Raw genomic sequence first — 283229 nt, 5'->3', positions numbered from 1 at the left:
TTAGGATCAGCAAAGGTTTGAACTGATTAAACTAACATATATATATCAGGCGGGAATCCCAGGCACAGGGATGAATTCCATCTCCAGTGGTATCAGGCTGGGATAACAAACACTTGATATTGGTGAAGTGGTGCCTGCTAATCCTAGGAGAACCTGCTCAGTTTGTGCACATAGTACACCAGTGGAGCTTCATTTCTTGCTGGCAGGAAGAAAACAAATGAGAACCCCCAATAGCTGAAGCCTTTCCCAGCCTTGAATAAAGCAACCACAAAAGCCCATTAGAACCTGGTGCAAAACTGTAGCATGAAGTGAGGGGAGCATTTTGGCTTGGCTTTTAAACAACAGTAGCCACCAAAAACTCTCTGGGGAGTTCATACAGAAACTGTAGCAGCAGAATAATAGCTAGAGTGTAAGCAAACATAGATCTGTTGTATCTGTACATCAGCTATCTGCAAAGACAAGCTTCTACACTCTGGTGAAAGAGTATTTCAGTCGCAGGGAAGGAATGTTACCTCAATATTGACTCTTCTATTATAGTGTAGCCCAATTAGTGTGCTGCATGTTGAACACATCTGGAAACACCATCCTTGACAGTGGGCATGTATTATGTACATATATTCCTCTTTTCTATACAACAGGACTAGAAACTTGGTACAGGAGAAAATGGCATTGTTCCCTATATTGGGAAAACGTAGTTGCTTCATAGAAGTAGCCAAGAAATCAGTGGCACAGAGATAGAACACAAACAGTAGTGGCAGTTGAGCATGGCAGCTGGGGGTTGTTTCTCCTCCCTTCTTTCCGCATGTGAGAGTTTGAAGGGCTGTGAATAGTACTAGGAAGAGATAACTCTGGTTTAATAGCACAAAGCAAAACACAAGAACAAGAGTCCAGGTAACCCCAACGTTCCACTATTATATGCATCAAGTGGCCACAGCCCAGAAGGGATCACAAGTTAAAAGGTTCCCAACAGCACCAGATCTTCTTTTGAGAGGTCCCATCCTGTATTTTACTGGCAAACAAGATTGCTGCTACAGCAGACAAGCAGTAGGAGCTGCTGACTCAAATTTGCTGGTTTATTTGTGACCCCACCACTCCCATTATTGTTTTATTTATATTCTTAATACAATCATAGTTCATCCTGCACAAGGCACCAAAACAAAGGCCACAACCTAATGATCAGAGATTTAAATACTGAAAAGAGTTTGGCAGCTCCCCCTTCATAAAAGCAAGTCTCTTCTTCCAGAGGACAGAAAAGCTAAAAGCCTACTACATCATCTTGAAACCAGGATCAATTCTGTCACCCAGAAGCAGCAGAAGTAACTTTCTTTTACACCCTGCCAAGTCCTTGTAAAAGGTGTTTGCTGGGGGAATTGGACCATGTCAGAAGTCTCCAAGGTCAAACTAGCAGCTGAAAGGAAAAAAGATTGAAGTGAGTGCCAGGAACAGAATATGGAATGACTGAAAAGAAACATGGACGAGAAAGACCAAAGCCTTTCAAAACATCAGGCTGGTAATCTATCAAAAGCTGCAAGTGTTATATGAAGGGACCTCACATAACTCATGAGAGGCACTCAGTGATTTCTCAGCCTCTTCATCCTGAATTAGATGCTTCTAATGGAATCCTCAGATTCAGATTAAAGCAAGGACTGGCTTTGACAGGACAGATGAAACAAACATGTCCATCCAGGAGGAGGAACTTCAGGCCAGTCACATCACATCAGGAATTTCATTCCAAGTCAAAAACATTACATATGCACACAGTGTCTGAGTGGCTGAAAGCAGACTGTAGCTCTTCAGGCAGCACAGAACGTGTCAGAGGTGGTCACTGTGCCATCATTCCTCTCCCAGCTATGGTTTCCTTACCATAGATTGCAGCAATTCTAAGGGCTGTATAACTTATATACTCTACCAGAGTCAAGAGCAGAGCCTGCCCACCCAGGACAGGGGTGGATTAACAGCTTAGGACACAGTTCAATGTACAGCTCCATGCAGCTCAGGTTCTTACAGCAGAGCAGTATGCAAGCACTTAACCAAGGAAAGAGCATGACCTTGAGCAACTGACACCGTCCCCATTAGTTTCTTTCTGCATCCCTGACCTATTGCACCACTTCCCTGAGATCAGGACAAAAGCACATTTATTAAAACTAAATCCCTGTCAGGAAAACCTGCTTTTGGCCTCCTTAAGCTACTACGGACCACTTCAGGATCCTGATTTCAGGGGCTTCTCAGTCTGTGGCTTGGACTCATTTTGCAGTTCTGGACACAGATGCCCGGATGTTACTTATTCCTGGAAGTTTTGCATTGTACAAGTACAGTTTGAGTTCAAGAGGTGCCTTGTAACAACTAGAATTCTTCTCTAGGAAGAGAACAGTGTTAGATAGACACTATTGAGTTATCCTCCACAGTGTGGCCAAACCCATTATTTCTCATTTCCAAGCTTAAAGACCTGGATAGTTACTTTGTCTTACTTTTGCTTCCTGTAAGTGTCAGACAGTTTAGCAAGCATGAAAAAAGCATTTGAAGACCTTAAGCTTGGTCCAGTTGTTCCGACTCTATTCTTTCAAGTGGTTTAATTCAGACCTCTTTTCATTCCAATAGCTTCTGTTAGCTTTTGCCATTGACTTTCTGAATCTCAACCTTATTTCCAGGGGGAATACAGAACACTCTCCAGGGCTACACACAGTCTGGTTACAGGGAACTGAAAAGATGAAGCTTCTTCGCTTGCCTTAGAGCTCTGAAGTTATTGTTAAATAGCCTGCTCCTTTGAACAAAGGCTATGCTGTACATAATAGCCTTTTTTCTGTGCTGTTGAGTCAATGCCATTCAGGAAGTGGCACTAAAAAGTACATTTAAGTTTTTCCTTAAAGATCCATGGAGAAACTGGGTCTGGAAAGCGCTGCAAAGTGAGACATGAGACATCTCCATTTCCAAGCTCTAGCGCTTCTCATTGAATAATCCTTGTTAACAGAAGGAAAGGTTGAGATTTGGCAGGGAACAGTGTTTCTAGCACATTCCCAGAGCTGTTCCATGTGTTTGCAAACTCTCTCACGTCACCCAGGGTATTCCCCACAAGAAAGTCTTTGTGCGTCAGGGCAGCGACTGTACCTGGGGTATTGAGGCACACGATGCCAGCAAGGGAAGAGCATTTTTGGGGTGCTCTCATGTGCTAACCAAGGTACACACCTCCCTCTTCAAGCATTACAGCATACTGGTGTATTTTGACAGGGTTTACCCCAGATTTAAGGATTTGCCTTCAATTGGAGACAAAAGCCACCTGGAGTCGAGCGGCTTCTGCTCCATTCTGTGACCAGTTACCTTCCAGGAGTGGCAGAGCTGCAGCTGCAACACTAAAGCTTCTACAGATCTTCCTTTTAGTGCTTTGCTCAAAGAACACACAGCACAGCAGGACCTGATCTCGGAGTCCCAGAACTCCCTAACTTCAGGACCTCCTATTCAACATGAGCATCCCTGCAAGTAACCAGTTCCATCTGCTGTTTGTAGTACCTCAATATTAAATGCATGAATTCAAAACATACTACCCTATTAACCCCTTAAAAAAAAAGCTATTTCCATGCAGCAAGCATCGCGATAGCACTAGAGAGGACACTATCAGTGAGCATTTGATCCATAGAAGTGCTGCATTTGAAAGAATCTTTCTTCTGTGTGCTGCTTTAAATGCCAAAGTGCATATTATAAAGCAGAAACATTCATTCACAGGCTAAAACACTGCACAGCCCTTCAGAGATCAAGTAGATGACTTTGTTTTAAATGTCTGTGTACAGCTTTGGACCCTCTGTTACATCCTTATCTGTAAGGTACTAAGATACCCTCCCATTCACTCCCTCTCTTGGTGGTCTTCTGTTATCCCTTTCCCATGCCCAAGTTGCATATATCCCTAAGAAACCACAGCAGGAAGCCAAGTGCTTCGTTTATTATCGGTAGCCAATTGTCCCACAGGAGTTTTATTTAGTTCAGACCAGCCTAAACTGTGTCTTATTTATAGGAGAGGCTTGTAGTCACATCTTGAGGCAACTCCCTGCTATTTCTCTCTCATACACACCCCTCTAAACCCAAAGCGTGGGTTGGGAACCAGCCCCTGGAGGTTTCTAATCCCTGTTTAGCCTAGCATGAAATTGTTTGCCAGGTAGCAATTAATTCTGCTGCAACTTTCCCCTCTTCCTGGGCCATTTGCTTTGTCTGAGAGGACTCCATCAAAGCAGAGCTGCCCTGTTATCAGCACTGCCATAGCAGGTGTGTCAAACAAGCCTCTGAGCATCTCCTGGCACAGCATATCTCACTGGTTCCTGGCTATTGGAGTAGTAGGGGAGCTCCTCAAACAACAGAGACAGACTAGCATAGAGCATTATCGGCTCACTGACTGTTAGAAAGAAAATGTTTCATTGCAAAGGCTTTCTGGTTTCATTCTTTATCACTTCATGTTAACTGTAAAATGCAAACTCAGTGCCTGCTTCTCCCCAGTTCTTTCCCTTTTGAGCTGCATTTGCCTTAAAATCAAACCCAAGCACAGCTTTTCACAACAATTCACCTTGCTTACAAAGCAGCATTTGATTTTTAGAGTGGAGTTGTGGTTGGTTTTGTACCTTTCAGCGTTGTGACAGGATTTAATCCCCAGCTTAGATGAGTTGCCTTGTTACTGTGATCCAATTCAAACCCCGAAGTTTCCCTCACACTCTTCTGGTTTTATCTCTTTTGTCTCAACTCCTCGTTTATCTTCATCTAGCCTCTTCCTATCACAGCACTGCCATTCCTGCCTCACCACTTCCCTCAGCAGTCCCTTGAGGAGATTCTGCAGCTGACCTCCAACGGTTGGCCATGACTCCTGAAGGTAGCAATGAATTCCTTTCCCACACTTCAGGATCATTTGGAACCGTTCTTTACCCATGGCGATGGACATGGGCATTTTCTTTAACACTTGGAAACTCAATTCTGGGCCAGTAATCTACTTTTACTGCTCTAACTATTCTTCATCATGAGCAAGTACAGCAGAATCTGGACCCTTGTTTCTTCAAAAGTGCTTTTCATCAGGACACTTTCAGTCAAAATAACCCCAAACCTGATAGATGGGACCGGGAATTTCCTGTTTGGAAATCAGCCCTGAAAGACTTTCAAGCGTTCCAATCCTGCAGCCACCACCACAGCAGCAGCAAATCTCTTCTAGGAAGATGTGTCAGTGCCTCTAATAGCTGCACTCATTCCACATCATCCAGCTTGCACAGGAAAGATTAATACCAACTCCCATGCTAGATTCCCTTACTGGAACTTCAAGGAAGGAAGAGTAGTGAAATTCCACTGAATGAAGAACATTTGGTAGCGAGAAAAAGGCCTGAAACCAACATCCTTGTTTTCTGTAGCTATTTACCCATTCTGGTTTCCACTTCAAAAGCAAAACATTTTGTATTTAGGATTTTGTGCTCAGTTTTCCTTTAAAAGCCACAGTCACTCACACCATCTTCTACCAGAAGATAGATTTCACTCAAGTTCTTCCTTCTCCAGACAAACCTCCCAGTCCCTTCTAATGAAGTAGATCGTGTGGTACTGATAACTATAAGGGATGTACCATTCCTATCTTAAAGTCTTTCAATTGACTAAGCCCTGACAAATAGTTTAGCATTGATTTTGAAAGGCTCTCTGCAGCCAGACCACAGCCAAAATGCTTTGTGATACCACCAACTGCTGCGGCTTTTGTTCTGAGAAGCCAGTTTGGCTTTGACCCTAGCTTCCCCTTTGCGATGCATTTAGCTGCACAGCAGCCAACAGCTGGCATTGCACAGCACTGAACTCCAAACTGGCACTGCCTCCAAGCCAGGAAAAGCACAGAATGTCTGTCCCTTTCCTTCTGGAGTATCCCCAGCTCCAAGTGTGACATCTGGCCATCTACACAGCACTGACAGTGGGGACAAGGCAGGATACAAGTGACATGCACACGTTCTCTTCAGGTTAGGACTTTACAAGCTCAGAGGGAGACATGTTGCCTCTGAGCAAATGGTCACTAGTACCAAAGTAGCCCACAGCAACAGTGATTAAAGCTTTACACATCTGGCTTCACATCTGGTGGTGAAAGGCTAAATCCCAAGTTTCCCATCACCTTTTACTCGCAGCTATTTGTTTTGGGGTAACAGGACATCACAACCTCACTTCACAGGCATATGAATGGCTGCCCAAGGTACAGGATCCATGTCAGCTTTGCTCTTTAGGCTGCCCTTTTCAAGTATTCCTTTCTGCTTGTCCAGAAGTCTTCTGTGTTCTGTTTTGTTGGCTTGAGCAAGAGCAGAGTAATTCATTAGCATGATCTTGAACATTACCAAGTCATTTGAATTGTGAAGCAGGGTTTGATCATCTAGCAAGTTACTGCTTTAACCTTGTCATTTTGAGCCACATGAAGTGGATAGAAATGCAGAACACTAGCAGAATATGTGAGCAAGGATTCCTATCTGGATCCTAAACAGCTGCTTATGTCCAGAAATTCTCATCCTCACCAGTTTTGACTTCCCACATTTCTTGGATGCGAGTTTTCATTTGGGGTATGAAGTTGAGATCTCTAAGATACTCACCACCAAGTTTTTACGTTTGGGCACTGTGAGCCCAAAGCAGCATTAAAAAGTCCCATCCTGAGCCATCCAACACTGAGTCTGGCCTCATTTCAAGTTATTATGATGAAGGTGGATCCAATTCAAAGTCTGCTATGTTTCAAAGAACTCTTATAGACTTGGGGTTAGCTTGTTCTGTAAAGCCTGGCATACAGGTTTTGGTCTTTCTAAAGTGAAGACTTGATTTACAGCATGACATAAAAGCTAGTGAAGACTCAGTGGTTTGGAATGCTATCGCTGCAGACTCAGGAAAACATAAAACAAGCCTTAGCTTTACCAGTCAAGCTTAGAAATGGTCTTTGATCATTAAGACTGACAAGTTCAACACACACGGGCTGGACAGAGTTCTCCTGTCAGAAGTGTAGGAGCAGATGAATTCCATCCTCCTCCCCAGGGCAGGTTATAGCAAGAGGCAGCACAACTCACTGACCTGCAGATGTCCATCTAGTGGTCTCTACACCAAGAACTGCAAGGCAAGCATTGCTCTGATGGCTCCAGCTAGAGTTTGTGCTCCTAGAGGCATGTCTCCTGAGAGGTACATTCCTACAACCTGCATTCCTTGTGTCATTTGGTAGAAAACAGAGCAAAGGCTCAATGTCTTAGTGGCTGCTGACAGGCTAGAAAGAAGCAGACTCCTTATGCTTTGGAGCAATAAACAATGCTGATTTCAAGAGAAATCAAGAAGGGATGCACTGTGAAATCCTATCTCTGAAGAGATTAAGAGCCATTTGACAGCCAGCCTGAAACAAAGGTTTACCATATCCCAGGCTAGGTGCTTAGGCAGCCACTATTATCCTCCTTTTCCATGCTGGACACTGAAATAGGGAATTAAATGGGCTTTTCTGAAATCATATGGAGTATCCACAGTGCATCAAGGAAATGGATTTTTGGACACCCAGGCTATGGTCACGCTAAATCCCCCCCTTCCTTTAAAGGCATTAGGAAGAGTTGTTGGTGTTTAAGGAAAAAGAAGCCAAAAGGCCAAGGCAGCATAAGATGCTAAACAGCAGAATAAGCTGATTTTCAGGTGGTTTACAGGTACTTGTTACTAAAAGAGCTGTATTGGCTTTGCCACAGGTTCCTGTAAACTCTGAAGCAGATGATGTGTTAGAGGACTGATGCTTGACCAAATGGGAAGTGTTTCCCCTCCTAATGCCAGTTTGCAAAGCCCTAATGCTGGCTGGCTGGGCTGCCATGGCGACTCATGTTCCCAATCACTTGTTTTCATATTCTGAGTCCCTTTTGACATTGCAGTCTTTGGAAGGGCAAGAATTGAGCCCCTTCAGGAAACTGAACTGCAGCTCAACGTTCCACACTGAGACAAGAGCAGCAAAACACAGGTTTGGGAGCTGGGGCTGTGAGATCTCAGCTGAGAAAGAACCCTGAGAAATGAATTGCATTCAAGGACAAGTACAAGAGAATAATTTTCCAAGCAGGGGGTTTTATTTCCTTCTTCAGCCTGTACTTTTGAACACCAAGATGTGTACTACCAGCCCAAAAGCCATTTCAGTATCAAATGAATTAGAACAGGAAAATTACAGTTCAAACTCCCACCAAAGCCCGAGCAATACAAGTTCAGAAGAACGATGCTATCATTTTTGAATGTCACAGCAGGTATGGAAACCCAGCTCTTTTTAAGGCAATAAGAACAACTATTAATAACCAAAAGAACACAGTGGTTGGGGGAAAGAACAGCAGCAAGGGGCCCAAAGAGAATTAACAAGTCTGTCCTACTTCTGGAAAGAGCTCTGCACCCTAGCTAATAGAGAATAAGCTGCCCTTAGTAGGATAAAATGCATCATGTAGCAGTGAAACCTAAGGAAATCTAAGCTTAGCATTCCTTCTTTAGGGGAAGAATAAGGCTACTGATGTATTCTTGTATATGAAGGCTGCAGTTCTTAAGACCACAGCAGATCAGCTCCACAATGTAAAGGCAAGAACACAAAGTTTCACTCCCGGTCCTTCAGATTCTCCAGGTCACAACCAGGTAGCCCAAACCCTCCTGGCTGGTTTCAGCATGTCTCATCTCCAGTGTCACACCCAAACCATGGAGTAAATCCTCACTCAGAATGGATGATTCTAAGGAAGGCTCCAGACAGCCCACAGAGGTCAAGGGAACAGCCTGAAGGAGGCTCTTGCCTCTCACCAGTGCTAGAAGAGAACGAAGTCCTTTGCTGATAAATGCGTTGTTTTGCATAACAATAGAGCAACTGAGAAATGAGACTACAAGCACCCAGAATCAAATTTAAATTAAAAGAACTGCCAAAATCAACTGCAAATGAACTGGTAACCAGTGAAGAGAGACTAAAGCAGGCAGAATGTGATCATATTTCCTCACTGCAGCCGCCGTGTTTGGAGCAACATTAGCAAATTACAGAGCAATCCAAGAACAAAACATTCCAACAATCAATTCCTTTACGACTAAAGGCACAAGCTCTGCATTCTGCTTCGGTAGCAGTTACTCAGTCCATTATTTCTGAGGCAATGTGTTAGCAAAGGAAAGGAAATCTCGGGTCTGGAATTTATCTACAATTACTTCCCCTGTGTAGATACTAATTCTTTAGTTGTGGGTTGGGTTTCCCCCCCCCAGATGATCACTGGAGTAAAGGGAGCTGCAGAAGAAAGTAGTACTGGAAAACACTCAATAGCACACAGCAAAGTAATTCCAGATGATCGAGGTGAAAGGGAAACAAACCAACCTGGTTTCCTGCATTTCCTGCCCCTGCTGAGCCTTCCCAAGCAAGGCATTCACAGGGGAAGAGTTTCTCTATGACGGGGGATTCCTGCTCCATTACCATACATTAGAACAACTTCCCACTCCCACGACTGAATTAGGTTTCACTACAAGTGTATTTTCTATAGCAAACAGTGTATATTGTCTCAACTGCCCAATTTTCCAAGGCAGCGGGGGGTATTCCAGAGCATTTCCCAGTGTGGGCTGGCTCAGGCACAGGAACATGGTATTTAGGGGAATCGCATATTCCTTTAGCATCCATATAGAAAGAAACCACACGTAGCACACACCAAGGTTTATGCACAGTGCCTAGAAAAGCTGGGAGTGTTACTTACATGAGCTTTTGGTGTTATTTTACATAGAGTCCAACCAACATCACGCAGCTTCTTCTCCCTTCCTCACTGCCAAATACTCTCTCCGAAGTATTAATCCAACTGAAAAGACAGAAAAGAAGCCCAGTGCCTAAAGCAAGTGGCATGAGAGAACCATCTGTGCTTTGGTAGTATAGTATAGCCTGATGCATATGTTAGCAGCTTGCTGCAAGGGTAAGAGTGACTGATACAACCTTGCCTGGAAAATGCTCCTTGAAGAGGTCCCATCAGCTGAGGATGAAGGACAAGCAGCTGTTCTTGCTTCTGTGGCTGCTTGCTGGAGATATCATCCTAGCGAAGTTTAACTCAAGCTAAATACCTGCCTCAAATGGAGTTTTCAGGAAGCATTTAAACACTGCCACATCTTTGCTTTTCTTTTCCTCACACCCAAGTCAAATATCAAGCAAAAATTACCTGTGACTGAGCTTGCTTTCTTTTACAAGCTTATAAATGCCAGTCCTGACAAGGAAATGTGAACTCATGCCGTTCCTTCATGGTTCTACACTCATTCTTCCCCCTCCTGACCATTTGAGCCAGCCCAAACCAAGAGCAAGGCCACTGTGCTACAACTGCTCCCTGCCGATGGCTCTTTCGCCTTTGCCATCTGTAATGCACTAGCCCTTAAAGCGGCATGTGGCTGGTTCAGGAGTGGAGCTGGTTTCATGCTGTAATTGGTACTCATTTGAGACAGTTCATTAGGAAAGGCAGCACTTCTGCCTCCTTTCACAGTCCATCTGACCTGACAAGCAGGCACCAGCCACTGGGATCAAGCAGGGACACTAATGAACAAGCTCCAGCTCAGCTCTCTCTTTACAAACACATTAGGTGCTGCTGTAGGGTCACAGGGGGACGGAGGCAGCATGCTCAACACATTAAAAGCTTTTTGTTTTCTTGTTCCACCTCTGGCAAGGCAGTCCACAGATGCATTGCACACTCCAGCATTGCAGCAAAGGGACTTGGGGAACAACACTGGGTAGGAGGCTCTGGAACAGTCTTGCAGGACTTGCTACTAGGTCACCTGCTTCCATAAGGGCAATCCCATGCCATAGGGACCACACCGCACCAGGAAGGAAGCACACAACCAGCATCTTTATGCCGCATCTCCCCACTGATCTCTGGCAAAGCCAGAAAACAGAGCCCTAACTGTGCAGATGAGGCCGCAGTGACATGGGTTAGTGGCGGCCTTGGCAGCGCTGGGGTAATGGTTGGACTTGCTGATCTTAAAGGTCTTTTCCAACCTGGTTGATTCCGGGATTCTAACAAAATCAGGAAGACCCATTCAGTTCTAACACTACATTAAAAACTACCTTCAGACCCAGCACACAGAAACCAGAGGGCAGATCTCAAGCAAACTGGAGCTTGAAGGGATCAACTGACATTCAACATCTCTAGTTCCAGAATAAAAAAGGCACGTTAGCCAGTTAAACCATGCAAAAAGCACTTATGAGAAGACAAGAAGCAGCAGAAGACATTGATACACTGTGCAAATTCTTTAGCCCATATGTAACTGCGTCTCCACAAAGTCAATACCAAGGTAAACAATTTAAGAGGCACTTTTGGAGGCAAGACAGAAAGGTTAAGCCTTGCCATAACCAATCAGTGTCAAAGCAGAGCCACGAGAGGAGTTAGTTATCTCACAAATGAGCAGCATGGGATCTCATCTTTTATGGAAAGAAATATAATCCCCCACAATGGAAACAGGCTTTTTTCTTGGGAAAACCAGACTTGCAGCTGTACAGCTCTGACTGTGCAGCAGGGAAGTACTACATGTTCAGGTACAATCTTGAAACTCAACTCATGACCCAGTTCTTGGAACTATAGGAAAGTATCACTCATGGAAAAACCTACTTCATTCTTTCTTCCTCCCACTGGTCCAAAATTAGGGCACATGGAGAGAGCACCTGAGCTTCCAACACTCATCTCACAAATCCTTAGTGCAGGCTGTAAATAACATGTTTTACATCTTCCACATCAACTCTTCCATAAGCCTGTGCTGTGGCAGTATTCCTTCATTCCCTCGGAAGACTGTAGAGCAAGGTTCCAGGTCCACGGCCTCTAAAGAAGGCTCAGAGGTGTCTTCTCAAAGCTGTGTTGCCAGCACGATGACAGCTCAACTTCTGCCTTTGCATCGTTCTTCATGCCTGGAATTCAGAGAGCAAAGTGAATCTCAGAAGATGACAGGCAGTCATCTCTGCAGTGGGGTTTTACAGCTCATTCTGAACTTACAGGGTGAAGTTTGTCATGATTTCTGTCTTGGTTATACAAGACCAGCTGGTAGGTGCCATTAGTGATGCACAGTCCCTCAGAGGGGGACATTTATCCAAGGCTGTCGCCAGCAACCAGTTATCCTGATACAGGGATGACTTGACAGCACTGTCAGCTGGTTACCAGCTCCTGTCTTTGTTCCAGCATGTCTTCTGCACACTTACATTGTCTCCTTTCCCTGTCCTTACACATAATCTTTTACATTTTAGAGTGACACTGAAGCACTTGGAAACCTCAGTAGGAAAAGGTATTATCACATCTCGTGCCAATTTGGTGCTACATGTAGAGACAAAACAGGGCTGGTCTAGTAAGGTTGGTGAAAGCTTGACTCAGAGATGTCAGGTAGCTCTCATAAGCCTGCAGAAACATGACCTCAGCTGGTGCTACCATTCCTGTTGGATGTACACAAAGCTTTTCCAGGAAGAGCAATTCTATTACTATCAATCAGAGGTGCTCTGGTTCAAGCAGGATTGATTTGTAACGGGATTGCAACTTCTCTCCATTAGCAGTCCCCATCATTTCTTTTAAGAGGAGTCACTGCCCAACAAGGCGTCCAATTAGAAACTCCTCCCTGCATAAATAATCATCCCTTTCTCACCTGAACTTTGAATGCCACCCCAGAGCTCTTGGACTTCCATGAGGAGATGGAGCAACAGGCAGGATATCAATTCTGAACTAGACAGACAGGGCTGGAAAAGGGGAGAGCAAGTACACAACTAAATGATGTTAATAAGAAGGGTCCCTTCTGGATTCGTTCCCATCTCTATTCCCCGCCCTCCTTGAAGCCTGTTCAGGAATCCTGCTGTCATTTGCCTTAACATCTTAACACTGTCATATTTCAAGCTCATAATAAAATGTGAGGCAGCAGAAATTTCATCTCTTCACACTTACTCTAACACAGCCACACATTAATTTCCTGTTTCATCCATTATAATACTTCTCCTAAGCAATTTTTCCAGAGAAATGCACAAAGCCCAAAAGATTTTCCTTTAACAGTTCAGTCAAGCCATGTATTTGGCAAAGTTCAGTTTTTAGATCCCTGGCTTGAGAATAATGTAAGTGATACTTCAAACTTAATTGGAAAAAACACATATTACATGGGGATTTAATACCAGTATGATAGAGCACAGAAGCAGGCATTTGCCATTTGCTTTGCTGCACTATAGCTCCTTAAATAGCTTCTTATTTACATTGCATTCCTTGTGACAATTCCAGTGTGAACATTGAGACTGGCAAGCTGTGGAACACAATCATACATTGACATCAAGGGAAGGAGATGATGCCATTCATCAAGAACAGCATAACAAGGATCTGGTCAGCAGCATCTCAAGGGTATTCTCTTTAATGTAACACAGGAGAAGGACATTCAAAATCATAGAATATAAAAGAGAACATTATTGCAAAGTCATTACAGCTCCAACAGCTACAGGCCAGTTTTATCCTTTTAGGCACCAGTTGCTCTGAAGGTGACACTCCACATCTTACCCCTCTCCCCAAGCTGACAATACAGGAAACTAAGATGGTTCAGCTGCTTGCAGGATACATGTCTCCAAGCCAGAGAGAACCAACACAGCTCCACAATCCAGCAGTAAGAGCACTGGTGAGACAGGTCTCTCCAGACTTTCTGGGCACTCTGAAGAGACTTTTGGCCTTGGACGCACAGAAGACCTTGGTATGACTCCCAGTTTTAGATGGCCATCTCCCAGCTATATTATGAGCAGTAACACAGAACCCCTCTGTTGCATTTCCAGAGGGCAAAGCTAAATCCTCAAACTTCATCACACAAGAATTAAGGTAGGACCAATTTCACAGACTCTTCCTAACAGCAGCAAGCTGCAAGTAATTCTAAGCACAAGAGTTTCATTATTGGATAGCTCATAACATGCTCCTGAAGAACACTATTTGCAAAAGATAAATTGGAAGATGCTACCTTATGAATAATGCGAGTTTATCACCAAGTGATGGGTGGGAAATAAATCCAAGTTCTTGGGCATTTCAGTAAACACCTTTATGCCTGAAGGAGGAAGAAAAGAAAGAGATATATGAAAAGAAAATGCAGGAACAGCTCCTAAGCTGGTGCTTTTTTAGCTAACTCCTCAGCCAGGCTGATGAACATCAAATGACTTTACTGCACTAACAACTGACAGAGCAATTTTACAACTCATTTAAGAGCCATTAGTTAAGATTCAGCCAATTTTTGTGTTACCAACTATGTTCTCCAGCATTTCCAGGACACCCAATGGCATCGGTCAAGGTAACAGCATATAGGAAGGCTACAGAATGTAGCCTGTGCTTTGCTCTCCATCTGACAGTGCTACCCAAGCCCTGAGATGAAGCTGTGAGTGTTGCACATCCAGGCTTAGTAACACGTTTACCCAAATTCTTTCCAAATATATTCTTGTCCTTTGTTCATAATGAATTCTAAGAGGAGATCCTCTGTAAAATGCACTGTTCACATCATCTCCTTCCAAGTGCTTTAAACACCTGAAAAACAGACCCCAAATTCCAGCAGCAGAGATACCATTCACAGCATGGCCTGAAGAAGCTGTTTCGGCATGCACAGAAAAGAGCCAGAAGGTGAATTACTTGTTTCTAAGCTAAAATACCTCAAGACAAACACTGGGTTGTAGGAGGCAAAACAATAGGTGTATGTTTAAGAGGTTTCTAATCTGAAGTTGCTTTTGCTGTACCATCTTCCCCCAAATAGCACCTCTCTGTTTCATTTTTGTGTTGATTACACTTAATATTCAGCCCATATGATAATTTCAGGAACTCTCCCCCAATTAATAACATGCAGATTTATGCACTTCCCTACTTTGCATACCTAATTTTCCCCCCACAGTTTGTCTGCTTTACTCTAATTCCTCTGCTGTTTACTTTGCCTTGATGTTCTTGATGCAAAGCTCAAAAGGAAACTCTCACTTGAACATTCATTATTAATTTCTCCTAAGTGTCTCCAATTAATTCTCTGAATAGATTGGTACTTTATGGCATTTGTTATGGATTGTTTGGAAGCAAACTTCCAATTACCAAAGGAGCCCTATTTTCCTTGGCTTGGAATAGTTTTCTGCTCGGCAAAGCAGTCTTAAAGAGACAAAACTCCTTCCGATGGAAAGAAGGCACTGTCCTCACCGAGATCCAGGCAAGCTCCAATTCTTGGAGGGTTTTCTGTTGCCCATCCTGACACCGGGCAGCTCATTGATGGAAATAGCTCCTCACACCAGAGCAGCTCAGCAGGAGGAAGGGAGTAGCTGTGCTGCTCTGACCCGGCCTCACAGGCCACTCGAGAGAGGTTTAGGCCAGAAGCCCTTTGTGACCAGGAGGTCTAACAGAGGAAATCTCAAGATCACCACTTACCAGTTCCAAGCTTTCAATCACAACAGCATCACCATACAAAGGAGAGTCACCCTCGCCCCTACACTCCATCCTCTGCTTGGAAACATCCCAAGCTCGCGTGTGAAGTTTAAGCTCTGTTCCACCAAACTCAAAGAAATCAAATGTGGGGTTTGTGGAGCTGTTTTGAAGCTCTTTCTTCTGCCCAAGTTTGTATTTTTGGAGGCAAGGGATCAGCCTATGAAAGCTTTACAAGATCCCAGGTCCATGCAGCGCTCTAGAGACACACTGTTAAGCAACACTCAAGCGGTGCTTAGGCTATAAAGATATTCGGGCCAAGAACACAAAACAGGGCTCATCCGAATTACAATTCCAAGTATGCCTCAGCCACCAGCAGACAATATCAGCCCAAAAAGGGGACAGCAGATCAGGTTCCATGTCAGCCAGCTTTCATTCTCAGGCACAGGGATGTTTTCTGTCTGTCTCCCTGAGAGACCCAGCCTTATCTCAAAATGTTTCTGAGCCTGACAATGACTTCCTAAGTGTTTCATAGGAGCAGAAAGAGCTGAGAACAAGAGACAGGACTCAGATGAAAGAGACTGTGCTCCAGTTGTCAATATACAGTATTTTTCACTTAGCATTTAGAACCATGTAGGCAGAAGGAAGCAATTTAGTGGCTAAGTCTCACATATAGCAGTGAGAACTCCAGTTTGTTTTATTTCATCCATTTAACAGACATGACTTACTATGTGTATACTTTTGCCTGAGCTAAGAAACACACATCTTTGAATTAAGATTAGAGGAATTCAGTTCAGACAGTGCAAAAGAAGCTATCTCACAATAACAGAGAGGTTGGCATGAAGATTAAGTCCTCATAGCATGCTGGGGAGAAATCATCTTCAAGCAATGCAACCAGTTTTCTTTACTTAAAATCTAGTCTACTGGTAAAGCAGGGGACAAGCAAACCTGTGGATGGGAAGTATGGATCGCAGGTATGGAGAAGCTCATTGCATTAGAGCTGTTTATCATTGGCAACCTGAAGCCTCTTCCTAGAGATACCATTAGTTGGGCACATGCCTATCACTGCTTCATCAATGCAGTCTCTCCTACTGGGAAACAAGAGGGTAAATGTAATAGAGTCCTCATTCAGCTGCCTGTGCCAGTCAGCAGCTAAATGCTGCAACGTTCTCCTCAGCCACCTTCTGTTTTCTGCCCTTTCTATCACGCACACAGTGTCAAGCAACATTTACCTTCTAAAAACATGCTTTACCTCAAGAGCTGTGACTGACACCCACAGAAAGGAAAGGAAATGGAAAAGAAGATGCAAGTGTGGGAAATAACTCATTTAGCAGAAATCCTTTAGAGAAAGGAATGCTGTCAGAGCCACGAGTCAAACAGTAAATAAGCGTTACCCAATTTAAACATGGAGCTGCTTAAAAACCTGCTTCACAGTAACATGCAGTTTAAGCACTTAGGAAAATTGCCAAGAGGTGTCAAAACAGGAAGAAGGCTGAAAATAAAACTGCATGTAAATAAATCCCCCTCAGCTCTGCCAAACAGCTCAGGCTCACTAACTACAAAGTGATGCCATATATATACACCATATACCTCAGATACCAGAGAGAGCCCCCTTCAGTCATACGTGGCCAGACTGACTTTTCTTTGCCGTGCTGGAAGAAGCCACCAGCACAGACCATCTTGTTCTGTGTCTCCAAACCCTAAACTCCACCCTCCGTTTTTGTGATACTTGGTACCTTGGTACCTTTGCATCATATCATCCTTCAAATACTCAGGGGATAAAACCAGATATGTGTGCTCTGTTTTTTTATTTACTCTTAACCATATAGTCCCTCAAATGGTCTCATTTCTGGTCTCCTCATTGGAAAGAAAGAATCTAAACCCCACTAGGAAAACAGGACAATTGTTTAACATCTGCTTTGGAGACACACACAGGCTACATAACGTCCTTTGTGCATAGACACAGCATCATCCCACAGCACAGGACAGTAACAGCCATAGGACAGGCTAAAGAGCATGGAAACACCTTTCCCAGCTCAGCCACCACCTTCTTACCAGCCAGTTGCTTTCTGTAATGCCATTTTTTGTCACTGAATTGGGAACATTACTCAGGAATATCACCTCTGAAGGTGAGGTTAGTTCATGATTCCAATGTTTGAGATCACCAGATGAAATGAGAGTTCTCACCATCACTCATGAACCATAAGCACGTGCTACGGGAGAACAACTGCAAAATAGGTTGTCAGCTAAGAAATCCCTGTGGGCTCGCAGCTGTGCTTAGCAAAGATTCCCAAGGCAAGAGAACAACTGCTTCTTACTTACATATTCCTCATATGCCACATTCTCTCCTTAGCCCACGTGGTGCTAGCAGCATCCAAATGCAGCAGGGAACAGTTCTTCAACATGAAAATCCCTTGGAACTACAAGACCTTAAGGTCCTTTCCAACCCTAACTATTCTATGATTCCAGTGGAAGGGCTGGTGTGCTACAGGGTTCATTCCATGGGAGACTACTAAGAGTAAAGGACAAATCTTCTGCTAACTTGCACTGAGAAAGCCTCTAGCCCAAATTCTGAGCATTTTAGTAAGCTGACACAATCCAGAACCCTCTAAGATGTCTTTTTTATGGCATCTTCAATCTAAGGCCCATGCACACCCCTCCAAACCCTGACACTGGTTTGTATTATGCCATTGACTATTCAAAGCTGGTTTTCTATTAACATTCAGTCCCTAAACACTGTTGAAGTAAAACTGCACATGCAACACAACCTCCACCCACTGTAAACAAGTTTTACATCCTCAGAAGACTGAGCACAAGATACTCTGCATTTTATTTCATCAGGAAATCAACCCAAAGACGATCTCTTTATATCTTGATTGCTGAGAGCTATTCCCATAAAAAATCTTAGAAAAATACTTCAAGCCCTGCTTATTAATCAGCCTCACAGCACTGCCACAGCTCTGACTTGTCAAAGAGTTGGGAGGTAAGTTCCATGCACATTCAGACAAAACAGAATGTACCAGCTCCAATGCGAGTCCTTCAAGACGACAGAGCAGCATTTAGGACTGCATCTAAGCTGCTGCCTAACTGCACTCAGGCTGAAGGCTGTCGCCACATCTCAGTGCACGTGGGTTAACATGGCAGGATTAAAAGTCTATTCCCACACAATAAATGGAATTCCTAAGGCCTGGCAAACAAAGGTCAAGCAGGAAGGCCAGACAGGGATGAGAAGAGAACACTAGAACCACAAAGTGAACTGCAGAGAAGTTATAACTAAGTCACACCACAGCATGGATGTTCACCAGTTGAAGGACTAGTGAGCAGCACTAGATTTCCTGTTCCCACCATTAACTGAGCCCAGATCCAGCAGCACACTTGCACATCCATTGCTGGCCAATCTGGTAAACACATTCCACTGGGAATTCCTGTTTTCCATAGCTCTTGCAGCCAGGCTTTAGCTGGTTTGCCAACATCCTGAGGACAAGTCAGAAGAAGACATGCTACAAGAACTACACTATTCCCAACTTTTATTTCTCTCCTCCAACATCAGATCCTAAACACCTATATAAGCATACCAAGGAGGGGAATTACAGTAAATTATCCCCTCAAATAAGTATTAAATCTCTCCCCACGACTCATTACAGACTAATATGACTCTGTTAACAGGGAAACAGAAGTTCCTTAAGCTTGGAATTCTTTTGTTGCCTATTTTCCTATTTAAAAAGATAGGTATCTGCTTTGAGCTGGGAGCTGATAACTCAGACAGCTCTTTGCCATACAGAGATTAATATTGGGATATTGGATCATGCTGGTTTTGTCAGTGACTGCAGGGATAGGTGTCTGTAGTAAGATGTACTGTGTAACTAACTGTTCTATTAGCTGCCCTTACCCGCAAGCACCATTGCACACATTCCACAGGTTCCTCTCCCTGCCAAGTTTTCCCGAAGCTCATGTGAGCTTCAGGAAAGCTTCCCAAGCACAAGCAGTAGCTCTCATTAGGAATCAAAGAGGAGAGCTACCAGTGGTGTCAGATGCACTGCTTTCACTCCCTGCAGCTGCATGCAGCACTATTTGCTGACAGGTAATGGATATGATCTAAATCAGTCTCCCCCTCACCTCTTCAGATACACTCAGTTATCATTCTGCAAGGAAATGAATCCGCCAGACTGGAAAATCCCAGAACATCTTGATCGAATCAGCTCCCTGACTTTCATTTAACCTCCTCTCCTCCTTCAAGAGTTAGAACTTGAGCAGTGCTCCATCAGGGCCATCCTCACATAAATACATGCAAATATAAAGACAGAGACAGGCTTGTCACAGAGAGCTTCTCTGCTGATTAACACTGACATGCAGTTACAAGCCAACATGCTTACAGCAAGGAGTACCTCTCCTCTACGCTTACAAGGGATGGACCTTCTTGCAGCTCAGAAAACCTTTCACCTCCTGTCTTCCAGCATTCAGAAGCAAGTCTCTGAACTAAAGTCTTCCCCAGGCACTCCCTGACATCCCCACTTCTCTCAGGAATTTTTGGCAGCACTGATGTATATCCAAACTGCTCCAAGCATTCCTTCCACAAAGGAGTGCCATAGAGCAATAGGGGAACAGAGTTCTCTGAACAGGCACCAAAGGTTCAAGAGCTACAGAAACAGTTCTTTCTAACAAAAGGGCTACACATCTGCTTGGCACAGACCGGAGCAGTCACCTTAGTCATAGAATGGTTTGGGTTGGAAGGGACCTTAAAGCTCATCCAGCTCCAACCCCCTGCTACGGACAGGGACACCTTCCACTAGAGCAGGTTGCTCCAAGCCCCTGTGTCCAACCTGGCCTTGAACACTGCCAGGGATGGGGCAGCCACAGCTTCTCTGGGCACCCTGTGCCAGTGCCTCAGCACCCTCACAGGGAAGAACTACTTCCTTATAGCTAACCTAAATCTCCCCTGTTTAAATCTGAACCCAGCTCAGTTATGGAATTGACCGAAACTGGCAGGTGTATCACTAGCAGCGTGTCCTTCAAAGCTATTGCTGTGGGTTAACAGCATGACTAAAGGCAGCTCATCAACTCAGAGATGTCTGAAGTTGGCAAGATCCACCACGCCAATCCCAGGCTTCAGATGAGCCTGCTCCTCACTGGATATGCTCACTCTGCATCCACCTGAGAGATACTTCAGGGCGAACTACCCCCATCCATGTCTCACCTCACACTGGCTCTTTAACCTTCCACCACGGACCACCAAGGTATTCACCATGATTCTGAGGTCTGTGAGACATGTCAGTTGAGAAGCATGTTCTAAACACCTGCAGACGTGCAAGTTGGGGTGATCTTAAGGTCCTTTCCAACCCAAACCGGTCTATGATTTTAAGTTGACTATTTGCTGTAACACACCATGACTAGATCTTCACTGTAACACAAAATCCAGACCCTTGCGTTCCACAAAGTTACCCAAAGAAAAATCCCCTTCACTGTCACCAGCATCAAGTCTGAGGCACAGCAGAGCTGTCCTAAACCTGGAACACTGCAGTAGTAACAATACTCACCTGGGAAGGCTCACAGGAGGAGTCAGGACATCTACACAAAGTCAACTAGACCCCATAGCCTGTAGCATTTGTGACTTCTGCAATAGCCCAGGAGCTTGTCAGATGTACAAGATTAATATCTAAAGAGATGCCAAGCAATCCCAGTGAATCAATACAGGTTCTGATAGACCCCTGCATGCTGAATTAAGCAGAGCTGCCAAGTGGGTTGTAAGCACACCATGTTTAATGATCAGATGAGCTTCCACTCCTAACGAGATTACTCCTTTTAGCAAGTGTCTCTGTGCTGCAGAAGATGGATAATCCTGCACCATCAGCCCGCACACACATGGAAAGCCAAGAAGCATTGCTCAGTAATGGGAATTCTATAGACACAGCCAAGCAGCTCAAGCAAACAGGTTTGACCTCCCAAGTTTAATCAACAGTGGGGACTTGCTCAAAGCCTTCAGCAAAGCATAGGTCTCCATCACCTGCATGGGCTCCACTAGCATCACAGCCCCTGCTTCCTGTGTGGTTCAGCCATTAGAGAGGAAACCAGCAGTTGGTGCATCATCCAGGAAACCACAAGCTGTGGTTTACAACCCCCTACAGTTATAACAGCTTTAAGCACAGGATACTTTTGTTCCTGCAGTCTGTTACCATCCTATCCGGACCAAACCCCAGCATTTGCCTGAGCTTCTGTAGCAGACACAAACAGCATTGGACTGACAGAGATTCCAAACCACGCACAGGAACCACACACAGTTGATAATGCACCTCAAAACCACCACATGATACTGGTGACAAGAGTCCCATTGAAATGTCTCTGATCAGGGCATTTTGCTTCACAGATTCCAATGCTCCCAAGCACTCCTGGGTTATTTGACATGACAGAGAAGGGAGACCAAATCCACAGAACATGCTGTCTAAGAGCAATGCTAGTGTTTTAAGTTAATGCATATCTCAGTTCTAGTGTTTTTCACTAACAGGCATGATCTTAGAAAGCAGTAAAACCTCTCAATTCAAACAGTACCCCAAAGATTAACATGAACCAGAGCTGGTCTAGGAGAAAACTAAGCATTAGGACAGGTGGAACATTTTCTCCTGTTATTTCTGCTGCTGTCTGAACCCTAATTTACTGTCAGCATTGCTTTCTCACTCATCTTCTGCCTTTCCTTAAGTGTGTTTAATCTGCTGTAAAATTGTTTTCATGGCTGCAGTGAATGTTATTGTAACTGGTTTACAATGTGCATTATCTGCACTGTGTAAAGGCTTTTGCCTTCTGTATGCTAATCAGTGTCTTCCTGCTGTCATTCAAGGTGCATGCCCTCACACAGCTCTACTAAGCTACAGTTCACCTCACTGAAGGGCACAAATGCCATTTCCTACACAAGTTAATAAATCACCTTGGATCCAGTCCTACAGAACATAGGAGTTCAGGTGGCTTTGTTCTGACCTGTAGCTGCTGAGCCATAGGAAACCAGGGCTTGAACAGAGATGGTCATCAATCACCAGCCTGACAGGCAAAGAGCAGAACTAAATGTGCCCATTCCATGGAAGGAAAATCATCCTGGATTAGGACAAGTAGAAAAGCCATCCTCTGAATCCTGCCTAGGTTGTAATACAGTAAAAAGACTTCAGTGATTCAAGAGTAAGCAAATCAAGGCAAGAAGCTGGAACACCGTTTTCCCAAGATCCCTGAACAAGTCAGCATGGATAAACCAGTTCAGCTGCCAGTCCTGCACCAAGGCCTCACTTCTGTGCTCTTCCCACTTGCCTCAAATATGATTTGGTCATATATGCAAGTCGAATTGGCAGAAGATAAGGTGACACACTTGTCATCATCGTACATACACAGCCAGGCTGTGAAAACAGGAACTCAAACTCAAGGACTCCAAACTTGAAATACTGGTCACCAGCCAAAGGGACAAGCAGCCAACTTCTCCAGAAGTTTAGTTCTCTTTAGTAGACCTTTAGTACTCTTTAGAGTGCACACGCTCCACAGGCAGCCTCCTCGTTGGAGAAGCAAGCAGCTCATTCACAAGATCACTTCGGAGGTGCCAACTGGGCCTCCTGCCACCAGCTGGCTGATTAGGACACCACTTGTCTGACTACAGCAGCTCCTCAGGTACCCCTTCCTGGCAAGGACCTCAGCTCTGTAACTCTTCATCTGCCCAGATCTACAGCTTTGTGGCCATGGACAATTACTTAAGGAGCAGCTGGTAGATGAATTCTTAGACTGAAACACAAAGTCATCTGCACAGAGAAGGTGTGCCAGCTTCAAAAGCAAGCTTACAGGAAACCCTGAGGTGTTCATCCCCTGTGAAAGACACGGTTTTGTTCTTCAGGTATTTATGCAGAGCAACTCCTTTACCAAGGTGTCTTTAGGATCCTACTCCATTTTCCACTTGCCAATTTCCCACAGCATCGGAGACTGCTCAGAGAAGCCTATTCCTCAAGCTGTCAATGCAAGGTTACATGATTAACCAAGAAAATCTATATAAAAAGGAGGAGAAAAGCCTACAGACCCAATACTCAGTTCATCATACCACTCCTGCTGTCATGCAAAGCAATATTGCCACAGCAGCCACGATACCTTTAGCTCAGGGGCCAGGACAGCTGAAAGGAGGCACTTGTCTCCACTTTGTTAGCTGGGTAATTGGTCCTGCTGTGCAGGGTCAGTTGTAAGAAAGATGACAGCGGGTACAGCCTGTCTGCTTAGATACCAGGGGCACCCTGGAACAGATCTCTTGGATTTATTAAACACTGAAGAGGTTAGTGAGCTGTGAAAAGCCGATTCCCCACCACTGCAGTCTGCTGACTAGAAACTTCCTCCTGTGCTTCATCAACTTTTCATTATCTTCTTGTGGGTTTCGGAGGGAGGGAAGCTTCAGGGATTTAAGATGCTGCAGGAACCTTCCAAATCAGTCAGCCTCTGGCAGCAACCTTTGTGAGAACAAGTCAGCTGGAGCTGGCTCTTATGCTGAGCTCTTCAGGTAGTACACAAGACAGACCAAGTCTTGCCATGAGTTATGTTACTTATTCCTCAGTCTGCCTACAAACACGTAAGCCAGTTGTAAAGCATTGTTTCCAATGCTCCTCATTTCCACATTCAGCTGCTTTCTCACCTTGAGGTGGAGAAGACAAACCCCAGCTTTGATACAAACTGAAGATCCTCATCTGCAGAGAAGGGATTAGCTCAGAAGCGTGTATCCATATAAGCTGTTTGTCAGCCTGCACATTCTGCACAAGAGGCTGCATCCTGCAGGACATAGGCAGACAGGAGGTACAAGATAACTCCAAAGACTGTAGAGTTTTCCTCCTGGTCTTACAAAGCTTCCTTCCCAAAGTTGAATAGTATCTGAGCAAGTATTTTACTGACAGTTTGCCCTCACAGTTTGTAATGAAGCAGAGGGAATTAAAAATATCCCTTTGAGAAAGCTGTGCTCAGTGAAGGCTAGAAGGCAGAGGTTTTGATATTGCCAGTAACCTTTAAGCTTTCTTCCTTTACAAGGTAAATCCTGAAATCTCTACAAAGGTTTGAGCAGGAGTTTGGGCTAGAGAACTCCTGAGGTCCCTTCCATCCTGAATTATCCTACTACAAACTAAATCCAATGAAACTGAAAGTTAAAACACCACATTCTCAGAAGAATCTGAGTCCAAGATGAATAAAGGAAATGAAAAGCAGAGAGCAAGCAACACTCGGGAGTAGCCAGAAAGTAAATACCTTCGCATCAAAGCTACTGCAGCAAAAGCTCTTTGGAGCCCAGCTGTGTTTGCAGCACTATCTGTTGACCTCTCAAGCAGACACATCAAATCAGGATGGGAAAATGCTTCTTCCAAATGGCACAGCTTCCTTTTCTCCAGCTTGCAGATCCTTTAAAAAGCTCCTGTAACGCAGTCTGGACAAGATAAGAGTAGCCAGAAGGCATCGTGTTATCTCTAGCAAGATTGCAGTAAGAGGTTTGCTGCTGTGCTTCATGGAGCACAGCCATGTTTCAGACCAAAACCCGCTCCACTGTTCCCCGGAGGGAGCATGCTTCAAGCCCCAGGCCCGAGAGTCTGAGCTACCTCCTCTAAGGCAATATTTAGAGCCCAGAATTCCTTTTGCCCCCAAAGCGCAGAAGCTGCAGCTCATCTCCATTGCCAACTGTTGGCAAAGAGTCCGGGGCAGGGAAATGCATTTAGCATTTGCTGTATCTATCTGCACAAAACCAGAGTAACTTCGTGGATTAACAGCAGCACCGCTAACCACAAAGAGTTGTTTGAAGAGAGCTGGACTTCCCAGCTCTGCCTTTGGTGCAGTACATCGGGTTCTGTGGTAGTGGTACTGAATGATCCCCTATCCCACAATAATACATCAAGCCATATCAACGGTGGGATACAAGAAACCACTTCAAACGCAAAAGCAGCAGTAGAAATAAAACATGTTTGAACATTTCACACTGATATATTAATGTCTGGGGATTTCTGGCTTCCACTGCACCTTAGTTTGCAGTCAGCCTGTAAGGGTGACATCACAATAAAACAACAATGTGAGGTGTGCTATAAATACCCCCTCATTTCTCCTTCAGCATGCACATTATCCATAACGACTGGGCCTTTCGCAAACCCTCAAATTCTGTTTTACGGGCCTTCATTTTGGTGTAATATCCTCATAAACCACAACAGCAGTGCAGCAGGGAGACCTAAATTAAAAATTAATGGACCCTGCCAGTATTAAGCTTTCTCAGAGCCAATAATAGGCAGAAGGACATTCCTCCCTCCAAGTACAAGTCCTCTTATACACCACCACCAAGCATACCCTTCCCTGTCGCAGGTTGAACAGCCAGCTCTGCTCCAGCACACTCACCTCTTCATTCCACTAGGCAAAGGGTAAACAGCTACTGCACTGGAAAGTCAAGGATGCAAGAGGGAAGTCCTATGGAACTCTACAAGAATAAACTCAGTGTCAGTCTGATGTTTCCCATCTGGCAGTAAGGGTCACTAATGACTGCATCCAAGTGAGAAGTGTCTGGTTTAGAACCATTTTACCTCTCCTGAAGGCTTTAGGCTGAGATACAGAAGGTTAAGCACCTTGTCCAACCCTGCTGACACAACCCTTCACTATCTCCTAGGGCTCTCCTTGAGCATCAGAAGGCCAGCTATCTTAACCCCACACTTTGCAGAGGTGGGACCCCAATGAGGTTTTGAAGAAAGGCCCATGCTAAGCACAGGACCCTCAAAAATGTTCCTCAGCCTGTGTTGTTTCAGCAGTGATTGGTGGCACAGGAGGAGCAGCAGAAGGGCATTCACAAAGAACCCCGTAAGGGAAGAATCCAGTGAAGCAAGTCCCAATTTGCCACTGTGCATAAGATCCAGAAGCCGCCCCTGGGCTCCCACATCCTTCTTCATTTCTACCCAATCCTGGTTTTCCCCACTCTTAATAACTGAACTCAGTGTTCAAATAGATACAGCTTTTTCTTAAAAAAGCGCTCCAACCTCTTGCAACTTCTACTCCAAAGCCACTCAGCAGCGTAACTCATGACCACTCCACCAAAAGCATATAGCCCAGTTTTGGTTTAAATAGTCTAGTTAATTATCAGAAGCCCCTTCAAGCAGCATCATTCCCACATTTCACCCTGGTATCAATGGGAAAAGCATTCCAGCATACACTCTTAATACATTTGACAGTCCTGCCATGTATGTTACTGCCATTTCTTACTTCTGTTGTCAGATTCATCTCACATCAAAAGCTCTGCTCCTGTTCAGCACCAGACCATGCACATGCAGCCTGAGACTGGAACTCTCTGGTGGTCTTCAGAGGGGAGAAAACATTATCCTGATCAAGCTGCCCTCAGACACTTCCATCAGACACAAGGCACAGGGCAGCAGGAGTTACCTGGAGGAATGCCATAGCCTTTCATGCAGTACCAAGACAAGCTGCCTTCATTCTCTCTCACTGCAGCTTCTGTTCCACTCCCTTGTATCTTAAGGTGCTCAGCAGCCTCTCAGGGAAGCCGTGGGAGCTCTCACGTAGGGATGTCTGCGAATTAACCTGTGCTTTCTGACTCAGTAGCTTTGCACCCTCCCTCCTGCTTTTCCTTCCCCATGAACCCAAACAGTAACACAGAATTAAACCAGTGGATGTCCCAAGGAGGAAGTGGTGTCCCTTCCAAACCTGCTGGAAGTATGTAATGACCAGTCAGTGAGCACCTGACAACCCACAGTCACTAAACAAAGATGGCAGCTCAAGAACTCTGAGCCATGCACTCTGCCTCCCTAAGCTGTTGCTGTAGTCTTAGGGGAAAAGCTGTCTCTTCACTTTTTTCCCCTTCACTTCAGTTAAAATTGATGCTTGCAGTGAGTATAATTTATCCTACTGGATGCTACACTTCAATATACAAACCTATCCATACAGAAGAGATGGCATCAAGCAGCCTGTGAAGAGCAAGCAGTCTTACTGGTGACTGTTGTGGTTAGCACAATCTAAAGGCACCTCTGGATATGTCTCTCCATGCATTTCCATGCAGAGCTAGTCCCATCAGGAGGGCTACTGCAATCTGGAAGTCCACAAAAGCACAGGTATTAGCCTGTACTGAGAGCATCAAGTATTCATCCTGCCCAAGCACAGCTGGTCATCTGCCTGCTCCATGTTCAAGCTCACATTCAACAGCTGAGCAGCTCCTTACAGCAGCTGAATGAACACAAGTAGTTCATTTCCTTTAGGACCATCTCTAAGTATTTCAGACACACCATCTACACTGCCCCATAAAGCCACGCAACTCAGACAACATCAACTCCAGCAGAGGAAAACAGACTAAAAGCAGTTCATTGTATCGAAGGGGAGCAGATTTATTGCATACCAATGAGAGTCCCTTATGGAGCAACATTTTTGACAAATAATGACAAAATAAGGCTTCTGGTACCCAGACAGCATTTAACTCTTTTAAGGCACCAGAGAAACCATTGATCAACTTACAACTGATGTCCTGTGAAGCGTGTCATTTTCAGTACATGAAGTAATTCCTGAAGTCCCCATCCATAAGGAGAACTTTCTCAACACATCAAGCCTCCAAGGAGTGCTACAGACATTAAAAACTTCCCTTAGGGAGACAATCCCCACCCCACCACCCCTCCAGGACCTGTGGCCCCAAGATTTGAGCACACACTCCATCAAGAGCAGCCAGAGGAGCAGAAGCACTGCTTAGCATTGCTAACATGCCTATTACAGTCCAACAGCATGGAAAATGCAGTCACCAAGGCAACTGTTGGAGAGACCTGCTGGTGTTCAGGGATAAGCCTTAGAAGCATGTGAACATAACAATTACTCCAAGGCATCGTCAGCTTGCACCCTTTGGAGAACCTGCGGGAGAGCTGGCAGTTTCCATAGGAACACTGTGGAATAGCTCAGAGTGGAGCTTCCTCTCCACTGTTTCACTTCCGAGGGCGAGCAAAGAGGCCCAGCAATACAATGAGTTGTGGTTTCCATTTGCTACGTGCGGCAGCTGGACCACGAGCAATGAGGCCAGAGGAGCAAAAAGCCCATTTTCAGATTACCAGAGGTTCATCTTAGGTGTAAGAAGCAGAGTCCCTCACCTGTAGTGATCCATTTTGCTACCATCTGCTTGCTTGGTGACAGCTGTCCCCTTTAAAGACATCATTCCTTGACCACCTCAAGAAGAAGTGCAGGTCTAGAGAGAACTCCATGTCCTTAGAGCAGCTGCATTGCACAGAGTCTTGGATACAAGCCTATATAAAAGCACTGAACCTTTGGGTACAAGCCCATATAAAAAGACAGAATTTTGTCTACAAGCCTATATAAAAGCACAGAGTTTTGGCTACAAGCCCGTATAAAAACACTAAACTTTTGGATACAAACCCATATATAAAAGCACAACCATGTTGGAAGCTCTCTGAGAACTTCCAACTAGATCACCACAAAAGCTTATGAAGCTGCTAGAATGCTGCTTGTAGCATCGAGCATTCCTCGAAGTCTAGCTGTATCCTTATGATACACCCCAGAGAGTTAAGCACACATCATTTCCATTTGGCAGCTATGGACCAGAAACAGACCCACCTTCAGGTGACACAACTAAAAAGCTTGTTCAAAGTGACTGGTTTGCCCAACAACTGTTTCTTTATATGGTCTAAATAAAAGCCAGCTAATTCTGCTGCAGGGACTGGCTTTATCTCAGCACCCATCTGAATGGCTCTAGCCATTCACTGCAAAACCATGCATGAACCAGTGCTTACATCAGTGTGGGAAGAGTTTGTACATCGTTTGGGGAGTGAAGATAAGAGATCTGCCATAGCATCAGACCTGCAGCTCCTAAACAGGCCTTTCCCCATGCAGACCCCTCCTGCCAGCCCCATGGAGAGTACTACACAAGGCCAAATTGTTCTTACATAGCAGGTTAGTCCTTACACTCACTTCAAACCTTCTTCTCCCCAGAGATCTAGTAGTATAATGTCCCTTTGGTTCCTCAGCTATAAACAGACATATTCCTAAGTCACCTTTAGATAATGTTTTATGATGCTTGGATGAAGATCAGCACAATAAAGTGCTCAGGTTAATTCTTTTTCATGCCTCTGCACACTGCCAGCACTGAGAAATTATTCCTCCTCCTCCACAGAACAAGATAAGCCAAGGAACTGCTGCAGATGATCTTCAGTCTTTTCACCTCCACAACAATGCTTGGCCATTTCTGTTGTCCTGATCTCAAACAGCAGCATTACTACCACTGACACGGAAAGACGGAAGAGGGGATCATCCAATCTGCCTGAAAACACTGTTATCCCAGCAGGAACTCCATGAGAAGGGCTATCCTTCTGGCATGCAAAGCTGGAACACCAACCTGTCTTGAGCTGCTTTTCACCATCACCCCTGTGAGAATCCTTTGGGAAGTTTAAGGCATAGCTTGTATTTATTCTTGCGTCTGACATGGAACGAATCCTTCAAGGTCCAAGGAGCACATCAGCCAGCTCTGCATGATGCTGAGAGCAGGAAACTGGGACAGAAGCCCTTGTCCTCTCTAGTGACAGAAACATGTCACCACAGCATAGAGAATGGAGGGCTGGGATGACTCTATCTTCTTTCTAGGATGCTGCTGTCCCACTTACTGGGCCATTCAATGTCGAGCAGAAGGAAAGAGGTTTGTGTGCATGAGAATGAAGGTGGAGCATCTGCAGGTTTTCAGTTCTGTCTAGAAGCTACTTGTGACCACTTGACCCAGCTAACAAGGGGACTGGCATTTTCTGTTCTTACAACAGTGTGGGAGAAGGCGTTTCAGCATGCAGTAGGCAACACCGCTGTTTCCTGCAAGACTACTCCCTACAACCAGTAGGGATACACAAGGCCCCAAAGAGGAGCTTTGGCTTAAGCAGAGGAGGAACATTCGATACCCATTCAGCAAGCACTGACCCACTCCAGCTGCACACCAGCCACATTTGCCACCATTTCCAACCATCATACACATCACACCTGTATATTCCACATTCCTGGAGCACAGGGGTCCAATTTACTACTAGCCTTAACCATAAATCAGTTACAACAAAGAAAAGGCTATACTAATGTGGAAGAACATAACTGCTATCCAGCTTCATCTCATGCAAACCCCTGGAAGAATTTAACTCTCATGCAGTCGGGTCCAAAGAGATCTAAATCCCAGCATATTACAGTTGCAGAGAAGAAGAATACGAACAAGCAGCTGAAGAGAGAGAACTCAAGTAGGCGAACAGCCCTTGTAAATGAGGGGATGTTTGTACAACCCTATTAGCAGAGTACATAGGGAAGGCAATGGGGATGCCTGCTGGCCCTTGTAAAGCAATTGGCTTAAGCAGGCACTTGTCAGATGGATGAGATTGGATTTTAGCCCCCTATTCCCTCAGGCACAAGCTCTGTGCCAGCCTGGCACCTGCAGCCTATGTCAGGGCTGGCTGCCACAGCAACACAAGGTCTCCCAGCCAACTCCAGAGTATCCATAAATCCTGCAGACAGGTACAGGGCTGGGAGGGTCTCAGCTGGAGAGGTGTTCAGGTGCAATAGTGCAGCTTTTTCAGCTGGAACGCACCCAGCATCATCATTCCTGCCCCATCTTAACATCTGCATCCCAACTCACACCAGTACAAAGCTGACGTGGGGACAGCACCATTTTAGCCTACATACATGGTAACCCAAGTTCAAAGACAAGTGATTTCTGCCTACCATTGCCTGGGTTGTTTCATTCATCTCAGCAGTGCCTTCTCTTCGACAGACCTTCCACATCCCCATCTTCTTTTCCCAAGGAGGCTGCTGTTTGCTGCCCTTTGTAGGCAGCAGTGGAGGCATTAGCATGTGGCACAGTATGCACCAGGACCAGCTCAGATAGGGGCCCACCGGCATTCAGCTCCCAAAGATAAGGGGAGGGTTTTATTATAGCCTGCTGCACTTCTGCTAGCAGCCCCCGGTGCAGAACACAGTTACCCTGGGGTACCAGCTTACACCAGGCAGCAGGTACAGCCAGGATCAAAGATGCCTTTTCTCCTCCCACCCCATAATGCTTTCTGAAAAGACAAGGAAGCTGCCCCCACTAATCTCCAGCTATTCATCCTCCCATTCCTGACATGAAAAGGATGACAAGGATACAAATCTGTTAGGAGTGACATGGATGGCTGTGAGGGGTGACAAGTGCTTCACGTGTCTCTAAGCTGTTAGGGTGTTTGCACGTGTGACTGCATCCCTGGCTACCCACGGGAGTACAGCCTCTGAAGAGCTGAGCACCTTGGCAAGCTGTGAGCCTGCTCCTTCCCCTCCTTGCAATCGGGGGGGACAGCAACAGCATGAAATGCTTTTGTGACAGCAGGCATTAGAAAGTGACCTCCCACTTGAGCAGCCAATGACGCAGCGTGAAATAGGTCTCTTGGTTCAAGTGACGGCTGCAAAGAATCCAGCGCAGAATCCTTCAGCCATCTCTTCCCAAAGAGTGAGACTGTACCTGACCTCGAATGGGCTTTCCCAAGCGTTCTGAGGCTATGAGATGCCAGCCGCCACAAACATAGCTTGGGACACTGCCCTCATGTCTGCAGTAAAGCCATCACTGGGCTGCATATCACCTAGATTCTGATAGATAGCTTTGACACTTCAGGCAATAGATGACAGTCAAATGAATACTGCCAAGGGCCCCGTTGTGTCCTCCCTTCCAGTAGAACAGCCTCATGAGAGAGCAGATGAGCTGCTGAACCTCATTGTATTTATCTTTACAGCTGAAACAAAACCTGCACAGAGAAGCAGGCCTCAAATCAGGTCTGCCCTGGGTTTGAAGCCACTTGGGGATTCCTAGAGCATCTCAGAGCCTGGCACTGTGTGACACACTGCATAAAACTCCAGGCTGTCATTTACTGGCTTGCAGCTACTGAAGGATACACATGAACTAAAAGTTTGAGGTTTCACCACTCACTGAGATCAGGAGGAGACTCGTGCTGCATGCTACATTGAAATATCTCAGCCGATGCTTTACAAGTGGCTCAGGTTTGAAAGCTGTGCTTTCTAACCATGAAAAGGCTTCCACAGCAATATGGCATAACAGAGACAACTGATTTCAAAAGGATTCTGCTGGAAGCAATTGTTAACTTCCCATAGCTACCCATAGTACCCACCAAAAAAACCGGAGCTGCCTTGGGGGGCAGAGGAAAGCCAGGAAGTGAAGGACAGATGGTATTTGCATGAAACAAAGCATAAAAAGACTTTGAGTGTCTTCCTGGTTTCTCAGTTCCTGCTTTGCCCCACAACTTGTAAATGAAAGGTTTAAATGCCTATGGGCAAGCAGCCTGATTAAAGCACATGGTGTTCTGTCATCGTGATATACCCACATCCACCTTCGAATCAGCCACTTGCCAGGCCAGATGGCAATTCCTACCTCTGTACTCACACTGATTCACTGGATCACTACAGCAACTTCCATTTGCTGGCTGGGACAAGTCATAGCTCAAGATTATGATGGTGCTGCCCTATATATTTTATAAACAAGGGGAGTGCAGCTGTAAAAGCTGCAATCTTTTAAGGGTGGGAAAGCCACCAAGTCACTTTATGCTCACAGAACACATTCCCCTCAGACACACAGATGTACTAACATCAGCTTTATGACAATAGTAATACTTAGCTATCCAGTAGCATCTCTCACCCAGAATCTCAGTTTGCTTTATGAGTATGATGGACCAGAGGTTCAGAGCCACTCAGCACCCCTCTGGGAGCATTCACAGGGGCTAACTTCAGCTAAGGAAGCCAAACTCTGCAGTCAGAGACTGAAGCTGAGGCAGTACCGGTGCAAATCATTCCCTGTAGCAACTTGTCTCTCCAGGTCCATTTGGAAAAATTGACATTAGTAAATACCCACCTTTAGATTCCCAAATTTCAACTCCCCAAAGATCTTCTCACACTGGCACTTCAATACACCAAGTTCTCCATCTAAGTTTTTCCTCCATCCCATTGCCTGCAAGCGATGAAACCTCCTTGTGGCATTGTTATACTAAATTGAGGACTAAACAGGGAGCCCCACACAACTGCCTTTACCTTTGGGAAGGTTTAACTACCCAAGTTTCATGCTTCTTTATCGAAGCAAAAGCATTCACAGAGTGTTTAGAACTCAAACGCTTCAACTAGGGACACAAAGGTTCCCTAGAAAGTGTGCTTTGCATCCATACAGAAGAGGCAACACTGGCACCCGAAGGACTGTGCTGCTAATGAGGCCACTCCAACTCAGGACAGCAGTGAAAGAACTCATCCTTCAGCAGGTGAAAGCTGGCTGAAGGCAGGTTCTGCAGGAGAAGATCCCGATGTCTTACAGTTTCATGTGATCACAGGAAGAGTCTTGGAAACAGCCTGCATTTCCCGCTGGAGTTGCACCCCTGGGCTTCCCTTCAGTAGGACTCGATGGTCAGGATCTGCAGAAACAGAAGCAGCACCCAGTTCTCCAAAGGCTACAGAGAAATAGACCCCCTCTTATTCCAAGTCAGTCAAAGGGGAAATAAAAGCCAACCCATCTTCCTAACAATGATTTTTAGTGCCCTTATACACCCCTTCCCCATAACTTTAGCTCACTTGGCCCTTCCCCACCTGAAACCCACTTTGTAATTCACACAATACCAGCCTCTTAATTCTTATTCCTGGCAAGACCATTTCCCTCACTATCATGTAAATGAGCCTCCCTGGAGCTCTTAAGCATTATTATACATCATGGTAGTTGTATTACTCTCAGCACTATAAATGCAGTCCAGGACTCAATTACTATTCACAGATGAACTAAGTATACAGCATATTTACTGAAGCTGGGCTGCTTAAGGTATAGAGCCTCCAGAGTTATGTGCATTTGTTTATGAAGTGCCTTGAAGGAGAAAACACAGGTTCCCACCTCTAATGTCCTTCAAAAGGCAATTAAAACCTGTCAAAAGTGCCACACTTGCATGCAACATTCATCTCAACAATGCAGTTTCACCCACAGCTGCTGTTCTGCAACAGGAGCACACTCTGACTATTGCTTAAAGGGCTACAAATTAAAATCTGGCTCCTAAAATCAAGCACCTAAATTCTGCCTCCTAAGAGGCAGCTGAAAGGTCAAGACAAAAACCTGAAGGTTCCCTCTGAAGGCTTATGTGGAGGCTTCTATAGGTATTTCTCAAGTTTTACTTGATTCCTACAGCTGAAACTAAACCTAGGGACTGTTACCTTTCTGCCATCATAGTATGATTGTCATAATTTAAGCTCCTAACAGCAAGGAAATGGTCATGACCTACGAAGAGTTCAACATCCCTAGCACTCAGGCTTGCAAGCTTCCTCAGCACACTAGTCCGTGTCTCTGCAAGCACAAAGAACAAGGATTAAGACAAGGTTTCTGCACCCCAGAAAAGGCTGCAAAGATGCAGCAGGCTCTTCAACCACCCATTTGTGACAAACCCCAAACTCCCTTTCTGCAAGAAAGCAGCCTCAAGTAAAAGGTCCTTTCACCAGCCATTTCAGCCTCTTCTATGGATCTCCATAAAGACCTTGACATATTTGTTGCAGTTTCAGCAGAGGTAGCAGAAATCCCATGCAGCATGCCTCCCAAATTCCCTACAGGACCCGGACTTCATTAAAGGCTCTGCACAACTGACTAATCGGTATTCAAACTAGAAACTGAAAAGCAAGGGCATAAGCTTATCACCCACACAGAATACATTGTCAAGCCAAGCATTTGGAAGTTTCCCAATTTATAACTTCTAAGGACAATAGGGAGAGTCAAGGGAGTTAGAAATAAGAGTCTCACTGTTTTTTCACTAGATTTACATGGAACACTCAGCTCAGTACTTGCAAGGAAGCAAGGACTGAGAGGGAAGAGCAACTCCACCAAACTCAGCCTCCCAAGTCCTAAGGAAAGGAGCTCTGTCACATTGCCCACACTGGAGCAGACTGAGGCCACAGCAGCTGAAGGCAGAGCTGCACTGATGACAAGTTGCTTTTAAGTAAATACAAATAGGCCCAAGAATCAAAGCAGCAATGAGTGCCTTGGGCAAAACCTTTCACCCGTGCATTGTCAGGAGTCCTGTTCTTAGTCACCGCTGCTCCAACCTAACCCCCTTCTGACAGGAAGCCAGGTAATTTCATTGTATTTCTGGGGAGCAGAACAGTCAATACACAGTTTACCTCTAGTTTCATTTCTCCACAGCACGTAAAGGACAACTATCCTTACTGTGAGTCCTACCGCATTCAATCACTGTGTTTCTGACTAAAGACACAGTTATGCCATCAACTGCAGCAGTAACTTAGCTCTTTAACCACTTTCCTGAAGGGCCAATACTCTTCCTGGCTTCTCTGTGCAAACATGAATTAGCTCATCAGTAAGAACACTTCTCACTGAGCTCCAGTTGCCAGCGCTATTACGAGGTATTTCCAGGTGATGGGCTCCATTAGCAACAAGACTTTCCTTCGTGCTTCTTTCCTCTCCATCAACCTTCTGCATGTGAGAGCAACAAGATCAAACTTCTGAGAGGACTGAAGGCTTCTTGTATACACATGCATACCCTATGGCATGCCCTTTGCACCCAGCAGCTTAAACTGAAAGCTCTACTCATAAAAGCAAACAGCAATGAAGCACCTCATGCCCTGTGTCTTACCCATGCAGACCCCATCCCCAGCCACCCCCAGTGTTTCTCATACCTCATTCAACAGCGAGTGCTCTGAGACAAAGCCATCTTCTTCAGTCACTCCTCCTGCAGCATCTCAGGGCAGATGAAAAGGTGATCTGGAAGCTGTAGGGAATCATATCTGACCAAGAGCCAAAGCAACCTCACAGCCTGCAGTGATGGCTGCGAAAGAGGAGGCACAAATCACCACAGAACTCACTTATTTGGCACAAAGTGCTCTCTCAGTTACACTGGAGTTTCATCTATCCAAGCCTGTTATTTTAGTGCACTTTTCAGTTCCTTCCAACTGACAGGACACCTTCCACTTGGAGCAGTTTCTACCTAATAAAAAGTAGGCAGTATTTCACAGCTTTCTATACATTAGCCTATTTATGCACAAGAAGCAACTCTTCTTTGAGATGAAATTTGATTTTCCTGGCTGGCTAGAACTGCATGACAGTACTGGCTTTTTGTCCTACAAGCTGTATTGATTTTGCACCCTGATCTATGGCTGGCTTTAGCATATGGTAATTCAATCTAAAGTCCATTTTTGAGATGTCAGTCTCCCCTTCTCCAGCAGAGTAACTGCTTACACTGCATAACACTCTGTCTGCACACAGGCTAGTTGCTTAGCACAAATACCTGAGGCTTAGGGAAGGATTAAGTTCCTGACAGGTATACAGTATTTATTTCAATGCATGTTTGGAAATCAGAACAAAAGGGTCTTTAAACTTATTTCACCAAATAAGCCTCAATTATGGCCTACGTGAAGAAGAAGGAGAGTTACTGTCATGGCAAAACCTTTGATCTCGGTTCCAGGCCTATCTGTGTTAAGAGCACACACAGCAAGTTCACTTCATCTGCTGTTTCACAGAGGGACTCCATAACCTGTAACTTGAAGAGCTAAAATAAAGCACCTTGCACATTTTACTCCTCAACTTGCACACAGGTAGAAGCTAAAGCCAGAATTAAGTTCACAGAACTGCAAGGCTCAAGTTCTGAACAGCTGCTCTTTCTAATAACACTTAGAACATACTTTTCCACCAGCCATATCCTGGCATTTACCAGTGTTAGTATCCTACCTCATGCCTCAGGTAAGGTGAGTCACACTTGAGCTTCCAATCCTTGAACAGTGCTCTCATGCTTACGCTTAAACTGGATATACTGACTTTTACCCAATACAACTAAACCAGGAACAGAGAACTGGACAAGAAGAACCTCACATCTTTCACTCTCCTGCCTGACTTCAAACTGTTCATTCTTAACACCACCACACAGCATATTTCTATGAGTCATTTGCTTACCTACCTGCTTGTTCAGTCGATCCTGTCCAGTCTTCAAGCAACTTCAAGCAATCAGGACCTTCCTTTTTCACAAAGATGAGCCCTACCTCCATCTGAAATAGAAACACAGCAGACACATTAGCGAACTCAGCAAGGCAGAGCAACACACACAAAGATACACACCATCCACAGAACTACCAGTAAATGTTGTGATCAAATCAATACATTCCTACTTTTAAGACACTCCCCTGTTTTGCAGACACTCTCCCTTTGCTCCCCTCTATAGGGAGCTAAATATGTGTTTGTTGCTTTAAATGACGCCTGCAAAGCTCTGGTTTCTCGACTTGGAAGGCCTGGGATGCTTTCAGTTAAAAATGCTAAAAAACACAGGGAAGAGGAATTCCAGGGGTTTCTGAGGTGTCTGGAGGTGTCTTCACTAACCAGTCACTGCAACCTGTAGCAAGAGACTTCAACCACTCATTTAGAGCTGTTTCAGCCAAGCCACTGTGTTGTTTGAGCAGTGCTGTGTAACTGGGTGTCCTGTGCTCACTTTGAACACATCCTCAGCTGAGGCTGGAGTTCACAGTGATCTACCAGGCCCGATACTAAAAGTTTGTAGATTGCAATTAAGTGGAAAGAAGCTCTTTCCTGCAAACAATGTGAAATGGAAAGGTGAGCTTGGTGTGCGATGCAACTCTTGATTAGTTAGCTTTAAAAGCTTTGCAACTAGATTCTCCCCTTGCTTCCATACTGACCTAAAAGTCAGTTTTTCTCTGCTCTTGTGATGAGGGCCCTTTCATTTTACCTTTTGAAGTGCTATTCACTCTACCAACCCCCCTTTCCAGAGTTGCTTGGCAGTTGTGTCATTATTTCCCCTAAACCAGCTTTCGTTTCGTTTGCTAGAGAAGGGGGAAGGCAGCCAGGCTTCTTTGTACCTTTGTTCTGGCAATTACTCTTGTGTTCAGTTAATTGGGAGCCTTTGTGTTTCTGGGCTCCTCCTATCTGTTTCTAGTGGTCCTTTTAGGAATGGCACCAATGCATTCTCCATTAGAGTTTTAATCTCTCTTTCTTCAGATTCAACTTCAATAACAGCAGATGAAGTGGGTGAAGCCTCAGAAGGATGTGAAAGTTGGCAACTGAAAGTCCAAGATAGCTGTGCTGTCCTCGGAAGGCCATTCACTGTGCAGGTCCCACCTCTTTAATCTCTGCTCACTAGTTGTACTTCCTCTACCTTTAATATTATCTAGAACAGTGAGCTGGCTCTTTCCTCTTTTCCCTCAGTACCGTTTGTGCTTCTCTAATCCCTTGACTACTGGTTGTTGTTACCCTCTCTGTGCCATCTGTCTTACTTGGTGTCTCTTTTCTCATTGCTGCCACTTCTGCGTACTCTGTAACCTTTCTCTTATCCACAAAGATCCTATGTCCCTCTTCTGTTTGACAACATGCAGCTTTACTGTTGGTTTTGCCTCTCATAAAAAGCATGGCTGATTTTACTGCACTAGAATAGAACTCTTGGTAGCATTCTGGCCTGGTTTGCGTAGATAGTAAACTTCCTATTGCTTTAAGACTGTCAGCTTAGCTTATTTTGTTAACTTCAAGTCTTGATTCTGTGCGAGTACAGCCCAACCTTTCTTATCACAAGTGTGTTTTCTACCTGATAGCAGAATCTTCTCTATCATGCCTGTTTTCACCTCTGCTGCAGTGGTTTTCTTCTGTACAGTGAATGAATGACTTCGAAAGGATGGAATGAACTTCCTTTGTTGTGGCAGTGCTGACAAGAGCTGCCACTTCCCCACCCTTCTTCGCTGAAGCTGTCACTTCAAGGTATGTGGAATCCAAAGCTGTGTGTTCTGGTGCATATTCACAGTCCTGCTTAATTGCTTCATACTTCTCTCTGTTTCCTGCTGCTCTTCCTGCTGAGAAGCTCTTCCTGCAGGAACATTTACATATGCTGCTTATGAACAAGAACTGTCATCTTTGGGCATGACACAGGAGCAATCCTGCAACAGAGTCAGTTACAGACGTGTTTGTGTTTAATAATTCCTATTTTTCATTAGGATCTGGGACTCTGCAGGCTGTGGAATGATTTCCAATGTTAGTGACTCAGAGGGATCACTGTATTTGTAGGCATTTTCTTTGGTCTTTCTTTTAAAATCACTGGCATAATTCAGTTGGGTGTTTTGCTCTGTAAAGCTTACTAGAGCCATCAATCATTCATGAACTGCTGTGCATTTTGTATAGGAACTGGATGGTAATAACTGTAGTTGGGGAAAAGCAAAATAAAGCCAAGTGTCAGCAGCTGCAGTTCATGTAATCCTCTATCAGATTAGGGGCTACCTGAGAAGATGTTTCTACTGCTGCAAGAGGTGGTCGCCCATATCAAGGTGATATTGGTTGGATGTGCAGTTGTTCTCCAGAGAGCTCGCTGCAGCTTTCATAAGGCAAATGCTACCCTGACTCTGGTGTAAATCATGTGTATCATCTCTTGTACTCAAGGTTCTGACACTTGAGTAGAAGTGAGCAGGCAGTGTAGGCTCTGACCTGACAGAAATGGCAAGGCCTCCAACTTGATTTCATGCATTCAGACCCATGTGAGTCTAAGTGACAGACCCACATTTAAGGGTCTATCACTTAGTTCCTTGCTCTCTAAGCTCTACATCTTAGTAGAATGGTATTTACCATGTAGGTAATCACTCTTAAGTGAAGGGAAAATGGGCTTTCTGAATTAGTAGTAATCATTACAGAAGATAAAAGGCACAAGATGTTTTCTTGGCAGCATTAGGATTTTTATCAACTTTTTGATTGGGTTAATTTGAAGTGACAGCTGGTTGGAGTTTTTAAATGGATTGGCATACAGGTCCATCAATCTGAAATCAAGCAATGTAAATGCATCTGCAGTAGTTACCTTAAAATATCCTGCTCCTGTGGCTGCAAAGTGACAGCTAACAGAGGAACAGCCTTGGAGAGGCAGGAAACGGATCCAGGAAAGTGGGATGTTCTGGATAGTGTAATTCATGGAGTTGTCCAGGTCTTAGCCATGGTGTGCTGAGTCTTGACTCTCCAGCCCTGAGATGAGTGGTAAGACAATAGGAGGGATTCCAGCCTCATCACAAAAAGGAGAGCTTTTGTGTATTGCCTTGTCTTTGAAACTTGGGAACTTACCTGGGGGGGTTCTTAGCCTGGAAGAAGAATTCTTCCCCAAATCCAGAAATACACAGAATTATTACTTCCAAATGTCACTGGATCAGTATCCTGTTCCCAGCTTAAGGCTTGTCATCCTCAAGTGACCTGTCTTTCTACAAACTACATAGGCTGCCACCTCACTGATGGAGACAACTCCTTTATGGCCCTTCTGGCTGTGCTGTGTGTACAAGTGACACTTGACAGCTGCTAAGAGGAGAGGAATCTGAAATTTGGGATAAAGCTCTTATCTGACATAGCACCACTGCCCTTTCAGCAGTGAAAGGGCAGGAGCCTCACCTCAGGAGCATCTTTGTCCCTGCAGAAATACCTCTTAATTAAATGTAGGTCACAGCACAGTGACCACACCGGTGGTGGAGCTGCTTAGCTGTGGCTGTATCTTAGGCAAGCAGTTTAACCTCTTCTCAATCCCCAAAAATGACCTTAACGTGTTCTAAATCCAGCTGTAAGATTCTGCCTTGCTGAAAGCTTGAGTTTTGCCTCTCCAGGGTCAGAGCTCAAACTAGAGTATTGGTGTCCATAAGCATGTGGATGAAGAGGAGCCAAACAGAAGAGGCTAAACAGAGCTTTGGGTCAGTATGTATCATTTCTCATCCTGCATGCACATGGAAGTTGGCCTGGCATGCTGAACTGTATAAACAGATTATCCCCTAAACTAAATAGCCTGCTGCGATCGACTGCACGATTGCAGATGCAGCTTTAGTGGTTGGGAAACTTAAGAGCAAGCTGGAGAGCTGTAAGATAAATTCATCCATATAACCATTCATACCGTGCAAGAAATCATATCCAAACTGAGCTCTGTAACACATAGGAGTCTATTTTTAAGCCTGACTTGGCATCTTGAAATGCTCTGGTGAATGAACAAATGCTGATGGACTGCCATCGGTGTCGTATAGAAATAAGTGTAATTAGGGAGAAACAAATAAATAATAAAGAAGCCTAACTGCATTTAGCAGTTCCTTTATTGTCAGCAGTAGGATGTATATTCCCTTAACAGATTTAGCAACTGCACTGGTAGGTGGTGATTTGTAATGCTGCCAACATCATTCACTTAGATGAGGATGATCTTGATGGGTGTTTGCAATTGTTCTCCAGAGGCAGCTTCTCCAACAATTACAAGACAATCCCAGTTGGATTAAATGAGTCAGTTGTGTGCAATAGCATTATGAGTGTCTTACCAGATCTCAGACAGCTGATTTGGTTTGTCCACTCTCCCCCATTGTATGAAATTTCCATGCTGTTGTATATGTTTTCCCATGTGTCTTCTATCCACCATGCAGAAGGCAATAGCTGCTTTCCCAGATGGAGACCTACCTACTCGTTGTAAGTTTAGACTTGGGAACAACAGGAATCCTCTGCCAGCAATGCTGCTTCCAAGTGCTGCTGGCTGCTGAACTGGGACAGAGGAGGGCCCCTGCACTGGTAAGTGTTCTTAGGAAAGCTTGGGATTAAACCAGCAGATGTCATTTCCTATACAACTCTGTTCTCCGCTGGCCTGAGACATGCAGGCTGTGTCTGTGCTCCGTTTTCTGTCGCAGACCATGCAGTGGGAAAGATGGAGCTGCTTATGACGGGTGTCACTGAACAGCCTCTTGGTACCTGCCTTGCCATGCCTGCTCAACGAACTGATTTCTGGAGGAGAAAGGGGGTTTCACACCAACTGTGCATCCTTTTGTGTCCAACTGCAGGCTGGGCTTTCCCCTTGGCCATATGTTGGCCTTCTGCATCATGTGGTGCTTCATGAAGGAGAGGTCATAAATGGCATTGCCAATGTCACCTGCCTGGACTGGATGGCCTCCCCAGTGACTTGAGCCACCTGCTCCTGGCAGATGTGTGTTGTAACTGGGCTGATTCTGCTCTGTCTCGTGTTAATGTGAGTAACTGTAAATACCACACACATCTGCTAAAAGCTGAAGATATGACTGAGTTTAAAACACTTCAATTTCCAGACCACCAGTGAAGTTCCTTAATGCATGGAACCCTGTTCTACTGAGACTCAGTTACAGGCACTTAGTACTCGGCAGTGTTGCAGCTTTAATGTGAATGCAGAGTTGTGAAGGCCAGGGTTAGCTTGAGTGTCCTGAAAACCAGTGTGGGACCTGAGGAAACCCGAACCCTGCGGCTGACACTCCAGTAGGAGTGTTTTCATCCTCAGTCATCCCAGTTACAATAGAGCAGTGTTTCTTCTGTGATGCTGTAATGAGACCTAAGCAGTCCCATTGGATAATGGATGAGGGTAGAAAAGATCAGTCCAAAAGCTGAGCTAATGCATCTCTCCTGCAATTACTGTGGCCTCTTTGCAGTGATGGAACAACAAAGTCCTTGGTAATCACTGTAATAAGGAGAGAAGAGGTCCTGCTCTCTAATTGAGGCTGTCAAACCCGCACCTTGACTTTGTAACTTGAAAAGATGCTTGCAGCACGGATTCTCCAAAGCTTATTGAACCACATGCTCTCAAGCTTAATTTCTGTTGAAAGCAGGTTCTTCCTTGAAAGAGACCTTCTTTCACTTAATGTGCTGCTAAATTGTCTCAGAGCTGTTTCATCTATTTGTTAAGCCTCAGTCCAGTTCATAACTACTCAGATGGGGGAAAACCATGCTTTCACCCATAACTGTCACTGGCATAAAGAGATAGTGATGTCTGCTTTCACTTCTGTTGTTCCTCCAGCCAGATCTGGTTTCCAAGCTTTGTCAGATCTGAAGTGGGCTATGTGTATGCAAAACACGCTGGGGACTTGAATAGAGGAGTGAGGACAGGGTCTGATATGAGCTCTGTGAGAGGAAAAAGGCAGAATCTTATCTCTGAGCTGTTAAGGAATGAACAGAGGTCAAGTGCTAAGGTCATGCTGGGCAGACATCTCATAGCAAAGGTGAGCAGCGGGGCTTGGTTTGCAATTTAATCAATCTCTTGGACTTCTTCTCTCTTATGAGTATTGAAAGCTCTGGAATATTGATTGTGGCCGCTAAATTCTGGGCACACTTGAAGGAAGAGATGGAGTGAGAAGGCATGGGGACCGGGAGCTGATTCTCTGCTGATCCAGCCTCCTCATAGCGCCTGTGGGCAACCTGGTTGGCTGCCTGGCAAAGAACTCTGCTGCAGTCCCCTGGCAGGTGACCAGGCCCTGCCTAGGGCTGTCAAATCCACCTGGATCTCCCCATGCGCTGTTGGAGCAGATGTGCTTTCAGGGGGCCCTCTTGGGCCAAACCATTGAGCTTTTGCAAGGCAAGTGCCTAACCAGACAGGGTCAGTGTATCCTTCTGCAGTGCTGGAAGCGCAAAGAGTAAGGAAACATGTTAAATGAGGCTTCTCGTGTTTGCTTTACTGTTTTAACATGTCAAGACTCCTAAAGCAAAGTCACAGGATATAAATAAAGTCACAAGCAGAGATGTGAAAACACTTTTCAATGCCATTAAATGATAGCCCGCATGTGCTACAAGAGGGAATGCTGTGAGGAGGAACTGAAAGGAAATCACATTGAGGGACATGTGGAGAAGTAGTGGGCTGAGCTTTGGGTGGGGTGAATGCCAGAACAAGAGAAGGCTGTTACACTTAAAATACTTAATGGCTTTGCTTTAACTTTCAGCAGATGATAATGTCGTGGTGGTGGTCTATGTGATAGAATATACACAATATGGTGTATATCCCTGTGCCACCTGCTATATAAAAACAAAGGGGAAATGCTTGGTGAAACACTGCTGTCATTAGCACCTCTCAAAATACAATGTTAGAGCAGTTCTGATGTGCTGGAGTAGGTGAGTTCTGAAACTGTTACCCCACAAAGGCAAAGCCCACGTTCCTCTTCAAAACGTGTGCATTATCCAGTCTTGTGTAACAGAACCTTTCCCAAAGGAACCAGGCAACTGCTTTTTCAGAAGTGGTTTGGGTATGGGGATGCTTTTGAGATCCTGTTTATCTGTGGGGGAGAAATAAGTCTTGGTCTAGCCACCAGAAGCTACTTTGCTTCAGCCAAAGACCCATCTCTCCCATGTGAAGTGCACTATGATATTATAGCTGATGGGGTATCCAGCCAGTGCTTTCCAGAGCCCAGTCAGAGTCATCTCAGGGTATTTATGTTCTTTCCTGAGCAAAGAACTATGAAAATGCATAAAAGTATGTGAGGAACAGCTCTATACATGAGAAGGAGTTCTAGAAAAGCCTCGAGGGTGCCCCCTCCTCACTTACTAAAGGTGTGTAATTCAGGCAGTCTCTCTGAGGACATGACTAATGCCAAAGACACAGATTTGGTCTTTATTTCTTGGCAGGCAATAGATGTTACAACAGAGGAAACATTCCACATGGACTCAAAGTGCAGCCATAGCCCTGATTTCAAACCTTCTGAGCACTGAGGTGGAGAGAAGCCCTCAGGCACTGTCCATTTGCCTGCAGTCACAACAAGGGGAAGCACAACACTTAGGGACCCACTTGGGAAATACAAACATCCAGAAGGAAAATGTGCACCAGTCCCTGCGTCTCGAGTACACCAAGGCTGTGTTGGGGAAGTCATCCCTTCCATCTCACACATCACCCTTGTACCAATGTTTCAGAGCCTCCTAACACTGTGGAGCCAGTCCAGAGGCATTTAAAGGATGCCCAACCCCGTTCCCAAAGCCAGCAACGCTTTGGAAGTGACTCCCGTGGAGGATGGCAGATGGTGCCAAGGCAAATCCCAAAGTGTCTGACCAAGCCTGCTCCCTGAAAACCACTCTCTGGCCCATTACCCTGCTTTACAACAGTGAGTTGCTACACTATATTGCAGTGACCACTCGTTTGCAATAAACAGAGGCTGTGTTTTACCTTTACTTTACCCTCTGATAAAAAGCAACATGAAATGGCCAATAAAACCCCTTCAGCTGGAAATGAGAGGATGTAACTGAAAGGGAAGGGAATGAGAATGGGAGGGAACTAAAGATTCAGGGAATTGATGCTCAAGGAGCTGGGGGAAGGGATTTTGTGTGACCCCCCCAGTGCTATTTAAGTTGAGCTTGAGGTCTAAGAGGTACTTGGGTTGTTTTTATTGTATTCTGTTGGGGTTTTTGTACTCTAGGCTGGTAAGTAGCTATTTTAACCTAAGGTTTTTCATTCTTTGGTTTCAGTAAGTTAATGATGCTGCTAGAACAAATGTGTTGGGAAACGGGTAAATTTGAAGAGGCTGGGATCATCCTGTGTTTTTTAGCTCACTTTGGCTCCTAAAGTGGTAGTACTTGTGGTAGTATCCAAATGCTGGAGGCATTATTCAAAACTGAGGTTTCTTCTAACGAAAGTACACTCATGGGTTTAACTTTCCATTAAGTATTCTGGTGTGGACTTATGTGTTGAGGAGCTTCCATGGTCTGCTTTCTGTCTGTCTTCTTTCTTCTTATTATTAAAGAAAGGGCAAACCTAGAAATAGGTTAGAAGCTTAACATGAGCCGGCAGTGTGCGCTTGCAGCCCAGAAAGCCAACTGTATCCTGGGCCGCATCAAAAGAAGCGTGACCAGCAGGTCAAAGGAGGTGATCCTGCCCCTCTACTCTGCTCTCGTGAGACCTCACTTGGAGTACTGTGTACAGTTCTGGTGTCCTCAACATAAAAAGGACATGGAGCTGTTGGAGCGAGTCCAGAGAAGGGCCACGAGGATGATAAGGGGCTGGAGCACCTCCCATATGAAGACAGGCTGAGAGAGTTGGGGCTGTTCAGCCTGGAGAAGGGAAGCTGCGTGGAGACCTCAGAGCAGCTTCCAGTGTCTGAAGGGGGCTACAAGGATGCTGGGGAGGGACTCTTCCTTAGGGACTGTAGTGGTAGGACAAGGGGTGATGGGCTCAAACTTAAACAGAGGAAGTTTAGATTAGACATAAGGACGAAGTTCTTTGCAGTGAGGGTGGTGAGGCACTGGAATGGGTTGCCCAGGGAGGTTGTGGATGCTCCATCCCTGGCAGTTTTCAAGGCCAGGTTGCATGGAGACTTGGGTGACCCGGTTTAATGCAAGGTGTCCCCGCCCATGGCAGGGGGGTTGGAACTAGATGATCTTAAGGTCCTTTCCAACCCTTACTATTCTATGATTCTAACACCACCTGAGTATTGGGAATGCTGGTTCTTAACCCAAGTGTCTTAAGCCCAGGAGGGCAAAAAATGAGTCTGAACTTCAGAAATATACTGGTGCTTAAAGGCACTTTGCTTAACTTATTGTCTTGTAGTCTCTTCTGCTTTTAACATAAATGTGATGCTGTGCTGCTGGTGGAGAGGCTGGTGCCTGCTTTTAAGCTACAAAATGTGGTGCTCCAGAATACTCGGGCCTGGGTGCATGACATGAGATGGTTTGCATGTGACTGTGTTGCCTTAGCCCAGTCTGACACTGACTTTTCCCGTACCAGCCCTGGAAAGTAAAACAAACTTCAGCTAGAAAGAACTACTTTTCTCTGTGCAGAATAAGCCTGGGCAGTGGAAATCTCTTAATTCTACTTAACAAAGGCAGTTTGCTTGGTTGGGTTTGCTGTCATTTTGTAGGGATTCCAGCTGAAAGTGGAATCCGCTCCCCCTTCAAGTTGAAGGAGTTGCTCTTGTCAACAAGCTGCACCTGAATTATGTTACTTGACAGGATTAACACAAGCTACTCCTTGGTGTTGATTTCCACCTTGCCAGTTAGTAACTATGCCTGAGTGACTGATGGGAGTCCCTGATAGAGAGTTCAGAGCTCTGAACTGCCTTAGCTCTGCAAATGCAGAGAAGCAGATGATTGACAATTAAGAATGTACAGTGGTGCTGTTGTCACTTCTCCCTTACTGACACTCACCCAAGCTGCGGTAGGAAGATGCTCTCTGCTGTATGAAACTCAGCTGCTCATGTAAAGGGTGGCCTGTCCTGTTGTGCGGGGCCTTGCAGTCTGTCTGCAATCCAACAGTGTTGCTCTTTCTTGCAGGTGGAGCTGAGTGCCAACATGGGGAGCGACTTCAGCAGGCAGATCTGCTGCGTGCCTTGTGCGAGATGTCTGAAACGGGAGGAAGCAAATGAAGAGACCAGTGAGACCAAGCCAATTCTGCAGGCCTCAGGGGGAGCATCGCCGTGTGTTGGTACACCACCTCCCACACCAGCCCTGGAAGTCTCTAAGCAAGGCTCTGAGGAGGTGCAGTCACTGAGCCAGGATGCACGGCCATCAGCTGGTGCTGTGGAGGACAACACGGAGACCGGCTCTGCTGTGGATGCCACAGGAATGACTGAGGGATGGGGGACAGCCTGGGACTCCACGGGCTTCTTGGTGGCCCTTGAAAATGAGGAGACAAAAGGAGAAGTTGAAGTCTTAACCCAAGCAGGCAACCAGCAAGAGGGAGAGCAAGTGGGTAATGGGGAAGAGAAGATGAAACCTGTTCCTGGTGCTTCTGAGAGCCAGGCTCTTGCACACACCACTAGGGATGCTGAGCTGGTTGGAGGCAGAGAGCAGCCTGATGAACAGGCAGGGGCTGGCAGTAAGGAGAGCCCAAGTGCTCTCCAAAGAAATAGTCTCTTCTTTGTTCTCAGCTTCACAGAAACCCTAAGTGAAATGGCAACTGGCCAAGATTGTGAGACCAAACCTCCTGCAGAGACTGCAGAGAGTATCATAGAAAGGAACTTGCCACCATGTGCTGTGCAGATGGTGGAGGAGACTGGCACCTACCCTCCTGCTGAGCATGTGGAGGAGGCAGAAAGGGCTAAGCTTGCTGAAGTGAGCCCTCAGCCAGCTGAAAGAGCTGAGCTTCCACCTCTGGTAGAAGCAGAGACAGCATCTCTCCTGCCTATGCAGGAGGCCAGGGAGATCATGGATCCTCTGGCAATCCCAGCAAATGGCATGGCTGAGATGTACTCTGCTTCTGCAATGCCTTGGGAGTCCCTGTGTCCAGAGTGGGCATCTCTTGAGCCAGCAAACCAGCTGCTTGACTTCCTAGAGCAAGAGACCCAGTCCAGTACGGGAACTGCGGAGGAGATGGAGAGCTTGTGCTGTGCAGAGCCTGTGGAACAGAGCGGGGTTTTGTGCCCCCGCGAACTGGAAGATGAGAACAGGGAATGTGATACAGAGACTGCAGCAAGTGAGGCAGAGCCACAGCAACAAACAGAGCTTCCAACAGAACCAGTAACTTGTGTTCAGATACCTGTAAAGCAAGATGCTGGGTTCCTAAATGTGACCCCCTCACTGTCTGCAGAGCTCGGGAGTAGCGAAGAAAGAGAAGCTGAGAATGTTGAAGCTTGAGAGACCTGAAGATGGAATGGCCTGCTGTCAAATATGGGTTCAGTGGCAAGTGTCATGTACTTGCCTTGAGGAATTTCAGCCATAGGAAGCAACTCAAGCTGTTGGATTGAGATTTTGTAAGATGTCTTGGACTTCTGAGAGCAGTCTTGCTAAACGGATAGGTGAAGTATGCAGTAGATGTCCCGTATCTTCTCCTGAATTCCAGCTGAGATGCAGTTCTGGTTCTTACTCTTTCTAGTAGCTGTTTTTCAGGAGATCATGCCTTGCTGGGAGAGAAAAGATTCACTTCAACTGTGAGTTCACAGCTGTGATGTTGGGCACTGCATTCCCCCAGTGTGGCATGATGTGAGGTTTCATCTCTTAGTCTTAAGAATCTGGGAATGGAGAAGACAAACGCTTCTCTAATCCAGCCCAGTCGGATGTTTTCTGTGAGGCCCAGAGCTGCTTCCTTTGCTACCTGGAAATGACCACATGTTTGAGCTACCTCCCTGCATACCCCTGGTGTGCAGCTGATAGTCCCTGGTTTGTTGTCAGTATTGAACAAGGTGATGAAATGATCGTTTGTTCTTGTCACAGTGGCAGCATTAATGGAATCTGCACTGCTTATGCAGAAGTGAGAATGCAGTCTTGATCAGAATGCAGAAGTCAGTGTATTGCACCTTAAATCTACTGACTTTTAATGTTTCTACCTTTATACTACCAATAAAATATTTTAAGATCATGGCAAAAGCCTATCCTCAATATGTTTTAATTGTTGGGTGTTAAAAGAATATGGCTGGAACCACTCTGTGCTCTTCTGTAAGTGCTTCAAAGGAGAAACGGTGACTATTCCTCCTTAAAACCCCTTTGAACCAACTGACTGTGTGGAGTGCAGTGCCCAGATGTGCATGTGGGAGGGCGTTAGGATGGCACACTGGAGTTCTTTCAGGCCTATAGTGTGCTTGAGGAACAGGACTTGAAAGGATGCTGGGGGAGGAAAAACAATACAAGACAAAGCATAATGCTCATGAATGATTTGCTTGCACAGGGCTGAAAGCTGAGGAGGTGGGAGCCAAGTGATGTTGGGGGTCAAAGTGCTTTGGTGAAGGGATAAGGTGTTTTAATACTTTGACTTTTGTTCTTCCAACTGCACTTAGGCTCACAAAGCCTTGCCAAACTAATCTTCACTTATGAGTCCAGAAGCTGCAAGGAAAGAGGTACCTGTAATACCTTTCTGTTCCTTAAAAAGCTTCTCTAAGCTTGTTGCTCAGGTGGACTGTCTCTGCCATGATGCCAAACAATGGGATGCTGGAGCCTAAAAGAAGAGAAGCTATTAAATAAACATCCTTGTGCAAAGCTGACTCAAAACTTATCTTTCTAAACTTGTTTGTCTTAATTCACGTGTTCTGCCAGAAGTCACAGTTCTCCCTGTTAATACTTGTGTCCAAGGGCTGCCCAAGCAGGGAACTGGGTGAGCTAACCACAATTCTTTGTCCCAACCTACCCCAGAAACAAAACCTCACTTGGGGCAGATAGGAGGCCCTAAAAGCCATCAGACTCCATCACATTTATGCCTGCCTATGGGCTGGTAAGTCAATTCTGTTAAGCAGGGTTATAAGAAGTAGCTGTGCTACAGAAGATGTTTCTTAACCAGTTGAAATCTGGGGCATATGGTTCCTTAGCCTGGAAATGGGGAGGGCAGAAACTCTCCAGTGAAGTTCACGTGATGCATCACCTGGAAGGGTTAAGTGTTGTGTCTCTACTATGTTGTAGGGCTCAGTGCTGGAAAACCCTTCTCACTCTTTGAAGAGGATGTTTCTGCCACTCTCTGGTAATGTCAGCTGTGTGATGAATGAGAGGAGCCCCTGGGCAGCTCATCTGCTGCATCTAGCTGCCACACTCAAGGTACCGAGAGGCCCTGCCACGTGCACTGGAAGGGACAGTTCTAGTAAGAGGGAGCAGCTTGAACTCTGTGCAATAAAAACCCCCAAACCACAAAGACTGATGTCCTGAGCTGAGTGCAGCATGCTCCTCATCACCAGTGATGCCATTTAAAAGGCTTTGTAACAGTCCTGTTGTCCCGCATTCAATCACACAACACAATCCTGAGCTGACATCTGAGGAAAGCTCTTTGTAAGCGCTGTGATTTTGTCATTTGTCACAAAATGAAGCGTATGGCTTTTTGAAAACAGCCCTTTTATATATGTCAGAGTAGCAGAGATGGGAAATAGCCAGTCAACAGAGCAGATGTGATTGCTGTGACAGTAAGGTTTCCCTTCCCCTGTTTGTGTGTGTTACACTGACATCTTCTCTGGCGTCTCCCATGCAAGAGATTTTCTGGATTGATCTAAATGGGTGTAAGTTGGACTCTGTTATTAGAATATCCCCATTTTTCACAGTGATGCGAGGGCAAGAAATGTTACACTTTGAATCTCAGATATTCCAACCTTAATGATGTAAGGAATAACATCAACCCATGCAGATGTGTCATTTCCTTCGAGTTATGCTGTTGTGCAAAGCATCAATGTCCCTAAAGGCATCAGAGTTTTTCACCACTGATCTGTGACACTCTGTACATACTGTCATCTGTGTATCTCACACGTCAAAAACAAGGATGGACTCTAGAGAGGCTTCCAATAGTCAAAGAACTGATGAACTGCTGATATATTGCATCGGCCCAATAGGAAGCACACAAAAAAGGCTTTGGAAAAGCTGTCATAAAAACCTCCAACCATAAAGTCAGTGTAAATGTGTGAGTGGGATTGTGCAGAGCAGATGCTGGACCATGTTAAAAGGCAAGATATGGATGTTGTTAAAGTCCCACAACTGGCTGCACACATGGAATTACCTCGCCAAAAGCTCCTCTGTGTTTTCTGCATCCAGGGAATCATAGCAGCTGGGCAAAGTGTAGGAACCTGAACCAGATTTGGCATCAAAGAATGTAGGTTCAAGGGGCTTTTATGGCATCCAACCACTTTGATCTTTTTGGGTTTTGTTCAGCTCCACTGCTGCTGGCAGTGGATGTTCAGGATCTGCCTTGATGCTCATGGCTCTGGGATTAGTTTGGTTCTAATGGATATTTGCTTTTGTGTTTTGCCCAGGTGACCTATTTCATGTTACAAGTGGCTGCCAGGCAGTGAACACAAGCAGGGCAATACAGCAACTGTATGGCTGTTAATGCCAAGCGAGGGGGATCAGCTGGGGCTGCAGACATTAAGATAATCTGCTGTAAAACAGCCACTTGCACGACTCAACCAGTTAAAGACAGCACAAGGGTGGAAAGGGGGATAATTTCTGCTCCCCCCCCCCCAACTGCTCAATACAAAGTAATAAAGGGGGATACAATGGTTTGTAAATCCAAGGACTGCTCATACCCAGCCTGAAGTACTGCTGCTGTTCTCCTACCTCATCACAGGCTATAGAGAGGGGTCACTTGTCCATGGCTGCGCTGTATTAATCATTAGCTTTATTTTAAGTAGTAAATGCTTATTACCAAGTGACCACAAGGAAGCTAATCATGTACCAACTGCACTCAGCAAGTACAGCCATATGCTGCTTCCAATGGCTGGGAAATGGCTGGGAAAATGGGAAAGACAATGTGAGGGAACTTCACAACCTGGAACTAACATTGGGAGTCAGGGGGGAAGAGATTGAGCGTGACCACCTCCTCCTATTTAACACCCGACTGGGGCTTTGCCTTGCAGGTGTTGGGTGGTCAGTGGGTATTGTGGAGCTGTGCTGGTAAGAAGGGGATGTGGGGCTTTGGCTTGAGGGGTGATGCTGGTGAGGGTTTGTGCAGTCTGAGATTGTAGTTTGATTTTTATGCTATGGGGTCTTGGTTTTAGTTCATGCACACTTTTAGAGTCTTTCTGAGTGCGAGTAATCTTGTTAGCTTGTGTAAGTGTTTAAGGCAGACCTTGCTGTTGGGTTCTCAGGAGTTAGTTTTGTGCTGGGAGATGTTCTTTTGCTTTCTGGTTTGCTTGTGCCTCTTGCAGCCTTCTTTTAATGGCCTTATTAAGGAATGAACCATGTTGTGTCTTGTGAGTTTTAAGTTCATGTGTAATTTTTCTGCCTGCCTTGCTTCTTGCTCCCATCTACTACTGGTGGTCTGAAGGCTTCTTTGGCTGTAGTTTAACAAACTTGGCTTTGCTATACAAGCCTGTAATATAATGCAATCCTACTGGCACTGCAGCCACTGAAAGAGAGCAAGCAGCAGTGTCTGGTTTGATTGACAGGTAGTTTCTTCTTCCCTCTTCCTCAGACTCTTTATGTCTTAAGAAAGAGGGAAGGTCTCTCTGCTTTCCCCCCGCATGTGCAATTCCACCTGTGTTTAGCTCCTATCTGTGACCCCTGACAATGCTCTGCAGCTACTCCTGTGTGAGAACTGGAGCTAACTGTCCCAAATGGATACAGGCTAATAAATACCCACATCTTGCAGGTGTGAAGCCACTTCTTCAGCAAGAGACAGAGCTCCCCACTCACCTCGAGGCAGTCTGAAACTCCTAGCAGGTGGCAGCCTCTCCAGAAGAAGGTACTCAGTTGAGTTGCTCCTTTCATCTCCAGCAATGGGAGGGATCTTTGGCAAGAACAAGAGGCTCTGTGTGTTTCCAAAGAGAGTTGTTTTTTATAAAACCAAAGGGAAAAAGACATCGGGGACCACACGTGTGTTCTGTGATGCTTCAACATGGACTGGGGAGAACCATTTTCATTCAGCACGTATAGGAAGGACTCCAAAAGGCCCTGAACTTCCTGCTGCAAAGTTGGTGTTGGATGCACCTGGGTCTGCAGCTTGGGCTGAACAGGAGACAGGAGAGCAAGCTGCACGTCTCCCTGCACAACACAGTGAGGTCCCGCTCCCTGTGACTGCTGGAGACACACAAGATGCTGAGGTGCCACAGGACCCTGAAGCCAAGCCTAGCACGGAGGTGATGCAGCACCAGGAACACACTGAACAGGCCAGGAGAGAAGCCCAGCCTGCCTGGGGAAGCTCACAAGAGAAGAGTAAGGCTGAAGCTGTTCTGCTCTCTACCAGTGGCTGTGTACCCAATAAGCAGCTCAGCTGTGAGCACCATGAAGTGACACCTCTTACACAGACCATGGTGAAAGCTGAAGTCCATGTGTCTGCAGATGTCCAAGGTGGATCTGGCAAGGTGCAGTCTGCTGCAGCAGAACCTGAGCCTGGTGAGGAGCAAGAGGCTGGAGGAGTATGTGTTCCAGAGGAAACTTGTGTTGGAAAGGCTCCTGGGGAAGTGCCTGTGCAGAAGGCAGCTGACTCCCTGGCTGCTGTGTGTACCACGGAGGAGTCAGAGCTGCCTTTGGAGACTGCAGAGACAAGAGAGGGCATTAGAAATGTGCAGAGATCTGCAGAAGAGCAGGCAGTAGAAGAGAAAGTATGTTGTGCTGCTAAAGCCCCACCTGGTCTCCAGCTGGAACAGGATACAGAGGGTTCTGTTACTGAAGAAAATGCTTTTGAACCAGAGCAAGCTGAAGAAATGGCTGAGGTCTGTGATGATGGGCAGACATCAGAAGAGCTCCCATGCTGTCTGGCAGAAACCCAGGCTGCTCTGCAGGATAAGGAGGAGATCATAGCTAGCAATGGGGGAAAACTAGAGGAGCACTGAAAGAGCACATGAGACCTGGTGCAGCAACCACTGAGCAGACTGAGGACTCATCTGCAGCCAAGTGGTGAATCTGCTGCCTTGATCCTGTGAGGGACTAACATGAGATGGGTATTTGTACTCTAGAAACCCCTTTGGGCTCTAAAGCCTGCTTTGAAAAGTGATACTGAACTTTAAAGCTGGTGTATTGTCCTCTGCAAGTGGCACCAACTTCCCTCTCTCTCTAGAGCAAAGCACATCTCTGTACAAAAGGTGTATGCATGTAGATGACTTCCTTTTCATGCACATTTCCCCTAGCCAGGGCTGTGCACTTCACAGTGATCTCTGTGTGACTGCACAGGGTTAAGCCTTCTCTGCAAAACAAGGCAGATACATTAACTACACTTGTCTGTACCCCCACTCTGACTGTCACTACTATTTGAAACTGACTGTGGTGAAATGCTCAGTGGAAAGTGGATTCTGTTGTGATTGGGATCAATAAATGGGCGCATTTTAACACTTCTTACCTGGAAATGTTGTTTTGTTAATGGCCACATGCTGCATGGTTTGTGCTTGTGGAGTGGAGGTGAACTGGCCTGGATGGGAGGCTGATGGCAGAGAAACTTCTGGGGGTGGTTTTGCTGGACTAAGTGAATTTCGGGCCACCGCACATCCACTGCTGGTCTCTAATGATACAGCTCCTAAAGAGGGGGGAGTGATGTCAAACCTGAGCAGCTGGCTCTAAATTTACAAGGGATGTGGTGCTGCAGGGAACCAGGAAAAAACATAGCCGAGTTCCTTTCCTTCTTTCAGCCCAAGCAGGGTTTTACACCAAGCGATTCTGCTGGAGCTCCTGGGGATTTCCAAGTGCAATAATGACTTGTGCTAGACAGCTGGAAAACTACCATGCAAAGGAGAGCAAGATCCTCCCTAAGGAAACAATTTCCAGCTCTTGTGTTCCTGCATGCTGTCTATACTAACAGCGTTCATAGGAGGGAACAATCATAGTTAAAGGCAAGTCAGGATATGAGGGTTTTGATAGCTGTGCATCTCTTTAAAGGATGATTGGTTTTACTGTCTTTTATGTACTTAATCACATCAGAAAGATAGTGTAGCCTTAAAAAGATTTCCTCTGAATCAAAGGACCAGGCTGCCATGCTGCCAGCCTGACTTGGGCCAGTCTTCCTTAATGTATTTTCCCTTATGACCAAATCTGACTGGAGGCCCTGTTCATGGAGACATTTCTTCCCCCATCCCTCCAATAACACAGGGCATGTTTCTTCCCTTTGGCTGGTCCTCAAAATCCCAAAGGCACCTACAGCAGCTGATCATGCTGACAAGCTGCCCTGGGTTTGCTTGCCTCAGACAAAGCTGCTGCTGCTCTTAGTGTGGATATTATGCCCTCCCTCCCTAGGATTTAGATATAAAAATTAGTGAGTGGGCAGGTTCCTCCTTACCAATGCCAGGAGAGCCTGAGGAAGTCATGGGAAAAGAGACAATGCTAATGCAGAGCAACAGAAGCATCGCTCTGATTCTATCTTAGATATTCAGATCAGCAGCTATAATGAATTGCCAAGTGTTTTCAAAGGGTTGGTGTTATTGTCTGCTTTCTAGTTTGTGGTTGCTGGGAAGATCAATGGATGGTTGACAATGTGGCAGGAAGAGCAGAAACCACTGACGTGTTCAAGAGGAGAATCACAGATGAAGCCGAGAGAAAGGGACATGAGTTCTTCTTAGGCTGGGGAAGGGCTAAATGCCAGAAAGGAAGAAATTGAGGGACAGGCAAGGCAAAGAGTAGGTGGAAGTCTGTTTGCATATATTCATGGCAAAGAATCATGGAAGGGATGGCAATCACATTGAGGAGTCTCAGGTGACATTCAGTCACAGACAACTCAGGGCAAAGCTCGCTCTCTGGTTCTGGCAAAAGAGTATTTCTGCATTCTTACGTTGAAGAATCATTTCAGAATAAGCCTGTCTCTGGATTTTATGCTTGTGATTTGCTAAATGCACTTCTCATCAGGAGACGACGTTAAGAGAGATTCAGCAGCTCTTATTCCCCCTGTGACTGGGGGTATCTGCGGCAATAAAATGAGTAATTACATGACCCTGTGGCTGATGCACTGGAACAAATGGTGACAGGGATCAATTCTCACCCCAAATGGTCTCATGCAGAATAATGGTGCAGGCTAGAGTTCCATAAACATCATCCCTAAATCCAAGCCCCATTCAGACTGATTGCTGTACAGCTGCTAATCTGTTGGCCTACACCATGTGCTGTTAGGTTAGTTTGGATGAACAAATGTGCACTTCAATTCTACTTGAATTTAGTATTTAAGTCAAATTAGCAAATCTGGGAAATGAACCTGCAATAGGGATCATGGACCTTCTGCTGATGCTCTCAAAAAGGAGTAACCCTGCCTTCCAGAAGGAAATCATCTTCCATCAGACGTAATACTGCAGGGATTTGGGGCAAGAAGTTTTTGTATGCCCTGTGTTCATTTACACCCAGCTGAAGGTTTGCAGTCTATAATGTTCCTTGCTAAGTGAGAGCATTAGTAGCACTTGCTCTTGCAACAGACCTATTCCAGTTCTGATGCTTCCCTTGAGCATAAACTTCTGGGTTTTTCAGATGTGCCCTATGTTCTGTAAAGCCAGGCTTTCATCTCCAAATGTCCTGGTTTGCATTGTCCTGGGTTAACCTCTCCAACTTACACGGGGAAGATTTTGCTTTGGCAATTCTAATGGCGTGTATCAGGAGAGACTCCACCTCACTTCTGATATTTGCACTGACTCTAATGTCAAAACTGATGTTTTTGCCCTTTTCATCTTATAAAGTATTTGGATGAAATGCTACATATTGCTATCACTGCCCTTGGAATGAAAGCTGCTTGTCTCCTGATGATTTCCTTGCAAGCCTTTTAACACTCACTGGGCTTGCTATATTCAAACTCTGCTGAAAACAAAGGCACAAGGCTGCACCTTCAAATGTGGCTCCTATATGAAGAGGACTTAAGTTATGAAAGCACTTGAAAGCTTTTAAACTCCTACCCTTAGAACAGGGAAAGACCATTCTGTCACAGTAGAACAATTGTAGCACAGCCCATCTACAAGCCATTTGTGACTCCACTTTGTAAGCATTAAACTCTCTTTGGTTGCCTCCTCTTTTGGGGTAAATCCTAATTGGAGAGGGTGTTAATGGCGTAGTGGTGGGACACTAACTCAGCTCTGTTCCCAGGCTCTAGGCTGCCCTCTTAAGATGAGAAGCAGCAAGTTCTTTGACTGGTAAATCGTCCATAAGTCACTGCAAACAAGCACAAAGTCGCATTATCCCCCCCATATGCGGCTTGCAGACAGCGGGGATTCTAATAGCGTTTTGACTTCTGAAAGTCTGAGCTCCTGACGCTGAGAATCTGCTTTTCTCTTTTCTCAATCAGGTTTTCTGTCATTCAGCAGGAAACCTTGAAAATACGACACTTTCTCAAGTGAAAACCTAGGAAGTTTGAGGAGCCCAACATCTGCTCCCTGCTTGTGCTCTAAGAACTCCAGTAGATGTTTCTCCGCCTTTTGAAGCACTGTCGTAAAGAGTCATCACCATCTTAATCATAGTAAGCCTGTTTCTCCTGAGCTGTTCAAACTGCTGACACAACTTAGGAAGCAGTTCAGAAAAGAGCTGCCCTTAGCCAAGGCTTCAACCCTTGCTCAGTAGTTTTGGTGAATACAAACCATTTCTGTATCACTGTAGGTACTGAATCCCTTCCTGGCTTTCAGAAACAAAGTCTTTTCCTTGCTTCCTTACTCCCTTCTCTCTCCACAAGATGTAAGAAACCCAGGTTTAAAGGCCCCAAATCTGGCAGTGATCTAACAGCCAAAACTAACCATGATGTGAAAGTCAGAAGCGTTCTGAAACAAAAGGCAGTCAAAACTCCTTCCTGACAGAAAGGAGAAATAGCAGCACAAAGTCTGCAGCAGCTCTGCCTCCTGTGCTGCAGAGGGCATGCAGCCAGCAACACCTCCCAGCAGATGGAAAGCACCTCTGATCTGTTCCCGAGGGTGAGAAACATGTACTTGCCTATGATCTGAAGTGTAACAGATAAGATACAGGCTATTTTTCCCATAGCCTATTGTGTAGCTGCTGCTCAGTCCATAATAAGGGTTGTTATTGTCACTTTGCAGGAGGATAGCCCACTGCATCTTCAGCTGTGTATTAACACTATGGGAGAAAAAGCAGCTCATATCTAAATGCACAGAAACCTATGATGTGAATCACAGAACATGTTTCATAACATGAACAATTCCACATCTGTTATTTCTAGGCTGCAGAGATGGTGTAAGGGGACAAGAATTCAATCATTAGGTTTTGCTGGGAAGCAATTCAGTGTTACTGTCCTGCCCTATTTAAGGCCCATCTGCTCTCTTACAAACAGAGCTGTTTGGGGGTTTTACCTTTGAAAGTGTGTGAGGGCATCTTATGACACCAGTTTGGGTGTTTGGTATTTGTATTTGAGGGATATTTGCTCGCTCTCTTTTTGGGGTCCTGACTGGCTTCTCTACTGAGATGGAACTCAGTTTGGTCTTTAGACCAAAACTCAGCCAGTGGCAAGAGTATAGGATGAACAACAAAGCAAAGAAACATTCACAGTGTGAAATGGCTAAATGAGGATGAGGAAGGGAAACAATTTTACTGCATACAAGAAAAATAACTGGTGCATTTGTACTCAGGGCAATGAACATCTACATCTTTATGCCTATCTTTATAAATAAAATGTCTCTTGAGATAATGGCAGTGGAATCTGTCAATTGTCACATTTTGAATCACTTCTGCATCTGATGCTGTATCTGTTCACTGTTCTGATGACAGTATCTACAAAATAGAAATATACCAGAGAAGAAACTATCATTTTCCTTTCCTCTCCTCCTATTACACTGCCCTACCAAAATCCTGGTGTGATCAAGATGAAACATTTCCCTGCTATACTCATTTAAACCAAATCATTGCTTACTCTGGGAAGTCAACCTGACAAAACATGGATTTGTTTGTAAGCTGTCCTCTTTCTAGCTCTGGTATCAAGGAGCATCTGTCTGCATTTTGATTTCTCTCCCCCAGCAGAGGTGGCTGGGTTAGTCTTTCCTGCCTTCCTCTTCTTACAACTATGTAGTTTTAAGTGATTAAATCCATGCAGTTTTGTGAGCGAGTGCCTAACCAGCATGGAATCACCCATTTTTACACATTCTGCCTATAAAAGCAGCTCAAACAGTGCAGCAAAACTGCTAGGGATCCATTAGCTTCACTTTAGAAACTGTAATTCCTAAATTATGGATGGTTTTCTCTGGTTCCTCTTACTCTAAGCTGTGCCAGTTCAGCTTTCTGTGGAACCAGCCGTGCCCCATCGTGTTGTGTGACAGTTCTATTTGACTTCCAGTGTTTTGCTATGAAAACCGGCACAGGATTTGTAGTGGAACAGCACTTTAAAGGGAACTAATGAACTGGGACTTGTGGGGAAATGATGTGGTGTCACTGGCTACCCTACTTAGGAGCAATACCTCATCGCCGTGAGTAAGAAGTGCTGAGACGTGCTGCTGGCAATGGTTTAAGTCATGTTTACTGTGTAGTTGGTCTGCCAGAAACAGGGCCCTTGTCTTGCTGTTTAACTACATTCGGAGTTTAAATTGTGTTTTCTTCTTTCTAGCAATGACAGTTCATCTGCACGACACAGATTTCAGAAGGAATTCATAGGCAGATCTGTATGTGGGTCCCTCTTTCCTTTTCTGAGAGAGTTTTCTCCTGTTCTTTCTCTGCAAAGTACTTAATCTAAGGATGCTATAGATTGAAAATTGCACTCTGGAGTAACTTGAGGTAATTTTTTCTCTGCATTCAAAATATATGTCCCTCATTATTTGAGTTTCAAGTGATGGCATTGCTGTGGTTTCTAAAACCTGAATAAATGACTGATACAACAATGACCTAAGGGCCTGAAATCCACATTTCTCGTCTCTCAGTAAGAAGACATTTTGCCTTCCCTGTTTCCTCCCTTCCATCTCTCACTGTGCCTGTGACTGACCAACCTGGCTAAATGCGAACTTCTTTCTCCAATTAATAAATGGCCTAGGAAATAAGAGGAGACCTAAATAGTACTTACTTTGGTGCTATAAACTAATAACTGTAAAGTGCAGTATTGGCTGAGAGTCATGGTGAGTAACTGACTTCCTACATGCTCTCAGTGATATCAAAAGACTGTCCTTTGAACTGACTTAAAATCAATAAATCCTGCAGCTTATGTCCAACCTGCTCTGAAAGGTGAATCTGATCTTCTTTCTTTTTAGGTGGGGCACATTGCTGGTCAAAATAACAATGAGATGTAACAGTATTTAGCCCCAGGAGGACCCAAAGTCACATTCCTCTTCCTGCTCCAGATGTAGATAACAATGAATCCACATGCTGAAGCTTCCTGACAGGCTGGGGAAATGGGAAAAAAAATCACATCAAGCCTTAAACTCTTTCTTATCTCCCTGCTCCTCAGAAAACTGGGCCAGAGCAGCAAATGAGCTCTTACCTAGGGTTAGGGTGTGGGTGCTAATGAATTTCTTACTGCCTTGCAGGTGTGATGGGTTCTATTAGCTCAGTAACAAGGGTTTAACTTGGCTTGCTTTTAAGGAAAGGCTCTGTTGGTGCCAGTATCCCAAAGGCTCGAGGTTCCCTGGGGAAGGCTGCTAGTGGGACTACTGCTGTACAACTTGATCATGGGGAATGAAACCAGCTGTAGAACACCCAGGCCAGCAGCTGAGCAAAACCATCCAGCCCTGGATCTCCCTGTTGCCCAGACAGCCCTGGGGGCTGTGCTGAGGTGCAGTGCGAGTTGTCCTCTGAAGGAGAGATCACACATCACTGCTACAGGGATGCAGGACAAGGATGCGGGAAGAGAAAGTGAAACAGCCTCATGTTCTCTGCCTACGGCACAGGTAATGGTGAGAACCACCGAGCTGCAAGACCTTGGTGAGGCCCAAGCTTCTGCAGAGAGGGCAGAGCAAACTGCAAACAAGCCAGCTACAATGGTAACTCCAGACAGGCAGACTTGTGCTCCAGCTCAGGAAAGACCTGCAACAGCTCAGCAAGCCAAAGGAGACGCAGGAGCGACGACAACTGACTCGTCCCTGCAAGCTGCTACAGAGGCAGGAGCTAGAGATGGAGAAGATGTGGTGACTGAGCAGCCAACGGTGGAAAGGAACTCCATGGTATGCAAGAGGCTGTGCAAGCCAAGCCCTCTCTGCAGGTGGCTGAAGAAACTCAAGTCCCCAGCAGGAAAAGCTCAAGTCAAGCCCAATGCAACCAACAGCCAAGAGTGAACCTTCCTGTGGGCTGCGAAAGGAGTAACAAGTGGTCAGTTAAGGTACCCTCCAAAAGAGACTGATAAGTGTGACTTCTCTGTAGCAAGAGGAAAATACTTTTTGTCCTATTTGAACTGTGTGTCTTCTGGGTAGTTGTGGCTGTCTGACACCCCTGGGTGGTATATAGAGAGCATTCTGTGGTAGAAAGGGGAAATGAAGTGTCTCTGCCCTTAGCAAGCAGCATGCGAGGTTCGTTTGGCTTGTCTTTCTCTGCTGCTCACTGGGGGGTTGTCTGTAATAGCCTCCTTTTGGAAGCTCTGCAAGGGTGCAGGTTTCTGCATCCTCCTAATGCTTCCTACCATCATTTGATTTCCTTTCCCCTGCTTTTAATAACTCGCTCTGCCTCACAGACCAAGATAAGTGCATTAGTATTAGCAAACTAAATAAATACATGGAAAACCCACAAGCTGACTCTAAATGCACAATGGTAATAGCGGGGGTTGTGTGGGAGGGTTGGTAAACAAGGGGCTCTTGTTTTGCTGTTCAAAGTGATTGCTCTGTGTATGTTTCTGTAAGTCAATAAAAGCTAGTTTCATTGCCTCAAATGAAGCATTGACTACAGCTGAAAGGGGGATAAGGGAGAGAAGGGAAAGAAGCTGCTGCTACCTACCCACAGATGCAGAGAATGCTACTGAGAACTTGGAGTTCTCTACAACTAGGAAGGCTACTGAGTACTGCAGGACAGGAGAAGCCAATGGTGGCTATGGTGGGGCTGCCTCCTAGACAGGGAAGTACAGCCTAAGAAGATGTGTACAATGGTCTTTGATTTGATGACTCTGTGCCATGTACGTGGCTCCTACACATGCCTTAGGACTGACCTCATGAGGTGTGTGAGGTGTCTCTGCCCATGGCAGGGGGTTGGAACTGGATGATCTTAATGAATGGAAAGAAGAAATACCCCATTTTTGTCTTTGTCCTTCAGCTCTTTCCTTCACAGAAGCCACAGCTGAGTGTTCTGCCTTGATGTTTCACAGCTCAGTAAGTTCATCCCCAGCTCACATAGGGTGAGCAGGGACAGCAATATGTTTAGTGTTGTTCTTGCTAAACCCACATTTAATGAGCTCAGGGTGCACCTTAGAGCTCCTCTTTGGGCAGAATTAAACCTAAAAAAATAGCTACAGCATCTCTCTTTCCATTCCTCCACCTTAACCAAAAGCAGGTAGCTTTGCAAGCAAAGAAAGAAGTAGGAAAGCAGCTGGTTCTCACTGTGTGCTCAGAAGCACCATCTGGTGCACTGCTTTGCCTCATGCAAAAAGAATTCCTTGGTTGCTAATGACCTGTAAGGGTAACGTTTGTTTTGTGTCATCTCCAGATACCACACCCCCCCCCCCCAAAGTTACAGAAAGATTTTTTTAAAGCAGAGACTGGCATATTTATGATTATAGGTATGGAAGCTATCCACTAGCATCATGACTGCGATAACGACTTTGGAAGGAGAGCTACACCAGCCACTCTTGGCAATTAGGATGAGATCTTGTATGGATGGTTTTATGTCCATGTGCACTTGTTAAGGCATGGAGTTGTCTTTTATTTTGCTTTTACAGAGTGGTTCAATTTACTGTGGATCAGATCTCTCACGTACAGTAGAACAGTCTGTGCCAGGATTATTGCTCTGTTTCATTAAGCTGTTACTGGAGCACTTTTGGAAACCTGTCTTTTACCTGAAGGTCTTCCCAATCAATCTCACTGCACAGCTTAACACAGCAGTTCAGTGCTGTAGTGCTGGAGATGTTTGAATAGTGTTTAGGGGAAAAATCATGAGGTAGAACTCACTGTGAGGTGGCAAAGATGCTAAAGGTGGCTACTAAGCTCTATTCACAAACAGCATGAAGCTGCACAGGCTTTTATGCACAACTGAGGAGTGTTGTCCAGTTTTCCCTGTTTGCTGTTGATAAAATGCTTTTCCTCCTCCTTCGTCCTCCTCCTCCCCCTTTATTGAGGCCGGTATCTCCTGCAGTCACTTGTTTCTTTGCCAGTTCTTCAAATGCAGGTTGATTGTTTATTTTGAAGGGGATGCATTGGAACACAAGTATTTGCTGCAGTGCTTAGTGCTCCCTGGAAAAACAGGCTTAGAAAGAGGGGCACTCTGGTTTGTATTTGTTGGAAATCCTTTTGTTAATATGCTCTCTATAAGAAGAAGCCACACAGGTGATGGAATATCACAGCTAGAGCTCCACAGCAGTAAGGAAAAGCTTTGATTCATGAACATCAGTGAAAACTAAAACTTGAGGCTTTGGTAAACAGATATAAAATGTGTTATCTGCTCCATGTTGCAGCTAATCCAAAGATAATATTATTACTTCTTTCCTGGGCAAATCACAGCAAACTGACTTTCACTAGCAAATGTAAGGCCTACCCTGCATTAGGTGCACTGACAGTAGGTGTGAGGCAAATGTTTTAGCCTCTCAGTGTAAGGAAAATAATCTAGCATGGATTTGTTCTGGGTCTTGCCTGCTCAACTGCCCTGAAGCTAACAATGTGAGCACTCAGATGTGTTTGAACCTCCTGCCTTCACCCACACCTTCATAAAAAACCCCAGTTGTGTTCAAGAACACTGCTACAATTTGGATCAAAATGCACCCAAACTTACCTGATTTGAAGACAACATCAGTTTATTTTCAGCATTGGCATACTAAAAGCAAAGCAAGGCCGCTGTGTACCTGACACATTAACCACAAGCTGCTGGAGGCTGAGGAGCTGTTTTGTAGGATTCATTCCTGTGAACAGGCACCACCCCTTAAACTGATGAGTAATAGAGAAAGTGCATTTGCAGTGCAAGAGCCATCCCCAGCACTGCTCCTCCCCAACTGCTGCAGCAAGATACTAAACTCCTTAACATTCACCTAACTGTATGAAAATACCCTGACAGAAACACCCAGCATGAGCCCTTCCCTGTGTGGGAGCTGGTAGCACAAGCCAGCCACCTTGCTGCTGTGGGAACAGCATCTGTGAGAATAAACCCCATTCCTGACACTGCCTGCTTAAACCAGAACTGTTTCACATCAGCATGATGGTGGCTGCAGAAAGCTGATGGCTCTGAACACGACATACCTATTTACCTGAGCTCTGCTGCAGTGCAAGTGCAAAGTACCTGATGACTTTAGTTTTAGATTCAATTAGGCAGCATATTCTGTCACTTGCAGGAGTAAGCACCAGGGTTTCCTGCTCTTCTGCATCCTGAAAGAACCAAAAAGTCTCAGCCAGAAGAAAGGAATCAGTGTTGCTGAGAAACCTGAAGCAGCCACCGCTGAGCAGAAAGACTCTACTGAATAAACAGGGAGCCAATTACAGGGGGCACAGAACCAAGAATGTGAGAAATGATGGGACAAGAAGCAAGAGGGAAAAGCCCAGGCAATTTTGGCCTGCAGAAATCTGAGTACAGATTCCAACTGCCAGAAAGATTGGGCACAGGACAAGCTAACTGTTAGGCAAAAGATGGTTTTTATACTACCAAAAAGCAGTGAAGCTTACCCCTGAGTATGGCTAATGTGGAGTTTCTAAAGCATTAAGCAAAACACATGCTTCCATTCTCTAACACATTTTCCTACTTAGACCAGCCAGCTACCCACAGTAACTTGCTATATAGATCTCTGAATTGGCAAAGAGAAAACCTGCAGGGCAACACAAAAGGCCATTTATTTCACCTAGCTTCTCATAGTTAAGAGTCTGTTCCTGCCTCTGCTGAAGGTCCTGGTCCATCAGAGCCCTTTGGCACAGCCAGCCAGGCAGAACCCAGGCTTTATAAACAGGTCTGTGAGAGTGCAAGAGTAATACCGGAGTTCATACAATGTGATACAAGCTAAGAATGAAGTACAGCAACTGGAACTTGACACTACAAGCTCAGTGAATAAACTCCCTGGCATTCACACCCATCAATAAGCAACTTCTTATGGCTCCCAAAACATGTATTTTATTCCATTCCCCTTGCTTTTATGAGAAATCCTGCTATCTCAGTGTTACAGCCCAAGGGGCTTGCTTTGCTGTTTTGGTTTAACGTTAACAAGTCACTCTCGAGGAAGCTCAGTAACTGGCCACGTCTGCAGTCAGGTAAGTGCAAGCGCATGTCTGGGGCAATGGCCTAAACACTAAACACTCACAGGTAACCATCTACACGAGCCCTTGATATTAAGCATGCAGGTGGAAAAGAGAGGTCATTATGCTCCTGCCTGTGCTTTTAGCAAGCCTTGGTTTCTGTCGTGCTTCTGAATCAGTGAACTAACCACCGAGTTCTCATTGCAGCACTTGCAACTCGCAACTGCATACCAGCTTCTTGTGCCTGGAGGTGCAGATCCTTGTGAAATTCAGGAGACAAGAATGAGGACAGGAACTAATCAAGTGTCTCATCTAAAAGAAGCCTTGCTCGGAATGTCTCCAGCCTACATGATGCTGCACCACCTCCTGGTGCGTAACTGTAGTCAAAATACAATTACAGAACGTGTGTAAGGGGATGTGATATCTCTACTAAATACTCAAGAACATTCATAAAACATGAACAAGTGGTAGCAGAAATGCTCATCTAGACAATGAGGGAGTTGTCAATTACAAGTCGTGCGCAGTTAACAGAACTGTAACACACTGACAGGCTTATCTTCTTCTGCCAAAGCTCCCAGTGAAACCAGGCTCTGTAAAGGAGATGCACTGGTATCACTTGCTTACATTAGCTGTTAGCTGCCTTGGAGAAGTGGCACCAGTGGTGTTATCACAATAGACGGGATGATCTTAAATCAGTTCCACCTGGCAAAGAAGGGATTTATCTCCAGCTCTTTCTGAATCTGTGAGGGGTTGGCCTGCTGAGTACTTGCTGCTGTGGCAGTAATGCCTGCAGCTTAGCCCAGATCCTTCTGCTGAGCCTTAGCCAGCTTCCCCTCCCTCTTGTATTTAGCACTACACAGGCTACAGAGCCACTGCTGCAGTCATCTCTGTCAGCAGAAGCAACTCGAGTTGTTACAATCCTCCTTGACTCATGAGAACAGCCAATGAATCAGGATTGTGTCTTCAAAGGAGGACAATAAAGAGGGCTCCTCTGTATCTGGAGTTTCCAAGTAAGATAGAATTATCAGTTATACCTTTTAGAGTGAAAAGGACATTGAAAAACTGAGGCAAATAATGTCTAGCACCTAGACAGAAAAAATCTTTTGACACTTACTCATACCCATCAACTCAGTTATTCATTTCAGTCTTCCTGGCTTAATCATACTGTTGGCTGAACGTGTGACTTATAACTCTCTTCTTCTCTTCCCACAGCCTAATTCTGGAACCTGAGCTAGCTTCAAAAGGAAAAAGCTGCTCATCACTCTAAATGGAAGGCTCCCTCTACTTATCTCCTTGGAACAGAAAATGTCTGTTGAAAAGTTTCAGAATTGAAAAGGTACAAATCTTGACTTCCTGCACTCTTTCAGCTTCCCTGGTAGAAGAATGTTCCTGCTCACTCTCTGAAACCTAAGCACCTGCCAAATATGCCCTGAGATGTCAAAACAGTGCCAGAGGAACTGCAGGCTATGTATGAAACAGCAGATTAAGTATCTCTGCCCAGAATAAGCATCTCTCCGTAGGAGGCAGAAACAATATTGTACATACATCAGTCTGCAGCCTCCTCCTCATCCTACTGGCCTATGAGTTCCTTGAAGATGTGTGAGAGAAGGACCCGTCACAGCCATGCAACCTGGGCTGTGGTGGTCAGGCACCCAGCATTCCTTGTCAAACCATGCCACCCACTTGAAATGTAAGTTCTGTCTGTTCAAAGACACACAGCCCAGACTGCTGCTGCCACCTCTATCTTTCTTTCCCTCAGTGATCACTTCTCTAACAGCATTTAATGCTTCCAGTCATTACTCAGCTGCAGCTCGTGCTGAGCATCTCCCCAGACCGGCTTCCCCGATGACTAACCTGAAATCTGTGACCCCATCAGTGAAGGGGAATAGAGACATAAAGAAAGGTCATAAACTGAATTTATTTTACTTCTGATAAAACTTCTTGTGACAGGTTTGTTGGGGGCTTTTTTTAGCTGGCAATTTGTGTTCCAGTGCTGAGGCTGCTTCAGGCTTGTTGCCTGTGGTGCACGTCTATTAGAAATACATCACTTTCTGGCATCAAACCAGAGGTGTGAGCAGTAATTAATGGCATGTTCTATAAATCTCACTCTTTTCTCCTTCTCCTTTCTGCTACTAAATATGCAAGAGCTGACTGGAGAGGCGCCTGACAACACTATGAGAAAAAAGCGTGTCCATTACTTACCTCCATAAAAAGGAACCTGCAAACAAAACAACTGTTTTCTGTCACCTTATTGGTTTAGTTTATTCTTCTCCTCATATTAATCAAGCTTCTGAGTTTGATCTGATCTTTCTGTAACCCCCTAAGTGCTGAAGGAAAGAAGAAACCCCATCTCACACCCCTCTTGCTCCCAGAGCCTCTCTTTGTTCTGGCTTTGCTTTCCAAATTAACTTTCCTGTTTTCTTGGAACTGAGAAAGCCATTACAGAAAAGACCAAACCAATTTTTCTTACCCGTAGATGTGATTGTTTTCTACTTCCCTAAAAGGTTAATGTTTAAAATGAATAATGGGCGCTGGGGAAGAGGAGAAAGAAAGGTTTCTCCTGCTCGCCTTTCTCTCAGCTCACACAGCGCGGAGGTATGGCTGTTTCCTCGCACCGCGAGCACTTTTGCAGCCCACAGAGCTGTTTGCCTTTGGGTGGTGGCCTCCAAACCAGACCCAGGCTAATGATGGAGATGCTTACAGAGGGAATTATTTTGCCCTCCTCTTTCCCCATCTTAATCAACAGCTTTTGGCGGCTGCTGCTGCCTCCAAGGCTTGCAGTTTCCTGCCAGCAGGTTGTCCCCTGTACAAACTAGCACCCGTGAATCCGCAGTGTCATCACCCAGTGATCTGTGCAAAGATTCCTCCTGTTGCCACTTTACCATTGAGCTTAATGGAATGAAGTAAACAGAATTGAGAGTGTGCTAAAAAGAAGAGCTGAAAGAGCCACCAAAAATATAAAGAGCAGCATGAAATGTACCCATCAACAATGCTGGTTACCTGCTGCTTGTGCTCGTAACTTCAGGGTGGCAGCGGGAAGAGAACTTGGTTCTTCTTGCTTCCAAAGGGTGACTTGAGCCGGCAAATGATCCGAGATCTGTAGGACAAAGCAGCAGGACTCCAGCCAACAGGAGGGCAGCAGCAGAAGGCAGGGAGCCACACTGTATCCGAGCCATATGGAAATAGTGTGGTTCCATTTTGAAGAGCCATTGGATTATCCTGGAATAAATTCACACATGAAAACACTTTAACTCCTTATTAAATCAAAACCTGCTTGCTTGTAGAAAAAAATCAGTAGTGCTGTGGGGTTATTGAACACAGCTCAGCAGTCCAAGGCTCCTGGATTCTCCAAAGCTGAGGCTTGCCTTTTTACATAGCCATCTAATTCTTTCTCCCCCTTACATTTCATCCTCCTGGAGTTCCAGATCACAGGTAAAACCACACAACTACTGCCTTCCAGACTAGAAGGTGTGCAAACACCCCCATTTCAAATAGTTATGCTGCAGACCCAGGTTTTCCTGAGCCTGTGTCTAAATCCTAGGATAATTTTCCACTCTCCAGCCATGGACTCTCAAAACTGAACATTCTGCATCTCAGCCTTTTTCTCTGTGTGCCCTCACAGGACAGAAGGAGAGATGGATGGATGTATTCCTGAAATGTGAAGGCTGTGGCTTTGATGATTTATCTGCCACACTGGCTCCTAATTGGAAGGCAAATACTAAATCGTGGTCCTCAGATTCCTGCAAAGGCCTTTCCTTTAGATTTTCTGACATGAATAGGAAGCAACAGCATTTTCTTCTTATTGAATCCAGCTTTGTATTTCTCTCATCCGGGTGACTTTCCGTTTTGCTGTTCATCTCATCCACTCTACATACAATCAATGCAGATTTTTATACTAGGAAATACTGGACAAAGTGTGATCTCATGGTCACAGAAGCCCCCTGTAATAAAACATCCAGGCTTGGTTTTATTCCTCGACGGTTGTTGTGTATAATAACTTCATCTTTGCGTTCCTTAGTTGAGTCTATTTAAATCATCACCTCCTGAGGGCAAACACTACACTCTGTGTGTATGTAATCACGAGGAGAGAAGAAACCTGCACCTTGGTTAGGGCCTGTGGGCACTGATGGAGTACTGAGGATAAATCCAGAGGCCTCCAAATTCCATATGGCTGTAAAAAGCCTATGGAGGAGGATTGCATGTCGTGGTGGAAACAGGAACAGGAGTTTTAAAAGAATTACCTCTGTGGATGGCAGAGCTGAGTTGCACTTCATTATATTGCACTGGTGTCACAGTGTGATAAACTGTGGAGGCACAAAAATGAAACTCGTGTCACAGGCAGCGTAAGGAAGTACATTGCTAAGGGTGCATTAAACTTTGATGGCTCCATTTATACATTATACATGTGCAAGTCAGCAAAGCTGTACTGGTGGTAATTTTCCAGAGGATTCAGCTAATAATGTTATGGCACATGCTGGAACAAATCATTGCACAGGTTGTTGCTGCTTTTTACTGGTTTTCTTGTGCTTATTAGCACACAAAATATGTAATGCTCCACACTGCTCTGTGCCCCAGGGGACTGTCCAGAGAGCAAAGCAGAGGGGAGTTGTAAGGAAGATAGATTGATAGAGAGACACTTTCTGCCTATGAACAGCATACCGATGAGCAGGAGAGGAGAGTAACGTTGGAAGCCCCTTACATTTGAATCACTCACAGCTCTCAACCTTAAAGAAAAGCCCGCTGCACAACTTATGCCAACAATATCATAAGAAGCAGGAGCAATTTTAGGAGAGCCTGGACTCCTTCCAAGCCTAAGGGGCTTAGAAACCATGCTGACAAACAGCACCAACTAGCCTGATAGCAAAGAAACCAGCTGATCCTCCCCTAGTTTTCTCCTTTGAAGCAGAACCCCAGCTGATGACACAGAGTATGAAGAAAGCCAAAAGGATGGTCTGAGTTTTGTCCTCACCATACCATTAAGGCTGAGAACAGTCAGGGAAAGGCAGCAGGCCTGGCGAGGCAGCACAGGGTGAGAGCAAATCTCAGAGAGGTTTCTCTTTTCCTCCCCTCAATAGAAGAGTCCGACACGGAAGTCCTAACCCGACACGTGCTCCAATGATTCCTATGAGACAGCCCAGCAGGAGAGGACAAGCACCTGGATAACTTCAGTTCCACAAGGGTAGGTGAAAAGGCATCATCCGTCTCTATCCTTTGCTGAAGAACCCCAAAACCTCATAACATTTTCTAGGCTCTGAGGAAAATGTAAGACTCTGTGGCAAATGAATTACTGTCCTCCCTACCCAACATATGCTGACCTCAGAGATGAGACTGACATATTCTGAGGCTCAGGAGCAATACACTAACGTGAAAACAGGTAGCTCTGAGACTTGAAAAAGTCACCTGAAGTGATAAATGGTCCCACAACAGCAGGATTATGCTCCCTGCATCCAGTGTGAACTGACACAGAAACACACTGTAACTCGTGCAAATCTCTGTTCCATCTCTGTTCCAAGTCTCTGTGCTCTCTCCAGCAGAGACTGGAGTCTCTGCTCCCAGTAACTTACTTTCAGGACTCATCTACTGAGAACCTGCGCCCCGAATTTAGGTGCTGCTGAATAATTTGCCTATTTCCAAATGTCAAAAGCAGCTTCATACTTGTTGTGGGATGAATCTCTGCTGACTGCTGCCACCACAGACGAAGAGATAGAGAGGAGGATGCTTCTCTCTTTGGAAGCCCCCAGGTGCTATCTCAGTAGCACATAACTATCATAAGCACTGCTTGCATTTGCCGGATACAGAATTGAAATTCCATCAACAATGTCAGCAGCATAAAGAACAAGCCCTGGAATTGCTTGTGCTTCACAGACACTTCCTGACAGGAGCTTATCTCCACCAGTACAATGTTGTTATTCCGGTAAACACTGCGTGTGGGTTTATTATGGTTAATGAATGCGGTCCTAACAACTCCTGAGGTACAGGAGGATTGGGACAGCTTCTTGCAGGGACTGGATAATTCAATGTGCTGTGCTTAACAGGAAAAAAAATGTGGGAAAGAGAAGATGATTAGTACAAGCAAAGCGAATGAGAGGGAACTTGGTGACCACAGGGAACTTTTACTGACATTCAGGTCTCAATTACCAGAGACACAGCTCGGCTCACCAACAGACTTTCTCCCTGGCAGAGGTTAGGCTGCTTTATTACAGACCGTGGAATGAGGGAATGTTCTGATAATGAAGTGAAAGGAAAAGCAGAACTTCTCGATTTGGGAGTAGCCTTTTCTGCTTGTGATGCTAGCGCTGTGCTAGGTCAAAGTAAATCAATAGTGCAGCCCCCGGGAAGCTCTAGTTATGAGAAATCCTGTAAACGGATGCTTATGTGCTACTGCCGAAGAATAATGTTTTCTTTAAGGGGCCCAGATCTCTGGAGATAAAGAGCGTTTGCGTGAAAGCCAAGTTATATTGATACACCTCCTGTATAAACACACGCTCACTAAAAGACATAAGGTTCCCTTCGACGCTGGTGAAAGGAGAGCGTGTGTATGTGCACATCTGTGAGGGGGTTTTTGTTCTTTCTAACTCAAGGACTAAAGGAAGCTTTCAAACCCCCAAGTTTAGGCTGCCACCACTCAGCTCTCACCGGTGTGCAGTACGAATTGCATGCAATTGCCCTTGTGTCACTGAAGATCATCTTCCTCCAGTATTTCCTCCTTGTGACAAGTAGGGTGTCTCTGAAGATGATGTGACCCTTCCATTAATAGCGTGTGCTGCTGCCTTCCTCATGCACATATTCTCTTCCCAGGCATTTTGCATTGGCTTCTAACAGTCATTTGCCTTTTCCAAAGTGATTACAAAAAGAAAAAGCCCTTTATTTTATAGATATTGCCTTGCATTTATCACTCCTTAGCATCAGCAGTTCCCTGAGGTGACCACATTAGCATCTTAAATACTCCAGGCTCCTTCCATAACCAAAGTAGAGACTTCAAATAGGATGAGTTGTGCTCTGCACCTCTCTCTCTCTTTGCACTAAGTTCAGAGAAAGCTCAAGGCATCAAATTCCTACTCTACATGCTTGAATTTATTACAATGAGGGATAAATCTAGACAGTAGCAGTTTTGATTGCGTCTTCTCAAACCATCGTGCAAATCTCTTCCTCTCAATATCATCTTCTCAAACTATGCTGCATGGTCAAACCTTTGCAAGTGAAACTAGCCAGGCACAAGTCCATTATTACCCTACGAAACTACTTCATCATTTTACTAACCATTCCTACCTTCTGTGTAAGAAAAGCTCAGGAATAAGCTTAACATGAACTACATGTTTTCCCATTAAATGCCTAAATATTTGTATTATTAAACCTTTAGATTACAAACTCACATGGGTTCCTGAGTTTGTGCCACACCATGCTCATAACAGAGCAGCACCAGAACGATGGAAAGTTGCTCCTGCAACTGCTTTCAACCATCTGATTTATTCCTCAGTGCAGCTCCCTCTGAGGAAAAATATCATTATCTCAGTTTTACCAACAAAGCATAAACTCAACTAACTGTGTTACTCATAGGTCACACAGGGAATAAGTGGTAAAGTTGCAAATGGAACCCAGGAGCCTTTGCCTACTAGTTCCCTACTCTAATTTACATTAAGCATGAGGAGAAAAAGCCTGTCCATCTGGACACACACACGATGGGGAACTTATATTGTAAAAGTCCCTCTCATTGCTGCTGCAGCAGTTTTGGAACAACAGATGGAGTGAAAACTTTCTTGCCTTGGCTGAAATCAGCTTCCACGCTCCTGCTTTTCTCTTATTATAAAGCTGTAGGAACAGACATTCAGGACCAAATTGTGTCAGTAGAGACACCTTTCTCATTTGTAGCATGGATGCTTTAGCTGCTCACTGCAAGAGGCCACCTCATTGCTGCAGGAACGCTCCTGGGAAGGGACTTGTGCTTTTCCTTTTGTATTCTAGCCTTTGCAGCTGCTTGTACAGGGCTCACACGCTGCTAATCCTTCGCCCTGCACTGACTATAGGCATTTTCCTTCTTACTACATGGAAAGCTCATAGATAGGAACCTACGCTGTTGGTTTTTGTTAAAGAAATCAGCTGGGTGGGCACGCAGCTGTACACAAAACCAGGAGCAGGGTGGTTGTCTAATGGCAATGCTCTGGCTCAAGAATCAGCACATTTAGGCTTGTTTCCTAGCTCTGTCCCCAGTGTCTAGTGTGCTCAAATGCTTTCCCTATTTCCCTTGATTTCAGGATTAAAGCACAAGCATGCTTTAGGTAGCTCTACCCACTTGTCCAAGTACAGCAGCTTGAAGATGCATCACACTGTGACACACAGAGGCAATCAATCAATATACTGATCTAAGAAACAGTCCCTTGGCGGTGCTTCTTCAGGAAGCCTAGACCTTTCCCCACTGACCCACTGCTGTCCTATCAGTATGGATTGGGGAAAGCCTTTACTGAGCCCAATTCACTGCTCAGAACAGAGCAGGTCAAGCACCAGTGGCAGTGAGTTGCTGTAGTGTGACCTCCTTGTTGCTCAAGTCGTTGCTCAAGTCATTGCTCAAGCAAAACAATCTCTCCAAAGTCAGCCCTGTCCTCCAAAAGCCAGATCAGAGAGCAAAGCCAAGAGGTAAGGAAGGGTCAATGGCTCTGAGAAGTGGCTATCTGATATGGTAATCACGCCATTATGGGTAGAGGGACCTGGAAATCAAGTATGTCCCCAGGTTATCATCACTGAAAAGTCACAGTCAAGCTCATCATCAGAACATGATTCACTAGTGTGTGTCCAGGAGCACTGGGAGTAAGTAATTACTAAAGCTTTGAGGGCAATGGTTCTGCTGGCTTCACTCCAGGCAGAGCCAGGGATAAAGGAACTATGGCTCAATCAATACACAGCAGGATTATTTTGTTATCCTGCCCATTCCCAAGTGCACCTGAGAATCATTCCCCAGACAAGTTTAGCCACAGAAAACATGTGAGGGAAAAGAAAACCAAGGAAAAGAGTCAACATGACTCTAACTTCCCCTGTTCACAGCCAGGACAGCTGAAGTGGCTGGAAGGAGTGTTTCTGGTAGTCAAGCTTTTGTGGTGTTCAAACAGTTTAGAAACAAGTGTTCAGAAGTTGGCATGAGAAAACGCTGAGCTGCTTTTGAAGCCAGGAAGGCTCCAGCTTGAGAGCTTTACAGCTGTAGGAAAGGAAGAAGCCTGTAAGCTAGAGCAGCCCACAGGCTCTCCTACTGCAATACAGCAGCCAGAGCTCCTGTGACCCACAAAGCAAGTTTCCTGCTCCCCGTGTTGGCAAGCAGAAGACACGTCTCAGTGCTTGCCGGTCAGAGGACAGTGACAGAAGTGTCTGAAGAAACCTGCAGAAGCAGTGTAGAAGCCTTTTCAAAATGTCATAGAAATTACAACTCCATGTGAAAGCAGGTGAGGGATCAGAAATTCAGGCTGTGTTTCTGTGTACAGTATCAGAAGTTAACACCTTGAACTATCAGTTTGCAGTGTCAGGTCTCTTCTATTAGCCCAGGTACAACAATCTTTTGGTTTCATGCCTGAGTGCTTCCAAAATACTATTTCCCGCCCCCCACAACCAGTATGCTGTATGTGCAGAATTAGAACATCAAGCCTTGGTCTGACAGCCCTCTCACAATCTGACCGAGGCTAAATCTGAAAGGCTTAGCCCTTCCAGTGCTGCGTGTGCCCTATCTAATCTGCTGGGCTTCAGCACCAGCACAAACACAACCTTCACCATGGACAGACTTTGGGAATCAAGGGAAGGCTGCCCATGTAGTTAAGGCACCCGGGAGGCACACAGGGAGCTCCCTCCATGTTCCCAGCAGGTCCAGGATGCACAGAAATCATTCTCCAGCAGGTTCCGAACACCGTGTGGCACACAAAAGGGAATGTAACCCTGTTCATCTTCAGGAAGGGTGTTTAAAGAGACATCATGAAGGTTTCAGAGGATATGATCATCATGATCTCATGGGCGCTGCAGTCAATCAGCCATGCTGATGAATCCACAGGAAGCCACGATTCAACACTTGTGGTGTTGAAAAGCCCTCTGCCTCCAGGGTGTAAGGCACTGTTATCACAGAGTTTATTCAGGAATCTTGCGGGGCAGTGAGGGAAAAACAAAAGGCAAAAATCAAAGTTACACTGGACCCTATTTCATAACCATATAATCATGCTGTAATTACCCAGCAATTACAGTACACAGTGCAGTTGTTTGAGCCTTTTGGAAAGCCTCACTAATTCCTGTAACTGGAAGTGCACCAATCAAGTCAGAATAATCACAACATAAATATGATGTAGTTAAATATCTGGAGTTTAATAGCACATCATTAAGAATAATATCCAAGGCTATCATGTTGTCACAAAGTTAACCTTCTAGTCATGAGGAGGAGCATTATTTACATACTTGAAAACAAAACTGGAATGGAATTCCACAGTCAGTACATGCAGGAAGCTATAAAAGCATGTCAGCCACTATTACAGAAAGTTACCTTATATCTTCCTTGAGTCATTCACATGGTCAAACATGTGGAAACTTCAATGTGCTACAAAGTTGAAGAGAGAATATCATCTGTAAGATGCTGTTCCTCTTATTTCCAAAGAACTCTGACATTTTTCAGTTATTTCCCCTGGCATTTTCTGCTTAAGGTTTAAACTGAGACCTCAACAATTCCAGCTTCCTGGAACCACAATCTGAAGCTGAGCCTCCTTTGTAGGATCCCAGCAGGATTCTACTGCCGTCTCTCAGCCATTACCTGTACCCAGCCCACCAGTACACACCGAGATAGAAGCTAGTTTTTCCAGGGCTGGCATGAAGTTCAGGCTACTGCCAACTCAGCCAGTGCTACAGCAGTGAACTGACTCAGGAGTTTCCTTCAGCCCAAGCTCCCCCGAGACCTCTCTGCCCCCTTTTCTGCTCTGGTTTGGGCAAAACCATCCAGAGGCTGAGCACAGAAGGCAGAGCATGGCAGGCAGCTAACGGGGCACTTGCACCTGATGGTACTGGAGAGAAGCAGCCTTGGCAGGGCACAGAAACAGCCTGGACCAGTTGAGCTCAGAGGAGAGAAACAGAGGCAGGACGTCATCACCACAAGCCTGCTCTTGGACTCAATACAAGGGTTGTAATTCAATTGCAGAGTTCTGCTTCAGTGCATCTCCTTCGATGTTAGCAGAGGATCTCTCATCCGCGCTCAAGAATGGTATCAATCAGCAGACAGGCACGATTTGATAGGGAGACAAAGCAAGAGAAAAGCCGTTTGCATGTGTGTATCTGCATCAGGTTCCAATTTAATCACTTCTAATTTCAAGGTAGTGGGATGTGAAACTCTAATTGAAAACTTTGGGTGCTTACGTCTCAAAAGCTGAGGAGAATTTGTGTGCCCATCTGCTTAATGGGAAAGGGATTTTATTTTCTAGATCATTGATTTATCATCATTAAGGCCCCAAATAGAGAGTTCTGTAAGTCAGCTTCAGGAATATGTTTTTTCCATTACATTTACACTCTCTCTAAAATTGCCTCTGGTGCTGTGAATGTTAAAATTGACTGGATTCAATTTAGTGAGATGGCCTCCTTGCTCTGGCAGGGGTTATTCATCTCATTTAGCTCTTGGAATGGAAGGGATTTGCTTGGGTTTGTTTTAAAAATAAAGATCCACGTAATTATTCTTTTTTATTACTAAAACACAAGCCCCAAACTGGATTGATTTCAAATGGGAGCACTGTCTTGATGGCACCTTTTGTATAAGTACACTCACTCTTGCCAACCCAAATCTCGGTCATCAGAAGCAAGGCTGTTGTTTTATTACAGGTTACACAAGAACGAATCCCCTTTAGCAACCTGAAATTCCTTCCCCATCCAGTGCAGAGGTCCATGGGGTACTACAGAACATGACATGAATTAAGAGCCAAATCTGTCACATCTTACATCAACTTTGTTTACCATCCAGACTCGTGGCAGTTTGTAGAAGAGCGGCTTCTTCTAAAAGAGAAGAGAGAAAGCCCTGGAGGAGCCCACCTCTACCTCCAGAAAACCTAGAAGTAGCATTAGTAGTAACTTGGGAAGTTCCTTCCTTGCTCTTTCTTTGTGCAAATGGAAGAAGTGGCTAGGAAGAAGATCCAAGGTCTCCTAGCAGGTTATTCCTACATCTTATTTACTCATTACTCCTGCCAAAGACCTTGCCGAAGCCACTCTCTTGCTCAGCTGAGCCACCTCAACAGCTTTCAAACCAATGCAGCAACACTACATGAAATGGCTGAAAAACCCTGGTTGCAGTTTTGAGCCATCATGGGAATACCCAGAACACTGCAGAACACCAGGAGATTTCTGTTCAGCTTCCAGTTCCACAAGTGCCAGCTGAGGATGCTGCTTTTCACGTTGGTAAGACGAACACAGGAGCAAACAGGGAACACCAGTCTCTGGGGAGGGAAGGTGGCCAGCGTCATTTACAGCTTGCCAAAGAAATGAATAATGCAATACCATTAATATTAATATAAGACTACATAAAGGCTGTGTTGTAGTTCAGCATCTGCCCCAGTCTCAGGATAGATGGGTAAAAATGGTGGATTTTTCAAGTAACGGTGTAAAAAGGGGCATTGTGTTTGATTTTCCTGGGCCTGAGTCCCACATCTGCTGTACTTTCTGTACAGTGCTTATTACAACACATGAGTTATTAAGAACTATTATATCTCAGTAATCCTAGTGTTAGCAATACACATACAAGTATAAATGCTGCCTATCCAGGCAGGGTGAGATGCCTGGTGCTCAGTCACCCTGCAGGCAAACAGCTTTGCATCAAGCCAAACTGCTCCCTCTGGTATCAGTAACAGCAACAGAACCCAGCTAGAACTACCGCAGCCTTTACTAGTGTGAGGAAGCAGTCTTAATCCTCCTAATGATTTATTTATTCAGCAACTCCTACAGGAGCAGCAATCCATTCACCCTCCTGCCCTCCCCCAGCACTAAAGTACTTTTTTTCTCCCCTTGATTTCCTTTTCTTGGGTTTTTTCCCCTTTCACTCAATGCCTTTTACCCAATAAGCAGCTTTCGATTAAGTTTTTTAAGGTTGCAATTTCAGAACAACAAAGCACAAAGATTGGCAGTCAAAGCCTTCATTTTCACAAAGGCATACTGTCAAAGGGCCATTTGCTGTAAAGTACAACTCTTATCTGCTATAAGCATATGTCTTTTTCCTGGTACAACATACCTGCTTCTTCCCCTTCCTTTTATACAGGAGGATTTGGAGGAAATACAGAATTCTTCTATGGGGCCAGTGGGCATCTCCCCCCCCAAAAAAAAAATTTCTCTTATGTAAAGAGTCTTAGTGTAAAGTACCCAATATCCTGTGATAGGAATGCTCCCCTCAGGTTTGGTTTGAACACTTCCATTGAACTAGTACTCAAAAATCAGCTTGCAGCATTTGTTAAGAGATCTGTAATGCAATACATGCCTCTGGCCACATTCAGGTCCTGGTATAAGAAAAGTCTCTGCACCTGCATCAAAGGATTTTGCTCTCTTTAACAACTTACTGGGCACCTACGCAGGGCTGGGAATACATGCTTCATCCACAGCAGGGGTAATGGACATATGTCCTGCTTTTCCAGAACACACTCCAAAAGCAACCTGGCTGCTATTGCTGAGATAAGACTTGGCTGCCTACCATCCTTCAGCACATCCTCTGGCAGCTAACCCCAGTGAATGAGCAAGGAGAAAAGGAACACAAGGCATACAACAGAGGACATCAGCTGTGCAGTCCAAGCATGGCCAGAGGGTGCCTATGGGGAGCAGGGCTGCCAAAATCACTGCTGAAAGAGGAGGCCACAGCGTCCTGGCCTTGTCTGTCCCTTACCTTTCCTGTGCAGAGGACAAGCCCACTGTCTGCCAAAGAGAATTTAGTGCAGGTGACTCTGAGCAGACCACAGCATTTCCCATGAGCACAGTGAGGCTGAGAGCAACTTGCTCCTCCTCCCTGCTGAGCCCTTCTCCCAGCTCTCTTCTTTCTCTCACCTCCCACCAGCACAACCAGTTACATCCTTACCTGCCCTTCTGCTACTGTAAGCTTTGCATGAATTTGCTATCTGATTTCCTTCAGCAGGAGCCCTGTGAAAGCTCAGATTGGCTCCCTGTAGAGGAGAGAATACCAGTCTATAAACACAAGGCTGGTGGAAATCAAATTTGCTGTTATGGTTCTTGAAAGAGATCTGTTTTTCTGTAGCATTAGCTCCAGTACAGGTCTATCTTCCCAGCTGGGCTATAGCACTGAGGATACTGATTGCTGAACACCTCCCAATGAGCACGCATTAGGATTCAGACATTTACAGTCATCCAAACCAATCTGTGGAAATCCAGTGAGAAGATGCTCTCACATTTACAGCCCAGCTATTAAACTTTCTTCCTTGCTGCCTGCAGCTCTCCATCCCCAGGCACACATTCATGCACTGACAGGGTTACAGAGGAGAACATGAGCTCAAAAATGATGCTAAAAGGTACTTGTTTATTTTTAATCCCCAGTTATACTCATGATTTCATGGGGGCCTTCTGGTCATTCTTATACATTCTTGTAACTTCCTGAAATAATCGTGCTTCCAAACCACTCTAGAAACCCCTATAATGGAAAATGCAAGTATCAAAACATAACCAGATGAAACTAGCTCACAATCCACCTCCTGGAACGCTCCTTCAAGAACCTGAGATAGGACCTCTCCCCACGCCTCCAAAAAATCACATGCAAATGTTAACCTTTAGATCTGAGCTTGTGATTAAAGCCCTGAGCTTAGAGTTGCAAGATCTCAGTTCTGGTCCTAGTGACCTCAGGCCTTAATTCTCTATCTGAAATGAAAGAATAACAGCTGCTTTTAACAGAAGGAATTGCAAGGGAGGGAAAAGAGAGAAGCTAAATCAGCTGGTACTTAGGCTGTGCTTAGATGTGGTATTGGAAATTACAGTGGCACAATTACAACTAGCTCCATACCCATATGTCCGAGGGAAAAATGCCACACATTTCCCACCTCTAATGCAGGAAAGCCTCACTATGAGCACCTGGAATAGCACAGAAGTTCCTGTTTTTAGGGAACCACTCCTTTAAGTTTTTTGTGTAGACCATGAACAGATAACGCATAAAGGATGGGGGGGGTAATGGGGAAAGGACAAATTCTCTCAACTTTCCCATGCTTCCCTACGAAAAAGTGATCCCTCATAAGTATCACCCCAAGAACTACAGTTTCTGCAGCCTGAAGCTTACTGTTGAGAAGCAGAATAAGCTGCACACGTCCAGTGACCATGCACATGTGCATGGGTGTGCGTGTCTGAGTGCCTGTGTGACAGGCATGCACATTCCCTGCCTATTTCAGTCAGGGTATGTGTGCTCACACACGTGCCACACGGCTGGTGGCTCGTTCGACAAGTGATGCTACAGGGCTACCGCTGTAAGCTGTCTCGTGATGTGAGGAAATAAAGCAATCAGCCTTCATACCAGGGAAGTCGGGAGTTTTAGAGTGATTGCACCTCTATCTAGCAAATTCCCCCTGATACCTCCTTTTCTTCTACTACCAAATTAGCCTGGGCTCAAAACTTCATCTGTAATGTGCTCACATCTCAATATGGTAACAGGAAGCCAGGGAAAGGCAGGGCGGGTGAAGATCTATATGCATCGAAGCTTACTTATGAAGCTCCTCATTAATGAGCAAGGCTTGATTAAAACAAATCAACCCCCACTCACCTGCCCCTTGGGAGCTGTTTGTCTGCTGGGTACAGATGGTTCTGTGCTCCGTTTGGTAACAGTGATACCTCTTACTATCAAATACCACAAACGTGGTTTTAACTTAAAGCCTGATATTAAATGTCAGATGCAAAATCCACACACTCGAGTGCAGCTTGAAACCTGCACAGGACATGATACAGTAGGTTGGGGCAGTATATTCCCAATTCACAGTGAGAAACAGACGACTGATGCAATGCTTCACTTCCAAAGTCTAACCCTGTTCATTACCCATATGAGTGGGCAGGACATTCTGTATTCCTTCTCAGCACTGTAGCAGTGCAATTTGCATCCAGATCTGGAAGAGCAGTTGGGTTTCCAGAGATGTTTTTAAGAGGTGCCTGAGAAAAACTGGCTCCTAACAGGAACCAGGTAACGGATGGATAATACATAAACCCATTTGCCAAACGCCACTTGAAAAATCACAGGCAGCATAATTGACTTTTACAGCTTGGATAATGTAGGTCAGTGCGTTAGTGCAACAAGAAAATGAATGTGTGTTGGAGTGCAAGACAGAAGGGAAGTAATTACAAACTATAGATTAAATAACCATCAGATAACAGGCATAATAAGAACAACTAGGGTGAAGATAGAGGAGAAACAATTTGTTAAACGAATTGTAGCAGGGTTCTAAAGCCGCTGGGCTTGGATCCTAAGCTTGGCTTTTTTCTCCTTCACTACAAACTCAACAGAATAAATTATCCCTTCCCTTTCTGAGGCTGATATCCTACTTCTCATGGTATCAGCTTACAGCTTGCTCAGCCTAGAGGGCTGTTAAGTTAGAACCTGATTCTATTAACACACACTTCTTAACTCCTGCAGAAACAGGAAGCCATAAAGTCTCCAACAAGTAAAGGCTCACAGTCCAATCCTGCAAAGCTCTGAATTGTGGCACAGGCTTACTCGAAGTTTTGCATTCTCAGTACTCCTGTGTTTAGCTCAAAGATGTTAAAAAACCCAAACCCATAAGCAAAAAACATCTGCTCTCCCCCTAAGCAAATGAACCACCCCAAGAAACCCCAAACCAATGACAAATGTGGCAGGGAGACTATACAGTGATGCACATACGGTTGTTTTTTCCCCTCCACATTAAACAGTTTCAGTCCAGCCCGGCTCAATAGTGCTCTGAGCTCACTAGGAACATAGAGCTCTTTAGTGAGCTCTAAAAGGAACGTTTGGAGGGCTGCCTGCCTGCAGTTAGGTTTTCACATCCCATCAAGTCATCATCACAACTACCACTCCTTTGGGAAGGGCACATGGCAGCAGATAAACACACAGATCTGAATTTCTCTCTGCTAGAAAAGGGTCTGTGCGGGCATACAGTGAGAGACACCCGAGATGGTCAAGGGTGAAGAGGACAAGGCAGAAGGGATATAACGTAGCTGCTGCCTGTACTCAATCAGTACCTTGTACCAGTGTTTAAGTGACACTAACCTGTGTTCCACAAGCAATATTGCTGATGTGCAGGCAACACCCAACGATGTTCTGGTCATTCTAAGAAGGTGTCCTGGGTTCAGCTATAGCAGTCATTTTTCTCCTCCTTAGTAGCTGGTGCAGTGCTGTGGTTTTTAACTTTCAGCCTGGGAACAACGCTGATAACACCGATGTTTTTAGTTGTTGCTAAGTAATGTTTATTCCAACCAAGGACTTTCTCAGTCTCATGCTTTGCCAGGGAGGAGGGGAAGCCGGGAGGAAGCAGAGACAGGACACCTGACCCAAACTGGCCAAAGGGGTATTCCATACCACAGCACGTCATGCCCAGTATATAAACCGGGGGGAGTTACCTGGAAGGTCCAGATCGCTGCTCGGGTCGGGCTGGGTATCGGTCGGCGGGTGGTGAGCAATTGTATCCTCTCCCCTTGTTATTTCACTAATCGTTATTATCACTGGTGGTAGCAGTAGTGGTTTTGTATTATACCTTAGTTGCGGGACTGCTCTTATCTCAACCCGTGGGAGTTTTACATTCTTCCGATTCTCCTCCCCATCCCTCCGGGAGCGGGGGGAGGAAGAAAGGGGGGGAGTGAGCGAGCGGCTGTGTGGTTCTGAGTTACCGGCTGGGCTCAAACCACGACAGAAGGGCAGGGATGGAAGCTGGCAAAGAAGATCGGGAGTCACTGAAACCTTAGTGGAAGAGAAAGACGTGTAAGTTTCATAGTGAAGAGGAATGAAATCCACCAGCTCAGCATCCCTTACACAGCTGCCTCTGAATCTGACTTTATAAGATCCAAAGGAAGTTGCACAACAGCCACATATAAACCTCTCGAAGCAGGAATCCAGAATAAATCTTACACTCTGTACATGTATGTTCCCCAGAAAGGCCCAGAACATCATTATACATAACATAGAAGGCTATCAGCCAGCTCCTCTTTGGAAACGGAAAAGAAGTTCCTCTCCTAAGACCCAGTTCTTGCCTTTTCCCAACTCATCTGGTGATTTGCAATGAAGAGCCTCATATACCTTCTCCTGAAGCATTACTGCTGCTGTCTGCAGCTCGTAGCCTGTGGCTGCATTGGCTCATCCTTGTCCTCTGTCGCTGTGTTCATTAATCAGTGGCTCCCCTGAATATGAATGAGTTCTGCGAGGAGGCAGGTGAAAGGAACAGCAATTTGCTCACAGCTTGATAATTACACATTCTTCCAAATAAATTAAAGCCCCAGCTAACAGCAGCACAGTGTTTCCACAGGTCCTGCTTACACAGGGAAATTAGCTGGGAAGTAGAGCGATTGGAGGGGCTGCTGAATTCCAGCATGGAATGCGTTTCGCCATTGTTACCAGAAAGAGCCCCTCACCTCTGCTCAAACCCGGAGGGAGCACAAAAGGAAGCATTGGAGACCATCTTTAGAGAACCAGCCAAACTCATCTACTCCTCCAGAACCACAGGCTCTTGGTTACTGGCTGTAGGGAGTTACCTGCACTCCAGTGCAAATGCTCTAGCAACTTGCCACCCTATCTATCTGAGGGATGGGAAAGAGAACTTCAGAGAGTTCTGGGTTACAGAGCACACCATAAGAACCCCCATTTAGAAGATAATCCTTTCCCTGAGTGTGCTAAGCATACTGACAGCAAGGCCGGGCAGCTCAATGGCTCCAGTAGGTGCCAGAAGGCGGCTGGTTTCTTGCAGAACAAACCTTAGGTGGTTGCTCTGATCTCTTTATTCTTTGCTGCCTCAGCAGCTCGCACGTGTTCGAAGGGGCAGCTCTGCATCATCAATTGGGTTTGTGTAATCAAGTGTTTTAGATGATGAGATTAGTTTTAATTTGTTGGTGTCACAATTCCTCCCCCCACTCTTCATAAAGCTGCACTCAGCACAGCAGGAGTTTACCTTAACTCGGGCCTTGCAGGTCTGATCAGGCAATTATTGCAAATAAGTAAAAGCCAGAATCCACAAGAGAATTACACCTACTTGGATCCACTTCCTAATGTTTGATTCACTACCAAAAACATTAGGTGGCAAGGAAACAATTGCTTCTTTCTTCCTAAGAGCAAGGCACTGGAATGCTGAGGAAACAGCAAGAAAATGCTCCCATTCCAACTTTAAATATACGACACACCTTCAGCAATATCTATTGTTGCCAAAAGCAAGAGCTCAGGATTTATGCATGTAACATCTGAAACAAAAGATTAAAACCTGATCTCGTCCTCAGAGTTGCCCAGATGTGCTTATCTGAAACTCTTAGTCTGCCCCATTAGGAAATGAAGGCTGCAGGCATAGTTCCCATGGAGGCTGCATGTGACTACACTTGTGGGTTTGATTCATACCCTTTCTCTCTATCTTTTGGGTTTGATTCATACCCTTTCTCTCTATCCTTGGGCTTCATCTTGCCACACATCACCGTAGTGTCTGAGTGTCTGCAAAAAAGAAAGATCAGAGTACCAGCAGGTACCCTTCCCTCTATTCAATGCCAGGGTGAAATGGATTCTCTTCTGTTCCAGCTGAAATTGCCTCTCTTGGCTAAGCTAGGAGACATTCATATAAATTATTCCCAAGATCGTTGTGATCCATGTTCAGGGAAGAGGGGTATAAATTGGCAAGAGAGGAACTGCTGCAGCCCACTTCTCATTGCCTAAGCAAGACATTTTCATACTGAGAAATGAAATATAACAAAGCCAGCATTGGCCAACAGCAGAATCCACATTCTCAATATCACCTGTATTACCCCTTCCTAGATAGTTCTCTTATGAATAAGCAATGTGCTGGTTTTACATAGAAGGCAGAGAGGCATGAGGGCAGTTGGCTGGGACACAGACCGCAGTGGCATCAGGCCAGGGTGGTTTTCTGCTCAGCCATACACCTTTCCTCTGCTACAAGTGAGACCGCCGTATGCTGCATGGAAAAGAGCTACAGAGCAATATGGCTGGGATAATAAAAGGTGTATTTCAGAGAGCTTTTATAGCCCCCTAAGTGACACCTACATTTCAGCCAATGCATGGTTTTAACCATGCTCCTCCCCTACCTTAGCTATTCATATCTAGGCTATGCACACTTCAGAAGTGAAATACTACTGAACTCAGTGCCAGGTTGATGATTAATGCCACGGGAAGTGTCTTCAACTCTGAACTTGTTCACTGCTGCTCATACAGTCCCCTGAATTACTGACAACACAGTCTCATGTGCAGCAGAACATATAAATTACCTACAGACCCCTACGCCCTCCATCAGTAGTCCCTTGACACAACACCATTAATTCCTTATCAATTCACCAGTTCAACACCATCCATCAATTCTTTATGTTAATGATAAAGCTTCTCCTCAGAGTCTCAGTGCCCAGCAACATGACAGATCTCATGGATCAGCGATACCTGAGCCATCACTTGCACATTTCAAACTACTTGCAAGGGGAAAAAAACCAACCAACCAAGATGCCCAAAGAAATAGTGAAGGAAAAAACCCCAAAGCATAGTACAGGTTGCATATTGATGGTGGTAACACAAACTTTAAGCTGCTTCAAGTCATCTGAACCTCACAGGCTGTATTTTCAAATGCTTCCATTTTAAACCACGCTACAAAGGTTTTCTTCATGATTATTTTTACATTTGCATCGCTTCCTTTTTTGCAAAGAATCAGCTGAGGACATGTGGAAAAACACCTCTGTCTTCTCCTGCACCAGACTAACTCTATCAGTTGGTATGCAGGGTATGAGTCAACCTGTAGGACTTTCTACTCACTCCACACTTCACTTGTTTCAGTTGTGCCAACCTGGATTTTGCTGCCAAAACCATGCAGAAAGCTGTGGTAAAGGACTGTGTTTCAGGAAGGAAAGTCATAGACCTCACATCTGCCAAAATTACAAAGAAACACCTAAGCAGCATTTGCCTATAACTTCCAGACACGCTGACTTCTTATTTATGGTTCTAAAGCACAAGTCATACATCCAAAATATACCTCCGGTATTATTAGCTGAACCCTTTCCAGGGCAATTTGTAAGATTTACACTTGCTATATTTAATGGGGCTATTAAACACATGGACAAAGTGGATGTGGTGATTGGCAGTAACAGACTTTTTCCATTCCTCACCTCCTTGCGATTCCCCTGAGCGGGCTGAACTTATTTACAGCAGCCTTTCGTTTGCACTGCCCTGGAACACCGGTGCTCTTGGAGTTGTGCAGACACACAGCCACAGGGTGGAGCAGCACCGAGGGACAGATCCAGCTCTCTCTCCACGCGAGAGGGTAAAAACCAAGACAAACCAACCCAACAAAACCCCAACGCAAAAAGAACAGCCCTTCTGCCTCACTGCTCCGCTGGAAAACCCTTATGGGTTTACTTCCTATAGCTGTCTACCTTCCAGTGGGCATTCCTACCACCAGCCTTATAGCTAACTAGGATTACTGGGGAAAGCCTCCTGAGTCCAGTGGGCTAAACAATCCCCAGGAAAGCCCAGATGTGATGCCTGAGACAGTCTTTATCCCCAGTAACTGTGCATAATGACAACTTAGCATTTGTTCAATAAATACCTGTGTACTAACACACGTGTCAGACAAATACACCAGCCATGAAAGTGAATGGAAAGGCACCCTCTGCCTTTGGCAAGTGCTGCACTACAACCCTAAGTACATCAGCCCTTCAGAACAAGTGATGATGGGAATGGATGCAGCTGCAGAGCAAAAGGGTCAGCGGGTGTGAGCCATGACCCTGCAAACCCCATGGAAACACCAGTGTAGGCTTGTCCCCTGGTACGTGGGAGTCCTGCCCAGCGCTGTGCCAGGGGAGCACCCTAAGGGTTCCCAAGTCTTGCTTCCTTAACTCCTCAGGGCTGCTGCACTGCAGAGACAGGCAGAGCATCAGTGGTTCCTTCCTGCCCATTTCAAACAGCAGAGCTGGGAGGGACTGGGGAGGCAGCAGCAAATTAAGGAACCATCAAACTTCTCCTCCAAACCTCCCTCAATGAATGCTTCCCCTCCTGCCTCCAGCCAACATGGTAATTGTGCCTAATTTCTCAATTTTCATGCAGTTGCTGCATTTGCCTCCCTTTAATGAGCTGGAAATGTGATGCCAGTTTGTGGATTTGTTTAATTGCAGGGTAGCTGCACCGTGATTGGCCACAAGGTTCATTTTTACATTTATTTATTTAGCACACATGCAAGGCATTTGCAAGATTCTTTTCTCCAGCTCAAAGAGAAAGGGGAACACGTTCCATTTGCCTCTAATGTTCAGGGTGCTGTCGCAGAGGAACCAGCTGGTTTTCCATGTGTTTGCTAGTGAACTTAGAATCATAGAACCACAGACTGGTTTGGGTTGGAAAGGACCTTGAGATCATCCAGTTCCAACCCCCTGCCATGGGCAGGGACACCTCACACTAGACCATGTCACCCAAGGCTCTGTCCAAGACTTCTGCCACGTTCCAAATGTCTGAAGCAAGCTCCTGTTTACCTCGGGTTCCTAAACGAGACTCTGATGTTCAGGGATCTTTGGTTACCAATGGGCACAAGAAACACACTGAAAGCATTTTAAGTGGCTTTGCTACACAGCAATACTCATTCACTGGGCTTTTCCTCACCCACCTCCCATAAAGGCATTTAAAAGAAAGAATGAAAGACTCGGCTCCTAAACTGGATTAAGAACAGAGTCATCATTACCTAGCCTCTCTCTAAGTAAGATCCACTAAAGCTTGAAGGAAATACTAACTGATTTTAGCACCTCTAACTTACTGCCACTTCAGAGTTTGTTCAAATATAGGGAAGCAGGAAGAAATCTCCTAAATCTCCACAAAACTTTGTAAGTGTAGATAAACCCCTAATTTGCCTTGCAGGAACCTTTACAACCAAGGATGATGATATAGAAAAGGCCTGGTTTGATTTGCAGGTTTCAAAACATCTGGAAGTGAGAAAATCATCTCCTGGGGCCACCTGGGATCAAGAATGGGAAGTGAACTACAGGGCCATTTCTGCAGGGGCAGCTTTCAAACAGACCCCCAACAGTTCTGGGTTTGCTGCTTTGCAATCCAGAGATCAGTTCTTCCACTCTGCTGCTACTTAACAACAATTAGTCTGCTGATAAAGTATAGCTTTTTCAATACCAAGACCACTGTATAAATAGTATATTCATTTTCAGGATTTCTTTAACATTCTGGTTTCGACCAGTTTTATAGCACCTAATGCTGCTTTTACCACTCACCTTTGTGTAACGACTCACCCATACAAGTTATGCACACATAAATTTCCCCTCAACCTCTCAGTAAAGTTCTAAAGCAGCAGTATTTGCCTCAGCACATCTTAATACAGCACCTAGCACAACAGATTCCACTTACCATTGTCTATAAGCCCCAACACCCAGTCTCAAGAAGTTAAGGGTCCCTTTCCCATTCTGATGTTCTACAGGAATATTGCTATAGAATGAATCTTGCCCCCAAAATACTACTCCTACAGGAGCAGTAGACCTATGCAGACCTATATTTAGATCTATAGGTTTCTTCTTGGTTTAGAAGAAACCAGAAAAAACACACTCAGGAAAGGTTCATCTCCTGGTAAATCTGTCTAGGAGAAACCCCAAGCATCTATGTGATTGCTAGCGAAGGACACCACCACATAAGAGGTGAATATCCTGTCATACAAGTACCTTCTATGTATCCTAGACAATAGAATGGAAGTTGATTTCAGCTCCACCTGCCTGTTATTCCCTCATAAACAGATAGCTACAAAGGTAATCAGGATGTCCCAGGGCCAAGGGCATCACTTCTCTCAACGACTGTCAGTAACAGCCAATAACACAAGCCAGCAAAGTAAAGAGAAGTGACAGCAGGGAAATAATTTAGCCTTTAACTGACACGTTATCCAGTTAAAAGCCATTTACCTTCTGCTGCTCGGTGTGTCATTGCTCATTTTAGTTTTGAAGTGACATCTCCCCAAATGCCATTAACATGCCAGCAGTGAAAGGGAATTTATAGGGTATGCACCCTGGAGAATTATAGCCTGGGTGGTTTGATGAAGGAAAGTGGACTCTGTTTATCCTTACAACTCTTACCCCATCCAATTCAGAGCATCCAGGAGGTAAAGTATCAGGCAACTCCACTGTCGTCACCTTCTCGCTGCAGCACGGTATGACCTGATACTGCATTTCAGCAGTAATTATTGTCTGGGAGGATCACCTGGCATTCAACTTAGTACAGCGTTTAAATTCCCCTTTCTGGAGGAAGAAAGGAAGAAGGGATCTATTCTTCACCACCAGCAGGTCAACACTATTGAGAGGGCCACATAACAACGGATCAGTGAAGGTAACTGTCCTGGATAAATCACAAAGAATAGTAGCGTAAATTTGTGTAACAGCATGACCCAAAGTGGAGGGGTTTTGCAAAACTGGATACCTGCAGCTACAAAAATGTTACCTGCAACCGGATATCCATGCAGCACGTGAAAGAGAGTACTCAGCTCATAGCTACTTCTTTGCCTGTATTTAGACCCAGAACTACTGTATTTCCTTTAATGACCCAAGCTAGCCACAAAATAACAATGGGTTTCAAGCTAGCAGAAAAAATGTGGATCTTAAAACAATCGAGTCAAGGTAAGGATAAAAGATGCCATTTATCATAAGCCAAGGAGTCTCAATAGGAGCCCAACTTATCTCAGAAGCCAGAATTACCAATGCCACCAGTATCGATACCTACAAGATAAAATGTGATGTAACAAACAGCTACAAGCCTGCTTCCACCGCAGTAAGCTCTGGCGGGATTCACACCACATCAACAGGCAACTTCCACAGGAAGCTGCACCCCTTTAGCTGCTGAGCAGGAGAGGGGCAAATAGTCACTAGTTGAATTCACAGTTGCCCTTTACTCAACTATATTCACATGACAGATGAATTTCCATCAGTTTAATGTGAATCACTATGGATAATGGAAAACAATACTTATGCTAATGAGAGAGCAGAGCAAAAGCTTTGCAAATGAGGTGCCATTTGCTCACCAGCCGGGGTTCTGCTGATTAGAAACAGCACCGTGATTGATAGCTCCATCCATCCTTGCCTCTAGCACACACCACATTCACGGGGCATCCCCACAGCACCCTTACTCCCATAGTACTTCCTAGACACCCTGGAGGTGCAGCAGAGCAGGGAGAAACGCCCCAACCCAAGAGGAGCAGACAAAGGTGTGAGCTAGACTAAAGGAGGAGAAAACCAAGAGCTGGCTTCATACCACGAAGGCACACGTGTTCCTTCCACCGTCGGCGGGCAGCTTCTGAGCTCCGACCTGCAGCTCAGCCCCTCGCCGGCCGCCTTTGTGTGCTCTCACCACAGCGGGCACGTGTGGTGGAAGGCGGGAGGATGTGAAGGGAGGAGGCGGCGCTGCCCGCCCAGCGCCCCGCCTGTCCCAAAACAGCTCGAGAGGGCGCTGCTCCGGCTCCCGGCACCCCTTGGGAAGCCGTTCGGCACCAGCCTGGGAAGGGCGAGGTGCTGCCTTGGGGAAAAATAATCCAGAAACGGAAAAATCCCCCCTGAGTTTTGGGGTGTTTCACGTGTGGCGCAGGGTGGCTCCCCCCGCTCTTTGTCTCCTATTGGAAGGCATCGTCCCTGAGGAGAGGAGCGAGGGTGTTTCGCCCCGCTGTGGCGACAGCATGATGGTGTGGCAGGAAGAGCTGCTGAGGAGCCTGGTGAGCACTGGGGTTTGGGGGGTGCAAGAGCTCTGAGGGCATCACGCACCATGAGCCTTCCCCTGATGGGGTTTGGTAGCTGCGGTGCTAGAGGAGACATGCAGATTTCTGGAAACAGCCCTGTTTGTTACCTTGGGTGCTGCCTAATGGCACCGATATATTACAAGCCAGTGACCAGAAGCACTCGAGGCACAAATTCACTGCTGCTTCTTCAGGAGTGTTTGCAGCAATGTGACAGAGCGAGGTCTGTTGTTTCTCACCCAAAGTCCCAGTCTTTAGATGGTCGGTTTCATGAGTAAATTGCCTCGTGCCATGCCAAATGGTTACATGGAGGAGGGTTGTCTGCATGAGCTCATGTGTGAGGTGAGCTTGTGTGAGGGTTGTCCCGTGAAGGAGAGCCTCATACAACAGAAAACATTGTGGAAACCTGGGAAAACACTGCTTGGCATCCCCTGGATATTTGGATGCCTTGTGCTAGAAGAGGCTTGGCAGCCCAGAAACACGAGGGAGTAGGAAAGAGGCATGGAGATTGACTCCATTAGCAAGTAGGAGGGGGTATGTCAGTGAATGCAAGGCAAATACAACACCGGTGTGAAGGGGCAGGTTACCCGCAGGCAAAGCGTTGCAGGTGGGCAAAGCTTTGTGGAATACCCATGCTGCGACAGGGTATGGTTCAGAGGCACTGGCACAGCTGTATAGGCATTTATAGCCTTTCATACTAAACAGCTATAATGGTGCTGAATTGTATGACAGGTGTTTACTCTGCCTGTGTGAGCTTGGGAAACGTGTTGGTTCCTTAATTTTCACACCCGCTAAGAAAGATTTCAAATAGTTCTGTTTTTAGGAAGGGAATAAGGAAGCAGGTGTAAAATGGCATTGCTGGCTTCGCTTACTGTACCCAGCACTGTACTTCCATCATTTCTTACAAAGTTATTGCATTTGGCTTTTAATATGTTATTATATAAATATTCATCAAATACAAAAGCGCACCAATCCAGAACAATGGAAATCAGCATCTCCTGGAGGAGGACTGAGGTAGGGTGCTGCATTATCTTGGGATTTCCTTGAATATTTCCATTTAATTCCTGAGATTTCTGAGTAGCGCAGACACAGGGCGATACAGGAGCAGAACCTGTTCTTCTGCTCGTTGTTATTCCAGCAGGCCAAAGATCTGAATAAATGAGTGCTTGAGGAATGTCTGAACTAGGGAGGCTTGTCCTGCTGAGAGATGCTGACCCAACTCTTTTTAAGTAATGTAGCTGCATGTTTCCAAGGGCAGAGGGGATAACTGCTCAGCAGGGGAGGCTGAGGATGCTGGAAAGGGTTGTCCTGTTTTGCCTCTTTTTCTCTAACTCTCCTCTCCTCCTGTGATCCATCACACAGGTTTAGGCCAATCATGATCCTTAAAGTAAGCAAATGGAACAGCCTTTCTGGCTTTGGCTCTCTGTGACTTCTTGTCCTGCACTAATAGAGCCTGGCTGGCATTGTGAGCTCGTGTGGGGCACTTGAGAAGCTTTCCAGTATTGATGGTTTGTGGATAAACTGCTCTTGTAGCAGTGTTTTGGCAGAGGCAGCAGTTCTGGAGGAATGCAGTGGTGTTTGGGAAAGTTGCTGTTCACACCAAGTGGAGCTCTGTTGGCATTCCCAGACCTGACACCAAAGTTCCTGCTGCTGCTTGGAGACTGAGCACTGATGAGGATATGCTGCATTCATGAGCTGTTGCATTTGTTTCATCTTGCATCTACTACAACATCTGCACCAGAACCCAGATCAGAAATGCTAAACTTCAGTTCAGAGACCACGGAATGAACCGCAGCCTCGACCACCACAAGAACTTCTACTGTTTCGCTTGCTGAGTCTGAATTCCCAACAGTCACTTCTCCACTGTCTTGCTCCCATGTTCCTTCATAGTATAGCCCCTTAGAGCTATTCTCCTGAACCCCTTTACCCTTTCCTCTTCCAAGGAAAAGTTATACTAGAATGGAATTTGCCATCCACTCTCTGTGTTCACTAGGACTCCCCTGGGACCTTCCTCTCTGTTGAACCCATCATTCATCCATCAGAAAGTATTACTTCTCCCTTTTGCGTTGCTCTTTGCCTGATTTTCTTTTTTTCATTATCTTTTAAAGCACTGAGGAGCCCCATCCCCTTCTGTTCAAGCCACGAGATGATAAAGTTGTTTTTCCCTCTAGCTCTTTTCAATGCATCATTTAGCAGACCTCCTCTAACATGTTCTGAAAAGCCTCTCTTATCCCAGGTGGAAGGCGGGGAGGAGGATCTGTAGGCTGGTGGGACTATGGAGTTGAAATCCATCTAGGTTTAAATAGCTCAAGGTCAACTCAGGATGGAAACACAACAGCAGATTTCTGGAGACTTCATTCAATGAACTGTTGATTGGAAAAGCTCTTTCAGATCCCCATGGAGCAGAATCTGGAAGAAATGTGCTTTCCAAAAAGAGGACAGCAGGTTAGTTGTTAATGATTTCCATAAAGCAAGAGAAGGCACATTAGGAGGTTGGCCATAAGGGTAAAAAAAGGAGGCTGGTGTATTGCTCATTAGTGGTTTGCTAAAATTAACTCCATTACCGTGTTTGCTTTCAGTGCAAACCTTCCATTTAATTGCAATTACCACTGAGCTGCAAAGAGGGGACCCTGCTTCGTGCTACAGGTTGCCAGTAGCAGGAGAGCACCCAGAGCTGAGGTGTGGGAGCTGCCTCAGGGGTGTAGCTGAGCCTGTTCAGCCTGGGTTTGCTATGGGAGGAAAGTGGGGATTTGCCCTTGTTGCTTTCCAAAGGTATCACATGTGTGAGTTCACAAGTATGAGCAGGAAGCTTGAATAAAACCAGAGGACCTGATCCAAAGGGTGGTGAAATCACTGCCAGCTGTGCCATCATTTTCTTTCAGCCTTGGATTAAACCCAAACCTCTAAAAATTTACTTCCTGTGAGGGAAAAATGGTGGTTTGGGGTTTTTTTTACCTTTTTCCTCTCTGTATTCTGCCATTTCCTTTGATGTTCCTTTTCTCATTCACAAGCTATTGATGCCCATCTTGTCTTTTATTTACTGCCAATTCTCTCATTATGTCAGGAATCCTATCCTGAAATGCTGTTGTGTTTTCTGCACACACCAGTCTGGTTTCTGCATTTCCAACCTTTAAATAAAGGAAAGGCTTTGCTGTTCTCTGTGAAGGTGGCTGCCAGTTGGCAAGTGAGTATTTGAGTTTATAATGCAGAATGGAAACAGAGAATGACTGGAATGCTTTCCCAGCACTGGGAGGTACTTTGCTTTCATCATACAGATATGCAGTCTGTTCAGAAAGTGAGGACAGGGACAGAGCTGGCTAAAGACACCAGGATATATTGGGCAGCTTCTTTCCTTCCAGTGAGATCCATGAGGATTTCAGGAGTCTATTCGCAGCGTGAGGACAGGGAGAGAGTTAGCCCTGTGTTCTTCAGGGCTTCTCTGAAACCTCTAAGGAGGTCTGCTGTTCATTTGGGCAAGTTCAGAAGAGAGAAGGGCATAGACTGAAATCTGTGGCTTCATGGTGTGAGGTTACTGCTGTTCCTTCAGCCTTCAGTTTGTTCTCTTTCGCCGGTCACAGGTAAGTGGAGGTCTATGTGGTGGCAGCTTTGTCTGGCAACAGAAGCCAGGTTGGGAAGGGAAGGCTGCAAGTGGCAAAGGGAATGGAAGGAGACAAAAGGAAAAGGAGATGAGAGTTCTCTGATGGGAGCAGTTCAATGTTTAATGCTGTGGCCTGTCTCTTTGGGCTCCTTAGAAACAGTTTTAGCTCCAGTTTGAGATGGAGATAGCACTGTGAACTGAAAGCAGATGTTCTCTGAAGGCAGTTAGCTACCAGCAGTAAAATGCAAAGTGTTTGCAAAATGCAGCGATTCAGTCCTGTGATTTTTATGTCTGTACTTTGGTCACTGACCCTGCAATGGCACTGAGAAATGGGAGCAGATTGTATTGAGGAAGAAAATGGAAGATGGCTGTCAAACAAATAAACCCAATGAAGTTGCTAAGCCCATTTTAATTAAAGCTTAGGGTGAAGTAGTTATCTCATTCTTGTAGATGGTTCCAAAGCTCTGCTTCTCACTTTATGTCCGTGTTTTGTGCCCATGGATATGGTGCAGATATTATGATACAAATATGAGGCTACTTCTGGTAACACACTCTGTAATCAGCAGAACTGCCTGCCAGGAATTATGCTGCTTCTCTCCCCGATTAGTGCTAACACGTGGGGTAGTCATAAATATAACATGAATTGGGGGATTTTGATTACCTGATTGTAGAGGAATGTGCTCAGGTAGAGTGGAGCTAGGAGAGCATTAGAAATGCCTTGCCAGATCTCTGCCTTAGGTTCAGGAGGGGCATTGATCAATTGGAATAGCTCAGTAGGTAGAAAAACAAAGGAATGGGGCAGGAGGGAATGACTGTGAGTCTTCTTTCTCTGCTTAGCCAGAGGTGGAAATATCAGTGTAAAAATGTTCTGGTTTTAGTTCTAACCTTGTCAAACCATAGATACCCATTTCCAGCTGTGAAAGCTCAGCTTGTCCAGCTTGTGCCTGAGAACACTGAGCATGTTCTCCCTCTGCTCCCAGGGCTCTGCAAGCGAGCCACAAGCAAGCTTCAAAACTAGAGCGTTGTGGCAAGTGGGTAAGAGGGAGAGGTACAGGCAGGAAACAGAGAGCTGCCATCAGAGAGGTGCAGGAGTTTGCTGAGCAGCTCTTTCCTAACTGGGCAACAGGTTTGCCTCGCTGGCCATTGCTTTCCCTCGTGAGAAGAAGGTAATAAATGGAGCTGTGTAAGTAATGAGTGTTTCTAGTCAGCAGTGTGCTGAAAAGCAGAAAGCATACTTTGAGGGAAAGAAGCATTTGTTACTTTCCCGGAGGTGGAGGGAAAATGAAGAAGGAAATATGTGTTTCAGGTTGAATGAAACATTGATTTGCTCTGGAGAGGGAGGGGGGGTGTTATCCATTCTATTACAGTTTGGCATATTTTTAAAGTAAAAGAACTTGGTGATGGAAAAGGGTTAGTTTAAAAAAGAAAAATGCTGAAAATATGTTTCAGGTTTTTCTCATTTGCTTTCTTTAGTTGAAAGAAGGTATAAATCTGTGTCACGTGTGTTGCTCCCTCTGCATGTGCCTATTATGAAAGTCTTTACTAGAACCACCTCCCCTTGTCTATTAAGCAGGTTTTCTCCACGGAGCTGTGGTTATTTAGTGCCAGCAGAGGTTCTTTAGTTAATTCCTCTGTGTGTGCAAAGTGAAGAGGCTCCGATGTCTGAGAGCGCTGCCACAGACTCAGCCAGAATCAAAAGGTACAAGCAATATCCATCCCCACTGCACTTATCCCTGCGAGACCTGGTAGCTGCCGGAGCTGACAATAGCTGTGTGGTTAGTAATGCTGAAGGGGACTCTGTTATGTTGATATGCAGGTCCAGATACCACTTATTTTCAGTGCTTTCTGGATGCTGCTCTTGAAGGACAAGTAGCTTTTGAAGCAGACCAAAGTTAGATCCCCATCCTCTGCCCCCTCTTCCTCCCTTTTTTTTTGCCTTGGTTCCATGTTGGAGACACATTGTGGGTTGAGCAAATCTCTGGGTAATTCTTTCTCAGCTAGGGAAGAATAAGCAAGGGCTCCACATGTCAGGAGCACGAGACTGGCTGGGGGATACCATAGATTAGCTAAGACACTTGGAATTGTTTTCGGTAGCACTCAGACATCCAGCGAGAGAGCAGGAAGAAAAGCACACCTCAGGTTTAAGTGGTGCTCCCATGCGGGTGACAAAACACAGGGGGCCTGTATCCGCAGCAGGTAAGTGAGCTGTAAGTCCTGTGGTCAGTAGGTAGGGGAGAAGATGGAATCAGCTGCGTGAAGTTCAGTTGCATCCCTGTGCATTTGGCTATTCATATGGATGAGATGGAGCAGGGGGATGGTGAAGGCAGCAGACTGCAGGCAGGATGGAGGCACATACAGGAATATAGTGGAACGTTGTGTGTCTGCAAAACCAGTAAGAGTAAGGAGCTGTCAGCTGTTGACCTCGATGATGAGTATTCACTGGTCAGCATCTTGAGTTGGAGGACACTGCAGCATTGCCAGGGCATGCTAACATTTTATGGCCTCTTAAACATGTGGGGAGCGGAGGCTGCCTTGTGATTCTCTGCGTAGAGAAAGAAAAATGAGCCCATTCGTTAGGAGAATGTAAGTTTGTCGTTTGGAGCTGTCTGTAAATTTGCTGCTGCCTCATCTGATGGGAGGAGAGAAGATGAAGTAAGCAGATGGTTTAAAAGTAAAACAGGAAAAGAAAGGTGTCACCTTTAATAAGCACAGATGAAAAGGGCAACAAAAGAGTGACCGGCAGCTCCTTAGCTGTTCCTAACCTACAGCCAGGTCCTCTCCAGCTCAGCTCGACCAACAACCTGCTTCTGCTCCTGCTGCTCATTCCCTGGGAGCTTTAGCTCTCTGAGTGTTACTGCAAATAAATGTCTGCAGTCCAGAGCCAATTTTAAGAAAAACATGCAGTGACAAAGGTAAAATAATGGAAAGGAGGGAATGGGTCCTGGCAGAGAGAATTAATGGTCCTCCAGGCTGGTCTCAGTGAGCTCTGAGCCCTGCTTTGTGAGAAAGCAAGTGGAGCCTGTGCAGAGCAGGAAGGGACTTGGGGAAGGATGGATATGTGTTATGTGGGGGTGATAGGACAGAGGGATGAACATAAGGAGGTAAATGCAGCTGGGGGAGTTAAACAGGGACAGCATTCAGAGAATGAAGATAAACATTCAGGGAGAGAGTGAACTATGGAAATTTCACATATGGGAAGTGAACAGACGACTGTGATCTGCAGGAATGGGTTGGGGGATAGTGTAACAGGGCTGAGCCTGTGTTCTTTCACTTCCCGATCACAGCCAAGCCCGGCAGTCTGGCGAAGCTGGTGCCATCCCATGCCCCAGCCTGAAATGAGTCAGGAGGTGGTGCTCACGTCCCCCAGAAGATCAGTTCTGCTGGGTGGTGTGCGTTTTAGCTTTAGGGTTAAATAAGCCTGATGCAGTCTATGTCACTATGGTGATGACCGCTGAAGGGGAGGACTGGGTCAGAAAGGCGCTGGAAAGCAAAGAGCTGCTGTGTCAGGTCCTGGCTAAAAGAGGCTCAAAGACTCAAGCCTGGCATTTCCCACCTTTGTGGCTGGTTTAAACAAATACATCTTGCGGGGTGACCAGTCAGCCAGCAGGAGAACGGTCAGGAGAGAGTGGTGTGCTGTGCTGAAGGCATCAGCAGAGGCACTAATCCAGCCCCTCTGGCACCCACTGGCTTTGACGTGGTTCTGAAATCAGCTCTCGCCGGGTCTCTGAAGCACGACATTGCTTTAGCAGTGCAAACTGCTGCTCCCTGCAGAAAATTAATAAGGAGACTTTGGATTTCGCCCTGCATCTGACCTAAGCAGCTAAATAGGCTACGCTCAGGTTTAAGAATTGCCCCGGTTTTCCTTTTAATAGGCGATTTTTCTGCTTAATTTGCAGAACAAGCAAAAAGCTATTATGTAAAATTTATCAGCGGCAGTTGACTCGCATTAGAGATGGGAGCAGGAGGCTTTGTTGTGAGGAAGAAGGAGCCTCCACATTTTCACTTACCAGCCTTAGTTTCCCGGTATTCGTGCTGCCCCATGCCCTGAGCAAATGCAGACACTGAGCCATCAACGTTTCTATTCTCACGAGAGCTGCTCTCACCTTCCTTCAGTCTGGTTTTAGAAGTCCTTAAGCAGTCAGCGAGCAGTTCTCTTTGGAGCGCATCATCCAGGCTGAATGAAGTGCCTGCAAATTGCAGTGCTGTTATCACAGGGTGTGAGGAGGGAATTTTGCCATGTTGAGCAAACTCAGCTCCAGTAGAAATACTCTTTTTCCGGCGTGTCAGAGTGCCCTTGTGTTCAGAGCTCCTTGCTGGGCTGACCAGTTGGACCAGAGGCGTCCAGTTGTGCCTCATGGCCACATGGACTTGGGTCTGGAAGCTCATTCCTTACTATAACCCAAGTGCTCTGGTTGCTGAGACCCACAAGGCTGCCTTTTCTCACCACTTTTTCCTCCTAAGTCCTGTTTTGGGTATAGAAGACATAGAAGGAGCTGCTGTCCATGTTTCCTGGAGACCAGAACACAGCGTGGTCTGAATTGCTCATGTTTTCTTCATGCTGCAGCAGCATTTTTTGGCTCCAGCTGAAGGCAGCTGTGACTTGTGTTGTGTAGGGGCCAGGTAAACTGTAATATACCTGCCTATGAGAGACACAAAGGAAGAGGAAGTTATTACTGACATTGAAACCTTCAGATGGGGATTTTTCCTTTCCCTTTCCCCACACAGTAAATGTTAATTATACATGAAGGTTCACTACAGCAGAAGGGATTATAATTAATTTATATTTGAACTATAATAGATTTCACTACAAACTGCATTTCATTGCAACAAAGTGTATTATGACTGTTGTTTGCTGCCAGCAATTTACATAAACCAACCACAAAGCATCGCATCCATTAATCCTGCAGTAAGGACAGCAGCAGGCAGGGAAAACTGTGGAAAACAAGAAGGGAAGTCTGTTTAACTTGTGAACAGAGACCTTGTGCTTGTGGCAGAGCCTCTGTAATCTAACCTGAGAAATGCAGGCAGTGTTTTATTCTCGACCCAATGGAAAATCATTTACTTTCTGCCTCTCTTTCCTTTTCCGACATGACCTGCTCAGCTTTATGGGATGGGAGTTTCTCCAAGGCAGGGATTATGCTTACGAAGGTAGGCTGGAGCAATTCCCAAAAATCCCTGTCATACCAAACATACCAGATGTTATATTAAAAGCACAGGATGGCACGTTGATAACTTTGAATTGGTGCTTCCTGATTGATTACCGCTAACACAGTCCCCTCACAGCTCTCCCTCCTTGTCATCCTTGTGTGATGTCTCAGTGATGGCAAGTCTTGGGCCTTGGTTTCTTTGCCATCAAGCATACCCTGACACCTTACAGCCCTTCACTAGGGAGGGTGTGAGACTCTGCTCATGCTTTCTGTTGCACTGGTCATAGCACTACGAGCTGTAGTCTGCAGACAGGAGCTTCATCCCCAATGACCTAATCTCAGCCTGTAGAAAAGGGCAAGATGGTTTGTCAGGGCCTTCAACAAACAGCTCGACAGGAAAGGTCAGAGTCAGCCCTCCTCTGCCACTGATAAATATTTCCTCTCCTGCACTGCCAAGGTTTGGCCAAGCAAAGGGAACTGCAGCAGGAAGGGCCAGGGGAGGGAGAGTAGGGAACAAGCAGCACAAATGATGCCAGTTTCCCAGCAAAGAGAATTTGGAGTTGGGAACTGTGGCCAGACTTGGCCAAAGCCTGAGGCTGTCCCTCAAAACAATGCAAACTCTTTCTAATGGCCAGGTCACTGATAATCTCTTTGTCATTTATCTTCACAAAGTGCCTTGGGATGCATTTGGTTGCTAGAGCCAGGACTCTGTAGGATTCTCAATGCATCTGCCAGTGCAGAAGCTTAGGTGTATGGTTGATCTCGTGTGGCATGGCTGGGAGCAGCCCTTCTTGGGCTGTACTGGTAGCCTGAGACAGGAACCAGTATCAGGCTCTGGAGGTGCAAGTCACCTTCACCCAGAGGAGCTCAGATGATGGAGGGAGTCCCATGTCAGCACTTCTCGCTTCCACAGAGGGCTATTAAAAGCCCTGCTGATATTGCAGCTGGGGTCTGTGTATGCGGCACATCTGGATGTACTCGAGCTATCTTTATGCTAGAGAGCTTGGGCACCAAAAAATCAGGACTGCAGCAGCAGAGCCCTCAGTAGAGTCAGCACAAGCCTGCCTGAGACCCTGCAAAATGAGCTGCTCGCTGAAGTGCTCTTGTCCTTGGCTCCTGAGCACTTCAATCTCCCCAGATTCAGCAAGCGTGCGTGGCTGTCGTCCTTGTGGCAGGGCTGAAGCACCGTCTCCATTGGGCATTCTTTGCCCAATTTGCACTTGCTTTGCTGTCTGGCTATTTCATGGCTATGCTGAAGGCACTCGTGGCCACTTCAGTGATGTCTGGTTGGCTTCCAAGAGCTTTCCTATGAAATTTATGCTTATGCTCTAGCTGTAAAATTAACACTCTTTTCTTACACAGGCTTTACTATTCAGGAGGACCCATCCAAAGGCTAGGAGGGGTTTTAATCCCAGCAGAACGACACCTTGGCAGTAAAACAGTTTTGCTCCTGAGATTTTGTTGGGAGTGTTTGCTGGGAAAGGGAGAGAAGTCCTGAACAGGCTGCTCGGGCTCCGCAAGAAGGTGCAGGATGGGTGCCTGAGTTTTGGAGCAGCACAGAGCAACAGTGATGCTAGTCCCTTCCCAGGAGATGCTGTGGGAAATAGAGGAAGGGGGCTCTGGTGGCAGCATTGCAGCGCCTACTGCACTGGGGAGAAGCCACTGCAGGGAGTGTCGTGGCACTGCAGGTATGACAGACCTGGCACCGTTTTCTTTGCACACACCCCATGGGGGGCTTCAGTGTAGTGAAAAATCCCCAGAGAAACCACCTTTCCTGCGCTGCCTGAACATGCACATTGTCCTGCAGTGAAAACTGCTGCGGTCTGAGGTGGGGGGCACAGAAATTCCTCCTGTCCCACAACAGCAGGGTGAGTGGGGCGAGTCCTCTGCCCCCTTACTTGCCTCTCGCTCAGCCTCTGAGATAAAAGACCATCTCCAGAAAGCTCTCGGGGTGAAACTATTGCACTTTGCTGCTGTTTGCAGTTGCCAGTCCTGCAAATCCCTGCTCTGATGTCACCAGCAGTGGCCCCATTAATGTTATTTATAGTGTTTGTGCCGTGGGCTTTGGTTGTGCTCAAGGCTCTGTTGCTGGTCTGCAGGAAGGCAGGAGCAGCTCCGGCGCTTTCGGTGGCAAATCTTCCAGCTTGGAATGTATTCCAGATCCTTCATGTCCCACCTGGGCTGCCAGGATCTACCCCACACCCCTGGATTTGCTCCAACAACCTGAGCCATCCTGGGGCTTATTTTAGTTCTGCAGAACTTAGTTCTAAACACGCACTAAGTCATGAGACCAGGCAAATCCGATAAAGATGCTCCAGGGAAAGGCAGTCTGCAAAGACAGCTGCAAATGCAGCCAACCAGAACCCAGAAATGTATTAGTGCTGAGAGAACAGGCAATTCTTCTCCTATCAGGGTTGCAGGATCAGTGTGTGTGACTTCAGGACAGCCAGGAGAAGAAAAGGGGAGCCATGGTTGCTTCAAAGCCCATGTCTGTCCCTGCATGACACCCGTGAGCTGCAAGTGATGGATGCACTGAACAAGCACGTGCCAGTCTGTGTGAGAAGGACCTCTGCTAACTTCAGGTGTTGCAAAATCACAAGTCGGGCTTTTTACCTGATCCCACTAATCCTGAACATTAAAAAGGGAGAATGAAGAAGCAGCCAGGTATTTACCTTTATTCACCTTCAGTATTTACCTGCAGAGGTTTAAATCTCTGGGGTTTGTGTCTGTGTGTGCGCTGGTGTCAGTGCATAGGAGGGAGACTTGGGCAGATAACACATGTTTACAGAACAGGCTGTTGTATCTTTAAACCATCCCATAAACCACTTAGCCTGGGATCAGTCCCTCGGTGAGAAATCTCTTTACAGTGAACCTGTGCCCTGTTCCTTCTGCATTTCACCTTCTCCTGCAATATTTCAGCTTGTGAGAAGCCACTCAATGTGTTAATGACCAGGAAACAATCATGTTCTCAACCCAGAGCCAAGCAGCCTCCGTCTCCTGCCATCTGTAATAGCAGCCTGTTGTGTGAGTGTCCCTCAGGAAGCCCTGGGGAGGCACAGAGCTCCACCCAAGGCACAGTTGCTCAGCTGCTGGTGGAGAATCGAAGGCTCTTTCCCGTGTTTCAGTGCCAGTTTGGTGGCTTTCCCAGCGATGTCAGTCTCAGTTACCTGCAGCAGGTTCTGTGGTGTTTCCTGTCTGACCTGGGTGCTGAGGTCTCCATTGGCACAAGGATCTTGTGCTGTGCTGTGAGCCTCCTGTGGCAGAGATCAATGTCAGGCAGCAAGAAGCACATGGTCGCAGAGTCTCGCAGCACTTGCCATGCATGATGGAGGAGGCCGTCAGTCAGCAGGCAGCAGCATCAGTGCTGTGTTAAATCAAATCTACCAGAGTGGCTGCCTATGCTTGTGAATTGCCACTGGGTAGCAATTACAGTTTGCCAGATGACTCTCTAGCAGCCTTGCTCCACGCCACTGTTATTACATTGTCCATGCGAGGTGCCTTTTGTGGGTTTAAAGGCAATGTATGATATTGCCTCCCAACCCAAGAGAAATCCCGTTTTGAGGGATGCTTTTCAGAGTGATTGGTCACAACCATTAGACCTAACACATGGCTTGTCCTGCCATCTAATTCATCTTTAGCTCTTCAAGAGGCTGGCGCTCAGGAAAGCACAATTACTGGGCTCGGTCTGGCCGCTGCAGACATAGAGCTGATGGCCTTTGTCAAGTGCTATGAACAGAATGGCCTCCACTGGGCATTAATCGCTGGGAGGCTTTGAACACAAGACCTTGGGCTACTTTTTTCAACCCTGTCAAGTGTGAGCTATGTGTCTTTGGGCAAGTCTTGTCTTCTCCCTGTGGCCCAGCTGAACAAAGCATGTAATAACACTGCAGTGCCTTTAAAGACTGGGTCATTGATGAATGAATTCTTAGTGCTGTCTGGTTTTGAGACAGTTTTGGATGCCAACTGCGATTTTAGTGTGGAGTAGTATTGATTATCACCATGCATATATAATACAGCAAGTTGTTATTCATTTCCTTATTGCTTCTCTTCTCTGACGTGATCCTTACGAGGTACCTCAGGGGGCAGGTTAATAAAACTCTGTCTATTGATGTTAAACTCGAAGGGAAGCATTAACGTTAGTACAGTCCTGCTCACTGTCCCAGCACAGCCCATCCGTTTGGCACAAGGCTCCAAGGCACCATTCCAGCACGTTTCCCAATGTCAGGCTGGCATTCTGCAGTGATCCATGTTTCCTTGCTCGTCCTCCTGGTGCATTTTGTAACTGCTTGTCTGACCTGACATTGCTACCTGTCCCAGGGAGAGGCTGCTTTTCCCTCAGTGATCTCACAGGACTTATTTTTATAGGTATATTGAAGATAATGATCCTGCTTCTGAATGGGAGATAGGAGGGAGACAGAGACAGAGCTGCTGGCTTTAACTCACCTGAAAAGCTTCCTACACATCTGTGGTGAGGACCATAGATGGAGACAGAGCAGTGTCATGACTGGTAAGAGAGTGAGCAGTGTAGAACAGTGACCTTCTCAGCATTAAGCATTATGTTGCAGGAATAAGGGATAAGACCCAGGCTCCTAAAGGTGACAAAGTGATGCTGAATCCAGCAGCATTTGAGCATCTAAATACCTTTGTAGCTATGGACATAAATGCCTTATTTAATCTGAATTAACATGACTGGGAAAGTGAAGCGTTAGCACAGCGGAACACGCTCTGTCTGTGGTTCTGTCTTCCCTTTCCACTCTAAGTGCCATTTTGTATTATGGGCTGCACATGTTGCCAGCCTTGCCCCAGGCAAGGTTAACGAGTTGTGTTCCCTGTGCTGTGCCTGGCTTCCGGAGAGCCACACCATATCTGCTGGCAGGATCAGCACCGGGGAGCTAACACGAGGCACGCCGGGGCCAGCGGCTGTCATTGTTTCTCCGTGGCTGGCCACATGCCACAGGGAACAGCTCTGCAGCACGGTGACCCCAGTGTGGTAGGTGTCTGAGGCACTGCCCAGCACATGGCAAAACGCTGAAGAGAGCAGGGAAGCCAAACTAGTCAGCTGGACGTGGGACAGCACAGGGGAGAGGGCACGTAGGATGCTGTCATGTCATAAAGCTCAGGGTCACAGAGGGAGACTATTAATACAGATTTCTCAGATTGTTTCTTTCCTCTTCCTTCTCGCTTGCAATATTTCCTGGATCCCATCTCCCATAAGAACCAAGCTGGCAGAGCTGGGAAACGTCTTCTCTCCTCCCCACACCACTGGTCAGATTGTGTCTGACATCTCGAGCTAAGGAGCAATTTCACCAGCATTTTACCTACCTACTGTGGTGTGCAAAGGACTTGTTTTATGACTTTGCCATCTCCTCCCATACAGAGAAGGAGAAGCATCCTCATTCAATATTAATCTCCCCTCCATGGATTGAGGCTGCTTCTGACAGTGTATCAATTATTTAAACCTGTTTAAAAAGTTTCCAGGATTAAAGAGATTAGTTTCTTGTTGATTTTGGTAATTCCTCCTGCTTTTGCATCTCGGAGGCTGAACGCAGCGCTGCTACTGAGCTTTGCTCAGAGCTCCTCCTTTCCAGGGGCAAAATGGGTGTTTGGTTTCCATTTGTAAATGCAAAGTGGTAAAAGCAGCTCCCACGAAGTGGGTATTAGTAAAGCAATTGCAGATTTCCTCTGTGGTGGTTTGTATTTGAAAGTGACATTTGAAAGTGATTTGAAAGCTATAGAAAGTGACCAGTCCCTCCCAGCAGTCCAGGTGACTCCAGTGTCAGACCAAAGAACCTCGCGTGCTGCTGTCCCAAACTTCATGTCGCAAGAACATCTCTTGTCCCCTGTGTAATGTGTCTGCGTTAGCTGTGAAGGAGCAGCTCACCTGCACCTGTTGAAACGGGGGCTGCAACTGGCACTTAGGAAAATCGAGATAAAAGGATTAAAAAGAAGAATCAAAGAGCTTTAAACATCAAAAAGAGAACAGGTCTATGAAATATACATGAAAACACACTGAAACCTCGAGCCCAGCATTATCTGTTTCCCACCCAATCATTAATTCATGGGGTTGTGCTGCCAGGGAAAGTGAACTCCTTAAATGGGTTCCTTGTCTGGGTCTTCCCTCTCCTGAGCAAGACTGAACAGCCCAGCTCAGCACTCCAGCAGAAGGGAATGTTTGTGGCTCCCTGTGATATCCCCTAAACGTACCTGGTCAGACAGTCTTCACTTAACAAAGGGAAGACCCAAGCTATAATTACAGATTAATCCGGAAAACCCCTCAGTAAGCTTTTCCCACTAAATAGTCACTGTTAGGAAGAATCAGGTGGCCCATTCTTTTCCTCCCCATCTGTTTCGTGCTTCGTGATAGACTTTATCCATCAGCCCCAGAAACCAATCATGTCCCAGTGTCCAGCACAGTCATCATCAATCACATCTGTGAGCCACAGAGCTAGAGCCTCAGCACAACCTTTCCTCTGCTCACAAGCATCACTACTCGCAGGCAGAGGGGGAGATGCACATTGCAAATATCCCTCATTCTCTCCTGCAGGGAAAGGATGTTGGGATGTGTCTTAAACTGTTTTCTTTTTGTTGCCAGTGTCTCTGGCTAGCAAGAGCTGAGAGCATGGAGAGAGTGTGGCATGAGTGGTGTGTGGAAGGAAGGTCAGGAAGGGAGGAACACAAATGTCCATTATTTGTATTATAGTGGTACTACCGTGCTTTTAGCATGCACCATCTGTCCACCTACTGCAAACACCTTTATAAAGGTCAAGGGCATCATCTCCCTTTTCCAAATGAAGAAACTGAGGAAAGTTTAACTTGCACAAGGCAGAGGTGAGGAACTGTATTGCTCTAAATCATGCCTATAATGACAAGAGAACAGCGTGTTTCTTATCCCCTGTAATGCTGTTGATTCTCCTTCCAGCACTGAGGGAGTTTATTCACCTGAGGTTTCTTTAATGCTGACAATTTAATCTCTGAGCGTTCCTAGTTGTCTGCATTAACTACTCCAAGGACTCAGGCTGAGGCTGATTTCCACAGCCACTTGGAATGTGGCTCCTTGTCAGCTTTAAGGAGGCTGAGCATTGTGGAGCACACATTCGCTATCCGCAGCATCCCCAGGCTGTGGTCTGTGGCTGATATGACGTGATTGCATGGAGCCATACCGGATGTTGCACTAGGATCTCAGTTGCGCTTCAGGAACTTGCTGGAGAATGAGTGAAGCTGCCTGGATTTGCAAAGCAGAAGTGACAGACAGCTCAGAGTACAGAGTATGAGTACAGGCTCTGGATGATGATTTAGAGCTATAGACTTCTGCCTTTGTCCCTCTGAATTACAGATGCCACATTAGCTCAAAAGAAACAGCTTGTATGAGTACCTCTATGTTGTAAAGTTACATGTATCGCACGTGTCTTGAGCTGGAGAGCCATCAGAAAGGGATTTATCAGTCGTTGCCGCACTTGTGCTTTGAGCAGCCCCACGTGCGATATAAACCAAGATATTTCATAGGGCTTTTTTTGGTGTTGCTCAAACATTTAACACTTCTTATCCAACTGTTTGTTTCCCACCTGTGTTAGGCTGGTTTCTGCTGATCTCAGTTCTGTAGAACCACAGCAAACCCCATCCCTTCTCTCATTGGGCTTCTTAAAGTACAAAGAATGTGTATTTTGTCCAAGCCCAGCTGTGGAATTAGCAGCCAAGCTGCACAGAGCTCCCAGTTCCTGCTTCCCCCAGGTACCTGTGTACCATGCTCTCTGAATCGCATCCCTTCCTTCAGCATCTAAGCAGAATAAGCTTTCTGTGGGACCAGTGAAAAGCAATGTTAAGAATGAAGTACCCAGGCAAGGGATGGATGGAGATACAATGGTAATTAAGCTGGCAAAGAAAGTTGTATGGAATCAAATCACCTCACGCTTCCATGCCTTTCAGTCCTTAAACAACTGCTGTGGATGCTGGTTACCCTGACTGGCTCTTCATTCTGGCAAGCCAAAAGAGAGATCAGCTCCTTCTTCATTGCCTTTGTGTCCCTGCTTCCCGTCCTAACCTAGTGTAGTCTCCTGTGAAATTGTTTTCTCTGCCGAGATGGAGCTGCCTCGTCTCTTGTAATTCCGCTAGGATAATCCTTGGCTCTGTGCTAGGGAAGCGCTGAGCGTGGTCACTGAGGGGAACGCTGGGGAAACACAGGCATCCACACACATCCACCTTAGTGCTGGGGGAGTTCAGGCAACGTGGAAGCCAGGCAGGAGTTGTAAATAGCTTTTTCTTCCCTTTAGTGCTTGCTCTGTGGCAACATAGGAAAGGCTCAGGAGCAGCCAGGCAGGAGGCTGTGCCGAGTGAGCAGGAATAGTGGGGCGCTGAAGGCAAACGCAGGGGGAGCTTTGTACAGGACCTCCCCACATCAGGAGCAGGGTGGTTTACAGGCAGTGCACGTAGAGACCCGGGGCTGCTCAGCATCAGAGCTGAACACAGCGCCAGGCGCCGCGCATCGTGACTCCACTGACCTTCCTGCAGTTAGTACAAGAGGTTTTGTCCCCGAGTGCTTGTGATCTCAAGTGATGAAAGTGAAGACCTGGGGCTTACCTGTCTGTGTAACTCTGTGCTGCAAGAGGAAAAGACGTAGGCCTAATTATTTAATCAAGTAAAGCATCCTCACCAACGTCCTGTGACCAAGACGAGCACTGCCCTCGTTGTTACACAGAGCTGTATGCAGATGTACAGCACGTTTCCTTCAATAGATCAACAATTCCCAACTCAGCATCTGATGCCCAAACCGTGAGGTGCCAAACCCTAAGGAGGCATAGCTATTCCAGGTGTGTGATTTCAAGCCAGAAGGGAACACTGTGGTAAGCCTCCCTTGTACAACTGAGCAATTCTTTTCCCTTGCTAGATAAACGATGACAGTAGTACCGGGCTGAACAAGCCCCAGTTACACCAGAGAGCATCTCTTCCTGAGAGGCAGCCCATAGCCATGGTCAGATGCTATCGACAGAGCCTGCAGTTGAGCCACATCACACCAGAGACCTGGCACATGGCTCATTGCTCCCTGTGGAGACAGCAGGGCTGCTTTCAGAGCTTATTGTCACCGTATCAGCACTGCAGCTCAGGTTATCAGCCAGCATCCCGATGGCAGTGCTGAGGAAGATGCTTATCTGATGGGCTGATTAGTCAGTAATTTCCTTTTCTTATTCTCTTATTCTCCTGAATCCTGGCCCTTGCCAGCAAGGAGATTTGTGCTAGTTAGGCATGTTCCAGTTAGTCTTGAACCACCTGGTTGTGACCTGTGATGTGCTGAGCTCCAGGGAGGTCTGACAGGCAGCTGACAATGTTCTGTAGTTACACCCCGCAGAGCAGATTTAAACCTGAAATCAATGTGTAGACATGTCATTGACATGCTTCAGGCCAGGAACCAGGAGTAGGAAGACAGCGATTTGGGGTCTGTCACTTCACGTTTACGTGTGATGGGTGTCCTGAAAGATGAGAGGTTGTCGTTTGCATTCTGGATATGCTAATTTGTCATCCTGACAGACAACAGCATCCCAACTCCTGCAGGCATTGGGAGTAATTAAACAGACAAACCAACCAACAGGCATGGCAGATGAGGAAGTTTAATGGGACAAATGAAATGGACAGAGTGACCTTGCGATGGGGCTTGGTATGATTCTGTTGAACAGCAGACTGTTACATTTCCAGCACATAAAGCATGACAAGAAGTGATGACAACACTGACAGGGTTCCACAGCATTCATCCAGAGGGATCTCAAAGTGTTTTCTCAGCTGCCTAGGTTCACCTCATGAAAAGAGAACCTGGATATGGTGTGCTTGACCAGTGTTTGCTCCCTGCTTTGGTCAGTTCAGTTTCTGGTTTAGTTCAGGCATTGAAGATTAATCCTCTTTTCTTTGCCCATCTCCCTGCTCGCTCTGTGTGTTGCTCATGGGACGTGCACTCTACTATGATTAAAGTAATAGGAGGCCTTTTGTACAACTCGGGTTTTGTTTCTCTTCTTTGTTTCCAACAGCAGGTATGATGTATCTCCTGTTCAAGGAGTGGAATCCGGTAGCACTAGGATTTACTTCTCAGCTTTGTTGCTTTAAATGTGGTGAACTGGGCAATCCATTTGCTGTCTTTCTCATTCATAAAGCCATCTGGGTACATCAGCTGTGATGGATCATTTCAATATTATGCCTTCTGTCCTGGAGCTTTCCCTCCCCTTCTAGAGAAAAGCTGCTAATATGTGAGCCCCTGTTCTAGTCAGCCAGGCCATCAGGCTTCCTAACAGCATATTTGTGTCACGAGCATGTGACACTGCTCCTTGCTTCACTAGCCCAGACAATAAATATTGTGGAGCCAGAGCAAGGAATGAGAAGGGGGATTTACAGCGCATAGCATCATATGGCTTGTAGGCTGGGTTCATCCCTGGGTTAGAGCTGGGCAATTCAGGGGAATTATCCCAAGCAGTGAATCTGCTCCGGTGGCAGGCTTGCAAGGCTGGAATTTCAGCCCTGTTGTTTTAACTCACTCCTGCCCAGAACACCTCACAGAAGGCTTAGCACAGGCTGTGGGGTTCACACTGAGCTTGCTTAGCCCACTGCAGGGGTTGGGGAGAACTTTGAGGCTGGGATTTAACTTCAGCCGAGGTGCTCTCGAGCTTCTAAAGCTAGGCAACTTCCAGGGGGATTCAGGGAACGGCTAGGATGAGAACATTGCCGAAGGTAAAGGCTGAGGGAACGTTTGGAGAGTGGGCAGATTGATTTCTTTGTTGAGACATTCAAGGTAAATGACTTCAAAAGAAGTTCCTGTTCTATATGCAAACCTCTCTGAAATGAAATTGCACTGTAGGAATTCTGTTTGTTGTTAGATAGCTCTGTGAGCACTGGGAGCAGTCAGCCAGGCAACACTTCTGGGAGGCATGAGGGCTAGCAAGAGCAAATAGCATTGCAGGAGCAGAAGTCATTACAGCCCTCAGCAAAGCATCTCTTTTGGTTCGGGAAGCATTGCAACTGGAAGGGGTTAAATGTTCGTGCTTTCTCATCAGCCAAGGGTTGAGAACAAAGAGCTTGATGTGTGCTCTGCTCTCTTTTGTGGTCAAGTTCTGCTTTCTTTACAGGCATTCCTCCAACCCTCTGCATACATAAAAGCAGTGAAAGCATTTAAGGCCCGTGCGTGTGTTTTATATGGGATGCGAGGTGTTCATGAATACAGGAGCGGAGCAGGGAGCTCCCAGGGGAATCCCAGCCTACATGGAATTTACCCATTAGGTTGCATTTGGAAGAACATCTGTTCACATGGAAATCAGTGAATTTATCAGCTTGTCAGTTTGCTTGTTTGGGAGAAAACGAACCTTTAGGATGTTTGTCATTTAGACATATAATCTTATAGTAACACACACATACACACACACACACCCCCCCATAACATGAAAATGTGTGCACTTAAAATTGGGGGTTCCTGGGATCCAAATTCAAAGGCTGAAGGAGGTGTGTGGAATGGGGAGTGAACAGAGAATGACAGCTATCATGTCTGTGGGAATACCTCTGTGGCCTCTGTTACCATAGCACCTGAATCACCAACCAGTTCTGCCTGCACACCCTCCTGTCCAGAGCACTTCCACTACCCGAAATTCATCCTTCCTATGGAGAGTTAAATGGAGGGGGGGGGGGAGGGAGGTGTGGAGAGGCCAAATAAATCAGCACTATTTACAAAGGGGTGGAAAATTAAAGGAGAGGGAGGGGGAAGAGGCAAGTGCTGACAGTAGAAGGAAAGATGAAGAAGTGCCATGATAAAAATGATGCAGTGCCCAGGCAGTCCCCAGCCTGGGAACCCCCACCAGGAAAACACTGCTCAGTGAAGATGGATTGTTTCAGTTAACCTTGTTCCCAGCAACATCTCTGTGGGGCAGAAAATGAGTCCTTCCCCACATTCCAGCTCTCAAGCGTGTTCCCGAGTATCTCTGCATATGGATGGGTAGATTGGATTGGCTTGGGCTGAATGAATTGGCAGCCAAATTCCCTAAATCTGGGCATATTGCACACTATCATTCTTTTCCAGTAACAAGGACAAAAGCCTCCTGAAACAAACAAAGGGACCACAATATGTTGCCATCGGGCTGGTTTGTAGCCACTGACCAGGCTGAAATAGCTGCACTGCAGCAAAAGTGCCTGGAAAAATGATGAGGGCTTCAGCAGAACTGCAGAAGCTGTAGGAGCAAGTTGCTTGTGAGAGCTTCTCCATTCCCAAAGGATTCAGGCACCTGCCTTTGTAGCTCAGCCCTGAATGTGCTTTCAGCTCCACACTGCAGCTGGTGTCCACCTCTACTCTCCTCTGCCCCTTGTCCACTTTTACTGAGCAGTTGAAACCTTTTGCCTGTGAGGTTCTCATCTGGGAAAGGTCCTTTTGGACCCTAGATAGATTCAGAGCTCCAGGCATTTTCAGGTCACTGGTGGCACCAAAGTGATGCAGTGGGGCTGTGGTACAGCCATGACTTCGGGATGTCACCCCATCACTAAGCAGATACAAACAAAGGTAGGGGGATAATGGAGTGTCATGTTTGTCTAATGGGCTTACTGCTGCTTACCTATGCAATTTCACCAGCAAAAGCAGGCCCAAGTTGATAAAGAGACAGTGAACAGAGCTGCTTAGTGCTTGCCCGCTGGATACTTCTGAGCCTGAGGCAAACACGAGAGCCAGAGTGTCCTTAGGCAATTGCTTTGGGTAGATCCACAGCAGCATACTGAGAAATGAGGGATTTTAGCTACTCGCAACACTGAGCATTCATTTCAGATAACAAGAGCAACTGGGCAGACCCTGCAGGTCACAGATCCTTGCATTGCCCTGAACTGGGTTTAAAATGGGAGCAGTTACTCAAATCTCAGGAAATGAGATGGTTCCTTGCCACGGGAAAACAAACAAGCAAAGAACCTGGTGTGCCACCGGTGCCCAAGGTGAAACTCGACAAGAAAAGCATGTCTGAAGGCAGCAAGAAGCACAAGAAATTCTCCCTGATCCTTTAGGATCAGATTCTTCAGCCGAAGAACACAGTAATGGGTTGCAGAGCCATGTCAGATCACTGTGATAACAGCTCCATAGAGAAGCAGCAACATCTGGCAATGGAAAAACCTGCCTGGAAAAGGGAGAAATAGACCTGCTTTGGTTTTAATAACGTGTCAGCCTTTGCATGAGCTGGCCAGGGCCCAAAGAAACGGGGTGTTGCTTCCACTTACAAGAAGACCAGGTCTGGCCTGGTGATAGCTGTGTAAATAAATGTTCCATTATCTCTTACAAATATCTTTCCAATATGTTCCCTGACCCAAGGTTTATTCATTCACAAATTTTGTCATCTTTTAGAGCAGAAGCTAGGCTCTTCCTTTTATCCAGGAGTTTCAAAGTGCTCCACACGTAGCAGTGATTTCAGCTTGTTAAATAGTACCAAAACGGGAGCTGAGGCACGGAGAAAATGGAATAAATGAATCCAAATTCATGCTGCGAGTTAGAAACAGCCAGGAATAGTCTGGCTACGAGCATATGAGAAATGATGAAAGGTCAGGACAAAACCCAGGCTTGCTACTTAGATGAAGCTGCCTCTTTACAAGATGAGACACTAGGGCTAGGATTCACTGTGTGCATGAGGAAGAGCTGATAAAATGGGTGTTCTTACATTGCTTACAATGTTCTTGCCTATACTTTTCTCTCATTTCCTAGTCTCTCAGTTTGTGTCTTGCCCCTCACCAGAAGAAGGTGTGTAGCACTCTGTAGTAAGTATAGCTTTGGAACAGTGTTGATTTTAACCTTCCAAGACCTGTCATTCCAGTGAAGAGAGGGGCCGCCTCAGACAGTCCTTCCACTTCATTTTCCTTGCAGAGGGTTGTATCCCGGTTAAGCATATTACATAAAAGAGTCACTGCTTGATGCAATTTGTCATAGTTCATTAAGCACAAGATATGATTAACATGAACACTTCTTTAATCAGCCAAAGATGCTGTTACAGGCACTTAAAAGCTCTGTGCACTTGTAGCTGTTCTTGTCTCCACGTTGCTGCTCTGCCCAGGTTGGTAGGAGAGCGGTTCACAGTCTATAGGGCAATTTTAAGCCATGGTAACTGTTTCAATACTGCATCAAGTGCAAAAGAATCTTCTTCCCTGCAAATAATTCCCCAGGTTTTGCACTTAACCCATGTGTGTAAAGAACATGGATGGACACGGTCCTCTCTTGCACCTCACCCTGTGGCAGCTTGTCTGTATTTCAGTTCTCTTTGATACCAGGCTGGTTATTTAAATAAGGAATGGCTGTTTCCTCACCCTTTCACTCTTCCTTTCCTAGGTTTAGACTAGCTGAGGCCAACCTTGCCCTGGCTGCACTGGCTTTGTGTCCTTGCCTTGGAGTCACTTGGTGTCTCTTTGGCCATCTGTATTAGCAGACCCCAGAGCAAGCGAAACAAAGAGACACAGACGCTGCTTACAATTCACTTTGGCTCCTCACTGCAGTCTGGTGCTTCTCCATTACATCTCTCCTCATTATGAATACAGATAACAGACTATCATGAGCTGAGTAGCCTTATCCTTAAGAGATAAAACTAATCTGTGTGCTAAGATCAGCAGCCTTGTTCTTGCCTAATCTCACCTTGGAAAGCACAGTAATTGCAGAAACAGAAAGGGAGTAAAGAGTAAGGGAGTGAGAAACCCAGTGAATTCATCCCTCTGGCTCTACCCACTGAGCCTGTGGGCTTGCCCTGGTTCCCAGCCACATCTTTCCTGAGTATTGTGCATTTACACCGTGCATCATAAGGAAACAGCCCCTTACAAGAACTCTTTTGTTCAAATGAAAACAGAACGAAACCTTATGCGTGGCCTCAAGAATAATCATGCTGGGCAAAAGAACCCCTTGTACTCCAGGCTGAGCTGGTACAATGGGCACCATGTGCAGAACACTTTCCATTTATAGCACATTTCCTCTCTTTTCCTTGTTTTGGCTTTCTTTTGTTTTTCTCTCAGAACAAAAGCAGCATCCATATGCTCCAATGGCCCTGGGGTCAGATGGTTTCTTTTGACCCTGCTTTAATACAGACAGTGGAAGCAATAAAACCGAGGTAGTTCAAATTGGAGTTCAAGCTCCACACCAACAAGGTTCAAGCAGGGGCACAGTCCTGCTAATGCTACTTGGAGCTTGTAATACTAATACTCAGTACTTGTCGCTTGCATGCTGCAAAGGTTCAGCTTTGCAGGCATGTTTCCTAGATTGTTTCCATTCTCCCAGTGGCCCAGGCCAGGCCTTTTAATCTTACTTTGTGCTTGGGTTTGGAGATGAATCCACTATGACTTATAATCCACATCCAAATATCCTAAAACGCCGGTGATGTGGCTATTCCCAAACTCAATGCCAAAAACCAGCTCCTTGTCTTTGGTGAAAACTTATAGCAAAGCTTTTGAGACGCAGTTTCTCTTTTCAGTTCCTGCCATTTCAGCCTCTGAATGTGAGCAGAGTTAGGAAGGAAAAACCAAAAAGGCATCCAGTTTGGAAAGTCTCTGACTTCGTATTGATTTGGGGCATCCCATGAATTGAAACAAGCCTTCTGTGCAGAACTCCTCCAAAGATGCCATGTTCACCTCTCCTCTGACACCACATTTCATCGATCTCCATGTTTGTGCCACATGAATGATGGATCATCGCGTATCAAACCTCGCCGTGTTCAGTTAATGCCTGTGAATAAAACATTGCTCGCAGATTAACTGGGCAGTTTGAAGTGGTTTAAATTTTCATGGGCACTTTTCTGGAGAAGGAGGACACTGTTAATAATTGAGGGGAATGAGACCTTGCTGAGCCCTTTGGGTTTAATAAAGTCCTGTTGCACCTCATTCATTTATCTTTCAAACATCAGCATTTATACCAATTCATTACACTTACCTCCCTCTCTCTGAAATGAGTGATCCTGACATTACATGAAAGAGGTGATTCTTTATGTACCAGGAAACTGGAATTCTACTGTGTCCAGATCTCTCTAAACGTGGCTTGTGGTGGGTTGAATGGCTGAGAGGAGGGAGAAACACTTCCCAGTGGAAGCAGAGATGCAGAGGGCAAGGTTGGGAAGAGAGGAAAGAGAGGAAGGACCAGGGGTAGAGGAGATAGACCAGAGAAGCAGTTTGGTCATATAAAACCAAGATGAAGTGTGTACATGCAGAAATATGTGTGCACAGGTGAATGACTACATCTCTAATATGTTTGTTCTGTCATTCTGTCCTTTCATCCCTTTGTCCACGATGTTATTCCAGTGACCTCTGCGACTCTTTCTCAGTGCTTGCCTCTGCCTCAGACTCCAGTTCAGATCTCTGCTCGTGCCCAGAGCTTCTCAGAGCTTGACTTTACACAGTCCCGTTTCTCATTTGTCAAATACAATTACTGCTTTACACACAGCCCCAGGATTAAGTTTCAAAGGAGAAGAGAAAACTCAATATGTACATGATTTCCTTTAGCATTATCAAGACAGTGTCAACCCGTAGAATGCTGGCCTCACAACTACTTCATTCCAGCGACTTTCATTAGATTTGGTGATCAGATACAGTGTGTTTGGTTCAGGGATCTGATAAAGAAAGTCCTGAACACTCCCAAAGGTGCTGTACATCAGTCAGCCGTGGTCAGAGCAGCGAGGGAGTGGAGAGGCTTTGGCAGCAGGGGTGAAATAAACCCAACTAGATGCATCAGGTGCCCTCCTCAAAGGAGAACATCTTCTTTTGTCAGGTTTTGAAGGAGGTTTCTTACTGATGAGCTCATGGTGGGGGCTGGCAAACAGCTTGTTAATGGAGCTGCTGTTATTGAGCCAGGCTGGTGGAGTTTGCTCAGTGCTGAGGGTGGGACTTGTCCAAGCAAATGCTTCTGTGCTGCAGAAAGGGTGGTGTTCAACAAGAGCATCGGTGTGGTAAGTACCTCTAATCAGGTCCTTGGCGAAGGGGTCTGGTCACAGAGGGTGGTATCAGCCCCTGCCATTTGGTTGCATATGAAATGGAATGACTGAGCAGTAGTGATCTGGGATGCCTTCCCGTCTGCAGACTAATATTCTTCCTATCTGTATTCCCCTTGGATTTGCACAAGTTACAGTTCCTTTCACTTCCTATCTCAGGCTGTGTAGCATCATCCTTAACCAGCTGTCATATTCCACCCAAGGTGGGATTTGCTCTATTTCAGCAGTGGATAAAGCAATTTCAGTTTCCCTATAGGATAGAGATCAGATGGAGACTGGGCTGAGCTCTGGGCCATGCCCAGGTCTCTGCCACTTCTGAGGCACACAGCAGTTGGAAATGGGATTATCCATTTGCAGGCAGGTTCCCAGAAGCACATGCAGCTGACACAGGTCACTCTGACACCCCATCCGTGACCCTGCAGGGTGCCCTTGAGGTTCACAGCATTGAGATGCCTCCTGAAAGTGTTCCTGATTGCTGGAGTGCTTCTGGGTCATTCTCGGTTGTGCCATGGGCTGCAAACCAGTGGCACCAGTCAGAATGCAAAGGCTGCACCTTCTCTTCAGTTGGAGTTTTATGCTGAATCTGTGCATTAAGTGCACAGCACTGGGGCGTCAGCTTCCCTGAACAGCCAGGGAAGAAGGATACAAGAGCAATGAACTGATGGGATAGCTCACACGTGCTTCAGTTGTGCTGGATGGTAAAGCACAGGCAGGCAGCACTGAATGCTGGAGGAAATGCCACCTCATTTGCAGTTATTATTCCTGCTGTATCTCCAGTTATGGTTTTTAGCTCATGCATCTACAGAGAGTGAAGAAGGAGAGTCCATCTTAGGGCAGAAAAGAGCTGGCTTGTCCTCTTCTTAAAGTGAAATTGGGGCTGGCTTTCATCTTCCCATTACGCATTTGTTTAGAGCAGTTGCCTTTCTGCCAGGTCAGCAGTTCATCCCTGTGTACCTGCTGGCACTGAGAGCTGGGGCTGCCTCTTCCCTGCAGCCCAGGCCCGGCTGACTCTGACTGATGGCTTTGCTTCGACCTTGGGAACCTGAGGCCAGTGGCACAGCTCAGTGGAAATAAGGATTTAGCCTTTTTAGAGAACTAATGGCTTGTCTGGAAGTTCCCTGTGTCTCTGGAGGACAACACAATCAGTGCTCACACGCCTGCTGCACACTCCCTGGGAGCACAGTAATGCCAGCCAGGGCTCAGCTGCAACCTCTGCACTTCTGTGCCATAGGCTTATTTGAGCTTCAACTGCAAGTGATGTCAATGCTCTGACCTCCTCATGGTCCTGTTCCTGCTCATCCCAAAGTGACCTCCTTTAGCTGCTGCTCAGCAAATGCACAGTCACACTCTGAGTGTGCAATCACACAATCCCAAATCCGCATGAGCCAACTCGTCCCATCTCCTTGCGCTGTGGGTCTCAGCTTTCCACAGCCAGTCTCACAAGCCCTCAGGCACTGTCAGCCTTGCAGACAATCAGGAGGTTTGTGTGAACACCAGTGCATAATATGCACGCTCTATGACAGGTAGAGTTATCCAGGCCGTGCTCTGCATCACACATCCCCTGTCAGTGCACAGATCACATGGGCTTGATTTTTACTTCACTTAAGATGGACAAAACTAATGGACTTCACTCCAGGCTCAGGGAAGCAGCTGTAGGAATGTGCTGAAATCCTGTTCCACTGAGGGGCTGTTACTTTTTAATATCCCCAAATCCCAGGTGTATTTTCAAATACGATCTCTGGGTGAGTACTGAGCCAGCTGTAACCCTGCCAACAGTGACCCAGATGGCAATCAGCAAAATGGACTAATTGAATAATGTTGAGGTAGAACCAGTGCTTGCAGAACTCTCTCAGACCCTGCAGTAACTCAATATCGTTGGAAGATGTTGAATGAATATCACCTTCTCCATTGTTTTCTCCCACCTGGAGATGCTGGAAGGGACTTGTGTATGGACAGCACCGACACGGTAAGGGGACAGCCAGTGCAGCAGTGTGTATGTGGGGAGAGCTTTCTGGAATTAAAAGAACTGGATTTATTTATCCCCATAAAACTCTTTGAGGCCCTTGAATAACCTTGAGACACAACCAGTCAGCACAGTCAGGGATGGATCTGCTGTATCTCTTAGTAGAGTTGGAATACCACGATGGGGTTCCCGTGGAGCTGAGCACGTTTGTATTGTATTTGTACTACTCTAATAGGACACAAGCAAGAGCAGATGGATTAAATGAGTCAGCCCACATAGAGAAATATGACAAGTATCTGGAGGGAAATAGGAGTTGGTAAAAACAGGGCTGAGGAGCTAGTTCAGTCCTTCCCACCGCTGAGGGGATGGGGAGGGATGTGTTCCCAGCCTGGGGAGCAGGGATGTGTTCCCAGTGCTGGCCATGGGAAGAGACCATGGGAAGCCTGGGCTATGTTGGTGAGTGTGGGAGGCTGTGATTCAGCCCCCCAGGGCCTGCGTTTCTGCAAGCTCTGAATCAGCCTGGCTGCAGCAACAGGCAGGGCTGTTTGGAAGCACAAAACAGACCAGCTGTGAATGGGAAGGGACACTGACTTTCTGTCATTAACCTTTGAGACTCTTTTTGGCAAGGAGGAGAACAGTGAGCAATGGCCAGTGCTGTTGCTGTGCAGAGACCACTCCAGCCAGCTGATTTATAGGGCAATGAAATCATTCAACCCACCCATACAATGCTGTATTAGTTCTTGTTCTGTCACCAGGGCCTGGGGCATATGGGCTTTAGGATGGTTGCTTCACAAGCTCCTCTTCCTCACCAGGACACCAGAGCTGAGCTGAGGCAGAAGGGTGCAAAAGAAAGGAGCCACTGGAGCAGCAGCAGGAAGATGTGGGGATGTGCAGGCTGGTGGGGAGCGTTGGGAATAGTTCTTGGGTGAATGGGGAGCCCAGAGCAATGCAAGATAATTACCAAGAACAAGAGCAGGTCAGTCCAAGCCTGGAGCATCCATCAGTTTCGCCATGGTAATTCCAGCAGACATGCACAACTTTGTCCCTGCTTGAGATCAGAGACCAAGGGAACCTCTTGGCTGCAAAGGTCTGAAGAGCTTTGGCCTGTGCACAGTCACAGCAGGGTGATTGATTGTGTGCTGCTGACTGTGTCACCTGGCACAACTCCAGGAATGCTACAGCTGTAGTGATGTGGTATCCCTAACAGTGAGTCCATCCATGAGAACTGTGTGGGAAATGGGTTGGGGCTACATTCAAAGGTCTGCCAGTGGAGAGGGGCATGGAGTGAAGAGTCAGGCGAAGGATGCAGGCACCCAGGTATAGGGGGTGGGTGGATGATGTGCATTTGGCAACATAGTCCTGGTGGCATCTGACATTTCAGGAAGCTGGAAAAAGCCAGAAAGTAAACAGGCCTCATTAATTCCAGCAAAGGGCAAGGGGAGCTGCTTCTGCTCTTTGCTTTAGCTTTCCCCTTATTGTCTGAGGGCTTCATTATCCCAAACAGCTTCACAAATTGCATAACAAACAGAGCTTTAAAATATTTAAAGAACAGTAGAATAGTAGATACCTCATATCCCATGGAATGTGCCTTTTCCGCCCTTCCTTCTTCCCATTGCCATAGATCCCTCCTTTTTTCTTCTATCCACTTCACCTCGTATTTCTGCTCCCTTGGTATCATCCCGGATCTCTGCTTCTGCCCCTCTCCCTGTATCTCTCCTCCTCCCTCAGCTTCTCACTGTGCCAGACAGCACATGTGTTCCCAGTGCCTCTGGAGTTACTTTCCTGGCTGCTGGGAAGGAAGGGATTTGGGGTGGAAAATTTAATGAGCTGATCCATAAGGCAGTTGTTTCCCGGTTGAGTTTGTGTCTTGCTGGAACGAGATCCTCTGTACACCCACAAACTGAGGGGCAGACTTTGGCTCCTGTAGGATTTGGGAGGTGCAGAGCTGCAGCCGGGGGTCACAGCTACACTCAGGCTAAGCTGCACCCCCGGCTATGCCCAGCGTGAGCAGGGTGCCTCCCAGGCAGTGCAAGGAGCTGAGCTGGAGGAGCACACAGCAGTGACAACGTGATCTGCAGAGGTGCCACATCATTTCTGCAGCCCATTTCGGCTCAGGCACGGGGTAGTGAAACCACATTCCCTCACCAGAACCTGGAGCTGAGGAGCACCTGGGTATGGATGGCAATTCATCCCTATGGCTCTCCCTCTCCTCTCTTAGAGCTACTCATCATGTTAGAAGATGCTGTATTGTTAGATATGAAGCACCATATCCAGGCATGAATTTATGTTCAAAGCAGAGCTCTGTAGTCTATTCCTGTTTGTGGAAAGGTCCCTTTTTGAAGGGCCTGAAGCAAAGAAGATGCAGACTTACCTGTGGCTACCAGAGACACGTCTCCCACTTGAGAGATCTTGGGGGCTTTCTTGCTGCTCGAGTCTGTGATATTCACACTGTGAGAGTGCACATGCATTGTTTTATTATTTAACAAGCCTTACCCAGAGTTATAATCAAAGCGAAGAGCAACCTGGGAGGCTGTGTTTAACATCATGCTCCAGGATTATGTCATACTGTGTCTTAAGGCTAAGATGTGATGTTGGAGGTTTGGTTACTCCGTATGCATTGGGGCAGGAGTTCAGGCTCAGGATGATCAAAGAGGCAAAGTGACAGCGTTACCTTGTGGCTCTTGGCGTCCTGCATGAAGGGAAGGAGGTGCAGCAGTCTGGCTGTTCTATGTTAAACTAAACCAGAGCAGGGATGTGGGATGAGAGGCCAGACTCCTTCCCAGGGCTTCAGGAACACTCTTCTCTGCGGCCTGCTTGCTTGGGCTCTCTGTTTCTGCTCTTTTCATGGCACTGAGGCTGCGCAGCATAAAGGAACTCCTTCTTTGGCCCAAGGATGAGCCCAAAAGCAAGCTCCTATTTCCTCTGGCTCCCCTGCTGCTGCTTCAGAAGTTGCCTGTTCCAGGAGCCTGGAATTCATTCCGTGCCCCCATGATGGGTGGTTAATAGCGCTGCTAACTTGAGCGGCACTGGGCTCTTTGCTCCAGCAGGAGAATCACCATGGAGACCCTGATGTGCCTGTGCACCCAGCACACCTCTTGGCCCTGGCATTAATCCTTTTGCAGTGTAGCACAAAGTCAGCGTTAGCTTGGAGGAGCGATCAAATCAATAGGAAAACTGCTCCCAGAGGAGGGAAATATTCGCCAGACAGGCAGAAAGAAAAGCAATAATATACCATGTAAGCTACTGCCTTTTATTAGCTCAGCTCCCTTTCCTCCCCTTGTAAAGGGTTGCTGCACTGTTGTATTCATCTTTACTCCGAAGCAAATTAAAGCAGGGACAGTTGTCAGAGCATTATGAAGAACATCTGTTTAATTAGGGCTGCCTTTGCCTCCATTGGAGACAGGAGTGTAACCCCCCTGTTCCTCCACTCCTGCCGCCTCACTCCCCCTTCCTGCCCTTCCCCAGCCTCGCCGCGTGCCAGAGGAGGAACGTGGAGTGAATACGGGAGCGCCTGAGGCCTTTATTACCTTCCAGTGCTTGGAAGGAGTATCAGTGCTTCCCATTCACGCTGGGGAAGGAGGTGGGGCAGGCGGGGGGCAGAGGTGTCAGAGGGGTTTAGTGAGCTCTGTCTTGGGAGCCTCTCTCCCAGCTTTTTTCCTCAGAAAATCATTTGGAATTCGGGAGCAACTGTTAATTATCATTAGCAATTTGCCATTCCAGGCCAGCCTTTCATCTGGGAATCTCAGAGTAGTTTTACACATGCTAATTAATTGAGAGTACTCCACAAGGTAGTCTGTTAAACTCATTTTACAGGGGTGTATCAAGGCTAAGAGATAGGAAGCAACATGCTGGAGTGGAAGGTGGTGCTGGCAGTGGAAACCCAGGCTTCCAGCTACAAACTGCCTGTCGCAACCATCCCATAAGCGAGGTTCTCAAGCTCTCCCAGGTCCCTGCAATGCCCGGCTGGATGATGGCATTCCCCCTGGAAACGGTCGCTAAGCTTTGGTCAGGTGCATTTCTTCATCTTCATGAGATGCTTCACAAAAATACAGGTTCACTGTTAACAATAAAATACAGTGATTTAAAGTGAAATGGGAAGTTCAGGTTAGATCTAAGGTAGAAGTTGCTCCCTGTGAGGGTGCTGAGGCGCTGGCACAGGGTGCCCAGAGAAGCTGTGGCTGCCCCATCCCTGGCAGTGTTCAAGGCCAGGTTGGACATAGGGGCTTGGAGCAACCTGCTCTAGTGGAAGGTGTCCCCTGCCTGTGGCAGGGGGTTGGAGCTGGAGGAGCTTTAAGGTCCCCTTCACCAACCCTGTGATTCTATGACTCCATGATCTAACTGCAGTCAGAATCTGAAGGGAGTTCCAGTCCTCCCTTAACCACCACTGGTCTTTGTCAGGGCTGAATGTTGCTGTGACCCCATTCAAAACAGTTCTCCCAGTTTTATGCCCGTCAGCCTCCCCTTCCCCATGGATTCTGCGTGTCTGGTGTCTGTTCACATTGCAGCATCTCATTGTCTACGCAGCAGTTCTTCTGCATTTGGCTATCCATTTACCTAGTGAATTAATCATTATGTCTACAGTCTCAGCTGGGAGAGGTATTGACTCACACACTCAAGTCCGGGAGGCCCAAGAGCTTGTTTGTTACCTGCTGAGACGAAACTTCATCGGGGCTGCCCAAGGTGTCACGGGTGCTTTAATGAGCTACTGCATGAAGTGGGAAGGCTGGAGCTCAGCTCTGCACCACTGCACAGAAACACACTTTGTGCATCTGATTGCTCCCAGTCTGTGTGCAGCAGCTTGGCATGCTGCACGTCACAGCACTGCAGGGAAGGGCCTGCAGCAAAGAGCAGTCTCCAGTGCGCAGCGCTTGAGAGAAACAGAACTAACTTCCACTCTGCAGCCCTTCCTCTTCTCCATGCCCTATCCATCCCATCATATAAATGAGGAATTCCAGTAGAGGCAAGCCTTTTCCTCCATTTAGCACTGCCCATTTTCCCCTTAGAGTGCTTTCCCTGAGAGCTCTGCCTGTTCACTCCTATCCATGATCCACAGACTGAGGCTATGTGGTGAGTTCATCAGGTTTAGAGCCATGCCAGGGCACTCAGACGTTCAGAGCAGTCCAGCCCTACGTGTGAATCCAAATCCCAGTGAGCAGCCTGAGATACTGTGGCAAGAATCATATCTAGAAATAGTCAACATCCCATAAATCCCAGCTCAGTTTACACGTTCTTGGAAGTATGCAGGATTCTGGGATGGTCTAAAGAATCTGAACTCTGAATATTTGAGGCTTTCCCATCATTAGAAGTATTACCCATCTAATTGGGTATTATCTGAGAATTATCCATAAATACTCATCACAACATGATATTTGCTAAGCAATAATTAGGCTGTGAAAGGAGCTCAAATAATACCTTTGTCTCGAAAAATGAAAGGGCCCTGCATTGCATTTCTACAGCACCATGCTGAGGGGTATAGGGTTCAAAACTTGCAGTGAATCACAGTTAAACCAAACCTCAGCCCCCTTGAGAGGGAAGGAGCCTCAGGGCAGAAGAGAATCAGGCCTCCAAAGAGGTTCTAGAGAAAGCTATGTGTGTTACAGGTCTTTGCAGCAAGTTTGGAACCCACTCAGGGAAGGATGTGAGCATGACACTGTGCTTTCCACATAGTTGTGTTCACACATCTCTGATGACAGCCTTGGTGTGTGCAGGAGCTTGTCCTGCTGTACCCAGCCCCTGGGCACTGCGCAGACAGTCTTAATTCTAGTCTCTTTTACACTCCCCCTCTGGCAAAGACCCTCAGCTTCAGGAGATACACGTCCTGCCCTGGTCATTTACCTAACAGGAGAGGCTGTGACATTTCTATACCATTAGGGAAATAACAGAGCTGAGGAAAGAAGACAATTTTGTGTTCGAGGAGGCATCAGTGGTACCTAAAAGTGTGCAGAAAGCACAGCCAAAACATCAGTGGCTGTGCAGGAGGCTGCACCACTGACAGCTCCAACAGGTTTGGAAATGGGATTATTCCAGTTCCCCTTTCAGCCTTTTTATTGTAGGTTTTGAAGTCTAATGTGCAGAGAGGACAAAGTAGGGACTTCAACCTGCCACTGCCTGCTGAACTCTGGCTTTTTATAGCAGGAGTCCTCTGCCCAGGAGCCTTGAGAAGGAAATGGTGTTTGTGTGCTCTGATCCATGAAGGATCCGAGCTGTGTTTGTTCACTTCCAGAGGTAAACACCTGCCTGGGGAGGACAGGAAAATTAAGGACAATGCCATGCTGTTAACATTAAACATGGCTTAAAGCTCCTGTGCACTGAGATGTTTAGAAAGCCCAGTCCACATTCAGTGTCCACAGCCGCATCCTGCCGGAGTTCTGGACAGGAGGCTGCAAGTTAAAACACGCACATAGTAGCACCCTTCCGTTGTCAGGTGCTCCTCAGTGTCTGATGTGAAGGGCCTCATGCTGGAAGCCTGTGGGCATGGTTATTTTGGCAGAGCTCTGTAGGTTTGAATGCTGCAGCCTGGCTATCTGTACCCGCTGACTCATCTCAACTGCACCAGAGGAGAAGGCAAAGCCGTTCTCATCCTTTTCATGCTCTTTCTGTCTCCTTCTTTGTTTTGTCTTCAACATGCGTATGGCTCCATTTTCATTGCTGATAAAAAGCAAATGCCATTTGACATGTTGTAGCATCATTTATTGTCATTGGTGGGTTTTTAATTCCAGGAAAATAACTGAAAAGAAAGAGCTTTCCCTCTGCCTGGCCTTCTCCATAGCTCTGAGTCTGCAGGTATTTCAGACCCAAGCAGGACAGGGATAGGTCATTTTCTGCTACTAGTTCTGTGCCTGATTGTTGCTGGCTGAAGGAAGATTTGAAAAGAAAGATCATCTGATGGCCATAGCAGACGTCCAAATGAAGTATCAAGGAGTAACACCCGGTGTTCATTCTACTTCTCTGCTCCACCACACATGTTTTCCGTTGCTTTCTGGAATGACCACTCTGATAGTCACTCCATCCAACAAGATCTAGTTGGTCTTGGCACATATAAAGATATCCTCACCTGCCCCTTGGAGGCTGCACTTCTCCATTTGCACTCCCTGACACATCCCCACGGCTGCAGAGTGCCAGGGCAGAGAAGACAAGAGCATTCACTGAGCTGGGCTCAATGACAAAGGGCATGGCTGCTGCTGGCAACTCTCTGTGCTTTAAACATCTTTGAGCAAAGTGCTGCCAACAGCATCTTCTCCTTCCCTGCGTCTGTGGGGTCTGTGTGTGAGCACAGCCCGGGTGAAGGAGAGCAGGAGCAGATGTCTGGATCTCACTCTGCACCTCTCCTCCCTGCCCATCTGCCAGCCTGGAGGAAGATTTTTCACCTCTAAGTGCAGTGGGGATTCGTAATGAACAGCCGCTGCTAAGCCAGGAAAGTGTCCCGGGAGCATCCAGGGCAGCTGATGGATGCGTGCTGGTGGTAAGGGCAGGATGCTGGAGAGCTCCAGGGATTTCTTGCTTGGACAAGACTATTCTGAGTGCTTCCAGCCTTGTCTTTAGCAGAGGGGGTACATCAAGGACCACTGAGCAGAGCTCTGCCAGTGCTGTGAATCTTAACATGATGGTCTGTCTGTGTTGAAGGAATGATGGTGGGAATCACAGGCTTGGTGCCTCATTGTCTGCAGTCTCCGTGTATCAAAGAGGCCAAGAGGAAGAAGCTTTTGGTTTCCTTTCTGAAATGCCCGCGTCCTCGTGTATCAGGAATGAAAATCCCAGTCCTGCTGTCCCGACATGGCATTTATCTATTGTGCAGGGAAGGAAGGAAGTGAAATCCTAATCTGTAGAAGCAGGTTTCTAAAGTGCAGTTCAAGCAATACAACACAATATCCCTGCAATAGAGAAGCATCCCTGTGCTTTGCATATATGAGGAATGTGGTGATAAACCAGGCGCTGGGATAGCCTGAAATCCCTGGTGGAAATGCAGCTCCTAAAATGGGATCTGGAAGTGGAGGGCAGTTTTCCAGCCAGCACATAGCACGGTGGTGATATAAAGCCATGGGCATGTGTCTGTCTGGGCTTGTGTTTCCTACAGAAGGATTCCCCCTTTGGAAACATTTTGGTTGGGATTCCTCTCAGCAGCTTCTCTCTGACCTTTGAGTTTGGAATGTCCTGAAGTACCAGGAAGAAGGGAAGCAAACTATTTGTAGTGGTAAATCCTCCCCCTTGCTGGCAAGTCAGCGTTAGTCCCGTTGCGTCCCACTGCCAGGCTCTGACGGGCCGAAGCAGCCCTGGTTTCCAGCAGCTGTGACTCCTGAAGCAGGTACCTGTGAACTCCTCGCTGTGGTTACTGGGTTCCTTCCGCTGCCTTTTGGCTCAACCCCGCAGCTCCAGACAGATGTGCCGTGTTTGCCAGCCTGCCTGGCAGTGCCTGCTGGAGCTCTGCTGCTCGTGCTGGCTGTGGTTCAGTGACAGATGACATTTGCCTGGTGTCTGCAGAGTTTATTACCAGCTTTTATTTAAGCGCTCTCCTCGAGCAAAAGGACAGCTCTTAGGAGGAGAGACTGGCAACGGCATCAGGGGTCTGTTGGTGGGCTAAGAACGGAGCACATCCTGCTTCACAGAGCACAGCAGGAGCCAAAGGACAGGAAATAGCCCCTTTCTTGCACCTTCAGCTGTCAGCCAGCACTTGGCCCAGAGAGTCCCCCTTCCCCTTCAGTGCTATTGCTGCTATTCATGTAGAGCTCCTTTGCCTCCCTGCTACTCTTTCACAGCCACCCAAACCATCTCAAAGAAGAGCCAACTGCATATCTTCTGCTGGGAGTCCCTTGCTGTGCATTCACTTTGGGCACCAAGGTTTCGGGCTGACTGATGAAACACAGTCATGTTTTGATTCCTTGATTCCATACATCTGCACTTGGACAGGAGGGGAGGTATGGCACAGGCACATATGCAGCACTTGGCTTGTGAAGGAGCGTGGATGTGGATGCACATGATGTTTTATGCATGCGGGCACATGTCTTCAGATGCCTCAGCCTGTGCCAGGTGCAGGATATGGCACTACAATGATTCTATACATATTTGATGCATTTCTGTGCGGTGTCGATGTGGTTTATTCCTGGTTTACACAACCTTCCTTTCCTTCAAGCAACTCCCTGCTTTAAGGTCTGCCTCTCTGTGAACTCTGGATAGGTAAAGAGGGAGAATGGAGAGAGGCAGCTGGGAGATTATTAATACTGAAAATACCAGCAAGCATCAGCCCTTTGATCACAGGCATGTTTACGAAGGGACCTTTCCACTGCATGAAGACTAGTTGGCATTCAGTGCATGCCACAGCATCTGGTTCTCTCTCTTGCTCTGTGCCCACCCAGAGAGAGATTGTAAAATGAGTCGACAGGTAGATAAATAAAGAGAGAAAACTGGGCTGTCCTCAGAGACAACCCCAGGTTTATGGAGATGCAGCTGGGCAGGAGGTGGGGAGGGACAGGTCACGTTTGCAGCCTGAGGGTGAATGTGCTGCAATTGCACTGGAGCCTGTGGGCCAAAGGGAGCTGGCTGGGAACACTGGGAAAGGAGAGGAGGGAGGTGGGATAAGCACAGGAGGAACAATTCACCTGGACCTGGGGTCCACTTCCAGCCTTTGCCACGGTTCATGATCGTGTCGATGCTGATTGTGGCCTCTGGGCTCTTCCAAGACAGAACTGGTACATAGCACCAGTGGGCTCTGTGCTGCACCTCACCTGGGTACGGAGCTGAGCCTTCTTCTGAGCCACCTCCTCGGCAGAGGGTTTGAATGGCTGCAGATAGAGAGCAGAGCTGTATGAGCACCCACTCCTGTCACCCCCGCTTTAATATTCATGAAGTGTGATATTCGTACAGTTCCTGTTGGTGTGGTTTGTGTTTCTGACATGGGAAACCAGGGGATGGCTCTGATGGCTTCTTTTTCCTTCTTTTTAAACCAGGAATCAGCAATATCCACCAGGACAGTGCATCCACTTCAGCGTCTCCTTGCCCTCAGGTATGTTGTGACTGGTGGAAGACAACCTGCAGCAGGAGATGGCCCAGTGGAACCTCCATTCCTGGCTAAGACTGCTGGATACTAATGGCAATGTAAATGCTAACAATGAATAGTAATGGCTGAGCAGCTCTCTGAGACTCTGCCTTGCTCGGTGCCATCCCCACTGACAGGCAGTGCCAGGACATGGCTCAGGATTTCCTAAACAGCATTTGCTGTTCAGGCTTTGCAAAAGGAGACCCTCAGTCCCTTGCCAGTGTGTTCCTCAGTGTGTCTGCTGTGCAGGGCTCCGTATTGTAAGCTTCTAAATTCCCTGCTCATTAGACCATGTTTGAAATCAGTGAATTTCTATGCTACGAGGGGAAAACCAGCTCACATTTACCCTAAAATGATGGGAGCAGGAAGTAAGGAGGAGGAACAATTCACCTGTCTCAGAGGCTGCTCATTCCCAGGTCTCTCCTATGACATACAGAAGAAAGGTTCTGAATCTCTCCCCCTCTCATTCACACAAGGTGTTTCCCACAGCTTTAAACCTCCCTTCCCTTGTCTTCTCCTCACACACAAAGACTTTATAGGTTTAGGTTCTGTATCTTTCTCACCATGCGAATACCCACATACAGAAATGCACACACAAGCTGTTTTTATGGCTTTAGCTCTGTGTGTATCTGCCTTATCATGAGCAGGTTCCTACAGCTTTAGTTTGCACATCTATAAATAGTCTCTCACAGACACACATACATGAAAGCATGTTTCTGTAGCTTTAGTCACACAGAAGCAGGTTTTGCTCCTTTTGAAAGGTAAGAAGTGTGGAAGCAGGTTGCCTGTTTGCAGTACTGGAAGTCACATCACGAGACCTGCTGTAGCAAGCCACAGTTTAGCCCTAGAATATGGAAATGCTTTAATGTAGCTGAAATGACTGGATTTAATAGAGGTAAACACCATGTATGTCATGGTCAATGTGACATTTGTGATACGCAAGAGATCATCCTAGATAATCAGCTGGCTCCTTCTTCCCTTCCTAGAAAGCTTGTGTTGCCAAAGCAATAGAAGAATGTAGGTTACAGAATCTGCTCCTCTGCTTTCCAAAACTAGACAATGGTACTGGAAGCCCAATGGTATCAAAAGCAAAGAAAGGCTCATTTTGAATAGCAGATAATATTCTGCTTTGCAGCAACTTTGCTCTCCTCAGGGCTTTCAGTTATCATTAGCCCCAAAAAACCCAGCAGTGAGCAAACAAGTGCAGGAAGTATTCCAAGGAAATGGGCAGCCACAAATAGTGTGAGTGCCTTCTCCGCAGAGCATTGCCTCCTTGTGCCAGCACAGGAAAAGGAGCCTTTCATGGGGGATGCACTGGGGGGCAGAGAGCTGCTGCTGGGTGGATGGACAGGGATTAGCTGCAGTCTCCTCGAGGGTGACTGTTACTCCAGCAGCAGCTTTAGCATCTTTGCCTGGCAGGGAACAGGGAGCTGAAGCAGTGGTGATATCCTGACGTCATTTGGAATGTTCTTGGGGCTATCTCTGGTCACACTGTTTATACAGTTCAAGGTCTGAAATGTAACAGTTCCTGTTAGGCCAAGATAAGACACAATGAAATGGTGTCTGTAGCTGGGGCGGGTTATTTCTGTGTATCAAATTATTTCATGCTAGTAGGTTTTCAAATGGACTCTAATTAAATTAAACAGCTCTTTTTTCCCCCTTTATCACCACAGGCACATCAAGATTGTGTTGCAATTATGGGGGAAGATCTATATTTATAGCGTGGAAAGAATTTGTGCAGGAGCCACAGTCCTCTCTCTGCCTGGCATGACATTTTCATTCTGCACTAATGTTGTGGAACCTTCTGGTAAGTAAAACAGGCACAAAGTATTTACCAGTGTTGTAAAGACAAAAGCTGTCTTCTCTGGTGCTTCAAATCTGCTAGCAGATGCTAAAAACCTCTTTGTTTCTAATATGTTGGTGGTTAGAAGTTGAAAACCTAATTCACACTTACTGACATGAATGCAGGAGCTGGGGCTTCAAGAGAAATAGCAGCTATCCTCGCTTGCAGCAGAGGAATATGTAAGAAATGCAATACTGGTAATATTTGCTGTGGGATTCCAATTACACTTCAGCTTGCATTTGCTATCCTGGGTGGTTGTACTTGAGCATCTTTCCTGTACCTGTCCTGAGAACATCCCTATGAAAAGCTGCTGACCTATTTCCCCAGGAGTGACTATTAATAGAGATTGGCAAAAGAAGTTCATAACTTTTCCAATATCAACCCCTCATCAATTCACTGCTGACAAAGGTCACACTGGGAAACTGGTTTCCTCCAGCACGAATACAGCGTGATTGGAGGCATTCAGTATTATCAAAGATACTCTTTACATAACGGGCCTTGAGAAGGGAAGCTGTTAAAACCTGAGTTCAGTTTGTAAAACCTGTTGTAAAATGTGAGTTCAGTCTGGGCTCTGCCACAGACGTCCTCAGTGTGTTCTTGGGCAGAGCAGGTCCTCCTCTGTTTCAGCTTTTCCATGTGTGAAATGCAGAGCTCTGTCTGGTTAAGTGCCCTCATTAGTGGTCCAGATGTACTGGGGTATTCAGGGATGGAAACTGCATCGGTTCCACCAATTGTGTGAATTCCAGCAGTGCTTTGCACCCAGCATTCAGGCATGCAGGTGCTGGCCTGGGAAGCTTGCCTCTCACTGGGCTGGTCACTCAGCTTTCTCATTGCCATAATCAATACAGTTTACACCCAAAATGATCAATGGATAAGCATCAGGAGCACTGAGAGCTGTGTAGCTACTCTTCTGCTCACTCCTTTCTCTACAATGTTATAACAGTGTCTAGAAGCTGAGCATAATAAAATGAATGCAAAGATTCCAAGTTGAAGGTGCAGCCTCATTTGAAGTTCCCAGAATAGCTCAGCTTGTACAGACACTTGGTGTCAGCTTCTGTGGCCCATGCTGTTACTGCAAACATATTTTGTAATACATTTTTTAATCCATCCAAGAAGAAGACAAGTACAAATGCAGAACCCAGGTTCTTTGTGACTTTCTGGTGATAACAGTGCAGATTCAGGAGAAATGAGAATTAGCCACTGAATCTGTGGCAGCAAACAAATGGCAATATTCAAATGGGCTCTTTTTTGATCTGTCGGTGTTCTTTTAACACGCTCTGTGTGGGTTTAGCCTTCTGCCAGTGCTCCAGAGCTTCCCAGCCATTGCTCAGGGGCCAGCTCTCAGCTCGTCTTTGAGCAGCAGGAGAGCAGCGTCCAGCAGAGCTCTGCAGAGTGCATGGGCCATGCTCTGTGCACGCAGAGCTCTGATGCATCCCACCGGAGCCACATTCCCTGCGTGCACACATCAGCTCAACCAGCCACGTGCAGCTTCCTCCTGCTCCCTGCTTGGTTTCGAGGAGCACTGGGCAGAACAAGGCTGCTTGTTCATCTAAACACACACGCTGCTTGTGCAGCAGGAGGGGAGGTTGTGGTTCTCCACCACAGTTCATTTCCTCTGACACCTGAGGAACCATTTCCAAAGAGGGAGATCAGGAGCAGGCTTTTTGCCCGGAACACTGTCTCTCTGTGATCCGTGGCTGCACTCACAGGTGGAGCAGCTCTGCCTCAGGGAAGGGATATCTTTGAAGAAGAAAACGCCTGTAGTTTAAAACCACTTTAGGCTTGGCTCACAAACAGACATAGAGATCACTCATGTGATCTTCATGCAACGATCTGATCTTTGGGAGCCTTGTTCTTTGAAGTGGCTTGCCCAAAGCCTCATAACAACTGAAATCAATGCTCCAAGTAGGAGCTGTAACTATGAGGCAGTTTGATAAAGCCAGAGATGCTCAGCACTGTGCTCCTGGGGCAGCCTCCCCTGTGTTTTCTGTTTGGACCTGTGGGCAGAGTTGTAAGAGGGCTGGGGAGGTTGGGGAAGTTGGTAAGTAAGTTGTAAGACCAGCTGGGTAAGAAAGTGAAGCACAGGCTCTCCTTTCAACATCTGGAGATGCGGATACTTCCAGATGGCTGAATGAGCTTTCAAATAGAAGATTCACAGTCATGTTTGACTGATTATTTGCATCTTTCAAATGCTGCCTAGATAAGCAGGAAATGAAAAACCAGCTAAGATTGAGGAGACAGAGGGAAACGATGCCAGATGTGGAAAGGTCTGTTTAAACTTGACACTCTGTCACACTTGATGTGATTGCCAGCTGTAGGAACAGTGTGCTTGTGCTCAGGGGCCTCCAGGTAGCAGCACTGTTGCATGTCTGAAGCAAGCAGACACCTGAGCACATGCAGACAAAGCACTTCTTGAAGAACATCTCTCCTGTCTCATCCATTCACCACAGAGCCAGTTCTGTCCCCCCTTTTAGCATCACTTGCTGTGCAGCAGTTATTTCCTAACCTAGCCAAGCCACTGATATTATGGATCCAGTCTCATGACTATTGTTGTTATTCAGTGTGATATTTTTTACAGTTGTGCTTAGAAGCCACTCCCAAATTCCTGCTTTTGTTCTGCATATCCAGAAGGTAACAGCACCTTTCCAAAGAGCAAACACCCTGAGTCATCCGGATGCAGCAGGTCACCGCTGCAGCAGTTTGCACCTTGTTGGAGTGTGGTCCATGTAAGTGATTTCTCATGTCAAGTCCTGGCCCCACTGCAGTCAGCAGGAACTTTGCCACAGGCATCGGCTGGACAAGGATTTCCTCTCTAATGTAGTGAGCTTGGTCCAGGTAGTTAATGACACTTGGGCTTTGCTAATGAAGCAGTGGCCCCTGATTCCTGACTCCTCCTTGTAATGAAGCCATTTGCAAATATGCTGCAGAACTGTTCACTAAAGAGTTTTCCAAGCTTTTGGAAGAAAAGCTGCTGAAGATGTCCAAGAGCTCAGCTGGTGATGTGCCTCACATGGTCTGGTTTCAGTAATGGATTGTCATTCCAAACACGACACTCCTTATTCCACTCTGTGGAGTCTAATTAACTGTCAGGAATGCAGTGTTGAAGGGATGATGGATTATACCACGGGAAACATTAATGAAGCTCATTCCAGGCAGCCCGCGTGAAGACCACAGCTGATGTCACTGCCTGCATGGAGAGCCCGTTCCTTTGGTTCCAAAGCCTCAAGCAGGGAGAACCTCATCTGCCTGTCAATCCCACCCAATTAAGAGCCCATTAGATGCACCCTTTCCTTTCACTGTCATGATCAAGGTGATTTTTGGCTTTGCAAGTAGCTCTGGCTTTACCACAGAAACAGAGACTGTGGAGTGTGAGCAATGATTATCTAGTACGCACTGTATGACTTCATTATTCCTGACCTAACAGCGCTGCCTGCTAGTGACGTGGCCAAGGTGAGAGAATAAACTGCTTGGCAATGCACACTTCCTAGGAGGTGAGGACCTGCCTCCTCTTATGGAGCTGGGGACAGAGGAACACACAGAGCATGCCACCATGCACATCCTCATGCTGTGCCACACCGTGGCGGCTCTAAAACTGCCATTCTGAGCTGATTTGTCCTCTCCATGGCTGGAAGACTCCCACCTCCGGCCTGGGAGCAGTAGGCTGATGCTGGTGTCTCCTCCCTGTCTCTGTGCACAAATCCTGCAGGATCAGCTCTTTTCTGCCCCTCTTCCTACTGCACCATCAGTAGCAGCATCAGTACAGAGCTGGCAGTGCCCTGCTGCGCTTCCTCACACAAACTGGGAAGCTGCTTGGTTCGAGATCATACTGGAAAGCAGCCTTCCCACTGGTGAGAGCTCCACAGTCCCAGAGAGCCTGCAATGCCTGAGCCTCTCAAGCAGGGAACTTGCTGGAAACAGGGCAGAGAGCATCCCTTCAGCACTCACCCCAACTTGTCCCCTGCTGGCCAGGGCTGTGCCATCTGCTGAAGGGAGGAGAGCATTTCTCTCCAGCCACACTCCAGCCTTCGGGGTGCCAGTTCAGAGGCAAACAGCACTGAGCGTGCCATGTAACTAAGTGGGAATGGAATGGGTACCAGTGTGAGCCCAGGGGACAGGGGTGAACAGAAGATGCTGGCAGAGTTCTTCTCACCTCATCCTGAGCAGATGGCACCAGATTAGTCCTCTTTTTTTGCAACCTTTTAAGGAATGAAGCAGCAACCTGGCTAAAATAGCCCCCATCTGGATCATAATAATCCTAATCCTCCTCAGTGTTATGGTGCACCATGGGCTGAGGTAAGAGGATGGTCACTGGCACAGAAATTGCATGGCTCGAAGTCAACTCTGTTAAGTGACTTCGTTTCCACCCATGTTAATCTGGGATATAGAATCCTCCTTCTGGCTGAAGACCTTTAACCAGAAACCTGAACTAGTGGATATTCCACTACTGCCTGCTTCTACCATGAGCAGTTTTCAGTCACCAAATCCGCAAGGGGTTGGAATAACAATAGTGAGCCTTACTCTAAATGTAGCTGAAATCCCATTTCCAGACCTCAGAGCTGGCCCAGGGCTTGTAAGAGGCCGGGACAGTGAGTAACTTGTGGGCTGTTCTCCGTTTCTACTCAATAGCTTGTCCAACTACTTAATTTAGTGTAGTGGGATGCCCAGGGCTTGAGCTTTCCATTTCCTCCATCCAGTCTCTGCAGCAGCAGCCTGGGAAAGGCTGTGAGCACCAAGATAGGAAGGTTTAAGGGCGATGCAGTTCAGTCTGAATAAAACTAGTGGGATTAAATAAAGCACAGAGAGGTTTACACACACAGGAATTATATCCTATTAGACTAGAGGATAATCCCAAGAGAGGTGGCAGAATGCAGCAGACAGTTTAAACCATCTTGCTTATACCAGCTTGTGAATACTGAAAGGTAAAAGGCAGGCAATAAATGAATGAAAAATCCATAGTTTAGACATGATATGCCTCTTCCTGTCCCTGGAATGCGTAAGGAGAGAGAACAGTACAGAGGGAATGCAGCAGCACAAGGGCCAGGCTGCTAGCTTGGCATCTGCTTATGTCAGTTAATTTAAGCCGGAGACACTGCAACACAACAACCCTTGCAGCAAACAGAAGTCTTACCTGAACAAGTCATTCGCCACGTTCTTTCTGACTGTATTTATCAGACCATCTCCGAAACAAAGTTCACCTCTTTAGATCTCATCATGAAGACGCGGTGTCTGCTGCGCCGAGCACAATTAACTGAGGTCCTTTACAGAGAGTTACTTTCCCTCATGCATCATCCAGTTAATTATTTAATGGCATATAAATCCTCCTGGTTCACAAGGTCTGGGGCTGTGCTGCAACCACACTGCAAAGCTCTTTGATCTGTCTCTCCTCGCACAAGAGCAACTTCCACTTAGTTGGGAAGAAGGAGCTCTCTCTTTGAAATCTTGTTGTGGCAGCCATCAAAAGGTGTGATGGGAAATGTTTATTCACACGCAGATACCAGTTATTAAATGGAATGAAACATATGTGCTTCCCTGTTTGTTTGTTATTCCCCTGTGACACCCCAAAGACATTTTCCTGTCACTCTCTGGGCTGGGATTAGCTGTTGAATAGCATGTGTCTGTTTGATGGTGGGTGTTCGCTTCATTAGATAATAGTTCTCATTAAGGAAACATGACAAATTAATGACTTTGTAAAGAGACTTCATTTGTTAATGGTGCTTTGGGTTTAGGTGGTACCTTTTCGGTAGGAATCTTGGATTAATGAATGCTGAAGGTGCACTTCCCACCATGCACCTCTGGGACGACAGCTCTGTGTTTGTGCTTTGAACAGGGGATTTGGAGCCACCCCTGGCGACCCTCATCACTGAGTCTTCCATGGATGGAAAGAACTCACTGACTCTTCCATGGCCTTGGTTTTCATCTCAGCATAACTGTACTGACCCTTGTCTTGCAGGATCTTTCAAAGCATGAAAGAGCACCCGTGGCCACTCGGAGTGTCCCTGAGATGGTTTCCTTCCAGCTGACCCTGGCTTCTTCTTATCTGTAGCCATTCTATGAATGGGATTGAGTGCCTCTGCTTCACAGAAGAGAAATGGCTGTTTCTCATGAAGCCCTTACTCCAAAGGCTGGAGACAATCACTCTTCATTGTAGCCCAACCTCTATAACGGGTAAATTATCATGTGTCCATGGCAATCAGTTAAAAATCTAGATGGATTTAACCACTGTGGCTGGGGAAATCCAAACACAGTTGCAAACATCCTTTGTCTGCCACAGAAACAATAGGCAAACATCCACAGTTTTGTGTGAGGAGAATACCCTCTGCATTGAAACGGTGCCTGGAAACCTTCAGGAGCTACTCTGGGCCTTCACCCACTAGTTAAACATGTTCTGGAGATCTGTTGAAGCCACATTGATCAGTCTTACGTGATCTTGGTGGCTCCTCAGCTTTGGAGCTGCAGAGGTGCTTTAATACACAGGTTGCTTGCAATGGCGATTGAAGATGTGATGGGAAATCAGCCAAGGTTTCAATAGGAGAAGCACAAATGCCCACCAGAGCAAGAGTTTTAATAGTGCCAGTGAGGGTGGAATAGTGACAGAAATGGGGCTTGGAAGGAGCTGGCCCTGATTCTCTCCTGGCTTCTGCACAGCAGGACATGGAGTATTGCCCTGGGAAGGGTAAGTCCAGCCACATTGCACTGTGTTAGTGTGTGCCCAAGTGCAGGGCTCAGCTCAGCAGCATTTCTGCAGTGCCTTTTGCTACAGGAGCTGTCACAGCCTAAGGGGGAGCTCTGAAAAGCTGCTATTTAGGGACCGCTCTGCATGCACGTCAGCTGGCATTTCTGTTCCCTTTGCTAACCCTGCTGCAGGGCCTCCAATGAGAACAGGAGCTGTGTTCCTCCAGTGTTCATAACCCTGCAACATCTATTCCCTTCTCCCTTCTCTCCACACCGAAAATGAGAGCTTTCTGCAGCAGCGGACATGAGAAAGTGCTGGAGGAGGGTCTCACTTGTCTGAAGTGTCTCACTCAGGTCCAAACTTTGAAGAGGCAGTGAGAATCCAGGAAGGAAAGCAGGATTTTTGTAGGTCATTGGACAAAATACACAGGTATGCCTGCACAAAATAATGGGGAAAAGCATCCTTCATGGCATGTTGAAAGGCAAAGATGCTACCTGTGAATCACAACATCTCTGGAAGCTGTGAGGTTGTGCTGGGGAGGGCGATGTGCCCTCTGCTCACACTCCTTCCTTCACTCCCGTTTGGCTTTACCCACTCTGACAGAAAGCATCTTTGGCAGGGTGGATATGCAGTGGGATTTGGGCAGGCCCTGCAGGCCAATGGAACCCTTCTCCTTGCACTGAGCATGCTAAGCAAATCTCTTGTGCTCTTCACTCCGTGCGTTAACCCTTGCTCAGGAAGCTGCGAGGCAGTGATTGCCACACCAGCACTGGTTTCAGAACAGAACATTTTCCAGGGCATGCTTTTTACTACAGACCCATTGCCAAGGACCCCTGCCACCAAAGAGATCAAAGCAGCAGCTTGGCTGATACAAAGGCAGTTGAAGACATCCATAGCAAAATGAATATGACCAGAAATTAGCAAGGAGAGGGAGAACTACACTGGAAGTAATTCATATCCCTGATGTAGCTGTGCATGTTTATTCCTAAAAGGAAATACCCTTTCTCACCTCCTCGTCTGCTCTTCCCTGTTTCAGCCGCAGCTAACAGGTACGCTTTGGTTTCCTCTCCTCAGGGGCTGGAATTGAAAGAAGGAGGAGAATGAACTAACCAGCTCCACTTGGAAATGAATCGTAGCTCTGCAGGTTGCCCACACTCACACAGGCTGCCCAGGAGATAAAGCTTTTGCCTCTGTGGGAGAGAAGCTGGCCAGGCCAGGAGAACCACTTCCGATGCATTCCAATACTTCCTAAGTGAAGTGTCTTAAAGATTCCATTTAGATCCTGTCAGGCACTTTCTGGGTGTTAATTATGGAAAACATATTTATGGGGATAGCAGACCTGCGGATGCCTCCAGGAGTGTTTTGTAACACATCCTACTTAGAAATACTTCTTTTGCATTGATTTTTCTGGACTCTTTTTTTTCCACTTCCTTTAAGAATGTTGTCATGAAAAGAAAGCTATTTCTCTCTTAAAAGTTCTCCTGCCGTAACTTCTCCATTCTCTCTGCTTTTTAGTGGATGAGGGGAGACCACAGGCAATAACTCATAAACTCAAGTTAGAAATATTTAGACTGTGGACGTGTAGCAAAAAGGAATGCCTTGAAGGATGGCAGAAACGTGGTTCAGTGTTACCTCAGAGGAAGCACGACCTCTTCCATGAGCACAGGTTCCTTCGGCATCACGTTGCACTGCAGATGGCATGGATCCGGGTCCACATGAGCAACAGAACCAGCTGAATCACAGAGACAACTTGATATATCATCACTTGGCTTTTATTTAATACACAATAACATTGCACAGTGGCACATATGAGTCACTTCATTCTAATTGTTATTCTCCTCATGTCTACAATCACAGTGGGTGAACAGTGGTCCTTCATTTCCCAAGTGATGCGGCTTACACGGACAGCACGTTTTCTTTCTACCTTGTGCATTTCTCATTGCAATCCTCTAGCAAACCTACTGTAAATCCTCCCTAGCAGAGGATTCTGAAGCATTGTAACACATCACAATGTTAAGAATTTCCCCTTCAGCTCCTTGGTGACTGATTATTACCAACCTGCTTTGCTAGGTGACATCTTCAGCCAGGAGCTGAGGAACCAGTGTCCTCTCTGCTCTTCTTTTAAGTAGCTGTATGTTTATAAATGCATTGTGCCATCAGATTTACAGCTTCTCCATAGATTGTCCTGGAGGGGGTTCACTTTGAATGGTAAATATATAACATCTGGTCTGTAGATGTCCTGGGGTCAGCTCTAGGAGATGCTGGAGCCAGGAGCGGTGTTTCCTCATCACTGAATGGGACAGTGTCTCTCCAGCAGCAGAGCTCTAGAGATGCACCACATGCAGATCTAGCAGAGGAGAGCTCACTAAGAAACTGCATTTCTGCACCCTCCCTTCAAGCTACAACCCCTGTAATTCCAGGCCTGGATCATTCCTCAGTGGTTCTCACTTCCCAGCACATAGTTTGGCTAATAGAAGCTGTATTGATGGACCTATCTACCTGAGCAAAGAAAGAACCAAAGCTCATGGACTGAAAATGAATGGAGTGTTTACCTGTACATCATTTTAATGGATGGGGAAATTCATTCTCATGATAGAGCCATAAATGTCACTTTCTGTCTGCCACAGCAAAATACTCGTGTAACAAATAGCATGCTGCATTCATACCCAACAAGAGGACGTTCAGAGCAGCTTGACTTGCATCACATACACTAAGAAAGGCTCAACCTGGGATTTTTATTCATTCCATTGGCTCAGGGAGCAGCAGAAACACATGGGTGGAGGTACAGCAACAGGGAAGATGAATGACAGGAGGACAAATAAACCAGTCTGGCTTCCCAGAAACCATATCTCTTTGTTGAGCTTGGGTTTATTCCAGATGCTGTGGTAGGAACAGTTCTTTTATCTCTACCCATAGCTCCCTCTTCCATTATACACAACCCGCTGTCAGGTTGCTCAGCTCCAAGAAAATTCTGGGGCTGACCACTTTCTTACATTCCTCAGTGGAAATAAAGAGTCACAGTTCTGGAATCCCAGTGCCCAGGAAGGGGATGAAATCAGAGCCCTCAGGCTGACATAGGTGTGCATAAAAGGAGGAATGCAGCATTTTGTTTCTTCCTATATCTGTAAATCATCCCCTAGACTTTAATAGAGAATAATCTCTCATATATGGGATTGTAAAAGTAGGTCCAAAATGTGGAGGCAAATAGTCTGTCTCCATGAAGCTTCCCAAAAGCAACCATCCACTTGGTATTTTGATGTACTTACCACTCTGCGATGGGAAGGGCTGGATGCATCATGAGCTATAAACAGTCTCACCAGTACTCTGTGTTTGAGGCTCATCCTAAGGCAGAAGTCCTGGGACAGCTTTCTTCAATCAGCCTTTATTGCTCAAGGAAGGTGCCTCGCTGAAGAGAACACTCTCTGTGCCATCAGGTGATAAACTGGGAATGGGGATGGATTAGGAAATCCAAGTGCAATGCTTTCCTGCTACTCACTAACAGGATTAGAGCTTGGGAAAAGCTTGACAGGACCAGAGTGACCGAGGCGAATCATTCCCATCCACTGCCAATGTTCCGTTATACCTTTGGGTTTGTCTTTCCTCTGACCTTCCACTCTCCTGGATCTACACTTTGAAAGCTCCCTGCTATTAAAGTTCCCCTTCCAAGACCGGCTCAAGCTCTGCCACATGGTTAAACCGGGCCTGGCTGGACTCTTTGCTAATGAGAGTTTTCTGTGTTAGAGAAATGTTTGTTCATCCGCATCTTCCAGTATAAATATCTCCTGGATACCAGAGCTTAAAGCTACAAACCCTTTCAGAAGGAACGCAGCAGAGTTTTCCTCTGCTTGCCAATTCCCCTGATCCATGGCCAGCTGGCCCTGCAGCATCCAAAGGGCAGTGCTGGTTTGGATGGAGTCATATCTTAGGTCTCAATCAGAAAGCCAAGAGCATCCTTTAAGCTCTTGAGCACTGTCATTGCATCAGGACACGTGGCAATTGCCAGGCCCTCAGTGGAGATGAGATCTGAAGGGTTCAGCTGCTGCTGCTATTTTCTCTTCTCTTGCTGAGCTGGGGTGTGAATGTGTTTAAGGAGAACACCCTTGCTCTGCTCTGATGGCCTCTCCAGCGTTGTATTTGAGGAGAGTGGTAATTCCAGAGTGCTATCTCAAGAAAGCTGGTTCTCCGTATTGAAGAGCTTTGAATTGTGAAGAGAAAGAGAAAATATAATCTTCTTACATTATCATGAAAGGCATCAACTAATCCTGCTGCAAAAGGTGTGATTTGCTGATGGGAAGGAACAAATTTCTGCTGCATGGGAATACATATCACGAGCTAATGAACACTTCTTCCCCGGTTCCTCAAGTGCTTATCTGTGCCTGATAAATTCCATATGCCTGCCTAGTTAATGCAGAATCCCCCATAGCATATGCTACATCCCTTGCTCTAAATATTTCCTTTCTCTCACTGCTGTGTCAGTTCAACCCATGTAAACCCAACAAAGTGATGGCGCTGGGTTAGAAACGTGCTGCAGATCAGGCAAGAGGGGCCATGGTCAGCATCACGCCATCAGGGGTCACACATGCCTTAGGCAAATCACTGCACCTCTTTCTGCCTCATGTTATACCCATAGGGAAAAGAAATACCAGTATATCCATCTTTGCCCTACTCCTTTTAAAACAGAAAAGATCTGGGAAGAAGCATCTGAGCATGTGTGTTGGTTGGCTTTACCCTGCTGCTGTGTGTTTGCAACAGCTCCATCCACAGGTGTGCAGCAAACTGGCTCTGTGATAACACGTGCTGCTTCCCTTTCCTTATGTTCCAGATCTTTGTACAGAGATCAGCCTTTCCCTGGGCCTCGAGTTCTGCAGTGGCCTCAAAAAGTGTTCCATGGTTTGGAGAGACTTCGCAGAAGGAAAAAACTGGGCTAAAATGCTGGGGAATGGCTAAAATGGGATTAATAGCAGTGGAGTTTGGTGCAGGTTGTGCCTGTAGAGTGTGTGGGCTGGGGACAAGGACAGGATTTAGTGCCAGGGAAAGGAGGCTTCGCAAGTAGAAAGGACTTGCTTAGAAGGCTGGGGGAGTTGAAGCATCTAACACACGAATGAGAACTGTAACATTAAGAGGCCTGAGGCTCACAGGGAACAGCAGACCTGTGGCAATAGCTTGGACCTGTGGGTTGACCATCACCAAGTGCTAAGATACAACCAGCTCCTGACATCACTGTCAGCACACTTGAGTCTCGCAGCCAGCTGGCAGCAGAGGGGGAGTTTCTTCTTGTAACATTTATTCTCTCCCAGTGCATTGATTGCAGCACTGTTCAAAAGGGAACAAAATCCTTTGGGATTCCCTGTTTCTTATCTTTGCTTTTTGGTTGTTGTTTCCTTAATGACCTGCTTTTAGCTAATGAAACATCCTGTTTCTTAGGAAAGAAAAGAATAGACCCTGATTTCCAGCCAAATGTCTCTGTGTTTGCCAGTGCCTGTCAGCATCATACCCTGTTCGAGTTTGTGCGTGGATCTGGGTGCAGGAAGGTGGTTGCAGGACCAGGACCTGAGTATCTTCACTTGTCCAGCCTTTACCACGTGTGCTCTGGAGTTTGAATCTGAGTGGACATGCCAGGAACTGAACCAGGAACACCCAGCAAGGAGACCAAGCATTCTGTGGCTTGGACTCCACACCTTCTGTGGGCTGGACACAGATGACTTGTGTAAGTCTGGCTGAAAAGTGGGCATCAGTTGTGATTTCAAAAGCAAGCATCCTTAGTGGGGGTTTCAAAGCTTTTTTATCCCCTAAGTGGGATAAAAAAGGGGAAGGATGCCTTTGAATAGCAACTGTGCCTTGGAAACACGTTTAAGATCCCTTTAACTATAAGCTACAGCATATTTCTAGGCAGTATGAGCTGCTATTATATTAAACATGTAGCAGTGGTGCTTTATGAAGGGGAAATATTTTTAATGCCAAAGCAGTGCTATTTTAAAATGAGTTGCTTTTATGGAATGAATGAGGTGGTTCTATTAAAAAAGACCATTTGGGTGGGAAAAGTGTGGCTGTATTTCTGTCCTACAGCGGCTGTATTTCTGTCCTACAGTAGGAGGCAAACCTGCCTTTTTCCCCCATTCCTGGTTTTGGGAAGCAGGGGCTGGCTCTGATCATTTGGGTTTGTATGGAGGCAGCTGAGGCTCTGTTCTCACACACAGATGCTCTGCAGTTTTACCTGAAGGGGAGATTGAGATGAGCTCTGAGGCAGAAGCTCTTCCCTGTGAGGGTGCTGAGGCGCTGGCACAGGGTGCCCAGAGAAGCTGTGGCTGCCCCATCCCTGGCAGTGTTCAAGGCCAGGTTGGACACAGGGGCTTGGAGCAACCTGCTCTAGTGGAAGGTGTCCCTGCCCGTGGCAGGGGTTGGAACTGGAGGAGCTTTAAGGTCCCTTCAACCCAAACCAGTCTGGGATCCTGTGATTCTCTGATAGAGACTGAGCCTGTGGAAAACTGAGCTTAGGCAAAGTTTGCATTTAGGAGGATTGCAGATTCTTCCCCTTCTGCTCTGCTGTGTGGAAGTTGCTATGACAGCAAGTACTGAGTGCTCCAGGGTAAGAAAGGGAGCCATCAAACATCACATGTACCACCACTAAGTTAGGGTCACAGAATCATAGCGTCATGGAATGGTTAGGGTTGTAAAGGACCTTAAGATCAAATTAAGATCAAAAAGAGGGTGCACCTCTCTGCATCACCATTGCTTAGGACCATCACTGGGTCCTTGGTTCTGGTGGCAAAAGGCTTTGCATCAGCCCTGGAGGGAGGAGTGGACCTTGTGCTGGCCCCGATCTTGAGCCACAGAAGTGGGCATCGCTGCTGATAGTTACCTACAGTGCCTTCCTCCTGCCAGAGCCATGAGGCTGGATGCTCTTAGTGCAGGGATGTAAGTTGCTGTTCTTGCTAGTCAGAGGCAGCTAAAGCTGAGCAGCAGGTTGGGGTCCCTGCCTCATCCCTCCTGCCAGAGGTGTGCTTCTGCTCCAGGGAAGCAGGAGCCCTGCAGCTCCACGGGAGGCTTGGCACATCAACGCTGTAATTCGGTTAAGTGGGAAGAGAAGGCAAACTCATCATAATAGCTCCAAATAAGAACCCCCACCCCAACAAGCACCCGAGCACAACAAATAACAGCTGCTTGCTGCGGCAGCACCAGCGGCCCATTTTCCTGCTCATAAAAGGCAGCAGTGATGTGTGTCTGTGAGCGTGCTGCAGCTGCAGCATCCCTCCAGCACAGCTCCAACCGAGGCTCCAGAACAATGTGAGAGATTGTATCTGCATAAGCAGAAGAATAGAGGATCCAAACCAAGCCACACTGCGAAGGGGCACTAAAGCCAGAGCACTGGCTCCCCCATAAAGCACCTCATCAGTTACCTTCATGTTTGAACACATGCACTGATTACGGATGTATGTGATTCATACTTTGGCTTCTCATGGGCATCACCTCTGCAGGTTGTTGTCTCTTGTTCCCACAATTACATTATTCTCCCAGAATGTCAGTGTGCTTCTTTCTGTCCTCCACCCCTTGTCCCCCAAAGCGAGTGTCACATCCTGTGGGGAAAAGCCTTGGGAATGCACGTGCCAAAAATCACCTTGTTGCTCGAGGTTGGGAGTGTAGCAATAACCATGGCGCTGTTGTACAGGACTGTGAGGAGGATCCTTGCTTACTCAGGATGATCTTGAAGACACACTGTGGGAGACACAGGACCAAAGCCACATTTCAACAATGCTGTCAGAGGTGAAATCCCTCCTCTCTTAAAGCCCTATCTTATCTTACGTACTGCCTTAGTGGATGTCACCACATAGGAACTTGGCCTCTGCTGCTGCTGCTGCAGTCATGTCACTGGTACTTCTCCCTGCCCCAGTGTCTTATTGTTTCATCAAACATTGCAAGAGTCATACAGGATCTCTTTTCCCTCCACACATCTTCAGTCTGCAGCACTGCACAGTGCATGAAGAACTCAGCTCTCCATTCTAATTAAGCGCATAGTTACATAAAGCAACCGGTTGCAGATGGAGCGTGCTTCGGGTTAAGTTGCTATAATTGCTGGAGTTTAAAGGCAAAGACAAACTCCAGCTCCTCGTGTTTGTTTTGTCTTTAATCATGCCTTTACAAAGTCACTCTTGTGACTCCCTGGGGTTTAGTTGGCTAGTTTTGCATATCTAAGAGAGGCGGTGCTGCTTTCTCCCTTCCCTCTCCATTACTTGCCTCTTCCTTTGTGTCAGGTTCAGCTTCAGCTGTGAGCATTCTCTGGGCTGTGCTGATAATTATATTTATTCCTCTGAGATGCTTTCCATTGAGTTTGCAAACAGGAGATCCTGCTGTCCCTGGCCCTTGGATAGCTTTGGAACAAGAGTGTGTCAGTCTCAAAGAGAACTCCAAGAGGATGTTACTTGTGTTACCCAGAGGGGCTGGCAGAATCCTGTATTTCTACAGGCTTTGGAATATGTGGCCAGAGAAAAGACTCTTAATCCCACTACTGGGGCCTGCACTGTAAGGTCACCCTCATTAGAAACCAGGATCTGGGTGGGAGACTTCGCAGCTATCCCAAGAACAGGAACAAAGCTGCTTGGGAGCATGCACCTCACTGATCAGCAGTGCCTAAACCTCGATCCATTGCCATAGGAGAGCCAGAGTTCTCTGATTCCACTGCTCACAGGTGACCTGAGTGTTACAGGCTTGTCTATGTAGCTGTTCCCTTCACTGTTTAAGCAATATAACAGACATCTACCACATCACTTGTTCTCCCTAACCCTGAGGAAGGAGCAGCTGAGGACTGGAAGCAGTATAAATTCTGCTGTGTTTCAGATAGAGAAACACACCTCGTGTCTGGCATTCTGGAAAGTGCTTAACCCCCTGATCCCTGCCTGGAGACAGAGATCCTCCTTGGGCGCATGATTCAAGTTAATGATTGAGCATCTTTCCCATCTAAAGAGCTGGTACAGCATTCCCTCTGGGATTAGCACAGATGACCTCATGTCTGGAAGAGCACAGTGCTTCCAGCAGGAACAAAGGCACTTTCTGGATGTTCTGAGGTTTGCTTTTCAGTGGTGCTGTACTGAGCATCTTCAGACAGAGGTGTCCAGTTTCCAAGGGATCAGGAGAGTCCCAGTTTCCTGCTCTGGGTGTAGAAAAATTAAATTGGAATACTCTGTTCCTTTTAAATGTGCATCTAAAGCAGGGAAATACCTCTCTGAAATGCTCATTTAACCTCCTTCCCCACATTACAGTGAACTCCAAGGGCAGACAAAAGGCCTCTTGCAGTGTGAGTTGGGAAGGGACCCCCACCCTTCCCCTCACAACACAAGGACAGTCATTGCTCTTCTGTGTCAAAAGCTCCAATTCCTACTTTAGGAGGTAATTCCAGTGCCAATTAGTGCTCCTTGCAGATGGAATGAGAGTCCGTGTGATCATTTGGAAAACACAATCAGTATACTCCCATTGTTTGTACATGTCCCATCTCTCCAGCAATGAAGAATTCCCTCCTCCTGCATGAATACAAACAAGGAGCCATTAGCCATGAGATGAGGGAGCCTGTCAGGAACAGCTACCCCAGCAGTGTTCACCTCTGGAGTTAGGAGGTGAAATAGGTGATGTTCAACCTTGTTCTTGTAGTGTTGTACCAAACTGCTCGCTGCCTGCAACCTGCATCCCTTGCTGGTTGTTTCCAGAAGGGCCACTTGGCACGTTGGCTCTTCTTTGAGTCATATGAGAAGATAAAAGATGGATTTAACGTCTCCATGGTATTTTTAAGACACTCAACCTTCCTCCTCCTTAGTGACATGGCTGAGGAATCTTGGCTGTGCCAGAGAAAGGCCATTCCCAGGTAAAGGTTCCCTTTAATCCCCATGATGCCTGCTGGAAAAGGTGGCTGCTTTAGCAGAGGCAGGATGCAGAGCTCACCCCTGTGCTGAATCCAGGTAGGAGAGTCCTGTGGCATGCAGCTGTTTAAGCATATGTATCCTATCACTGGAGCCAGCTTTAATGCTGTGGGAAATGTAGGGGATGGTAAAACCTGCATTATCTGGGATTTAGGATGTTTGCTTTGCAGAACGAGGGATTAGAGAACAGAAAGCTGAAATGACCATCTGTCTGCAGAAAAAGGATCCTGTGAATTACAATTTCCATGGTCATCTTCCCTAATCTCCCTGACTTTATCTGATACCTTCTATGAGAGCTGACGTCCTTGTGCCCCAAACAGGAACACAGTTCATTTCCCACACATGGAGTAGTTTTCTTCTACTTACATCTTTCTACAAGGAGTTGCAAGGTATCCGTAGGAAGCATTTACTTATCTGTTGCTCTTGGAGTTTCCCATTGTTTGCAGCCCTGTGCAATCATCATCCTTCCAGCACCTTCTAGCGCCACAGAATGACAGCTCTGAGTGTGCATGCGGCTTTTGTATTGCTCCTACATGGAGTAGTGAAAGGCAATCGCTTCTGGGTGGAACAACTTGTGCTGCTGAACTGTACCACTGCTCAACACCTCGGCTCAGGAAGGAAGCAGTAATACTGGGTGCTTATGTTCTCCTGTTGTCAATTTTTGCAGTGTGACTGTGGATCTAGTGCTATTTGATGTTTCTCTGTAGAGCTGCTGGTCCTGAAACATAGGAAGCTGGAGCTTCTGCTTTTAAATAAGCTCCTAGGCCGGGTGCCTATGGGAAGCAATGTAGCAGTGTGTTAGAAGTGTAGCCTGCAGGGCCCCAGTCCAGAGAGCTGAAAGCCCCAAGCTTATTAATTTTAAATCTCATTATTTTTAAGAGCAAATTCCATTTCCCTTAAAACAGCAGAGGCATAATACCTGCAAAGAGCCAGCAGATCCTTGGTGCTTGAGCTAGAGATGCTGACACACACACGCTTAGAGTCTGTATGAATAAAGTTCTTTGTTTTTAAACCTTTCCTTGCTCTCATCCTTTGTGGATGTCGCTCTGATGATGACAGAGTCCTGCCTGTGCGAGCTTGATCTGAGGTATCTTCAGCAAGGAAAAGAGGTTGCTGAGCACTGCTCAGTGCTGGCGAGATGGGTTGGAGTTGTGCTGGTATTAGCGGGAGTGAAACACACGAAACAGATGGGGGTCCTCACCCTTGTGCAGGCTCTCTTGCAGCACGGCAGTTGCAGGGTTCTTTGCTGCACTGGGTGTTTTGCTTTGATGTAAGCACCAAGCATCCCTGCCACTTGGCATTCCCTTGTTCCCAGCAAGGGGAGAGCTGGGTTGTGCTCAGGAGCTGCATCCTGCTCCTCATATCCTTCTTCCCCATCTGAGAAGGCAATCAGCAGGCAGAGCATGTGAGGAACAGAATGTGCTGAAGGGGCTGCTCACCCAGCTGTGCCCATGTGTAGAGCTGGGTCCTTCCTCTTTCCATACAAGCTGATGTGTTGCACACTCAGACTTTTAGCAGTGTCCTGAGCTGTTGTTATATTAGAAAGGAAGAAGAGAGGGAAAAACTTTGGTGTTGACTTCTGCTCCTTGAGCTGCAGCCTGATACAGTGAGATGCTGTTGGAGCCAGGGGAGAGCTAAAAGATGCAGGACAACAGAGTTGTTTCTCGTGGACATTTAGAGAGCAATCAATCATCTACAAATATCAGTTAATATTTTACCTCAGTTGCATGAGACATTTCAGTGCCCTTGGAATTACTGCGCTGAGTTTGGATGCAGGATTCAATCGGGGAAGTGTGAAGCAGAGGGATTTTATCCTGCTTGAAGTGCAAATGTCTGTGTGAACTTGAACATGGAGCTGCTAGAGACTATTCCATTATTCATGTAGTGGATGTCTTGCTCCAAGTATGGAGAGGAGAGGAGAGGAGAGGACAGGAGAGGACAGGAGAGGACAGGACAGGACAGGACAGGAGGAGGAGAGGGGAGCATCCTCTGTCCTGCCTCCTTGCTTCCCAAAGTTGTTGGTAGAGAAAGCTCTTATGTATCAGAACGAATCAGGGCAATATTTAATTTACCTGAGCAGAGAGGAGCTGCTGAACTGTGGCAAGTAGCAAAGCCATAGCAGGATGTCTTGGTGCTACAGCTTGCAGGCCTGAAGTGAAGCATCATGAGCAACCAAGCCTCTGAGCCCTGCTGGCTTGGTTCTTTGTCTTACACTGGCATTGAGCAGCTACAGAGATGGGAGGAGAAAGGGGGTCAGCATCGAGCACAGCGTTAAACTGAGCCAGGTTTAGTCAGTTCTAGTCACACTTTGGGCCAGTTTGAAAACATCCTCTGTGCAAACGGAGCAGGATGCAGATCCCGTTCCTGTCTCTGCCTGTGGGAGAGAGCGCTGCAGCAGCCGTGCCAACGGCCTTTGAGATTCGGCAACAAAGTGGTTATTTAGCAGGGAGATGTTTGTTGTTTTCCTCCTGGTGTGTTCCTCTGCAGTGACAGGCTCAGCCCCTTGGCAGAGGGTGCTGCTGGACGGCAGTGCCACGCACAGCCCACACGTCCACAGGCAGCGATGCTCCACGTGCAAGGCTCAGGTGTGTGTTCCTGCAGGAGGAGAGCGCGGCTGTGCTCTGTGCTCACGTCCCAGTGCCCTTTCCTGCCTGTGTCATCAGTGTGTGCTGGGGGTAGGATTGCTCTAAGTGCTCCTGTAAGCCCTGCAGCCTTTAGGAGTCAAACAGGGCTTGAGCCGTGCTCTTCCTTGGGCAGTGCCTCACCTGGAGCCTGCTCTGCTCACAGATGGAGCAAGCCTTCAGCTCTCTGTTGGCTTTAGGAGCTCTGTCTCTCTAGACGGATAGCTGGAAGACAAGGAAGGGGAGAGGAAAGCAGCATCAATACTGAGTCAATGGTAAATTTGTGTTTATGAAAAGGCTGCTCAATAAGTTGGTGGCCATTGAAACTGCACTCAATAAAATACAGCCCTTCTGAAAAGGCCAGTTCAGTTCTGTGCCATGCATGGATTTGCAGTGCCTGAGCTGGATGAGATCCCTCAGTTTATGTAGAGGCTGATGCTGTCAGACCTGCGTGAACAGGCAGGTCTGCAGAACAAGCTTTGGTTTGCTTTGTGCTTCCAGCTTCTTCCTCCAGCCCGAGTGGCCCTGCCTGAGCTGCAAGCTGTGCCCTGAGGAGCCTGAGACGGTCAAAAGACAGGCCCTGTCCTCACCTGCCAGCTCATCCCAACTGGTGCTGCACGTGCTTGGCTGTGTGGGATGGTTGGAGCAGAAACAAGGGCTGCAGAGGTGTTGTTCCTTGAAGCTCCGTAGAGAATCAATGCCTTCAGCTGATTCCTGCCTTTAGCTGGGAATTAGCCTGGGGAATGACTCACTGCTGTCAGAATAGCTGATGCTGCCTGCAGGATTATCCCAGCCACTGCAGCCTGGGCTCGCACTGCTGCTGCTGCTCAAGTGACTGACACTTGGCCTTGTTTAAAGCAACCTGGAGCTGCTTTTTCTTTGCTGCTTGCCAAGCTGGTGAGGTGGGCAACAAGAGAGGGAGGATCCACTGGGGAACGTCAGAGATCTTTGATGGCATTGCCACAATGCCAGAGCTCAACCTGGGCCTGCTCGTGGCATCATCTTTTCCCAGGAGAGGGCAAACACCATGAGCTTGGCATCTGCTGTCTGTGGGAGGTGAATGCTGCTGTTCCACTGGAGCTCAGCAATAATGACCTGGTCAGAGGCACTCCAAAATAGAGCATGGAAAGGTCATGATAACAGTTACAGGAGAGTAATACAAGCGGTGAAGTATTTACAGCAGCTTATTCCTTGGTGAGGGTGGAGATATCCCATTTTGGAGAGGAGCAGAGGTTGCACTATAGAAGGATGATGAGCATATTTGATGTGGCAGGTGATGGATTCCCTGGCTCGAGCAGGGTGAGTGTCCTTTCTGTCTGTGTTCAGGGTGGTGCAGGAGCAGGCGTCAGCACAGATGATGGAGAAGCTTTTCAGCTTCCTTAGTGTGAAGATGCACATCCTCTGTGGCTTCAACATCTAATTGTGCTGCTGAGATGCCTCTGATGCCTGAATCTAGCAGGTTGGGAACAGCCAGCACCAGAGGCTCGGTGCTTCCTTGGGTCAAGAAGCAGGCTCAGAGTTGACTTGCACATTTGGAGCCAGTGGTAGAGCTGGAGGTAGGACCCTGCTGCCTTGGCTCTCTGTCCTCTGCTATCACAGCCCCAGAGGTGAAATGGAAATCTTCTCCAACCTTCCACTGCTGAGAGACACATCCCGTCTCTGTCGGAGCAGCTGGAGTGGGGATACGGATGGAGAATGGCTGGGGCTGGAGAAACTCCTCATGCTGCTCATAGAATCATAGAATCCCAGACTGGTTTGGGGTGGAAAGGACCTTAAGATCATCCAGTTCCAACCCCTGCCACGGGCAGGGACACCTTCCACTAGAGCAGGTTGCTCCAAGCCCCTGTGTCCAACCTGGCCTTGAACACTGCCAGGGATGGGGCAGCCACAGCTTCTCTGGGCACCCTGTGCCAGCGCCTCAGCACCCTCACAGGGAACAACTTCTTCCTTATATCTAACCTGAACTTCCCCTGTTTCAGTTTAAACCCATCACCCCTTGTGCTATCACTCCAGTCCCTGATGAAGGTCCCTCTCCAGCATCCTTGTATCCCCCTTCAGACACTGGAAGCTGCTCTGAGGTGTCCACGCAGCTTCTCTCCTCCAGGCTGAGCAGCCCCAATGTTCTCAGCCTGTCTCCATACGGGAGCTGCTCCAGCCCCTGCTCATCCTCGTGGCCTCCTCTGCGCCTGCTCCAACAGCTCCATGTCCTTCCTCTGGGATGCTGTGGGGATGCTGCCCTTGCTGAGCTGGAGAGACTGGAGTAACCTGCTGTTAAGCCCAGGCTGCTCTGCTTAGTGCTCTGGCTCTGTGAGCCCAGCTTTGCTGCCGGTGGTGCTGGGGTTGTGTTTAGCAGCAGTTTTGCCTTTGTTGCCAAAGCTGCAAGAAGGGCTGGAAGAGCCAGAGAGTAATCAGAGCAGGCTCAGACAAAGGTGTTTGGTGAGGAGCTGCAGTGTTGCTGAATCCACAAGGGGCACAATTAACTGATAAGAGTAAACTAATTGTTATTCAGATTAAATTAGGGCACAGGTGATTTGGAAAATCTATAGACACTCCCATATGCTTTGCCATTTTGCATTGCAGATTATGGTTTTATAAGGCCCTTCTGGGATTCAGATTATAGAGGCAGAGCGTGGAGCTGTGGCTAAACTGAACATACTCCTTCCTGATTAACTACATGATAAAACCAGAAATGTGCACATCAGAGGATTTATCACTCTGCTTGCATCCTCATTTGTCCTTCCCAGGCATGAACACAACAGTTCCTTATAGATCCAACTGATTCTGGTTGGGAAACCCAGGCAAGGAGACGTGATTCCCACATCATAATTTAGAGATGGAGGTTAGTAGCAGGGAATGGGCATCTGGCAGGGGCACGACTGTCACAGCTGAGATTTGCTGCTGCTGCTTTTGTGCTGTGCTATCATGACCTGTGAATATTTACAGGCAAGAGGCAGCAGGACCATGCTGACCTGTAGCATGAGGTGTAGTCTGCTTTGCTTTTGGGGCATTCTGCACCAGGCTCTGCTGCTTTGAAACATCTGCAATGAATATGTATAAACAGGACAGGAAAAAAGAGTCTCGATTGCTTGTGTGATGCTGTGCCACAAGCTGCTCTTGAAGAAGGGTCTCTCTCTGTAAGATCCAAAGCTGGCTGGCGAAGCAGTGGTAGGAAATGTGGGGACAACAGAGTTGGAAATGGGGCAGAGCAAATGTCAATAGTGCAGCTGAAGGATTAAGGCAGAGAGAAATGCAGGTCTTTGGCTCAGACATGCTGGTGAGTCTCCTGAGCCCTAAAATCCAAAAAGGCCTGTGCTTCTGTCATGTGTAAGTCCCCATCTGGGGTTGTCTCAACACACTGAGAGACCCAGCAATAACCACAGCATGGTTTTGCTTCCTCTCCTCTCTTCTGGCCACAAGTGATGGCATCCGGAGCCAAGAGAAGAGTTCCTGACCTGTGTGATGGAGGACTTGGAACCGGAGCTTGATGACAAAGCCACGCAGGGAGAGCTGGATCGCTGCTGCTGTTTGTTTGCTAAGAGGGTGCTTCCCAATGAATTGCAATCCCGCAGGGAACACTTGGGATGTGTGTGATTTAGCACTGTCTGCCTTGTGCCGGGCTCTGATCAGTCTCTGCCTTGGACTCTGGCCAGGGTATCGATCGGAGCAGGGCTGTAGCTGGGCGAGGAGGCGAGGGGTTATTGAATCACTCCTGCCAGCTCCCAGCAGTGTGCTAAAGCATCCCCTGTTAGGTGTTCCCCTGGGTGAGGTTTACCTGCCGTGGCTCTTTAGCCTGTGAAGAGTTCCTGCCAAGATGTTAAGAAGCATCTGCAGCTGCACTGCTGCCAGGGAAGAGGATCTCCCTGCCCTGGCTTCAAGGTAAAGATGGGCCGTGCTCAGGGAGTGGTTTTCCTCCAAAGGTCCCTTTGAACATCCATCGGATCAAGTGGATCAGTGCCCATCTTCCAGAGCCTCTTGCTGGTGTCTGGTTGCTTCCATCTTGCTGAGGGCGCTGCCCAGCTGGCTGCACAAGTGGAGCTGAGTGATGAGGAAGCACCTCTGATGGCTTGTGTAGGTGAAGCCCATGAGATGGACTCTTTGGGTGGATCATAAGGAGAATTTGAATGGGATCTTGTGACCAGTACATACATGTAGGAGCAAGGATCCATGCCAGGGGGTGGGATGGGCCGTGGTGCTTAAAGGGAGCACCAGGACTGAGAGGTTTTGTTGCATGGAGAGTTAACATGAGCATGTAGTTTGAGTTATGGTTACAAGCTCAGCCTCCTGCGGGAAGAAAGGAATTGTCTTAGTTTGGCAAAGGGGAGGGGTTTTTCTCCATGGCCTCTCCCAGTGCATTGGGACTATCTGGGAAATGAGATGAGGTTCTCCCTTCCTAGTGCCAGGCTTGGCTCTGACATTGCAAAAACTGGCCCATCTCTTCCCCCGTCCTGTTCTTGTGGATAGCCATTCCTGCAGCCTGGCACCACACAGTGGGAATAACTGAGCCCAGCTGAGGAGCCTGAGGTGGGGTAGTTCCCCGAGGAACTACTAGAGATGGTGCTGCTAGAGGTAGTAAAGCTGCGACTGGGGGAACAGGGAGGCTGCAGCCACATTAGATGGGACACACGGACCACATCAGCCCTTGGCTTGCTCCTGCTGGTGTGTGCACACTGAACACACCTTCTCCATGGTGCTGTGCCCTCGCCTGCGCTGCCTCAGCGTGAGCTGGAGACACACGTGTTCCTGCCTGGCTGCAGCGTGGTTCCGGGCAGGGATCCTCCTGGCAGGGCCAGATGGTGGGAAGAGGGGGAAAGGAGCTGCAGCTCTTCCTGGTACCGCGGCCTGCCCCGGCGCTGCTGCTGTGGGGCTGGGAGTCTGCGGTACCAGGAGATGGAGCATGGTCAAGGGGCAGGCTGGGAGCAGCTAGGTGAGGTGTTCCCATGGCCCCAGCCCTGTGGCAATAACCCTGGCATAAACCTGGCCAGGGGCACAGCGTTCGTGGTGAAAAAAAGGGCATTTAAGGTATGGAATATACGCTGCGCTCTCCAGAAGAGTATCCAGAGTGTGAGTGTGCCTGTGCCTGGGGCTTTGTTTTCCTTTTATAGTGGATTGGTGTGTTTGTGTGTTTTACTCGGGGTGGTTTGTGCTATAATAAGAAGGGGGAGGGAGTAGGGAAATAGTGCTCTGTTTATATACACTGCTGTCAACAGCGAGGCTGCTGCTTCAGAGTCGCATCCTCTGGGAAGCACGTTGGATTCCAGGCAAACAACACCCTTCCCTTCCCCCCTTGATCCCGAGATCCTTCGGGAGCGTTGCCTGAGCCTGTCCTCCATCCCTGTCTCCTGGAATCTGGCTCTGGGGCATGTGGCACACTCCATAGCCAGCATTGCAAACAAGTCGATACGCGAAGGTTCGAAGGGAAATGTCAGAGCAGCGGCTCCGCTGCATTGTTCTGCTGCTCTGGGTGAGTCAGGCTGTGGTGTGCAGCCAGGGAGGACACAGCAGTGCCTTTCTCTGTCTGTCTGTGTCCCTCCAGAGCCTCTTTGATACTTTCCCCAATGCCTTTCACCTTTGTGAGCCTCCAGAGACACTGATGAGGGGCTGAGCCTGAAACGTTACTGCTCAGCCGTCATGTTCCACATCTCGGGTGTAGCATATCCCCTTTCCCTCCTCCCTGAGTCTGGATGTGCTCAGGGTCTGTGGCAAGAGCATCTTTATGTCTCTTCTCCCTTGTTTTCTCTCCCAGCCCTGAAACAGTGAATGAATATGCCCTTTCTTACCTCCTGCTGGAGGCCTCAAGGGACAGTTCCTTCCTATCCGTCTCCTCAATGCCATAACAGCAGGTAGCCTGGGATATGCTGGAGAAGTGCTTGGTCTGAACCCCCCCCTTCTGATATAAGTGGACATTATGCATTTTTAATAGGCACAGGGGCCAGGGACACCCTTGGTACTGGCTGGATTGGCACGACATTCCCAGGCTTCGGAGCTGAGCTCTCCCTGGGTGCCGCGCAGGAAATGAGACCAAGGACAAAAAGGCCACGTTCCCTTTGATTGCAAGAACTGCATCATCGCCCTGGTTTGTGCAGTGCAGACCTGAAGCAGTGGCTTGGGGCCACACGTGGAGTCCCCCAGCTTGCTTCCCTTGAGGAGGGAAGAGTATGGGAGCTGCTGGCCCTGGCAATGGTGGGAATCACTGTTGGAGGCCACTGAGAAGGCTCCACAACAGGGACCTCAGCTCCCCGAGCACTGAAGCTTTTCACAGTAACTGGAAGGTTGTGTTTTTCCTTTGCTGTTCCTTTTTTGGGTAAAGCATAAGTAAATCTGTCTATACCTACAGGTTACCATGGCACTGTAACCTTACTAGGTCTGGAAGAGAGGGAGTAACAAGGGAGTAGCTGTGGATCTGTTCATGTCCTCTGTGGAACACGCAGCCAGCAGGAGGTGGTGGGATATGGAGGGGTTGATGTGGTTGGAAGGCAGCAAGAGCAGGACGGGCAAAAGGTAACTCACTCCCAACCTCAGGACTGCCTTTTGGCTCATGTTAAACTGTCCAGATGTGAGTGTGGCCTCAGAGACACAGGTACTGTGGTGCTGAGCATGAGGCAGCCCTGCCTGGCTTAACCACTAAAGAGCATTACCAGGACGTGAGATCTTTCCTGCATCCTCCAAGTGGTCCCTCTGAAGGAGGGGATACGGAGGGCCCTGCTGCATTCTTAGAGGTCACAAGTGTCCTGTCTGCAATTGTCCCCAGTTTAGGGACAGCCCTTGGCACATTCAGAGCCTCCTTCCCATGCGGGAATCATGTTCCTGCTGGGTTGGGATGGCTGAGGGGGGCCATGGTGCTAGGCAGAAGGGGAGCTGCAAAGCCCAGCTGGGGAATGGAGGCACACACTAAGAGCAGTGTGTGTGCAGAAGGTGGGGCAGAGGGGCTAGAGGAGAACCTCGCCTTCCACCCAGCATCCAGGCACTGCTTTCCCTCTCCAAGACCCTTCCCTCGCCCCCAGCCTCGCACTTCCCCTTTGCCTGCTGAGCCGGGGAGCACCTCCCTCACCTCGGTCCGCGGGTGATGGTTGGAGTGAGGAGGGCAGGAAGCAGTTCCCGAAGGGGCCCGCTCAGAGCCATCCCTGGCTTTCCCTCCTCCCGCCGCCCCTGCCTAAGTGGAATCAATTGGTACAGACCATTAGCAGCACAGGTCCTCCTCTGGCAGGGGGGAGGGCACTGCTCTGGATACAAAGCAGCCACGCTCTGGCTCCTTCCTCCTCCTCCTCCTCCCTGGTTGCACGTCCCCTCCTCTCCCGCTCTCTTCCTTACGCTGCAGACCTGGGAAGCGGAGGTGCCCGGAGGAGGAGGAGGAAGGAGCTCTCCAACGCCGCTGCTTTGCGAGTGGAACGGGAGGCAGAGGCAGGGAAGGAGGATCTTGGTCGCTGCCTGGATTGAGAGGAATACATACCCGAGAAAATCAAGGCAGAAAGGAGGAGGAGGAGGAGGAGGAGGTGGCTGCGGGGAGCCCGCTCCGGTGGGCGAAGAGCCGCTTTGAATCGTGCCTCTGTTCCCAGGGATTAAAGCATGAATGGGAGCAGCTTCCCAGCCACGATGGAGAGAGGAGGAGGCTCAGGCTGTAGGAATAAGGTAACTCCTGCCTCTTGCAGGCATTGCATGGCTGAGCTGAGCAGGACAGAGCTCCTTTATGCACAGGGTGTGTGTGGATGTGTGCATGCGGCTGGGAGGAAGCAGGGAAGACTCATTCTTCCACCCCTCCCCGTGTATTTCAAGGATGCAGAATGGGTGCCGGGGGCTGCTGGAGATCACTTTGCCCCCCCTTTTTCAGGCTGGGGTACGGATAATATACACTGTGCCCCCAGCCCTGCCCGCCCAGCCCTGCACCCGCTCCGTGGGCTTCCTCCCGTGGGGAATGCAATGGCCCCGCGCCCTTCCAGCCCTCCCGTGCCTCCGTGCAGGAGGATGAGAGGTGAGAAGCCACTGGAGAGTTGCGTTTCCCTCCCCTTGGTCATCCTCTGCCTTTTCTTCGCAACAGAAAGGGATGGGTTTAGGAGGAGGGGGAACTGAAATCCCTTTCATTCGTGCCAGTGGTGGTGAGAGCCAACTTTGAGGCTGCTTGAAGGGAAAAGCTTTCTGAGTGCTGTCTTTTGGAGGCATAGGAGATGGCTGAGCGACGCTTTGCCAGCTGAGGAGTGATCTCTGTGTCGTCTTATGCTGTGGGAGTGCAAAACAGTGATTATGGGGGAGGAAGTCCATGGTGATCAATGAAGCCCTCATCAAATGATGCTTCCCTTTTCCCTGCTGGGCCTCTGGCTGACTCAGTTCCTGGCTCTCTGACCCTGAAAGTCCTGATTCCTCTCTGTCAGACCAGAAGCACAACTTCAGCTAGTACTGGGAGGTGGTTTAGCCCAGGTGTTTGGGGAAGCTCTGAGGAGAACCTGATCTTTACAGCTGTGAAGCCCAGACCCAGTTAATCCCAGCAAGTGGAGGCCTTGGCTGGGTGTCCCTCACTATCTTGCTGCTGCAATAGCCATTTGTTCTGTGCTGTCCATCCTTCCCTTGCCTTCAGGGGCTTCTTGATGGCTCTTGGCATGAGGTTAGGCAGCATTTGCTTTGGTTTTTGGGTAGTGACGCATCACCCAAGTCCCCAGTTGGGTGCACACAGTGCAGGAAGTCATGAGCCATCACTTGATGTCTGTGCACACCGAAGGAGCTGACGGTCCAGTGTTGGGACTGGAAGAGCCTTTGCAGTGTGTTGGATGGGTCTTGTACATCCTTGTCTAAACTGTAGTGAACCTGTGTGAATGAGGGAGGTTGGGGGGAATGTGTGCACACGGAAATGGAAGAAGGGCTGTGGAGCTCCAAGACATTCCTTTGTTTCCTCCTTGCTCATAGCAGGGAATTCTCCTACTGACCCAAGCTCTTGCTTGCCTTGTTCATGTACTTCTCTGGATACAGCTCTCCAATGCCAATTGCAAGCTTACACTGGTTGGGATTTTGGGCTCACCTGAGAGAGTTGGGATCAAAAAGGTGTGGGAAAATGGGAGGCACTCAGGGGAAAGAGGGTGAAATATCTTCTTTCTGTATGTAGCACAATGGCAGCTTCAGAGCACTGGGGAATACAGGTGGTGTTCTGGGGAAGGAATCAGAAGGAGATTTCACCCAGGAGGGTTAATTATGTGGCAGGGATCAAGGCTCTGGAAATGGCCAGAGCCAGCAGGACAGAGGATGCTACTCGAACGGGAAGGGAGCTGAGCAGTGATTTCATTCTCCTGGTTCAATGTGAAAGACAGAAGAAGAAAAGTGAAGTAGGTGGCGCTGGCTCTGAGTGCTCTCCCATGTCATGCAGCTGTTAGCTGGCATCCCAAAGCTTCCCAAGCCATCCATGGGACTCAGAGTGAATCCCAAGCCTAGGAAGGGACTGTCCCTTGGTCCATGTGCCAGGCCTGACGTGGTGCCACTGGGTCAGGGATTCTGTGCTCCTTGTGGCTTTGTCCTCATCAGGCAGCATCTCCCAGAGCTCCAGCCATGCCTGGATCCATCCCAGATTTGCTCTTCCCTCCCTCAACCTGCATCTTCCCAGTCTTCACTCTGCACTTGGGCACCTCCCAAGGCAAGAAGAGCAGCTTGGGTTTGCCTGGCAAACAATTCCTGGAGCTGGGAGAGCCGTCCTGAGCTGCCCAAGGAATCTCCCAGTGTCAGAGTGTGAGCACACGCTGTCCTGAGCTGGCTCCTTGTCAAAGCAACGCTTCCTTGGGAAACGCACACCAGGGCAAACGTTGCACTTCATGGTTTAGTGTTTCTTGGAGACTTGCCTTTTGCTCTCTCTTGCTCTTGGTCTGTTTCTAGTAGCTCAAAACCAGCAGGTTTGGATTCTTCCAAGCAAACCCAGCGGGCAGATTGAACTCATGGGCAGACAGGGGATGGTCCTTCCTTGCTTCCCTGTGCATTTTGTCTTGCAGGGATGAGCAGCGCCTGCTTTCCAGGGGCTCACCAGCAACATCTCTGACTCCTGGGGACACACCAGGCCTTGGGCAGCAACGTTCCTTGCGTTTGGCTTGGCTGGATTCACCTCCAGGAGCTAATAAGGGCTTTGCTAAGTGGAGACCTCAGGGTGAATGAATCTTCATACCCTCATCTAGACACGTGGACGCTCCCAAGAGCTCCAAGTGATACAGCAAATTAGTCACTGTTGAATATATCCTCCCACATCCTTTAATGGAACTCCACACCTCCAGGGAGCAGAGGAACTGGGAGCTTGAGGGAATCACTGAGAACACTTCACTGTGCCAGGGAGCAGATCTTGGTCTCTTGCAGTGCTGGTGGCTTTGTCCCGCTTTAGTCCTTCCCTCCTGTTCTCCCAGCCTGTACCAAGTCCCACTTCCCAAGGCAGGCTGTGCAGAGGCAGCTTTGCACACCTCTGTTACCCATGTCTATAGCAGTGTGTGTTCTCCCCCTCTACAGCTGTGTGCAGATGTGCACATAGTCTGGGCTGCTCCCTGAAAAATGCCCTGTCCTGCTCAAGCACCACATGGCTTCCAGCACTTTGCCAGCCCACAAACCCCTCCTGGAGCTATCCTATCCAGATGAACACGGGGTGATGTGCTGGGCAGTGGCAGCAGAACAAAGAGAGAAAGGCTCCAAATCCTCCTCCTGCCTGGATCTGAGCTGTTCTCCTAAAGATGGGACAAGAGCTCATCTTCTGTGCAAGGCTTCCTGTGCTGTTCTTTAAGAGCAGGTGATGTATTAGCTCTCCAAGGGTGTGCTAATGCATTGGTCACTGCTGGCCCAGCTCCAGCCTCTATGCTGCCCTGGAATGCTATGTATTGTTAGTTCCTGGGATGTGGTTTGGTGCTCCAGGGTCCTTGGTGCTGGGAACATCAAGTCTCTGCACTGGAGCAGAGTGAACAGCATGGACAGAGAAAACACTGCTGCTTGGTTGTGATGGAGAGAGGTAGCCAGATGCTGACAGGGAAAAGGTGATTGTCCTGTCAGCACGTAGGCAAAGCTACAGGAACCCAGAGAAGAAGTTCTGCCAGTTAGAATGGGACAGACCTCAGAAAGGAGTTTAACCCCATCTTTGAAACCTCCAGGAAGGGGATTTACCCTAAAAGAATCCCAAGGAATTGTCCCTGTTGGTTGCAGGCAGAATGCAGACAGCCAGCTCTGCTGTGGGGATGCAGAGCCATGGCACTGCAGGAGGCAGGGATGGGGGTCTCCTCCCCTAAACCCCTGCAGATGGGCACTGCGAGGCCAGTGCAGCTCCCATCCGACCTCTGGTGAGTGGGAATTCAGCTGGAGCCAGATGTGCACAGCTGCTCCAGCTCCAGTTTCACCAGTGCCACAGCTCATGGGGGCCAGAGCTCGTGGAGAATGGGGCATGCTTCACTTCCAGGGAACGGGCATGGATTCGGCTCCGCTGCCTTCCTCAGTGCTGGCCTGGAATGGCCCAGCAGTTTCCTCCTCAGGTTCAGCACCTGAAAGACAAAAGGAGGCTAATCCGGAAGAAACACCTTGACTCTGCCTCGCTTCCCCTCAGCTGGAAAGAGACCAGGAGCAAACGGATGGATGCTGGGGCTCTGCTCTGGGTTTCATGAATGGATGACTGCAGAGATGCAAGTGGGGATTTGGAGGGGATTTGGAAGCCTGCTCCAGGATTTGTCTGGCATGCAAAGCATTTATAATACTTCCAGCATTATCACCACATAATGCCAGTGTGACTCGGGGCCCGCTCCAGCTCCCGGTGAAGCAAAAGCATCACTCCTCTCCCCATCACTTTTGCTACGGTGCAGTTTTGCACAGCCCATACTCTTGTCCTGGCGGCACAAAGTGAGGGTGAAGGTGATCCTGGGCTCTGCTGGGAATGAGTGGCTCTGGGTGCATATGTGTGTGGGTGCTGAGCAAGCTGCAGTGTGACAGTGGAGTGGGTGCTGGGGTACCTCCCCCTGGGCTCCTCTATAAATACCACCATGGTGCTGAAGCATTCTGGCTCAGCGCCTTAGATCCCCTCCTTTGTTTGTCCATCTGTTTAGCAGCTTCTAAAGCTAAAGAAGAAATGTGTATCCATGGATTTCTCTTGGAGTCCTGGGAGGGCCAGGCCTGTACTTACTTGAGAGTCCAGCTTCTCAATGAGCAAAACCCAGCCAGTGCTGGGGAGCGACATTGCTCCGGCCGCACAGGACCAGACTACATGATCTTCTGTGGTTATTCCATCTGAATCCCATAGCCTGGGACACGGAGAGGAAACCTGCAGCTGTGCTGAGACACCAATACCCTGCAGTGCTGCTGGCTAGTGCATCCAAGTGAGCTTTCTCCAGCTTCAGCTCATGTCTTCCAGCCTCGTGCTGATTCAGCCTTGATGGACGGGAAGCAGACTTGGCTGTTCGGTGTGACCCCTGCACATTAGATGCCTCCCTGCTATGGCAAGAACTCTGCAGGGCCCTATGGCAACGTGCTAAAGTCAATGCCCTCCTGTGGGCACCGTGTCACCTCCCTGCCACCCCTCCATCCCTGTGGGGAACTGTCACCGCGAGCCCAAGGGAAAGGCTGGGGTTTATGGAGCATCTTGGAGGAGAGCAGTGCTGTGCTGTAGGTAGCAGGGCTGGACCCTGGGAGCCGGGGGTGCTTGAAGATGCTGCCTCATGCAGTGATACTGAGAAGAAGCCTTTTGCTTTCACCTGACTTTCTAGTGGCACGTTTTGCTTCTAATTTGGGAGAGAGAAGTAGAATGTGGCACAAGCCTGCCACCCTTGCGAGCCTGCCAGCCAGCCTGTGGCACTGCCTGCATGCTCCCTACGGCCCTGCTGGGGTACAGCAACGCTGCGGCCTCCCATCCTCGTGCAGGAGCTGCAGGGATGCAGTGCCCCAGGAGAGGCTGGCTTTGGGTGATGTGGGGCTGTACGGACACGCAAAGGGTTATACAGGTGGGCTGGGATCCACTGGGATGAACAAGGGAGCTGGTTGTGGAGGTTGGAGGTACAGAGTCCCTTGTAAGGAGCGAGACTCCAGTGTCTGTCGTATAACAGCGGCACATCCACAGGGCATGGCTCTAACATGCTCCTTTCCAGCGAGCTTGCTGGCATGACCTTCTGCAAGCGTTTGGGAGGGTTGTTTCTGGGTTTCAGTTAGATGAGCAGCATTCCTGGCATGATCATTACCAGGAAGTGCTAAAACTGAAAAGACTGGGTGGAACGTGAGCGATAAGGGTGAGTCCAGGACAACTCTACCTGTGTGGGAAGCTGCTGGCGTGCACAGGGAAGGATGCTGGTGGATTTGCATGTGCTGGCTTGGCCGGAGCAGCAGGATTCAGCCATGGCAGGAGATGGTTAAAAGAGAAGGTGGTGTGGTGAGAGTTCAACTCTTGGGTGGCTCAGACATGTACCTTATAGTTGTTCTATCAGTTACTGGTTACTTTAGCTCCGAAATTCTCCAAGTGCAAGCAGCCAGGAGTATTGAGAAGGGGCCTGGCAGGCATAACTGTGAATAACAGCACTCCAGGATGAATCCCTTGGCAGCAAGGTGGAGCTGTCTGGATCCTGGAGGTGTGGATACTGTCTCTGCCTCCAGCCTGGCAGAGCAGCCTGAGGAAGAAGCACAAATGGCAATAGAAGGTGCCTTTCCATAAATAAAGCCCAAAGGATGGTAGGAGGGGAGCTGCCAATCCCTGCGCTTTGTAGAGGAGGAGTTGTCCATGGCATTGTGAGGATGCTGGGGTTATTGTCACTGTTACCAGGTGAAGAAGTGCTGGGCTCAGGAAGAGGTCGCACAACATATATTGCTGCTGGATGCTTTGGGGGGCTGCAGGAGCAGGATGAGTGTGTGGAAGGGGTGCTTTGACCTGGGGGGACCTAAGCTGTCTCCCTGTCCCCTGGCTTTGGGAAACCTGACGTGTGGTGGCACAGGGTTTGTTGGAACCCTCTGAAGCTCTCACCTCACACATGCACCCCCTTTCCTCCTCCAGTTCCTCTTCTAATCATGCTGCCAACATCATTTGTCCCTGCTGTGCTGTGGGCTCTGTGCTCTGTTGTCCCACCCAGGCACCTCAGACCATGGTGCTCCAATGGGAAGAGACTCTGGTTAATAACTCACCAACAGCCTGAGTCATTCTGCTTCCAGAGCAAACTGGGAGCTGAGCAGCAAGGCAGGGCTCAGACCCGCGGCTGGAGGGAAAAGGGGCTGTGGGGCTGAGGAGTGTTCACGTTCAGGTTGGGATCAGCTATTGCCTTGGTGCACTTTCGGCTTGGAAGTCATGGGATGCCCAAGGAAGTGGTGAATGCCCCATCCCTGGCAGTGTTCAAGGCCAGGTTGGACACAGGGGCTTGGAGCAACCTGCTCTAGTGGAAGGTGTCCCTGCCCGTGGCAGGGGGTTGGAGCTGGATGAGAAGCATCACATCCAGAGGGACTGAAAGAGGAAGTTCTTCACTTTTAAGCCAGCAGGACAGAGGGAAGGTGGACCAGGATGTCCTCCCAGACGTGCTGCACCCCTCGTCTTCATAGCCTGCATTCTGCCTTGGTCAGCAAGGCCCAGTCCCTCGAGCTGCTTTAGGGCCCCATGCGGCACTGAGCCCCTCTGGAAGCAGGCAGCACTGATTCCCCCTCCCAGCCACCCTCACTGCTCTGCCTCATTGTCAGCTGACTCCAAGAGTTCAGTAACTCTTGTTTCTAAAGCTTACTCATCTGCAGGAATGCCATTTGAAAGACTGACAGCTCCAATGCAACACCAAGGGCTGCTCTTGTGCTTGCAGGTATTCGTTTCATTCCAAAAAGGCAAAATCAACCTGACTTAACGGAGTGTTGTACCTTGAGGTACAGCACGATGTGGTCCTGCTCACTTGAGGAAGCCACTCGCATGGCTTGGAACAGGATGGGGCTGTGCTTTGAGTCTCCTAACCCTGTTCCCTCCTTGGGCAGGGGGTGGCCTGTCTCTGTGTCCCTGCCACACAAGGTAGGTGACAGGCATAATAAGGCTGCAATTTGTGTGGCTGATTTGAGATGCACTGTAATTACTGCATGATTACAGTATTCTTAGAGCAGCCATTACAAACCCCTCCAGGTTCTCCCCAAGGGCTCTCTCGCTCCTCACCTTGCAAGTAAAGCACTGCAGGGGAGTCTGTCTGTCCATCAGCTGCATCTGCAGCTCTCTCTGTGTCACATTCCATGTGCCTCGTGTACATTGGAGTTCCATGTGTCCCAACAGTTTGGTAGCAGGATGGGGCTTGGCCAAGCAGGTGAAGCACTTTCAGGTGGTGAAGATGCTCTTGGAAATGGCAGGGGCTGGTACCAGGGAGCTGGGCAGCAGGGAGAGGTGTTCAGAGGTGCTGCTCTGCCTGTGAGGGTTGCGTGTTCACTGCTTCATTCTGTCTCCAGCTTCGGCTGGTTTCTCGTTCATACGGAGAAGATCTGGCCCTTGGGTGAGTCTAAATTTAGGAGCACTGACCTTCCCCAGGCCCTCGGTCAGCGTGAGCTGTGCTTTGCCAGCACCCTAGGCAGCAGTGCTTGTGCCATTGCTGTATTTAGCTGCTCGAGCCCTGTGATTCCTGTCCAACAGAAGCAGCTATTTTCATCTCACCCCTAGAGCAAGCTGAGGTGTAGGTGAGCCAAAGGCACCGAGCCACGGGAGAGGATGGAGCTGGATCCAGGCTTCCACTGCGAGCTGGTGAAACCGGTAGAATTAGTCTTTCCCACTCGGAGACAAACCAAGAGCCAAATCCCATCTCCTTGCCAGGGCTGGAATAGCTCTGGGTTTATTGGATTGGCATATGGGGGCATGGCAAAAGAAAGGAACTCGTTTCCTTCCGAATGCTTCTCAAGTGGGAGATGGGTCCATGTTATTCTGACATGTCAAAGGGTCCCGGGCAGGCAGAGGCCTCGTGTTCACTGTGGAGACAGGAGGTGAGGGAAGAAGGATGAGTGCATCCTGAGGACCCTGCCCAAATCCAGCAAGAGATCCCTTCCAAATGACCTTCCTGCTTCCAAAGAGCAGGTCTGTGGCTGCACTAACGGACACCAAGCACTAAGCAGGGCTTTGGATTTGAGGCTCATCTCTTTAAAGAAGCCACCTAGCAGGGAATGGGAGCGGGGGGTTTTCCCTGCGGGTTGCTGTGATGCTCTTGGCTGTGATTTTTTGGCTGACCAAGGAGCTGAGTGAGCTCCAAGTGCTGCGTCTTTGCTGGATCTGTCCTGGGAGAGGAGAGGAGGCCTGCAGGAGAGAACTGCTGCGAGTCAGCCCTGCCCCTGCAAGCACTGCTGCTGGCATAGAAATCCATCCTGCAGCGCTGAGGGATGCTGAGGTGCTGGTGCTGAGATGCTGGAGGGGTTGTTGCTCAGGCAGCATCTAACAAGGACTTTGGTTAGTGTGGAGTGTGGAGGAGATGCCGTGTGTGTGCATTTACAACACGTTGCATCCCCTGAGCAGGAACACCGTGGCAGCAGATGCTCCTCTCAGCCTGGACGCGTGCCCCCCATCCAGCAACCCAACAACAGGTCCCGCAAAGCAGTTTTCCTTCAGTGGCATCTTCAGGGACTGGTGCTTACAACAGCTGCTGTTTGCAGCACTCAAGGGGAATTTGGATGCCAGCAGGTTGGTTTTTCCCCTAGCCTTCAAAAAACAACCTTTAAGATACTGGATTTTGCTATTGAAAAGAAAGGAATTTATGCTTTTGCAAAGTGAAGCCCTCTGGAAGGTGCTGAGGTGCCCGGTGGTGGCTTGCTGCAGTGGAGAGGGCCAGCTTGCTCACTCAGTCTGCCAGCCTTCTTTTTGTATGCATTGGAATCAGGTTATTAATAACTCTTTTTAAATAGAGCAGGATTTAATTCCTTTCAGGGCTAGGGAAGAAGTCAGTGATTCAAAGTGAGTGCTGGAGGCTGTGAAGTCAGGTCTCGGGTATGGAGGTGCTGAGCTGCGTGCCCTGAGCAGTGGGTCAGTGCCAACCGGTGGGTCCTGCCCCATCTCCCAGCGAGTCAAGAGGCAGCGGTGTGTGGGGCGAGCAGCCTCAGCTCCAGGTCTGGAATTGGGAACATGCTGCAGGGCCAGCAGGGAGATTCAATGAGGGTTTGTGGCTTGCTGGGCACAGCTCTTCATGGGTGATAGTTTCAGGTGCCAGTGTCAGAGGCAGCCCACTGGGTGCCCCACCACCAAGATGGAGCCACACAATCCTACACCCCTCATTCAGTGTATCAAAGGCTGGGGCTTCTCTCCAGCACTGACAACTGAAGGGAACAATGACTAACAACAGAGTAGGGTATTGCAGACTCTGAGACAGTGGCCTTCTGCATGCAGGTTGGCAAGATGAGGCTTGGTCCTTGCATCCCACTGCCTCTCTTATGTGTAACTCTTCCAACCCTTTGGACAAAGCAATTGCAAAGCCTGTTATGGAGCTGTGGCATTTAGTCCGATCATGTTGAAATTGGGTCATCCTTTGTTAATGTCACTTTTTAACATCTATGGAAGGCAGCAGTGAGCAAAATACACAGTGCAAAACACACCACAGGGGTGGAAAGAGAGCCTCTGGGTGGTTCTGACAGTGGGGATGTGGTCTGAGCTGAGCAAAGGAATAACTCAAGGTATCGTGGTGTCACCAGCTTGAGGAGACTTGATGGAGAAGCCCTCGAAGGAGCTACTTGCTGGAGCACTCACTCAGCATTCAACCTTAAAGAAAGTCAGATAACTTCTCATGGGTGTCATCAGCATTTCCCTGAAGAAAACAACTCTCATTTGTCTTTCCCTTTGGAAGTGGGCTGTAAATCCAACAGCTTTTCATCATGATGGAGATGCTTTTTAAAACCCATGTGTGAAGTGCAGCCGTTTATGAAGAAGTATTGAGTGCTGCGAATGCTTTCTCAGCCAAGACCTGTCACCCACAGCTCACCTGGCTTGGGAGGGAGTCTGGAGCAAGCATTGCCAACCTGGAATGACGACAGTGCATCCCTGAGCGCATCACATCTCCTGTGCTGTTCCTAGCTCGGGCCGCCTCTGACAGAGGTGGAGCAGCAATGGGGGAAGATGAACCTGCAGAAGAGGAAGTTCCTGGTGCTTGTTGAAACAAGGCTGGAGCTCCGAAGCTCCAGGGTTTCTGTTTCCCAAGCTGGTGGGTGGCTCATTCTCATTCTGGATATGCATTTTATTACATACACAACTAATCCTGTTTGGAATCCTGTTAAGTTCTTGTTGTTCTTAGTATCCTGTGGCAATAAGTTCCAGAAGCTAATTGTGCTGGTGTTGAGCTCCCTTGATCCACTTTGCTCATGCTTGCTTTAAATTGTAAGTGTTGTTCTGAGGAGATGGGTTCATATTATTTCTTTTTGTGAGCTAATTTGTGGGTTTGATCGCATTTGTTCTTGACTTGCAATTCCAGCTTTGGGATGTACAAATCAGCTCCAGTGCAAGGATGGTTGCGGTGATGTGCAGCCCTCTGGGAGGTCTCAGAGAATCACGGACTGGTTTGGGTTGGAAAGGACCTTAAAGCTCATCTAGTTCCATGGGCAGGGACACCTTCTGCTAGAGCAGGTTGCTCCAAGCCCCTGTGTCCAACCTGGCCTTGAACACTGCCAGGGATGGGGCAGCCACAGCTTCTCTGGGTATTCCAGTGCCTCAGCACCCTCACAGGGAAGAAAGCCTGGAATTCCCTGTGCTCATTACGCAGCTCTATGTTCTGCTTAATAACTAAACAGTAATTAGCTCCACAGCTTTGCCACTACGCTTATAATAGCCCCCACTAAAGTTATGGGGGTTGGAGGCACTAATGGCTTACGGAATAACCAGTGAGCAAGAGGCTTTTACCACCACCTTTGTTTTTAGCCTGAGCTTTACAAACCTTTGCTGCCAAACACCAACAGCTCTGACAGAGGCTTTGTGACAGTGCCCATGTGTGACCCCCCCAGTGCCAGAGCCCTTGTCCCCAGTGTCTGCTGGGCTCGATATGCACTTTATTCTCGTTGGGGGCCATTTTCCAGCAGGGATCAGACCTATTCCCGTCCCAAAGGTGAAAGGAATCCTGTGTTTCGGTTTAGGGACACTTTGCCCCGGGGGAAAAGCTATTGGTGAGAATATACTTTGCATCCTGAACTGTTTATTTGCTTTGTGAAGCTTTTGTTGTAGGATTTGGCTGTGTGTGTTTGCTGTGTCCTGGCTGTTTGTAATGCAAGGAAGTGTTTGGGGGGTTTTGTCTGTGTTTTTCTTACATCTAGGCAGTATTTTCACTCCAGTGACATATATATATGTATACACGTGCTCAATTCAAGCAAGTCTTTAGGTTAGCATGTTCTAAATCACTTCTGTTCAATGGGGGAAAACCAAGGAGCACTCAGCCCCACAGGAAGAAAGAAGGGAAAACTATAACCTGATTGCAGATGGAATCAGTGTTTTCTACAGTAAATGCCAGCACTGAGGCAAATTAACTCCATTTTAAAGAAGAACCTTCAGTGTTTAATAATCCAGCAGGTTCCTAACACGTGGCTCCAGGATTTCTTACAGCTTTTTTATTAGATGAATGCCCTTTTCACATTGTCATGCCTTGACACCATTGCCCTCTGCCGGAGGATGGGGAATCTCTTCCACCATGTGGCACAGCCCTTCTGCTTCCAGCATGTTGGAAGAGATCTCTGCCAAGGAGACTGGTTCCAAATACGCCAAACACCTTTGGGTTAGAAGCATTTTAACCCTCAAATCGCTTAGAGTTGAGCAGGAGATTTGTGTCTTTTGCTGAAAAAAAGAAGTATTCTTTCAGTTACTTCATGTTTCACTTTGTTCCTCCTCCTGCTTTTCCCTGCAGAAAAGGGATAGCAGAAGCCTCACATGGACAATCTGAACCAAGGCAGGTTTGGGTTTGAAGGTATGCACTGGGGAAAGGAGAGTTGTAATGTGATGGGGCAGGGGTAGAGTGAATACCTTGAGGAACATCATCATTTTTCCCATTCTACTTCTTGGCAAGCCTCCCTTGTGCCATGAACAGCAGCAAAAGGCATCATTTAGTTGGGCAACAAGGGAGTTTTGGGCTGCAGGGCAAGCCCTCTGCCTCGGGCCGTGAAGCTGTGACTTCTCTCACCAGCAGTGTACCATCATGGATTTCCTGGCTGATGCTGTTCACAGCAGCAAATGGATTTCACCCTTTAACACATGCTGGGAGGTGGGAGCGTGGCTTTGGTACACTGAGAACTGGCCTCACCTTGTGTTGAGAGGGAACACGCTTGAAGTGCTTTGTCTGGATCCAGATTTGCTGCTGCTCACAGCAGCCCCAAGGGAGTTCTTCTCATGTCCTTCAGTCAGGCTTCTCGGGGTCATCCGTCCACTCAAATCACTTCGGGAATTGACAGTGAGCCTGTGGTTTCTGGGGGTGCAAAGGGAGCTGAGCGTTCAGCCAGCCCCAGGAGGACATGGGGAGGAAGAGTTCCATCCTGGGAAGCCCAGGGTCAGCCTGTCCTGAGCGAGGGTGCTGGCTTGGCAGGAGGCAGGGAAATGGCATCTTTAAGGTACGAGCAGTGTGCTGGGAGGAAGATGCCCTTGACAAAGGGCCGTTTGCTGCATGCCAGCCACCGTGGCAGCTTGCCAGGGCTCTGCATTGACTCCGAGTGGCTCTTTTAGCCTGTCATTTCCTCCCAGCCCCTCTCAGTGCCCGAGACCTTCCCTCAGTGCGTTTGCAGCTAGGTGAGGTGGTCGGGCTGGTCAGAGCTGCCCCTTCCAGCTCTGCCCTACAGGAATGCCCAAGGGACACGCTCTGGATGTAGGAGAGGATTCAAAGTGTCCTTTGTTGAGGCACTGACAGCAACTGCAGGGACAGCAAGGACGAGGCCAGATGCTCTTTCCTGAGGGCACTGTGTGCTTTGGCAGCGTGGGGCCAGCGGGATGTCTCTGGCTCACAGAGCTGGACAGGGCTGCAACAGCAGGCTGGGATGTGCTGGAATAACTCCTCTTCTTCCTCCCTGGCTGCTTTCTCCAGTCCTGAACATAAACAGGGACAAATGTGCATTGCTGGGAGAAGCTCCCTTGAAAGTGGCTGCACAGAGCAGATCCCTGAGCTGTGGAAGCTGTTCCCTGCTGCTTCCCTGTTCTTCCCTGCAGGAATCCTGCCTCTCTGTAGAACCGGGTGTGTTTGCGGGCTGGTTGCTGTTGGAGACCCTTCCAGGGTAGGTGCATGTGATGGGTCCCCAGCTCCACAGACGATCTCTGGCACAGGTTTCTCTATGGTTGTGTCCAGCAACTTGAATCTCACTTCCAAAGGGCAACCCATGGTTTCTTGGAGCCATTTCACTTCAAGTCTTCCACTGGGCTCAGTGCCGGAGGCTGAGTCTACAGCCCAGCCGTCAAGGCATGGCCAGGAGAAATCCAGGTCGAGCCAAATCAGGGATTTGAGCCTGAATCTCTCCAGCACTCCCGTTCTCTGCAGCCCTTCTAGCAGCAGTTTAATGCGTTGCCCCACATGGGAGCAGTGGTACTAAAATGCTACCCATGTTTGCAGAGTGTCCGTTGTATGTGTCCCTGCTAAGTGATGTACTTTGCTTGCCAAGACACCTGGATAAAACACAGTCTGCTTAAATCTTGTATGGGTTTATACTGAAGCAACCTGAGCCATCGTGACAGTTTAACATGCTCCAGCTGCAACATGCCTGAGGTGGAAGAAATGAACCATTGGAAGCCTGGGCTGCATCAGAGATGCCAGTGGGATGGTCTGAGCTGAGGGGAGGGCAGTGATGGGCAAAACACAGGGTCACTGGTTCACTGGAGCTGTATTCCCAAGGAATTGGGCACAGGCAGCCTGAGTGCTCTGCCTGGCCGAGGGAGAGGGTCTGGTGGGTCACAGAACCATTGTGGTCTCTGCTTCCTCCCAGGGGCTTGGGCCTGGCACGTGGTGGTGTGAGGCTTGGCTGGCTGGTGGATGGAAGGGTCCTCTTCTGCTGGGGATGGTTTAGCACTGATGCAGCACTGAGCAGCTTTTGCTTGGAGGAGATGGATGTGAAGGGAAGCAAGGCTCTGGGCACGCTGGAGGCACCTCTCCCTGGAGGGGTGGGACACGTTGCTGGTGCTCAGTGCCCCACTTTGATTTGCTCTTCCGAGGAGGATTGTGAACCCTTGTGCAGCAGCTCCATAGTGCTCTTCTCTGCCTACTCACCTTTGCTCTCTGTTGCAGGTTTCCTTCCACATGAGTCCCTGAGGTTCCTGCTGGCAGCTCCAGCAGTGTGCTGCAGAAGTGCCCGCCTGCTCCCGGGGTCAGCAGCCGAGGCCCCTCCAAACCTGCTTCTGCAATGGGTGGGTTGTAAGCACTGGTAAGACTCACGAGTCGTGTCACCTCCGCTGCTCTCTCCCTCTCGCGTTCTCTCTCTGTGTCCTTGTTCCTTCCTGGCCATTTATTTCTGTTCTCCATGTGCTCTGCTGTTCTGTCTCTGGGGTTCTCACTGTCAGGTAATGAGGAGCTGTGGGTCCAGTCAGTCTTGGAGATGCCGAAGAGACGAGACATCCTGGCTATCGTGCTGATAGTTCTGCCCTGGACACTACTAATCACCGTCTGGCACCAGAGCACCATTGCTCCGCTGCTTGCAGTGCACAAGGGTGAGAGAACTCAAACCAGCCCATGCCCAGTCTGTGCATCCCTCCCTCGTCCTTGTCCCCTCCCTCATTTCATTTCTCCATGGCAGCCATGCTCATCTCAGCTCCCAGTCCATGCTCATGCAGAAGCCTCCCCACTTCTGCTGCAGGAACAGCCCAGTGCCCACAGGGGTTCTTCACACACATCAAGCCCCAAGCCATGGGATGTGCTTACTGCACTTGGAGAGCTCTCCGTGGCCTAAACCCAGAGTTCTGAAGGAAGATGCTTTTCTTTGTTCTTGTTGGATGACGATCCATAGCAGAGGAGTCCCTTCCTGTTGCCCCTGCACACAAGTCAGTTGAGCAGGAGAGCTGCAAAAGCAAGAGAGCAGAGGAAACAAAGCTGCCACTTGAGACAGCTGCTCCGGGAGACGGGGGGCAAAGAGCAGCTCTAAGTGTCCTCAGGAAAGCAGCAAACTGGTGCTTCTGCACTTGAAGGAGAAGGCAAGAGCCAGCATCTCACCTGAGTGTCTGTGGAGCTCCAATGCTACGAGAGCATCAGCTCCCACGCTGCTGGGCACACGAAGCATCAAACAGAGCCCCGGCGCAAACCAGATCGATGCAGGAAGTTCTGAGGGGTCCTCTCTGGCCAGAAGGTCCTAGTTGTTATCCTGCTTTTGGCACAGCAGCAGTATCTACGGGCTGTGAGAGCTCTTGCAGGCTTCATTCTTGGCTTTGCCCTTCTGCTGTGGGTCAGTAAGGGGAGGCTTGTGTGAGGGGAAGAAAGTCACCTCATTTCCCCTTTCTGGTCCTTTTTATGGAGGATTCTCTTCCCTTTTCATTGTCATGTTTGCACCCTTCCTCCAGAGATGCTTCTCCTTTTGCTGAACACTTGGAATTGTCAGTTCAGAGTCTGCTGATGTGCTTTGCCTTACACCAGCACGTGCAGGCACCTCAGCCCTGTCCATCCCTGCCAGATACACATCTCCCTCCATCAACACCATGGAGAAGGAGACCTTCATTCAGTTCAGGGCTGCTATCAAAGTCTATGATGCTGGAAGAGTAACATGCCATGATCCTGCTGGCTCAGATCTAACGTCTGTTCTATTCTTTCTCATCTGGTGGTAGCTCATTTGCAAACCCTATGGCTCTGAGTATGATGGGCCCACTAGAGAGCAGCTGCCTCTGACCCTGAATGGAGGTGTCCCTTCACCTCTGCCAGTTCCTAACTGTAGGCTGTGGTGTTCCTGCTGGTCTGCAGTGGTGTGGAAGGGTGAAAGTCACACCCTGGGAAAACAACGGGGGCAGGGTGAATGGGAATAGCTGAATGGGTAGGATTCTGTCTGCAAGGATTGTGCATGTTTGGATCAGTGTATCCTATGTGCATGCTGTTCATTGCTCACTCTGCTCTGCTGAGTGTGATGCTCAGAGGCTGGTAGGGCCTTCCTGAGGAGAGCTTAGCCAGAGGTGAGAGCCTCTGCAGGACAATGCCTGCACTTACAGGCTTGGTTCCTCCCTCCATTTCTGGATCTGAAGTGCTTCTTTCCCTGCTTCCCCATGCCCCATCCCAGGCCTGTCAGTGCTGCAGAGGCCCCCACATGCTGCTGCTGGGTATCTTCACTGCCTTGGTATTGCCACCAGTTACAGCTCCCTGCCTCCCAATGTTCCAGTGTCCTGTCCCACTGGACATGCTGCCCAGAGCCCTGGAGCTCTTTGGGAATGACACATCATCCATCCACGTTGCTATTTTCTTTATCTAGAGCTAACTGCTGTACAAAAGCCTTGTCTCTTCTGTAGCTTTGCCTGGAAGGGTTGGACCAGATGATCCTTGAGGTCACTTCCAGCCGGGTACTCTCTGATTCTGGGTGCTTGTGGAAGTTGCTTCTTCTGAGCACTCAGGCCTTGCTTGGTGCTGGTTTTCTAACAGCAGAACCTTCTTTCCTCCTGTGCGTTTGTCCCTGATGCCTTTATTTATTTGTGTATTTATGGAAGCCTCCATCCGAGCTTGTTTCCTGTCCTCTGCACCCATGAGGGTGACCTGCTGTTAGCAACCAGCCTGCTGACTCAGTCCGGGGGGGTGCTGGAGGACTGAGTCCATGCAGCTCTTTCTTCTCTCTCGTACCCTTGCTCAGATGATGGTGGTGACTCCCAGCGTGATCTCGCTGCAGGCTTGGACTCCAAGGAATACTGCCTGTCGGAGCGGGACATAGTGGAGGTGGTGAGGACAGAGTACGTTTATACCCGCCCGCCCCCATGGTCAGACACCCTTCCCACCATCCACGTCATCACCCCCACCTACAGCCGGCCTGTGCAGAAGGCAGAGCTCACCCGCCTGGCCAACACCCTCCTGCACGTCCCCAACCTGCACTGGATCCTGGTGGAGGACTCCCAGCGCCGCACGCCCCTCATCACCCGCCTGCTGCGGGACACGGGGCTCAACTACACCCACCTCAACGTGGAGACCCCGCGCAACTACAAGCTGCGGGGGGACATGCGGGACCCCCGCATCCCCCGCGGGACCATGCAGAGGAACCTTGCCCTGAGGTGGCTGAGGGAGACCTTCAACAAGAACAGCAGCCAGCCTGGCATTGTCTACTTCGCCGATGATGACAACACCTACAGCCTGGAGCTCTTTGAGGAGGTAAGACCCTGCTGGGCTCACCTGCAGCTTGGGACGTGGCGGGTAAAAGATGCTGTGTGCTGAGCCGAGGGGATGCTGTGTGCGTCCTCTCCTGAGCTCTGCATCAGTCTGTCTGTCCACATCATCCTGTGTGAAGCGATGGGAACCCCAGTGGCATGAAATCGGGGGGCAGACAGGTTTTACTGTACAGGAAGCTAAGGAGGAGCTGCCTTTCCCTGTGGGGAGGATTGGAACATCACAACATACATGCCCACCCTCCTCCCATGCACCACCCTGGAGCAGATTTCCAGCTGGTACCTGAGCTGATATTACCCACTTTTCTTCTCCACCACCCCTCTGTATTGCACTTGGCTGCCTGTGAATTGGTGTTTGTTCTTGTCTGAGGAGTCCCTGGGGCTTCTCTTCCCTGCTTGCTGTTTGCACACGCTTGCTCTCGTCCCACAGTGCCCGCTGGTTAAATCCTGGAGCTGAGAGGAGCGCGGTGCCTGCTCTGCTCTGAAGGCAGCAGTGCCCTTTCAGAGCTACACCTGCACAGTGCCATGCAGGACACCTCCAGAGCTGCTCTGGGTGCTCTGGCTCTGCCTTGCTGCACACACGAGGAGCATGAGTTTGTGCTTGGTCCTTCTCCCGGAGAGGTGGAGCCCTTCACACTGCCTTGGAGAGGGCTGCTCTTGCAGCAAGGGATGAGAATGGAGGACTGCTTCCTTCCCCACCAGCTGCCAGGTTCCACAGCAGGCATCTCCTATGTATTTGCTCCACGCATGCCTCCTTTCCCTTCCTTGATGGCTTTCATTTTAGCTTGGATAGCCACACGAATATATTTCAGCTTTTAAAGCTGAAAGCAAATCCAGATGAATGCCTTTCTTCCACAGTCCCCTTTGAGGCTGGTTCTGGCAGCATCTTGAGGCAGACACCACACACGAATAAAGCAGAAAGGGTTCCTTCAGTCACCTGTGGGCTTTGCTCGCAGAGGCTTCTCCTCTCTGAGATGTAGCTGCAGTTTAAGGTCACATGGAGCTGCTGAAACGTGCTGTGAAATGCAGAAGACACACACTGTTGTTCCCTGTGGGCAGGGGCTGCTGTTAGCACGTGTATAATGCAGAACGGCAAGTGCCAGAGCTCCTCTGGTCTCGTTTGCTGCAATTAGCAGTGATGAGATTAGCTCTGGGAGATCCCTGATCTGAGAGACTGGGCTGAGAGCAGGATGGAGGCTGAGCCTGGCAGCAGAGCGGGGCCTGGGTGAGTGGGCCTCTGGCATTCAGAGCATCTGCCTTGGCAAGTGCAGGCATCTCGAAGTGGCCCCTCGTGGCTCCTGTCTGTGCCTGTTGACTCTGCAGGGAGTAGAGGCATCCAGCATCGTTCCACTGGGGGTAGGAGCAGGTACAAAGCACCATCCTGCATGCTGGGAGCTTCTGGTGAGGCTCAGCTGGTCCTGAGGTGTGGGCTGCAGCTGCAGCGCCTCGCTCCAGAGATGCTTTGAGTCTTGCTCTGCCTCACAGGCTGAGACTGCCGCTCACACTCCTCAGCTTCCATCCTGCTTCCTAGATACGCCATTCCTGCATTCCCAGCTGGCGCCTCCCTCCCATGGGTCCTGATCTCCTGTGCTGTCCATGTGGGGGACTGATGCCCCACAGCTCTAAAGGCCTTTGGACAAAACCCCACTCTTCAATCTCAGTTATGTTTATTATTGGCAGCTTTGGTTTTAGTGCTGAGTTAATGCCAGCTTTGCAGCCAGGTTGGACACAGGGGCTTGGAGCAACCTGCTCTAGTGGAAGGTGTCCCTGCCTGTGGCAGGGGTTTGGAACTGGATGAGCATTAAGGTCCCTTCCAACCCAACCCATTCCATGAGTCTATGCTTGGCTCAGTGGCTACCCATTTCCAAAGCACTTTGCTTCCGCAGCTCCCGGATGCTCACCCCCGTACAGGTGAGTGATGAGCTCTGCAGCTTGGGAACACAGCGCAGGTTCTTGGCTCCGGAGCTGGTGCTGCCGAGCAGGATGCGGGCTCCCTGCCGGGCGCTGCAGCCCGTCCCTCTCTGCCCCTGCAGATGCGCAGCACCAGGAAGGTGTCGGTGTGGCCGGTGGCCTTTGTCGGAGGCCTGCGCTACGAGTCCCCCCGCGTGAACGCCGCGGGGAAGGTCTATGGCTGGAAGACGGTGTTCGACCCGCACCGCCCCTTCGCGATAGACATGGCAGGCTTCGCTGTGAACCTCAGGCTCATCCTCCACAGACCTCAGGCGTACTTCAAGCTGCGAGGAGTCAAGGGGGGCTACCAGGAGAGCAGCCTGCTGCGGGAGCTGGTCACCCTGAACGACCTGGAGCCGAAAGCTGCCAACTGCACTAAGGTACGGACTGCTCCTCACCCGTGGTGGGAGCGCCCAAGGGTGGGAGAAAGCCGCCTCAGCCCCATCATTCAGTCACTCGCCTCCTCTCTATGTGCAGGTTGGTGACCAGTGCTTGCACTGCCTGTGACAGCACTGTGCTGGGGAAGCTTCGCACACAGCAGTGCTGGAGCTGCTGGTTTGAAGGACAGACATGTGGAACGCGGAGGGTTCTTTTGGCCTTGCCTTGACCTGGTTAGTCACCAGCACTGCTCTGCAATGCCATCCCCTGTAAAGCCGTCATTTACACCTGAGTTGCTCAGATGGTGCAGCACTTGCTGCCTGCACTGCTCCATGCTGGACATGTAGCTCTCTGCTGCAGCTGCAACAGCTCAAATCAGGCTGCTGTAACCTTTTCTTCTCTCGTGGTCTGGTGTGTTTTGCCTATAACACCCATCAGAAAGCACAAAGCACAGCTGAAGATTATTTGAGCTCATTTAATAGCAGTGGCCTCGATTCTCCTGACATAGAAGAAAAGCAAGAGTTATAGGGAGAAGTGAGCAGTATTTGTTACACTGGTGGGTGTGCTCTGGGTGTGCTCTTTCCACAATGCTTAAGAGAGCCTTAGAGACGTGCTAGGAATTTGGGTTAGCAGAAGCGGGAGGAGGCCAAGCTGTTATTCCAGCTTGGGGTCTCTTTTCCTTCGTGTTGTGTAGTCCCCATCTCAAACAACCACCACTGAAGCCCTCCCTGTGTGCTTGCAACCCTGTGGCCCCCTCCCACTGTAGGTCAGCTTGCCTGTTGGCTAATTCCCTGTTAGAAGACAATGATGTCTGCTATGGAGAGGGATCCTTGGATCTGTTCTGAGTGGCAAGGCTGTAAATGATGGGAAATGTAGGGATCTTTAAAGGGGACCTGTATGAAACCACTGCTCAAAGCAAGCCAGTGGAAAGAGCTCTTACCTGCTCCTGCTGGGAAGGAGAATTGGCTGCGGGATTCTTCTAGCACCTGCATTAAGGTTTAGACATCCTGTTTGTTGGCTGAGGAGCCAGTTGTGCAGCCCTCTTTGGCATTGCCTTTCCACAGGAAAGCAGTCCAGTACCTGCAGTGTTGCTGCAGTGGGTGAGCAGGACCATAACAATGGATGAGCAGGCTCTGAAATGCTTGTGGGGGAGCAATAAAACAGGGTTTTGGACCAGCTCCAGGCAGCAGTTGGTCTCTATTGCCTCAGTTGGTGAGATTTAAGCCCTGCACAGGAGGTGATTGCTCACGTCAGAGGCAAATTTGGTCCAACAGCTTCTTGGGGTGCTCCTGTTTAACCAAAGGGTTTGTTCATCCTTTAGCAACAGAACGTGCCCTTGTTTCTTCCCAGAGAGCAGGGCCTGGGTATGGAATTGCAGATCCTTGGATTAACTGTACAGAGCATTGTCATAGCAACAAGAGGAAACCCCCGCAAGGCAGCACACATCAGTGAGAGCAGGTGAAGGGAAGCAGGAAGCTGTAACTCTGAAGGATGAAGCTGCTCCCAGCAATCCAGGTTCTGGGAGCAAAGCAATGAGCGTAATTGAGTCTGGTCAGGGGAGAGTGTTTTAAACAGCTTCCATGCAGCAGAACAGCACAGCTACTAGAGACTGCTTCCCTGTAACCCCCCCTCCAGGAACGCCAGACCACCTCTTCAGTTTATTTGTATTCCAGTTCTCATCCACAGATGGTGATCCCTAAACTGTCTTCCAGTGCCCAAAGGGGCTCCAGGAAACCTGGAAAGGGGCTTTGGGCAAGGGATGGAGGGACAGGACAAGGGGGAATGGCTTTAACCTGCCAGAGGGGAGACTGAGATGAGCTCTGAGGCAGAAGCTCTTCCCTGTGAGGGTGCTGAGGCGCTGGCACAGGGTGCCCAGAGAAGCTGTGGCTGACCCATCCCTGGCAGTGTTCACGGCCAGGTTGGACACAGGGGCTTGGAGCAACCTGCTCTAGTGGAAGGTGTCCCTGCCCGTGGCAGGGGGTTGGAGCTGGAGGAGCTTTAAGGTCCCTTCCAACCCAAACCAGGCTGGGATTCTACATTACATTTTGCTGCTAAGACTGAGGGAAGCTTTAGCAGAAGCTTCAGTTCTAAGTTGGAGAGGGGCTTTAAGCAACATATTGTACATGGTACAGATAGTGGCAGTGTGAGGCCAGCACATCAGAGGAGATGTGTAGGGGGCTTTGAGGTGATCTGGCAGACAAATGCTTGCTGGGTTCTGAAGGGACCATGTGCATGTGGAAGGTGGGGAGTGTTCTGTACCTATATCTCCTGCATCCTGCAGCTCTGAGACAGCAGCAGGCTGGAGCAGCAGGAAGCACTGCTCAGAGCAGTGTCACTCTCAGGTCTCCTCTTGGTCTTGAGTGAGTTTACACATGCTGGTGCATTAGGGAGCCGGTGGCTTCCTTCCAGCGGTGGGTGACAAAGATGCACTGAAAAACTCATTTTACTGTTTCCGAACTGGCCAAGGATGTAGTAATGGGATAACCAACAACCTGAGTAAGGATCTGGGCCTGTGGGGAACACACGTGTGTGACTCTCTGCTTACGAGGGAGCTGCCTTACATCACTGCAAAGGTTGATGAGCCTTTTGAGGAAGGTGGTTGCTAACTCCATGGAAGGAGCAGGTTAATGTCCCAAGACAGCACACTGTAAAATGGGCTGTTTCTGTGCACTCTGCAGAGCAGCAGGGCTGCCTAAATGAAGCTTTATGCAAACCTCCTCTCCGCTCTGAATGCGCCATTAGGCCCCAGGGTAGGTGGTGAAATCGCACCATTGATTGAATGTGCAGGAATATTTGTTAGTGCAGCCAGTGACTTCTGTTGCTTCTTCAGATCCTAGTCTGGCACACAAGGACAGAAAAGCCGGTGCTGGTGAATGAGGGGAAGAAAGGATTCACAGATCCCAACGTGGAAATCTGACTGCGTGGCTGAACGAGACCAACAGGAGGTAAGAGCTCTTGGGTTTGGACGGTCAAAGGAGGAGACCACCAGACAATGACAGGAAAAAAGAGAAGAGCTCTTTTAAAAGTGCCATTTTTCACATTCTGACCTTCCCCTTCTGCAGAACGTCCTGAGACAAGCGGAGAATCTCTCTTTTTTATCTTAAGGACAAGCTGCTGAAAGGGAGAGACCTGCTGAGAGGTTGAGGGGAAGGAGAGAAAACCAGGGAAGGAGAGTTTAGGCACAAGTTACATGGTTAAATAACGAAACCTCTGGCCAAACAACAAGGTTGCCTTATGAACGGTACTAATAGAGCAGTGCAGGGTGCAGGATGTGCACTTAGTCTGCAATTGGCTTGCTGAAGTGAAGGATGGACTGTTCACTCCTATCTACCTCCAGACCATGTTGCTGCACTTCATGATTATAGGGAGAAATAAATGCACAGCTCCCTTTAACTGGAGCGTATAACCAGGCCTGAGGGGAGAGGAGGCTGCTGCTTATTCTCTTTTTCTCTGGAATACAGGGAAGTAAGAGCAGCAAAGGGAAGGGCTGGATGTGCTGGGCAGCAAAGGGAAGGGCTGGATGTGCTCTCAGCAAAGGGAAGGGCTGGATGTGCTCAGCAGCAAAGGGAAGGGCTGGATGTGTTCGGCAGCAGCGTGTTTTCAGCAGCAGTGAGCTCTCGCACAGCTCCTGCCCTCAGGCTGAGGGGCTGGAGCCCTGCCTGCTGCAGTGGCCCGCTGTGGCAGCCCGTTGGCAGGCCCGCAGAGGAAAGCCTGCACTGCACATTAGCTGCACTATATATAGCAGCTTTGCAGAGAGGCCACAGCTCTTCAGCGCTGTCACAACTGCTTGTCACCACCACCCAGTTGCCTAGCAGCGGTACTCCAGGAGCCGGGATGGGTTTTGGGCTAGTTCCAAGGGGTGGCAGCTGACTGCAGCGAGGCAGAAGGGTCATGTACATGCTACTTGTGTCTCTCTTGCAGATCTCTTCATGCACAGCCTGCAAGGTTCCTCTCCACAGCATCCAAGCAGCCAGATGTGCAGAAGCCAAGGACCTCTGCTGACTTCCAAGAGTTCTTAGTGTACTGCAAACAAGCAACACTGCATCCATAGACTGCCCGGGTTCCCCTGCCCTTCCTCCTGGACTCTGAGCACAACCAGACACTGGAGGTGGAGAAAAGCACAGAAAACACAGGACTGCCACCAGCTTCGGCACCAGAGCAGCTGCCTTGCGAGAGGAGATGCTCGGTTTGGGAGCAGTGGATGCAGGGCAGGATGCACTGAGGACGTGGCACTGCTGGGGTGGTGGTTTAGACTGAAGGGGCTGTTTCACAGGACCTGAAGGCGAGGGTGAGGATGGCCACAGGAGTGTGCTGGCCCCTGGTGACTTGTTCCTGAGACACACGTACGTTGTGGCTATGTGTGCCTGAGAGCCTGACCAGCTCTCTGCTCATGGAGGGGACAGCCACCTGCTGAGATGGCACCTTAGCCCTTAATTTTAAACCTACTTTAATCAGTGTTTATTACGCTGCACAAGACAGGAAGGGTTTGGGGGAGGGTGAAAAGCAAGGCAGGTTAGAACAGGCCCAGCAAGTATCTCTGTTCTCTTTGTATTCCCCCTCCTTTCCCTTCATTAGTTTCATGGTTTGGAGGGCACTGACATACCTCTGCGTTCATAGAATGGTTTGTGTTGGAAGGGACCTTAAAGCTCACCCAGTTCCAACCCCTGCCATGGGCAGGGACACCTTCCACTAGAGCAGGTTGCTCCAAGCCCCTGTGTCCAACCTGGCCTTGAACACTGCCAGGGATGGGGCAGCCACAGCTTCTCTGGGCACCCTGTGCCAGCGCCTCAGCACCCTCACTGTAAAAGAAGCTCTTCCTTTTACCTAGTCTAAATCTCCCCTTTTATTTTACACCATTCCCCTTGTCCTGTCCCTCCATCCCTTGCCCAAAGCCCCTCTCCAGGTTTCCTGGAGCCCCTTTAGGCACTGGAGCTGCTCTAAGGTCTCCCCTTCAGGAGCCTTCTCTTCTCCAGGCTGCCCCAGCCCAGCTCTCTCAGCCTGGCTCCAGAGCAGAGCTGCTCCAGCCCTCGTAGTGTTCAAGGCCAGGTTGGATGGGGCTTGGAGCTTGGAGCAACCTCGGGCATGTCAACCACCCCACTGAGCTTGGGGTCACCTGCAGACCTGCTGAGGATGCCCTCCATGCCCCTGTGTCACTGCTGAAGATGCTAAACAGCGCTGGTCCCAGTACAGAACTGTGAGGTTCAGCAGTCTCCTTCTGGACATGGAGCTGTTGCCCACTCCCAGCTGACCATTATTCCTGGATGGATGTATGGTTACAGCATGTGGTTCTCTATTCATCCATGTTAAAGCAACTGGGAGTGGGGTTTAATGAGAGTGTTGTGGCCATACACCATAACCCTTGATCCAGTCTCAAATCCCACTTCATATGAGTGTTAGGTGTGGGATTCTCTGAAGGGTGCTCTTCCCTAAAGCCTCATTTCCACCCTTAAAAAATAAGGTTAACTGCTTAAAATGAGGGATTTAATGATAAAAGCTGATTTTAGGCATACTGGAATGTATCCTTCAGCCCCAGCCCCTTTTTCAGAGCCAGGCCACACAACTGCTGGAGCAGTTCCAGAGGTAACTTGTGATGGATCGAGCAGCACCCTTGTAAAGGCAATCCTGTGCTTATAGTGCTCTTCAGCACCTGGCTCGAGGTAGGTTGATAAACTATCTATGTCAAACGAGTCACCTCTAGTGTGTTCTGAACATCAAGGGACCCGAGATAGCTCTGATGGAAGCGTGTTCTCTGATGAAACTGTGTTTTGCTCCTCAGTGAGACACAGGACTGAGCAATGCAGAAGAGGAACCTGGGTGCTACTACCTTGGTTGGCTCTGTAGTTGAGATTGACACACTTGCTGAGGAACACATTGAGGTACAACATCCCCTTTCTCCCCTTTAACAACACCCAGAACTTACCTCCCCTTTCATGTTGTATTTAAACCTTTGATCAACCCCCCCACCGTCATTGTCCCAATTCCTTCAAAAAGGTCTGAAGCACAATTTTACCTTTGAAATGAGGGGGAAAGTAACCCTGGAAACGTTGTGTATTTCCTCAGATCTCAAACAATCTATTTTTGGTAAGTTATTTCCTCCCACTGTGTATCAAGCCCTTGGGAAGAGTGGCATTCCCCAGCTCCCAGTCCCAAAGCCTTACAGAACTGCTCCTTTAGGTGCGCTGGCTGAAGAGCTACTTGGCTAGAAAGCTGCTGGCTGCTCTATGGGAATGGGGGGTGTTATCTTGTGTGAAAGCAGTAGCCATCTGCACTGCAGCAGATTGACTCTGTTATTGGATGAACCCCCCAAGCTCACTTCAGTCTGCAAAGCCTAGAGTACAAAGAGACACTTGGAAAAGGACTACAACAAGTTTTCCTACCATTGGAATCATTTCCAACTGCTGCGTCCTCTCCCAGCTGCATGTTTGGTTTCACTCATCGTAATTCCAGTCCCTGCTGGGTTGCAACCTTCCCTCCTTGGAAGGGAAAGGCTCGAGTCCTGAACACAACCATACATGCTCCACTGGTCACACCAGCCTGGACCCTTCCAATGTGCAGAGAGGCCACGGTGGTCCTGGGGAGCAGAGCGCGGTGTGTGGGGTGAGAGCAGGATGGATGGAGGGTGGTCCAGCTGCACTGTCCTCAGTTTGAAACAAACTGTACTGACATTTGTTAAATAAAACTATGGTTTCTAAGAGCCAGCATACCCTGAAACTCCATTGCCAGAGACCACGTCTGGTGCTTCTCCCATAGCCTGGCCCCTCTGGTTGCTGGGACACAAAGCAGGGGCTGAGCAGCTTCCCGGAGATTCCCAGCTAGAATTTGATCTCTTCCTCTCGCTGCAGAGAGGGCAGCTCCTCAGTGACTGCCGAGCTGGGAGTTAAAACCAACAGGTCATGTTTCCCTAAATCCTGGGTTTCTCTTTTGAGGGACAAAAAGAAAACAGGACCCGAGACCCCAAGGTTTCACTGTGGGTTTAACTAGAGAGGATGGATGTGCTCTCCCACTTGCAGCTGTGTCTGCAATCCCTTCTATCCCAACCCAGATCTGATCCCTGCTCCTTTTACAAGGGGGAATTTCACCTTTAGGTGCTTCCCTGTGAGAGCAGGGTGGAGGGATGACTGGAAGGCTAACTTGTCCCTTCTCCTCCTTGCAAGCTCTCGGTCCCGCCTGGCCTGACACACACTGATGTGTTTGACAGAGGACAACACACAGTTCACTTCTTAAAACCTCTTTTCTCCTTTTTGAGAGAGAGACACAGACCTCCAGAGTAAAACTTAGTGGAAAAACAGCTTGAATTAAAGCCATTTGACAACCAACTTGGCTTCCAACAAGTGAACAAGTAAACGGCCTCTTTGCAGAGCGAGTTGCTGAGTTCTGCCTGGTTTTCCACACCTGGTTCCTCCCATCTTCACCACCTATTTTCTCACTATCTAATGATAGAAACGAGGAGGCCAATAATAACACATCTTGAAAGTCACTGGAGAGCTGAGCTCAGCTTTCAGTTCAGATGGTTTCAGTTCTTTCTCTCTCCTTCTGCCTCCAGCACTTTTACTCCCCCACATTCAGACTGTCCATAGCATCATGCGCAGCCATCCAAGCTGTGGGTCCTCAGCAGTCCAGTGAGATAAGCGTCCACATCCATCTATGAAACAACAGACCCCCTTCAGGGCCCATTCTCTCTTCTGAACTTACTGCCAAAGAGTAAATCCTTTACCTGGGTCTAGTGGGATTTAACATGCCCAAGTGCCTGGGCCATCACGTCCCAGCCATGCAACCAGGAATGTTCAAGGTGAACCAAACACGGGAAAGAAGCTCTCATCAGTCCACATACTGGGTCCTTCCTAAATAAGGAATGTCCACAGACTGTATTATCCTTCCTGCAGTGCGCTCCTCAAAAATGACAATCTGCAGAAGAAAGGGACATATGAGAGTTCCTCACACAAAGGCTGAGTTAGTGTTGGTATTTTGAGGAGGAAAAGGCACACGGTCACAGCAGGGAAAGGCGGCAGCATTCACAGAGCTCTGAACAGTGACTGGGATTCTTCTTCAGCACCACATGATGCTGAAAATGAACCAGCATCGAAGCAGGTTTGTCTTGATTTGGACCTTGATGGCTTTGAAGTTGAGCTGCCATCCTCACCACGTCTTACTGGCTGTCAGAGCCAGAACCAGCTTGAGAGCAGCACCCTCCCTCATCTCACAGACCTTAGGAGACAACAGTCTCCTTCCTCTGTGTTGCCCTGGTTGCAGCTGGACACAGGTAATCAATACAGGTATTTATGTCCAGCTCTTTGGGACCTGACTCGGAGCAGGATCTTGCATCAAACAAGCGAAGGGAAACCTCTCACCTCATTGCTCCCTTTCCATAACCAGGGGCCAGGAAGGTAGAGTGTTTCCTGAGGTCCAATCTTCCAGTAGCGGCCCAGGTTCTGCCCGTTGACAAACACAACTCCTTTTTCCCAGCCCTAGAACCAAGACAGCACACGGTTACTGTGGCAGCCGTATTGCCTGGCTGGCATTCCCGCAGGGAATTCAGTCTGCTTCACACTTGCATTCTTCCTGCAGGGTTTCTGCTTGCTCTCCCTGAAGGCAGGAACATTTAAGTCCTGTTGAACAGGAGTTATCCTTAATGTACTGATGAAAAGGATAAAGCTTCCCAAGATTCATGCTTGTACAGGAAAACCTCATCCTTTTGACAGGCACATCTTGATTTCTTCCCAAGCACAGAACATCTCCCCTCACCTATTCCCAGATGACAGAAATCCTGCATTGACAGCAAAGCATAAATGGAAAAGGGAGCACTACAATAATGATTGGCATCAACCCTGGCTTGAAGGAAATGAAATCAGAGAAGGAACTTGAGTAATACTTCATATCTCATCTCAAGTTCTCTGCAGGAGCAGCAATAAGCCTCAGAAGGAAGATGTGAATGCTAACTCTCATGCCACGTCTACAAAGTGGACCCTCTTTCCACGCCCCATTGAGGAGGCAGCGATAAAACCAGTGCCTCCTTTCTTTGTTGTGCTCTGCAACTAGAAAATAGCCTTTGTATGGCAGGAAGAAAAGACTATCAGTTGAGGAGCAGCTCTGCAGGGTCAGCACTGCATGTGTTCTCTCAGCAGGACCACCACAGACTAAAGTCTAGACTACCCAGCTTCCAAATCTCTTGATCCAGAAAAGACAAAGGACTTGCCTGTAGCTTCAAGAAAGTGTCCTGTGGCTGATGCTCTATCCACAGCCTTCCACGGAAAAAAGCTGGACCAACAAAGTAATCTGGGACCGCACTCCAGCCAGCGACACGCTGCAAGCTGGAAGAGAAGGAGCAAACACAGCAGGGAGTTGTTACAACAAGTTTGCTATTTCTTTGTGTGCCTGCAATGTCAAGCAGTTGCCTTCTAGTGGGAGGGCTTCATGCTGCAAAGGGATGAAGATGCAAATAGTCAAGGCAAGCAGTTGGCTGATCTCTCCCCTCCACTTAAAGTGTGCTGGAGGCTTTGTTATCCTGTGCTTGCCACATCACCGACAGGCCAATTCCTAGTACAGAGAGAAAGGATCTATGGCGTTATCACCATCTCTAACACTGCTGAAGTGCCCATCCTCCTTCAGATACCATGGTGCAAGTTGAACTGCACATGGCTGGCATGTGCTAAAGGAAAACCTGCAGAACTGACAGGATTCAAACCACACATTCCTGCCCATGTTCCAGGTGAGGAACACGGACACATCCATGTGAGTCTGCAGTAACTGCGGGCAGTCTGGCACCATTTCTTACCCGTGGCAACCATTTGGGAGCAGGGGACAAACAGAAGAGGAAGGGAGGAGTGTGGGAGTCTCACATGTTCCTTCTGACCCTTACGAAGTGCAGCTCTTGGAATCAGGGAAGTTACTGATCCAGTGCAGCTGAATAACTGGGGAGCAGTCAAACTAAAAGCCTTTCACATCCTCCCACCCAGTGAAGTGGCTCTGAGTTGATTGTGTTTTGCTGCTCCTGGGCAATTTCCAGTAACACACTGGAGTGTTGACTAACCTTGCTATAGCCTGGGTATGGCAGTTCACTTGCAGTCCAAGGGTATGGGAGTTACCCCACCAATACCCTTCCAGTAGCCCCCCAGCACCTCTTAAGATCAGCCTTAGAAATGTCCAGATCCCTTTGAAAAGCCATTTCATGGCCTCTCTCCTTCCTACACACAACACAGGAGCTGTGAGATCTCAGGGGATGCACATGTGTTACTGTGTGGTGTGAACAAGCTGCAAACAGCCTCTCTGGATGGTGGCCAGAGTCCACAGGGCATCTGTTGCCTTAAACATTTGCTAAGGTTTTCTCTACCTAAAACAGAAGCTCCCTGACTTCCCCCTGCTTCTTAATGTACTATTAGTAGCTTCCTAGAGTTAATCCATCTCTCGTGAGTTTAAATTACTAAATCACGTTGCTGATGTGATTCTCCAACAGAGAATCACAGAATCAACCAGGTTAGAAAAGACCTTTCAGATCATCAAGCCGAGCCCTGGCTGTGTCGGGACCCATCCCTTTGAGTAAGCCATGCTTTTACCTGCCTGATCTAACCCTGCTGGGAAGGAAGCCTTTAAGTCCTCCACAGTGGGAATACATTTCACCCGAAATCATGGGACAGATAAAGTGGCACCTACTTCACCTTGTGCTGCCTCATACAGGGAACTGCTACGGAGTAGATTTTGCCCTGGTGGTAAACAGTTGGTTTCAAATGAGGAAGAAAAAAGAGGTTTTGATCCCACAAACCTTTTCATGAAGGCAGGTTTCATCTCCAAGCTGTAAATCTTGAAGTTCCTCAAGGGGACATTATTCAAGAAGACATCACCAATTAAGCCTGCAAGAGCAATGGGGGTGATGAAGAGCTGAAGAACAGCTAAAGCTGAGAGATTTTCCTATTTCAATGTGAGGAACAGCAGGAGATGGAAAGCAGCCACAATCTGTAATGGAATTGAGTCCATATGGTCCCATTGTTCATCCAGATTGAGTAGGGAACATCCCTGGACTTTGGCCTCTCCACTCTCTCCTTTGCTTCAACTCACCAAGCCATTAAACACCCCTGAAGCAGAGAGCACTGTTGGCACAGGCAGCAGCCAGGGCTCTGCTGCATTCCTGGGTTTAGTTAGCTGACCAGCTATAGATTTTGCAGCAGTAAATCAGCTACATCTCTAACAGGCACAGCACAACATGCCATGGGCTTGAACATCCAGTGCTTTTCATCCACGGATCTTAAGATACCTTAAGAAGTAACTTACCTTTAGCACTCTCTTGTTAGATAAAAGTTATCCTCCATGCAGCAGGCAAAGCTGGGTCCTAATCCAGCCTCCTACTTACAGGGCTGCTGTTGAGACTGTCTAAGGAGCACAGAGGCGCTGTACACCTCTTCTGCAGTAAAACTGAGTACAGCCATGTGCCCAAGTCCATTAGTCTATTTTGTGTAGGTTTTGCACGTAACTCCCCACTGAAATAGAATCCTGGGGGTTTGACCTCTTTCAGCTCCACAACAGTGTGTCAGACTTGAACATTTCAGTACGTTCTGCTCAGCAGGGTGCAATTTGCTCCTCCTGGGATTGGGTGAGCTTTTAACTGTTGTCATCCTCCAATATGAAACCCAGTTCTACAGTGTTTAAACTCAGAGAACTATCTAGGACAGTGGGAGAACAAAGAACTTAACTTACCTTTTCTCTGCTCATTCAGTGCCAGGCCATAATTGACACGACCACGGTTCTCTACCAAGAGTCTTAACTGCCTGAATCCCTGTAAGAAAGATAAGGAAGAGCATCAGCTGGACCAGTGCTCAGCATGTGCTGTATCAGCCCTAATGCCTGGCTAATGGAGGTCACTAGATGTGTTTAAGAGAGGGGAGGTGGCACCAATACCTTTGGCAGTTGCAATTTGTCTGTTGAAAGCTCTGGATCATGGGGCAGGACAGTTATCTTCTACCTACTACAAGTAGTGATGCCCCTAAGGAACATTCAGCCTTTTCATAAAGGCTGGGTTTTTGCTGTTGAAATCTGAAGTACCATTTTGGTATCACCCACAGAGCCAGAAATGGAGTTTGACATAGTGCAGCTCATGTCATACAGCTCTCCCTCAAGTCATAAGAACAACTCCTATATCCAACCCACTCACCTACTCGTAGGAGCCACGCACAGCTCTGTTGACATGCTTCAATCAATGTACTAGTCTCACTGCCAACTTCTGCCAGGGTAAGACTACTCTCAGAGCTAAAAAGAGACATTCCCCCTCATTTTATTTAAGTCCTAAAACGTGAAAAAGCCCCCAAACCCCCTTAAAAGCTGCTTTGTGCTAAGGAAGGTGAAGCCTACACGGTACTTAATGTCTACAGCTGCAGTTGTAGAAGGCTGCAAATTTTGTGCAGCAAGGACAACAAGGACTTGAATTTTCTCCACGGAGAAGTATTCAAACCCCACTTCTCAAGCACAAATAGTCACCTGGCAGTGAAATCACCCTGTATTTCACTAGTGAAATAGTGTCTCGTTGGGGTATAACAACCATTCCCTGTGTCAGGCTACTGTTAAATGGATTAGGTGGGAGATGCCTTCCTGAGAGCTATTCCTCTTTAGCAGTCTTGGTCCTGTTACCCACATCCTATTGCTGTGGATATTGGAACTGAATCTCCAATCAGTTACCTGTCCTTCAGGAAGGGAGAGCTCCACTGTGTTGTAGTCCAGCTCACCGACATACATGGTGTTAACAAACACCTGCAGAGCAGAGCACAAGAGAGGAGAGCAACTTCTCATCAGTTATGCTGTTATAGTTGCGTGAAGTTGTATTTGGGGAGGAAATTGCCTCTACTTGCAACTAGAACTCAGTGTCACTGATTTAGTCCAAGTGGGGGAGGAAAATCACATCATCTCTCAGAACATTCAATATTCTGCTATTTAAAGACATAAGTTTCAGCAGACTGGAACCTCTACCTGATTTACAAATGATAAGTTCTCTTAGCTGAGAACTTCCCATGGTTGACCCATTTCCTGCCCACCTGCCAAGCCCAAAGCACTTACATCTGACTTAGGCTGGTCCCTCTGCTCCTTACCTGTGCTCGGTCACGGACATGGTTCCTTGAATGGAGATGGCCACCACCAAATATGACAGTCTCATAGAGCACATATCCATACGACTGCCCACTGCTGTCATTCAGATGCAGATTCTCCATGTTAATGGGAAACTCTGACTTAATGGGCTGCAAAGGAGAAACAGATTGAAGGGCAGAAATGGCCTCTCGGCATTGACGGGCCACCCGGAGGCAATTCAGTGCAGAGAGGTGTTCCACTCTGCCACAGGTTACGTTTACCCTGTCAACCTCCCGTTCAACCTGAACTACCTGTGACTCTCTGAAAGCCACAGCCATGAACGTGCCAGAAAAGGGAGCCAAGGACTTGCAAAACTGGACTTCCAAGAGAAGTAGCAGTAAAAAAGGTGAGATAAAAGATCTGCCTCTTTTGCATATCCTTGATAAAACATTCCCCAAGTTTATCCTCATGGGATAACAAGCACTAATTGCCCTTCCCACCTAAGGAGTGATGCCTTTTAGCATTAAAATCGGTAGTACTACCTGTAGAAGAGATGGTATCACATCCCAGAGAGAGATGTACTGATGCAACAGGATTGCACCATACGATGCCTTGCTTTCAATCACAGGAGGGAGAGGGAGAGGCTGGCCTGAGATGCAAAAAGAAAGAGAAAGATGGAACAACTCTTTGAGATGCAAAAAGCCAGCACAGATTTAAAGCCTCCTTTGGTTCTTCCTCCCATCTTTAGGCAAAGAACCAACCAGAGCCACAGGGCTCCAGCTAAACAAGCTGTAACCAGTCTCTGATTGAACACTGGAGGTAGGACAGTGACTTGGGTCTGGGTTTCTCCTTACCAATGATCACGCTGAAGAGCTGTCGGAGCTTGAAGAATTTGGATGTATAATCTCCAGCCTCTGTCAGCACAGCATCATAATCTGAAAGAGCAGCACAGATGTGGTAAGAAGCACACAGCAGCTCTGGGACAGCACTACTGACATGAGGCAAAGTTGTCATCTGTGACTTCTATTCCCCATTCAGAATGAGGGGATTCTCCACACCCTGGAATAGGTATGGAAAGAGGAAACACTACTGTAACCCCCCTTTTACACAGGTACTTGCTTCTGAGCTATGTTCCAATTCATCTCTCCATGACAAAGTGGTTGCAGTGATCACTTCTCAATGCTTCTGTCAAATGTAACCAGCCCACAGGGGAGTCTGAGCTGCACTCTATAGGTGCATGGGCAAGGCAGTGGAAGAAAACTCACCATAACTGGTGACATCTGACTTGTATTCATCAGCCTCCAAAGCACCGTTCATGAAGCCAAAGTTGGTGCCTCCGTGAAACATGTAGAGATTGATGGATGCTCCCAGTTTGAGGATGCTGGCTACAGTATTCACCATTTCTGTAAAGGAAAGGCAGTGCTAGGAAAGCCACAGAGCGAGAAGCGAGGCTAAACCTCCTCCAGACAAGCATTCTGGTCCTTGTCAGTCAGTATCATTACAGGGATTTGGACTGGGATACGGATTTTGCCCTCAGGAAGAGCAGCACATCTATTGACATACCAGGACATACTAATACATTCAAATACACCTCTCCTGTATGTGAAAAAGGATAAAGCTCATGTCCTTGAGCAGGAATTCTGCTTTGAAGCAGAGGAGTTGGAAGCACTACTCAGTCAGCCTCCTCTACTCAACCACTAATGACCCAATTACAAAGACAACTGCAGGAGGATGAGATAGTCATTATAATAGTCTTACACAGCTCTGCTTTCAGAGCTTCTACAGCATCTGGGTTAGATGCCCAGGAGGTTCTGGAGGGTTCGTTTGGGTTGGGTGTTTTTAGTACTACTTTTCCTTCCTAATGAGCTTTGAAACTAGAAAAGAAAGATCCATTTCAGAAGGTGTGAGACTTGCAAGAGGCTGGAGTTCACCATATCCCCACAAAAGGTAAACTCATTCTCTCCTAATGAGGAGTGCTCAGTCACTGGACAAGTACCGCTGGTGTGCTGGAGGTTTCACAAAGCTTGGGACATCTTTACACAGCACACAGCAAGTCTTCACAGGATTGAGATGAGCTCAGGAGGTGCAACTGAGGATTTAAATCAGGCCCTTGCCCAAAGCCCCTCTCCAGGTTTCCTGGAGCCCCTTTAGGCACTGGAGCTGCTCTAAGGTCTCCCCTTCAGGAGCCTTCTCTTCTCCAGGCTGCCCCAGCCCAGCTCTCTCAGCCTGGCTCCAGAGCAGAGCTGCTCCAGCCCTATGAAATACCTTCCTATCTCGAGATGTTTGACTCTCTGCACACCCCAGAACCCCTCTTTAAGAAATAGAAAGGAAAAAATCATCACAAGAGCTGCCATTCAGTGACACTACTGAAGAAAAGCCACAGCACAGCAACAGGACCTGCTCACTGAGGGGCTCCTGATTTCCAAAGCCTCCCACTAAGCAAAGGTTACAGCAGGGCACATTGTGTGACCTAGAGGAGCAGGATATGGTGCTCACCATCTGCATCAAAGACATAGTGAGGGCCCCCCCAGTTATCAAACCATCCAGTCCAATACTCCATCACCATCTTGGGCTGATCTCTCTGTATCAAAACAAAACCAAAGAGTTAAAATGGAGAGTTGGCTCTTCTGTTCAAATGCAGTTTGATGACGTGGTTTGCAAACGCTTTCTTATCAAGCTGGCATAATAAAAGCATCCGAGAGCTGTGAACAAGATGCTGTGGGCCTGCAGTGCCCACAACACACAAGCAAAGCAGAGAAGTCCTCTGCGAGGCACAAAGCAAAACCCACAGCACTCAAATCAGGTGCCACCAAACACTTCTGGATCCTGTTGTTTGGCAGAGCCAGACCAAAAAGACAAACCAGTTGTCACTGGTTTGCTCCTGGAAATAGACATTTAGGGATGTCAGCTTCTCAGTGCCAGCCCCGAGCGTGCAGGTGCACTGCAGCGAACGCTTGCCAAGGTACAACAGCAGCCCTGAGCAGCTTAATGCCTTTTTAATGCTGCACATGGTGCTGGCAGCAAGGAATTAGCCTTTGCAGGAATTAGGTCTTCATTAGAAGGCTCTGCAATTGCAGCCACAGAGCAATTGCTTCCCATTTGTCACAGCCTGCCTTAGCTCCTCTGGAATTCCAGCCGGCCCCATCCCACTGGCCGGGAGCTCAGCCTGGCTGGCACTCCCTCCTCATGGCATTTATTCCTAGTCAAGGGAATTCTGTCCTTTATTTCACAGGGGCTTTATCTGATGCCACATGGAACGGCCACATTAAGTGGCACTAAGGAAACTCATGTTTCATTAGGAGAAAACAACTGCAGGTGCCTGTAGGAATCTAATTGTTCCAGGTTCAGAGCAGCTCTTGGGAATGTTTAACCAATCCATCCCTAATAAACTCATCCAAGGAGGAGTTTTATCACCCTCTGGAATAAAAGGCCTTAACAAGGAAAAGATAATGTAACAGATAAAAGAGATCCTTCCAAATCGAGCTGACCAAAGGTCTCCTGCACCTTACCTGCAATGAGTCCAGATGTTTCAGCAGCCCAGGTTCCAGCTTCTGAAAGTTAACAGTGGCCAGTGCTATTGGGGAGAAGAAAAAGGGTTTATTCATTTAACCACATGCAAAATGCCTGAGGGGCCATTGGGAATCCAGCACGAGCTCAGGGGGACGTGGAGCATCTTCTGAACCACCATTACAACCTCCTCAGAAGTTTCCCATCAAAGCCTTCACTTGGGGTGCAGAATCAAACTGGACAGCAGCACACAGTGGAATACTTGCAGGCCATCTCTGTGGCTCTCATGTTCAGAGATACTAGAAAGAGAGCATCAGAGTAGCTCATGGGGTGTCACAAGCTTTAATTAAGAGGCTGTAAAGCACGTGGAGGTCCTCAGATACAAAGCGCCACATAAAGGCAAACTTATTAGCCTGGATGCCACGCTGAGCTTCCAGGCGTTAGGAATCAATTCCCACTATCTTAGAGCTTGTCGTGTCTGTGGGGTGGGTGAGAGAAACCACAGTACCAGTGAACCAGACAGAAATGGGAAGCTTTATCTGTGCTTCTGCCCTGTGCAGAACCAGCAACTACTGGTGTGTGCTGCCCGGGTAGCCAAAGCCACTGCATGAGCTTCAAGCACTGGAGCAGGAAAACCTCTCTCCAGGAGCTGATGCATTAGAAGACACTGATGTGGTATTAATGGCCCAGCCCCCGGTACACGGTTGGATTTAGCATTACTTGGCAATCCTGAAGGTGAACATGCCCAATTCTGCTTTTCATGCAGATTAACAGCACACCAGTGAGAACGGTGCAGAGAACCAGTCCCCAAAGCCTTCTCCATCCTTTCCACAGTACGTAGTTCTCACATACACACAGCTTTCCACCAACAGTTTCCTCTGCAGAGCACCAGACTGCTCCTGGCATTAAGAGGAACCTACAAGTGCTTCTCAGAAAGAACTCAGTACACCACTGGTGAACAGAATCAACAAAATCACATTCGCTTTCAGCTCCAGTACAGAGTCTTCTCTATTTTCTTACCCATTTCTACAGTGGGTTTTGTTCTCTCCCCTGTAGTGCTTCCATAATCTCCTTGCTGCTCTACTGCTCTGAGCCCTAGTTATTCCACACATCTGATTACTTGACATGTTGACTCTAATGAGCAGATTGTTATGACATCTAAGAGGCAAATTGGTATCAAAGAGCTCTCAGCATGCAACACGCTGGAAAAGGCAACTCCAAACACGAGCTCCGAGGCAGTAAACATTCCCACAGGAGATGGGGAGGGCTAAAGAGGGATTTCCACACCAGACCCGCGCTGCAACTCTCTGCCAGGGAGAGAGTGACTCTGTGTGGTCATGGCTGAAAACTGCTGCACAGCACCAGAATACATGTGAGAAGACACAGTACTGGTGTAGGGCTATGGGCTGAATTTGTCCCTCTCTTACCATCATAGAATCATGGACTGGTTTGGGTTGGAAAGGACCTTAAAGCTCATCCAGCTCCAACCCCCTGCCACAGGCAGGGCCACCTTCCACTAGAGCAGGTTGCTCCAAGCCCCTGTGTCCAACCTGGACGTATAAACCCTGTCATATAAAAACAAGAGGAGGAAAAATAGAAGGGAAATGTCTTTGCTATAATCATCCTTTGCATGAGCTTAGCAAATGATACCCTCCTTCACCTACCTACCAGAGGCTGTAACAGCCCAGAGCAAGCTGGCTGCGCAGAGAGGGCTGCCCCAAACCACTAACCTTACAGAATGTTGTATCTCTGAAGCAAGGTTTTGATGGACTTTTTCCTTCTCTTTCTTATTGCAAAGTGGGTATCTTATTCTTGAGTTATTACTATTAATAATACTATTAATAATGGCTGAGGTATTTGTTTAATATCTACTGAAATGAAGCAATAAAGAAGTAGTATTTCCAGCCTTTTAATCTGGTTAACACAGTTAATGGGTGCAGCTTTGTGAACTGATCATACTGCTCTTACCCAAAGGCTATGTTTCATCAGCTGCTCCAGGCAAAGAACAGTCTTACCCTGCTCTCCTCCAAGCACATACCTGCTCCAAGCACATACCTCCTCCAAGCACATACCTACTCCAAGCACATACCTCCTTCCACTAAGCCATAGGACAGCCCATTCTTGTTGTCTGAGGTCATTAACATTTCCACAATCCCTCTGTTTAGCAGGGCCTAAATGAAAAAGAGGAGAAGCAATTGTGTTATTAACAGCCTGAGTTGAGTGCTGGTCAGGGTATTAAAGCATTAAAGTACATTATCACCACCTCTGGGGATAGCTTGAAACTAGGAGTGGCTTGGTAAGAAACGTTATTCCTGTGACATCTCCCATTGCTCCTGAAGCTTCCCTGCCTCCTTTTCCCAGCTTAAAGGCAACTGACAAACCTTCTATTTTAGAAAGCTGATGCATCAAACTCCAGGATTTTATCTCCTCCTTCTGGGATCAGTTAAATAAAGAGCATCACTGCTTTCCATCGAAAGAGGGCTTCAGGTGGAAGAAGACAGAGCAAAGCAGCTCATCCTTCCTGAGTAATAATGGAAGCTGCTGTGCCAGTGAATGCATCACGGACAGCTCAGGTATCTGTGTTCTTGAACAGTCAAGTCAAAGAATTTACAGGTTCTCCTCTGTATGAAACAGGACTCCAAGGTTTTAAAATGCACGTGCACACACAAGGCTCTTCCCATCAGGACTGTTCTCTTTACAGAGCAGTGGCTCATGTTTGAAGGAGAGATTAGGAAACCCCAAATTCACCCCTCTTTTCCCTGTACCTGCAGGGAAGTCACTCCCTCAGCCTCAAGCAGCTTTAAAAACAAGCCTTTAGCCCCCTCATTCTGAATTCCTAACTCTGAAGTGGTGATAAAGACATTTATAGAAGATAAAGTAACCTGTATCACATGCAGCAACTGGCTCATGTCTGCTGTGTGTTCAGAGAAACCTCTGCATGTGGTACCAGCCTGCACAAAGAGCAGAGCGGAGCGTTCCACACAGCCCACATTAGAGAAGAATTACAAGACAGAGGTTAAACTCAAGCCCAATTCAGAGTTAGGACAACCAGGTTAGTTCATCAACCTGGAATTACTTACTGATACCTGACTGGATGCTGGTATCTGACAAAATCCAGCTACTGAGGGAGTGGAGTTTCGAACACAGCTTCTTATTTTGAGCACTGCATTCATGTGAAGTTTCTTGCCCTCTTTTTGAATACAAATGTAAAATGGAGAACCAGCAGAGAGCTGCCACACGCTGAAATGGCTTAGGGGATTTCAGGGCACAGCAAAGAAACCAGGAATAGAAACAGACCCAGGTGTGTGTTCAGCTAATCTCAGCTCCTGCTCCCTGTGGGGAGGGAGCTGCCAGTACACCCTTGCATGGCTCTGCACCCACACGAGTGAGGCAAGCACAGGGATTTCAGGTGTTCCATGAGTTGGGGGGGGTTTAATGGGCATATTCATTCCAGGAGGATTGCAACATATACTCTAGATGCCGATGTGAATTCATCAAGTTTCTGCATTTAAAGCCCAAACCAGAACAAAGAACAGGAGCTCCGTCTCACATTAGATCCCACTCCGACCAAAAAGGATGCTCTGCAAATCCTGCTTTGCCACAGTTTCATCTTTAACCACTGCAATAGGCTTCCTCGGATGCACATTGCACACAGCACCAGAATCTGATGAAACAGCACTGCAAAAATACACCCACAGGAGGCCTGGCAAAGAAATCTGTTCTGACAAGTCTGTGAGGCATCACAAGCTCTTGCATGACCGAGATATGGAAAAGCACCGAGTCAACACGCTGCTCAGACACAACAGAGTCCCTGTGCCCCATCCATGCAGGGCTCTGAAAGCCGGTTGCTTATATACTTGCCACTGGTGTGACACAGGGAGCCAAATTGATCTATTATCAGTTCAGATTGGCCATTAACTCCTTCATGGAGTTAATGTTGGCATGTACTTCCTATTGAACCTTCTGAGCAACGTTAAATCCCTCCACGAGATGGGGATAGTGCAGGCACTGCTCTAAGCAGATTAGGGCTCCTGCCACACCACTGATTCGGTGCAAGAGCCTCTCTATACCTTAAGCAACAGGGCAACCTGAGCCAGAGGGAACCTCAAGGTGAAGCTGGGGCACCCAAAGGGTTTCAGAAGGATCTGACAGTGCTGTGGCAGAAGATCAGGGAACATCCAGTTTATAGCACATGCACACTCGTGTAACAACACTTTTAAGCGTTCAGTGAGAAGAAATGAAACGCCAAGCTTTGTAAGACATGCTGCAGAACTTCAGTGTCTGCCTTGCAACTGTACTGGAAGCAAATGAACAGGTCAGGCTTATGTTAGGTGATCTTTAAGGTTCCTTCTAACCCTTAACTCTGACTCCGTGTGTTAGATCCACCGGGATAACCCGCCCTCATTGGGCACTGGCCAACTCTCCATCACTCAGTTCAGAGGCAGGAGCCAGGGCACAGGTTAGTCTCTGTTTGACAAGGGTAAGGGGGTCACTTGGCAAATTAACTGCCTGATGCTGAGCTCCAGGTTACACATATTTAGGAGTGTGCCAGTGGCTTGGTCACATCCAGGAAAGTCAGAGACAAAGAGAAACCTTTCTCTAATGTTATCTAAGAGAAGCAAAACAGGACCAGAAGGAGACAGCTTCTTCAAGGCCAGCTATCTATTCCAGATACTCCCCCATTTTCCTATCAGCCTCTTCTCTGGAAGACATAAGAACACAGGCTTATCACTACTGAGAGGGTCATATGCCACCTCTTCCACTCCAGGATGAAAGATGAAGGGAAAAGCAGCAGGATTATGCACTGATGCTTTCAAGGGTTTCTGAAGCCATGTTCCAAAGTTACTCAGAAGAAACAAAATACCATGAGGAAGGTGTTTAGGAGACAGATTCACCCCAGAAACAAGTAAAAGTGCCAACGTTACCATTTTAACATAGGCCATGTAGTTTGGGTCTTTGGCATAGGAGCCATACTCATTCTCCACTTGCACTGCAATGATGGGACCTCCTTTCTTGTACTGTTGGGAACAAAAGGGAGAAGTTGGTCACCAGGACCTCTAAGCAGAGGGATGGAAATCTCAGTGGCACTGGCTTGCAGGGAAGATGCAGGAGTCTCAGAGGGACTCAGCTCCACTCTCCCAAAGTCTGAGTATAACCAAACTTGTGGATCTGCAGAGCTGGCAGAGACAACCCCAGCCCACACTGGTTTGGATTTGCTTCAGCCTGCTGCCACTACACACAGCTCCCACTGCTCTGCACACAGTCCCCACTTGTGGACAGAGAGGGTAATGGACTGGACTTGCCTGAAGAGGGACAACAATAGGCATCAGATGATCAAAATAAGCATCCACAGCTTCTGTGAAGCCCTTGTATGTTGTCCTCAGCTGCATCTCCGGGTCCTGCAGTAGCCAGCTATGAGAAAAGCAGCAAAGAGGATCCATCAGCGCCTCCCGGCCACTCCAGGCTGGCAGAGGTAACACCACCCACCAACACAAAGCCACATCTGGGCAGGAATCCTTGACCTTCCTGCGCCACTGGCTAAGGCCACCGTGCAGGGATGGACACCCGAGTGAGGGGAGGACACCACTCACCCCTTGCAGGGAGTCCAGACTGCAACTGCCAACCTCTTCCCTTCTTTTCGGTCTGTATTTTGGGCTTAAGCTCCTTTCATTACCTTTCCCAATAGGATTTCGAGGGCTAAACTTACCACTTGCAAGGTTACTCTGGACCATCGTGCATCCCCGAGGGCACTCTGCAACCAAGTGCTCCCTCACAAACCTCAACCATCAGCCAAACAAAGCTTCCAGGAATTGTTCCCATGGTTTCTACTGCTCACTTCCAAGACTTAGTTTGCTGGTTGGGTGTTAACACAGAAAAGGGCAATTTGCTTAAGAGCAGGACAGTGCACTGCTGTTACACTGAGCTTGTACATTCCTCATCTCTGCTAAAGGAGGCGTTAACTAACAGTGCTTCCAGAGTTCTGGAAGACTCAACTCTACATGCAGCCCACTAGGCTTGCAAAATCATTGCTCTTTATCAGTGCAATGAGAATAGCACTGCTGTTCCCTATCAGAGTCTTCTATCTGCCTGATAAAGATATACATGGCAATACGTGCACTCATGTCACGTAGAGCTGGCTCTGGCCACACGAGCAATCCTGACGCACCTTCCCAGCTCCACTCCTGACCCCTCTGATGCCAAAGGCATTCCGGGAAATGAAAAGATTCCAAGAAGCAATCCCCACACATAGTGTCTCCACTAAGGTTTATGCTCCTTGATGGTGAGGAAAACAAGTGGTTCCACTGGGATCTAGTAACCAGGCAAGTCTCAATGCTGACGTCTTCAACTCAGCTCTCAAAGCCTCTTACCAGCAAGCTATGTGCTTTAGGAGAGCATACAGCAGGAGGATGGCCAAGTTATGGGTCAGCCAACCCTTCCAAATCTCTGAAGGAGGCTCAACTGTGTGATCAAGGGCTTGCTTTGGGTTTTTCCACCATCCCAAACGCTCACCTCAAGTGAATTACTGACACACTTACCTGGGCAGACCCCCGAGGTCCCATTCAGAGCAGATGTAAGGGCCAGGACGCAGAATCACCCACAGTCCATTCTTAGCCGCCAGTGAAAGGAAGGCCCTGGAGATCCAGAGAGCTTCATTACTGTCTGACTGCAGGCTCCCTCCTCCTGCACTCCTACTCCACCAGTCACTGTGAAACTCAGGTACCACAACTGCCTGCTGAGGCTTGGGCTGGTACTAAAGCTCTAAGTTCCCAGGACTCCAGAAGGAATGAGAGTCTCCATTGCCTGATCAAGGCACGGGTTTCACTTCAGAGGCTGGAAATGACATCCCCATCCAGAACCAACACACCCCCAACCCTCAACCCAAGAAGATTTGGAACGGAGCTGTCTGCACCACACACCTGAGATCCAGGTTCCTACTGAAGTCAAACTTCCCTCTGTCTCGTTCGTGGAGGTTCCATGGCACGTACCTGAAACGCAGAGTAGGGGCAGTGAAGGGGTGGGAAGGGCACTGCATTTGTGAAGCGCATCAAACCCCCATGCACTCCCTCTGTGAGATCCAGAGGTCACTCCTGTGCACGCTACAAGTGTCTATTCATGTGTCGTTTGGGCCTTTCAAACAACCGGGATCAAGGACAAAGTCCCACCAACCACTATGGAAGAGGCTGAACGTGACAGAGCCCAGGGAGGGAGGACACTTACGTTGTGAGGGTGTTCAAGCCACAGGCTTTCATTTTAAGCATTCGATCTTCCCAGTATTCCCTGGGGACTCGGAAGTAGTGCATTGAGCCTCCAAAGATGCGGAATGGCATGCCCTCCAGGAGGAACTGAGAGTGCTCTGTCTGCAAGCCAAGGGTCCTGCCCCATAACCGCAGAGGGACCAGCTCGCTCCAGTTAAACCTAGAAGACAGAGATAAGAGCACCCAGTCTGTAGGTGCTGTCCCCTGGGAGAGGCTGCTCACGTTCCCCTACCGGGCAGGATCAGCTCTGACCTCCTTCTTCAGCAAGCCATGCTCTTTGTCACATAGCTTTGTCAGAAGGCTATAGAAGAGATGGGAGATCTGCCCCCATGTGTATTTACTCTTCGTTTCAGCAGCAGCTCCCATCCCAAGCCCCTCTGCCATGCTCTACCACTGAACTGTGACACTGCTCCGGCGCAGAGCATGGAACTGACTCACCCACAACACAAGGTGGGCAGGTTTTCACTCCCAATTCCAGCAAACACTTCCCTAAGTTATTCCATTTAAGATGTCCCTGTTTTGCAGGAGGATGACTGATTTCCAGGTCCTTGTTCCAACAGCAGCTGCAGCTCAGTATCAATACCCTGTGGCCTCTGACACCTTCCAACTCCATGCATGGGAAACAAAGTCCCCTCACTGGGAACAGAGAACTTCTTCCTTAATGTAAAGAACCCCCCTGGATTATACTCATCCCAGGAAAGACAGAGTCAGCTGCCATCACCAGCTTCTCACCGCTTCTATTAGTATGTTATTTGCCAAAAGAACAGGAGCAAAGGAGATGCCAGGTTCCACAGCACTTACCACCTTGAGTACTCATGCTACCACAGCTCCATTTGGGTCGGTTCCTGCATGTAAGAAACTATTCCCTATCTGCTTGCAGTTGGTTTTGGCTGAAGCAAGAAAACAGTTGTATCAACAAGCCCAGACCCAAGCAGTTAAAACTGCCTCCAGCATCCCAGTTCCACAGCTCTGAATACACAGAGGAGTTGGACAATAGCAGCTTGTTCCTTGGAGACCTTCTCACAGCCAGATGTGAGGAATGAATTCCCGTCTCAAGAAAGCAAGAGTGGAAGGGAAATGCCTAAACCTCCAGCTGCTTTCTCTACTAGGTGCAGAGCAGGTATTAGCAGAGGGTGAGGACTCTCAGAACTCAGGGCTTACAGGGATTGCTAACCAGCAGCTATCACCTCCAACACAAGACAAGGAGACTAAAGGAACTAAGCCTAAGCCTTCCAGCTACTGCAGGGGCTGGCTCGCAAGCCCAGGGTACCTGTATAGCACAGCATTCTCACAGGGCTCTGAAACAACCGGCAGCAGGCACGGGTAATACCTGCAAAAGGAAGTCTAGATTAGCAACTGACAGCCTCCACCCAACAGGCGCTCACGTGCACTCACTGTCACACCATTGAGCGAGGAGATAGTAACGTATCCCGTAAAGGTGGTGCAGGAATAACAGAGCTGACATGAAGACAGAGCAGCTCAAAGTACGAGAAGTCGGCACGACATACAACAGTGCCCTTCTGCACAAGGAATAAGCCAGAGGACCATAAGGTGAGGCTTGGAAACGGCAGCGTTGCTCCCAAGGAGTTACTATGAGCCTTACCAGCAGGGAAGGTGGTTCTCAATCCATCCACAGGATATCCTACAGCTCCCTGCCCCTCTCCTAGAGCCAGGTCTTAGAGCCAATCAGCTCCCCAAAGAGCAGCTCCATCTGCTCTTGCTTGGTGGCAAGCCTGAGGTGGAAACTCAAAGGGCTCTGGAGACTCCAATTCTTCAAGATTAAGTTGGAATATCTCTCCTTTTCCAATCAGTTCCTGAGCCCCAACGTAACCCTGCCCACAACAGTGCTGCTAAGGCTGTGCTGAGGAAACACAGCCAGATAAAAATAAACCAATCACTTAAGCTCATCTGCTTAATCCTGGCCATAACTCGGCTGGCAAGTTCCCTACCTTACAACTCCCTGGCTCCAGTGGTGTCTCTCACCAAGAGGGACTGGTAGGAAGCTCTCACAGAGCTTCACCCCATTCCCCTGAGCTGGATTTCCCACTTGGGCTCTGTGCTTCCTCCGGAGAGCAATTTATAGCTCTCAGATTTGTTTTTCTCGCTTCTATAATGGCAGCACAGGTCGCAAGGAATCCTTTCTTTGTCTCTGCTAAAGGTTACTGCCCTACTTTGTCCCTCAGTAGCCTTTTCATGCCTGTAAAACAAAAGCCTAGCTGAAGTCCTCGCTGATGAGAAGAGATTTGGCTTTGGTACCGCTCTGCCACACACCCACAACAGCTAAAGGAGAAGGAAAATGAAGTCGAAACAAGGAGACCATTAGCTTGCTTTGCCCACACTAAAGGACAAGAGGCTTCAGAAGACAAGAGACTTCACAGTTAACCCCTAAGCTCTACCCAGACCTGCCTCAGAGGGCTCTGCTGTTTAGTCCAGGCTTCTTCTGGCCAGAGGAAAGGGAACTGCCTTCACTTAGGACTTGGTATCTGGTGGCAACCAAGGTCCTGTGCTGGTCAGGCAAGCCCCAGATGCATGTTCAACATGGTGGGGATAATGATCCCTGCATCTCCTGTACAGTTTATTCCCAGGTGGAGAAAAACACCAGGTACTGATGGATACGGTGGTTTACAGACACACTTTGGAGCAGGCAGACTTCCACCCTTTTATCAGGTACATGTTTGCAATAGTCCTCTGTGAAGAACAGACGTGGCACAGACCCAAGACCAGCTCTAAAAGAACTTTGCTTCTAGTTACACAACGACTTATCAAAGCTTTTATATAGCTCTGAGGAACACGTAGTTTCAGGACCCATTATAAATATCCAAGTTATAAAAGGGAGCCAAGGGATAATAAATGCCAGTTTATTATGGTGTGAGTTGGAAGGAACCTTAAAGCTCATCTAGTTCCATGGGCAGGGACATCTTCCACTAGACCAGGTTGTGCAAAGAATACCTACATCTGTTCTAGTCAAAGACTGTTCTATGCAAAGAGTAACCACATCCTCCCTTGCCTCAGTACGAGCTCCAGTGTTGGGGACTGAAGAGCTTCTGCCCCTGGGCATGGAGAAGTGCAACACGCACCCCTCCAGCTACAACACGAGATATCCAAGGAAGAGCATCACCCCCAAAACCAGTGTGATCCAAACCACATGCGGTTTAAGCTACAACCTTGAGCAACTTCTTGTTCTACAGGTGGGCTCCAGAGGAACAGCAAATGCCCTGGAGCAGAGGTGGCACCACCGCAGGCATCAGCCCCGGTCCCTGGGTACCACATGGACACAGGATCGAAGAACCCGACACGGGAGAGGCTGGAGCGAGATGAACGCGACAGCTCCAGAGGCGGGTGAGATGCAGCGGCGGGACTGATTTCCCAGCGGGAACCCCCCATCCGCGCTGCGATGCTGGGAAGCCTCGGGAGAGCCAAGATCGCCCGGGATAGCATCAGCCCAAGGCAGGGAGCGATTTATAGCGCTGGCAACCGGCCCCTCCTCGCCCGTTACCGTTTCTGACGGGCAGGAGCTGCGTTTATCCCCTGTGTAAGTCGCGCTGCAAACCATTCCCACGCTGCCGGGCGGGAGCGGGGCGCGCTCCTTCCCTGCGCGCCCCCATAGGGAAGGCTCTGGGTTTATGGCCATGGATTCCTTTCCCGGTGCCTCAATTCACCGTTTTCGCCCCAAAACCCCCCTCCCGTTCCCACCCAGCGCAGCCGCTCCGGTGCCGGCGGCAGGCCGGCTCTGGGCAGCACAACCCCGGCGCCCCGGCTCTCACCTCCGCACCAGCACCCACAGCACCACCGCGACCACCGCGAAGCCCCCGACACGGCGCTGCCGCCGCCCGCAGCACGGCCACATGGCGGCCGCGCTCCGCCGCCGGCCCGGCCCCGGCGCGCCCCCCCCTCCCCACTCAGCCGCCTTGGTCCGCTCCGCCCGCTGCTCGCCCGCTATTGGCCACCCGCCGCCTCGACCTGCCTCTGATTGGTGGCTGGGCGCCCGCAGGGCGGGGCGGGGGGGGGCGGTGGTCGCGCTGTCGAGCGGCGGGTCCCTGCGCCCCTCCGCCGAGCACCGCAACCGCGCTCCGGTGCTCGGGGAGACCCAAACCCACCGTATCAGCCGCTAATGGTCTGTCATCTGCCTCCCCTCCCATGGGGGAAGCGTGTGCGGAGAGAAGAGGAGCTGGGTGTAATCCCTGCCCTAGCCCAGAAGGGAATTATCAACCAAGTGACCATCATTGCTTTATTGATTCCAAATCTGAGGGGGGAAAATGCTTTAATTCACTGATTTATGCCCCCTACACCGTGCAGGGCAGGGAGTACCGATTGGAAACAACAGGTAACTGTTCCCACGCAGTACCTTAGTGTTTGTAATGTTTAGATTAAGCACCAGTACGCGGTGGGAACAGGGAGAACAAGCAGTTGGTCCATTAGGAAAGATGTGCTGGGATAAAAAGGATCCTTCCAGGTAGCCCAGGAGCATCCTGCTTCATAGTTAAAAAGCCATTGCAAGTGGTGAGAGCTGCAGGTAGGTGGGTAACTTGCTCCCCATGTCCCCAGAGGCCAGGTTTTGAAGCAGAGCAAATAGTTCCCTTGAACTAAAGAGGAGAAATCCCACAGGATTAAGGCTGCACCTCTGCCCGGCGTTCCCGTTTCAGTCCTGACTCAGCAGAGCCTGGGCAAGCAGCCCATGATCGAGATGTGCAGACAGAGGCTCGTACTGACCGCTGGGATTTGCAGCCTCAGGCTGCACAATAGGAGCCACGGAACAGCAGCTCTGCCAGGCACAGAGTGGCAGCATGTGAGGGGCACCCAGCTGTGCTCTTCCAGTCAGTATGAGGCAGAAAGACTGTTTCCACAGGGATATCCCCCTCTGCACTCCCAGGCACAGAGCTGGTGAACAGGGGAGGGAAACAGGCCGAGTGTAGCAGACAAGGGCATTTTAAGGCTGGAGAATAGCTCCTGGCTTCAGCCCTGCAGCAGGCTCCTGGCCACGATCATCCGCATCACCTCATTGGTACCTGCAGCAGGACGAGGGTGCAAAGGAGAGGCAGTTAAGGGATTTTCCACCCCAAGTAGAGGATTCACCCCTGATCAGCAGTTTACAGCACAGAAAGGCTCTTCCCACTAATGCAGGTGGCATTTAGGTGGTGGTGGGGCAAAATACAACACGGTGCTCAGGCTTCAGAGTGGCAGATGCTGGTGCTTGTTTTCACTTGGGCTTTGAGAGGATGCAGGCACCAGGAGTGGAGCAGAACTGGATATAAACCAACATCCAGGTTTCTACTTACTATTAACACACATATGATGCACTGAGGGAGTGTAAACTAGTATTGGAAAAGCATGTCCTGGTCGTAGGTGAAGGGATTTCAAAGGAGGGAATACAAAATGGCCCAAATGAGATTAGAAAAGGGCAGACCCTGTTGAAGACACAACCTCTTACTGGTAGTAACAGTGCCTTTTACCTTCCAGGATCTGGTGGACCCTGATGTCTCGCACAAACTGCTGCACAGCATAATCCTTCAGGTAGCCATAGCCCCCGTGCATCTGCAGAGCCTGGTTACAGATCTGAGGAGACAGCACCAGCAGTGAAGGGACTTGGAGGACGTGGCAGGGACAGAAGCTTGGTAAGAACCCAGGAACCTTTTTGGTTTCTTTTCTCTGGTCACTTAATCTCATCTCTTCAAGTGTGGTGAGACAGCAAGGCACTCCCAGTGCTGCTCCCAGTGCCAACACGTTCCCCAAGTGCTGTTTCACATTAATGATGCATTTATAGCACAGAAATACCGAGGAAAACACTTTTATGGTATTTTTTGCTGCATGTCTCTGGTGCCGCCGATGCAAAACCCAAACGCCAACACCACCATCTACTGGTCAGACGAGGAGAATCTGTTCCTTTTCCTCCCTTCTTGCTTCCTCTTTTCAGGGACATTTTGTGGTAACACCTTTTTTCAGTGGCCTAGCAAAGAGCACTTGCTACCTGGGAATCATGGAACAGGTTGGGAAGGACCTTAGGATCATCTAGTTCCAAGCCCCTGCCATGAGCAGGGACACCTCCCAGTCTGCAGCATGCATATTATTCTTTGATAATACAACTGCTCTGCTCCCTGTCCTGTCCCCCTGCTTGGTCCTCTAGAAAGCAGTGTAGAAAGCACGAGAAGCCTGAACTGTGGAGCCTCCACAGGCTGCAGAACTTGGTCTCATAAACACCCTGGTCCTGAAATGAGGCTTCAGGCCCAATGAACGTGCTTGGGGCTGGGTCGTGACAGTGTCCAACTACTTTCTGTCACCCTGGGGGGCCTCCAGAGCTTCCAGCTGTGGCACCAAGTGATGTTTTGAGTAACCCACCTCAAAGCACTCATCGGTAGCAAAGAGCTTGGCCATGGAGCACAGCACAGGCGCGTCCTCCCGCTCCTCCTGCAGCGCCCGCGCTGCGTTGCGCACCATCAGCCGCGCTGCCACCAGGCGCGTTGCCATCTCTGCCAGCCTGAACTGCAGGTACTGCACAGGAGAAGCCAGGTCAGCATCTCTGCAGGGGGCTGGACCACATCCCCTCGCAGGCCTGGGAGGGCAGAGCTGCTGAAGGTTACCTGGTTGTTTGCCAGGGGTTCCCCAAACTGCTTGCGGACAGTGAGATGCTCCTGAGCCAGAAGGACAGAGGCGTGAGCAGCTCCCAACGAACAAGAAGCTGGTGGGAGAAGGCAGAGACACAGAGTGAACATGAAGCAAACGCAGATGGGCAACGAGATGATGATCCTCCTCCTCCTCCTCTGCTCTCGGCTTTCTTACCAATGTTTATCCTGCCCCCATTGAGGCCCTTCATGGCGATGCTGAAGCCCTGCCCTTCAGCTCCCAGCCGGTTGCTGACAGGAACAACGCAGTCCTCAAAGATCACAGCCCGAGTTGGCTGGGAATTCCAGCCCACCTGGGAAAGAGCAGAGTGCCTTCAGCCTGCCCGAGGAGCAGCACGCCTCCAGCTCCCAGCACAGAACTGCTCTCAGCCTCTCGGTCTCATTGCCAAGGTGCTGCAGAGCACCCCTAGGCTATGTGGTTTGGCCTCAGTGTGCCGAGTTGGAAACTGGAATGATGTATTTGAGAAGAGGCACAGATCCAACGATCCCTGATGTTCCTGAGATTAAAACCCTTCCCTTGCCAAAGGGCAAACTTCACCTAAGCTGGGCTTGGCTTGGGAAGAACGTGCCAGGTGGGACTCTGGTCCTATCCCAGAAGAGATCCCTAATCTCTATCCTGCACTTCCCTCAAGCACACAGGAAGCAAACCCCAAGCCTCTTACCTTCCTCTCTTTCTTCCCAAAGCTGAGCCCTGGTGTTCCCTTCTCCAGCACCAGGCAGGAGATGCCCTTGGGGCCCGGGCCTCCCGTGCGACACATCACCACGTAGACATCCGTGTCCCCCCCTCCGCTGATGAAGGCCTGCAGAAGGGCATAAGAAGAAAGGGGTGGCTGTTGTGTGCTAACCCTGAGCAGCAGCTGGGCTACAAAGACCCCAGGGCCAGAAGGTATTTAGGGACCAGCTCTGGTGAAGGCTCTGCAGAGCACATCCCTTGGGAGAATACACAGAGATGAGGAGACAGTAGGAAATGGAAAGGATGGTGAGACCCAGCCCCCCTTGGGCATGCATTGCCACCCAGCAGCTTTAGGAGGAGCAAAGAGGTACCTTGGAGCCATTCAGGACGTAGGTGTCCCCTTTCCTCTGAGCTGAGGTCAGCAGGGAAGCTGCATCACTCCCACTTCCTGCTCAAGAGGTAAGGAAGCAGCCAGTGAAGCAGCAAGTCCAGAGCCTGAAAAATCCCCCAGCGATTGTACCACCACCACCTCAGCAATCACCATCTGCCCCTTCCCAGCATCCTGGTGACTGCCCAAATAAACACGAGAAGAAACATTCCTGCTGCTTGGAATGATCATGTCTGGTTCGGCTACGTTAGGAGCAGGGGAAGGAGAGGATGCCCTGGGTGAGGGTGCTCACCTGGCTCAGTCAGGCAGTAAGAAGCAAACTGTTCCATGCTGCAGAGCGATGGGCAGAACCTGCGCCTCTGCTCCTCGTTGCCAAAGGTGTCGATCATCCAAACACACATGCTGGGGCAGGAGGGAAGGAGCAGCATTACAGGAGGCCAACACAGCCCGGGGGGGTTGGTGGGTTGTAACAGAGCATCCCTGGCTGGACACAACGACAGAGCTCCATGGGGCCCAGCCAGAAGCCCCACGGCTTGAGAACAAACTGCTTCAGCTCAAGGAGGAGGTGTCACTGCTCCATCCTCCTGTGCCAAGTGAGCCTGCACTGTACAAGCAGGGCAGGGATCCGCTGGTGGCTCTGCCACCATACAACCACAGCACAAAGGCTTTTTGCAGGCAGGTTACTATCTATAGATAGTGGAAGAGCAGGGAACAAAATCCAGAACTTAATCCTATCTTGCATGCCACAAAGCTAAAATTACTTCTTGTTGGCATCTCCTTCTGGAGCCTGTTTACAGCCATTAAGAGATCCTCACAGGGACGGGTCTCCTCAGGGTCCCAACTTGAACTAATAAGCAGCACCAAGAGAGCTGCTTCCAGCTGGATTCCGAGCCCATGGAACTACTCACTTGTGGATGCTCATATAAGCAGTGGTGCTGGTACATCCTGTTGACAGAGCTTCAAAGATTATGGAGGTATCAAGTCGTGACAATCCAGAGCCACCGACGTCTGGTTTCACGTAGACCCCACCAAATCCTAGCTGGGCTGCCTTCCGCATGGTGTCCACAGGGAAGATTTCCTATCGGGACAGGCAGAGAGAGTGCAATAATCATGATGAATTCAACCTCAGCATTCAACCCCTTCTGGTACACCAAGCCCAGTCCCAAACTCCTCCAGAGCTGAAGTTAACTGAGTGGGTTCAAGAATGGTATGTGTCTACCTAGGCAGATACAGACCATCTTCAGGAGTAAATCCAGGTCTCAAGTGATTAAACAGCCTGGCAGGGAAGCTTCAAGGTTCTTCTGATGGCTTCCCACCCCAGCTACCACAGCAGCTTCAAAGCAAAGCTCTACAGATGGCGTGACAGCACCGAGGAGCTATGGCAGGACCACCCCTCTAAGGAGACCCAAGAATCATCATGTCCTAAGGGACAGAAAGCAGAGCGGTACAGCCCTGCTGGGGCTGCGGTACCTTCTCATCCCACTCAGCCATGTGAGGAGCCATCTCCTTGGCAGCAAAATCTAGGGCAACGCTCTGGAATTCCTTCTGCTGCTCAGTGAGGCCGGCGGATGCTAGGAAAGCAGAGAGAGAGATCAGAAACTGTGTCTGCTGCAGGAAAACAAGTGTCAAACAATATCCAAGCATCCCAAGGACTGGGACTGCAAGGAAGTCAAGAAACAAGCTCACAACAAAGCAGCCCTCTGGCAACAGCATCTATAGCTTTAGTCAGAGCCTGCATCCTGCTTCACCCAACACTGTTCTGTTAGTTCCCCTCCGAGCATTCCCAGGGATGCTGCAGCTCCGGTCCCACACGCTGTTACACACGGCAGCAGCGCATCCGGGCAGCACCCAGGAATCCCGCAGGAGAAGAGCAGCTCAGCCCCAGCTCTTATCCCGCTAACCAGAGCCCCCGCTCAGCATCAGAAGATGCCTTCGACCACACAGAGGGGTACGAGCCGCCTGTGCTGCCTCCCCAGCAGCGTTTGACCGGGCCTCCCCGAGCCGCTCTGATCCGCGGCCAGGCCTGAACACACCGCACAGGTACAGGAAGGGGAAGGAGCGCTCGGGCTGTCCCGACCCGCGTCGCCCTGCGCCGGGAGCGGGGACATCTCCCCCCCGGCGGGTCAACGACAACCCGCTTCCGCGCCTCCGCTGGGCCCCGGCGGCTGCGAGGGGGTCCCCGGGGCCGGGGCTCCCCCATCCCTCCCCGTTCCGTCCCTTACGGTCAATGCAGGAGGCGATGCGCCGCCGCCCCGCCGCGCACCGCAGCGGCGGCAGCAGCAGCAGCCGCGCCGCCCGGGGGGCTCCTCGCCAGGCCATGGCGCGGCCGGGCCGCAGGCTCCTCCGCCGGCAGCCGCGGTCGGGGGGCAGGCTGGGAGCTGTAGTCCGGCCCCCGGCGCCTCCCGCCTGCGCGCTGGTTCCGGGAAGGGGGCGAGCCCGCGGGCCATGCCGCCTGCTTCTGCATAACGGTGCCCGCTCCCCACCGCGGCCCGACGGCAGCAGCCTGGTCCCCGCTGCGAGGTGAGGGGGAGCCGGGGGGCGCGGCAGGGAGGGAGGGAAGGAGGGAAGGAGCTTGGCACGGGAGGTGGAAAAGTTGATGCCACCCACTCCGGCAGCTCGGAGCCGCATGAGTTCCAAGGGGCCGTGTTGGCCGCGCCGGCGCGCTCCCTTCCCGAAGGGCTATTGCAGGCGTAATGTCTGCGAGCAACAAGTTGAGGCAAAGCCCTGCGGTGCGAGGCTGGACTGAGCTCCGGAGCCGAGCAGCTCGCCCTTCCTCAAGCGCAGCTTCTCTCACAGGACAGAAGGGGCCAAGCGCCTCGGGGCCTCTGCTCCATCATTGTGGAGCAGAGCTGCCCTTCTGCTGGTGTCCATCAGAGCGGGTCCTGCCTCCAGCACATCGGGTGTGGTTCTCAACCAGTGCCAGCGTTAGCACTGATAGAGGAAATGGCTGAGCCTGAGGAAGGAAATTATTCACTCTCCACGCACTGTACAGCTTTTACAGCCCGTTCTGCTCTTACCTGAGCAGTTCTCCCGTCTTCCCTCCTTCAGCAGGAGATTCCCAGTGAAGAGATCATTCGAAGAGCGCAGAGATGCCTTGGCCGAGCAGGAAGAGAGACAAAGCAGCAGGAGCAGGTCTGTGCTGACATCCTCACTAACTCAGCGTCTCCCATTTGAGGTTCCAGGCTGTAGTGAAACTGCAGGCAGTCATCTTAACCGTCTGTCCTTCAAAGCCACATGGGTTACAGACAGCATTTCCTCTGTGAAAACAGGCTGAGCAGCCAGGGGTAACCGAGACCAGCCTGTAGATGAGGGCAGTGATGCATTCACACCACCAGGTGGTTAAGAAATGTAACTCATGTCCATTTATGAAGAGCTTTCACTTCAGAGATGTTCAGAGTGCGCCCAGTGGGGTGGCAGGAAGCTGGTGTGGTATCGTCTGCAAAAACAAAACCCCAAAGAGCAAAAAACTGGCACTTCGGGCACCATCATGTGGTGTTTAAAGCATAAGATGAACAAATTGCCCAGTTGGCTCATCCATGCCACTCCTCTGCTTAATAAACTCCAGCAAATAAGCATCATCTTACCCTTTAACCACTTCTAGTTGTGTTTTGCTGTCTGGGTCCTGGATAAACAGGGATATGGAATAGGTAGCTTGATCTAAGTGCCAACTAGAAATACTCCCCTGGTGCACAATGCTACTGCCTTACTCAGAGCATCTGGGGTGCACCCAACTGCTGCTGCAGCATGTGAAACCAGCCTGGATGACTAGAAATGGTTCAGCACCGGTGCTGTTGGAAACGAAATGGGTTTTATCTGAATGTCTTGCTGTTTCTTTTAAGATAAAAAAGAGCCTGATGCTAAAATTGCCAAAACTGAGGAGGAGGCTCCAGATAAGGAGGAAGAAGAGAAGTCTGCAAAACCTCCAGCTGGGAGTTCCAAGTCAGGGTGGAAGAACTGGAAGAAGACAAAAGAGTCTGACTCTGGTGGGGAGGAAAGCAAGATCACGTACTGTCACTGGCTGCTGAAATCAGAACCAGAGAGCAGGCTGGAGAAGGGAGTGGATGTGAAAGTAAGCACCTGCACCCAACCCTTACTCAGCAGAGTACAGCAGCAGTTTCACTACTGTCCCCGTAGTGCTGAGTTACAGGCTCAGACGATTCAGATTAACACTGTTGTGTCTTTACTCCTCAAAACCCTGTGTTTTCATTCCATTTGGCAGTTCAGCATTGATGACTTGAAAGCTCAGCCTAACCAGACCACCTTTTGGGATGGAGTAAGAAACTACCAGGTAAGGAGCACGTGGTAAAGAGGGAGGCACTGCAGCAGCACTAGGAAAACTGTTCCTTTGCCTGAAGGAAGGATTTCCTCTTGAGGCACTGCCTGGCTGGGCCGGTGCAGTTTTGTCAGGAGGCAGAGCTCCCGTTTAGCTGCCCCTGGGTCAAAGGCAGGTTCAGGTTGGGCAATGTTCTGTTACATCATCTAGTTTTCCTTTAGCTTAGACCAGCCCTTATTCCCCTTGACAACCTCTAGCAAGTCTGCACTTACTCAAACACCGTGCCTTGCCAGGGTACATCAGCTTTCTGTTGCAGGTCTCTCCACAGAGGAAATATATGCTTCCCCGCATACATGCTGCATGTTGGCTGACAGCAAACTTAAGCCTTCTTTCTGTGAAAGAGAGTGGCTGAGCTGTTGAATTCTAACCATCATGAGCTTGCCTTTAGCCTTGTTTTTATTTCACATACACTCTCTTGTTAATTCTTGTTCCTGCTGCTGGCAGTGAGACCCTGAGAGCTTGATGCAAAGAGCTCCAAGTCTCTTCTTTACACCTGACAGGCAAGGAACTTCCTGAGAGCCATGAAGCTTGGGCAGCAGGCCTTCTTCTACCACAGTAACTGTAAAGAGCCTGGCATTGTTGGCATTGTCAAGGTGAGTGCCTCTTTCTTGTTCAGTGTTTTGGGGCAGGGAATGTGTTATCAAACAGCTCCTTAGCCCTACTTCTGTCCCTGAACCAAAGGAGGGCAAAAGCTGCCCAGTGGGAGCAGGAGATGAGCCTGGGGCATCAAGGGTACATGTCACAGCAGGGCAGAGCACCTTTCCCTGGAGAAATGGAACCAAACTGCTCTCCTGCTGGCACGGCAGAGCGCTTCCAGCCAGGTCAAGTGTTGCTCCACACTCTGATTAAAATCTGATTCACTCAGTTCTAGTCAGTAATAAAACCTCGGGCACAGAACAGCTTCTGCAGGAGGAGAACTCACCACAAAGACTCTCATCCTCTACCCAGTTTTCCTCTGTTGTGTGTGCTCCTCCACATCGCTCTCTGAAGAGGTGATGGTGCTTCCTTGACAGCCATCCTGCTCTGCAGTGCTTCGACCCAAGAAGTGACCAGGAAGGAAACAGATCTCCCTGTTAGAATGGAGTTCAGGGAAAGCCAGGCTGATGTTTGCATCAGGATTAGTCCTTCTGTCTAGTCACAGCTTGCTCAAGGGCATTTCATAGCCTTTGCTGACAATAGCTTTCAACTGATGTCTCACGTTCTTCTCCCTTTCTGCTTCAGATCGTAAAGGAGGCTTACCCTGATCACACACAGTTTGATCAGAAGAATCCTCATTATGATTCCTCCAGCAGAAAAGAGAACCCCAAATGGTCCATGGTAATGTAGTAAACTAACTACAGCTGCTTCAAGCTCTGTGTGCAAGCTGAGTGGAGGCAGAAGCCTCTCTGCATCATACTGTGTGTCTTAAGCTTCTGGCCTGGCCTAGCTACCTTTTTCTCTCTCAAGAAAAAAGCCAATCCTGATAGTTTCTCTACTTTTTCCCCTATTTCCTCCAGAAGGCTGCCAAATCTATCTCCCTGAATCTTTAAATCTTGGATGCAGCCTGGCATCCATGCACAACGGGATTCAGGCTTAGGAAAGAGAACGAACATCTTTAAGTACCAGTCTCAGCCCAGCACAAAGCAAGCTGTAGTTTTTGAGGCACACTAAATGGCAGGGAAGTGACTGTTCACAGGCTGGCTACATCCCACAACTTCATTCTGTATTGCCTGTGCCAGCATGGATGTGTGCTGCTAGTGCCCAGTGCTCACATTCCTGTAAGCCACGAGCATCCCAAAGTTCTTTCAGCCTCGAGCAAGGAAAAGCTTCCGCACCATTGTCAGGTGGCATTTGCTTCAGTTTAAAATCTTTATCCCCCTCCACCAAAGATGTTACGTGATGCTGGAGGCTTTATCCTCCTCCAACACACTCCTCTGCATCCATCGCTTCCCAGGTGGATGTGCAGTTTGTGCGGATGACCAAGCGGTTCATCCCCCTCTCCGAGATCAAGGCTCACCACCTGGCACACAAAGCAGATGGAGGCCCCCTCAAGAACATGATGCTCTTCACAAGACAGCGGCTTTCCATCCAGCCACTGACACAAGGTAAGAACCTTCTCTGCACTCCTGGCGCCATTCCCAGCCCTCACTCCGAGCACCTGCAGGTTCCACTTACGGCTTTTCCTTCCTTACCTTTCCAACGCAGAGGAGTTTGATTTTGTCTTGAGCCTGGAAGAGGAGAAGCCGCATTAAGAAACTCCCAGCAGCAGAGTTTGTACCTGCCACTGATGCCTCCTCCTAAACCAGCCTAATTCCCAAGTTCCCTTGCTCAACCCCAGCAACAAAACGTGCCCGCACACGATCCGCAGCTCCACATCCCTTCTCCTGACACACTGTTACTTGCTTCTTTTTAAATAAAGCTTTTGAGACTCAATTGCACTTACTCCTTTGTAATAGCGGGGAAATCTGCGATGTAGCTCTTGAGGGACCAAGCATCCTCCTTGAGGATGTCTACTACAGGATCCAGTGCAGTTCCCCATGCTGCAGAGGCACGTTTCTCTGCAGGAAGGTATCACTGGAACAAGAACAGTTAAACACACACCTAGCTTGCTCGCTGCAGAGCACATCAGTTCGCTTCCTGTAGGTATGAGGCTTTCCATGTTATCTAAGCTCTGCCATCAGGGAAGTGGAAGATAATACAGCTGCCTCGCTCAATTTTAAGCTAGAAGGGTCCTCCACCAGCAAAGCTTCTAAGGACTGACACAGCTTCAAGAAAGACCATGGATTTACAAAGCTGCCAAAGGACAAACTGCTCCTGGAGGGCTGCGCTGCACTGCGCTAAGGGAAAATAACCCGACCCCAGAGGCAGGCACCAGGAACCACACGAGAGCAGGTCGTGCACAGCATTGACAGCCAGGGCTGGCTCTTTTTAATCGGAGAGACAAAAAAAACCCAAGTTTGAAAATACAGCCATTGAAAAGATGACGAATTAAGAAACATGTAAACACAGCAGAGGCTTAATTACAGGTTGCACTGCTTGGTCGGAGTACTTGCACACTGCCCCTGCTCCAACCTGCCTGGGGGAGAGGGAATGAGCCAAGTACTCAACAGAACCTCAGGGGACACGACTGCTCCAGCGGTGTCTGCCCCTTACCGTGCTAAGGAAATGCTCTTCTCTACTACCTGGAGTGACCTTATGCTTCAGCTTCTCTCTGGAGAGGCTCAGCGCATCTGCTCCACCCCAGACAAACACAGGGCCTAGTGGGCAACAGGTTCAATGGTCCATTAGATGAAGTAAAACTGGGAATCATTTCTATGTTCTGGTTCCACAAGGAGGGACATGGGAGAGGGGCACGGAGTAGGGAAAACCAACCCAAACAACTCAACTCATGCACCTTTTCCAAGTTAACCCTCCCGAAGCGGTGAGCAGATGTGGAACAGAACTCTCCCATCTGTGCCTTGTCAGTTATCCCACATCCAGAACTGCTGCTGCTCAGCCAGTACACAAAACACTCCTGGAATGCAGAGACACCTTCACCCACGGGGTTTCTTTAACACCACATGGCCTACGAGCATGAGGAATGGGCAAGCAGAGGAATTCCAGGTGGGATGGGAGCTGAGGGGAAGCTAGAGGGGGTTAGGGTGCTGCTGTGCTCAGCTAAGCCATGGAAGGATAGTCTGCTATCCCCAAAGGCTCCCAACAGGAGCTTCGCTAGTCCCTAATAGGTTGTGTATTGCCACAGCACAGGTCCCCCTGCACAGAGAGGGAGAGTAAGGAGTAAATCCAGATTCCTTTGCCACTGAGGCCTGCAGCAGATTCCCACCCCCTGCCCTGGCACAGGGCACTTGTCTGAAGTCAGCTTTTGCTTCAGCCCCAAGGAGACCCAGCTCCAGCCACGGCACAGAGCTCTCCAGTGCAGAAAGCAAGCCACGTCTTCGTGTTAGAGCAGAACATGGTGAGACACAGCATTGGGCAGAGATGAGCTCAGTAGTGTCCTCGACAACAGCACGAGGCTGTCCAGCTCTACTAACAACCACAGCCTTACACGTGGTGAGTAAAAGATAACTTACTTTGGCAAGCAGAAACACACATTTATCACTGGAATACAGCAGCTGTCTTAGTACATAAAAAGCTCCCCTTCCCCCCCAGGCCCCGCTGCCTCCACCAGCACTGCTCCACTCAGCAAAGCACAAGATACTTCCACATCCCAGCTGCAAGGCTCTACACTGAGAGGGAGAAGACATTCCAGCCAAAAGGAAGCTGCACAAAACCCTAGTGAGCCACCGACTCACAGGGAAATCCAGACAAATCCCACCTGATAGAGCTCATATCCCAGCATTTCCTGCAGGCTTCTCTCTCTCCATCGGGTAGGAGGTCTAGCCCCCTGCTTCCTCAAAGGGCATCTAAACAGGGTGGATATTCTTCAGACTCCATCAAGTCTACAAAGCCACATCTAATTGGTAACGGAGGAATGACTCCCTTCTGGGAATGTTCTCATGATTTCACTTAGCTGAAGACTAGGAAAGGCTTAATTCAGGGAAGGAAAAGCCCACATTCGGGTTCTCAGTTCACAGCACTACCCTCAGACCCTCAGCTCAGACCTTAGGAACGTGTCTCTGCAATCACAGAGCTCTACCATCCTTCCAGTTGCTGCCTGGCTTCATCTAGCAGCACACAGAGGCCATAAGCTTCTTAAAACCATTTCATCCACTTTGTCCTTCCTAATCCTCCTCCCACCGGCGTGAGGAATCAAATACAACAATACACACGTGTTTCTACACTGCCCTGTCTGGCCCTGCTACAAAGTCTGCTCTGCCACAAGGACACAGGAACGAGCAGGACAGCGTGTGCAGTGTAAGCCCACCCCCAAGAGAGCCCCCCACTGATGTCTCACCTCCCAAAAGCATCCTCTGGAGCTCTCCAGGCTGGTCGGCCCCTGCTCTGCAGCAGCAACCAGAGAGGGGCACGCATGCAGGTGCTGGGACAACACTAGGAAGGCACTGCTCTTGGCCAGGAGCCTTCTGCCCCCACCTCCTGCCCACCCAGCAGCACTGGGACCCTCACAGCTCTGCCCAACCTGTGCCACCTCCTCCTGCATCCTCGTGCCTCGCTCCCTCCTGGCAGGCACAGCTCCCCCTTGCCACGACAGCAGGGACACTGCAGCCTGCTCGCTGCGGCTGAGCCAGAGACACGGTACAGCTGTTTGTGACAAGGAATCCAGCATGGAAAGGAAGAGCAGGCAGCGAGGGGATAACGCTCAGCATTTCAAGTAGGCCACACCTCAGGCTCTGAGTCCCTCCTCTACCTTCCAGCTAATCCCTGTGTCCTTTTCCCTCGGGAAGGTTTCAGAAAGGCAAGAAAACATCCATCCTCCACAGCCCCAGAGCAACCTCCACCCCGCTGGGAAGCAGCAGCACATGTGGCCTTCACTTGCTCTCTCCCTCCCCACTGCCACACCAAAAGGGTCTCGGGGCAGAGAGATCAGGTGGCTCCACAGCCTCCGGACACACGCCTCAAAGCAGCCGATCCCAGAGGAATGTCGTTGATTGGGAAGCACTGAGGTACCTTCAGCTCCGCAGCGCCAGTGCCGCAGCTCGCTTTGCCCTCCCGTCCCTTCCCACCCTGCGAGTCCTTTGAAGAAAGGAATTAAGTCAAAAACGGGTATTTGTTTTCACAAAGTCTCTCAAGTGTTTTGTCCTCCTCCTCCTGCTGCTGCTGCTGTCCCTCTGGCTCCACAGCAGCATCCTCTGCATGGCCCCTCACTGCCGGCCGTTGTTCTCTGCAGGCTGGCTGGGGGTCTTGGCCTCGGGGTGCGAGGAGGTGCCCTCAAACCGCTGGGAGGCGATGGCTGCTTGGTGGGACATGCTCTTCCTCACGATGTCTCCTTTCCGCCAGAGCACCACCTCCTGCAGGGACACAGCCAGCAGGCCTCGTCAGCGCTTGGGAGGCCTTCTCCTGGCCCCAGCCAGAGCCAGAGGCTGAGCCAGGCAAGCAGGGAGAGCTCAGCCCATGCTGGCATCTTCCATCACATGTGTGCAAGAGGCCATTTACAGCCTTGGTAAATTTGGGTAGAGGGCTCCTCCCCACGGTCTGAGCACCCAGAGGCAACCCACTGCACATCTAGGGCAGCCCTGTCCCACTGCCAGCGGCTGCCACACTGGAATGGACAAGGGGAGAAGCTCCACCATGGGGCAACAGTGGAAAAGAAATCCCAGTTAGGACCTTCTACATGCACATCTGACCCCCGTGGACCACTCCTTGCACACTCTCATTGGTCTAATCCTTATGGATACTCAGCCAAGAACACGATTCTCCCCATGGGAATCCCAAATTCCCAGAAGGTGCCTCTAACACAGGATCCCAAGCGACAGGCCACAGGTCCAAGAAGAAAACCAGCTCTGCTCCTCACCTGCTGTTTGAAGTAGCGTCTCTCTTCCTCATCGATCAGCACCAGGTTGAGGTAATAACGCACCGAGAACTTCTTATTGATGTCCCTCATGGTTGGAGTCAGCTCGTAGCCAGCCAGGAAGAGCCTGATGGGAATGGACTCCCCTGCAAAGTGCACAGAACCATCAGCACAGGCAGAATGCACAGCTAGGAACCAGGAGAGCACCAGCGAAACACCTCACTAGGCCACAAACGTCGCGACCATCGCCACAAGTGGAGTAAAGTGAGCAAGAAGACCTCAACCCCCTTCCGAAACCCCTAGCCAGATCCTGCCCTTGCTGACAGCTACTCCATCTCCACTTCTAACAGCACGGGACTCGCTGTGACCTGCATCAAGACAGCACTGCAGGAAGAAATGAGTAAGGTGACATTTTCTCTGGCAGAGGGCTCCGCTGGGCAATGGGGAACGTGGCACAGGAGACTGGCACGGAGCTAGAACATCATCTTTCTGCTCCAAGCTGCAGCAATGCCAGCTGGTGGCCCATGCCAGCAGGGAATTTACATCTACTCCACTGCTTCAGCACAAGAATTAAGTCATTGCAACTCATTATGCCTCAGGTCCTCCTCATCAGATCAGAGAAGGAAGGGGATCGGATTTAAGCACCTCTGGAAGCTGCTGTGAGCCCACCAGTGAAACAGGAGCACACAGATCCAGCTGAAGATACTGCAGGACTCTTATGTCCATCCCAAAAGACTTCCAAGAAGAGGAATTCTGAAGGGTTCATCTGCCTTCTCACCTCTCACAGGTGCCCCATCCATGATCTCGTATTTGGCTATTGTGTCATTCTCATGGTAGACGTTGGGGCCGGTCCCTGTTGTTTCTCTCTTGATGATATCTATCTCCATGTGCTTGATCTTGATTCGCACCAGCAGGAAGTAGATCTTGCCAACGATCACATCTTTTAAATGATACCTAGCACGTGAAGGGAGAAAGCACCACAAGGAGTATCTGCAAGAAACCCCCATGACACCAAAGCCTCCAAACCCAATCGTTTAGGTCAATCAAAACTACCCCAATGTTACAGCAGAGGGAGGTTTGTCAGCATCAGCTGGGAAAGGTGCAGTAAAACTAGCTTAAAAAGAGCTGTTCCCAACTTCTCTGCCTGAATTAAGGTCTCACTTCAGCTGCACTGACTGGTAAAGAGCAGACTTCATACTTGGAAGACACTTGGAAATACTGATCTTGCCAAGGATAATACAGGGAACGCGAAGTTACTGCAGCAGCCTCACGCTGTGCTCCAAGCTCAGGGAAGCCACAGCTTCCCACTGCTCGATCACAGAGATGTGATCCCCCACATCTATGGGGCAGGGAGAGGAACCCGCAGACCCTCAGCAGGATCCAAACTGCCTTGCTGGAGCATGTGAACACAGAATCCCTTTGAGGATCACACGCAAAACACGTGCCTCAGGCTTCCAACCCAAGCTGTCCCCCGTAGCAGATGGCTCCCCACAGCCACTGCCTGCTCTCGAGACACTTACTTGGACTTGTTGTACTCAAACTCAATGTGTAGGCAATCCTCAATCCCCACCTCCATCTTGATGGAGGAGTTGAGCTCGGGGTAGGTGCTCAGGGTGTGCACAACGATGTCCATCTCCTTCACCACGTCGTTCAGCCTGCGGCTGACGGTCGCGCGGAGGAAATACCTGCAAGGCCAGTCCCCTCCTGTTAGGGGGGGGCACAGGAAGCAACGGGGACACGCAGGGAGGGATGTGGGGCTGAATGGGTTGCACTGGACTAGCCAAGCGGTCTTACAGGTATCCTGGCTTCTGGAGCAGCCAAGACCCCGGGTTGGAAAAGGCAGAAGGGAATTTTCTAATGGAAAAGGCTTCTCTAAGCTTTCATGCACTTGTGAGCCCGAGCACCACTGTGGAGATCCAAGGAAGAGCTTGCACATGTGAAAACCACTTTTGCAAGAGATGAGATCACGCTGGTCTCCACAGACACACCTCTTCTTGCAGATCTCAACTTTCCAACCCCCCTTCGAAGACCAGGGAGTGGATTTCCAGTCAACTGGAGCTCCTCGATGTGAAATACATGCTGATAAAAGTAGAGCCCTCAAAGACAACTCAGCCCCCCCCAAATCCATTGGGAATTACATTCGAAGCTCGCAAGGATGCCTGGGAAGGGACGCAGTGAACACCAGCACCTGCACACTGCACAGAGGCAAGGCCTGGGCTCAGCACGGGGGGGACACTCACCGTAACTTCACGTTCTGCCCCGTGTAGGACTCGTAAGGCTTTTCCACATGGGTGAACTCGAAGTCAAACGTCTGTGACTGAGTGAATTCACCAGGACGGGCCAGGTCTTTCACCAGGGACACGAACTCGTGGTGGTTCCCTCGGTCATAGTAGAGTTCTGGGAAGACAGAAGGGCAGGTTAAGCTGTGCTGCTCAATCCCACATGACACCGTGGGGAAAGGCAGGAGGTGTCACAAGCACGAAGGAAGAGGTCTGCACAGCCTCACCACCTCCAAACCAGGAGCTCACCTTGCCTCAGGCACGTGGGTCACCTATTACCAGTATTAATTAGACTGTTGGAGAAGAGGAGCCAGTAGCTCCTACAATATTCCAGGCCAAAGGCATTGCCACTGTAAGGAGAGGAAGACATCACCACTGCTTCCCTGGAACAGCAAACAGTGACTGAGCAAAATCAAGGACTAGGAGGCTTCCTGCTGTTCCTGCTTATCCTTTGATGACAAAGAGTTTGAGTGGTCTCGATTCCCACCAGGGAATAACAGTGGAGATTGTCACCAATCCTGCACAAAGCCAGCACCCAGTGCATGACTACCAAGAGCGTGGGGAGGAGGTTGAGTCAAGTGCTCCACCAGCCCCTGGATAACGCATTAACATCCACGTGGACACTGGTGAGGGAAGAGCATTCCCCTTTGGAAGCACTGTTCAAACCAGCTCAAGTAACCAACACCATCCCATTGCTTCAAGTTTCCCCACAACCTTCTCGGGCCAGCAAGAAACAACTGCAGGTTTCCTCACTTAATGCAAGCAATCCTCTGCACTTCCACAAGTGTTCTCCCTTAAGACAAAGCCACCGAAACTTAAAGCTCTGCAACTTGCATCAACAGCTTGGTATTACGCCTAAGCATCAATGAAACCTGCCCTTCCCAAGGCTGTGTGAGCACTGTGCCTACCAGACACCCACACAGGCCTTCCAAAAGGTAAAGCCTTTGCCAATCTGATATGGTGAGATGAGGAAACAAAACCCCCAAGTCATCAGCCAGTCACACCCCCAAGTTCACTGTCAGCACTAAACTGTGCAGAGGAGGCTTCTAAGAGGGATTAGCAGCGTTCAGGAACTGTAGTGAAACTCACTTCACTCCTCGGGATGCACAGTGAGACTCCAGCTTGTCAGTGACTTCTGTTTCATACCCCTCTGCTCACCTTATCTCCATAATGGAAGTATTGGCACTAGGACACCCCTCACTTAAGCTAAAGAGTGAGTGCCATCAAGGCTGGGCAGGTGACATAAATAAACCAGCTCTCTGCATGGAATACACATCCACTGGGAGGCAAGTGCTTGTTAAGGTGACAGGGAGAAGCCTCGTGCCACGTAACAAGAGCAATAGATCATCTTGCCACACCATGCAGAAAGCAAGCAATGACTGAATTTAAAGCAAGGGGAGGCAAATGTCAGTGCTGCCTCGGAAGGGCACGGGCTGGCGCTCTGCAGCCTTCAGAGGAGGAAGGATTGGTGTTTCCCACACTTCAGGAGACATGAGCATGGCAAACAGGTATAAGCTGTAATTGCAGGGTTTCAGGGCTATAAGGTTTCCAGGTTAAACAAAACCACGCTCAGGACACAGCACAATGAAATGTTCAACGGGTCCTGTGCTCACCAGAGGCCACACAGGACACGGTGTTCCCAGCCTGGCCCCTGGTCTGCAGCACCCATTCTCCTCACTACACCTCTGTCTCCCTCCCTCTGTCTATCTGGTGTGGATACTGACCTTGTGGCAGTGGGAAGTTGGAATATAAGGCCAACTGGTTTGAGATGGAAAGCATTAAGGTGGTACAAACTTCAGCTCTTGCATAAAGCAGCCTGATGGGCAAATAGAAAGGGGTGATGTGTGGCCACAGCAGCTCCTCACACACCTGCTGGAGTGATAATGTGAGTTCAGAGCCCTTATTCTAACCAGGTGGGGCTCCAAAGTCTTCCAAAATGGGGAATGAGAAGCAGGTGAAGCAGCACAAAGGAGAGAATAGAGCAGGAAGTGAAGTTCATGCTTAATTTCCAACGACAATCATCATCAAATGGGCTCCCTCCTGAGGAACGGGCTCAGCTACACCCCCCTGGTTGCAGGCTCTCCTGCCTGGCCTCCCCTTTCCTTCCCTTCCAAAAAGCAGCATGAAGCACAAGTGAGGCCAGCAAAACCACTCGACACCAGTATTGGCCTTGGGTGGGGAAACCTCCAGCTCACTTTCCTCCACCACATGATTTGCAATGCAGAGGCTGCAGGCCCGCAGCTCACACAGTGATTTTGGGGGTCAAACCTGAGTACAAAGTGCCACAGACATCAAACCCATCACCAGGAACATCAGCACAAGGGGGACATGGAGCTGTTGGAGCGAGGCCAGAGGAGGCCATGGAGCTGCTGCGAGGGCTGGAGCAGCTCTGCTCTGGAGCCAGGCTGAGAGAGCTGGGCTGGGGCAGCCTGGAGAAGAGAAGGCTCCTGAAGGGGACACCTTAGAGCAGCTCCAGCGCCTCAAGGGTGAGATCATGATTCCAAGATCTTGAACTTATCTTGGGATGCAGGGATGAAACATGGACATCTCCACTCGGATCCAAGGGTGGGTGTAACAGCCACCCCTCCTCTGAGAGAGCAGGAAATGCTACATCTACATTGCTTACACACATGGATAACCACGAGTTTTGACAACTTGCAGCCACCCAACTAAGCCCGCAGGGACACACAGACATGCACTCAAGAAATAAGAGAGTCAAGATGGAATCAGCCATGCTGAAGAAGACTCAACAATCCCAGCCTGGTTTGTGTTGGAAGGGACCTTAAAGCTCACCCAGCTCCAACCCCTGCCACGGGCAGGGACACCTTCCACTAGAGCAGGTTGCTCCAAGCCCCTGTGTCCAACCTGGCCTTGAACACTGCCAGGGATGGGGCAGCCACAGCTTCTCTGGGCACCCCGTGCCAGCGCCTCAGCACCCTCACAGGGAAGAACTTCTGCCTAAGAGCACATCTCAATCTCCCACGATAAGAAAGCTCATTCACCTGGGTCAAACACAGTTTGGAACTGTGGGAAAGTCCAGCTGGTGGTTTGGGATGGATGGGCAAAACCCACCCAAATTCACCACCCTTGGCAGCGCCTTTGCTTCCCAAAGTGGGTGAACAGACACCCAAGCAATGCCAACAGCAGAGCCAGCCTGGAGAACCCCACCTGGAAGCACGTCCAGGCTCAGACCTGCACCCGCAGGAGGTACAGCAAGTATCACCCACCTCCAAACACACGCATTTGGGAGCTGAAATCAGTGCCCGAGCAGCGGCTGGAAAATAGGACGAGGGAACAGGGAACAATGGCCTGGAAAAAGGCTGGAGCTCCCTCCCTTCACCAGGTTACCCACCTCCAGCAGAGGATGTGGGTGGCTATAGGGACCCTCCGCTGGGCACATCCCACTTCACCCCATCCCCATTCCCACTCCTAAGGCCCGGCAGCATTCCCAGGAGCCGCGCTGTGGAGGTGAAGGGCCGGAGCGCGGCTCGGCGGGGTACCGGCTCTCACCGATCTGCCCGATGAACTCCACTTTGATGCCCTGGTGCTCCAGCCGCTTGTTGGGGTGCTTCAGGGTGAGAACCACCCGCCCGGACACCGTCTCCCCGTCGTAGAAGAGGAAATACTTCTCCTTCTTCCCTTCCTCCGTCTTGTGCTCCACCCGCCGCCGGCTCTCGCCGTCGCTCAGCACCAGCTCCAGCTCCGCGCTCTGCCCGAACCCGAAGAAGCTCATTGCACCGGGGGATGGGGGGGGGCGGCCCGGCCCCGGGGGTGAGAGCGGCGCAGCGGAAGGGGTCTCCGCGGCGGATGCGAAGGGGGGGCCCGCAATGCGGCACGGACACGGGCGGCGGGACCCGGGCGCCGCTGGAGGGAGCCCGGGGCGGGCGCGGCCCCGCGGCCCCTCAGCCCTCACCGGGAGCGCGGCCCCCGCCTCACCGCCGGCCTCAGGCGCCGCGCACCGCGCATGCGCCGCCCAGCGCCCCTCTGCCGGGAGCCGGGAGCAGGCGCGCTGAGCGCGGCGCTGATTGGCTACAGGGAGCGGCTGACGTCGCTGATTGGCGGGTTTGAAAGGGGAGGGGGAACGGTGGCGGCGGGAGGGTGATGGCGGCCGCGGAGGTGCTGAGGGCGCTGGCGCGGTGGAGGCTGCGGGAGGTTGGATCAGGTGCGGGGCAGGGCGGGGCCGGGCCGGGGAGGCTGCGAGGGGCTATGGGGGGTCTCTGGGTGCTGTGAGGGGTCTCTGAGTGGGCTTTGAGGAGGCTCTGAGGGGCTTTGGGGGGGCTCTGAGGGGCTTTCAGGGGGCTGAGTGGTATCTGAGGTGCGTGTGAGGAGCCCGAGGGGGGCACAAGGGTCTGCTCTGCACACATGGTGCTGATAAACCGCCTTTCTTTCCCCTCAGTCTGGGTGGAGGCGGTCTGGGATCTGGATTTCACTGAGACCGAGCCCTTGGATGGCAGCATAGTGGAGGAGATCACCAACGATGGACTCGATGTCTTCACCTGTCTTCACCAGAGCCTGTTGCCGTTTGCTGATGAGAACCAGGAGAAGAGGGAGGTGAGGATGACACTGGTACCACAGGCATGGGTCCTGTGTGGCTCAGTGCTGTGTGGGTGGCTGTCCCACCTGGAAATGTGCAAAATGCTCTAGGGCAGCCCAAAACAATCCTTGTCACATGTGCCGGAATGCTTCGGAGGGAAGGTATTCCCATAGGTAAAAAATATAACGTCATATGTAGTATAATATCATGTAAGCTCTATATAGTATTATAAACTATAGCGTATTTGTTAAAACATTTTTACACTTGAAGTTCAAGTGCAAATTCCTGCCCCTGGGATGGGGCAATCCCAGCACAAACTCAAGGCTGGATGGAGCAGCCCTGAGGAGAAGGACTTGGGGTGCTGGGTGAGGAGAAGCTCCCCATGACCCGGCTTCAGTTTGTGCTTGAGCCCAGAACCCCCCCGTGTGCTGGGCTGCACCCTCAGAGCATGAAGTGCCTAAAGGGGCTACAAGAAACCTGGAGAGGGGCTTCGGACAAGGGCCTGTAGGGACAGGACAAGGGGAATGGCTTTAACCTGCCAGAGGGGAGGCTGAGATGAGCTCTGAGGCAGAAGCTCTTCCCTGTGAGGGTGCTGAGGCGCTGGCACAGACTTTTCCCAGAGAAGCTGTGGCTGCCCCATCCCTGGCAGTGTTCAGGGCCAGGTTGGACACAGGGGCTTGGAGCAACCTGCTCTAGTGGAAGGTGTCCCTGCCCGTGGCAGGGGTTGGAGCTGGAGGAGCTTTAAGCTCCCTTCCAACACAAACCATTCTATACTTCTGTGATATATAGTATTACATATTTATAGCATAATTATTAAAACATAGTTTTAAATATATACATGGGGGTTGTTTGCAGTGGGAACTGTTAAAAATTGAACAGTAGCACTTGTACAGAGCTGTGATATGATGGGATTTCTCTCTCTTACCTGTGTATTTCACTTCAGAACATCTGGGCTGTGTTTGCTGAAGAGAACTTCTCTCCTACTGCTCTGGTGGCTGTGTTATATCACTTTGTCCAAGCAGGCCAGCACAGGCGAGCTAACACACAGAAGAGGGTTTTTGCTCTCCATGCTGCTGGGTTGTACTTCTTACTGCTGGAAATCCCAGGTGAGCAATAGGATAAAGCATCATTCAGGCTAAATCAGTTTTTCTTTAGAAGAATTCTGGGTGGAACAAGTGATGGCTTTGGAGCTGTCTGCTTGATCTCCCTGAAATCCTTGGGGATCAAACCCAGGCATGGTGTTGAGTGCTCAGCCTGACAGCAGCTTGGTCACTGGTCATAAGGTGGCTTGAAGGTGTCAGCTGGGGTCTGCACTGCTGTGTATCTTCTTAGTAGCTCTGTGACAAGGTCAACAGAGGAGTCTGGGCACTACACAGAGCTGGAACCATGTGTATCCTTCTGCTTAGACAGTAACACGCAGTGAAGGCAGAAGCTTATTCCTGTTCCTGCTCTGTAACTAGAGAGGATTTCTCTGTGTGGAGCTTTTGGTCAGGTTCATTTGTGAAGAGAATAGTTTTTGTGTAAAAGAACCAGCAGCTGGAGTTTTCTAGCAGTCAGTTTTCTGGCTGTCAAAGCAAGCAGGGAGCTGGCCTGATGATTTGATGCTGTCTGTGTTCTGTCCGGAAGATGCTGATGTTGTCTCTCCTGGGCAGGCAGTGTAGTTAACCAGCTGTTCCACCACGTGATGTTTGACAAGTGTCTTTACACCCTGACAAAATGCTGGCCTCAAGAACCAGATCTGGCCAGGAAGAGAAAGAAGATGCACACTCAAAGCTCTCAGACCAATGCAAGGAGAAACAGAAAGAAAGGCAAGCCACGCAGGAATGGCCCCTCCAATGTAAGATGTTTGTTGTAATCTCTCCAGTTAAAAATCACTATTAATAAGCAAGTCGTTGGCAGGCTGTTTCACCTCTAGGGCAGTGTGATGCTCTTCCTCTTTTCCATTCCTTTTTCAATCCCTAACCTTTTATTCAGCAGTTCAGCTGTGTTCGTGGTCCTCTACCTAGTAGGAATTTCAGCGATCTAAGGATTTGTCTGTGGCCTATTATTAGGAAGCTCAGTAGCAGAGGGAGAAACTAATTACTATCAGCTTCCTCAAGAGAGCTTCAAGTTAGTATTCAGCCTGATGGACCTTCCTCTTCAAAACAAGAATAGGCCATGTTGGCACTTTCTGGTTTTGTACCCAACTTTCATCTTCCTGTCTGGTTTTTGGTTGTTTGAGGTTTTTTCCCCCCTCTATTAAGTGTGTTGGTTCATCTGAAAGAGAAGATTTTGCATTTGGGAGGTGAAATCATGTAGGGTGTAGCCCGAGAACCAAACCGTGCAAAAGAGACCCACCAGTGCATGTGGGGATGGTGCTGTTTCTCTTTTCTACCAATATAGATGGAAGAGATCCAGGAGGAGGAGGAGGAGGAAGAGGAGGATGAAAATGTTTACTTTTCAACAGAGGACCTCCTTCAAGTTCGCAATGCAGTCTTCCTTCTGCTCAAAAACATCTTAAGACTGCTACCCAAGTTCCCCCTCCAGGAAAAACCTCAGTGTGTGCACAGCTGCCTGCAGGTAATGGGGTTCAGCTCAAGGAACCTCACGTTCCCCAACACAACCTCCTGGTGGCTGCAGAACACCCCATAGCCACGGGAGTGAGGGCAGTCCTGTCTCTTATAAACATGCCCCTGATTAGACTGTCAGTGTACATCTGGATCAGGGCAATGCCAAGCACAACTCCAGGCTGGGGGAGGTAGGATGGAGCAGCCCTGAGGAGAAGGACTTGGGGTGTCTAAAGGGGCAACAAGAAACCTGGAGGGGTCTTTGGACAAGGGTCTGTAGGGACAGGACAAGGGGAATGGCTTTAACCTGCCAGAGGGGAGATTGAGATGAGCTCTGAGGCAGAAGCTCTTCCCTGTGAGGGTGCTGAGGCGCTGGCACAGGGTGCCCAGGGAAGCTGTGGCTGCCCCATCCCTGGCAGTGTTCAAGGCCAGGTTGGACACAGGGGCTCTGCTCATGTCCTGCTCCAAGGGAAGTGCTGTGGTTTGAAATACCGACTTGAGTTGTGCAGGGTCTGACCCCCAGCAGACCTGCACGTCTTCCCCACATGTGAATGAGCTAAGCTTGGCTTTCTTCCCTTGCAGGTCTTTGTTGAAGTGACAAACTTGGAGCCAGTGGTACAGGAGTTCAAGTTTTCATCAGCAATGTGAGTAAATAATGCTGGATGTTTATGGACAAGTAAAGCACGTGGGGATTCTGTTGCTGTTACCCTGTTGATGCGACAGTGAAATCGGGGATTTCTTTCACTAAAGATAATTAAAACATGTTCCACCTAGCTAACAGTAAACAACATCTAGTGAATATTGAATGTGTTCCAGTCAGTGAGCACGTTTAGTTGTAATAATTGCAGTAAATGCTTCTCTGATGAGAGATGATGACATCTCTTTGCCTCCTTTGGCTTAGGAATGTTGACGAAGCCAAGTACATTTCCGAGCTGGCCTATCACGGGGTGTGGTTACTGTGCTCCCCTCTACATGGTGCAGAAGATAAGGTAAAAGTTAGGCAAAATCCTCCCTGCACTGGTTTGTTTCCTTCTCTGCACGTCATTTTTGCTTGCATATGTTTTACTTCTCAAGTAAGTTTTACTCTTTGTGTGTGTGTTTCCTGGATTAGAGGTGAGAAGCTGTTTTCCACCCCAGCCCTTATTCCTTCGACTTGTACAATGATGTGGTTTGTGAACGTTGAATTCTGTGCTCTGGTGATTCTTGTGACAGATGAATCGAGAACAGGGGATAGCTGCTGTGGCATTAGGTCTCTGTATCGTAAACAAGAGAATTCCAAGTTCCTGCATTTGCCTGGAATGCTCTTGTTTCCTGCTAGGTGGAGCTCCAGCACCGCTTGTGTTGTGCTGCGGTGCTGGGTTGTGCAGCAGCAAAGCATGATGTCAGTGTTATGTGCAGATGATGGGGAGCAGCGTTGATACTGATGCAGAGAAGACTCTGTCATCTGGCACATCCCATTCCACCAGGAATGTGTCTGCAGATCTTATTTTGTTAAGCTGTCAAGCACACTGTGTCATCTCTCACTTACCTGTGCTGCTCCTGTGGATGGGGCTTTCGAGCTTCGGGTGTGACTGTGCTGCTGTGTTTGTGGGTCTCTGTAAACCCACCTGAATTAGCTCTGAGCTAGCCAGGAGTTAGTGTCTGTCTAGTCAGGAGAGCCTGGAGCTTAGCACACACTGACCTGACACGGACCTGAGTGCCCAGCTTTCGCTGCCTCAGACCTGCCTGTTCCAACTGCCTTGGTTTCTGCATGCAGCAGAAGCCTGTTGGTGTTTGTGCTATCAGGCAGATGTAGTAGTTCCCCTTCTCAGACCTGCCTCCTCTTCCCTGCCTCTCCTGTTTGGCCGCTCAGAGTGTGCCAGGATAACAAGGCATGCTGTGGTCCCAAAAGTATGGCAGGGAGGAAGGCCCAAAACCCTCTTCTGTGCGAATACCAATGAATTTCCTCAAATCCCAAATTCAAGTCCACTACTTTGGGGAGGAGAATATCCGTTGATGCTTTCAGGAAGCCCTTAAACATGAGCAGAGCCCAAAGCCCAGCAGCTCAATACCACGTGTGTGGTGAAGGTTGAACACCTCAGAACCACACCTTGCTGAACTGGAATGAGAACATCACAGCTGGGAAAGATGTGGTGTATTAATGAAGGGGTCCTCTTTGAACTACTCTGCTGGGAGTCATGTTTTGCAGGTTCTGTCATTTGGATATAAGCTTGTTTGGTTTGGAATTCTTCCATAAACTTGGCCAGAAAGCTTATCCATGGGCTCTGGGTGCTGCTGAGCTGAACCTGAGAATAACCTTTTTCTTTCCAGATTCTCCGCTGTGTCTTCCAGCAGCTCCTCAGCGTCATTCTGATGCTGGAAGGTGGGGCAGGCTCCAGATGTGCAGTCCTTGCCATCACATCAGCTGTGATCAGTGCCAGGAATCAGGCTATTAAATTTATCAGGTGAAGTACAGAGCTCTGGCACTACCCTGCCTGGGTAGGTCTGCTTCTTTCTGCTGGCATGCCTTCGCTTTACTGTTTGCTTGATAAAGGGATGACAAGAACTGGCACTGGCTTTGAAGTTGGCTGTGCAAATGAGGCTTAATTAAAATGTCTGTAATGGGAATTTACTGAACTTGCTGGCAGAGGTGTTGTTTGACAGAGACGTGGCACTGAGTGGAAGGCATCACCTTCTCTATTTTGCTTTGTGTCAGCTTTGCAGCTCTTGTGGTTCACTACAAAGAATGTGGAAGGAAAGATGACTATGGAGGTCATGTCTCTTTAGCTCTTTGTGTTCTGCTTAAAGAGAGGTTTTGCCTACATTTATCATTTCCCCTGTGTGGGAATCCATGTTGTTGCAAACTGTAGTTTGTGCAGAGATCCCCAGACAACATGTAGTGAATAGACTGGAAACAAAGAAGCTTTTCCTGTTTTCTACCTGCAAGCCAGGTTAATGCAGACATGCCCATATCTTGTTGCACTCCTCGACTTCTGAACTGCATTCCAAAAGGAATTTACTTCATTTTTGCTGTCCTCTAAACCCAGCCTTATTAAAATCTGCTTTTCCTTTGTGCAGCTCTGTAGTGGATGAGCTGAAAGAAGTTGTTTTTCCTGTTCTTCGGATATTACTGCAACACATCTGCACCAAGGTACGCTGAGCTTCATTACCTCTGGAGCTGAAGAACTGATGGGTGGCAGTATCTAAGAATTAGGAAATAGGTCTTAAAACAGCTTATGGGAATGCTGAGGGTGAGCTCTATCCCCCTCACTTCCAAGTGGTTGTACCCTACTGTGACCTTTCCAAAATGTGCTGTTTCTTTACCACTGTTTTGGGAGGGGAAAATGAGGCTTGAGTCTATGATTTTAGGATTCTAATACTAGACTATCATCTGAGTTAGCTGGTGAAGAGCAACTCTTAACCCATCCTGTTCAAATGTGATTTGCATTAACTCATTTAATCTTAATTATGTCAGAGAGCAAAAGTGAGCCTGGATTTTCTGCCGTCATGATTAGGAAGGTTGCTGGGGTTGGGATTTGTTGGGATTCAGTCCCTGTTAATACAGGGGGGTTGAAATTACATGATCTTTAAGGTCTCTTCCAACCCAAACCATTCTATGCTGAGAGCTCTTGGCCTAGCTACCTATCTGAAGACAGGCAGGTAGAAATACTCCCTCTGGATTTAGTCTAAGCTCCACCTTTCCCTGGGGAATTTGCTGTGTGACTGTGGGCGAGTGCTGAAGTAAAGACCCAGGCAGCTGTGATTGTTCTCCCAGTCATTGCTGAATATGACAGTATTGCCTCATTAGATAAAAACCACTGATCTTAAGCTCTAAAATGCCACTCTGGCTTCTAGAGCAGAGCGTGGAAAGGCCACACCATGCCATTGCCCTTGTTTTTCAGGTCCCAGACAAGGCTGATTATCGCACTTACGCTGCACGGGCCCTGGTGGCTCTGCTGAACAAATTCCCTAGTGTGGAGTTTGCTGACTTCATCGCCTGGCTTTACAAATACTCCCACAACACTAAAGTAAGTACATCTCCTTGATGCTCCAGGCTTCACATGCAGCAGTAGATTGAAGTTGAAGGGTTCCCAATAGCATTGCTGTTACTACTGGTACCTGAAGGCACTGAGTAGGCCGCTCCTGTGGCTTTGCTTACATTAACAATATGCTTTTTCTTCTCAACAGGTTGCCTACAGAGTGTTTGCTCTCGATGTAGCCTTAGCTTTGTTGGATGTGCCAGAGAGGAACGTGGACACCTCCCTGTCCCTGGAGCAGCAGAAGTTTCTAAAGCACAAGTTTTTAGTACAGGTGATGGTGTTCGGGCGCTGCTCGGACAAAGCACCCGTGGTCCGTAGCAAGGCTTTAAGCAGCTTTGCCCACTGTCTCGAAATGAAAGCTGCTACTACCTTGGAGAGTATCCAGGACTTATTACAAAGCTGTAAGTATAAATGGATCAGATAGTGGGAGTATTTCTTGAACTTTGGGGAATAGCTACCGGGAGATAAGAGAGCTAGTGGTCAGGAACTTAAATCTGCACGTCCTTGTGTATTGTGTCATGATGAGAAGTAATAAATGAGTCTTGTTACTCATGAGGCCTTATATTTGGAAGGGATTCATTCTCACGAACCAGCTCTAAATAGATGCCTCCGTGAGATACCTTTGGAAGATATTTACAGATGACTGAAATTGCTCACTGAAGAAATATGTTCATTCTTGCCTCAGAGTAGATTGAATCCTGAGTTGCCTGTTGCTCCTGCCTGGCATTCTGAACACCCTCAGGTGTGGTAAAGGCCAGATGGCCCAATCCAGAACTATGCACGTGGCATCCTACAGTTAGATGAGTTGCCTGAAAACAATTTGGAACGACAGAACATCTGGAATGAAAAGATTTCATTTGTTTCTCATGTTTGATTTCTTTTTGGCAGCCTCTGACCACACAGTCTTGGAAGCAAACACAGACGCTGCGAGTTTGACAGTCAGTGCAGAAGGTATGGAGTTGTTCTCATCTAGTACGTCTCTGGCTTTTCTTGGCATGCCATTTTGTGTGCATATGCATCTCTCTGAAACCCAGGGCACGCATGAGGCTCTCTGTCTAACAGTGAAGCATCTTGCTGGGTGAGCATCTGCCTTTGTAACTCTTAAACCTTGAACTTTTCTTTCAGCTGTGTCCAACCATCCACTGAAGACCTTGCCCACGTTCAAAACCATTGAGTTGACAGACAACAGCAACGCTGCTGGGCTTGATGGTATGTCAAAATCACACTTGCTTTTTGAGATCATTTTTCAAAGCCTTCACTGAAATTAGACCTGAAGTCTATTCATTGTCCATTTCTCAAAGAAAGCAGAGAGTTTTCTATAGAGCTGTTAAAAAACCACTTCTGGGTGATGAAGGGGGTGGAAGTGGCCATAAAGAAATCCTGTTTCCACTCAAGTCTGACAAATACATTTAATCTTGATATCCTGATGTTGGTTTGTACTAATGTGGTGGCGACACTTGTGGAAAAGCAGGTAATTTATCCTTTCCAAAAAGGATGGGGTATAATACTTGGAGGTCCATAAATATAAGGGTAATTACATCTCCTGCTTCAGTGCCAAAAGAACTGATACATTTTTGCCATATAAACCACAGCACCTTTGAGTAGGACTTATGTGGGGAAGAATTCACTTCTCTGCAGCATCAGGAATTGGCTGGAGTTGAAAGCTGAGTGTGAGGGGGACTGCTGCAGAATGGCAAGCAGCTAGTTCTAATCTGTTGATAGCATGAAATCAACTTCTGTGGCCACGATGTTCCCTCTTTGCATCTCTTCTTTCTTTCCCTCTTCAGCGTAAAAGCTTTTCTTCCTAACCTTTAGGCCTGTGCCAGTATCTCTGCTCTCAGTTCTTGCTGCTCACCTCCCTTGAACAATTCAGCAGGCTGCTTGGTTCACATCCTGCATTTGTGGCTTTGTTACGCGCCTCATGCTGTGCTTCACATGGGATCTCTCTCCCTATCTCCATGAGCCAGGCTCCAGTCTTTTCCAGTGAAAGCTTTCCTTTAAGACATTACCCTGATAAATGTCATTAATCTGCTCTCTCAGATAGAAAAGTCCTCCAGGCCACTTAAGGTATTGTGTATTCCCTGTGTAGTTGCAGGCTCCTTGTGGCAGAGGATGCCTGGCTTTGTATCCAATACCCAGCTGAGCATACATTTGGCACATGGCAGGACCACTTAAGGAAAGGATTGGATTAGAAAGGGCTGTCTGGGCTCAAGAGGATAGCAGGAATACAGGGCCTCCGAGTCAGTCAAGGTGCATTAGCAAAGCTGTCTGGCACACGCTTGTGTTTGGCTTATACCTGGGCTAATTTTGCACTTCTGTGGAGACCAAAGAGCTCCTGTTTGAGAAGTGAAATAAATCTTGGTTGAGGACAGTCAGACCGTGCTGAATGCACAAGGGCAAAGATAAGAAGAGGCGGGGAATCTGGAGGGTGCTGCAGAGTTACAGCATGGAGCTCCCTTGGTACTTCTCAGCCATGTAGAACTTGGGAGGGGGGTGTTGTTTGGTGCTTTGTTTTGGGGTTGGTTTTCCTGCTCTTTATGTCACTGGGAGTTAGATGAATGTCAGTTGGCAAAATGTGATTGTTTTCACACCTTTGGTCACCTTCACAAGAGCTGGAGTGTTTTAATGGCAAAATCTAGTGCTAAAAAGGTTCTTTTTCTGTCCAGCTGTTCTCAGGAGGAGGATGTGATTGCAGTTAGCTGCCCATTAAGATCAAAGTCCGTTTTCCAACTACTTTTGATTAGTTCCCTGTGGCTAATCCTATTTCTTAATGGCAACAGAGTGGACCTCCATGTGGATCTCTCCCAACAGATCCCCAGATTTTCCATATCTTGGGCAAATCTTCCTTGGTGCTGTGAGAAATCTAACAAACAGCATTAAATAGAAACCTTAAAAACAATAGTAAAATGCATCGAGTCAGGATTGCAAGCTTGTCAGTAGCCCGTTTGAATGATTCAAAGGTGAGAAATAATTGATTGTGGCTCTGTGTGTTCAGTTGTGTGGCACTTAATAAACTCCGTTATGTATTTTTCCTGAGAACCTGCAGAAATAAGTATGACTTTGGTTAGGGAAAGTAAAGTCTGAGGCCTGATTTGACGTTCAGAGCGGGGAGATGTGTTCTGGTTTCCTTGTTCTCTTGGGTTCTTCTTTGCAGCTGCTATTCTGCAGCCTCGAGGAGTTCATTTGGCTCATAAATGGAGTCATTTCCACTCTAGGAAACACAGCACTTCATACATTAATGCTTTATCCTGTGTGGAGCTCTGAGGCATAACTCACAAAAGGTTGTAGGCATTCAAAGCTCTCTGCTTACAAGTCTATTAACCTGACTTGGGTTCAGACCTGGAAGTCTCAAGCAACAAATTGCTCAGTTGAGTTGGGAGCTGTGTTCCTCCTCGCGCTGCGTGGCAGTGCTGCTAAATGGCTCACTTCTTCTCTTGTTGCGGTTTTGGATAGGAAAAGAAGTCATGGCCGTGCTGAGACGGAGAGCTGGAGATGAGAAAACCAATGTGAGGAAATCTGCTCTGCAGGTGGGATGATTTCTGCTTGATTACCCACAACACTCATACAAATAATGAGGCCATAGTACTGTAGGGAACTCTGCAACTTTACCCTGTAGCTTCCTGCTACTCCTGCACGGTGCCTCCAGGCCTTGGAAAGATCTTGTTTCCTAGCTCCTGATCAGTAAATAATGCAAGCATGATGCAGGGAGATTGTTCTAGTACTCTTGCTGGCTTCTCTTAGCCCCTCATTTAGAAGAGAGGCTCTTTGCAAATGTCAACAGGCATTTCAATTAAGTGACTTCCTTAGAAACTGAAGCAGATTAGCTGCTTAGTTTGTTTTGACCTTGTTATCAAAGAGATTGGGTTATATCCAGGCTCTTTTGGGGGGATGCTTTGCTTGTTGCTCCCTTTATTTAATGGAGTCATTAGCTCTTAAAGAGATGTGCTTCAGTGAAAATCTCATCCTTTTCAATACTGCCTTCCTCTGTTAGTCCTCTGCACCCCAACTCTTTCCCCTGATTTGAGCTTCCCAGGTAACAAACATGGTTCATACAAAGATCTGTTACTTTCAAGGGGAAATAGTGACACTTGCTCTATCCTAATGCTGTTTCAAGAGCAGAATGACTGAAAAGATGCTTTTTGTTTCATTCTACATCTCTGCACCCACTACCCATAAATTGTGAATGCGATGTCTGGCTCTTGCTGGGAGAAATTCATCTCTGGTTCAAGTTGCTGGGGGTTGGATGGTATTTTTGATTGGCCACTTGACGCACATGGCCTGTATTCCCAACTTCCAGGTTCTCATGAACATCCTGAAGCACCAAGTGATCCCTTGCACCGCAGAGGATTTGTCCATCCTCCAGGACCGCTGCCGGGACCCCGCTGTCTCTGTGCGGAAGCAGGCCTTGCAGTCTATAACAGAGCTCCTCCTGGTGAGTGATCCTTACACAGACGAGCAAACTGTGAGTTAAAAGGAGGAGACAGAGAAATCTGGTCCGTGTCAGTTGTTCATTCAGTGAATTTCATTCTATGACTGTGTGTTAGTATTTTTTGTTACCTTTTGACTCGGAAGTCATGATTCATTCTTACACATCCTTGTGATTTCTGCAGAGTCCTTCCAACTGTTGGAAGCATTTCTTTTCCCTGAGTGTTGATCTCTGTGTCATGGAGAAAATGTTTATGTGGCTGGCCTTCTCAAGGTTGAAAGAAAATGTGAATCACTCCACTAAGATGTAACGTGGCGATGATAGCACTGCAATATTTTGCTTTTCTATTTATTCACAATGGGTTAGTAACTTGGAGCACAGGGTTTATATTAAGCAAAGCTCTTTTTTTTTTTTCCTGGTGTTAGATCATCTGCTGTACAGCTTTATTGTGGTACTGTTAGAACTATTTATGGGGTTTCAAACCAAAGTGTTACAGTACTTTGGCAGAAGCACCAGCTATGATCAAATACCTTGTGGTGTTAAGGAGGTACAAGTTCCCTTATCCCCATTGCTAGTTGAGCAGTATGCTGGCATTTACAGAGATTCGTTTTCCAAGTTACTACCTGAGTCTGGAGGTTCCTAGGCTGATCTTAGATCCTGTAATGATTTAAAGATGTTTCTAACACAATGTTGTGTTTCTCTCAGTCTCGGCATGAGAATGTTCTAGTGCAGAAGGCCTGGTTAAATGGAGTGGTGCCTGTTGTGATGGACTCGGAGAGCTCTGTCCAAGAAAAGGCCTTGGATTGCCTTGATCAGCTCTTGTTGCAACATATAAAACGTTATGATAAATTCAGGAGTGATGATGAGAAGCAGATGCTGGCATGGGATCTCCTCACCCTCCTGACTTCAGACAACCAGGAGCTCAAGTAAGTGCCTTTTTCCCCTCATCATGAGCTCTGATGGCTTGTCCCTTTGTCCAATGCCTCGAACGCTTCTATTGCCTTTACAACGTCAGCATTCCGGTCCAAAATCCAGTATTGGTGTTACTTTGAATCCCATTAGGATATGCAGCACTTCCAGCAGAGACAAGCTGGTGACAAGAGTGCAGTCTTCCTTTGTGTCAAGCGTTTTCTCTTGCTGCTCTTGTTACCTGTGCTCTGTCCCTGCACCCGAGTGTTCACACACAAAAGCAGTGCGTGCTGTTCTTGATGTGTTGCTAGCAGCATGAATATTTAAGTCAGCTGGAGGTGTTGTGACGACAGAAGAGAGGATATATAAAAAAAGGAGAACATCGCCCTGTATTAATTCTCATGTGCAATATGTTGCTTGTCTTATGACAAATAGAATTATTCTGCCTTTTGCAGAATGCTGTGGGAAGAAGCAGCAGAGCTGGGATGACACACAGTATGACAAGGACACAACATTGGTTAAAGGCAGCTGTATGTTTATTAGTCAACAGGGCATAATTGCTCAGAAATAGAAGAGGAGATGGTGGTGGGGCTGCCTTGCCCATCTGTGACACTGGCAACGTTCTCATTTGGGCTATTTTCTAACATGGTTTGCACAGTCATGGTACCTTAGAGTACCTTGCAACTCAACAGAGCTCAGAACTCTTTCCATGGGAAGTAGACAACTAGTGTTAAGGAGGAAAATGAGCAAGTTTTGATGCCTTAACATGAGTGTAACCTGCCCCATCCATGGCTATTGAACAACAGCTACTAGAAAGTCTGTTACAGATTGCTGAAGTGATGTTTTCTTGATCTGTAATGGTATCAGTTGGACCTTCCATCTTACTGACACAGAGCACTACCTCCATGCTTGTGTGCCAGGGCTGTAGGGCATCAGGATGGTGAAATGAAAGACTGAAAATACTGCTAGTAAATAGGTGGTAGATATCCCTATGTATTCTAAGTGTGGGAATGCCAAGCAGTAGCAGCTTTGTTGTGTTGCCCAGTGTATCCTGGAGAGGGATGCTGGATTTTTCTGCCAGTGCCTAAGGCCAAGTGTTTATTCCTTTAACTTCTTGTTTCTCCCCTGTAGCCGTTACTTGAACAAAGCTTTTCATATGTGGTCCAGACAGAATAAGTTCACCTCCACCTTTGTTAACAACATCATGTCTCATGTGGAAACAGAGCGTGCTGTACCAGCCTGGATGCTGCTTGCTAAGGTGGCACGTTCTTCCCCCAAGCTGGATTACTCCAAGATCATTGAATCCTGGGACAGTGTCAGCAGGTATGCTTTGAGCTCCATCCTCCATTCTGCAGTGAAAGAGATGGGGTTGAAGAGGAGGAACAAAGCAAGTGAGCACTTTCTGTCCTTCCCCAGGCAGATTGCTGTTTAGCTGCTTAGATCACAGTTCTTGATTCAGGCAATCTGTTCTGCAGTGGGAGGCAAGTAATGGCCCACAGTTTGTGCAGTAACCAACTCTTACCTTTTTGAGTTTTCATTTGGTTTGACAGGTCTGCCTTAATAATGCATATCCCAGATGAAAGGATCTTTCTGCTGTGGTTTGCTGGTGTTCCTTAGTGTTAATGTGAGTTTCTCTGCTCTGCTCTTTTTCAGGCAGCAGAACATCAGCACCGATACTACAGGACATATGCTGTGTGTCATGGGTCATGTCGCAAAGCACCTCCCTAAAAGCACTTGTGAGAGGCTGATTGGTGAGTGGCCCTGAGAAACTGCAGTGGGGAAGGCAGGGTTCGTGCCTCCCATCTTCAGTTAGTCCTTCTCCATCAGTTGGTAAGCTTAGAAAACGCTCATTTTCTGTGTTTCTATCGTTTTCAGATCATCTCAAGTGGTGGCTGAGGGATTCTCAGTGTCCCTTGGAGGTGATTAGCCCGGCTGTGGAAACTCTGCAGAAGCTCTGCCATGCCTATGCAGGTGTGCTGGAGGAGGCACAGGTGTGACTGGAAAGACATCTTCTAAAATAGCTTGTTTCACACTTTGGAGAGCTGTCTCTGTCTCCAGTCTGGGCTGATGTGCTCTCTTAGCAAAGAGGAGCTGACTGCAGCAACTCGAGTCTGTTCTGCTCAGCTCCCTTAATTGCTTTACTGCAGTTGTGCTGGAGAGCATCCTACAAGGATGGACTTGGGAGAAATCTCCTTTCTTGAGAAGGATTTCCCACCACCACCACCTGAAATAAACTTGCATTTGCCTCCTGTCAAAGCTTGCAGAAATAGGAGACCTATAGCTGTGCCTTTCTGAGATCAGCTATCTCTAAGGCTTACTCCAGTTTGAAGCTGCAGGCTTATGCTGTAAGCTCTGATTAGTCCATAGCAGAGCTGCTGTACATATACATCTTTTCTAAACCTCTTTCATGGGACCAAACAGGGAGTTAATAACACATCACTTGCTCAGCTTTTTCTGCCCCTGTTTGTTTTACACCATAGCTTGTTCCACTCCTGTAGTGAGAAGGTAGCTATCTTATGCTGGTAAAATAGACATCTCAGCCTGGGCACAGTCTCAAAGAAGCTAAAACTAGTGCAGGTCTCTCTTGCTACTGTTTCCTCTTTCAGTATGTGTTCTAGCTCTCTTTCAATATTGATGACAGCTATTTGCATTGTGTTTTCATTTGAATAGAACTGCATTTTCCAACGAACCTGTGAAAATTCACACAGGCAACCCCAAACGTGTCGGGTATACATGAAACAGTCACTTAAATCCTTTTAAAATCTGTGTGATTTCTATAATGAAGTAAACTTAGGCCTGTGGATCATTAAAAGCCAGATTCTCCAAGATGTTTGGACACTTGCACACACCCTTTGATGTGCAGGAGGAATTTTAAAGCTCTAAGGCCCTGTCTGATTGATTTCAATAGCACCTAGATTATTAAAAGCATATAAGTGCTTTCAGATGAGGTTTTCATGTATGGACAGATATTACAGCTCCATTTTGTTTAATTAATCAAGTGCCCAATTAATTTTGTTTAATTATGGAACAGGAGCTGCTCAACCAGGTGTGTGGAGAGTTAGTATCCAACTGTGAAAGCTACATCTCAAATATAGTCCTCAAAAAGGATGGAGCAAAGCAGCTGCAGGAAGATCTCTTGGTACGTTTGGTTCCCCTTCACAGACTGCTCAAAGGCTGGGGGTGTAGTTGAGACTCCAATAACTGTGTTACATGGGAAAATCCTGATGTGTACTTGGTGTGCACACTGAAATCTGGGATTTATGAGCGTCCAGCAGTTTTATACATCAGCCCTTGCTTTAAGGGTATCCTATCCCATGTGTTTGTAATAAAATGACATGGGTTTTCTTTGCTTTTCCACTCATGCTTCTTAGATGAGCTGTTTGGGAGATAGGTGTGAAACACAGAGGTTGCTTTGAGGAGGATTTCAATATTATTAGATATGGGGGGGTTGCAGTGTTAAACACACCCCATTTCTGTTTCAAAGTTTCACCTTCTGTCTCTAGCAACTGTCTTCTCGAAAGGACTTTGAAGTTGGTTTTGGAGAGGTACCATCCCAACTCCTGCTGGCTTCATTTGCAGCTCAGACATTGCCTTTTGACTGCAGGGTTGCTTTATCTCTCTGTAGGTCAGACACCTCTTCCTCCTGGGGGAGGCTGCACAGCTGTGTCCAGCCAAAGTGGAGAAACGGGTCTTCCTGTTGATTCAATCCATCCTGGCCGCTCCTGTCAGCGAGGACAAATGTGAGGCTCCCTCCTTACTGCCTGTGGTGGTGGGTTTACAGACAACAGTGTTTACCAGGAGAGCACGTTTTCATTCCTGACCTGTTCTTCCCTAGTGTCTAATCCTCCAGATGGTGAGGAAATCCCAGCTTCTCAGCCGCTGTCCCAGTTCAGAGGATCAGCCATGCCTTCAGTGGTCAGAGCTCATGCCTTCATTACTCTAGGTGAGTGCCATCCTGCAGCAAAAGCTGTCCCTCACATACCCAATTCCCAGCCTTCCTGCTTCAAGTTCTGCTCAAAAAGCTGTGTCAGTTGTAGCCACACTGCTCCGTGTTGGCATTGCCTCAGCTCACAGCTTTAAGCAGTGCAAATATCCATGGTAACAAGTGGCACGGCCATAAAAATACATCCATGTGGCTGCTTCTCATGGTGGTTAATGCATTAATGGTGACCAACAATTAGCAGTGTCCCTCAGAATCATGCTGTTGGTTGCTGTCTGGCTGAAGGATTCTCCTACATGTAGTAAGAGGATGAAGAAAACTCTGTGCTTTTGATGCAGTTTAGAGCAGAATGACTGCACACAGTTACTTGTTCTCCTCAGCATGAGGGAAGAACTTCCTTGAAAGAAGCCTCAGTCTGCATTTCCACTATTATGGAGAGTAGTAAGTGCAAGTTCTGCTTTTGTAGTACCTCTGTGGTTGAGAACAAGTCTCTTCTCTTGCAGATAGATGGTATTGTTCTTTCCTTAACTGCTTCAGGAAGCTTAGTTCTTTTGTACAGAGCTTAGAAACAGGGAGAAGTAATGTTAGAACGCAGGCTGGTTTATTTTAAGTTGGTTTAGTGATGCTCTCAGAGGTGGGTGTCTCCCTGCTATGCCTATGACAGCTGGGGCTGTTCTTTTTAGCTGCTTTGAATAATACCCTGTACACAGAAATAGTTTGCTGTGAAGGAGGGAATTTGGCATAGAGACCCACGCTATGGGTCTAAGTGGAGTTTGGAAGAACTCCTCGAAGTATCATTTCTTTGAGAGATGGTGCAGATTGCTCATCAAGTTTCCAAGCGTGTTTCTTCTTTGTTCCTGTTAACTTCCCGATTCCTTTCTTGGCTCCTATTGCACTCAAAGGAGGCAGTAAGCTGGGCTCTGGTGGTTAGGAAGAAGAATATCTTTACAGCTCTGACAGTTTCATGCCTGTTTCCCAGGTAAATTGTGTTTACAGCATGAGGATCTGGCCAAGAAATGCATTGCAGCTCTAGCTCGAGAGCTGGAGGTGACGCAGGATGTGGCTGTTCGCAACAACGTCATCATCATCATGTGTGATCTGTGTGTCCGTTACACAGCCATGGTGGACAGATACATTCCCAACATCTCCTTGTGTCTGAAGGACCCCCATCCCTTCATCCGTAAGCAGACACTGATCCTGCTCACCAACCTCCTGCAGGTAAATGGGGGGGGTCTGTGCCTCACAGTCTGTACAGCCAGTGCATTGCTTACGCCTTGATTCACCTACACTTCATCAAGAAGACTTTACGTGTTTTGTTCCTGCTTTTATTTGCTATCTGGGCAGGGATCCTGCCAAGGACACTTAACACAGTTGGATAATGAGGATGGTTTTAGTCAGTGGTTACCTCATTTCTCACCTTCTGTTTCTCTGAATTGCCTTCAATTCACTCCTGTATGAATGAACATAATGAGCATCGCAGCCCCTTCTTCTCTTACTGTTCTAAAGATGTAAATGCTGAGAGGCTCAAGACGTTTACCCTCCCCATGTCCATATGAAGCCAGTCAAGGCAGATTTGGAGTGCATTTGGCTCCCAGAAGAGTTCTTGAAGAGCATGTGTGCCTTGGCATGCTTCTACTTTTTCATTGAGACCTGTGGTAAACCTAGATCCTTGCCACCGTGGCATCTGTGTGTCCTCCAAAGGAGTGGTTTGGGGTACCTCCAGCTGAAGGAGGTACCTTGCTCATTTGTAGCCTCCATCAGATATTGTCCTGACAACAGTGTGAAGGCTTTTCCTGATCCAGGTGATTTGTTTGCTCTTTCTTACAGGAGGAGTTTGTGAAATGGAAGGACTGTCTCTTCTTCCATTTCGTCACTGTCTTGGTGGATCCATGTCCAGATATTGCCAGGTAAAATACTCACCTGTGAGTTCAAAATCAGAGGTGGACTCAAACCCAGTCGTAGCCTTGCACCTTCAGCAAGCAAAGCAAAGATCCAGTGAGAGATCCCACGAACCTCTTCACTTCTATGGTGGCTCATGCTTTAGGGTCTGCCATGGTAGCAAAGGAGTGGGGAACTTCTTTCCAAGTCACCCAATGGTGCCAAAGTAGCAAGCTGTGTGTTCTTGCCATGCAGCTCTGCTCTGGTTTTGACTCTCAGTTATCCAGAGAAAAGGAATTCTTGAAGCAAGCCTTGATGAAATTCTCCTTGTGGTTTTCTAATAGGCTCTGTCTGGAGTGGTGGTTTTGGTTTAGGGGTAGAATTAAATACTCTCTTCTTAAGCCTTCTACCACAGTTTGTAATACTCTGACACCTAACAGGACTTGTGCACACTGGCTTTAAGTGCATGTTTATGATGTTTCTGTGGGTTTCCAAGTCTCAAGCTGCTCTGTTATGTGAGAAATGGGAATGGGGCAGGTTTCCCTGAGGATGGTGCTGAACAGGAGACTTGGACACTGCTTGTTGCTCCCTGGAACAATCAATCTGAAGATTGGTGTTTCTAGCACCATCAACCTGTCATTGCTTCCTAGTGCATACTCACACTTTCTTTTCAGTGAGTTTAAGATGTAAAAATGGCTTTCCAGTAGATGGTGACATTGCAACATCATGTTCCCAGAGCTTTAGCTAAAGAACATGGTGTTATTTCTTTGGGAACCTTTTCCTTTGCATCTGCATTCAGTGGCTGCATCCAGACAAAACCACGTTCTTCATGTCTGGGATTGACTTGCAGCTTTTGCAGGGTTTTGGGTGATTCACTTTGTGCAAAGTACTGTGGTCTCAGCCACGATGGAACTGAAGTTATTTAAACAATCCAAGTCTTGTGCCTGGATTCAAGTTCAGTCCCTGTTTACTTTAATGGCACAAAAAATGAAGTCGGATTGTGGATGCTGAGAATGTCTTATCTCCTTCTAGGTGAAAAAAGGCTTCAAGTCAATGAGCTGATATCCTTGTTCAAGCCCAGATGGAGCTGAGCAAGGGTTAAATGTGGTGTTGAGGGAGAGTTGCCAGCGGAAAACCCCCCTCCTGCTTTATGGCTTGTGAACCCTACACTGTGTTTCGAGGGGTGGCTTTAGAAGCTACCTGATGCTAAGTTCTTTGGTTTTCCTCCTTTCCAGGTTTGGAGAGTTCTGCCTGGTGCATCTCTTGCTGAACAGGAATCCCGTAATGTTCTCCCAACACTTCATTGAGTGCATCTTCCATTTCAATAGCTATGAGAAACACGAGAAGTACAACAGGTTCCCCCAGAGCGCGCGGTCAGTTGAGCACATTTGTATCTCCTCTTTGCTAAATGATAGGCTGTCTGGCCCATCATTACCAGCCCTGGGGTAAAGCTTGGGCTTGATGATCTTAAAGGCCTTTTCCAACCTAGTTGATGCTATGAAAGCACTCGTAGCACTGTATAATTATGTATGCAATAGGGTGAAAGCAGCCAGGGGAAACAGTGTTGTATGAAGAGTGCCCTCCCTTCCCTGTGACACTTCTGGGAGGCCTCCTGCATGTGATTTGTGGCAGTGTGTGGTAGCCTAACAGGTTTATGGGTCTGGAAAGTGACATTCAAATATTCCTTGCTGATTGAAAGTCTCATTATTTTGGTGACTTCGCATAATGTGCCTTGGCCCTGGTAAAATGTCTTGCTCGTCCCCAGGGCGAGGAGTCTCTTCTCTCTGAAGGGAAAAGAAAACAAAGAGAAAAGGATGCTCATCTACAGGTTCCTGCTAGACCACTTTACAGATGAGCAGAGGTTCAACATCACAACAAAGATCAGCCACAGCATCCTAGGTAAGGGGCTGTCCTTAAAAGTGTGTCAAGCTGGTGTCTATATAAAACCTCATCCAGCCATGTTATCTTCCTGTCTTTACTGGCACTGTTGGTTTCAGCATAATACCTCCTTCTTCCAGCGTGCTTTGTGGATAACGTCCTTCCACTGGACCTGGAAGCCAGTGAGCTGCTCTCAGATACATTTGCAGTCCTCAGCTGCAAAGAAATCAAGCTGTCAACTATGAGATCAAAACCTGATGAAGATATGCAGCCTGATGAAGATGAAATGGCAATGGCCAACGCTGTCATGCAGGTGGCACAGAAAAAGCTCATCTCACAGGTGAGTGGCACGTGGAGTGGGGAGAGGGCTGGCAACCACGCTGAGGAGAACCTTACCAAACTTGTGCAGAAATGATCCAAGTAACATAGTGATGCCAACTTCTTCAGGCTCTCTGTAGGCCCCCTCTGCTCTGAGGGCACAAAAAAGCATCTGCAAAGGATGCTGGAGTGATCAGAGATGCATTTCCTCTGAAGGCAGTGAAGCTGGGCTAGGCTCAGTTTGTCCCATGGATCTCTTACTGGTAAAGCATTTGAGCATAACCAGGCTTTTTTGTGCTCCTTTGGGCAATTCGCCTTCAGTGTGAGAACTTAGTGATGTATCTTAGGTTATAAGCCTATGTACATACGTGTGGTGGTAAGAGCAGCCTTAACTGTGGCAATTCCCTTGCTATGGAGTGATAACTCCTCACTTAGGCCATTCATCTAAGCACAGAGTGGCTTCTCCTTTCTTGCATGGTGTAACTGTTGATGCCTTGTTCAAACAAAGGTTCAAAAGAAGAACTTCATAGAAAACATCGTGCCAATAATCACATCCCTCAAGTCTTTGATGGAGCAGAAGAGGCTCCCAGCTCTCAGGGACCTTATGAGCTACCTCCAGGTAAGGGGAAGTGTTTTCTTGTTGGGTTTCTTTTTCCTCTCTTGACTTCGTGTGAGAGATGCGCGACAGGGAACGGAACAGCCTTCTTAGAGGGAAATTTAGAAGGCATACGATGTTGTGGCACTGCCACTGTGTTAACTAACACAGGAGGCGAAGGGATTTTAGATCAGGATCTCGCAGTGTGATACGTGTGAGCCTCCTCAGTGGAACGTGGGCAGAAAGCCTGAATGCTGGAAAGCTTTTCCATGTTCTCAAGTACAAACTGGAATCGAAACTCTTCGTCTGTTAAAAACACCTCTGCTCCACCAACTGGTATTTCCTTTTGCACTTAAGCAGCTGTGATCTGAATGGGGATGTGAATCAGTAGTCAGAAAGATTTCCGAAAGAGTTGAAATATTCCTTATTGCTTCAGGAAATGATGCAGGATTACAGAAATGAAATCAAGGACTTCTTTGCTGTGGACAAGCAGCTGGCAGCCGAGCTGGAGTATGATATGAAGAAGTATGAAGAGCAGCTGGCCAGGGAGAAGGAGTCAGACCAAGAGCAAGTCTCCACAGCACAAGCAGAGGTTGGTGGTGCCATTAACTGTACATGTGCTGTCTCTGCTAAACTTGGTGTGTGTCTCACACCCAGGCTCTGTATGTGTGTGGACCTCATTACAGCACTTGTAACAGCACGGCTGTGTAATGTTCTCAGCCCTCTTCTCATTTGCTGGCAGAAGTTTTGGTTTCAGAGTCATTTAATATGCTTAGAACCACTACAAACAACACATGCTAGGCAAAGAGGAGCAGCAAACAATTCATGTAAAGAGAGTTCAATTTAAAGGGAAGGCTAAGTCTTAACTTGCCACTGGCTGTGCTTACATGTTGTGCTGCTCTCTGTTCCCAGCATGATAAAGATGATAAAAGGGGTCATTTTGTCTGACTTTAGGTGTATACAGAGTGCAAACTTAACCTGTCCTAGTCATGCACATCCTCTTTTAAAGTCCATGTAAAGAAATAGGTATGTGCTTGGGTCGATTGTCCTGAACTATTTTAGATACTGCCTGAAGTTGAGATGACTTCTATGCTGGAAGTACTTTTCTCTCTCTGCTGACCTTAGAAGAGCACCTATATATACCCCCCTGAACTAGGACATGTGTTTCCCATCTCAATTTCCTATTTGCTTCTTGTTAAAATTTTGGCCAATAAATTCTTTCTCCCTTTCACCCCTTAACATCCACCACCCAAAGGGCAGTTCTTAATCATGCAGCTTTTCTATGCCTGTATCCATTGTTAAACATGATCTTTTCTCCTGTTCTCTATAGCAACCTCCATCTTTGGAGAGAGCTGGACCTTCCGGAGGCTGGAGCAGTAATGCTCAGTCTCCTACAAGTGGGAGACAGTCCTCCCCACCTCAATCGAGTGCTTCCTCAGTGCCTTCTGAGGCTGGTACACCTAAGGCTGATGCTGTGATACACAGTCGCAGGTATGAGTTCTGCTTAGATGAACAATTGATGATACACTGCAGGGCTACTGCTTTGCTCCTTCCTTAGAGGTATGAAAGTCACCAGTGTTGCAGCATGATCTTCACAACATCTGGTGTTTAAGATCAGAAGGGCTTGGAGGGCACAGGTCTCCCTTCCTCCAAGGCCAGGTTGGACAGGTCTAGTGTCCTAAGGTCCTTGCCAACCCAAACCATTCTCTGATGACATGCATCTCTTCTGGGCTTGCAGAAGGCAATGACTGGTTCTGTCATGGTTCTTCCCTGTAGGCCAACATCCTTGAGCACAGTTGCCATCCTGAACTCTGCCAGGAAAGCACTGGAAGCCAGGAGCAAGCAACGCAGCAAGAGTCTTGGAGGAAGTTCAGCAGCTGCATCGCTTCCACCAAGCACAGCTGGCAGCAAGCAAGGTAGGAATCCTGCTGCAAACTGGCATTGGAGTAGATCTAGTTGACAGAGCCTGATTGTGAGACCCTGGAGGCCTCTGAGTGAATACATTTCTATTTGAGTGATTTCCCTGTTGTTCCCAGCATCCTTCCAAAGCCTGGATGAACAGTCTACCAGAGACAATGTAGCTGTGGCGGGCCGTGCAATCAGCACACCAGAACGTAAGTATGACCCAAAGGAACCCTTTCCAGTGGGGCTGAGCACTCATTCTCTGAGAGAAGTAGCAGTGCATGCTTCCCTAAAGAGCAAAGTAATCATTGCTAGCTGTAGGGTATTCATCTAAGTGCTTGTAGTAAATAAGAACTGTTCTGAAATGGAAGGTCTCGGATGAATGATGGGAATACTCAAGGTCTGGCTCTCTTCAGCTCTAAGATAGGGAGCTCCTGTTGTCCAAACAAAGGCTCTTGGGTGAGCTACGACCTGCTTCTAGCGCAGGCAGTGAGCTGTGACAATTGCAAGAGAACACAGATATCTGCTCAAGTGGGATTAATAACCTGCAGGGTCATTTCTGAGTGTGTGTATTCTTCCCTAAGGAAGAACTGAGCGTTGAGAAGGAATGATTTAGGCTTTTTCACTCTGCTGTGGAAACTAATGTAAAAATAGACAGAGAGGAACCTCTAACACACAGATTGTGAGTTTGCTGTGCTTGTGTCCATGGCAGCTTCAGCTCCTCCCTCAAAACCTGACCTTCAAAGTCAGTCTTTACTGGAATGCTTTCTGCCAGCCTACAGCATTCTGCAGTGTCACTTTCTGCAAGCTGAGAGGCAGTTACACAAATGGAGCTGAGTTCCAGCAGTGGATTCCTTCCTTTATGTCAATTCACTGCTGACCTCCTTGAGGGCACGTCCGTGGTGGTGTGACCTGGGAGTGTAACTAACACCCTGCAGTGAAGCTGGGGGTCAGGGTGAGTGTCTGACAGGTTGTCTCTCATTAGGTAGCTGTGAAGTGCTGTGGGGATGGGTTGATGTTCCAGAGGCATTGCTGCCTGCCTGCACTCTTTGCCTTTATCTGTGCAAGCACCTGACCCGCACACACATGGGAGAGCAAACCTCATCTAGCCAACAAAGCAGGGAGCTGCAAATACCTGCCATCCGCGGGCAGGCAGCAGGGATCCAGTGCATCCACTGGAAAATCTGACCCTTCTCTTCCGTGCGTGCTCCACTGCGTGGCTGGATTTGTCTGCCTCCGTGTTTCTCTTTGCTGCCTGAGCAACAAGCAATGATCTTTGTGCAACAAAAATACCTGGGGGCATGTTTTTAGAGAGCAGAAATGGTGAAGAGCCAGATCTCTGGCTGGAAGCTTGCACGGCTGTTTCTCTTGAGTGCCATATGGTGAAAAAGGAGGCAGAACATTAATCTGCAGTGGTACTAGGGCTGAATTCCTCCTTTGCTTTGAGGCAGAGTGCGTCCTTCTCCTTCAGGAGGGAGACAAACTGTACAGAGTGGTGTCATCACTTGAGTTAGTGTGTGCTGAGCCATCTGCATGGTGGGCCTTGTAGGCTGATAGTCAAAATAAAGCATTCTTATTTCTCTGCTATAGCATTCGAGAGCTGTTGGAGTTCTTTGTAAACCAGTTTGTACTTGAGAAGTTCAGAACAACTGTCTAGTCTCTTTATTTCTGAGACTGTCTTTGGGTCTCCTTCTCAACTCCTGCCTGTTACTTTGAGGGTGGCTACGTGGCTCTGGGCAAGTGTGGATTGCTTCATGGTGATACATCAGCCCGCTGTGAGGACAGCACCTTTGATTACATGGGAAGCCCTATTTGATGGCAGTTCTTTACCATTTCCTTCCTCCCTTCCCCTGACATACACTTCTCATTAACCAAGGTAACTTAAGGCACGTGCTGCACAAAGGACACTTGCAGGTCAGCCTCCAGAGATGCAGTGGCCAGCTAAGGCAGAGAGATCACGTTGGATTCCCACTACAAGCTTCAGTGGCTCCCTTCCAGGACAGGGAAGTAGCTGAAGGGCAAACCCAGTTAGTCCAGAGAGGCCTTGCAGCAGAGTTTCCAGCTCCTGTCCTATAAAGCACTTTCTACCTTAATTCCTTGTGAAAGGTTCTGGGAAACATGAGCGTAAACCAGAGTGTTGAGTAAAGTAAAATCTGAATATTGTGACATCTCTCCTGAGATAAATGACAGCAAAGAGACAGCTGACAACTATGGCCTATTCAGGCAAGCTAAATTCTATCTAGCTTCCCTGTCAAGTGATTCCTCCTGTCTGGCTGCAGGCAGCTCCTCACAGAATGGCTGTTCAGGTCCTTTGTCAATCTTCAGGGGCCCATATTCTGCCTTGACAAGGCGAAGAAACCGGTCCAAATCGAACGTGTTGCTGAGAAGGATGGCAAAGCTTCAGTGGAAGGGGTGGCTCTCCCACTTAGGGAGGACAAGGAGGCCATGACTGAGGTCTTGCAGTTGAGTTAGTTTTCTCCCTATACAAAGCAGGCTCTAAGTTTGGAGTGTGAAGCTCATGTGCCCAGATAGCCCAGCACATTCAGCACATAGTTTTGAGGCTGGACGGGAGACACCGGGGTCTGCTGTGTATGTGCTTGCAGTTAACTGGACATACTCACTCTGTGCCACTTGGGTGCCACATGCCTTGCCCCCAGGCTGTGTCACAAGCTCACTCTAATCTGTGCTTCTCCTTTCAGAGACCATTAATGACTTGACTTTTGGTGCTGGGGTCAGTTACATCAGCTTGACGTGCACACCCGGTTCAGGTCCAGGCAAGTTCTCTTTGGGATTCTAACCTGAGGGGGGGAAAGCTGCCCAATGATCACATCTATGGCATTTCTTACCATATGAAAATGTATGTATTATTTGCAGAGAAGGAGGAGGCTGAGGCTGAGCCAAAAGATATTATCTGTTTGAACTCACTGGAGAAAGTGTAAGTTACCTCAGGGCTGAAGCAGCAATGGCAGCGAGAGCCACTGCTGAAGTGCTTTACAATCAATGCTCATTCTGCTTCCTCCTTCCAGCCCATCCCGGCCACAGGAGTGGAAAGTAGAATCCCCAGCAAGGAAAAAGAGCAGCCAGTGTGTCCCCCTGCGCCGTTCCCAGCGGAGAACCCCCCTGAAACCAGACAACTGATGCCTTCGCTGAGCTGTTGTACAGAATCATCATGTTGCCTGAAATTTGTCCCTTTTCCTCTGTATTTATAAGTTCCTGTTGGCACACATCCATCCTTCCCTCCTGCCTTATCTATTCTGATGGGGGGTTTACGTGAAACTGTCTAGAATGTGGGCACACAAAGCCTGCATTACCACGTGCATGTATTATAAACTGCTGCTGTTGACAGAGCTCACTGGAGTGCTGAAAGCTGCAGTATAAAGGGAGGCTTGCTCCTCACTCACAGGATGTGTAATTTGTCCATTTGGAAAAGTAAGAGCATAATGTTGCCACCAGCTTAGCAATAAATGCATTTATCACAGCTGGCAGGGGAGTGAGTGGCTCTGCTTAGGCCCTCATTGTCCCTCCTGGCTCTATGCTAGGCTTGCTTTAATTTGCACAAAGGTAAACCAGCTTGTCAGTGCCATACCCCTAAATGTGGTAATTGCAAGCTCCAGCACCTCTTATTTGTTGTGCTAACTCCTGTGTGTGTGAGCAGCCTTCATGTTCTTTTCTATGGAATATTTCCACTCTTGAACTATGTGATTTCCATTTTATGAAAATAAATGGTTACAGAATTAATTCCACCCACAGCTTCTCCTCTTGATCTGACAGGAATTCTTTTTTTCCCCTCTAGATTTCCACAGGCTCTAACTCTCTTCCACTCTGGCGCTGGTATCTTTAGACACTCAGTTCAATTAATGGTGGGCCCAGCAGCTTTTAAATATAGACTCTCATTTGACTGCAAGCAGGATATGAGTAACTCAAATCAAAGCTGGTAAGTCTTGGGCATAGCTCTGTGCTCTGATAACCTGTTTATTATAAATACGCCCTGGGAATGCTGGGATCTGACCATTCCTGAGGCTCTCTGGTGCCATAGGAACCTCACTGAAGCTATTACAGAGCTCTTGCCCTAGATTTCATTGCAACTTGGAAATGGAACCTGTTTTACTCGTGCTGGGCTGTCTCATTCAGGCATGAGCAGCAGAAATGGAACGGGGTTCTTCAGCACAAGGGGAAACAAAGATGCTGAGTGGGGTTTTGCCACAGCCCTTCCAGAGGCACTTACCTCCTGTCCTGGAATTCCATCATTTACCCTCACCTTCCCTACTCCGGTCTGAAGATCAGGGAAACCTTCAAGCAAGGTTCAAGTTTACTCCCACAATCAAAGTCAAAACCTGGGACCAAGGGATGTATGGACTGGCTTTGGCTTAAGTGATGGTCAGTTATGGCCACATCCATTTATTTTGTACCTTCTCTCCTACCTTGAAGTGTGATGTAACCACTTGGAAGGGTAAATTGGAATAGGTTATTTCCTAACTTGTGCTTTTCTAGTTCTGTCCTTGATCAGTGTTCGAGATGAGCCCCATGAGCCTAGAAAAGAAGCAGGGATAGACAAATGTCCCAGAATAAACTGATAACCAGCACCACACCTTGGGCTCTCTGTACCCTCAGCCCAACACAAGTAAAGGAATGCTCAGCCAGAAGAGACTTCCCCTGACCTTCACTGCATTGAAAACAGAAGCCTCCACTAATGGGGCTGTTTAAAAACCAAACCCAACCCAAACAACCCCACAAGACTGCTTTATAGCTTGGTATTTATGGAAAACATCCTTGGCAAAGTTAAACAGAATACATTAGTACAAACCTGAATATTATTCACAAAGATACAATGAACTCCATCAGATCTCGGGAGCTGGAGGAGGGGGATCATCTCCCCTTCTCTCGTTAGAGATGCCACTGTCACATTTTAGAACTGAAACAGAAGCTTGCTGCCTTTTCACATGAAGGCTGCCTTTGGTTCGTGGTGAGACTCTTATGTAGATTGTGCTCCCACAGTGCCCAGAGCTCCCCTCATTCAACCCTTTTCTTCCTCTCCCTTCTTACATGTACCCTGCAATAAGGATACCTGTAAAAGCAGCACAGAAAAGGAGTAGTGGACGTAAGGAAGGTGCAAAGGAATGTTATGCTCACTACTGGCACACAGATTAGAGGCAGCCAGTGAACAGCATGTGGCTTGCTTGAAGAGCAGGTCTTAAGAAGGTAACCATCAAATAGCTGTAAGATAGCAGTGGTAATGTCTGAGTTACACAGAGAACATCAGGGTATTGCTGCCCCATCCTTATCTTTCCTTTCCTTAGCAAAAGGAGAAGTGGTACCACTTAGTTTAGGCAAAACAAATGCAGCAATGGCATGTCCAGCGAGGCCCCAAGGAACCAAAGCAGGTTAATGCAGAACACTAAAAAATAACACTGACAGTCCAAATCGTCAAGTATCCAAAATACTGTATCCAGGAAAAGTTAAGACAACTCAATTCATATTGGAAATACAAGAACACTACATTATGCTACATTAAAAAACCTCTTAAACCACAGCATAGTTCTAGTGTTGCATCCGCATCTTGCAGCCTTATGTTACCCAATGCTGTTCACCACTATCACCACGTTTCCAATGAGTCTCTTTAAGCCAAGAGAACAACATGTTTTTTCTCTTTTTCTCTTACCATCTACAGAGAAGTTGCAACTGTCACTGCAAAAGTGCTTTTGTATTGAGCTTTTGCTTTCCCAGCTCCAGAAACAGTTGCCTCGGCTCTGCAGCTTGAACCTGGAAAGCTGCTGTAGCTGTCACACTGGGTTAGTGCTTTAGGGAACTTGCAGAGGGGCAGCAAACGTTGAAGTCACTCTTGTCACCTTGGTGGGACTGAATCCAAAAGCCATCCCTGGCTGTTTCTTGCAACACCAAAAACAAAGTGTTGGTCACTGGCAAGAAAACTATGGTTTAGATATAAAAAAGTTGACAGCTCCTGCCATAAATGTACAAAAACTATCCCTGAGTGACTCTGTTCTGTGTCTGTAAGACCTCTTGTGACAAGGAAATTGCTGAAGCTAGCTTAAGAGGAAGGAGATGCTGTTCCACCTGCAGCTCTTCAGTACACTTGCAGTAATACTGATATGCTCTGACAGTGCCAGACTAGAGCAACGTTTGAGCTCCTCTCTGTAGTTTGAACAGTAAAAAAATAGCCACGTTCCTGAACCACTGCTGGCATCACCTATTTACACTTGCAATAGAAACATCACCTTTTCTGAAGTAACCAAAATAGATCTTTGCTCAAAATTGAGGCCATGGGATTTTTACAAAAGAAAGGGGAGAAGGTAAAAAAGCTTGAAGATATCTCAGTACCTTTCCTGGCCACCTTCCCCCATGGAAGTATTTGGCTTTAATTTTCCTGAAAGGGATGTCTCAGCACACTCTGCCTCCACTCTAAGCCTCTTTACAGCACCAGGAGACGCAAGAGGCAAGCCTGCTTTGTGCAGATTAGACTGAGGGGTTACCTGCGTGCAGTGAGCTCTCTATAAAGCAATGAACAGAAGCAATCCTCCTGGCCTGATGCTGCCTGCTGTCTCCTGTTAAACAGAGTAACAAGAAGGTAAGTTTACAAAAGGGCTGAGAGCGTTAGTTGTGTGTTGGTACCTGTCACTGCAGGCTGTTCACATCCCCTGTTCTGCACCAAAGTCAGAGCCAAAAGCACAAGACAATCACACACGTGTAAAAGTCACCAGCCAGGCCTGGGCAACCAGCTGCTGAGAGGAAGATTCCCCCTTGAAGTCCATCTATTGCTGTATCAGCACCTTTTTTTGTCTACTAGTAACACCTACTAGTAATGTCTACTACACGTTTACCTAACGCTGTTCCTCTGGTGGGTTTGCACGTTGTGGCTGTGTCCCTGCAGCACAAAGAGAAGGCAATTCCACAAACTTCCACAGCCCACAGTCTCTTGGGAAGCATTAGAACGCTTCCTTAGTCCAAGGACAGGTTTAGGTGATCCTGCTGGTATCTCCGGAGGCAGGGGAGACGCAAGTTGGGCAGTGAGGAGTTACTTTAAACTTTGGCAAAGAAAAAACGAGATACAGATAGGTAGCTGTTGAGTTCTTGTGTGTTCCAAACCCTTCCAAGCGCACTTAATTCATCCTTTGCTCTTGCTTCGAGTTCCTGGAGGAGGTATTTGCACACTTGCTTTTGCTGGTTTGTGATACTCTCGTGGCGTCTTAGATGACGAATGAAGACTTGTGCCTGAAGTCACCCTGCAACAAAACAGTGCTGGATGGAGGGAGGATCTAGCACCCGCAACGTGCCCATGGAAGGCAGATCCAACCTGTGGAAGTACCAGGATTCTGTCCCCCTTCAGGCAGGTAAGGAGAAGGAGACACCAGTCACACTGGCCAGGGACTCCTTCTCCTGCTGTCCTCCTCACATGCCACAGGAGACTCTCTCATTCCCTCTCAGCATCTCTGCTACCAGGGAGAGGCTTTTTCTGATCTTAAGCTTAGTGATCTATTCAAATCCCCAAATTCAAATTCTCTTGTAAAACCATCGTGGCCTGCCCACTTAATCCAATGAAACTCATCCTAAGGGGGTCAAGCCATGAGATAACTGAGGAAGAGCAGAGCTGCATTCGATAGCTCTTGGCATCAAGCCATTTAAGGCAACTTAAACTGTTCATCATTTCTAAGGAAATGACTCAGCCTTCACCCTTCTGGCTCCTCTCTGTTCTACATCCTTGGTTCTGAGTGGTGCTCACGTCTAAGAAAGCCTGTAGGTCCTAAAAAAGCCAGTAGTTCTCTGCCCACCCCCTTCCTCTCCTCAACAGAGAGATGTTAAATGCAAATCGTTTGTTACCTCATCGTCTGTCCGGATATAGTTAACACCATCAGGCTTTGCTGGAGTCTTGTAGCTGAAATAAAGGGAAAGAACTCATTTCTGGGACAAGAAGACTGCAGGATTTTGGAGGGGAGGACAAAAATCAGATCAGGACTTGTGCTGCAAAGCAGCATCTAACATGAAATGGTGAGAAGCTTGGGTTTCCATATATTATCTCTTCTACGGGTTCAGTAAGGACATCAAGGCTTGTTTCTGATGCTAATGCTGTTGGTTTTAACATTTTAATGTGAATTCTAAGAGTTAGTTTTAATCCCAAATTGAGGTTCTCACCACGAGTGAGATTTCCTGTTGAGAGCCTACTCTTCTGCATACATTTCCTATGCATGTCCTGATGCTTTTAACTAATGGTGCAGTGAGCTCTGTTCATGTCATTGTAGCTCTCATTATGCCAACAGCACGTAACCTCTTGGACAAACCCCTGCAGGCTTTTAATTGTGCTGGTCCCCCCTTCCTGAGCAAAGTATGAGGATATCAGAGCACAGCTTCCACTCCTCTGCCTGCTCTTGGTAGCAAGCACAAGAGGAGCCAAACCAAATGCTCCCTTAGGCAAATAAACCTTCAGCATGGTGCAGGGCTGACAGTGGGGGATTGGTCACTTCTAGAACTGGTTGGCCTTTGGGAGGAAGCTCGGAAGAAATATGTGTGAGTCGGGCATCGAAATACACTTTAGCCACCAATTTCTGGCACCTTCAGACTACTTCATGCAAGCTGTGACACAGGGACTTGTCTAAGGGCACTCTTACCTTTCCCCACCCTCTTTGCTGTTTGCAAAGTAACCCCTTCTGTAGGCACAGCAGATACCAAGAGTGATGAGCACCAAAACTGCGAGGACCACCAGGACTCCACCGATTATCCCTCCGATATTGAGGTCATCTGGCAAAGAGAGAAGCCATCGATTTACATTGAGATTTACATACACTAAAATGACATCTCTCGAGTATTGTAAGTAATCCATAGGGAACTAGCAAGTCCCTGATTCCCAGACTAAAAATGGTCATGAATCTGAACAGTGCTTTGATGTTTCCCTGGATTTTTACTTAGATTTTCCTGTGTTTGGAGCTCTGAGAAAGCAGGAAAGACACTTTAGGATGTCCCCCTTCTTTCCCTGTGGCAATGGCAACTTATTTATGGGGATCTATTAATCAGCATTGATGCAGAGCCACTCACAGACTTCCATCTCCTGCTCCTCACACTTGGCAAAGCCAGCATCGTTGGTTGCTATGCAGGAGTAACGGCCCGTGTCCCCTTTGTGCACAGCATGGAAAACCTGGTGAGGAGAAAAGGGAGGGGAGTAGGAAGTGAGAAACAGAAGGCACTGCGAGGGCATGAGCATGTATAAGCTACTCTCCCAGGCTTCACAGTGAGCTGTGAGACATCTCCTCCTTCTAAAAAGGCAAGAGATTAAAACCAAACACTAGGATCTTCCAGCATTAATCTTCTCTTTCCCAACTCACCCACCTCCTACAACACCCACCCTTCTCCATGTTAGACCTCCCTTGACAGCCATGCAATGGCCTTTTACTTTCACAAGCAGCCCATCCAGCAACCCAAGCCTTGCTGCTGTGTGCCAGGGCATTACCAGAGTGCCTGTGCTGGGGTTCAGGGTGTAGGAGGAGTTGTGGAATTTGGCATTGGATCTGGAGTCTGGCGATAGAGGTTCGCTGTTGCGGTACCAGCTGTACGTGGACTTGGGGTAACCTTCGTTCTCGTGGCAGTGCAGAGAGGCTGTCTTGCCCACAGGGACAGCTTTAGGCACAGTGCATCGAGGAGTCATAGGCTTCACTGCGGGGAAGACACAAACCATGGGAATGGTGCTGAATAATTCCTGCCATGCTTTCTAAGGTGGCCATGATACAAAGCCAGCAAAACCTGCCCTTATTTCCAGCTGCTTTTAACAAAAAACCAGAGGGTTTGGACTCCGGAGAGACCCACAGCCCTTTCTGGCAGGCAGGTATCTGGATTTAGAGCAATACCTTGGACCGTGAGCTGGATGTTGATCTCATCTATGGTTTTAGTATCAGATGGCGCTGCCACTTCGCAGCGGTACGTGGCAGTGTCCATCCGGGTGGTGTTTTTGATCACCAGCGATGTCCTGCTCAGGATCTCTGCACGAGTCACAAAGTCTCCTGAGGCACAGAAAAGGGACAGAGACATTTCAGGGCAGTCACACAGACTGATTTTAGGGTCTGAATTAAGTGGTTCAGCTCGGACTCTTTCTGGAGTCTGGAGAACCCACCTAAAAAGAACCCAATGCTTGGAAATTAAGAGCTTTCCTTTCACCAGTGAGCACAAAGGGAACCAATGCTACTAAGAGGATGAACTAGAATCAATCTAGTTCAATCTCAAATTGTGGCAAAATTGAACTTCCAAGAGCCTTAAGGTCTTGTTTCATTTGGATGTGGCTGTGATCCCATCTAAAGCGCTGGAGTATTTCCAGATGGAGTCAAGCCCTGCTGGCAGTCCTGGGTTTGAGTTTCACCATCAAGCCAAAGAGTCTGCTTCTAAGCAGAAAATATCATATGGAAAGATGGTAAAAGCAGAAGATAAGCATGTCATATGGGAAGACAGAAAGGGTCAGCGTCTGGTCCTGAAAGCTCAGACACCAGTGACCACCAGTCATTTATGGCCAGAGGTCCTGCCTTTTACAGACTTGTTTGTTCTCAGCTGTGTTGTTTCCGAGGCTGCTTTGGAGGTTTAAGGACAACAAATCTCCCTACCCTGCATTTTATTGTCAAAGAATACATAAGAGGTTTCTCCATCTCGGATCTTCTTCCACTCGATTCTGGGATCTGGTGTTATGGTGGATTTGATGATGCAGGAGAGCTCAACACCTACCAGGAGAACGAAAGGACACAGAGATTAATAGGAAGCAGCTGTATTTTTGCTCTGCTTTAAGCAGCCTTGCAGAGTGTTTTATTAGGAGATGCTGCCCACGAAGCAATGCCTTTCATCTGCCTCACAAACAGAAACACTGCTGGGTTCCAGGAGCTATGGGGGAAGATGGATCTTGGCCAGCAAAAATAATAGTTGAACTGTGGAGAGAAATGAACACACTGTTCTCTGCAGGCTCTATCTTATGGCAAACAAGCCCTTCTGACAGGGCGAGGCCAGAGCACTGTCTTGCTGCTAATCAGAGCCTACCACATGAGGCAGGGATGCAGCATCTCCCTGGGTGGTGTCTGGGGATGTACTGAGGCCCACGATGCCCGGGGATAAGTGCAGCAAACCCAGACCCCTTTGAAGCAGGCACCGTCACCTCCATCTCCTCTACAGAAGAGGGCACTGCAGCAGGGTTGAGGGGTGCTTTACCCCCTGTCCCATTGCACATCTGTAAGGGAGCCAAGCTAATGTATACTTCCCGACCTGCTCTCCAGTATATTAATCACAAGGCAACTGCCATTCCTCCTTTTGGGACCCAGTTCAAAACAGCACTTAGGCAGACGCTTTGCAACGCCAGTGGCTTGCAGGGGACTTCAATAAACCACTTCAGTCAAGTGCTTGGCTAAACAGGGAGCTACAGACAACTTCTTCAGCACTTTCGCGGCTCTCAGGCTCCCTAATCCCCCAAGAAACCAGATACCACAAGCCATAAGCAAGATCTTTCCCCCCAGTTCTTTGCACTGCAGCCAGGACTCACTCTGGAATTCCTGCACCACGGGCTTGGTGTTGCTGGATGTCAGCTCCACAGCCAAGAGCCTGTAGCCTGGAAAAGCAAAGAGAAGGTAAGAAGCAATAGCACAGCTCAGGTATTGAGTAAATCAGGGAAGGACTGGGATTCAGGAGGAAACTGGTGTCATGGTGGTTGCAAAGCCCATCCCCTCTCAGGCAGACTGTGGTACTCACAAGAGGCTGATCGAAGCCCTGTCCTGCAGGAGGAGGATACACACTACAACCAGTGCCAAATAATCAGCAATGGGCTATGCCAGGACCCCCCATACAACTTGGCCGTTCAAACCTCACCAGAAGTTACCTCCCGAAGAAGGTAATTGTGCCACAAGACTCAGGCACATCCCCTCTGTTGGGCCCCTGATCCTCTCAGGTGTTCTGCCTGCGGTTGGGATCCCCACTAGCTCCCTCAGGCGCACACAGAGATTCCACTGACCCCAGCAAACCCCCCGGGGCATTAGAAGCAGCTCATCACCAGAGGACAAGACACAACCTTGGCTCATGTTTTCAACAACATCAGAGGGCACATCACACAAACAAGGCATTTGGTTGCTTCTGCTGTGAAATTCCTGCGTCTGGGACCAAGAGAGCTGTGCTTGAGGCCGAAGCACTGAGCTCAGTGTGGAGATCCTCCTTGGCACAGGCAATTCTGCTAATGCATTTGGCTCAGCCTTACAACAGGGGGAAGTCGGAGGTTCTGCTTTCCTCCTTGGCCATGGAGCTGCACCACAAAGGCTTCTCCAAACCAGAGCTCTCCTCCAAGACCTGAAGTAGGAGATTACTATGGAGTTCCATGGCACCTGAGGAACCGCAGAAGGCAGCTTGCACAGCATCTGTCTGGTCTGTACTAGCCTGTATGCGTTCCTTTTGGAAAAGCCAGAGAAAGACAGGGAGGGAAAAGGTTCCTTGTTCCTTAAAAGAAACTTGTGTTTGTTTTTTGTGGTATGTTTTGCTCACGCAAGGTCTGTTTTGAGAAGGATTGTGTCCCATCAAGTAGGTAACAGTCCTACTGGTCTACTATAGCTACATCATAAGGGCAGTTGAAGGTGGAGATAGTAATACCACAGTGTTGTTACTCTGAAGGAGTTACAACTAGAAGCATTCACTCCAAGGCAGTGAGACTCCATCGAGCTCCAGCCATTCATTCCTCAGGAATTGCTCACAGCAGGCTTTTTCCCACCCGCCAAACACAAGAGATTTAGGCCTATCCCTGGGGCACAAATGAGATGACAACAGATTTTAGACAGACTCTGCATCCTTGGGGACTGAGTCAGAGGTTCTGACATTATCACATGTATTGACTGCAGGCAGAGATCAATGTGGCTCCTCAAATCACTGCTGAGACAGTTCTTCTTGTGTGTGTGGCAGAACACTGCAAGGAGCACGTCCTAAATCACAGGAGAGGAGCTGAGCACCTTCACGCCTCTTCTTAGCATTACTTTTTGGGTTCCTTGTTCCCCAACCTCCCCAGGGCTGAAGGAATCTGCACCAAGGCAGTGCTTCCCAGCTGTCAGCACTCTCCTGCTCAAGGAGCCAGAGCATCTGTGCTCTTCCCATTTCCCTGCTGTTGGCACGCTTATGGTTTGCTTGTTTTAAATCCTCATTAGTGGCCAATGGCACCTTTTAAACTGCGTGTTCCAAAGACGTTCCTTTAGGCCTCTTTCAGCCCGGTGCAAATAAGCAGCACAGGGTTTGTGTTATGGCAATCTCACTTCAAAGGCCTCGGCAGCCAGGATTTGGGGAACAGCCGGGCACAGGCACGCATTCCTTTCGGGAGCAGCAGGCATGCCACAACAGACGCACCTACCAGCTCTGTATGTGCTGCGGCTCCGAATCCTTACCAGCTCTGTATGTGCTACGGGCTCGGGCAGACATATGGTTGAATCCTAAATGCCATCAGCTCTCCGAAATAGAATCCAGGACAAGGCAGTGAAGTCTATAGCATAATCTGATGGCACTTCTTTCAGCCTCTGCTTGTTGCTGTGACTCATGGTATCTGAATCACTTCAAAATGCTACACTGAAACTATAGCATCAGGAAAAAGCTAGCAGCTTTACAGACAACTGCACTGCTAAACCTCCTCTCTCTGTACTGGGTTTAAAGCAAAGCCTGACCTTCCATCTCCTTCCATCCCAACCTCTTCTCTGTTTCAAAAGCAGAGTGTTACCGAGTGATGTACTGTAGGTGTTAGCCATGTGTTAGCACACTTACGACTGCCAGCCTGGAGATGCCCCCTCCAGCAGCCACCCTCGGTGCTGCGAGCTGCAGGGGAAGAGGTGGTGACAAGGACAGTGCAGCAGAGATGATCAGAGCAGCAGGCAGGAGGCGAGCACTGCTGCTCAGGGCAGCCCAGCTGACCCTAGCACTGCCCCTGCCTTGCAAGTGGTGTGTGTGTGTGGCAGGGAGGAAGCAAACTGTTCAATGTGAGAAGCCTCCAGAGGGAAAGCAGAGGAAGCCACACGGTGCTGAGCTGGGTAAGACAAGGAAGAGGGAGGGCAGGTTTCTGCCCTCGGCTTATTCACCATAAACCATAAGTTTCAGAAGCATCTGACCTCAAAATACCCATCCTTTTGTGTCTCAGCGCTTCAGGCTCTTTACCCTCTCAGCGCATCTCTGTGATTCCACACTTGTGCCAGTGTGGACAGGGTGATGTAGGCGAGGCACCACAGCGAAGCATAGGGTTAGATACCAAAACGTGCCCTCTAGTAAGTTTGGGTTTTTTTCTGTCCAACTTTCCTTTAGCTGGGGCTTTGGGAATAGCTTAAGGGGCTGAAACTTGTGCTAGATAAAGACTGGATTTATATAGAGTGCATAAATGTTTTGTAGCACTCAGTCTTCACATTCAACCCTTGCCTCCAGCCCAAGGAGCTGGCTTTATGTTTGCTCTGGCATCATAAAGTTGATGATGATGTCGTCAACTTTAGGCTTTTAACCTAAAGTTGCAGGTTAAGAGCTGACCCAACGGAGCAGGCTGGTGGATCATGCTGGTCAGTGACCGGAGCGAGCTGCGTGCCTCTCTCTTATCCCAGTTTTCCACGGCGCCTTCCCGAGCTCAGGCAAGCCAAGCCTGACTCAGGGGTGGGCTGCTCTGCCGGAGAACAATGTAGATGTGCAGGGAGAGATTAGCACACAAAAGCTTAGGAGTGTCTCTGTTCAAATCAAGGAACAGATGGACCTGGTCTGTGTGGGAGCTGATAAGGGTTATAAAAAGGCCATCACCAGACTGTGGCCAGCCTCCCCCCGAAAACCCCCACTCAGGCATAAATCCCCAGTGCTGTTCGAGCTGCCTGTGTTAGTAAGGCTTTATTTTTACCAGCCATCAGAAGCCAGCATGACTGATTTTAGACGCATGGCTTGTACCTCTCAGCTAAAAGGGTGCCAGCTCTCTGACAGACACCTACAAACAGAGATGTGCCCGCCTGGGCAGGGAGCATGAAGCATAATTAACCTAGAGGAGGCAAATGCAACATTACAGAGCAGTGCTTGGCATTCCACGTGGTTCTGGCTTCTGCTTTTCTCCTCTTTTAGGTAACTGATGGCACCCAATTCTTCTGGACGCTGATGATAAAGGAGTATCTGGTGGTCTTGGCAGGACCAGGACCCCACAGCATAAAGTTGCGTGGGAGCCCATGGAGTGTTTGCAGTCATCTGAAGATGTAAGAAAGAATGTCACATTTCGCTCTTGATTCACTCCCTTCCTGCACTAGAGAAGGCAAAGGAGATGGCTGTCTGCAAGCAGGGTACATGCAGTTCTGGAATGCAATCTTAGCCTGTTTAAATCTCCAGATTTAAATCTCCTGATTTAAACTAGCACCTTAAAGACCTGCCTGTACTTGCTGCAGAGAAGGTCCATTAGCATACACGCCATGCACAGGCTTTTCTTCCTCATTTTCCTTTTTTTTTCCCCTTCCTTCTTCGGACAGGAGGATTTACTGTTCTACCTCCTCATCAGACAGCAAAGCCATTAGTATACACACAGCCTACACAGCCACACTGGGGAGTGAAACCGGTTGCTATCACGGAGATATAGAGCCCTCTTAAGACAAAAGCCTCTCTGCAAAGCAGCCTCCTTCTGCAGACAAACGTTTCCTCCTCTCTGAGATTCCATCACAGACTCATGGAATGGTTTGGGTTGGAAGGGACCTTAAAGATGATGCAGCTCCAACGGGCAGGGACACCTTCCACAAGGGCTTCTGGAGGTAAGGATTGCACAATCCTTGGTTGCCATTGCTCATGGTACTGCGGGGTGTTGAGAGATAAGGCCCCACGTATCTGCACCCTCACAGAAACGAGACAGCTTGTTCTCAAGATGAGATTCACACACCACCCACTTGGCAAATCCTCAGCCCCATGAAAGGAGGAGGCACCATGAGCCATGCTGCAGAGCTGTCTGAACAAGGAGAGTTCAACTTACTCATGGTCTTAGCATAAGTCTGAGCTCTTGGCTGGACATGTTGAGCTTGGACCTAGTCCACCAGTGGGTTCTCGTGCTCTGCCCTCCCTAAAGGAGCACAGATGCTGTAGGAGGGAGCCAGAGCTGGGGTGATGGCTGGCATGCTGGGAAGAAAGCTCCCAGGTTGAAGGGCATAGCATACATAGCCCATCTTACTGAAACAGCTTCTCACCCCCCAGGACAGACATGGATCAAGAGGCCAAGAGCCAGCTCCACAGAGGTATCTAAATGCTGTTGACATCAAGGGGAAGCTGGGCAGTTAATACATTGCCCATGTGGCTGTGCGTGCCTTGCCCATCGTCTCAATCTGTGCATTATCTGGTCCTAGCCCTCCTGTGTTCCCAAGCTCCTAGCCTGGTTTTTGGCTCTTCTCCTGCAAAGGACTGAGTGTACGTGCAGGATGGGAAGGAAGCAACACTTGGGTGTATGACTAATACCTAATCTTGAAAGAGATTAAGATGGAAGCAGCAAGGCCTAGAGAGTTCCCAGCATGTCAGATTGCATCTCTTCCTGCAGTGTATTTTAGGCCACTTTTGGCTCAAAGAAAAGATGGAAAGACAGAATTTGCCCCTCAAAATCTGGGAGCGGGAACAGAAAGGACACATGAACAGGAAGAGGCTGTTACTACCAGCCCTTACATTCCTCAATTGCTTCCCCCTTGCCACAAAAGGAACGTGAGGCTGAACTGCAAGTCTCATTTTCCTTGGGTATAAGCAAGAGGGAAGAGGGCACAAAGCTTCTGTGTTGCATTAGGTACCACTAACCAGGGGATTAAGTCCTGCCCAGCTTATTTTGCCTCTGAGCTCAAGCCCCTCACACAGATGCTTTGCAGGGTCAGGCTGAGTCGCGGAGCTGTGTGGCTCTGAGGGAAGGCCATCAGGTAGGAGATCCTCTCATTGCCTCTGCACTAAGGCCCTTTGGCAAAAGCCATTAGAGACACAAGGCAAGAAGGAAACACTGAGATCACGTGGCTGGGAATGTATCGGAACAGTTGTGTTGTACTGAGTGCTGCTCTTGCCATTCTCATTAACAAATGGACAGCACAATTACAGCTTCAAACTGGGCTGGTTCCCAGCCAGTACACACCATCAACATGAATTCATTCACACAAAATGGGATGGGAGAGGGGATCTTGGGACTCAGCTTCATCCCTTCCTCTGCTTTTAGGGCATGGAAGACACGCCGGCTGGGTCCCCGAGGTTCTTCACATGCAGTGTTGCCCTGTGGTTGACTTTCATTCTCTATATGTACCCATTAAGCCTCAGTCCCTTCAGGTCCAGTGTCCCCTGCAACTCAGTGAGTGAGTTCCAGCTCCCTGGAGGGAACACTGAGGACGAGGAAGTCAAAGCAAGAGTAAGGAACACAGCATCTCAGCCCACAGTGGCTATACCCTTCCGTGATCGGCTCGCTGGATCAGAGCACCTTGCAACAGCAAAAGCAAAGGCTGGGAGCAAAACTGGTGAGCACTGAAGAGAAGTGGGAATATTTGCATAGGGCAGGCTTGAAACCAAACCTTCCTCCCATCCCACTGCCTTCTTGCATTGTTTCTCTAGCCAGCCCCAAGGAATGCCATACAGGCACATCCTACGTTATTTCTCACTTCAGGCAAGTCCCTTTCCTCCCCAAAGTGGCAGATGCTGATACCAAATTAGTGCCAAGTGGGAGGGAGCCAGCAGATAACTGTGAATAAGGAGCCAGGGGCAATGGTCTTCCTCCTGTCCTCTCCCTTCCTCCCAGCAGGGCTCTTGTTGCAGCAGACATGCTAAGGGAAGTCTCCCTCAATTCCGTGAGCCATGGCAGGGATCTGCAGCCAGGATCAGGGGGACAGAGTGAACTCTATAGGGAAAAGTAAGGGGAAAGGGGGCAAGTTCCTTTATTCCTGTCTTGTGTGGGAATGTGACTCAGGGATCGCTGAGAATCTCATAAGCCCAAGTGACATTTTCCAGGCTGAGTGCCAGGCAAGGCACAGACTTGATCTCAGCAGGTATTTGACTTCAGGAGGAGCTGGGGATGCTCCGTACCTGCCTGACCCTGGCTCTGGAGGAGGACACATCTATCAAAAGCTGCCTGAGATGCAAAGACAGGAAATAAGAGGATATGCTATCAGCACCAGGCTTTGCAATGCACTTTGGTGTCTGGCTCTGTCCCAGCCATCAATACAGAGACTCGCAGGGTTTTAGCCTATAATCCTCTATTTCTCTGCCTGTGACTCTAATCTCTTGATCCTCCGTCCTCCTCCAGCTTGACCAACAAAACACAGATCTGAAGTTCTGCTTATCAGAGACCAAGAATGTCATCTTCCTGTGGAAAATGGGAATTGGGAAGACAGTAGGAGCCATCAGAGCCAAGAGCTGAAGAGAAGGGAACAGGAGAGGGCGTGAGCAAGCACACAGAGGACTCCTTTATGACAAGACTGAAAACAGCTCTCGGTTTGAGGACATGGTTTCCAATTTTACAGTGTCTTTTCTGTGTGTATAACTCCAGTCTCGGGTAGAAACCAGTTGTCTGTCTCCTGTGCAGCACAAAGCACGTACAAATGAACGCTGCAAGAGCCTGATGGCAGGCACCGAGGGAACATTCACATCTGTCTATGAGCGTGCGACCAAGAGCCTGTGAAGCTACTGCCCGTCATTTCCACACGGGGAGAGGGGGGCTGTCTTCTGTAAGGCAGCTTGGAAGCGTTGCAGTGGCTGTGTCGGAACAAAGGATGCAGATCCAAAGGGGAAGAGGCATCCTGCCCGAGCCTGCAGACATGTGAGTTGGTGCAATGCTGTTCTAGGGGCAGCCCTGACTCCCATGACCAGACGTGAAAAGACTTCCCTTGTTAACCCCAGCATACCTGCACAGGGAGTTGTGCTGCACGCTTCAGGAGGGATTGTTTGCTTGGGAAGAACGGCAGGGAGTTAAAGGGAGCCCAAATGAGCTCCCAGACGGATGAAGATAGGAAGCTTGACAAAGGGCACGATTAGGAAGATGCTGGAATAAACGAGCAGGGGAAGAGGGAGAAAAGTAAGGCCATGTCAGAGCAAAGAGTGAGGAGAAAAGCCGTGCTGGCTAGTCCCAACCTGCACTCCTGGCCAAGGCAAGCTTGTTTAAGAGAGCAGAAGCGAGCTTTGGCACGGAGGGGTTAAAAGCTGACTTGTCCTGGGGAAGCTGAATTACCCACGTATCTGGGAACTAACTTCTCCCAAACCCTGACTTGTTTTTCTCCTTCAGCATCATCTGCTGCTATTTTTTAGCAGAGAATTCTTTCAGCTGAATGCTCCCAGTTGAGCCCTGGTCAGAGGCCCTTTTCCCAGAGACACAGCCCAGCAGCACGCACTGGTCCCCAGGTCAGCTTAGCCCTGGTTTGTGTCCTGCTGCCGGTGGGGTTTAGATGTCCCTCCAAAGCAACGGGGCACAATCCCCCACCAGCACACTGCAGGCATATGAAATGCTCTCACAGCCCCTAAAAGCCAGGCTGCAATCTGGGCTGCAATCTCAGAAGCAGCTAAAGAAGAGAGTGGACTGGACTCGATAAGTGCTTGCAGGGGTATGAATGGCCAAGAAGGTGGGAAGGAGATAGGAAGAAATGATTGGGCTGACTTTAATAACAGGATCTGCTTCTCAGCACTAAAATCTCTTTGGATTCATTCCAGTTCCTCCAAGGGAAACCGTGGAAGCCTTTATTGTTCATAAAAGTTGCAACTAAAATCAGACTGCATTAAGCTTAAGGAAATACCTCTCAGAGGACAACCCTGCTGGAAATAAATGAGGTAACTCCCTTCCTCTTCACTGGCTTTCTTGGGGGCTTTATTCCTCCTTCGCCCAAATGGTCCATCACTCCCTTCCCTTGGCTCCTTTGTTCCAGAGCAAGCTATGTGCAGTAAGCAATGTGTCAGTGAGCATCCAGCGTGGTTCACAGGGCAGCAATGCTCAGAACCTCCTTTATCTCCACCTTGATTTCATACCCGCCTGCCAGACATGGGATGTAAATCCCATGGGGCCAGGTCAGGGCACAGGGACGGACAAACAGGAATGAAGCCCTGGCTTGCCTGTGCTGATGTGCAGCTAAAGCTGGGTCACCTGAGAGGATCAAGCACTCTGGAGCCTGTGAATGAAGCAGGGATGAAGTACCAGTGGTCAGTTGGTTACAGCAGAGCCACAGTCAAGAAGGTCCCTCTAACAATGGCCCCTTCTTGGTCAGAGTATCTGTTGCCTGTGTGTCTTGGAGCCATGTCAGTGCAGCAAACAGCTTTGGAACATATTTGTACTCCCCACAGCAGTGCAGAAGCCAACCCAGACACACAAGAGCGAGCCGGGCTCTTTTCTGCTCCTTGCCTCAGCGCCAAGTTTCCAGCTCTGCTTGAAACCTGTGGCCGAGCCCTGCTTTGGCAGGGGCGAAGGGAGAGGACAAGGCAGGGCAAAGAAATACTCTGCTTCCAGCTCGTGTTTGCAGCGGTTTGCAGCTGGCTGCAGGAGAGGGAAGCCAGACTGAACTGCACTGCGCCTCTGAGGGCCCCCAGGACAGTTAAACCTGGCTTTGCCCTTCTCCCCAGCTATGCTTACATGGGGCTGAGAGCAGCATTCACCTGGACACCCCACAGAAGCTGCACAAGGGCTTGTCCCAGCGCCAAGAGCTGCCTTCAACAAGCTCTGCAGGAGCCCAGCGTTTCTCTCCCGACCTTCGCATCCACATTCCAACACATGGGCACTTAACCTCCGAAGCTCCTTTGCAAACGCCAGCGACAGCGTTTCACGGATGAGTATGTTTCCCCCTAACATCTGCCCCCTGTATCAGATGCTGCCAGAGCATCTCTCTCCTGGCTCTGCTCCCAGCTGAAGGACACAATAGGCATTTGAATGCAGTCTCCACTTCCCCTCCCAAACAGCCTGGGGGACATGGCACATCAGAGCCAAGGCAGGCTGAGAGCACAGCTTGCCAGCCAGCGACACATCCCTCTAGATCAGGGCCTGCCTTTTCTTCCCTTCCCAGTGGAGCTGAACCACTGGTACAGTTGTTCCCGGCCATGCAGGGCAAGTCCCAGCAGCATCCAGCCAAGAGCCAGGCTGATCCCTCTCCAGATGCTGCTAGAATGAACTGACATCCTGGATTCCCAACCCTGCTGCCCAGAGCACCGGGTAATGGACCTCTCCTGTACCTCTCTGCCATGGAAGCACGCTGGCCACCTCTTGGGCTTCCCCTTGGTCACTCTTATAGCATCTCTGTGCAGTTAACTGCTCCAGGCACAGAGAGGAGCAGTTCCACCTTGCAAGAGGTTCGACAAGGGTTCAGCAGGAGCTGGCTCGGATTCTGCTGGAGAACCATTGTTCCATCTCTCTGGAAATAGCTCTGCTGCTCGCATCCTGGAGCCGTGCAGCCTGTCTGGCACCACCTGTGCTGCTTCAGAGACAGCAACAGAGGGTGAGAAAAACCTGTCTAGACACCCTTTACCTTCCACGGGCTCCCATTGCCACATCAAAGCACTGCCTGAAACAAACTGGGCAAGTAATAATCCCCAGCTTCAGCCAGAGGTAGACACATCCCATCGTGCTTCACCTTTAATCCAGGCCCTCCTGGCAACGGGAAGGGAGGTAGGATGCAAAATCTCACTGCAGGAACATCAACAGACGTTTCCTGGCCTCACATCACTCACGTGGGAGCTGTGTCCTTGCTGCTCAGCATCCAGGTCCGAGCAGGAGCCTCATCTCCCTCCTACCAGCACTGTGCAAACCTCCAGCTCCTTTCAAAAGCAGCCCTCAGACAAGCTGAGCAAGCTTTGCTACCACCCTGAGACCACAGATCACCTTCCTATGGCACCCAAGGGACTGGAGGTCACCCAGAGCAGCTTGTCCAGCATCAGGCAGCAAGTCACTATCAGAGCAGGACAAAGTCACAGGAGCTCAAGGGAAACTGAGAGCGTTTTAGGTCACCTGAGCACAACGTGCTTGAAGTCCCTGCCATGGGGGAAGCACCTTGCACCAGCACCAAGCAGTGACCCTCTGCAGCCAGCACAAGAGCAACATCGAGCTTATTGTTTTAATAAGGATCCTTTGAAACAGCTTCTGTGTGAGAGGCAGCGGAGAAAATGCAGCCTGGCTTTGTTCTGTCTGGGGCAGAACCAGCCTTTAGTTAGCAAACTGCTATTAACAGCTCTATCTCATTAGTCACTGTTTAGGGAACCAGGCTGCGATTGTTCAGAAGCTTGGCATTGCAGGAAGAGCCTTGATAATGAGGCCTCCAGGAGATGATTCCCCCTGACAGCCCCACAATGACCTTGAAATCCTACTTAATTCCCTGTCAGTGAGGTGCTGGGGCTGATTGGAGAGGGATGCTGCAGCCTCTGCTCACGCTCTGTGCTCTGATGCAAGCGCTGCAGGGTGGGAAAGCTCCCCACATAAAGCAGAGGGGAGGCCCCCAGGCTCCTCGCTATGGGAAGGTTTGTGGCCTCATCTGTCAAAGCCTTGCCACAGAAATCTCTGTTTAACACAAAGGTAGGGACGAGAGCAGGCACTTGGAAACAGCCTTTGAAGCCCCCTCAAAGCAGCACCTGGATGTGGTCTTCTCAGTGCAACAGGCATCGTCTCCTCTGGATCATGCACATGGCGGGGGGTTGGAACTAGATGATATCTTTAAGGTCCCTTCCAACCCAAAGCATTCTCTGATTCTGTGCTTGCTTGCTTGCCAAAGCCAAGCTCCCTGCCTCAAACAACTCAACTTTTACTGGTGTTCCCAGGCCTGGAGCAGCTCATCAATGTCATCTGCACAGCTACCAACAGACTGTGGTCTGTGCTGCGGAAGCAGGCTGGAGCTGCACAGGTATGGACACGGGATGAGCAGCAGCTCTCTGCCCTGTTCCCTGGAGGCTGGAACAGGCTCGGGCTGCACATACTGCTTTCAAGTGGTTTGTTTCCAACAAGCAGCATGTGTACATGGTTGGGAACCTCTGGGCTGCATGGCCAGAAGATGAGGTAGGCTGGAATGTGGGCTGGATACAGCTGACCTTGAAGACCACCCCCTATAAAGACCCTTCCAGGCATGTGCTTGGCAGCTGCTTGAGGCAGCAGAGCAGGGACTAAGGCAGGAATGCTGGAGCTGAATGCACACTCTGTTCGAGAGGGGTCTGAGGACTCCCACCCATGTGAGGCTGTCGCTGATGTGTTCTCTTACAGACCCCTGCAGAGGAATGCATCGTGTGCATGTGCTAATCCCAAAGTGCAAATGCAGCCCTGGTGGGAGCACAGCTCAGCCCCACAAAGGCTCTGCTGTCGCAAAGGAAATCACCAGCCAAAACAGTGTCTAGAGACAACTCAAGGCAAGTCCCTCCAATGTCAGCACCAGCAGGGCTCTGAAAGGGAGAAGCCAGCTCACTCTGCAGTAGCTCTGCTGGCACAGGCAGAGGATCTGCCTCAGAAACATGAGGAAAAGCCATATGCCGAGAAAGCAAGGACCAGCTTTATTGTACCCGCCTGTGTTCCCACCAGAGACGTGCTTTAAAGACTGCCTTGCAAAGCAGGAATCGAATCCAAAGGTGCCTCTGCCTCTTCCTCGCTGTCATCCCCTTACCATTTATCTCCAGCCTGCTCCGTGAGCCAGAAGATGAAAGGATCATAACACCACTTATCTTCCCACTTAAGAACATGCTTAACAGCTTGCTGTTGAAGAGGAGGACACTCGAGCCTGAGGAAGCAGCTGTAAAATGGGCTCCCTGCACTTCTTTGAAGGAGCTACTGCTTCTCAGTGAGGGCCCCAGGAAAAGGAAACCACGGAGGGAGGAAAAGAGGGAAGCCTTTGTAGCAAAGATGTCCAGAAGATGACAGATGTAAGATGTATGGCATGTGTGTGGCTTGGAAGCGATTGAGGATGCGCCAGGAATTGAAAAGCTCTTGGGAAACATTTAAGCAGCCAAATGATGGGATGTTTGTCACCAGAGCACAAGCAGCTCCACAAACACGCTCTTCTCAAGCATGCAGTGTTACAGCCAACATCAGGGATCCCTTTACAAGCTGCACGCAACCCAGCTCCAACAGTTGAGGTCAGGTCACCACACACCCTCTCCCATAGAGCCTCCTGCTTCATCTCCGATCTTGACCCTCATCTCCCCTCTTTGTAGAGCTACTTGTCACCAGGGTGAACCTGGGTCCAGCTTCCCTTTGTCATTCCATAGCTGAGTCAAACCATCAGAGCAGCCAAACAGGATCTGGTCCAAATACTTGCAGGAGGAGGAGGCTCCAGGAGCCTGCAGCAGAGCACCAGGAGAACAATCACTATTGTTGATGAGGCGGGTGAGGAGCATGCCTCATCACAAAACAAGCCCCCAGTCCTCCCATGTGGGAACAAGCTGGGCTCTGGAGTCTCCTGTGTCCCCTGGCAAAGCCCCAGTGCTCCAGCCCTGGATGGAAGCTCAGCTGTTGGCTTGGAGAACCAAGGCGCAGTTGGCAACTGGGTGTGCGGGGCACCTCAGAAGCTGCTGCCAGCCCAAATGCACACTTCAAAGGGCTTATCTTGCCCTGCTGTGTGGGAGAGATGTGGTGCTTGTGGGTGAGGACAGCTGGGTGCTGGCCAGGCCCACCAGAGCATTCCTGATGGGAGAAGAGAGAACCTGGTACCTGGTTGGCCCTCCCCTCCAGCACATGCAGGCAGAGCTCCACACTGCCCTGCTCCGATGGGATGTGGAAAACTGGCCCAAATGAAGGGAAAACACCAGCTACATAAGGATGGTTCCCAACTCCAATAGTTCTGCTTGAGGGAGAATCAGGAGGTGATCACAAGGTGCTCTGCCTTTCATCTCCAGATCACCAGTTCAAAGGCAGCTCCATCAGCACTGACCAAGCTGAAGCCAAGTAATAGCTATTTGTGTGTGCAAAAGCAATGAGATAAGCCATTGCTCCTTGAGAAACCAGCCCAGCCCCACTGATGAACTCTATGTGCAACCTCAGCAGAGTAGCTAAGAGCAGAAAGGGAAACAAACCAGCTCCTCTGCTGGAGGAGCTACTGGATCAACAAGAAGCCAACCTGTTTGATGGCGTGTGTGTATTCTGCCAGCAAAGCAGAGATCACTGAGGCCAACAGGGAGCTGTGTATTTTTGACTCCTTCCACCATGGTTGGTGGTATCTAAACACCCCAACAAGAATAACCCACCCTTCCAAGGATGGGGGGCTCCACTGGCCAGGCTGATCCAGAGGTACAAGTCACTGCTGTGCTCAGAGCCGGGGCTTCCCTCTCTAAGATATGTTACTGATGCACAGGATCTTGCTTACTACAGAGCAGATGTTTGCCAGGCTCTAACATAACAAACCCCAAACAACGTGGTGTGTATAAAGCAATATTTCTCTTTGGGCTTCTGCAGAGATCAGTGCAGATGGAAAGAAAGATGAAAGCAAAGATGTAAGTGTATTAAAAATAGCTGTTGCCAAGATCCTTTGAGGGGCTAACAGCAGCAAGACGTGCAGGACTTTGCAACACCTTCCCTGCAGTGAAGTGTGTCAGCTCCCGGAAATCATTCCAGAGAGTGTTTGCAGCCAGAGCTCCTCAGGAGGAAGTCCATTAGCAGGCAGCAAGCTCCTTAATGGACCCTCAGGGTATGTGGTAGCTGCTGCTTTGCTTATGGACATTCAGTTCTTTCCATGGCTGTGATTCCAGGGCTGCTCACGCAGCCACTATCATCCAGTGCTCTAAGGAATGCTCCTCATCTCTGTGGCAGCCCAGTAGAGTGATGAATTGGTCTTTTGGGTGGCTGTCACTGAGTGAGGATGCTAATTGCTACAGTGAGATTCCACTTTGCCGCCTTCTTTTCCTTTCTTTTGACAGCCCCAATCAAAGACAGACACCGAGAACACAAGCTCCTGTCATGCAGGTAAGAGCAGTAACATCTCTCAAGGCCTTTGTTTTCCAACCATGACATCCTAGACTGTCTCCACAGCTCAGCTTGGTCCCAAAGATCAAGCAGAGCCTTGTTGCTGTGCAGACACAATCATTATGTCCATAGCTGTGTAACCAGCTCCACTCGAGTGGGTCTGGGTTCTACATCTTGAGACACACTGGACAAGACTGTCAAGAGTGGGAAGTGAATTGAGTGTCTCAGGTTGGGGATTGAGCAGGGAAGTTGGATGCTTTCAATGGACCTGAATTTGTAGCACTATTACACTTCCACCCTCCAAAACAGAGTCTAAACCAAAGTGCCCCCAGTTCACATCCTCCTGTCAAAGGCTGGCCAATTATAGAAGTCATTTCCCCAAAGTTTATTAAGAAGAGGCCGTGGGTGTTAGAAACAGCTTAGTAATGGGACCAAATCCCCTTAGATTTTAGTGGATTTCTTTGGCTCAGCAGAAAATCTTACTCAGGCCACCACAATATACTTTTAATAGTGTGGTTAAACCCCTTGAAATACTGCTGAACATTGTCAACTGCTACCTCTTAGCCCTGTGCCAAAGACACAGCAAGTCCCTGGCACAAAGCTCAATGTCTTCACATGAGCCAGTTGTGCCCAAATGAATTCAGAAGAGCCTTCAAAACCTGCTGATCTCAGGTTTGTGTTGTAATCAGGTACATTGATGGGGGTGGGTTAGAGTGTTCTGGCTTTAACTCCGAAATCCCTCGGATTTATGACTTAAAAAAGAAAAGAAAACCTTGAGCATGAGCTGAACACGATTTAATTTCATCTACTTCATCCATTGCTGCGCTGGAACCTTCATTTCCCCTTGTAACTGACTCTGTGCTAAGCCCTTTGCTCCAACCCACGAGGGGCAGGCCCTGCACAACCCAACACGTTGTATTATTTATACTGACAAGTGATTTGGGCATGACAGAACAATTCCCATTATGTTTTTGAGCTCACCTCAAGTACCTGTGGGCTGTCGGGTTATAACATGTACGTGTGTCAGGGCCGGTGAGGAACACCCTCTCTAGACCTCACTTTTTGTGTATTAGTGTTCTTTCTAAGGCCTGGCTTAGGATGCTGCTCCAGTAAGAACCAGACACCAGCTCAGTTATGCAGCTGTCTTGGTTTTGCACCTCCAAGCTGTGTCTTAGACAGCTGAACTTCAGCACAGGAGTCACACAAAGCTTTCCTACAGCCTGAAACACAGCGAGGCAACCAGAAAGTTACTGGAAGAGGTGGTAACAGAACCTCAGCTGGCCATTCTTGTGCAGGGGACAGCTTCAATATCCACCTCCCTCAATGTTTGTCCCCAGAGGAAGCCTGCTTGATCTCCACTTATCTAAAATGAGGAGCTGAAGCTTGTTATCCTCGTCCTGGTGAAGTCCATGGAGTGCTTTGCTGTCCTGTTCCGCATAGATGAACTCTTCTGCTGGTAAGCCTCTAGAACAAGAATGAAACACTCCAACCACCACCTCTAACCTCAAGTTAATACTGTGGCTGTCAGCACTCTGAGGAGTCATAAGCAAACAGAGCCCTGGGCTTTCCAGCCAAAAAGAGAGTCCAGTTTTCATGTTCTTGTTTGTTTTACTGAAACTGAAACCTCTCGTTTGCAGCAGGAGAACTGCAGCCCAGCAGCTATTTCCTCTGCTCCAAGCACAGCTATTGACAGAACTGCACCCGAACAGCAATCCAGCCCCTTCGGGTGAAAATTAAGACTGTGTCCAGAACATTCATTAGTGCAATTACAGCCATTAACTGGTTCTTAGGCCGTGTCCTGACTCAGCGAAGGGATGGGTTTCGTTGCAGGGCACACACGCCCTTACTTCTCCACTACTCAGAACTGATGCTTTGTGGTTGAATTTGGGGTTGCTCCTGTGTCTCCTAAAGACATGATACTCCCTGGGGGTGCAGAGGGAAGCAAACAGCTCTTATCAATTGGGAAAAGATGGTGCAGTTCAGATTTCAGTTGATGGAGAAGCCAGATTGAGAATGTAATTATCCTAATGAATTTTCTATCTTGGAGACATCTCTTCTTTAATAGATGAACAGTTTCAAAGCAGGCCACCAGCTTCTAGGCAGAGAGCAAAGGTTTGATCTTGTGGAGGAGCACATTAGCAATGCACAGTGCAGAGAAGGACTCAGGATCCTCTTGGATCCTAACTCCCCACCACCACTCTAGGCCTGCTCTGTAAGGAGTTCAGGGCTTGGTACAATCAACTGTGAAGCATTAGCTCTAAATATACAACAGGGAGGCCAGTTCTGCTCCAACACAGCAGGAGCAAGTGCTTTACCCTTTGGAGATGGCTAAAGTTAGGGGCAGACTGGCAGGAGACCCAGAAAGCAGGCGTTACGTGAAGCAGCTTTTGCCCTGAGTTGTGAAGCTAAATGAAGAAGCTCCTTCCTCTTTATTTACTTGTTGAAGGTGATTTTTTGGCACCACAACTTGTGTTCCTGGTGCATATTCTCAGTGTGTGGCCAGATCACTGCAAACCAGCTGCAGCAGGCCAAGAGACCCAGAACTCAACTCGGACAAGGAAAACAAACAGGTCAGTGAAAGAAGGCAAGTTCACCACCAGAGCAACAGCTCTTTCTCCTCGCTAAAGAAAACACATTTTACTCTTTAATCTACTTGTGCTCCAGTACCCAAGTAATTCCCCAAAGTATTCCAAGCAAGAGGGAATGCGCTGGTGTCACGTTCTTTGTCAACAGCTGTAAAGGGGATGTGCATCCAACTCCCCTTTGGTGGTGATGCCAGATATTTCTTACCCAAATAGGAACACCAAGCCCTTCCTAAGAATTTTTTGGAAGATGTTCTTAAGCATCTGCCTTTTGGCAAGGCTCTCCAAGCTGTTTGTCCTGGTTCTATACTGCCTGTTGAAAAGAAAGCAATACTGCAAATACTCCTTCCCATCAGAAAATACCGACAAGCAACTCAGCACGACTGACAACGCTGCCACCGAGTGCTTTTTGGCACTGACAGCTGACTCGGAACAGTTGCTGGTGGCTGGGACAGATGGACTTCAGAGGGTGAAAAAAAGAGAGAAGGAAAGGAGAACTGCTCTGGAGATTCTGAAAAGCACGTCACCAAAACCTCACAACTGAACCGAAGGGAGATTTGAATGTATTGAGCTTGAAATGAGCCAGGGACTTCCTGGATCTTCCCATTGAGGAATACATCAACATGTTTTGGTTTCAACTTGAGAGGTTGGGGAAGGGGCTCCATGGGAAATCCTCAGCATCCAAACCTTTATTTCCCCGGGGAAGCTTGCACTGGAGGTAGGACATGACACTGATGTCAGTTGGAAGCCCCACTCTCCACCACTGACGCCAGTCTAATTATGACTGTGGCATTTCCCTGATGAGCAGAGTCTTTACATGCTTTCAGTGCCTGGAGCTGGGTAAGCACTGAATGCTCCATGCTCCGCTGGCTCCTGCTTCGTGGCAAGGCTTTAAGACAGTGACCAAGAGCAGGAGCTGTTCTGGACAATATCACTTCAGGAGGAGGCAATCCCTGCTCTGCACCTCTTATAGGCTCACCAGCACCTTCTAGTCTAAACCATCCAGGTCAGTTTTGCACCTTGGCATCTCAGCATCCCATTAGCTTCCTTTCGTGCCTGTTTTGTTCCCAAGTAGTCAGCTGGCACCAAACACACCCTCATTGTCATGCTCCTATCCCACTGTCCAACACCAACCCTGCAGGCTTCGGCCCATGTTTCATTTCATGTGCTGCTCACAGCATAACCTTCACTTAGTCCATCAGAGTGGAACAAACTTCTTTATTCTCAACCTGGGCTTATGAACCCAAATTTGAAATAGCTGGAAACCTCTACCAGGATGAGGCACTTGGATTTGGCCACAACCCTGTGGATTTAAATGCAGAGCAAACCCTGTTACCACTTGGTTTACTGGCCAGAGAAATGCTGTCAGGCAGAGGTGTGAAAGGAGTGGGGTTTGTCTGGCTAAAGCAATGCAGAAGTGTCTGTAGCTCATTCCAGCTTTGCTATCTCTCAGGCCAGATTCAACAGGACACTCGGCACTGAGCGCGCTACCCTGCAGGCTAACTGTAAGGAAAAGTTGTTTAAGTCTGTCGTTTTTCTCCTTCAATGGGGGCATCCGGATCCAGAGTCAGCACCTGGAACACTTCGCGATGCTCCGGGATCAGGCATCCTGATTCCTCCTACTGAAACCATTTCCACCACAAACCACAGCAAACCAAGTGAACAACAGACCCCAGAGTGTGTGACAACCATCTCCTCACTGCAGGTAAGATGTGAAAGAAGATGTTAGAGTCATCTCTCACCCCTCCACTCACTTCTTTTTGGTAAAGAGTGCCTACATCTCCCTCTGTTTCAGGCTCTGTAAGTTATTTGGAGAATTGCTTGATAAGCTGTTTGCGTCTGAACTGCCCCAAAGCAGTGATCTGTGTGTCTGCACAGCCCTGTGTGCTTCAGTAATCACTTGCTGGTTGTCATCCTAACCTCACTCCATCCCCTTTCCTCCTCCTGCTGTCTGAGCAGAGAAGGGGGGAGGGCAATCCAAGCCCACCGGCTGCTGTCCCCCTCCTCACCCCCCCTCCACTATTAATAGCCAGACACCAAATGAGCCCAAATTCATTCCTGAGCAGAATTAGCAAATGTTTTTGCAATTAAAACTGCAAACATCCATGCGGGGCCCCCGGAACAATAGGCGCCTGTGCCTGGGCTTGAATAGGCACCAGTGTCCTCCCTGCCTGCCTGCCGAGCCTGCACATTCCTGGCACCCTCATCCCTGGACCGGCTCCTTGCTGAGCTGGGCTTCGGGGGCTATTTTCACCCCTCGGCCTCCCTCCCTCCCTCCCCGCCGCACCGTGCTCCCGGCGCTGAGTCCTTGTCCCGTCCCGTCCTGTCCCTGCATCCCGACGGGGTTGGAGCAGCGCATCCCCCCCGGGACAAGACTCGGGGCAGCGCATCCCTCCGCTCCTCCCTCACTCCCGGGATAAGGCTTGGGACAGCGCACCCCTTTCTCTTTCCCTTCTTCCCTCCCGGTACAAGGCTCGGGGCAGCGCATCCCTTCCTCCCTCCCGGGATAAGGCTCGGGGCAGCACATCCCTCCCTTCTTCCCTTCCTCCCTCCCGGGACAAGGCTCGAGGCACCGCATCCCTCCTCCCTTTCCTTCTTCGCTCCTGGGCTAAGGCTTGGGACAGCGCATCCCTCCTTCCTTCCCTTCTTTCCTCCCGGGATAAGGCTTGGGGCAGCGCATCTCTTCCTCCCTCCCGGGACAAGGCTTGGGACAGCACATCCCTTCTTTCCTCCCTTCTTCCCTCCCGGGACAAGGCTCGGGGCAGCGCATCCCTCCCTCTTTCCCTTCCTCCCTCCCGGGACAAGGCTCGGGCAGCGCATCCTCCCGGCACGGAGCCGGGGCAGCGCATACCCCCCTTTCCCTTCCCATCCGTTCCCGGGGCGCTGCCGCCGCGGGTCCCCCGGTGCCGGTACCGAGGCACCTCCGGTGCCCGGGACTCACCGAGCAGAGGCAGGAGCAGGATCCGCAGCGCCATGATGGGAGGGAAGGAGTGCGGAGCCGCGCCGAGCCTGCGCACTGCCCCGCCGGCGGCCGCGCTCCCGTTACCGCGGAAACCGGGCGGGGAAGGGGCGGCCCCGGGAGGGCAGGGCCGGGCTGGGGATGCGGGGAGGGGGGGAACCACCGGTCGCGGTCCTCCGGCTGCCCCCCAACTCGCCCCGGGAAAGCCGCTTCCCACGGGGAGGGAAGAGGATGCTCCGTGCGTGGGACCGGCCGGGAGGAAGGGGCTGGGCAGGTTTTAGGTGGTGTAGAGCAAGGAGAAGCTGGAAACCGGCTGGAAGGCAGCGGTTTGGTGTCAAACCCGCCCAGGTTTTGCTTTAGAGGGAGTGTTTCCCCTCCTTAGACTTAATAAGAGCCTTTTCAAGGGGTTTGAGCACCCTGGTCTAGTGGGAAGTGTCTAGGGATGGATCTAGATGAGCTTTAAGTTCTTTCCAACCCAAACCATTCCATCAGTCTATAAAAAAAGAGGCATTTCCCTGTGAGGACAAGTCTCCAATCTGTGCATTTCACTGCGAACTTTGGACCAACCCCAAAAGACCTCCCAGAACCTTTTTCAGTGACGACCAGAAGCAAAAGCCACCAGCACCAGACACTGCAATCCAGTGCCTCAGCCTGGGTTAATGCTGGCTCCCACGTCACTGCCTGTCAGCAGCCTGTCATGATGGGATGTAATTAAGATGCTGTTGAAGATCAAGCAGCTGGAATGAAAGCTGAGCTCTCCTCTGTGCTGTGAACCAGCTCGGGAGAGCCGGGAAGAAATGAAGGGATGTAAAGCTGTATTTAAGTTGATAATGTGGCAGATCTAACTCGAGTTGCTAATGAGTAGATTTAAAGGGCTGATCTGAGCCTGGTGAAATGAATACAGAGAGGCTCATCAGTTCTAATGGCCAGATGGGATGTTGAATTGAGGATGAAGGGGAAGGAACCACCTAATAAGATGATACAGCTTAAATCCCGACTCCAGCAGTCTCTGGGTTGGGTCCCTGTTGAGCAAAGAGTCATCTGAACACAGTCTGCTTGGGCTGAAATGACAAGAGATGTGAAATATAATGAAATATAATGACATAGAGTGTAATCAGTGGTAAAGTGTCATCACTGAGCTGTCAGGTCCCTCTTTAACTTCCAGCAGCAGCTTCGTCAGGGCAGAGTGGAGCTGAGAGAGAGGAAACGAGGAAGGATGGGAGGGTTTCTAGCTCCTGGCCTTCTACGTTGTATTTACACAGCCAGGAGGAATGTGGGCCCGGAGTGGCTGCAGCACCATGGGCTTTTTCATCCATTTGGAATGTGGAACTCCAAAGGAGTCACAACAAAGGGCACACAAGGACTGTAGAGCTCGTCAGACTGGGATGGCAAAGCGCTGCAGTGTCAAACATGGGTTTTCACACACAAATGGAGCTCCCTGTTCATTATTTAACATTGAAACAAGTAACTGGAATGATATATGTGCTCAGAGCGGCCCTGCGTAGCACAGGATTTATTCAGGCATGAAGAGGGGCAGCATGAACCTGCCTCTTCCTATGATTCCTTTGTTCTTTGAAGAGCTTCCCATCTGTGCTTGGAGCAAGGATGAGAGCAGGGGAACACGTGTCCTGCTGAGAGCCCCCCTGAGCTCCAGCCAAGGCCTGTGGTGGGCAGTGATGGAGAAGAGATGCCCGAGCAGAGGGAGTCAGCACTTGTAAGAACAGAGGGAAGAGAATCGAGGGTTAAACAGAAGGAAAACCACCTCAGGGGGTTCTGGAAGTTGCACAGAGCATGTTGTACACCGAGAGTTTGGGATCCGCGAGGAGCTGAAGGCGACCCAGGGAAAATAGATATCCTTTTGACACTTGTAGTGCCTGGAGGCCCAAAGTGAGATTCCAGCCCCGCTGGGAAGAAGCTGCTCAAAGCTGTGATGACAGGCTGTGCCTGTCACCGTGAGTTTCCAATGGCAACACACATGGCAGATGGGAATCTTATTATCCAGGGCACCGGGGCTCTGAGGATTGTGCCAATGAGCTGTGCCAATGCCTGGCGTGCGGAGCAGCCTGGCTAGGCCCTCAGGGCTCTCCACCTGGACCTTTCCCAGCCATCAGGATCGCTCCAGACCTCTTGTGCTCTGGAGCTGTGAGAAGAAGGAGGTAAAGGGGGAGAGGCAAACACCAGCACAGAGGGTTGCGTTAGGTGCAGTGTGTCTAGAGCCATCATTGTGTATGGCAGAGGGTGATGGAGGTGGTAGGTGACAGAATGAACCACTGGAGAGGGAAAGGCTCTTCAAAGGTGCCCTCAGGTGAGCGGGATGCTGCTGCATCCAAGCGGACCTGCATGAGGCTTTTCCCCCTTGGACTAACTGGCTTTGCAAGCAAAGTCCTGCCTCGTGCTGGAGAGTTTCTGGAGTGACTTTAGGCTCCACAGGTAAGACAACAGTTATTTGTACATCTCACTGTTGATGTGAGGACCTCGAAGCCCTTCACTGTTCACTCAGGCTCACTCTCAGCAGCTCTGGCAATAGATGCAGGGCTCTGGCATCCCTCTTCCACACTGCTGCTGGGGCAGCTTTCCATGGACACTCGCTGCAGCGCCTCTCTTAGCTGAAGACAGCACCTCTTTTTTTGGCTGCTGCAGTCTAGACAAGCTGTTGATTCCCCGGTGGCACAGACCATGACCCCACTCCTACACCAGCCCCATCATTCTCCCCTCGTTC

At 48.4% G+C, this 283229-nt stretch overlaps 7 protein-coding genes across 21 annotated transcripts; 3 read left to right on the top strand and 4 right to left on the bottom strand.

The window, feature by feature from the left end:
- Positions 1-94823: 94823 nt before the first annotated feature.
- Positions 94824-184405, top strand: B3GAT1 (beta-1,3-glucuronyltransferase 1). 8 transcript variants are annotated; one of them, XM_030505400.1, is made up of 9 exons: positions 94824-95073; positions 129085-129140; positions 130847-130980; positions 172334-172452; positions 172606-172752; positions 174861-175369; positions 177417-177713; positions 180542-180656; positions 181633-184405. In XM_030505400.1, the coding sequence occupies exons 4-8, from the start codon at positions 172449-172451 to the stop codon at positions 180626-180628; spliced, it is 1044 nt and encodes a 347-aa protein (XP_030361260.1). In that variant the 5' UTR covers positions 94824-95073; positions 129085-129140; positions 130847-130980; positions 172334-172448; the 3' UTR covers positions 180629-180656; positions 181633-184405. The 8 variants fall into 8 exon arrangements, 7 of the variants coding, with proteins under 7 accessions (XP_030361260.1, XP_030361261.1, XP_030361258.1 ...); XM_030505401.1 differs by lacking the exons at positions 94824-95073; positions 129085-129140; positions 130847-130980 and adding an exon at positions 157407-157841 and having other exon boundaries at positions 174897-175369; XM_030505398.1 differs by lacking the exons at positions 94824-95073; positions 129085-129140; positions 130847-130980 and adding an exon at positions 157407-157841.
- A 518-nt stretch (positions 184406-184923) lies between these two features.
- Positions 184924-205411, bottom strand: LOC115616325 (beta-galactosidase-1-like protein 2). The gene is made up of 19 exons (XM_030505393.1): positions 205283-205411; positions 201481-201678; positions 201180-201248; positions 200799-200894; positions 199566-199674; positions 199188-199280; positions 196352-196433; positions 194265-194329; positions 193252-193336; positions 192021-192158; positions 191610-191690; positions 191298-191404; positions 190779-190925; positions 190372-190443; positions 189397-189475; positions 188468-188555; positions 186905-187019; positions 186060-186176; positions 184924-185616 (listed from the first exon to the last, which is right to left on the bottom strand). The coding sequence occupies exons 1-19, from the start codon at positions 205363-205365 to the stop codon at positions 185530-185532; spliced, it is 1911 nt and encodes a 636-aa protein (XP_030361253.1). The 5' UTR covers positions 205366-205411; the 3' UTR covers positions 184924-185529.
- Positions 205412-205732: 321 nt separating this feature from the next.
- On the bottom strand, positions 205733-211741 carry ACAD8 (acyl-CoA dehydrogenase family member 8). Its single transcript, XM_030505396.1, has 11 exons — positions 211419-211741; positions 210667-210767; positions 210105-210274; positions 209489-209598; positions 209180-209256; positions 208798-208935; positions 208293-208428; positions 208094-208191; positions 207852-208004; positions 206969-207071; positions 205733-206524 (listed from the first exon to the last, which is right to left on the bottom strand). Exons 1-11 carry the CDS (start codon positions 211513-211515, stop codon positions 206472-206474), a joined length of 1236 nt encoding a protein of 411 aa, XP_030361256.1. The 5' UTR covers positions 211516-211741; the 3' UTR covers positions 205733-206471.
- THYN1 (thymocyte nuclear protein 1) lies at positions 210925-215941 on the top strand. Of its 8 annotated transcripts, none has more exons than XM_030505428.1 (8): positions 210925-211236; positions 212248-212328; positions 213036-213265; positions 213416-213484; positions 214030-214122; positions 214751-214846; positions 215463-215613; positions 215714-215941. In XM_030505428.1, exons 2-8 carry the CDS (start codon positions 212286-212288, stop codon positions 215758-215760), a joined length of 729 nt encoding a protein of 242 aa, XP_030361288.1. In that variant the 5' UTR covers positions 210925-211236; positions 212248-212285; the 3' UTR covers positions 215761-215941. The 8 variants fall into 8 exon arrangements, with proteins under 8 accessions (XP_030361288.1, XP_030361292.1, XP_030361287.1 ...); XM_030505427.1 differs by having other exon boundaries at positions 210972-211236; positions 212245-212328; XM_030505426.1 differs by lacking the exon at positions 210925-211236 and adding an exon at positions 211599-211716.
- Positions 215942-216401: 460 nt separating this feature from the next.
- Positions 216402-226147, bottom strand: VPS26B (VPS26, retromer complex component B). Its single transcript, XM_030505422.1, has 6 exons — positions 225704-226147; positions 222155-222311; positions 221435-221599; positions 220693-220868; positions 219918-220060; positions 216402-219414 (listed from the first exon to the last, which is right to left on the bottom strand). The coding sequence occupies exons 1-6, from the start codon at positions 225924-225926 to the stop codon at positions 219268-219270; spliced, it is 1011 nt and encodes a 336-aa protein (XP_030361282.1). The 5' UTR covers positions 225927-226147; the 3' UTR covers positions 216402-219267.
- Positions 226148-226288: 141 nt separating this feature from the next.
- On the top strand, positions 226289-253721 carry NCAPD3 (non-SMC condensin II complex subunit D3). Its single transcript, XM_030505383.1, has 35 exons — positions 226289-226355; positions 226590-226744; positions 227671-227833; positions 228380-228564; positions 229110-229286; positions 229856-229917; positions 230175-230262; positions 231584-231717; positions 232331-232403; positions 233155-233280; positions 233441-233693; positions 234181-234243; positions 234418-234501; positions 236746-236819; positions 237590-237724; positions 238424-238644; positions 239759-239950; positions 240281-240378; positions 240503-240618; positions 241659-241766; positions 242253-242367; positions 242463-242570; positions 243547-243785; positions 244395-244474; positions 245681-245818; positions 246211-246344; positions 246464-246663; positions 247150-247260; positions 247673-247828; positions 248567-248727; positions 249013-249152; positions 249273-249350; positions 251838-251912; positions 252013-252073; positions 252165-253721. The coding sequence occupies exons 1-35, from the start codon at positions 226295-226297 to the stop codon at positions 252274-252276; spliced, it is 4476 nt and encodes a 1491-aa protein (XP_030361243.1). The 5' UTR covers positions 226289-226294; the 3' UTR covers positions 252277-253721.
- Positions 253722-253878: 157 nt separating this feature from the next.
- Positions 253879-280555, bottom strand: JAM3 (junctional adhesion molecule 3). The gene is made up of 9 exons (XM_030505423.1): positions 280493-280555; positions 260651-260716; positions 259731-259844; positions 258987-259139; positions 258593-258795; positions 258181-258280; positions 257757-257886; positions 256972-257026; positions 253879-256376 (listed from the first exon to the last, which is right to left on the bottom strand). Exons 1-9 carry the CDS (start codon positions 280524-280526, stop codon positions 256341-256343), a joined length of 891 nt encoding a protein of 296 aa, XP_030361283.1. The 5' UTR covers positions 280527-280555; the 3' UTR covers positions 253879-256340.
- Between the last annotated feature and the right edge of the window lie 2674 nt (positions 280556-283229).

This window comes from Strigops habroptila, chromosome 17 (assembly GCF_004027225.2).
Source record: "Strigops habroptila isolate Jane chromosome 17, bStrHab1.2.pri, whole genome shotgun sequence".
Taxonomy (NCBI): Eukaryota; Metazoa; Chordata; class Aves; order Psittaciformes; family Psittacidae; genus Strigops; species Strigops habroptila.
Note: the sequence above shows the minus strand (reverse complement) of the source record. Positions and strands in the feature narration are given on the sequence as shown.

Coding starts and splice junctions, on each gene's coding strand:
- B3GAT1 (XM_030505397.1), top strand. CDS start 172,566: ATGTGCTCTGCTGTTCTGTCTCTGGGGTTCTCACTGTCAGGTAATGAG. Junction 172,753..174,860: donor GCTGCTTGCAGTGCACAAGG/GTGAGAGAACTC, acceptor ACCCTTGCTCAG/ATGATGGTGGTGACTCCCAG. Junction 175,370..177,416: donor GCCTGGAGCTCTTTGAGGAG/GTAAGACCCTGC, acceptor CTGCCCCTGCAG/ATGCGCAGCACCAGGAAGGT.
- LOC115616325 (XM_030505393.1), bottom strand. CDS start 205,365: ATGTGGCCGTGCTGCGGGCGGCGGCAGCGCCGTGTCGGGGGCTTCGCG. Junction 201,679..205,282: donor CTGTGGGTGCTGGTGCGGAG/GTGAGAGCCGGG, acceptor TCTGTCTTCTAG/GTTTAACTGGAGCGAGCTGG. Junction 192,159..193,251: donor CTATGTCTTTGATGCAGATG/GTGAGCACCATA, acceptor TTTCCTTTACAG/AAATGGTGAATACTGTAGCC.
- ACAD8 (XM_030505396.1), bottom strand. CDS start 211,515: ATGGCCTGGCGAGGAGCCCCCCGGGCGGCGCGGCTGCTGCTGCTGCCG. Junction 210,768..211,418: donor CATCGCCTCCTGCATTGACC/GTAAGGGACGGA, acceptor CTGCTTTCCTAG/CATCCGCCGGCCTCACTGAG. Junction 208,005..208,093: donor AACCCCTGGCAAACAACCAG/GTAACCTTCAGC, acceptor TCTCCTGTGCAG/TACCTGCAGTTCAGGCTGGC.
- THYN1 (XM_030505428.1), top strand. CDS start 212,286: ATGCCTTGGCCGAGCAGGAAGAGAGACAAAGCAGCAGGAGCAG. Junction 212,329..213,035: donor AGACAAAGCAGCAGGAGCAG/GTCTGTGCTGAC, acceptor GTTTCTTTTAAG/ATAAAAAAGAGCCTGATGCT. Junction 213,266..213,415: donor AGAAGGGAGTGGATGTGAAA/GTAAGCACCTGC, acceptor TCCATTTGGCAG/TTCAGCATTGATGACTTGAA.
- VPS26B (XM_030505422.1), bottom strand. CDS start 225,926: ATGAGCTTCTTCGGGTTCGGGCAGAGCGCGGAGCTGGAGCTGGTGCTG. Junction 220,869..221,434: donor TTTGAGTACAACAAGTCCAA/GTAAGTGTCTCG, acceptor TTCACGTGCTAG/GTATCATTTAAAAGATGTGA. Junction 219,415..219,917: donor GACGCTACTTCAAACAGCAG/GTGAGGAGCAGA, acceptor GTGTCCCTGCAG/GAGGTGGTGCTCTGGCGGAA.
- NCAPD3 (XM_030505383.1), top strand. CDS start 226,295: ATGGCGGCCGCGGAGGTGCTGAGGGCGCTGGCGCGGTGGAGGCTGCGG. Junction 232,404..233,154: donor TGCAACACATCTGCACCAAG/GTACGCTGAGCT, acceptor CTTGTTTTTCAG/GTCCCAGACAAGGCTGATTA. Junction 252,074..252,164: donor TTGAACTCACTGGAGAAAGT/GTAAGTTACCTC, acceptor TCCTCCTTCCAG/CCCATCCCGGCCACAGGAGT.
- JAM3 (XM_030505423.1), bottom strand. CDS start 280,526: ATGGCGCTGCGGATCCTGCTCCTGCCTCTGCTCG. Junction 257,887..258,180: donor GGAGCAGGAGATGGAAGTCT/GTGAGTGGCTCT, acceptor TCTCTTTGCCAG/ATGACCTCAATATCGGAGGG. Junction 256,377..256,971: donor ATATCCGGACAGACGATGAG/GTAACAAACGAT, acceptor GTTTTGTTGCAG/GGTGACTTCAGGCACAAGTC.